Source organism: Magallana gigas, chromosome 4 (genome assembly GCF_963853765.1).
Source record: "Magallana gigas chromosome 4, xbMagGiga1.1, whole genome shotgun sequence".
Lineage (NCBI taxonomy): Eukaryota > Metazoa > Mollusca > Bivalvia > Ostreida > Ostreidae > Magallana > Magallana gigas.
In genome coordinates, this window is record NC_088856.1 from 28,043,830 (window position 1) to 28,303,008 (window position 259,179).

Genomic DNA, 259,179 nt, shown 5'->3' on the forward strand with positions numbered 1-259,179 from the left:
TGTTTAGCAAATCATAAGATGAAAATCGATTATATTCTAGAATCAAATGTAACAAACACTTCTGATTTTAATAGTCTGAAAGGACTTTCACAATTCTACAAAGAGGTATTTACTGCATTTAATGAATGCAAAACTCCAAAAAGCATTGATACTATGGACGAAATATTATGGCAGAATATTTGGTTTAACGTAAACTTTAAATACAAGGGAAAAGTTTTATATTTTCAGAACTGGTTCGAAAGCGGCTTTCATTATGTGAAAGACCTTGTGAATGATAATGGTTTTAAATCGCTCAATGAAATAGCTGCTATATTAAAATCGAAAAGAAATTATCTTTGTGAATATCTAACACTAAAAAACGTTTTTCACTCTAAAATACATAATGATACAAGCAGGAGGAGATATATAAATATCAAAAATGAATTTCATTTTAAATTACAAGGAGAAATAAAAGATATCGGTAGAACGAAATCTGGCTTCTTCTATAAAATACTACTTGATGACAAATCCAAAAAACCTATCATGGAGAGTAAATGGAAAAATGAATTTAGCGACATAAACTCATTGTGTTGGCGAAAAATATATGATGAAAAAATTGTAAAAATTAATGATAAAAGCATTGCTGAATTTAATTTTACATTATTGCACAATCTGTTGCCAAATAATCTATACCTTAGCAAATGGAATAAAAATATTGATAAATATTGTACGTATTGTCGAGAAATTGAAAATACAAAACATATGGTTTTCGACTGTATACTAGTACTTGTAAAAAACATCTGGAAAAAGGTTTCTGCTATACTTAAAATTAATATTGCTTGGAAACATCTTGTTTTGGGTTTTATTTATAATGGAAACCAAAGCAATGTAGTTTTAAACAATGTAATATCCTTCATTGCATGTAAAATCTTTAAATACAAAATGAAATGTAAATTGATAGAAGTCAATGTCACAAATGCAGGCCTAATTTTTTTTAAGGTCATCGCTTGCAAGCTTTTTCCTTGTAAATCAGCAAGCACAAACTGTCAATTTTGATTACTGTATACTTAAAACTCTTTCTGAAATGCTGTAAATTGTAAAATATGAAATAGTAATAACAATAATAATAATTAAACTAGACACGATCTCGTTGCGAGCAACGAATGGGTCTTCCGTCCGATTTTTGAATAGATTAGATTAAACTTATCACTTCAAAGATAAAATCGTAGATCTAAGCGAAAAATAGTAAAAAACAAAATTGCGGCATTCGGGGCTGGAACCCGGGTCACCTGGGCCATGTCCACGACTCTATCGACTGAGCTACTCAGACTCTCGCTTCAGAATTTTGACGCTTAATTTCTCGAGAATGCCTGAATTACCTGAAAGCACCTTGTTGCGAGCAACAAGTGGGTCTTTCGTTTGATTTTGAATTGATAGGGTTCAATTAAACTGTTGACATTTGGTACGATTTACTATCATATTAACTTCCTTTTAAACTCATTTTTCAACCTACACTGCGAAATGCAGATTTCCGGAAAACGTCATTTTTAAACTTCAATATCTCCGCAATGCGTTGTCCGATTTTAAAACGGTTTTTAGTTTTGCATTCAGTACAAAAATGTCAACAAAACGTATATGCTTTAAAATTCCAAAAATCGAAATATTAGAATCACTTCCGGTGACGACCGGAAGCGACGGACGACCTGCTCATATTAAAATTTGATAAGTTTAAAACCTATTCTGATGGAAAAAAATTGTAGATTATTTGATTTAAAAAAAATTTAAAACACAACTTTCCAAAAATGCTGTTTGAGCGGACCGGAAGTGACGGGCGATCGTAGTTTTACCTGAATAGAAATTCAAAAATCTATCATTCCTGAAACTTTTAATTTTCTATCTTTAATCGTTTTTGCGAAAAAGGGAGGACAAGACCACTTTTTACAAAAAGAAAAACGAATATAACGGCCGACCGGAAGTGACGTCATCAACAAAAATGTACATGATAAAAGACCTTGATATTTTGTATTATTCGTGAAATTTTCATAAAAATCCGTTGTAGCATATTTGAGATATTTGAGTTTTAAGAAAAATGTTAAGAAAAAAAAGAATAATAATAGTGAAAAATAGAGAAAAAGAAACCTAACAAAAACAATAGGGTCTTCCGTTGGAAACGGAAGACCCTAAATATATTAATATTGTATTATTAGTATTAGAATATAATGAACTAGAGGGCGACCTGGCTCTCGTACTTTTATGCGGTATAGGACAAAAAGAACTGTGACTGTAGAAGCAAGTCCTACCGCATAGTACCGCATTTTATATTTTCTATATTCACAATTGTCAATTCCTAAATTTCCTATTTGTATTTAAATTATGACTTAGAATTGTTTTCATATATATATTTTTTTCAATAAATCTTTACATAAGAAAAAAAAAGATATGAAAGAAAAGCTAGCTGATTTTTAATCGATTTATTTGTAATCATTTCGAATTGAATATAACACAATTGGTACATTTATTTGAACTCTGCCTAAGTATCTGTATCCCTGGGGGTTTTTTTTAGAGAAAATATCTACTTAGGCAAGATTGGCGCTTTTTCATGACAAAAAAGACTGCATTTCTTTTTAAATATTTCTTCGTTAATGATAACCACATATACTTACCGAGCTTTGAAATTGCAATTCCAAGTAAACGTAAATTATATCTAACGAATCTTAATTAAGCGTCTTACATGTATTAATATCAAAGTTTTTGGTCAGATTAATTATAAATACATTAGCATTTAACGATAAACAATTATACATTGTATTATCATCAAACGTTCATTCATTTACTTTTTAAAGACATTTGAGTTAAAAATGATACTGAGTGTATAACCTTTTTATCCATGAATTGATATCACATTTTCAACATTACTGAACGGTGTTTTATTCAGGCACGTAGCATCGTTTTTGAAAGTGGGGGGCAGACTCTTGACTCTTGACAAGCAAAAAAAAAAAAGAAGGAAAAAAAGGAAAATTAAAAGTTTCCCAAAAATCTTCAAAATCCTAATCTCGGGGGGGGGGGGGGGGGGTTGGCGTAGTATATAACTTCATTTTCACTCCTCATTTTCTTATTTTCATATCAATTTTTTACATACTCCCAAAAAAGTGGGGGGGGGGGGGGCAACTCCATGATAATTCAATTTTTTATGTAATTATATAATTGTAAATTTTTAAAAATTTGTAGCTGCGAGAAAAAGTGGGGGGCCAGCCCCCCCCCCCCCCCCCCCCCCCCGATGCTACGTGCCTGTTATTATTAGAGTTATAAGGTTCACAATATGAGGATCATTTAGTAACTGGAAATTAACAGTACATACATGTACTTACACTGAGATATTTATGTAATAATTTTCCATACGGTGAACAAATATCTGTTTTTTTATATGGACAAACGAAGACAGATATGACAGATTGGGCGACTACGAGATAAAGAGAGAGAAAAAGAGGACTCTCTCTCTCTCTCTCTCTCTCTCTCGTTCGATCGCAGTTTTTGAAACGAAGATTAATTGTAGAAAAAAGTACAAGATACAATCAAAATACACTTGCCATCAACCCCCCCCCCCCCCAAAAAAAATAAAATAAAATAAAGGAGGATGTTTAGCATTCGATACATTAATTTATTTATTTTTATCTTTTTTATGGTTGCTTTAACACAATACACCACTCTTGGTGCAATATGATCAAAGATCAAATGATACGTTAATCTAGTATTTTTCTGTCAAATAAAGATCTTTTAACGACGCTTGGCATACGTGCAAATGCAACTTTTTTAATTCCACATTAATGAGACTAAATGATATAAAATATGTCAGATAAATAAATCATTTATAATTGGGGCCAGAAAAAGAAGAAATACGTAATTTAAAAACTGACATGAAAAGTAATATCCTTGCGGGATTTTGACATAATGTGATTGCATTTGCTATTTTGGTCAATAACATCCATGAAAGGTGTTTTAACATATATATACCAAGTGTAACAAAGGTACAAATATTAATTATACCTTGATTTCATAATTTCATTTTCCACTTCTCGATATTAATATTACTTAAACATACATTGCCAAACTAAAAATAAATTCTGCATTTTAACAGTTTTTGATGATGAAAATGTTTTACACATACGACTTGCTTGTATAATACACCTGGCAAAAATAATAATTTTACTTAAACAATAAAATACTTTCTTTGGTGATTCATGTGGGATATGGCGGTGACGACATTGCAGAAAAAACATGTAATTTATTATCATGTAATTCTAATGTAATAATTCACACATGTATATATTTACTTCTACCGAGTATAGTTCCCTCTGTTTCTTATTGAAACTTAAAGTTAATTCATAGCTCTATAGAAACAGTCAGACAAAAAATATACACGCCGCGTTTATCGATCTGTCGAAATATACAGCGACCTTAAAAAAGCCAATCACGGACTGCACGATGATGTCAGAATAAAATTCCCACCGGCGACAATTTAGTTGTTTCTTTAAGCTAAACTACTGATGTACATTAACAGTAATTTATATAATTAGAGAATTAACTTCAAATTTACTTAAAATATAAATTTATTAATTTGTTCAAAAGAAGATGTTAATATAAACAATAACATGTTTTCTTTGATGATTCATGCGAATTATGAAGGTAGTGATCATTACCGAAAAAAATTACATCACCCGATAACACGAGATATGTATTTTTTTTCTTCAATTTCGCCACCTTCATATCCTGCATGAAACACCAAAGAAAGCGTTTTATTGTTTTAGTATTTTTTTTCCTGCGACGATTATATTTTTTATAATTACATTTTCAGAGAAAATTCAGAGAAAATAAAAAATGAATAAACATGAATTCGGATTGGAAAGCATCAATTTATAAATATCCATGAAAATATGGGAAACCTGAAAGGAATAACACATAAGAATATTTTAAATCTTTACATCGTAGCCTATAGAATATTCACCTCTGAATTTCATCCTATCATCATGTAATGATAAATAAACATAATGAAATTTAGAATGGAAAATAAAACAATTTTTAAAGAAAACAGTTCTGATTTACTCTTCAATTCCTAATTTGTTTTCATCAATGATTCAATTTGAAGCTATTTCACATATTTGATTTTCTTTACATTGCCTTTGTTGTACTCACACACATACAGATTGTCATTATTGTCAACACATAAACCATTAGGATTCTTCAGATCACAGTTATCAATGTTACGGAGAAACTGTCCATTCTGATCCAAAATGTGGATACAATGGTTGTTACCGTCTGCTGTCAGGATACGACTCTGACTGTCTCTTGTGATACCCCAGGGTTCAAATGGTTTGTTCTTGGTAACTGAAGGATGACCGGTGTATCTCCATCTGAGTTTCCCGTCCTGATTGACCACCACTACTGCACCAGCCGCCCAGTCAGCTACACAGATGTCATGGTTTCTGTTCTCTGTGATGCATTTAATATAACATTTCTCTGAGAACAGAGGTTTACCATTATCATCAAATTGAATTGTTTGTTGCTCTGTAAATCCCGAGTACCGGACAACTTTGGATTGAGTTTCATCATCATTGTACATGGTAACCAGGAGATCACCAGTACAGGTGACACACAGATTAAGAGGCATCCATCCCTGTAATCTGATCAACTCTTCTGTCCGTCCATTCTTAACTTTATTCACTCTTCCTACTGCCTCATCAGAGTACAGTAGATCCCTGCCTACATCTACAGCTAAATCAAAAGGCGCTTCTCTTGATTTTGTAACAATTGTCTGTTGGAGTGAACCATAAGCATTGAAGCATTTGATTCCATTGTTCCACCCACTAGTCCATATCTGGTCATCATTTATATAGGTAACACAGCGTAGTTTTGTATACCCAGTCTGTATTGTGGCAACAAGCTCTGGTTTATCCAGTAGTTCTCTGACTAAAGTGTTGAGTTGGTTCAGTGACAATACATTTTCTTCTGTAGCAGCAGATAATGGGGTAATATGTCCAAACAATCTGTACAGCTTCTCACGGTCTATTGGTTTTGGAATGAATGTTGGCAATGTAACCTTACCTTTGGATGGAAGTTTGCTGACTTCTCTGATCTTAGAGCTGTATTCAATGGTTGGAGACACCTCAGTGGAGTTCTTTATTTCTTTAATAGCAAGTAATGTTTGTTTTATCAGAGACTGTATCTGTTTGATTTCATCCAAGTGTTTCTGTAAGATGTCTCTGTGTTTCTCTTTTATCTCGCTGATTTCAGTTTTCATTTTATTGATGACAATGTCGATTTCTCTGTGCCATTGCTCTCCTTGTTTGGACATTGTTGTTGTAAGTTTCTCATATCCTACATCCAGGTTGGCAAGTTGATTTTCCAAGTCAAGGACAATTTTCTCATATTTAGGAGAAATTAAGTTTTCATACTCTTTTGTATCTTTTTCAATAATGTCTTTCTTTGTCTTGTAAACCTCTGTGACTTCGACAAAGCTATGTCCCTTGTGCTGATCAGATGCCATACAGGAAGAACAAACAAAGGTTCCGCATTCCCTGCATTGCAATTCGCAGTTTTTCTGTGGATGTTTTCCACAATTCGGATAAATGAGGGTCGACCTTCGTTCCTGGAAAGGGACAATTTTATGTTTGTCATATCCATCTGAGATGTGATCTACTACACAGGGCTTGCAGAGGTTGACATGACAAAAGTCACAGTAGCTGTGTACTATGGCGGTCTCACAATGGTCACATCTGTGTACATCCTGGGCACTAGTACGGGGATCCATGATTTTTCTACAAATAGATAACAAATATTTCTACTATATATGTAAAACACATGTATCAACAGCCATTTTCATGTATTTTTTCAAATCTTCATAAAGTCTAAAATCTTTAATTTGTATATGTATAAGTATGAACATGGACGCCATGTTATCAATCTACTATTCTTTTTATCTTTCTCGTGAAGACTGGTACAAATGTAATCATATAAAATGTTCCAGAAGTGAAAGTAGAAATATTATATTTTAATACCTAATCAGAGCTTTAATTATTTCTATTTTAGGCCTAATTAAAATATATATTTCATTAGCCCTACATCTAAAAATGTTTTATTTGATAGATTAATCTAACAGATGTTGAAAAGGGGTACATACCGTGATTATTCTTCTGCCTTGTATTCTAACATTGTTGAGCTTTTGTGGAATGCGGTCACCTGACAGCTTTAAATTATTTAGAGTTACTTCCCGTGCTCTGTACTTGGGGTAAACGTGGAATGGAATTGTACTTCTAAGCAAGACTACGAATGTCCGAAATGATTTGATATATACTCGTTTTTTTTTTCTCGGGGGGGGGGGGGGGGGGGGGGGTAAGCGCATTTCTTTAACCTAATTACAAATAGTACGCATAATAATGATACGTTATATCTATACAAAGCATACAAGCATGCAAGTATATTTCCCACAGGGGCTTGGTTGTTGGATAGTGAATTTCCTAATTATTTGTTCCCGAAGAAAATGTGATTAAAATTGGTAATCTTATGTGTATTTCTGTGTATTGCAATAAATAAATTCACTAAAACCCCCCGTTTCAGTCATGTTAAAAAAGTGTACTCAATGTACATTAAAAAAAGTACTTTTTATAATGTACATTGAATACACTTTTTTAACATGACTGAAACGGGGGGTTTCAGTGTATTTATTTAATGCAATACACATAAATATATCTAAGATTACCAATCTTAATCAATTTTTTCTTCGGGAACAAATAATTAAGAACTTCACTATCCAACAACCAAGCCCCTGTGATATGTCCAGGCACGTAGCATCGGGGGGGGGGGGGGGGGGGGGGGCTGGCCCGCCCACTTTTTCTCGCAGCAAGATTTTTTTTTTTAATTTACACATAAAAAATTGAATTAACATGGAGTCCCCCCCCCCCCATTTTTGGCAGTATGTAAACAATTGGCACGGAAATAAGGAGCCCCCCCCCCCTCTAAAAGATTAGAATTTTGAAGATTTTTGAAAAATCCAAATTACCTTTTTTTTTTTCTTTATTTTGTTTTTGGCTTGTCAAGATTTTTTGGATGAGTCTGGCCCCTCCACTTTCAAAAACAATGCAACGTGCCTGATTTCACTGGCGTCGGAAGCAAATTGAAAGGGGGGAGGGGGGGTTAGACTAGACTAATCCTCAGAAATATTGACAGGCAAAAAAAAAAACCTAATTCTCAAAATCATGAAAATCTTTATCGGGGGGGGGGGGGGGGGGGGGGCCTAGTTTGCCTATGGCTCCAACTTCTCAATATTTCATAAATTTATGAACAATTATGTTTCCGGCTGAACCCTCTATGATGCTATGTTCCTGATAGTTTGGTCTAACTTTGCAAAAAAAATGCAAAATAAAGTTGCCCCCTAGACCCCCACCCCCTGTTCCGACGCCTATGATATTTATAATAGCTATTACAGTTAATAAAGGTGAACTCTTATGCAGTTGCAGTTTTCTTCTCAGGGAAGGTGTGATTAATAGAAGATCATGAAGAGTTGAAGTCCAATACAGTGCAGTGAAGATTGTCTCAATCTCATGCGCAAAGATAGAGGAGGGGGACACCACCTCAATGCTACCCCACCCCGGTAAATTCTAACATATGGTAAAATTACCGAAAATAGGTTTGGACCCCACGTCCCCCATGGCCACCCCCCGGCAAACATTATCATCCCTTAACACCCCAACACCCCCCTCCCCCGGAAAAGTCTTAATCCGCCACGCATGGCAGTCTTCGTTCTAAAGTCATTTGTGGTTACAGTTTTAAATTATAACCAAGGGAATTAATGGTCATGGGGACTAGGGTTTGTGATTCAAGAAAGGTTAGTGAAATGCAACAATGGATTACATGTATTTACCAGTGTTTCGTTTTCTTCTCTCTCTGTTGCTGAACCGCACTAGTATTAGTTCTGTAAATTCCTAATTAAACGCGACGAATTAATATACGCGTAAAATCGCGAGAAGCATCCTTGGCGGATTTTAAAATCTCGCTATTATTTTCTGAGAGTTGAAAACTATGAGAAATAAGGAGAAAAGTTCAACGCTCGCGATTTTATATTCTTGCGATTTGATACAAACCAGCGGGATCGCGGAATTAAGTACTCGCGTAATATATGGAATTTATGCGAGTCATTCATTTAATGTGTGATAGGTATTACATTATATTTGGTTTCTTTTTGGCAAATGTTATAGCCTCATTCTTGTTTCCTATTACATGTACCTGAAGCAGAAGAATAAGTTTATTGTTTTACCTGTCTTCGTGTCGCCATTTTCTGTAGTTTTACTGTACTGAAAGAAAAATTGAGAAACTTGTCTACTTTAAATCCAAATTGGACAAAATTCGAAAAATAATAAAATCAGATTTTCCTAGTATCATTGTGTCCGAAATACACATTCTATCTTCAAAGTTTTATGAAAAAGGGCTGAAAATCCCAAAATATGAATGGTATCACAATTTCCTGGTAATAAGCAAATCTATACTAACTAGGTCCTAAACACAATAAAAAGAGTTTTACAAAATCCTGTGCTAACAAACTGTTCATTACTATATCCAATGTACATGTTGGAATAAAAGGAAACGCCATTAATCGAAAATAATTCGTACCAATGCTTTGGCAGAAGTGAATGTTTACCAGTCGTTAATGCCATACATTTAGCAACACAGGGGCCGGGGTCTGACCTTTCCCCTTTGAAAACCGCGACTAGACCAAAGTAGAACTAGGAAAGAATTCGGAACGGAATGGTTTATTTGGAAATTGCTAAAGTTCAAACTTAAGACACTGTTATACTGTACATTATATTTCGACTGCTCAGTTCTCTATGTAAAATAATCAGTGCTCTCTTCGATACTTTTTATCATATGGGTGTCATGTGCAAAGATCTATGTTTGGTGAAATTTAAGCATGTTAGAAAGCATAAGACAGTGACATTTATCTCTCATTTTAGTTTTTAATCCTCAAGAAGGCCCCACCGTGCCCACCCTAGCTACTTTCAAAACCGATATTACGTGTCTGTTTTCAAACTGTTGTTAGAGACGATGGGGAGGTGGTATTAATTTTAAAATAATCAGTTCAGTTTCAGTTAATTTTTCACTCAACACCATATAATAGTACAAGAGTTATATAAGGAGGACCAAACATATTTACCTATATACAATATAGTTGTAAAGGTCACGAAAATAAGTGGGGTGAACAAACAGTGTGATTAATTTATGAAATAAAGAATCACAATTTTCTTAATGTAATATAGTTAAATGAGAACATGATTTCATAGAACTTTTTAGTGTTAAGAGAAGAACAGTAATAGGTGTCTAAAAACCTGACTTCATAATTTACCTAATGTCTTGCATTCTAATATAACATGAAATTCATCACCAATTTTGTTACAACTACACAAATTACAATGACGTTTACATCTTTCAACAGGTACCCCACCTTCCTATTTCAACAGGAAGACGACGATTTGTAGTTCTAAACTTTACTAATGTTTTTTTCTTAGTTTACTGGGTAACAAGACTAAATAGCGTTCACATTCAAAATTTGTTTTAAAAATTCTATATATAACACCCTTAGTCGATTCTTGAATATAAGCATACACCAGACAACGTGGATTAATTCGGTGACGATAATATTTCCATTGAATATAATTTTGCCATTATAGCTACCTATTTGAAATTCCCGGAAGTAAACCATAATATACTAAAATGGTGCTGCCATTAGACCCCCTGTCAAAGTCGCCATACATGTACTTTCTAACTTTATCTGTAAATAGAAACTTTTATGAAGCCAATGTTTTGTATTTTTTTTTTTTTTTTTTTTTTACATAATTTCTATTCTGTTAACACCAAATAATTAACTATAAACCTGATACTGGCTTTATTGTAAAAAGTGATTCTTAATATCTATAAAGTACATGTATATACACTGTGCGGAAACATCCATGACTTTGAAATGGGAGATGCAAGTCACTTGATGCCGAATCATCTTTTTGTGTGAGCTATGAATACGTAGACTGAGTTCTGCTTTTTGTTGAAAAAATTGAAGCAAAGGAAGTTGAGATAAACTGTTGTTGCATTTCTTTTCAAATGCAACTTGTCCAGGCACTTAGCATCGGGCCGGGGTGGGGGTGGGGTTCAAGCCCTCAACCCCGCCCCCCCCCCTACTTTTTCTCGCAGCAACTTATTTCTTTTAAATTTACATATAAAAAATTTAATTATCATGGAGTTGCCCCCCCCCCACTTTTTTGAAGAAAAAAAATGGTATGAAAAAAAAGGAAATTAAGAGTGAAATTGGAGTTAAAGATATACCCTCCACCCCACGAATTAGGATTTTGAAGATTTTGAAGATTTGGGAAATTTTTTTTTTTTTTGCTTGTCAAGATTTTTTGGATAATTCTGCCCGATGCTACGTGCCCGCTGTCCCAGAATCAGAATACAAATAATTTCATAAAAAAATAATTAATTGATCTTTGTCAAATAATGAGGATAAATCTTATTTATTGATTTTTAGTATTTTATCAATGTCAACTTGTACACATAGAAGGTATAGATAATTTCTTCAAATGCCCTCTCGGTCTGGCGGGGGGAGATTTCTCACTTTTCGTCTGGTGGCTCTTGGTCTGAAACATAGAAATGATGGAAGATCAACACTATTGACATTTGTTATCTAATTTATCACAGATTGTGTATAGAAGAATTATTCTAAAACATCGAAAATATGTTAACTGCTAATCATTATATTTCTTTATATAAAAAAATATTGATCAATAATTTATCTATGTATCACTTATTTATCGAAGTCGGGGATGAATTAAAAATTCATAACAAATTGGACATATAACATACATGTATGTATCGCAACTTCCCAGGCCTTTCCGTTACATCTACATGTAGGTAAAACAACTTGTGGGAGACGCCCGAGGAGTTTCGATTGATAAAAGCATGACAGTCGTCAAATACCTACGTGCACCCCCCCCCCCCATTTTCCGCACCAAAACCAACAAGCGTTCATCGACAACTCGAATATCAGTGAATTTTATGCGACTTACCTGGGATAAAAAGGATGCTTTGTGTCATAGAAGATGGCGGACAGCTCTGAAATGGTGGGACCCGTGGGTCGGTTCCTTATTCTAAAGTCCCGGATGTACTGGAGCTTCAGCGGCGAATCGCCCTAAAATTTCAGTCATTAACTTCAATATCATGTAATCACATATACATGTAGCTCTCAAATTGTGACGATATTACTTTGCATTACATTGCTTCTTCATTTGCTACACTGTGCGCATTTTAAAGGTGTTTCGGGTCATTAAATAGATGAAATGCTTATATAAAAAACAGTATTCTTTAATAGCGAAGAAATTAAAACTAACCTGCACCGTGTCTTCGGTTTCTCTGGGCATCGGCTGTTTGAAAATAAATTACAATGTAATGATTTAATCAGCTGATACGTCTTTGAAATTTTTATCATTTTTTTTTCAAAGTGAAAATCATTATTACTACATGTACATATATTAGGGAAGATTTATTATTTTTTTTTTTTTATTTGCAATTTTTTGTAATTACATTTTTCACATTCATACATACACAAACACACCACAGATTATAAGTAATTATACTATAAAGTTGATACAATCAGGAAAAAAAAAACTATATGACTTCTGCTCTAGATCTTGTATATATTAAACATTACGGAAAAGATTTTTCCATTCAGACCATATTGTATTATGTTTGTAAAAAGAAGAATTTCTAATTGCTAGACAACTTTCAATTTCATATCTATAAAGTAAATGACACATTAGTTCAGCAATGTTTGGGTTTTTTTTATTACAAAGACATTGAAAAATATACTTTTTGGTAAATAAAATTAGAAAGTTAATGACTAAATTTGACTTTGAGAGAGGAGCCTCTCCGAATAATATATTGATTACATTAAAACCAACTCTCTTCGAGACAGTATTGTAAATATGCATACTCAAACTATTCCAGATAGCAAGTCCAGTAGGACAAGATGTGAAAATATGTTCAATGGTTTCAACTTCACTCTTGCAGAAAGTACAAGTGTCATTATCAACTAATTTATTTATTTTTTAGTTATCTAAATCAAAACAGGACTGTTTTATGAATAATAATTTCAAATGTATGTGCTAAAAAAAATATCAAAAACTTCATGTAAATATATAGGTTCGTCTCGGTTACCTTCGAACACTCGTACGGAAATTTGGGTTCCGGGTGCCAGCATATGACCATAGATTCATCCCGGCTGAGGGTCACTGAAGGTTTGTTCCTTCAACAAAAGAAAAATAGAATACGTTTCACAATGTATTTCCTACCCCCCCCCCCCCTTCCAAAAAAAACCTAGTTAATTGAAAAATTATTAGTATGAATTATATTAAATATTTCTCTGCAATACCAGTTATTTATTTATTCTCCATTTGTATCTCAAAAGTTTCCTTAAATTAAATGATGTATTCAATTTATCCGACAAATGGACTCTCTCTCTTTCTCTCTCTCTCTCTCTCTCTTACTTCTCCGTATAATTGTCCTCTGTATCGTTTGCACTGTCATGACTTTTATGCCGTCTTTGCACCATTCCTTTAAAAAAAGAAGAAGATATATTTACATTTTTTTTTATAATTATTTAATTGTTTGGTAATATTTTACGTACATGTTCTGTATGATATCCGTATATATATATTATCTATATAAATGTTAATGATACCATAGAGTAAAATAACTAATTTTCCATCATTATATATTCTTGAAAAACGGCCATATTTGTTATTTGTTCTGTATTCGCATAAACATGTATTTACGGATATATTTAATTAAGTAATCCAATCCGAAGGGCATTCTGATAGATTTGATCACCCCCCCCCCCCCCCACCGAAATCGTTACCTCATAATATTCAAAGTATCATTCCTTATTACTTTTATTAACATAATTTTGAATATAATTAAACAAACCCCCCAACAATACGTCATTTGAATTTATTGGACTGTATATAGTACAAAATCGATACGTAGTGTTATCACAGACAAAGACACTGGAAAATGTAAATATTATTCATGCTTATCTACATTTACTTTAAGCAATCATATTTTAATGAGACGAAATATTTCGACACTCCTTTCATGCATATAACTTAGCACTAAATTGAAATTAAAGTTTTTCTACAATGAAATGTCACATTACTTCTCAAAACCATCAAAACGTCTCTAGATCCATAATTGATAGTAATTTTATTTACCAATTAAATCATGTTATATATCTTTTATCATGCAATTCATTTATTGTGACACTAATCTTAAACATACAGGAAATAATAATTTGAATGTTGTCACTTGCGTATTACAATCGCAGCGTCAAAAGCCATCTTAATTTTAGCGCGGTTTCGAGTCAGAAGTAGAAAATCGTCTGCTCATCATTTTCGACAGTAATTCCCCTTCTACTTTCATCTTTATACAACAAAAACAACGCCCCGTTTCATGTTTGTTTAAGGGCACGCGCTGTCGGAACTTCTAAATCCAACACCCCAAGCCCGGCGGTGCTTTGATGAGCACCGCATCCCGCTGGGTGAGCCTATTATATTAAAGGGGATTACGATAAATAATCTCTGATCTTAAAATGAAATTTAAGTTAAAAAAGTAATAAAAAGTATTTTCACACAGTTCCTTGCATACATCTTATTTCATTATCAAAACATATTCTTTTAATGTGATGAGGGAAAACTCTATTTTACATAGTTTAATAATTAAAATTGAGTAATATCTCCCCTTAAAATGGTACAGTCCAAAAAATATATAAACGCAAAAATTTTTTTATGGTAAATATCTTTAACAATGGAATACCAGATAGACGTGGACTACCTCAACCTTGCCAGTCAGCTGATTAAAAGTAAGTGTATAGATATGTTAAGAACTTAAAGCAATATGAGCAGCAATTTTCATTTTCAGATATTTTTGAGGAAAATTGTAATTTAAAATTTACTTCTAAAATAACCATATTTATCAAATAAACATTTATGTGATCCTGTACAACAATTGGTTTGATATGTATTATTTCATTAACAAAGAAATCTAAATTCCTATAATAAAAGTAATAATTATATTAATCTTGCTAATTATCGTTACATGTACATGTACATGCAAAATTCTCATAACAGGAGCTCATATTGCTTTAATCATATTATTACATCCTTCTTGTTAATCTACATGGGAAATTGTCATGTTTAATCAAAAATAATGTGAAGTTATATATTAGATTAGAGTGATTATTTAACATCAAATTTAAACGTTAATCTTCAGTCTTGAAATAATTTCATACTTTTATATACAAGTTGTTCATTATAGTAGTTTCCTAAAACTATATAATATATAAAAAAAATCTTTTTTGAGATGTCAGTAATTTTTTAGTGATTTGAAAAATTGAACTCTAAATCGATACACAATCAATTGCTGATGAAATATTTGTACATCTTACTGAAATAACATCCCCTACACACACTGAAAAAACTAAAAAATTGAAATATCTTCATAAAAAACTTGAGATTAATTTTTAAAAATGTAAAATTGAGAGTTCCATCTACATGCATAGACCTAAAGGGGACAGGATTTTCTGCAAAAATCAAAATGTTCGTTATAAAATATGCCTCAGACCCCAGGGCAAAATCAACCCCCCCCCCCCCCCCCCCTGGAAAAAGGAAAACTTTCTGTATTCACAGATGATAACATGCAGACATTTATCTATGATAAATTTTGATACAGTTAAGCATATTTTCTGGGAGTACTCATTGAGTACAAAATACATTGTAAAAATGTTAAAATTTACTCAAATATCACAGTATTTTAATCAATAAAAAATAAGAAAAACAATAATTATATAATTAAAAAGATGTTTTATTTTTTTAAATTTCCATTCACTCCCTCTTAGAATTTTTGAATTATGTGATGCTAAACCTTGTAGTTTTATAATTTAAAAGATTATGCTAATGAATGATAAATAAAGATGAAAAAAATACATGTATCAACAAGAATTGATTCACCTTTCAATATGGGCATGCATGCACTAATAAATTCATAAATATATGAACCAAATATAAACCCACAAATTTAAAAAAACATATCTCAACTTTCATAGAATTTTTAAAGCATTATGAGCTGTATTTTATAGAATTTTATTTTGCTGCAAAGACCTGCTAGTATGATACATGTGAGTCTGCATTTAGCTTATAATATTAATGATAAATAAGATTGAAAAATATCATTAATTTTTGTCAGAAGATTTTTCTTATAAAGAGTATATAGCAGATCAATTTTTGTACAGGACGACAATAATTCAATTTTGCTTCGATTAATGCTCCTTAATGGGTTTCCCCATTATAGCTAATATAGCTAAAAGAAATTTAAAATCCATGACATTTTTTGTAATCTAAGTAGAAATTTTTTTTTCATAAAAAAAAAAACATAATTGCAGCTCATATTGCTTAAAGACCAGCTCCTCATGAAACGGAATAGGTACATATTATATAAATAGTGCCTGTTTGGGAGGGTAACAGTTGAAATTGACACCCCGAGAAAACCATTGTCAACCGACGCGAAGCGGAGGTTGACAATGGTTTTCGAGGGGTGTCAATTTCAACTGTTATCCTCCCAAACAGGCACTATTTATTTTGTTATACTGAATGTCTTTTTTTAAAATTTTTAAGAAAATTTTACTGCTTTTATATAGGAATAACGTGAGTTCTACAGCGAACCGTACGCGCATAATTTTCGCGCATGTAACATTTTTTAATGTTACCCGTTGCCAAGTGCGTTGCTAACGCTGAGGGTAATAGTAAATATTATTAACTGCGTCTTAACCAATCAGATTTCAGTATTTAACATGAAAGTATAACAATAAAAAATGTTGCCAAAGGGTTGGGGGTGGGAGGGGGAGTGAGGTATGAAGGCCTAATTTGTTATTTTAAAAATTTTACTAAGCTAGTCTGATGCAATCGGCTTAAAATCGTAAATCTGTTTTCATTGTTCTACATTTGTACATACATGTGTTATAATTATATACTTTATCGTCATAACTGGTTTATTTCTCTTGTATCAAGTAAAATTGATTATCTGATCACACTTACATGTATTACAGTGAGATTAGGAATCATGACTTGATGGTAATTAAGAAAATTAAATAATGAGGAATAGTTATGTATTAAAATGTTAATACATGTACAATGTGCTACAATAAATATACACGAGACAAAATTCCCAAATTCTTGCTGCATGAAAAAAAAATCACAATTTATTTTTCATTTAATTGGTTCTACTTGTAGCAGAATTGTTTTCATTAAAATATACAAATATACAAAACAATTCAGATTTCATGTTGGGTCAAAGATTCAACATTATAGCACAATATTATCTTAAATGTTAATTAAACATAACTTCATATAAGAATTTCATAAGTTTAAAAATTAAAGAAAACATTAGTGAACAGTGGGACTTTGTTTATTTCAACTTGATGGTTCTCTTTTGATTCGTCATGCCTTCCTTCAAATGAATTATTTTATTAAATACAATACAATCTTCTGCATTTTTTTTTCATTATAATACATGTAATAGGTAAACTAGTAGATCTGAAATAGATTAGGATAAAAGAAAACGGTTCATGAGAATAGCTTTATAAAACATGTATGGATATGAAAAAAATATTATTGGCCTAAATTGTCACCTGAATTATGGTGCTATTAAATCCTGTAGCTTAAGCTGGTATTGTATTATTTATTACCAAGAACCATACGATTCATATGATAGGTTTAACATTTATACATAAGTAAAGTGAACAAACATATGTAAGCATTTTTTAAAAAACAAAAAAAACAAAAAAGGAAAGACCATTATAATCTTGTATAAGACTGCATGTGCACATAGCAGTCTGCGAAAAGTACAATATACAAAAGTAAAAAGGATAATGAAGAGTATATTCTCAGAACAAAAACAATAGTTATAATTTTATCGTAATTTTGAGCATTATATAGGTATTTTCCCAAATTGCACAACTCTCTGATATTCTTTATTGAAAGTAATTGAATAAGTTTAAAGACAGAATGGTAGATACTAACAGTATTTGGCATACAGGACAAACTGACAAAACACTTCACAGAGAGGGGGACACAAGAAAAATTGATGTGGTCAATTAAAGGGAGGGGGGTTGCTATTATTTGACAATTAAAAAAGTATTACTAATATGTGAGGGATTTATAATGACATTATGGGGACATAGCAAGCACTATTTAGGCATGTACACAATGCAATTTACATTTGTCAACTGAGAATAAAGATTATGGTGCCAGATTTCAAGAGATTTCAAGTTGAGAACAAGACTATATTTTCAAGATTGATTTTCAATCAAAACTACCTTTAATACTATTGATTATGGAGGCATTAATTTAGCCGAGTTGTTTATTTAATTAAGTTAAGCATAATATGTGTATTGAGAATGTGTATTATTTAAATTCAGATGACGTTTGAGGTGGCTCACAACACCTTTGAAATAGTTTCTCACATCAACAAAAAATCACCTGATTATAATATATATAGAATGATGGATAAGAATGAAATATGTACCGTAATTCAAATAGGCCAAAAAAAAAGAAGCTATTTTGGAAAAAAAATTATATTTTCAAAATGTTCACATTGCAAAGCCAAAGGTGGATTCATGCAAACTCAAGATTTGCAGATTAATAAGCCAGATACTCCAACTACTGAGTTATGACAATATTCAACCAAATGGACTGTTGATACAAACAATTTATTCAGAAAACATATTCAGAATCGCCATCTTAGACGTAGTTTTAAAATTTATAAGTCTAGGTGTAGCGAGGTACCTTAACACCTCAGTGTCAGATTGACTAGAACTAAACAATTACAATAAACAGTCATGTACAGTTGAACTGCGATATCTTTAAAACTGATAAAAACAATTAATAATGAAATAATGAAACTATTTGCAAGTCCCAACCACTTATTATTTAAGTATTTCACCCTCAGTATCTCTAATACTAGCTTTAATATTTAATAATATGCACTAATTATATACCGGTAGTAAAAAAATACAAGTGAAGAAGTTTTCCAAAAGCATTTCACTTTTACCTTTAATTTTATGGGATTTATTCATTTTATTGCAATATTGTAAAGGGGAATAACTAAATATTTTTAATTTTAGTTAATCTGAAAAATTGAGTTATTCTCCTTAGCAAATTTGTCTGTCCTATTTCAAATCTTTTTTTGTTTTTGTTCTACCTAAACAATTTTTGTAGTGATGTGGTTTTTTCAACCGTAACACGTTCAATTTGACAATAACGTAAAAAAAGAAAAAATAGCTACCCGTTTACAAATCATGACATGTAATTAGTTGATAGGGAATCGATGAATGCAAATTATCTGGTAAACAATTATAGGAATGCACAGTTACATCTTGCATAAGAAGGTGACCAAATTTGATCGTGCAAAAAACGTATTGCAATGCATGTACATTGTATGTGTGTATACAGTATTAATTTTTAAACAAACTCAGATTTTTCCCCATCAAATTTAATTTCACTGATTTATACTGCCAACGAAAATAACGAAATGAAATCCTCAACGAATATTTTTGCTTCTACAGTATAAACTCTGATTTTTGAATAACATAGTATTCGTTTTCAACACTTCTTAATGTAATAGTATGTACTTTATTTACTTAAATACCTGTTAATTTGCACGTACTCCGAGATTGTAAGGTATAAAACCAAAGTTAACTGAATTTATAGCAATTTTTTCAAAGGAAAATTGCTAAAAAGGAAATTTTTGGATATAGATAAGCTTGGACACATATTGAATATTTTCAAAAATTCTAAAGGTATTACACTGGTTCTGATTTTAAGCAAAGAATATATATATATTTTTTAATATTTATTTGTTTTAGGTCCTCTTTGGTTTCAGAGCATACTTTATTGCATAAACATATACAAATGGTTGAAACACAAGTTCTTGCAACTTTAAAGGTTCTTGCCATATATAACAATTCACAACTGTATGTCTAATAAATTAATATTAAAATGACATATTAGAGTATATAAAATTGTAGATTCCTTTTTTAAGCGAATACTTAACAGCAAGAATATAAAATCACAAAAACTTTAATCCTAATCTCTGATAATTCTCAACTCCCAGAAAATAAAAGCTAGATTTTAAAATCTGGAGGGGTGCTCCTCACAATTTCATGCAGATATCAATTCCTTGTGTTTAAAAAGGAATCTACAGAATAAAAATAGTTGAACATTAGAACAAATTTACATGTATTTTCAAAGAGTTCTATTTGAATGCATTGAGATTCTGAGAATTCAACTACAACCTCTGATAAATCATTAAACAGCGAAAAAATATATGTTGGTTTCGTTACATTGACATCCTTTCTATTGGTTCATAAGCAAATTCTTGACATCTATTTCTTTCTTTTCAGATGCCAGTCAGTGTCAGGATCACCATCCCCATCGTGACCTGGGACATGACCTCATGATGATGGAACAACCCAATCGTCATGGTGACGACACAGACCAGGACTTCCTGTGCAACATGGATACCTTCTTCTTGGACACCTCCGATGATGAGCTCCCAAAGCTGCAAGACTCCCTGTTTACCAGACCCCGAGCAGCTACCCACAGGAAGCAGGACCCAGTATCCTTGAAGCAGCAGCCAGTTTGGGTCAACTTTGACAATGGTGATGTGTTCTACTCCAGTACCGGAGAGTTTCCTTGTGCCAGTGAGCTTCCAGGGGAAAAGGATCTGTGCAACAGTCTTCCGTCGTCTGCTTCATGCCGTCTTCCTTACCCCAAGAAGTGGCGCAACAGTCCGTCTTCTTACTTCGAAGAACAGAGCTCTTCCAGTTCTTCGCACCTGTCTTCCAGAAACTCTCCGCCACATCACGAGGAGGCATCCTCAGACGCACAACTCTACAAGCTCAGGTCAGCCCTGCAGGATCTTCAGTACCAGGGTGTGGTGGGAAACGGACTGGTCAACCCTCGTCGTCCTGTGTTCGCCCTCGACGAGAAGGCCTGCGCACTGTGCAAGAAGAACGGCGAGACTCGTGAGTTCTACACCACCCATGTGCTGAAGGACAACCGCGGCAAGATCATCTGTCCAATTCTCCGCAAGTACGTGTGTCCGACCTGTGGTGCCACCGGTGACAACGCCCACACGCTTCGCCACTGCCCTGTGAAGAAGGCATCAGAAACCGCAAAGCATAGCTACTGAGGGACTAAACAACTAGTGAAAAAACGGACTGCATGTATTTCTGTGGCAGTGAAAGTACAGTGAATATTTTGTATATTTATAATATTTATAATTGTGTGATGCACCAACTGAACGGATGAATAGAAACATTACCTTTCATAAAAAAATGTGAATAAGAAAACATTTTTTTTTATTTGATCATTTGTAAATATGAGGAAAATGTATGGATGGATGTACCCCCCACCCCCCAAAAAATCTACCATGTTGTTTTTTTATTCAAAATGTGAAAAGTATTTTTATTTGCATACAATGCCTGTTTATTACCTAGATTCAGAAACTCTCTTCTATTATTTAAGTTGACAAGACAAATGCAAAATTCTATTAATTTGAATTTTTTTCTTATATTAATAGAATATAATTTACACTTTACAGTATTTTAATTGGAGTCAGTTGAAATTAACAAAAATGACTTTTTATTTTGATAATAGATTAGAAATAATATTTGTCTGTATTTATAATGGAGTCAATGGGACAAACTATACATAGAAATTAAATTTCAGAAAGCCAATGAACACCAAAAAAATTCTAATATCCCATACTCTTCTACCATGGCATCATCAATTTATCATTAAAATCATACTAAAATCTGTATGAATTAACCTATCTTGCTATATTTACATATACATTTTAACTTCATGCAAATAAAAACAGAACTTTAACAATCTAAAACAATGTCCACATGTACCATTTTTTGTTTTGTTTTTTTACCAAAAGACACATTTTTTTCTTTTATATTGCCCCTTTATTAGATTTTTATAGGACCGGTATTTCTTATTTCGAAATTGATCATGTATCATTCAATTCATATTTTGAGGTTTTTTTTTACTCGAATGAGTTAATTGCAGTATTGTTTTATTTCTTTTTTGCTGTCTTAAAGAATTGTTTAATTTAATTGTTTTTGAGTTTTATTTCTTTATCAAAAAAATATTTTCCTTTGAAGATAATTTAAATTTCTTTTTTTTCATATAATTCCAAGTAGAGAAAATTATAGTCTTGCATGAAAATGAGTGAGCCATGATTTAGCACATATGATGTATGTCGATGATCTAATAACTCAACTTGTGTCCTATTGTCATTGTGGAATTATGATCTCTACAAGTTGTTGAACATGTTTGTTTATAAATAAATATTATTTATTGCATCTCTTGTCAATGTTTTAAATTAAAAGGAACTAGGGCAGTGTATATGTAAAATCATGTGGTATGCAACTAAAAAATAATGCAATATGCAAATGATCAACTATACAGCCAATGAAAGTTCAATTTCTATTACTTATAAATTATTTGTAAACATGCTGTTTTACTTTCATCTTGTTTTGCATAGTGAAATTTGCCCACTTGTTTAATTCAGAAAGTATAATACATGGAGGAACAAAGCTATTTAAGATATCCAGTCAAGAGGGGCATTTGCTATGATAGAAAAGCAACAACTTGGAACTGAACGAACCCACCGTTCGGTGGGTAAAACAGAGGTACCATAGAGGCGTTTCATTACACAAATAGGAATAAAAAAACGCCAAACCGTGGTTTGCGTTCCATTGTACACTGTTGTAAAGTTTACGAAATTAACTTGAGCAGTGCAGTTGTGACCTTTAACATTACAGTCAGATAAATCGATCAACATGCGGACCAAAACCTTGTTCTATAAATCGCAAATATATTTAATGCTAGAGAGCGTGTTCATCTTGAGAATACATACCATTTGAGCAAACATTGGAGCGAATATGACGGAAAACTGAAAAAGTCACTACTCTCTGCATGGAGGCTGCCATATTTGTTATTTTGCCAATTCGTTCATGATATAATTCGTTTTAATTTCACTTTCAATTTGACGGCCAGGTTACACCAGTATGTAAATGTATGTTATCGAGGACTCTGATACAAGATGAATGCAAAGGTATTATATATTCTTATTTACGCAATTTGTATGTAAGTTAAACCAGTGCACATGTATAACTGCAAGTGCTGCAGAACAATTTGATACCAAGTTTGACAAATTTTTCGTTGACCAGTAAATAATTATATCATAAATACATGTATATTAATCTTATTTCACCAAACTGTGAATTTGTCATGCAAAACAGCCCTTTTGGGGCAAATTGGAAAAATGATTATGAAAAAAGAAAATCTAAATCTACATTGTATAATTAGATAGGAAATAATTTCTTTTTATTGCTTTGATTTTGAATATTAAAACTGTACTGGCGTGCCATTTGAATAAGGACAATGATGGAAAGGCAACAAATTGAAGCTACGTGTACATTGAGTTAAGGCACATTAATTGTTGATCTCGTTGACAAATGTCTTGCAGTAGGAGTAAATGATTATTTATGCTTAAAGGAAATATTAATATGCAACATTAACTATGCAATGCCATGAATTAACATCTAGACCTGCATGCTCATAACACCCTTAAAATACAATACCACACAATTACAAATTGAGGAAAGTAACAGAGACCTCAACCAGGTTATATATTTTGTTGTTGTTGTTGTCAATTGTTATAAATACAGCAAAACTCGGTTATAACGAAGTCACTGGGACCTAAGAAATTACTTCGTTATATCCGTAATTCGTTATAACCGTATAAGAAATTCATTAAATTTACATAGCTGGGGATCCAAGATGACTTCGCTATATCCGTAAATTCACAATATCCGTGTTCGTACTAAACAAGTTTTACTGTAAAATGAGGTAGCATGAGTTTCATTTCTTGCAGATGACATAATCTGAATAAAAATTAGAACTTCCATCACTCCCATGTTTTCAATACTTCGCAACATTACCAAATATTAAAAGGGAACATTTGGACGTCAGTTTTAATTGGCAGCTGACATCTGCTATTAAATACCAGATATTGTAATCTACATGTACTAAGGATCTATTGGGATTAAAAATAGAATTGAGTAAATTGATCTATAGGGGAGATGTAGCTGCAAGTCTGTAGCTCCTGGTCTGAAAAAATTCGGATGGATGACCTGGGAGCTACAGAGCCACCCATTGAAAAAATTGTGTATTTATTGCGCACAAAAACTATTTGTTTTATTTTTGCTATTTTTTGACTGATTAACCTTATTCATAGTTACGCAAATTCTGTGAAAACAATTAGTACCATTAAATTTTTCATGAAATTTTTACTGATATTGTCTCTTGACTTAGCTCAGATTTTTGCGGGAACAAGCTACTGACCTCAGAAAATCAAGTATGTTAAATTTACATTGAGATCAAGAGTCGCCACTTTCACATGTAAATGAACTGCACCACTTCACTTTACGGGGCTGGTGATGGTGTTTAAAAGACGATCAGAGGCAAGTGTCCCTTAAAGTGTTGTAAATAAATGCATATAAAGAACATGCATCATAGAAAGTAAACTGAAAATAAAATTGAAAGATAAATATTAATAAGTAAAAGAAGCAACCATACTCAAACTGCTCGGTCAACGTCTGTGAAACTTTTTTTCAATCACCAAACATTATAAGAACTTGAACCTTTAGAGTTTACCATTTGTAAAATGTGTTGCCTAAAATCAAGAAGTGGAACAGGGATTGATATGTATTTTTGTAAAGACAAAAACCAATACCAGCCCTATAGCTCAAGTCTTTTGTTATAGTCAAGTGTTCCTTTGTTAATATAGTTTTAAAAAATGAATCCCATTGATATCTACAGAGGGTCAAAGTTATTTTTTTGTTGTTATAAGAAAAATGAGATTGAGTTTTATTTCTTGCAGCTGACATCTGCTGTTGAAGTCTACAAACGTCTGGTTTCCCATCCAGACCCGGTGGTCGCCTGGTTTTCTTACAATGGCATTCAAAACCAGATGTCCATCAACTCTGTCTGGAACCAGAGTGACCTTGACAGATTGGAAAAGGTCAAGTTCACTAAAACATACCTGGTCAGTGAGAGCAGCCCGGGCAAATTTGAAGTGAATCACAGGAAAATATCATCAACTGATAGTAACATGTAAGTATATGCTAGGTAGAAGATTATCAAACAAAACATGTAAACTACAGGTAACACGAAATGAGATGTCGGTCAACAGGGAAAATTCTGAACTCTCGAAAACTCAGTCTCTTAATCCCTTGAAGGTTTTTCTCGGACCAATGGACTTTGAGCCATCGAGAGTCACCTGTATAAAAATACATGTATATAAGTGCTAGGTAGAAGATTATCAAACGTAACCTGGCAGCTATGTATAGGTATCTGTATCAGATGTGAAAACATCCACAAACAAAAACAAACTTCAGCTCTGTGATCTTATTTCGACTGAGATTGATTGATGTTATGTTTTTGTTCTCTAAAGCATGTATAATGAAGAAGCACCATCGGGGAAATTCAATGCCATCATCAGGAAATTCACACCCAAAAAAGGAGGGGAAGAGAAGCAGTTTATTGAAGTAAGGAGTATTGTGTTTACTTAAATGATGTTCTTATAAAATGTTAATTAGTATGCCGTACATCATTGATATAATAGAGTTGGAATATAATTGCTTAAATTGAAATATTTGTAATGCTGTTCACTGTTCATTCAAACTCATTTTTTTGCATTCCCTTTTCTATTTTCTCATGAAAAGTTTAGGGGTGAGGGTAAGGGGAAATTATAAATAGAAATTATCCTATCAATCTATCTTCTCACCTGACTAATCAAGGTTATCTAGTACCTGAAATTCATTGCCATGACCCTGACCTAAAGTTATTTGACCAAGTCAAGGTCACATAATTATTTATTTGGCAACTCTCAAAAAATGATCTCATGTTATTATTTATTTCCAAAATTTATCAATGAATTATATTGAGTATTACAAAATATAACTTAAATTTTTAATTCGTCATGATTTTATAATTGAATGTTTGAGTTTTTTTCCCCATCAGATTTGGAATCATTGTAAGAAGATAAAACAGTATGATGTTCTTAGTAAAGAAAAGCATGGGAAGATATGCACCAAGGATGGTAATGGTTTATAATATATCACAATATCAACCTATTAGTAAACGCAATCCATTTTTTTGGTATAATAATTAATTATAAATGTACAGATGGACTACTGTATACAGGAAATTTTCACAGTTGTTTCAATTTGATCAAATTGATCCACCAGGGGTCTTAATGATTTTAAAGTATTTATAGTAGATTCCTAATTAAACGCAAGGAATTAATATCCACGTAAAATCGTGATAAGCACCCCTCGCGAACTTTAGAATATCACTATTAGTTTATAAGAGTTTAAAACTAAAAGAAATTGGGATAAAAATTCTGCATTTGCTATTTCATATTCTCGTGATTTGGTACTAAAATGACAGGATAGCGGAATAAAGTACTCGCATAAAATAAGGATTTACAGTATTTTCTGTTAAGATTTCTATATAAGCGCTGCTTCTCTCAGGTCAGTTTGGGTGTCTACACTGGTCCAAGGATGAGACCAAGCTGCTCTACGTGTCAGAGAGGAAGACCCCCAAGATGGCCTCATACTTCGACACCAAGAAAGCTGATAAGCCCGAGGACGAACAGCCAATCAGAGTAGGTCTTATTAATTAAAAGATACTCACAAAAATATATATCTTTCTTTCTTTCTTTTTCGGTAGATTGCCTTATTCCAGCTTGCTCCATTTTGATGAGAGTCTATCGTAAACCTGCAACCAGCTGTTTCAAATATATTTACTGACGGTTGGCCACCTTGTTGCATTTTCAGTTTGTTTTTAATTGGGTTTTTCAAAGGAAAAATCAAGTTACTGAAATGGTAAAAATGACGAGTAGGCTGGTGGGCTGGTGGGCGGGCGGCTGCCAGAAGGGTACCCTTATTGTAAGGATAAATCCTCCTATAGTTTTCAAGATAGGAAGTTGTTGTTTTGCAGATCAATGGTGCGTGTATCAAAGATATGGATATTTCTTGCATGGATTTTGATTTTTGATAATTCATGAAAAACATACTAGATGTTGAACTTGTTTATCAGATCAATTGTGCAGATACCAGAGATGTCCATATTACTTGGATTTTGAATTCTGATAATTTGTTGAAAAAATATCACTCGTTGAACTTGGTTATTTCTTGGCAAAATATTGCATATAGAGTGCCCCATTTTTCTAAATAGGTAGACTAGTGTTTATCAATCAATTCATGCAGGGTTTATAAACGGATTATGGATACTGTTTACACAAAAGAAAACCTGGTTTGCTGTCACATTGACAGCTTTTCACTTGTTTTTGAATCCTTCAATGAGAAAGGGAAACTTTTTTAGCAACAGTCATGATCTTAATTGCTAGCCACTTAAAGTTTCATGACCACAGCACTTTGCCACTCCCCAAAAGTTATATGGGAAATTGAGAGGGATAGAATATCTCTCATCTTGTAAGATACTGTAAAGCCAGTAGAAATGCCCTAGCTCTTAAATCTCAAATCCTACAACTGCAAATTGGAAACAACATCAGAGACGACCTAATCACAACCTTTGATTTGTACTATTCTTGGTGTACAATTGATCCATTTGTAACTGTTACACATACAAATACAGTAAAATATGGTATACATGATAATTGTTTACGTCAACTTTATTTTACTCATAGTTTAATACATACACGTCCACATTTTGCCGTTTGGTGATCGAACTCAATCCAGTATTTTGTTAAGAATTTTACTGAATTTTTTCAAATACAGGGCCATGAGCATGATTTTAAGCAAGACTGGGGAGAACAATTAGTAGGCAAGCACAAGCTGGCACTAAACATCCTGGACCTAAACAGCGGGGATATAAATACACTGGACACCATTCCCGAGGATCTCTCTGTTGGACAGGTATCACAGTAAATTGTTATTTTTAACTTGGATATATAAGATTGCAAAGCATATACTTATTTATAAATATATACTCTTAAAAGAGTGTTTTCTGTAACTGTGTTTAAATGAATATGAATTCCAGTAAAACTCGTTTAGTACGAACACGGATATAGCAAAATCTGGGATATAGTGAAGTTTTTTTGAGTCACCGATAAAATTCTTAACAAATCTTAGCAACATTTTACGATTATAACGAATTCGGAAAAAACGAATTTACAGTTATAGCGAACTGATTTTGAGTCCCATGGAAGGGAAAAAATAACGATATTGAACACTTTTATAATGAATTTCTTTACAGTTTAAAAAGTTTGCTTTACAATTTTAAATTATAGTTTGAATGATTTTAATTTGACAGAAATTCTTCACTTCACAATACGATTATTAAAGGTATCTAAGGAATGTAGTTTCATTCTATGCCTCAATTATATATACGTTATACGGAGATAACGAATTACGGATATAACGAAGCAAATCCATTGGTTTCTAGGACTTCGCTATTACCGAGTTTTACTGTAATTTTTCTCAGGCGATCTGGACTCCTGATGGGGGAATAGTATTCGTGGGATGGAATCATGAACCGTACAGACTGGGCCTAGTCTATTGTCCAATCAGACCGCAAGTTATTTTTAAAGAATTTTTACTCGTCTAGCCCAAAAGCTAGAATATCTTGTGAACTTTGTGAAATAGCAACATTGAAAGACCACCACTCAGTTTAGGTATAATTGTTCTATTTTAGTGTTACCACATAGTAATGCTCTTAGATAATTTATTTAACACATATCTCTGATTTTTTCTCAATATCAAATTTTAGATCAGCAGTTTATCTGTGGGACTCCAAAACATCAAACATAAGTAAGTTGATTTTTCTTGTTTACATCTATACAAGCTTAAGGAAAACTTGTAACAAATGATTTGGTGTTGATATGACTGTACTGGTATATGAAATGGTTGATTCATGTTAACTAAAGAACAACTGAGTGATGAAAACAGAGCCAGCTCGTCACCAAACTTAAGTCCTGATGGATCGAAGCTGATTTATCTGGACAACCAAGTGGGAGGCCCTCATCGTCAGTGTGCAAGACTGATGATGGTACGCTCTCTCTTCCTCCCTCTCTCTTCTTTCTCTTCTTTGCTCTCTTTCTCTCTTTCTCATTCTTACTCTCTTTCTCTTCCCTGCTCTCTCTTTTTCTCTTCTCTCTCTCTCTCTCTCTCTCTGTCTCTCTCTCTCTCTCTCTTGCTCTCTCTCTCTCTCTCTCTCTCTCTCTCTCTCTCTCTCTCTCTGTTGGTTGTAAAAGTATAAGTGCCATGATAATTAAGGATTATAGGAAAGTAAAAATGAGCTAAGCTTTCTCTAGGTATTTACTAAGGTATCTCTTTGCCTCAATTTTTTCCTCATCTGAATTGTTTATTTGTCTTTTATCTGCCTCCCCTTATCTGAAATTGTTGTTTGTAAATTTATAACTGCCATGATAATTAAGGATTATAGGAACTTTCACTAGGTATTTGTAACATTAAATGATCATTTTACAGTGTTAACCACTCTTATAACCTACCATTTTTTTACTGTGCAGTATGACATGAAATCAGGGACAAATACAGTTTTAGTGGATGTAGTAAAAAATCCCAAAGGTATAAAATTAGTTTATTTTTCTGTATATTCGAATTTTTTCTTCTTAGTTATCATGTACATGTTAAATATTACAATAATGATATATGAGGAAATTTTTTTTGCACCAATTTTATCATAGAAATTTGCACTAGGTACCAATGCATTAATCTTTTTAATACTTTAATGCTTAGCGGATGAATTTCCTGGAATATACAGACAATCCTTACCTCAGCGATGCTGGGCAGCAGATGGTAAACGTGTCGTATTTAACAGCGTATGGCGGCATCAAGCGGTAAACATTAGATTTATTATATCACAGTGAATCTCTCCCATTTGGGAACATATACAGCTGTATGTTAAATTATGTGCAATACATTTGGTACGTGTCAGAACATAAGTACACTGTAGCAAGTATGTTTTAAAAAAATTACGTAATTTTTTTTTCTCCATAGGGAATCCAGGTGGTAGATACAGAGACCAAGAAGATCACACCGATCCTGTGTAGTTAGTATCTGTGTGTTTTAGGCCAAAAAAAAAAATTTTCTCAGGCAATGAAACTCAAAATACAATTCAGCAAACAATTTAACATGTTTAATATCTTGGTTTTTTATTGATTTTCAAACAAGAATATTTTCAGTTTTCATATTTTTATTACCAATTATTAATTAGCTGAAATTTATGAATATTTTCAATTTTCATATTTTTATTACCAAATATTAATCAGCTGAAATTTATGAATTGAGTTATTCCCATTTTCAATATGGCAATAAAATATGATGAGGCAGAATTTGTTAAGATCGAGCTGATCCAGCTGTCCATGAGAAACAAAACATTAAGTTTTTTTGGCCTTATCAGTCATATCTAAATATTTTTTTATTCTTTTGAATATTTATTGTGCCATATTAATATTTGTGTATGAATTTTTTTCTTTTTTTATCACAGAGTCTGGGGGCTGTCTCAAAATCACAGATATTCACCAAGACAGGATGTTGGTTGTTCGATCCAACATCAACCAGCAGCCATACTTTGTAAGTACTTCATCTATATTTATCTAATTGTGCTCTATAACTGTATCCAAATCTAGGCTGTATTTTTTGTAATGTAAAATCTAAGCCCTACACAATACAAATGAGCATATAAACATGATAAGGTTACAACAAACACACTTCTAAAGAATTTACACCGCAGATAAAAGCAGATTCAATACATGTGTTACTGTTGTATTGTTAGCTCATTATAAATATTATGAAAAATACATGTAGTAATAAATCACATTTGTTTGTACACGACCATTTCATAACCAAGTTATTCTGTATTTATTTATAATTTCCTTATTTCCCCTTAATTTTTTTGTTTTGCTTTTAGAGTATAAGTCAACTTCCAGAAAGTGGAAATGAGTCATCAGCAGAGTTTCTTCCCCTTGATGACCCAGAGCCCCCTCTGGACATCAGCTTTAAGATTCTAAAATTCCAGCCGACCAGTCGACCACACCCAACGTTTGGTAGCTAGCTATGGCAAAAAATTAATCTTTGATTTTTCTGGCTTTTGCAGGTCAAAAAATTCTTAATTATTATTTTTTTGGCCAGACATGAAAAGGGGAATAACTCAATTTTCTGCTTTTAACTGATATTGAAAAAAAGAGTTATTCTCCTTTACACTAGGCCAATAGAAATGATCAATTCTGCAGCCTTTGACTTGTTGTGAACATTGATTTATAATGGTCTAAACAGATATTAACTTTATGGAATGATTATAAAGTTGCAATGTGTTCTCATTTGCAGGTGTCAATGAGTATGAAGCCATTCTTGCTATACCTAAAGATGTTGAGCAAAAGAAATGGCCCCTCATTGTTTTTCCACATGGTAGCTAGGCTCTCTCTCTCTCTCTCTCATTATAATTATGTTAAACATTTTTTTTTCTATATTTATAATTTCAATCTGACTTCTATCTTTTAAAACCACTAAATCATAAAATCATCTGGACATTGCAATTGACTATGATAACATGTGTTTTAAAATTGACTTGTCAACTGAAGAGCATTGTCAATTATATTTGTGTAAATATTTTAAGCTTACTTTAGTGTGATTATACACCTGGGGGAAATTTACACAAGTTATGTGGTAAACTTCAAACCATGTAAAATACACCCGCATGTTCAGTAAGAAAATTTAAACTTAAGAGTGGTACGTAATTAAATCGTTCATCCATTATTAATACCCACGTGTTATGTTTGACTTAGAAAGGGTGTATTTAACCACCAGCGAAAATAACCACTCTTACATAAGTAAATTTTACAAAAAAGGAAGGGGCCAAAGATTTAAGACAACAAGTTGGGTTTGATTTACATGATTTATATGTAGTACCCAGTACATGTATGTGTCATACTCCTGTTGGGGCTCATATAATATATGATCTAAACATTTTCTTGTGTCGCATACAGGTGGTCCACATTCAGTTCACACAACTGACTTTCTACTTCTCCCGGCTGTCTTCATGCTCAGTGGCTTTGCAATGGTTTATGGTAAGTACATTTAAAATTGTTTTCATTGATTAAAAAAAAAAAAGAAGTGCATGATGTCAAAAAATGATACATGTACATATGCATAGATCCAGGTTTCAAAGTCATAAAACTAAGATGAGCTCAATTTTGGTCTCAATCTCACCTTCTATATGAAGGTCAGATGGACCTGTCTGCCATTATTGTCGAGTTTTTTCTATCTTTACAATGTGAAGATTTCCGCTACATAATTCCCAAATTATATTTTCATGTTACATGATATTTTTCAATCTGGATACTATGATTTAAATTGAAAATATATACTATGACCTAATCAATAACTATTCAATTGCATTTTGTAAAAGAAAAATTCAAAGTATTCTCACTCCAAAAATAGCTTGGTTATACATCCTGAATTTTTGGGCATGAACATTTTTTTTAAATGCAAATGAAGAAGATATTATCATGGAAAATTGTTTAAACTGAGAAATGTTGAACGTTCCTTAAAAGAAATAAAAAAAATGGAAAAGAAGTGAAATTGAGATCAAAAGTGAGCTTGTCATTAGTTTAATGGCCTCATGCAAGGATAGAAGTTTTTCTCAAGTTTGAAACACCAAGGCACTCCTCATGCATGGAATGTTTGTCAGGGGATGGTGTGTTAAATGTCTCCCTGACTCCTATTCCATCCATCCTTTTGCTGAGTTTAAGAAGGCTTGATGGTCGTGGTCATTTTTACATTTAGACTGTATTAATCTCCTTTCAAAAAGAGCGCTATATCAAAATATTGGAAAATACCTAGATTTAAAAGGTAGAATATACTTCATTAAATTATAATTTATAGTCTTTAACGATTCATATTTTAAAATTTTAGGAACGTCTGATGGTTAATTTGTGGACCATCTCGCTTCCTGAACGACCTTATCTACTCTGCAATCAATCAATTCAAGTATTCTAAACGTTAGATAAGACAAAAACTATGTACTAATCAAATTAAAACTGAATTTGCACACAGAGTCTGTCCGAAAAAAAGAGAATTGCTATTTACCAGACCTCGTCTTTAAAGGTTTTCCTACAGATAGAATGGTGCATACACTCTGTTAACAATATATACTAGCTGTTATGCAAAAAAATATTTTGCTTGGACTTTGCAAAAATGACAGTTTCAAGAGCATGTGGCAACTTATGAGCAATGGTATTGTCAATAAAATCTTTTATAACATGCTGTTTAATGATAAACATTTTGATAATGTGGATAGTTAATGAAACAATCCATAAAAGTTTGTGTTAGAAGTATATATCCCCCGCCCCACCCCCCAGCCAAAAAAATTAAGATTAGTTTCTCAGCCACCATGGGGCATTGTGTCAATTGCTGTTAATAAAATAGTTATTTTGAAAGTAGGAATATTATAAATTTATCTATTTTATTAACATATATTTGGCTTTTTAAATATTGCACAAAAAAAATCCTTTAAGATCATATTTAGAAATTTTTAGGCCTGAAAAACTAATCATTTATTATACTTTTAATAATTTTGAGACTTTGATAAAACCTCAATATCACTTGTTGGTTTTTTTTTTCCTCAATAGTTAACTACAGAGGTTCCTGTGGGTACGGAGATGACAATATACGGTCCTTGCCAGGGAGAGTGGGGGACCAGGATGTCAAGGATTGCCAGGTACAGTACACAGTATCATTAACATCAATGGGAGAATTTGTTATTTTTTTTAATTTTAAAAGGGGAATAACTCATTTTTTTGATAAAAATAGAAGAAAAAAAATTGAGTTATTACCCTTCTCAATATATTATTATGCATGTAGCAGCATTTAACGTTGTGCAAAGTTACATGCACATACCGTATATTATAGCATTGAATCATGATTTTTTGAAGTATACACTCTCATAACTGCAGCGGTGTGTGCATACAAATTGAGTAACGCGCATTAGCGCGTTATGAAAATTTGTATGCACACACCGCTGCAGTTATGAGAGTGTATACTTCAAAAAATCATGATTTAATGCTTATATTTACATTTTTTTTAACTTCTTGCCTTGTCTGCAAATGTGATTCATACCTTAAAATTCCTATCTTATCCTAAGGGTAAGTTAATATTAATGGAAGAGCCACAGTAACAGCCACAAGCGTGAACTTTGATTTTCGCTTGTGACGTTGCAGTTTACAGCGTTCAACGTTTGTGACGTCATAATAAAACTCTGTGTGGGTGTCTGTTCAGAAAAAGATAACAGAAGACAGTTTCTAATACTTGTAATAAGTTGTATGATACATGTCAGAATATTTTGATATCTAAGAAGACTTGTTGATCTCAAAGCTAATTAATGATTTGAACAATTTTGAAATTTCATATTTAGACTTATATTTGCACATGATTTATGTATTTCATAATCTATTTTTCTTAATTTTTGAACCGTCCAAATATCATGTTATGATATGTTCTCTCTATTTTAAAAGGAAGTTGCTGAGAGTGTAATCAAATTGGATCAGATTGATGAGAATAAAGTCGCGGTCTTTGGAGGGTCCCATGGAGGATTTTTAACAGCACATTTGATTGGTCAATATCCAGTAAGTGTTGAATGCAGTATAAAGTTACTTGCAGATTTTTTGTTGTTGTTGTAGTTGCAGATTCTTTTCCACTTACTCAGATCGATAAGCTTTAATAAATGATTCTAATTAGAAAAAAGCTAATGGAGTGCCGGCCATTATGGCTCATCCTTTTTAGATCAGTAAAGTTTTGAATCTTAACGTGTAACAATTTTTATTTCAGGGGTTTTATAAGGCAGCATGCTGTAGAAATCCAGCGACAAATATTGCAGGTCAGTTTAATCCACTAACTTTCTGCCATATTTAACATTGAACTCCCTGTAACATGTAGATTATTGGACAAATAAAACTAAGGCAAAATAATACATTTTCTGTGTATTTCTTATTAACAGTTAAGATAGCCACCACAGATATTCCTGACTGGTAAGAATGATAGATTGTAGATTGTATTCTTTCATTGTCTTGGTTAATAGCTGTCTCTCTCTCTCTAGCTCTCTCTCTCTCTCTCTCTCTCAATTGCCCCTAAATTATTTGTCTCTTACATGTATATGTGTCACATGCATACAGCTATGATAGAACCATTTTAACAAGAGCTTGCCAATGGACTTTGGATAGTTGAGTCAAACGGCAATGTGACGTAGGCCTGTCTATTTCAATGTAGGACACACAGCCATGGCACTTTGAAATCAACAGGTTTTGTCTGGCTTTTGAGCAAAGACTAAGCAATTGGTGTAGATTTCACTAGAAACCAGTGTCATTGTTTTACTTGTTTTGATGCTAGAAATAGAATAGATCGTTATATCCTACTGAAAGTCCAAGGTCTTGTTAAAATGTTTCTACGTGTACCTGTAGTTTGTCTTCTTTTTTGAAATATGATTTACCTGTACATACACCCGGTACAGTAATAAATATTGAACTATCATAACATTTTCACTTACCCATGAAATGTGTTAGTAGAACTCAAATCTTCAATTTCTCTTAGGTTATAGGGATGAAGTGTTGAAGGAAGCTCATTTATTGATGAATAGAGACAATGTCTTTTTTTTTTATCAAAGAGAGGTCCAACCTTCTGGGTTTTTATTGCATTAATGTTTACCTATGTATAGGTGCTATGTGGAAGCAGGGTTTGAATTCACATACAGTACTCTACCCACTGGAGAGAAACTAACAGAAATGTGGAAAATGTCCCCTATGCAGTATGTAGACAAGGTAAAAACTGAAATTTTTATCATAACATTCTTTGCTTGCAGAGTTTGAATGAAAGTTCATACGTTTGTACATGTTTTATGATGCTATTTGTTGAAAACAAGAAATTTCTTTAACTGCTGGTGCAGAAAATAGTACAGTTGAACTTCGATATCTTGAACACTGATATATCGAATACAATGGATATGTTGAAATTGATTTGTAAGTCCAAACCACTTCTTTTTAAGTTTTAATGTTCAATATCTTGAATACTCAAATATCTCGAAGTTTTAAAATAGTTCTATATAGTTTGAGATAACAAAGTTTGACTGTATTTTACAATTTTAAACCTTTAAGAGCCAATAACAGAAGTATCTCATCAAATGTATACATAGAAAAAGCATCAATTCTTTTTTTCATGTGTATCATCAACATTCATTCAGAAATGTAATGAAGACAGAGTACTTTTTACTACATACTGTAGACATATGTTGTAGGTAGAAACGCCCATTCTGATTATGCTGGGGCTAGAAGATGCAAGAGTTCCCCCCAAACAAGGAGAGGAATACTACAAGCAACTCAGGGCCAGGAATAAAAAAGCCAGGTCAGGCACATAATTATATATGTTATAAATTACTACATGGCGCAGGAGCATGGAAAGTATATCAAGGTTAACAGAGATCAACTACTTGTATAGAATGTAATATATTAATAAATATTCTTGTTAAGCTTATGAGAACACAAACAAAAGTATGAGATGGTTGCATGGATAGTAAAGCTATTTTTTTCTTGATGAAGGCTTTTCAAAAATAAATGATCTAGAATTGGTTACAAAAATAAATGATCTAGAATTGTTTATAATAAAATAGTATTCATTATTCATAACGGACTTGACTGGTCAAATTTCAAATTGTTAAAATCAATTTTATGGGTTTTAATAATTTTCTGTCTGTGTATTTATGTAAATGCATGATAGTACATAAATTCAAATAATTTTATTCAAACAATCACTTTACTTTAGTTATTAGTTCTTTCACTGCAAGATAATAGTTTTTAGGAAAAGGTTTTTTCTTCCTTTTTATATTACATGTTAATGCATGTACTTTACTGTAGACTGAATTGATGCAATATTTCTAAAAAAAATTTAAAAATTCCTTTTCTTTTTGTCGTCTTTGTCATCAGGTTGATTGGGTATTCAGACAACAGTCATCCCATACAAACAGTGGAAGCTAGTGCGGATAGCTGCATCAACATCCTGGACTGGTTCTGGCAGCACCTAGACTGAGGACAGGGAAACCAGTTCACCCTGTCACAAAATGAACAGTTCGTCTAAAAGGTCGATTAAGTCAGTGCAGACAAAGATGATGTCATTGAGACTGCTTTTATAAACAGATTTTGAAATGTGCAATGAATTATGGTGCTGGTACATAATGCATGTGAATATGTATGTGTATACAATATGCATGCCATATATTTGTAATTCTATAAATCATTAAATGATTTTTTTTAATAGGAAAATAAATATATTTAATTTGAAGGAAGTGTTTTTGTTGTTCTTTTTTTTTTTTTACATTACTGTCAGAGTATTTCCCTCGTTATTTATTAAGAAAACTGATTGTTATTAATTATCTTTATTAAAGGAATAACACTGTTAATGTACAATCAAGTATCCAAGCGCAAAATTACACAAAGCAAATGACGGACTTAAGTGGCGTAGCTAGACCAGAACCGAAGTGCATGCTTACAATGGCAGTGGGTCTGGGGGCCGCTAGGAGGCCCCCAGTGGGTCCAGGACGAAGGCCCCGGAAGCTCATGGATTCTGACGATTTTTAACACTAAAAATCATCGCAGAAATCGAAAGGAATGCTCACTATTTAAACATTTTTTAGGCAGTTAAAATTGTTTTGGTTATAGTTTAGGCATAAAATAAAATTACAAAACTTATTAAAAGCTAAAAGAAGAAAAAACGTTTGACGTTTGTTTTAGACCCAATCAAAGCTTTTATTCTTAAGTTCATTTTCACCTACCGCGGTAGTTTATGGTAATGAAAATCTCGAAAAGCTGTGATATTCCATGGGGGAAATTTAAAATGATGTGTAAAACTAAGTTCAAATGCAAAATGAATCTTTGCTTTATTATGTACATGCATTGTGTTCTGTTTCTTTAATATGGTACTGTAAGACCACGTTGCGTGTCTATATTTAGTACTTTTATGTTTAGCATTGATAAATTTGTTGATGGAATAACTAAGTTTGGACCTTAATACTTGAATTCTTTGTTTAATTTTTTTTCTTTTTATCTTTTTTACTGAGTTGCTTCCTTTTTTCCCAAATAATGTGCATGCTCAGGCATATAAGCATACATGGTAGCTACGCCACTGGACTTATAAGGTCAAGATCTAGTCTAGGGCGTAGTATATGTATTACTTCAGTTTCACTCCTAATTTGATTCAGAAGTAATTTCCTTATTTTCATATCAATTCCTTATATACTCCCAAAAAAAGTGTGGGGGGGGGGGGGGGGGGCAGTCCCACGATATTTCAATTTTTTATGTTTAAATTTTAAAAAATTTGTTGCTGTGAGAAAAAGTGGGGGGGGGGGGGGGGGGCAGCACCCATCGGTGGGTAAAAAGAGGTACCATACAGGCGTTTCACTACGAAATGTAGGAGTAAGAACCTCCAAACTGTGGTATCCCATGAGTCCCAATGACAATGTTTATAAAATTGCCTTGTGACCTTTAACTTTCAAGTCAGATAAATCAATCAACATGCACATCATAACCTTGTTCTATAAATCACAAATATGTACGTAATCATGACACAAAAGTATTCCTCATCAATATTTTGGGTATATGCTGCTATGCTCATGTAAAGTGATGGAAGAAACAATGACAGAACAGAACGGAATTCAAACCTAGGCCCCTGAAAATCTGGTCAGGTATGTGCTCTACCAACTGAGTTATTGGGTGCTGGTATTCAAACTGAGCTGCCACGTACATTCCTTCCCTCTTAATTGATTTCCCTTAAAGACATTCCCCTGGCAGGTGTCAACCTGCGAGTTCCAGGGGTTTGCCTGCCAGGAACCAAATGTAGTTCCATTCAAATAGGAGAAATAATGACGAACCAGACTGGGATTTGAACCCAAGTCCTACATGTACATGTATTTAATTAAATGTTCTACCGAACTGGAGCCTGCATTTGAATCACTTTGACCATCAGTCCATCACACAGGCATTCATTCACACAACTCTACAATGATTAGAGTACAACTGACAAACTTCCTTTGCAATATACATTTTAAAAAACAAGTAACAGTATTTTTATCGATACCAAAATTGTACAGTTATGATTTAAAAATTGCTGATCTTCGTGATCTATGTATACATTTAATAAGTAAAGTTTAACAAATATTAAAATTTTTATTCAAATGGTAGTGTGACTGTCATAAGGATTGCAAATATCATTATTGTTAAAAAAGAAAATATATATATCAAAACATGATAAAAATTGAGACTGGTGACAACAGAACAAAATTGTTATTCTATTTTCAACTGCACAGTTAGTTTTTCCTTGTTGAGTTGACATGGTAACAGACAATGGAAACAAATCCACACATCAAATAATTACAAAATCACAATTTATAGGCAAAAAGTTGAAGAAATGGTTTCCCGATAGAATCTACGAAAGGTCAGTGATAGCTTGATCAATTAATTCATCCATCAGCCATTTCAACATCACGACGTTTGAAGTCTTGAACACTTGCCTGAAAAGTTGCCAGAACATGCTCACATACACTGTTAAGGTCTTTCAGCCCTTTTTTCAACACATCGGTCCCTAGTTCACCGTGAGTTTGTATTCTGAAGTTAATTTTACTTTCTGAGGGGTGGGGAACACTATATCCGCAGAACTGAACTTCGGGGTTCTTCATAACCATGTACCTCAGCGAATTCCCGAGAGTGTGGTCTTCATTGTGAAAAACAAATGTTTTGCAGGTCTCGTCCAACGATCCTGCAGAATCTACAACTTCTAAACGCTTTTTATTTGACTGTTCGTTGGTTTCCATCGTTTTTCACCATCCACGTGGGAAATATTATTGTTTTTATATTTTCTGAATCCCGAGCCCGATCTATTATTCTTAAAATTAGCTCACCTGGACAATTTTCAACAGAGTAGCGTAAAGAATATTAAATTGGTAATGTCTCATTTATAATATTTATTACGACCCAGGCAGTTAAGGTTCTTATTTCATTTACATTTCGCTGAATATTGTACAGTATACTCGGTTGAAATAGTGAATACTTTGCTATATATTTGTGATTTGTTATAACTGAGTAATAAATTCGATATAGTACAGAATAAGTATACAAATTCCTTATAAACATGTGCATTAAATGTGTATACTAGTATTTAGACATATAATTAAAAATTTATTTATTTTTTAGAAAACTTAAAACAATAGGACTGACTCAGAATTGAAAAATATATGTGACAATAAATTGAATTTCATTTCAACAATTTTGACAATCGCTAATGCTAACAATTTTAAACAATTTGCAATAAAAAGGACTTCCACCTCAATGGGGCTCAACATCAGTTTGCTATATCCACAATTTATCATAAAGTAAACCTGGTTTTGTATAAACTGTAAATTTACAAGAATTTTCACTATTTTTTACATGTAGCACATGCTATGATTACTACGCGACGCAGCCAATACGTACTGGGTTTTAGTTATGCTATAAGACACGCCCATTTAGTGTTGTTCAGCTTTTTATGAAATTATTGGGTTATAGGCTTCAAAATTGATTTGTAATGTTATCACAGACAAAGGCTGTAGAAAAAATATAAATATTGAATTATATGTTTTATCAAATATGAAGTATAAAACTAAAGTCAACATATTTTACTTATTTACAGTTATTATAATAATTTTCATCGTATGAAACCCACGGTCAGTGGGTCAGTACATCAATGTAAGAGGAGCTAGACCGACCGTGGGTTTCCGAAGATGAATAAGATTATCCATAACAGTTTCACTGTATAAGTATGCAACAATAATTTAAATAATAAATTATAACAATTCTTTACAAATAATGGAGAAAATACTCTGCAATGATATATGATTTTAACAAAAAACACTTCCTTCAAATTTTATGATTTATTTTTCTTCAAAATAATCATTTAATGATTTATAATCCACCTTTCGGACATTTAAAAATAATGAACTGTTGATTTTGTGACAGGGTATACTGGTTCCCTGTCCTCAGTCTAGATGCTGCCAGAACCAGTCCAGGATGTTAATGCAGCTATCTGCACTAGCTTCCACTGTTTGTATGGGATGACTGTTGTCTGAATACCCAATCAACCTGATGACAAAGACAACAACAAATAGAAAAGATTTAAGAAAAAAAAAGAAATGGCATCCATTTAGTCTGCTATAAAGTACTTGTGTAATTAGTATATATGAAAGGAAATATCCTAACTTCACCTAAAAACTAATATCTTTCATTGAAAGGATCAAGAAATAAAGTGATCGTGTGAATAAAACTATTTTGAATACATGTACTATCATGCATTTACATAAATACACTGAAAGAAAAAAAACCTGTTAATTAATTGATTTAAAAATTTGAAAATGAACAGCAGTCAAGTCAGTTTAAAATAAAAAACAGAACTTCTTTAAAATGAATATCATGTTACATGTATTATAAACATTTCCAGATTATTTATTTTTGAAAAAACCCTCATCAGGAATAAAAAAAAAAACACCTTTACTATCCCTCTCTCTTGAACTTTTTTGTTTGTGCTCTTATAAACTTCACAACAATATCTAAATATTTAAGAAATAAGCAGCAATTTAAAAAGTTCACGCGGATATGAAGTTGGTTGGTCACGTGAACAAATCCTGTGAAGCTCGAAGGGCTTCTCAGTAGATTTGATCCCGTACCAACCAACTTCATATCCCTGTGAACTTTTTAACATTGCTCTTTATTACTTAGTTATATTACGTTTGAAAAAGACAAATTGTTCAGAATTGTTAAAATTACCGAGATGTTATGTTTACAATAATCAAAGTGACTAGCGTTAAGCGCGTGCTTATAATCATTGTGACGTCACGAAAAACTTCATACAGAATTGAACGTTTTTCGCTATTCTATAGGTTCATATAAGGAAACATATTTGCAAATGTAAATATATCCATATATCTTGTATTTATGCTGAAAGTGTAACAGAAATTTACTTTACATATATTTGAGAGCTGTTAGTCTTGATATACTTCCATACTACTGTGCTAATAGGTACATTTATAATTTCTATATGTGCCTGACCTAGCTTTTTTATTCCTGGCCCTGAGTTTTTTGTAGTACTCCTCTCCCTGTTTGGGGGGAACTCTTGCATCCTCTAGCCCCAGCATAATCAGAATAGGCGTTTCTACCTACAACATATATACAGTACGTAGTAAAAATGGACTCGGTCTCTATGTATACTGCTGTTATTGGCTCTTTAAGGTTTAAAATTGTAAAATAGAAATTTTTATTTTTCTGTGCAGCAGTTAAAAAACCTATTTGTTTTTTAACAAATAGCATCATAAAAGCATGTACAAACTTATGAACTTTGATTTAAATTCTGCAAACAAACAGTGTTATAATATAAATTTCAGTTTACCTTGTCTACATACTGCATAGGGGATTTGTTCCACATGTCTGTTAGTGTTTCTCCAGTGGTTAGGCTACTGTGTGTGAAGTCAAACCCTGCTTCCACATAGCACCTAAATAGTTAAACATTAAAGCAAAAAAAACCTAAAAGGTTGGAGCACTCTCTGATAAAAAAAAGAAAAGAAAAAGACATTGCCTCTATTCATCAATAAATGAGCTTCCTTATCTCCCCTAAGGCCAAATAAAAGTTATTTTTTGATTCTCATCCCCGCCTGCCCCTCGGAATGTGTCCTGCCCCTATGTATTTTATCCTGGAATAAAAAAAAATTGTGTAGATAAAAATTTTGGGGAAAAAATTTCAGACTCGGTATACAAAAAAATAAAATTTTAATGGCTGCTTAACAAGTGGACTATTGTTTGATTATCATAATGATACAAATGTCCTCATGCATTAACAGTTAATTAGAAAACATGAAATTAAAATATGGTTTGTGTACTTATATTTGTAATAACAGTTTAGAACAATAGAGAAATCGTTATTTCTAGAATATGAGCGGTGAAACAGATGTTTCAAAAAAATAAAATCCAACCACCCGCCCCATATTTTTGGCAAGTCAGGATGAGAATCTAAATATTAGATTTATGTCGCCAAAAATAGTGAATTACCAGTAATACGAAGAGAAAACTAAAGATTTCAGTACTACACATATTATTGAGAGAGAGAGAGAGAGAGAGAGAGAGAGAGAGAGAGAGAGAGAGAGAGAGAGAGAGAGAGAGAGAGAGATGTTAACCAGGACAATGAAAGAATAAAGTCTACACTCTATCAGTCTTACCAGTCAGGAATATCTGTGGTGGCTACCATACCTGTTATAAGAAATACACAGAAAATGTATGAGTGTTGTTAGTACAATGTAACATGAGTGTCCAAGCATACCTGTTAACCATCCAGTATTGCGCAGGAGACTCCCGCAAAACGGCCTAAAAATCTAAGATCTCCCGCATCCAACCTATTCCTCGCGCGGGAGACAAATTTCTCCCGCAATTGTATTTGTCTTCCCCATACCCCCCCCCCCCCCAATTCTGAATCTTTACATGCAAATTTCAACAACCAAGTAATCTTCAGTTTTTCTGGTCAAAGTTTGATTGTAAGGGGGAATAGATCAATTTTCACATTTTGAACTAAACTTGGAAAATTTGAGATATTCCCATTATCAAAACAGCAATAAAATCAATACATATATATATTAAGCATTTGACTTGAAACAGCGAAACGAAACGTTCATACGAAACATATTTTGCCTTACCTTTAATAGTCCAATAATCTACATTTTAGGAAATTCATTGTTATCTAAAACAAATAAATATGACAGAAAGGTATTGGATTAAACTGACCTGCAATATTTGTTACTGGATTTCTACAGCATGCTGCCTTATAAAACCCCTGAAATAAAAATTGTTACATTTAAAGATTTAAAACTTTACTGATCTAAAAAGGATGAGCCACTCCATGGCACTCCATTGGCTATTTTCTAATTAAAATAAAAAATTAAAGCTTCTTGATCTGCATACATGTAAGAGGAAAAGAATCTGCTGCAGCAGCTACAAAAAAAAATCTGCAACAACTAATTTGATACTACATTCAACACTTACTGGATATTGACCAATCAAATGAGTTGTTAAGAATCCTCCATGGGACCCTCCAAAGACTGCGACTTTATTCTCATCAATCTGATCCAATTTGATTACACTCTCAGCGACTTCCTTTTAAAATAATGAGAACATATTTAGAACATATGTGAACATGTTTTTTGAGAAAGATTAGAAATAATTAGTAATTACATTAATTATAGATTATGGAAGACAAATACAAAATGAAATATCAAGATTGTTTAAATCATTAATTAATTAATTTTCCAATCAACATGTCTTTATAGATATCCAAATACTCATGTATCGTACAAGTATTAATCTTATTTTTTTATCTTGTCAAATGATTTATATTTGTATATATAACAATTCAATGAATTTTGGAAAACTAGATTTTTTTATTTTAATTTGAATATACATGCTATACAATAATGATCATCCCCCTTTAATATACACTGTATACAAAATATATACAAGTTAAATGCTGCTGCATACATAGTGATATATTGAGAAGGGGGATAACTCAATTTTTTTATTTCAATTTCCAAAAATCTGAGTTATTTCCCTTTTTAAAAAAATAAAGAATTCTACTATAGATGTTAATGATACTGTGTACTGTACCTGGCAATCCTTGACATCCTGGTCCCCCACTCTCCCTGGCAGGGAGTGTACACTGTCATCTCCATACCCAGTGGAACCTCTGTAGTTAACTATCAACAACAAATCAAAGGCCGGAACGGCCACAAAGGCGTCGAGCTGACATTTTCTTTTATATAGATTGATAAAATGATATCAATAATTTGAATTTTTGTACTAATAGTCGTATATCAAATAATACATATTAGAATTAAAAAAAGTAAATAATTTATGTTTTGCGGTCTTTAAAAACAAAAATCACTATATTTCCATATATAATAGGTTGTGATGCGTTTATAATACAATAACTCATCATAGTTACAAAAATCAAAGAAATTTCAAAGTTAAAATTTTTTTTTATTTTCTTTCTGCTTTAAACAGTCTTTGAACAATTTTCAAGGTGAATACATTGATTACAGTGTGTCTCTAATTATAATAATAAAACATACTTTTATTTATTTCAATTCCCGTTTGAAACAAGATTACCTATGGTATGGTTGTTTATTTTGCTCGACCAAACCGACTGCATTATCGTGTTTATTTATTGCAACAAAATCACTAGATACGTTTATCGCTTACATTTATTTTGGAGGCCGTGCCCGATAACAAATAAATTTACATATCAAATTTTATTTCTATCGGGCACGGTCTCCAGTTATAATGTAATCGATAAACTAAAATAATATTTAGTAATGTTTACACCTTTTGTACTCATCCGCCATTCTTGAATAGGCAAATTTATACTTATGCAAAGAGTTATCAATAACCAGGGAGGCAAGGTTGGAATTTTTGTACACAATGTAGTTGAATAAATGGAATAAAAATCTTGTAATACGTTTAATATTATAAGGAACTTATTTTTTTGTGCGCATTTAAAAGGCGGTGCAGTGCATGAAATTTTGGACGATTGCCAATCCAGACGATCGCTAGAAGGCTGCCGAGCATTAGCTCGACGCCTTAAAAAACCACTAAGTGATATACTGTGGTTTTTCAAAGCCTCAAAATTATTTCAAATTGTAATAAATGACTAGTTTTTCAGGCCTAAAAATTTCTAAATATGATGTTGAAGCAATTTTTTGGCAATATTTAAAAGACCAAATAAGTTAACTAAATTTGAGATATTTGAATTTTTTTTATATAGATATTCCCATTTTCAGGATAATAATTACATGTAGCAGCAATTAACACAATTAATGCCCCCTGGTAGATGAGTAACTACGGTAATCTTAAATATTTTAATTTTTTGGGGGGGGGAGGGGGGGCAAATTCATCTAACATAAACTTTCATGAATTGTACAAACCAATGGTTAACTGCACAGGGACCAAGCCTGTTTTAACATTAATTTCAATGTAACCATAAACAAATTAACCATCAGATCTTCCTAAAATTTTAGAATATGAATTGTTAAGCTATGAACTATAATTAATATCTTTTTTCCTATAGACCAATGCACACTTTAAAAAAGTCCCTTAGCCGCTACCTTTGTGGAAAAACCCATATTTTCTCAAAGTATACTATAGCCTTTGCAGTTTAGTTGATGTTTTTGACATCATGCACTTCTGGGTTTTTTTTAATGAAAACAATTTTAAATGTACTTACCATAAACCATTGCAAAGCCACTGAGCATGAAGACAGCCGGGAGAAGTAGAAAGTCAGTTGTGTGAACTGCATGTGGACCACCTGTATGTAACGTAAGAAAAAGTTCAGATCAGAAATTATGAACCCCAACAAGGAGTATGACACATACATGTACCGGGAACAACATATAAATAAACATGTACATCAAACCCAATTATTATTAAAAATGTGGATGCGAGATTTACCATTTTTAACTTAAGTTTTAAATTTTTTAACTGAACATGTGGGGGGTATTTTACATGGTTTGAAGCTTATCGCATATAAACTAGTGTACATTTATCACCTTTAAAGTAAACCTGAAGTATTTGCATGTATATAATTGACAATGCTCTTCAGTTGACAAGTCAATTTTAAAGACATGTTATTATAGTTACTTGTAATGTCCAGATGATTTCATGGTTTAGTGGTTTTAAAAAATATTTTTAGGTCAGATTAAAATCATAATTTTGTTTACATATATATTGAGAGAGAGAGAGAGGCCCTACCATGTGGAAAAACAATAAGGGGACATTTCTTTTGCTCAGCATCTTTAGGTATAGCAAGAATTGCTTCATACTCATTGACACCTGTAAATGAAAACACATGTACATAAACACTGCAACTTAATGAAAACCATTTAATGTAAGTACAGACCAAAATAAACAAGATATCTGTGAGCCAATGCTCACTAGTGATACCCCCGCTCTGATGTGAATATGCAAAATAAGCAAAGTGGACATTTAACAGAAAGCTGGCATCCGATTGGTACAGAAATATATCCCACAATATGGCATGCCTAAACAAATACTGTGTAAAAATTTCAAGCATCTGCCATAAATAGTTGCTGAGAAATCTTTGACTGAAGTTTGTTTAAAAAATTTTTGCTAAAAATAAACAAAGTCATCATTTAACAGGAAGTTGCACCCAATTGGTACAAAAATATATCCCACGATATGGCATGCCTATACAAATACTGTGTAAAAATTTCAAGCACCTGCGATAAACAGTTGCTGAGAATTCTTTGACAAAAATTTGTTTGAAAATTTTTTCTAAAAATAAACAAAGTCGTCATTTAAAAGGGAGTTGACATCCGATTGGTACAAAAATATAACCCACAATATGGCATGCCATAACAAATAGTGTGTTAAAATTTCAAGCATCTGCCATAAATAGTTGCTGAGAAATCTTTGACGAAAATTTGTTTGAAAATTTTGGTTAAAAAATAAGCAAAGTCGTCATTTAACACGAAGTTGACGTCCGATTGGTACAAAAATATATCCTACGATATGGCAAGCCTTAACAAACACTGTGTAAAAATTTCAAGCATCTGCGATAAATAGTTGCTGAGATAAATGCGACAGAAATTTTTGTTACGGACGGACAGACAGACAGACAGACAGACACACATGGTTAAAACAGTATACCCCCTCTCCTTCGGAGCGGGGGTATAATCAATGCTTAATTTCTAAGACAATACCACAACAAGTCAAGCACTGCAGCATTGATTATTTCTATTGGCATATTGTAAAGGGGAATAACTCTTTATTTTCAATTTCAGTTAAAAGCAGAAAATGGAGTTATTCCCCTTTACATGTCTACCAAAAAATAATTGAAATTTTTTGACCCGCAAAAGTCCAAGAAATCAAAGATTAATTTTTTGCATAGCGAGCTACCAAACGTTGGGTGTGGTCGACTGGTCGGCTGGAATTTGAGAATCTTAAAGCTGATGTCCAGAGGGGGCTCTGGGTCATCAAGGGGAAGAAACTCTGCTGATGACTCATTTCCACTTTCTGGAAGTTGACTTATACTCTACAAGCAAAAAAAAAATACAGGGAAATAAGAAAATTATTATACAGTATAACATGGTTAAAGGAAGAGGCGTGTGCAAGTGATTTTGATTTATTACTTATTTTCATAATATTTGATGAGTTAACAATACAACAATAACACATTGTATTGGAACTTATTATGCAGTGTTAATTCTTTAATAGTTGTGTATTTGTTGTAACCACATCATGTTATATGTTCACTTGTATTGTGTGGGGCTTAGATTTTACATTATAAAAAAGACAGCCTAGATTTGGATACAGTTACATGTATAAAGCACAATAAGATAAATTTAGATGAAGTACTTACAAAGTATGGCTGTTGGTTGATGCTGGATCGAATGACCAACATCCTGTCTTGGTGAATATCTGTGATTTTGAGACAGCCTCCAGACTCTGTGATAGAGAAAGAAAAAAAATCATTGTTACACAAATATTTATATGGCACAATAAATATTCAAAAAAAAAATATGACTGATAAGGCTAAAAACTTTTTTTGTTTTGTTTCTCAGACAAAGCTGGATCACCTCAAATGCTGCCTCATTATATTTTATTGCCGTATTGAAAGTGGGAATAACCCAATTCATAAATTTTAGCTGATTAATAAAAATGTGAAAGTTAAATCTTTCTAGTTTGAAAATCTTGCAAAAAAAAATATGATAATTGTCTGCTGCCTTGTATTTTAAGTTTCATTGCCTCAGAAACTAAAATTATTTTTTTTTTGGCCTAAAACACACAGATACTAACTGCACAGGATCGGTGTGATCTTCTTGGTCTCTGTATCTATCACCAGGATTCCCTATTGAAAAAAAAAATTGTGTAATTTTTTTAAATATATACATTACTTATGTTCCGTGACACCTGCAAATATATTGCACATAATTTTAAATACAGTACTACATCTTCCCAAATGGGAGAGATTCACTGTGATATAGTAAATCTTAATATGTTTACCACTTGATGCCGCCAAACGCTTTCAAATACGACACGTTTCCCATCTGCTGCCCAGCATCGCTGAGGTAACGAATAGCTGTATATTCCTGGGAACTCATCCCCTAAGCATTAAAGTATTCAATAGATTAAAGCATTGATACCTTGTGCAAATTTCTGTCATAAAATTGGTGAAAATAAAAAATTCCTGATAAGTAATTATCGTTGTTACTTTTAACATGTACATGATAGTTAAGAAAAAAATTGAATTTACAGAAAAATGGACTAATTTTATACCTTTTGGATTTTTCACTACATCCACTAAAACTGTATTTGTCCCTGATTTCATGTCATACTGCACAGTAAAAAAATGGTAGGTTATAAGGGTGTTTTACACTGTAAAATGATCATTTAATGTTACAAATACCTAGTTTCTATAATCCTTAATTATCATGGCAGGTATAAATTTACAAACAACAATTTCAGATAAGAAGAGGCAGATAAAAGACAAACAAACAATTCAGATGAGGAAAAGAATTGAGGCAAAGAGATACATGTACCTTAGTCATTCTCACAAATACAAATGGTGTGAGAGAGAGAGAGAGAGAGAGAGAGAGCGTACCATCATCAGTCTGGCACACTGGTAATGAGGGCCTCCCACTTGGTTGTCCAGATAAATCAGCTTTGTCCCGTCAGGACTTAGGTTTGGCAATGAGCTGGCTCTGCTTTCATCGCTCAGTTGTTCTGTAAGTTACATGAATTAAACATATCATATACCAGTACAGTCAAATTAATTATTCCGATTAATCACATTACAAGTTTTCCTTGTATAGATGTAAAAAAAAAAATCTACCTACTTATGTTTGATGTTTTGGAGTCCCACAGATAAATTGCTGATCTAAAATTTGATATTGAAAAATAATTGAAGATGTACGTGTTAGATTAATAGTCCCAGAACATAATTATGTTGCAAAACTAAATAGTACAAACCAGAACTGTCCTAATGGGACTAATACCGATGGAAGGCTAATTTCAAATGGGACAAATAATTGAATAATAAAGGTTTGGAACACATACAAATAAAAAAAATCCTAGAATTGTAAAAAAAAATTAGTTAACAAAAAAATATTAAAATCAAATTTGTCAGAATTTCACTGTAATTACACATTTATAACAGTAATACATTTACAAATTTATGTATCTGATGATATTTTTTTTTATTTAATTGTTTTAAAGAAAAAACAACAAAATGACAATAACCCCTCCCTTTGCAGTAAATGGAAATACCGATAGCCAAGCAATGCTCTTCTGTTGATAAAACTTTGAATATCTTTCTAATAAGAGTCTTGACAGATGCAATTAGTTGTTTCAAATTTTCCTCACTTTTTCCTATGGTACAATGGAACTCCATATCAGAAAATTGATCCCATAGGACTATGATTTTCTTTGATGAGCTTGTTAAATATTTAATAAACTCCCAAAACATTACCATAATTACCATACTATGTAGAAATATGTAAAAAAGAATATTTAATATTACAAACAATTCTAAAATTGCCAAAACACTACAATCATATTCAGTAATTTTGAATTCATTTAAATCAATGCCCTATAGGGTCACAAATTTAAACAACTTCTAAAAATAGTTAACTTCTATATTAATAATGATATTATTTATTTCCTTATAATGATAGAAACTTTTGGTTTACATGAAACAGTTTTAAAATAGCCCCAAAACCACCGCCCATTTTAGAGATTATCAATTTTCCCTAAACACATGCTCCATCTAAAGCATGGCTCAGATAATGGCCCCTTTGGGACAAATTAATTCAGCCACCTTTGTCTTTGATGTTCTTATTAGCTCCTAAGAATTTATCATTGACAAACAAAAATGTTGCATTGTCAGTTCATAGAATACCTATAAAAAATAAATTTAGTTATAAGACATAAAGACAAAAAACCTCCATCTGGATGTATTTATATAAATATATTTTAGAGTGTTTTTTAAAATACTATTATTAATTAATAAAATCTGTAAGGATTAATTACCTCCCTTACTTTTCAACATCAGAGTACAATAAATAGAATAAGGAAAATGAAAACTGTCGTAAAATCATTAAATCTTGTCTGATCTTTAAAAAAACTGCATGTGCACATCTTCAGATGGTGATCAACATATATACAAATTTTCAGACTGTTCCATGCAGTAGTAAAAAATTCTATAGGGGGGACAAAGTTGCGTCTCCAGACAGACGGACAGACGGACGGACAATATACCCCCCCAGACAAAAACAAATTGAACCTTGAGCAGTAAACTTTCACCTTTGCTATTTCACAAACTGGTATATAAGTACAACAAGATATAATTCAAGCTATTGGGCTAGGTGAGTAAAAATTCTTTAAAAATAACTTGCGGTCTGATTGGACAATAGACTAGGCCCAGTCTGTATGGTTCATGCTTCCATCCCACAAATATTATTCCCCCATCAGGAGTCCAGATCGCCTAAAAAAAAAATCATATACAGAACGTGAAACATGGTTACAGTAAATTTTACACTCTCAAAACAAATTTACAGTTACAGCAAAGTCAGTTGCAGTACCCTTCATTTTATTTCAAAACATATAAACTTAAGTTAATAAGGTATGTTTAAAATGTCCTCGTCACTTCGCAATAAATGTTATTTACTGTACACACCAATCAGTGATCAAACTTTACATAAAATAAAAACTCACAATCTGCAAATACACAGGCAACAGTTTCTGTAGAAATTTTGAATGCGAATGGGGAAATAAATAGTTGTTTTGTAAATTTTACTATGACAAAACATTTTGCGAACTCTTTATTTATGCAAAAATAAAAAATAAAATAATAAATTTAATCATCTGCTTTGCAATCTCAATTTTGAATTAACAATTTACTGTGATACCTGTCCAATAGAGAGATCCTCGGGAATGGTGTCCAGTGTATTTATATCCCCGCTGTTTAGGTCCAGGATGTTAAGAGCCAGCTTGTGCTTGCCTACTAACTGTTCTCCCCAGTCTTGCTTAAAATCATGCTCATGGCCCTGTATTTAAAACAATTTAGAAGAATTCTTCACTAAATACTTGATGGGTTCACCTAATGGCAAAATGTGGATGTGTATGTAAACTATGAGTAAAATAAAGTTGACATAAAAAAATATCGTGTATACCATATTTTACTGTATTTGTATGTATAACAGTTACAAATGACTCACTGCTAAATCAAGAATGGTCCTGTATTTAAAACAATTCAGTAGAATTCTTAACTAAATACTGGATTGGGTTCACCTATAATGGCAAAATGTGGATGTGTTTGACTAGGAAAAAATTATAGCTGATGTTAAAAATTATTTTGTATACTACATGTATATTGTACAGTATGTGTAACAGTTGCAGTTGTAAACCATGAATGGTACAAATCAAAGGTTTAAGTTGTTTCTGATGTTGTTTCCCATTCGAAGTAGGATTTGAAATTTAAGAGCTGGGACATTTCTACTGGCTTTAAAGTATCTTGCAAGATGAGAGATATTCTAGTCCTCTCAATTTTCCATGCAACTTTTGGGTAGTGCTGTGGTCATAAAAGTTAAAAAGGCTACCAAAGATTATGACTGATTAGTGCTGAAAAAGTTTCCCTTTCTCATTGGAGGAAAAAAAACAACGAAAAGTATGACAAGGTGGCCAGCCATCAGTAAATATATTTGAAACTGGCTGTAGGTTTACAATAGAGACTTATTCCAACGGAGCAAGTTCGAATTTAGCAATTTTCCAAAAATAAAAATGATATATTTTTTAAAATAAATATCTTTTATAAGACCCACTCTGATTGGCTGTTCCTCCTCTGGCTTATCAGCTTTTTTGGTGTCGAAGTACGAGGCCATCTTGGGGGTCTTCCTCTCTGACACATACAGCAGCTTGGTCTCATCCTTGGACCAGTGTAGACACCCAAACTGACCTGAGAGAAGCAGTGCTTAGAGACTTTAATAGCAAATATTTATACATTTTCCAGTGTCTTTGCCTGTGATAACACTACATATCGATTTTGTATTACCGGTATATAACCAATAACTTCCAAGTGACGCCGAATTGAGGCGCCAGCAAGGTTTGCTTATTTAGATTTAAATGTTTAATCGTACAATGTCTTAAAATTATATAAATATAAGTAATAAGGAATCATTCTTTGAATATTATGAGGTGATAATTCCGGTCGGAGCTTGATCAAATCTATCATAAAGCCCTTCGGGCTTTAGTGGATTTGATCATGCCCTGACCAAAATTATCACCTTATAATACTCAAAGAATGATTCCTTATTACTTAAATAAATACTATAAACCTGCGAGTAATTTTCGCAAAATTCCGAGAGCCTCATTGTTGTGAATATTTTGCTTAGCACAGACCAGTATTTGCCATATAGTTGTAATGAAAAAAAGGTGTGGATATGGTTTGGTCGTACAAATTAGTCGCCGTGAACCAGTTTATATAAGGTTTACTGCAAAATAAATTCGTTGCGAATAATAGATGGTTAAAAGTACTTTAAAATCATTAAGATTCCTGGTGGATCAGTTTTTAAGGACTTTATTGGTTTCTCTCACTAATTAAATTCAATGAATTTACATCCTCTGCAGATTTTGAAGCTGATCTACATTTATTATCTATAGAAATAAATACCCAACATTATGTTTCAAAGAACCTGAGAAAAAAACTGGCGATCCATGAAAATTGCATGCCCCCAAACAAATTAAGATAATTCCACAATGATAAGACCTGTTAGAAATTTTGGGTTACTCTTTCACATTTTCTCTAGACAAACTATTTTAATAACACTTCTTCACTCTGAAAGATTTTTCACTCTGGCTGTCTAACTTTTGTCGGACAATATATTTCAAATTGTTTTATTGTTGTTGTTTTTAATTTACCCACTGAAAATGAGGGAGAATTGATGTAATGTGCAAAAAAATTTAAACAGCTATGAAAATGTCCTGTATACAGTAGTAAATCTGTACATTTGTAATTATTATACCACAACAATGGATTGCTCATACTAATAGGTTGATATTGTGATATATTATAAACCATTACCATCCTTGGTGCATATCTTCCCATGCTTTTCTTTACTAAGAACATCATACTGTTTTATCTTCTTACAATGATTCCAAATCTGATGGGGGAAAAAAAACCTTAAACATTCAAATATAAAATCATGTTTTTAAAAAGAAAAAAGAAACACAGCAAAGCAAAAGGCAAAGTATATTCAAATGGAAGGGAATTTTTTTTAAAGAAACATGTACTTATATAGGGCACTTTCCATTAACGTTTCCTCTCCAGCGACGTAATCGGGAAACGGTGACGTTAATGGAACAGTTGGTAACGTCACAATGCTCTAACGAGGACGATTGCAGCTTAAAACTGATATTTATCTCAAAATTTGGTCCAGACATATTGGCTATTTGCAGTTTTAATGTTTTTCGATGTGACGTAGGACAAATTGTAGTTTTGGAAATACTGGTTTTGTAGAATACATTACATCCTTGATGCCATATTGTCTCCTTATCGGCAACGGTATATTGTGTTGCCACAATCGCTCGCCAGCGACACACGTTTCAGCAATCGGCGACGAAGGCAACACCGGCATATCCGGCGATGCCGGTTAAATGGAAACACCCATAGCTTACAAATGAGTTGTGAATTATTGAAAATATAACCATATACACCATACTCCTTACCTCAATAAACTGCTTTTCTTCCCCTCCTTTTTTGGGTGTGAATTTCCTAATGATAGCATTGAATTTCCCCGATGGTGCCTCCTCATTATACATGCTTTAGAAAACAAAAATATTTCACTGATCAATTTTAGTTGAAAGAAATTTTTTTTCTTTGATGCAGATCACAAACTTGAAGTGTGTTTTATATGTGGTTGTGTACACATGCATCTGAAAAAAGTAGAATGAACAACTTTTGTTCATTAAATTCCGTTACATATATAAACCTGCCAGCTATGTAACTTTTGAGTGAAAAGAAAATTGAAACACCAGACTGACATCCAATCAATGAGCAAATATTTCTGTTAATGCAGGAATAATATTTTGTTTATTCAACTTTGAAGCATGTACAGAATTGAATGCATTTTATTACAGGTGACTCTCGATGGCTCGAAGTCCATTGGTCCGAGAAAAACCTTCAAGGGATTAAGAGATTGAGTTTTCTAGAGTTCAGAATTTTCCCTGTTGACCGACATCTCATTTCGTGTTACCTGTAGTTTACATGATAATGTTTTGTTTGATAATCTTCTACCTAGCACTTACTTACATGTTACTATCAGTTGATGATATTTTCCTGTGATTCACTTCAAATTTGCCCGCACTGCTCTCACTGACCAGGTATATTTTAGTGAACTTGACCTTTTCCAATCTGTCAAGGTCACTCTGGTTCCAGACAGAGTTGATGGACATCTGGTTCTGAATGCCATTGTAAGAAAACCAGGCGACCAACGGGTCTGGATGGGAAACCAGACGTTTGTAGACTTCAACAGCAGATGTCAGCTGCAAGAAATGAAACTCTATTTTATTCTTCTTATAACAACCTAAAATAACCATGACATGCTGTAGATATCAATGGGATTAAATTTTATACATTTAACTACAACAATTTGTAGATTCCTAAATATAATAGCAGACGTCTGCTCCCAATCTAATCAAAATTAAAACTGACATCAATCGATCCACTCCCTTGTTTTCGATACGTCGCGAAGTATTGAAAACCGGGAAGCAGATGGAAGTTCTAATTTTAACTAGATTGTGTCAGCTGCAAGAAATGAAACTTATGCAACCTCATATTTTTTTTTTTCGAACAAACAAAGTAGTTATAACCTAGTGGTTGAAGTTTCTGTTACATATTCCCCCATTTGTAATTGTGTGTTACTGTTAGGGTGTTATGAGCATGCAGGCCTAGATGATAAATCATGACATTGCATAGTTACATATCATTATTTCCTTATAATGCATGAATGCTCATGTACTCTTACTGCAAGGCATTTGTCAACGAGATCAACAATTAATGTGCCCTACACTTAGCTCCAATTTGTTGCCTTTCCGTCATGTTCATGTTCAAATGAAACCTTAAGTTTTAAATCTTTGTCTCTATATGTATATTGAATTAATAGAAATTTGAAAAATAAAATCTATATTTTTCCTAAATTAGTTTTCCTTTCTTTATAATCATTTTTCTCATTTGCCCAAAAAAGGGTGGATTTGGTCTGCTTGTGATATGTACGTCCTAAATGAAAAATAAAATTATAGTTTAAAAATTGGACATTTTAAATTTTGCCTAAAAAATGTAAATATATATACATGTGTATATAAATTTCTAGAACCCTTAATTTGACTGTATTTGATCCCCTATGTACAGACCCTGCATTCACGACAACTTGGGTAATGCTGTTTTGCAGGACAGGTGAAAAAAGATAACAATTGCCTGTAGGCGTGCGGTATAAAACAAGAAACATGTGTATGTCGACATACTATTTTCAGATTTTTTTCAACAGAATCCCTGCAACAATGTTAAACAGAAATATCTGCACTGTTTTAACTTTAAAAAATCTAGAGAATTGCGTAAATAAGAATAAATATTACCTTTGCATTCATTTCTGAACACTTGTATCGGTGGTCCTTGAGAACTCACAAGACTATCATTTCATACAGTATCTGGCCGTCAAAATGAAAGTGAAAGTTAAACGAATTATATCTTGAACAAGTTGGCTAGATATCAAATATGGCAGCCAGAAAGTGACTTTTTCAGTTTTCCATCATATTTCATTATTTGCTCAAATAGTATCTATTCTTAAGATGAACACGCTTTCCAGCATTACCGTATGTGACTTACATGTAGTATCTTAGAAAGTAATATGTTTTACGGTGTAACCGTTTGGAGGGCGAAGCCAATATCAATGGGGCTAGATATGCCCTTTCATTATCTCTGGCCTGTCATCAGCTGTTCATTTCTTATACAACCCCTGCTATGCTATAGTCTGTCCCAAGCTACTGTTTCCATCACATGTTGACAATTTTTATGGAAACATACACAGCTAAAAGAAATACAATTGAAATCCTTCATTAATTAAAATTCGTCGCTTTTTTTCACAGGAACGAAAAACTGACTTCTTATGGAGATTTTATAATTATCTTTTTCATTTTGGAAGTTTCTTGGAACACCTCACACAATTTTCAAATGCTATCATCCAGATCTTATTTTATATTATTTGCTTTACAAATATATCCATAGATTTTTATTTTAACAGCCGCTTTTTTTAGGCGAACAAGTCAGCTCGAGAGAGAGAGAGAGAGAGAGAGAGAGAGAGAGAGAGAGAGAGAGAGAGAGAGAGAGAGAGAGAGAGAGTGAGTGGGAGGGAGGGGGGATTAAAATATAAAAACCGGTAAACAAATTTTCATTCTGGTATGTAAATAAATATTGTTTAAACCCTGAAATATTTCATCTTTGTAAGCCAAGGGTTTCTGATCCGCGCCGCTCCTGCAGATCACACACCCTTGGCTAGCGAAGGTATTTATGAATAACTAATAATGAAGCAAAAAATCTTGGGACAGATTTTAGCTGCATTTTTGTTGTTGTTGTTATTTAGATTCTATCAATATACATGTGTATTATTTTGATGTCTTATTGTCTAGTCTGAAGTAATTTATACATATATTGGATAATACCTGGCTGCAGCTACATGAAGTATCTACATTGCAGATCTCTGGATAATTTCTCAGCATGAAGTATTTTAACTTTTTACTCCCTTATTTCAAATGTATGCATAAACATGAATTAAAGAGTAATGACGTATATTTTTTTTAAAATAAGAAAATCAATTTATCTTGAGAATATTTCGCTTAAATTTGTCATCCAAACACTGAATTATTAAACATTTAATGATTGATTTGTGCATTAAAACTAGAAAATTGAGATAGTACCCTAGCTAATTCAAATCATAAGGTGCAAATGATGTCCTTCATGTATATTGTACATTCTGGGGTGTATAATTTAATCTGAGTTTGTCTGAAAAATGTCATACATTTGTGTTCAATGCATATTTGTGATTGTGAATGCAGATCAGTAATTCCTATTATAAATAATTTTTAAGTATTTATAATGCATATTACTCCAAATAATCTCCCTATTTGCTTTTATTTTTATGGCGGTTTGGGAGTACTTTGAATATTTATTGTATTTTAAATCATATACGTATGGTTTACACATTTGTGGGGGGGGGGGGGGTGAATTAGAATGGGGAAATATTTAACAATGTGTCTGTCAAAGATTAGGATGTCTACAAAATTAAGTTTTGATTATCTTTTGTTTTATACTGAATTATTTATTGGTCGTAACTTAATTCTTTTTATATTTTGATAATTAATTTGAATTCTGGGTACGAAATGACCTGGGTATGAGTATGTTAGGCTACGATTTGAGATGAAACCTAAAAACGAAATTTCAAATTGAAAGTTTGAGAAAAATCGTCTTTGGTGTTTTCAAATAGTAATCAGAAAGCAAATTTAATTCAAATACATGATGTTATATTTAATAACAATGAATTAAAACTGCTTCACTGTTGAGACACGTATTTTGTCCAATCAGATGTCCTGAAATTCATTTGATCGGATCTAATGCAACTGTTGTAAGTTGTAGGAAATGAAAATTTGTTTTCTTAATTAGGAATTAATTTTTCAAGAACACACTAGGTAAGTTTAAATGTATTTATCACTCATTAAACAAAGCTGGTAAATTATCACCAAACGTGAAGTTAGTACGAGATTCAAATTCAACATGGATGCCGGTGATGTCACTGCGCGTGAAGTTATTCTTTTTTCCTCCATCTTGGAAAAGTTTTTCAACTTCATAGGTATAGAGTGTAATTTCTATTTTTAGACATATGTACACGTGTTGTCTATAGGGAGAGCTTCGCTCTCACGGGCCCTTCGGGCCCGTGAGAGGGCTTCGCCCTCTATAAGACTAACGTTATATGAAGTGAGGTGTATATATATAACATGTTATACCCACGGGCCCTGGAAGTTATTGTAAATATATTGCATGTGCATGTATAAAAAAGTAAGGGTAGGACACTCTTTTTGAGGCGATATCGGGTTTGACGAAGTCTGGGCGTTCCTCAAACGAAATTTCGCGATAAATCGTTCAAGTATACTTTACTTACGACATATGTATACATTCGTTCCGCTCCAATGCTGTTACGTCGAAGAAAAAGGTGTTTTTATACATCCAAGTGCCTAAGAATTTCGCTATACTGGTTTACATCCGGTTTAATCGCAGTGAATCGAAAGATAAGTTCTGATTGGTTAATAATAAAATAAACCTGCTCGTCAATATAAGGTGGCGAAACTGATAACAATTTATAGTGAGTATGTATCAAATGTTTGAAAGGAGTTATGCATATAGATACTGGGTAGTTTGGCCTTTCAACAATGAAATGCGAGAATAATGAAGAAGATTGACAAATATCGATAAGAAATTAAAGAATTTATTTCATTATTGACCAATCAGAACTTACCTTTCAATTTACCTTTCGATTCACTGCGATTAAACCGGATGTAAACCAGTCTAGCGAAATTCTTAGGCACTTGGATGTATAAAAACACCTTTTTCTTCGACGTAACAGCATTGGAGCGGAACGAATGTATACATATGTCGTAAGTAAAGTATACTTGAACGATTTATCGCGAAATTTCGTTTGAGGAACGCCCAGACTTCGTCAAACCCGATTTCGCCCCCAAAAGAGTGTCCTACCCTTACTTTTTTATACATGCACATTCAATATATTTACAATAACTTCCAGGGCCCGTGGTTATACCCTAAAGGGACAAAGACAAGATTTGAATGGCACGCCAAATTCACAAAAATGAGCTGAACATGGTTTCACATTTCATAAATTAGGTTTATTGACTAGTAATTATATTTTACGAAACGCAAACTATAGTTAACGATTCGTTAACTATATAGTTTTCATCTGTTAAATATGGTGGCACGGATCTGCTACCACATGTCAGATAATAAATTAATGCCGACTTGTCAAATGATTGTGTCGACTTGTCAGATATTTATGTCAACTTGTCAGATCTTTATGTTGACTTGTCAGAAAATTATCAGATTGACTAGAAACTCGATATTTTGTTGTCAAAACGTGTTAGTGCCACTAATTGTCATTAACTTGTCATCATAATATCCGACAAATCGACATAATCATCTGACAATTTAAGTCGACATAATTATCTGACAAGTCGACAAAATGGTCTGACAAGTTAACATAATTATTTGACAGAAAAAATAAAATGAAGAAAATTATCATTCAAATCATAAGTCCACTTGTCAGATAATGATGTTGAATCGTCTTGTCAAATAATGATGTTGACTTGTCAGATAATTATGCCGACTTGTCAAATAATGACGTCGACTTGTCAGATTATTATGTCGACTTGTCAAATAATGACGTCGACTTGTCAGAAAAAAATTATATAATGTCAACTTGATGGCACAAATTGGGCATGGGAACGTTTTAGTGTTGAATTTTAACAGTTCTACTGGTAACACAAGACTGATATTAAGGTGGATCCCTACTCAGACGCGTCATCAATTTAGCAGATAGAATAAGCTTAAAAATCGAAAACGATCTGTGTTCTGATTTACCGTTTTTTGCCCAAATTTTTAATGTTTAATTGATAATTCTGAATTTGGTAGAAGCAGTCAAGTGTAAATAATGTATACAAGTATATAACGGTTTTGATCTTATTGAGTCCAATAGTTGGAAATCGTGAGTTTTTGTACTGAGATTTCAGTATGTTTGTGTTTTTATATACAAAGGAAAGGTACGGTTTATCCAAAAAATTAATTTGTACTCAATACATATAGTTTTGAAAGAAGACTTTTAGGGTTTATCAAAGCAAAGAAATATAATGCTGTTTTCTGATGTATTTTTAAATTGTGTTCGTGACACTTTTTCAGCTGCATTTGATAAGGGGGTATATGTGTTCTAAAGGTCGCAGAAAAAAAGAAGCATGTGGAGTGCTATATTTTTTTGCTTTTTATTTGCAGTAGACATAAATCTAATATTTTAAAGTTTAAAAAATGTTGTTTAACCATAAAAATATTAAGATAAGTTGAAAAATGTGAAATTATGTAAAAAATTTGAAATAGCATTTTTGTAACATTTCATTTTAAAATTTAATTTTAATTAATCAAATAATGATAATCACACTTGTTATTACTTTCTTACATATTTAATGATTAATTAAAACATTTGATTCTTTGTTTTTGTTTTGATATTTTTTTAATATGAGCCAAATAATGATTTTGGTTGAAATCATGTGATCGAAGAAGGGGGTATGCATCTTCTGGAGACTCTAGTGATAAAAGTAAATACTAGTTACTGTAGTTAAGGCATGTATTTTTGGGGCTATTTTATTACGTAAAGTATTATTCTACTTGATTAATGAAAAAAACCTTACTTTAACCACAAAAATCTTGAGAAGGGACCTACCTTAATATTTAAAAGATAAAAATAATAAAGTTCAACATTTGTCCAACATGTGTACCTGAAACTGAGAATCCTTAGACCTAAGGAGAAAATTAAATGTTCAGGATATAGAATGAAAGCAGTGACTTCTATTAGAGAACTTCTTCCCAGGTATTGCCATTTCTTAGCTTGCAACATATCCATTAAACCGTTTATAGCCTCGGACTGAAAAATTCTCATTAACGAACAGACCAACCCAGAAAGAATTCAACTACAAAGCTTATTTTATTTATTAGCACATATGTAGTGTGTATGTATATTTATCATTTTAAAAAGTGATTATAAAATGTTCATCCAACAAAATTATGAAAGCAGATTCATGGGTTCCATGCATTGAAAATCTAACACACAAACTAAATTTGATGGCACATATTTGAGTATATAAAACTACAAATATTCATAAAATTGGCCGTAGCATCAAGATTTTCTATTCATCATAAATGGGTCATTCTCAAAAAAGGTGGATTTTTTCAAGTACCACTTGTTTAAAAACAAAGTACTTACAACCAGATTGAATTTATCATAGTTTATATCGGGCATATCATGATGTTTGTTTGCTAAAATATGCCAACAGTATCACTATAAAACTATAAAAATATGATATGTACAACCACATGAAAAGAAAACAGTCTTTGGTGTAACACATAAGAAATATTCATAAATTTCATTAAATCTTATTGTTCATGCATTTGGTTTGGTGTTAAAGTTAAATTTTTTGAAGTTTTTCTTGAACTTAATCATAAAACAAGTATTTGATAATGTATTTTCCTTAATTTTTCATATTTGGTTTGTGAATGAGAAATATGCATCTACCTCATGACATTGTATTGCACACTGAAAACTTCTTCTCCATTTAATGTCTGATTTTTTTTTGGGAGACACTTGTAAGTGACATGAAAAATAATCTTAAGTGAAAAACCTCAATATTTCTTGAAAAATCTTTGAAAATAAAAACAAAATAAGGGATGTTACACTAAGGACAATTATTGTTAGTCCAAATGTTATACCAAGGACAACCTTTATTTAAACACAAAAATATCAGATTTCAAAATAGAGACAACTGAATGTTTTCATAGCTATAACTTATGAATGCATATATTTAACAGTAATCATTATCAATGTGCATAATAGTGCCCCTAAAGTCAAATTATTTACACAATTTAGTTCCAGTATGTTTCACCAAGGACACTTATGCTACACCATGGACATTGCCTGTTATAAGAATCAAAGTTTTAATATTTCAATTTGTTTTGAAAGCTTGAATGTATTTTAAATGAATACAAAATTACCAAATGCACTTTTCAGCGGATATATTATACATGTTACTGTTATTCTCTACAAGTTCAGGCGTAAAATTTAAGTTTGTTATACAAAAGACACAACATGTTACACCATGGACACCATTTTATCTAGTTGATGAATAATTTTAGTATTTTATTATACTACATTGCATAATCTGTCATAAAATGTATTTATACAATACTTGTTTTATTAATTTTTCTATCAGAAATACATGCATGGGAATTGAAATACTCTTTTGTGTAACATTAAAAGTCCTTGGTAACACATTTTGTTTAAAGTCAAATAATATTTTTTAGGGAAAATTTGGCTTAAGCTGTAAGTCCAATATCAAATTCAATATTAATTATACTTGAATTGATAAATTTGATTTGATTTGACAATGCTGAATTTTTTTAAAATGAATATTTTAGGTCTTATGTCCTTGGTGTTAATTGTATGTGTCTTTGGAGTAACAAAATATTGCATGATTGAGAAATAATCTAGATCTACAGCAAACAGATGCTTCAACATTATATATAAGCATAAACTAACAAATGTGATACATTGCGATATATTTATTGAATAATTTCATCATATCTTTCCCAAAAAAATAAAGTATGTAAATTATTGTCTCTGGAATAACAGTGATAGTCTATGGTGTAACTTTTTGTTCTTGTTACACCAAGGACTGTTACACAAAGGACATATTTATGAATTAACTTGTCTCTGCTAAATAATTACTGCTCCCTCAGAGTAAAAGAGCATATTATCTGCTACAACAACACATAGCAATAGTTTGTCTGTTTTTCAGAGTGTCTAAATATTTCTTTTTCCTAAGTATTTCCTGTTAGCCCAAAGACAATATAAAAAGTTACACATTTATTTCTACTTACTTATCATTAAAAAAATTGAGTAAATTTCATCTTCAGCTATTTTGTCTTCTATCATTGTTTATAGCTATACGATGGGAATAAGGAGGCATCAATTATCTTTCAAATTACTAAGAATAGCAACTCTTACACACCAATATTTTGTTTCGTTACACCATGGACATAAAAACATGTACAGACAAACTTGATCTCGCTGAAAATTATTGTTCATATATTTTCTTCGTCTTTTTGCTTGAGAGAGGTATTTTACTTACCTTTTATCTCTTGACCCTATTATTTTAATAGAAAATGGTCTTACTACCTTACAAAACCTATTTAAAGTCGCAAACTCTGAGTGGGAACAGTCAAATAATGTGAAAAAATCAACTTATAAACTTTCTAAATTTTTAAGATTTTGTTAGAATTAACTGTTTATGTGCCAATATGTATGCTAATATATATCCAAAGGTAGCACAAAAGTGAAACTTGGCAAAAATCAAGGATTATACTTTCTAGTGCCCTTGAACAACCCAATACCACCTTTTTTGAGAATGACCCAAATAACACTGAAAAACAAAAAATGTTCATTCTGAATCAACAATAAAAACAAGTGAAAAGCTGTCAATGTGACAGCAAAACGGGTTTTCTTTTATGTGAACTTTATCCATAATCAATGTCAACCCTGAATTGATAAACACTACCTATCGTATCCAGTGAAATGGAGTACCCTATATGCAATATTTTGCCAAAGAATGACTAAGTTCAAACGCTGGTATTTTTTTCATAAATTATCAGAAATCAAAACCCTAGCAATATGCACACCTCTGATATATGTACAATTGATCTGCAAAAGAACAACTTCCTATCTTGAAAACTGTAGGAGGAGTTATGCGTAAAATGAGGGTACCCTTTTGGCAGCCGCCCGCCCGCCCATTTTCACCATTTCAATAACCTGATTTTTCCGTTGGAAAACCTGGTTAAAAAATATGATTCGTCTATACCGAACGTTTTAGAAATGGCATCAGTCACTTTGACGGAATGCTTTCCACTTCTTGACGTGACGTCAAATATTTGATCACTTTAATCTTTCCTGTATGCAGTTCCCCTACCCAGAGATTATCATTCTCGTCCAGACTTAGATCAGCAGCAATATTCAGCATAGATCTACCGACACATCCAAGAAGGAACTGTCCATCTTGGTCCAAGATATGTACACAGTTATTCATTGCGTCGGTAATTAAAAGATGGCCTAGATAATCAGAGGTGACAGACGTCGGTCTGAAGAAATAAGGCAAATTGGCTTGGCTTCCGTCATAGGAAAATCGAAATTTTCCAAACTTGTCTAAAACTACCAGACCCTTTGCCCCCATATTGAGAACGCATATATTTTCGTTGATGTTTTCTACTATCGTTTGGGGTTTGAGGAACAGTTCTCTTCCTTGATCGTCGAACTGAATTTTCTGTTTAGGTTTGGATTTTACCAAGCGGACTACCTTAGCGTTTAGCTTGTCCTGAGTTATCAAACACACCAGGATATGACCCAGTTTGTTCACGCACAAAGCCGTTGGTTTCCACTTTTTCCAAGCATAAATTGTTTCACGCTTTCCTTTGCTCCACATGGAAACGTTTCTTTCTCCCATATCGCAGAATGTGATATTGCCATCCTTATCTACGTGGATGTCGTTTGGGGAATACCCTTTAATAACCTGAACCGTTTCTAACTTCGTACCACGAATGTTGAATCTTGTCACTGTTCCATAAACACTTCCAACCACCCAAACCTCGTTGTTTCCGACACAGAAAATGGAGTGAACCCTTTCATAATCAGTCTGAATTGTACTTAACAAAACCGGCTCATCCAACAACACTTTGGCACGGGTGAAGGAATGGTCTTCGGTAGAGATTTTATAGCCCTCAACTGCAGTAGATCGATTAGAGAAATCTAGTTCACCGAGAATGGAGTCTACAAGTCTGGAATCTGAACATGGCGAATATTTCGGGGCGCAAATCTCTACCAAGGCAGGCACATCTCGGAACTGATTTTCGGCAAATGGAGAAGACAGTACTGCTGCAACATCCATTCCGGACAACATTCCATTGTATTTATTTTTTATTTGTTTTGCCTCTTGGTTTTTTCTCGAAATGCTTTCCAACTGAGACCGAAGCTCTTTCAGATCACGTTCATGTGAACTCTGCAATGCCGCTTTCTTTTCTTTTAGATTTGATTTTAATTCCAGAACTTTCTTCTCGAATTCGCTTGATAACAAATCAACAAGATTGTCGTAATCTTTGGATAACTTGGACATTTTTAACCCGACAGTACTTTCCACTTTATCGAACTCTCGAATGATGAATTTCTCGAGTATACCGGATTCTCTAGAAATAAGTTCTCTTTTTGTTAGATATTCATCCATAATGTCGATCATTTCGTGTTGTTTGTGTTCAGGAGTAACCACACACTTGCTACAAATAGGACAATCACAGTTTTTGCAATAGATATCACACTTTTGATGTAGATGGTTAGCACATTGTGGAAGGTTGACGTCACTTTTCCGATATTTAAAGCCCACTACGTCATGTTGCTTTGAGAGTTGTGACGTCACGTGTTTTCCAACACAGTCATTACAAAGTTTGATTTTGCAGGAATTACAATGCATAAGAACAGACTCGTCCTGACATAACTCACACGTGATCACCGCTTGAGCCATACTGATGTTTTGATCATTCATTTAGCATTAATTATCCATATTCTTAAGATAGCTTCGATTCTGTAATACTTAGATGCACTTATCACAGGCTAGCTTGAACACTTCTAGGCAATGGAAAACACGTTGTTAGATTTGCCATTAGATATAAATCTTCAAATCTTTTCATTCACCACAGATCCTTACACAGTCACATGCAGAGATATTCCTACAATCTTCAAATAATTTAAAAATTGTTTTCTCAAAACGTTAGCTGTTACGCTGTTACGGTATTCTCACCTGTTCACGGGAGACTTATCATAGTCTATAATCATTCCGAATTAAGGTTTTTTATCCATTTAAATGGTGCATTAAAGTGTTTTTAATAATATTCATTCAATGTGAAAAACCCAACTCCTTTATGATAAACAATTGATATATCGCTATATTCGAGTTTCCTTTAAGTGATTTTTACTGTAACGTGCACGAAAAAAAGTGTCAATGATCATAACTATCAATGAATAATGGACAGTATGTTATAATTAGCATATTAAGTCGGTCGGCAGGAAGTTTTGAGTTCAGGGTCCACAAATCTCCTGTGCAAACTTCCTTGTACAATCAACACTGCTTCCGCTGTCTTGAGACGTTCAAAATGAAGTTGTAAATACGACTGAAAAAAAAGGGAAAAGCAATTAGATTGAATTACAGATTACAAATTCCGATGGATATTTGAGTTTGCCGGGGGCGGGTAATTGAGACGCATATTTTCGGTATTATGAATTTTCCAGTGGAGTGGGGGATCCGGACCCTCCTTCGACCTCTCCTCTATGTCTGCGCAAGTTTCTTTAACCCCTAAACATGTGCTTGTGCAAACGAAGAAGGGATCAACGGCTGAAGGCCAGACCCCCTCAACCTCCGCCCGTAAATTCAAACATGCTAAAGATATATGGAATAAGGAATCATTCTTTGAGTATTATGAGGTGATAATTTCGGTCGGGGCGTGATCAAATCCAAAAGGGCTTTATTGCATTTGATAACGCCCCGACCGAAATTATCACCTCAAAATATTCAAAGAATGATTCCTTATTACTTATATTTATATGATTTTAAGCCATCGTACAATTAAATATTTAAATATAAATAAACAAACCCCGCTGGCGCCTCAATTTGGCGTCATTTGTATTATGAGTTATATAAAACAAAATCGATACGTAGTGTTATCACAGGCAAAGACACTGGAAAATGTAAATATACCGAAATAATAATAAATACATACTGGCAAACAAAATCATCTTTCTCTCGACCCCATAAAGATTTCTGTATTTGCATATGACGCGCTCGGATCTATTTGAGGTTTTTTGTTTAACATCGTGGAATAAGGGGGAGAATGCACACATTACTATTTAGTACTACGTAGTACCCTTGACCATACCTATACAACGCTAAATGACCACATTACCTGAGAGAAGAGAAACAAATTAACGCACAATCCATACTGTAATTATATGTGCGGCATCCATGTTTTGTTACTCTGAAATCGATCGCTGAGAGTTGCCTTATCATACCCGCATGAATAAGTGGGAGAAAACACAGACACTTCGAATTTTACACACACGATTATATTACGCCCTGGGATAGGAAGTATAAATGTATAGCAGAAGCTTTAGGCGAAGAAGTTGTAATGCTTCGGTTGAATGGATCGACAAGCTCACAAACGACGCGAACTATAATTGTCATTCTACTACAGTTATTGCCGAGATGAAAGAGATGCCGCGGACATTATTCTCCAATATACCACGAACGTCATCAGTAAATAATCAAATCAGAAATACCTTTTTGTTTCGCACTGATCATGAAAGTACAACTTCAAACCCTAAAAAGCTTTAAAACCATGTCAATTTCACGTGTTAGTTCCCGTCAAAACGATGTGTACAGCCTCTATTTGTTTATAGTCTAGAACCCTTCCCGCAATTCCGTTCGCGCACTCTCTACATTGTAGAGTGCGCGAACGGAATTGTGGGAAGGGTACCAGCCTACTAATGTTTATTCTGAAGAGATCAATGTGCAATAGTAGTAATAATCGTATTAAATTGCCCTTTAAATATTAGGAATATGATTCAAAGATATTTTATAAATAAGTAAAGAGTAATAAAAATCCAAAGAAAAATTCTGTCGTCTGCATATGATTCCTTCGATCGATACACATGTAAACATTACTAACAAAACCGTTGGGGTTACACGGAACAGCCGCCAAAATGACCTAGATCGTCTCTCTATAGGAGAAACGATCTATAAAAATACTGGGCTGTTAGTAGGTTAGAAATAAAGTTCTTGTTATCGTGAATGTTGCAGGATAACCTCCGAGGTCGAGAAATGTTGTTTGAATTATAAAAGTCTTGGCTAACGCCTCGGCTTTTATATTTCAAAACAACATTTCTCGACCTCGGAGGTTATTTAAGCATTGAATCATTATTTTTTGAAAGACGTGGTCTCATAACTGGAACGGTGTGTGCATACAAATTGAATAACGCGCGCTAGCGCGTTATGAAAATTTGTTTGCACCTACCGTTGCAGTTATGAGACCACATCTTTCAAAAAATAATGATTCAATGCTTATATTTACGTTTTTTAACATTTGTTCTCTTTCCGCAAATATGATGTATTTTAAAAAATCTCGGCCTTATTCAACGAGTACAATCGCAACTTCTCGGGCCTTTCCGGCAAGCTCGGAAAAACACCTCGAATGTATTACCTAGGCGTCCATGACAACCCCCCTTTTTGTAAAACTTGATATAAATAGAACACATTTTAAGATCTGTTGAGATGTGAGTTATTACTTCATTAAAGTAAACGATATACACTAAAATATAACACAGAAGCGGCATACAAGACTGTCTAGCCGATACTTATTTTAATGGGAAGCGACTCCATTTTGTATAAAATTCTAACATCCGGTGATGTTAATACATTCGAGGTGTTTTTCCGAGCTTGCCGGAAAGGCCCGAGAAGTTGCGATTGCAACGAGTAATGCGCAATTAACGGAAGAGCAATTGGAACAGCCGAATCATGCTGACAAAAAATAGTGCACAGCGTTTTAAATTTTAATATCACAATTTTATTTTTCATTCTGTAATTTGATGAATTTATTTTTGGTACACTAAGAAAACAATCAATTAAATTCATATAAATCTTAAAAAATATTTACATCCATGAAATATTAATCAGCCCAAGTATAATATCAGGTCGTGATCCGGTTTGAAGTCGGGAGGAGAGTCAGTCATGTTCTGAAGGAAGACTGAATGTATTCATACGCACCAGATTTGGTGATTGGGTCTTCTGTGTTATGCGTAGATATCAATCAAATCTATCAATGCAATTAATAGGGGGAAAGAAAGTGAATGTAAATATTCTGCAACATTCACGAAAACTCGTACTTTATTTCCTAAATCCGGTGCATGGTTGAAGTACATTGTATTTGTACACATGTACGCATAAGCCTTTATGACAGTCTGCAATGTTAAATACTATAGCGAATTTATATAAAGATTGAGATCATTTTTTTAAAATACATATTTTCTCAATTGAGAATTTTAATGATATGTACGGGCTCATTGTGTTTTGCAATTATATTATGTATAGATCTATAACTTTTAAATACTGTATTGCTTCCTTCTGGGAATGTTTGAGATCTGTGAAACCACATGCAGTGGATCGATGTAAGTTTCATTGAACAATATGACACAAATGCATACTGTATGCTATCTTGTTCATAAGGCGCATGAATAAAAAAAATATTACAGTACTAGAATACTGTGCAAGATGTACAAGTGATGGCTGTACATGTGCTTAAATTGCACTTATACACCCATGCACTGTCGCAATTTCAAACATGCGCGGATCCAGAAAATCTTTTTAGTGGGATTGGGGTGGGGGGTGGTCCAAATTTAAATATGCCAAGAAAGGGGTAAATTTCATATGTAAATTCAAGAAAGAAGATGGGTGGATAAGGCGTGTAAAATGCCCATACGCGGTCGGACAGGCTACTAAAAAATTGAAGTATCAACAAATCTGATGGGTTTTTTAAAATCATTTTTAAAAAACAATATATATTTAACGAATCATTGATTTGTAAACTGTAGGTATGTTCAATACTTGGAATATGTTGACTCAAACAGGCGTATACGTATCAAAACCTGCAAATATTGTCATTTTTTAGAACTTCAAGGCATTTTCTTTTAAAGAGTGGGTCTGTGTTCCATATTTTTCTCATAGTCTAATTAAGGTCTAATGGAAAACAAACCGATTTCAATCAACAAAAACGTGGAGAGATGACCCACTATACATTAAAAATATCATTTTGTATCCCAACAACTGAACGTATTGAAAAAATAATACAAGTCCGGTAATTCGTGACCTTAGTCACACATAATATTTAAAAAGCCGCCTTTGTTGTGTCTGAAATGGCTCAGTAGTTAGAGTACCTTGCATAAACTAACCGTATATATCTAGGGTTTTTATGTTACGGGTTCGATACCACCAAAATTTCCGACAACATTTTTTTTCTTATTTTTTTAAAAACATATTAAAAACTGACTATAGTGAGAAATTTTGCTTTTGCAAAGTTGTATTATAATATATTTGAATAGATTTAATTGGGGAAAATAAATTTAAAATTGTATTTCACTACTAAACCGAATATGCATTTGCGCCATCTTATTCCCCCATCTTCTTTAAATTTATAAGGGGGGGGGGGGGGGTCCTGGACCCCCAACTCTAACCTCCTTTTGATCCGTGCATGAACATCGACCATATAAAATTTCCAACTTTCACATATCTGCATTAACATCATAACAAACTACATGTATAACGTTTTTCTGAGGGTCTCCTATCTAAACTTCATTTCAAACATGCTAGTGATATCTCTATGATATTTAAGACTTTTACTTATTGTACACTTGAATATATACACTTTCCATTAGAAAATCATCCTAAACTAAATTTTCATCATTTTCGCCACGTGGTTTTTTAACAAAAGTGTTCAATGTCTTATTGCTTTGGCCAATTTAGAAACAAACATGAATGTCATGATGCTGTCGTTCTGAAAAGCACTATAGTACTCAGTCTTAAACAGGCACGTAGCATCGTTTTTGAAAGGGGGGGGGGGGGCAGACTCTTCCAAAAAATCTTGACAAGCAAAAAAAATAAAAAAATAAAAGGGGCAGCCCCCCCCCTCTGATGCTACGTGCCTGTTAAATTATCTTGCATAATGTAATGTAGATTACAGAAGAACGTGTTATTAAGAGACCTAACATATACATGTAGGTTATTTTCAAATATACAACCCAAACCACACAGTCCAGTAGTTAATTGTGAAGCGGTTTTTTTTAATGGATCGATAGTTCCTTTGTTAAAAACGCCGTTGGACACAGACTTGTTTTGTGACCTTTAGATAAATACTTTGTACTTTACTTAACTCAGTAGGAAAAGCAAGTTGACAGTTTCCCTATAGGTTGCAGTCTATGATTCCTGTATAAAGAACATGTGACAATTGTCTACCATCATGGTAACTACTTTAAAACTGGTAAATAATATTACTTGTAAATCTCAATTAATGTTACACATACACGCCAGAACATTCAACCAAGTTTACATTCAACGCATGATAATTGCAGAGCAATCAACTGAATTTTTTAATTAAAGCTGCTTGGTCCGATTGTTTTGTTATTACAATATCAAATTTTTTTCTATACAAACCATTTATCTTAGAAAGTTATGGACTTTCTCCTATTTACACCGGCAGAATCAGTCTCCTTTCAAAGTTAGAAATATTCAAAGTAAACAAAAATAATTTCTTTTTGGGCAAAGCAAAAAACAAACCAAAATGCATCACGGGGATGTTTAGTAAAGGAAACCGTTTGGTTTCGTCCCCCGAATAATTGGGGCTATTCAACCCGCATGCTATGCATTGATGTAAACAAAGCAAACTTCAGAAATATTAGCGAACAAAACGTACACATGTTTATTTGTAATTTGTCTGAACATTACGACCTTTATTTATAGCGATGTCAAAGTCGTAATACAACCATACCCGTCTCGTCGTCAGGGGTGAACTTTAACATGAGGCGAAATAACGCGGTACCCTTTTATGACGTTTGTTGTGTTAGCAAATTTTGTACATATTTTTCTTCATTGGCTTAATTGACTGGGAAAACTACTGCAATGTCTATTATTATACATATACTTAGCATAACCATCGTTTAAAAGCGTGCATAAAATTTGATATAAAATCGGACCAAGCAGCTTTAAACTGCATATTTTTTATTTGTGAAAATTTTATACTAAACAGTAACTCTTTGGCCAATATATACATTCGTGTGTTTATTTCTTAGTCGATTATTCTGAATCAAAGTACAATGGATACAATTAAATACTGTTAAATCAGAACACAGACTGGTCGTCTTGGCTGTGGTCATTGCCCTCAGAAACCTGAAGATATTTGATAATTTTAACCTGTCCAGTGTGAAATTCGCCCACCCACAAATTCTCTTCATCGTCAATACTTATGGCTGACGGAATATTTAAAATCGACCCGGCCAGTGACCTGACAAACTGCCCATCCTTATCCACGATGTCCAGACATGTGTTCATCCGATCCCCAACGATAATCTGTCCCATGCTGTCCGTCGCCAGGCCGCTAGGGTAGAACGAGTACGTGCGGGTCCTTTCACTTCCGTTGTACCTGAATCTAAACAGTCCGGATCGGCCGAGTACAACAAGACATGGTGCGCTAGAATCAATCACACATACATTCTCATTGATGTTCTCAGCCACTGATGAGGGTTTCTTGAAAAGATCCTGATGTTTTTCGTCGAACTGCATCTTCTGTTTGGCTTTGGATCCGACGTACCTGACGACACGGCCCGATCGTTGATCTTTTGAGATCATTCCAACCAGGAGACTGCCCGCTTTGGAGGTAGTGCAAATAGAAGTTGGTAACCACTTGTTGAATCTGGATATGACTTTGGAGTTTCCATTCTTTACGGCGTTGATGCTCAAATTTCCAACATCACAGTAAATCAGCTGTTGATCCGCCATGATGGCCATGTCCTTTGGAGCGTAGCCATGCGTGACGGTAACCGTTTCGAGCACCTGTCCGCTCATATTCATCCTTGTAAGAGTACCATGCGCACTACCACTGAGCCATGCTTGCTCATTTCCTATGCAGCGAACTCGTCGCAATTCCTCATAGACGCCATGAAATGAACCTACTAGCTCTGCCTCCTGTAAAAGTTCCTTCTTCTCTCCAATACTTGGGGCGCTCACAAGACGTTGACCTCGAGACTTCAATGTTTGAACGGATGGAGTTAAATTCACAAATTGTTCAAAGAATTTCTCGTCGACGTCAGTTGGAGTAAACGTTGGAGAGGTGATTTCAGCAATCGGGGGAATCCGTCTATATTGGTCTTTTTCAAATGGACAAGTAAGAACTTCTTCAACATCGTTCGAGCCACATACAGTTTTGTACTTGGATACCAGTGTTTGAACATTTGACTTTGAGCAAGCAAGTCCATTTCTTTGCTCGTGCAGAACTTTTAGGTCCCTTTCTCTCATGATCAAAGTCTCCTCTTTCTTACGATGGAAAAGTTTCCGTATTGTTTCATGCAGGGCCTCTTCTTCTGAAACCATTTTGTTCAAAACAGATGAATAGTCTTGTGATAGTTTAGATATTTTCATGTCCAGCAAAGACTCCATTTTGTCATATTGTGGAATCACCGTGGTCTCAAAATAGCTTGCTTCCTGCAACAGCAACAAACGCCTGGAGATGTAGATCTTCGTGACGTCATCAAACTGGTGTTGCTTGTGATCTGAAGAAGCCATGCACTTGCTACAGACGGGTTCATCGCAGTCGTTGCAGAAAATGTCACATTTCTGACACGGGTGATTTTGGCAGGCCGGAAGTGTAACGTCACAGTTCCGGTATTTGAATCCGGCGACCTCGTGATGCTTGGACTTGTTGTGAGTGGTCACGTGTTTTCCGACACAATCACTACAGAGTTTGACGTGACAGGAGTTACAGTGCATCAGTGCAGCATCAGACTCACACAGCTCACACGTTAAGTAATTGTGGGTCAATCCAGAATGCGCCATGATCTCGTCGACATTCAGCACGTTTCTGCAAGCAGATAAAAATGTAACGTAAGACGCGGAAACTTTTCCTCTGCACTCTGTTTTTTTTTCTATAACTGTGTTGAATACAAAAAGGGACCTTGAACCTTGAAATGTCAGAAATAATTTACACTCATGACTGGTGAGCAAACAAAATTAACCAGGTAGTTATTGAAGTATCTACGTTTTAAATCAATATTTCGAAAGGAAGAAACGCATTTAAACCGACATTTTGTACCATCTAAAGAACGTGATCTGTATGCAAGTTTATTAAAAAAGCAATGCGCGCTGGTTTAATTTGTTATGACACTGCGAGTATAATAATTTTACATCAATCGGTACACACACATGTGCCTGCCTGCAGAAATGTGTTGTTCAGTTGTTGGCGCAGCAAACAGTGGTTTTTCTAGCACGAAATGAAATATCTTTTTTGATAATTGCTTTCGACTTAAGTAATATGGTTATCAACACTTATGTACTGTTTTCCTGCTCCAAAAATAGTACTGTTTATGAGAGAATAAGCAAATCAAAAAAATAAAATGAAGTGGGTGAAGTACTTACATTTTCAATCAATTACGGAACACTGAGGAGTGTGGATGGGCCTTTTTTATGAAATCGATATTGTTGCACATAATAGATCGCCAGATTTTTTTAATGGAATGTAAACACGACAGCAGAACTTTAAATTTGCTGCTATGCAGTACTGGCAGGGTCGAGGTTTCTTCTAAATATAGAATTGTGAAAAAAAAGTTTAGGCGTAAAAATACTTACTTTCTTCGTTAAACGTTTAACATGGCCCGTATAGTATTGTGCGTTATCCAATTCCAACAACTTGAACGGCATTCAATACTCGACAACATAGACGAGTTGGTCGTGTATTATTATAATAGTTATAATACCAACTTGGACAGTTTCCACAACCAAACATTAAGTGATGTAGATTAATTAGACAGAGTTGTAACTGGCACGATTAATTCACAATCTGAAATATATCGGCGTCAGCAGATGAATGTAAGCGATTACGAAGCACTTGCACGTTATATAAGTGAGCGCCTTGGTATAAACATCTGAACCAATCATTCTGTTTACCCTGTACAATAGGTGACAATACGACCCAGAGGAATCGTTTCCTGTAATCTGTCGGATCAAAATGGAAGCAAGAATTTAATTAGCCAGAAATAATCGATAGCGGGATCAAGAAAGTGAGTATTGTTTCAGCGGATGTCAAGCGGTGTCGAGTTCTAATGAGAAGAGTGGCTCGCGCAGTTTGTTGCCATGGAAACATACAGCTTTCAAGGACTTCTTGAAGTTGGCGATGTCAGTTGCCATGGATATAGTCCGTCCTCGGTCGTCTGCTCATGTTTCACTGTCAATTTCTAGTTTGATCATAGCTAATTCATTTGTCGCTGCTGGAGTGAAATTAATTTGACTGGGTTCGAAATAGGACATCGTATATTTCACTCATACTTGATGAGTCTAAATGATATTTTAAATAAATCAACTGTTTTGATGAATAATTATAAAACATGGTGTTTTGACAACATTTATGAAATACATTTTTTAACCGATAACATAGAAATCACTGTTTGAGAACTACTTATGTAAATTACTTGTAAATTCATACGCAGTGAATAGGTGTTGCATTTAGAGGCATTTATACATCACGGAATATAATGGAAAAACACAGTAGAATGTAAATATACTGTTTTACAGTGCATTAAATTCGCCTTGTTGTGAGGTACTGTCATAAAAAAGTAGAAGTCACGGGGTGTCGAGGATCCTTGAGATGATCATGAATGTTGTTCGCCGATCTTGACTTTGATTTCGATGACACTATCGTTTTTACAATGTAACTCTTAAATTAAAGATAGCAGAGAGCACTGAAAATTCACTGTGGAAGATAGGATATTATATTCAAAATATTAAAAATAATTGTAAAATCCCAAGCCAGTTTGAAAGTCATAAACACATCAAACGGTTTTAAATAACCAATTGTGCAATAAATAATCATTCATTAGAGATGAACATGATGAACAGATGAAAATATACAAAACAAATAATTTCTGACTATTCTATACCATTTTAAGCAATAAACGCAGAATTATATATTTTCTGTTTTCCGATTCGATCTGCTCTCCGTCCCGTAATCATGCGCTGTGCGTTTAAGCAACACCGAACTGATTCTGTTTGAAGGTTGTGTTCAGTAGTACAGGATACATGTACTGCGATGCATGTAATTATGATATGCCACATGGGCGAAAGGGTTAATTTTAGAAAATACCCAATTACAATGCATCTGAAATCGACCTCTCTCCCGATATAATACCCGGAATGACACCTAACGTTACTTATGCAGTTAACCTGTAGTAGTAAAGTACATTGTTTATCATCTTCGCTAGCCAATGGTTTTCGGTCCATTTAGCTCCCCATAAACTCGGTGATGTGGTGGCGCTATCTAGCGAGCAACTTGAGTTGCGCCCCTGGCATATTTACATTTTAATCGAATTAAACACTGGGTTATATATACACTATCATAATGGCATTAATACAACTTGAAAACATGTTGACTACCGAATATCGGAACATAATTAACCATGCTATTAAATACGAATTAAGTTATAACCCAGGGAAAGCACGGAATGTTTTATTCATAGTGTGTACTGACTACCATCAAGGAAGAGTCAACTTGTTGCTAATGCACATCTTTATTCAGTCATTGTATAACTATAATGATGATTTACGACATGATGAGTGACGTGACTTGATGTAATGACACGTGATGTGACTAGATGTGATTAACTGGAAAAACAAAGAAAACATACATAAGTTTTGATGCTATGAATAAACAAACAAAACACACTCAGCATATGACAAATATCACTCTAGTAAATATATATGCCCCTGTTCTTGTAAACAATACTTTCACTTATATACTAGACTTTGACCCGTGCGTGCACGGGTTGACATTGCATATTATGTCGAGCATTTTTAATTACGAAATAGATACATCAAATTTGCACACCATTTTGACATTCAGAACTCTGGAAATTTTTCATATTAAACGCACTGAGTTAAAGTTATCTCCCGTATTTCCTTTGATGAACAGAATATATAGCAATTTCTTAATGAAAATTTACACGTTTATATATTATCGTTTTTGAGTTTATCCATGCAAATATGATTTTGTGGAAACAAACTAAAGAGCATCCCGTGATTTAGCGTGAATGTAATGCGCATGCGCAAGATTGTAAAATCCGAAAAAATTCAAACGATTTCCGGATTTTTAAAGGAATTTTCGTTGATTATTAATTAGCGAAGCCTGATTGAGAAAAACAAAACCAAATTGGTAATCTCCAAGTACCAATGATGTTAAAAATATATAAAACAAAAGACAGTACTCTTCCGATTTCTCGGTATTAAAGCCCAAAAATTCGAGTCTATTATTTTAATATAGTAGTATAGATATGCTCTAGTAAATTAGCAAAAATAACAAAACTCGTACTACTAGCAAATTACACAAGTCAAAATGAATATATATGTACGCCTATGGTAGAGTGCACAAAACATCGCATCCAAACAATGAAACCTTAAATTCCAATATATCATAGAATAGAAACATGCTACGATGATACTTATAGCTTTAAATTTATATAACATTCTAGATATATCCCTTGTGCCAACATTCTAACATGTTACTAAAAATACATCTTCACAGTTGAACATTTTTGTTTACACATTTATATCTATCGTTTATACATAACTTTCTGCACAAAACAATACACAAGCAGATTTCATGTTAACTTACCAACTTAGAAGTTTTCTCTCGTAGAAACAAACATAGTAAACATGGTAAATGTAAATGGTGTTCAGCACAGGGACTAGGAAAAAATCTAAACTGCTCGTTCCCCGCGAAAAATCCTAATAACAAAACCAAATCCGGAAATCCGGAATATTCTAAAATTCAAACTCAATCCGGAAAAATGTATATAATGTTAAATTGGCTATAACCATAGACATATAACATAGTGTTTTGTAATGATCTGTAGCGGGAGTGAAAAAGTCGCCGATTTATATGAAAGCTTTCATGCCATAAAACCAGGTATCGTTGTCGTGAATAATGTGAACCAAAGAAATTGAATAATTTAAAAGAAATAACCATAAGCAGGAACGAATATACTAACGGGATAGGCAACTTCTACATCCGCCACGTTTACATCCCATGCTATCACGCGAGCCTTGACAAGTTTGCAGAACTATGTATAATCCCAGTAAAATATATAGGTTTTTAAAGCGATCTGGTTAGACCATCGTTGGGAAGGCAATGTACTTGAGAACTTGTGCTTCAACTTGTTAAAAGCACCGAAAGTTTTACCAAAGATCACACATGTGTTTTCTTTTAAAGTTTACATTTACAAGCACTGCGATTGGATCAGCTACTCGCAGCTGCAGCCAATCAAAAAACGGAGCTTGTCACCGAGTTTTCGTAATGAAATCCGCCAAGGGTTTATGGGGAGCAAAGTGGACCGAAAACCCTTGGCTGGCGAAGATGATTGTTTATGTATATTCACTTTTAATATTGCATTTAAATAAAATATAATAATTTTGCTCAGAATTTAACAAAAGATCATCTTCCTGCTTAAAAATGACTATAAATACTGATACAATATGACAATACTGTATCCACAGTTGACATTTTACATTTTAACAGTTTAAAGGGACCATTGGATATGGGTGTGTAGAATTGATTATTCCACCGTATAACAAAACAAGATTAGGGGTTTTGTAATTAGTCTTTTATAATAAATAAAACTCAATTTCTTGATAAGTTTTTTTTATAATAAATAAAACTCAATTTCTTATACAGAAAAAAGTCACTTGTTTGATTTACAAGCACATTTTTACGTCAAATGTAAAGTCTTCTTTTAATATTTGATTTTCTTTACATTGCCTTTGTACTCACACACAAACAGATTGTCATTATTGTCCACACATAAACCATACGGCTCCTTTAGATCACAGTTATCAATGTAACGGAGAAACTGTCCATTCTGATCCAGAATGTGGATACAATGGTTGTTACAGTCTGCTGTCAGGATATGACTCTGACTGTCTGTTGTAATACCCCGGGGTACAAATGGTTGGTTCTTGGTAGCTGAGGGATGACCGGTGTATCTCCATCTGAGTTTCCCGTCCTGATTAACCACCACTACTGCACTAACACCCAAGTCAGCTACACAAATGTCATGGTTTCTGTTCTCAGTAATATATCTAATCGTATTTTTCCCTGAGTACAAAGGTTTACCTTCATCATCAAATTGAATTGTTTGTTTTTCTGTAAACCCCGAGTAACGGACAACTTTGGATTGAGTGTAATCACCCCTGCACATGTTAACCAGGAGATCACCAGTAGAGGTGACACACAGCTTATCAGGCTTCCATCCCTGTAATCTGATCAACTCTTCTATTTGTCCATTCTTTACTTTATATACTGTATTTGTTAACCAATCAGAGTACAGTAGATCACCATCACTGTCTACAGCTATATGATTGCGCCAATTCCATGATTTTGTCTGGATTATCTGGAGGAGTGAACCTTTAATGTTGAAGCATTTGATTTCATTGGTCTCTCCACTCGTCCACATGCTACCATCATTTAGACAGGTAACATTGCAAAACATTTTATGCCCAGTCTGTAATGTGGCAACTAGCTCCGGTTCATCCAGTAGTTCTTTGAATGAAGTTTTGTGTTGGTTTAGTGACGAGACATTTTCTTCTGTAGCAGTAGATAATGGGGTGATTTGTCCAAACATCCTATACAGCTTCTCACTGTCTATTGGGTTTGGAGTGAATGTTGGCAGTAATACCTGAACTTTCGGTGGAAATTTGCTGAATTCTGTGATCTTAGAGCTGTATTCAATGGTAGAAGATACTTCAGTAGATTTCTCCATTTCTTTGAAGGCCAGCAATGTTTGTTCAATGAGAGTTTGTATCTGTTTGATTTCATCCAAGTGTTTCTTTAAAATGTCGCTGTGTTTTTCTTTTATCTCGCTAATTTCAGTTATCATTTTGTTGATGACAATGTCAATTTCTCTGTGCCATTGCTCTCCTTGTTTGGACAATAATGTGGTTAGTTTCTCATATCCTCCATCCAGTTTGGCAAGCTGAGTTTCTAAATCAAGTGTAATTTTTTCATATGTAGGGGAAATATTATTAACTAACTCTTCTGTATCCATTTTGATAACTTCTTTCTTAGTCTTGTATACTTCTGTTATTTCTTTAAATTTATGTCTTCCATGTTGTTCAGAGGCCATGCAGGAGGAACAAACAAAGATATTGTTGCAATCCATGCATTGGGATTCACAGATTTTATGTGGATGTGTCCTACATTTTGGATAAATAAGAGTAGATCTTCGTTCCTGGAATTGAACAATTTTATGTTTGTCATATCCATCTAAGATATGTTTGCCTATACAAGGTACGCAGAGATTGACATGGCATAAGTCACAATAGCTGTGTACTATGGCGGTCTCACAAAGGTCACATCGGTGCACATCCTGGGCACTAGAGCGAGGATCCATAGTTGTTCTATGAAAAGAAAATTAAAAGATATTTAGCCAATTATACCTGCATAATATAAAAATCGTTTGTATTTAAAACAAATAAACTCTACAATTACGTATATTCTTTATAATATTCCTACAATATTGGTCAGTCGGGTGTAAACGTTAAACAGCATTACAGGCCTCGTCGTCTCGACACAAAACGCGTGGCTTGAGATGATGTACAGGCCTAATGAAGATAGTGATGGAATTCAAATAGGCCTCTATCATTTCACTGCACTCAAAATTGAGACGCCCCTTGAAATGCTTTTATTTTTCAGATGTACATTGATAAAATAAAGTTTTAATATTAACTTATGCATGATCTATATAAATTATATCAAACATTAAATTCAAAGCAAAAGCAGTCTTTTGGTCACATACCACTATTTTACCCCGTGCTCATTGACCATGCAAGTAGTTCCATTCTAAAAATGTATGTATTATTTCAAAAATTCCTAGGGGTACTAAATGGTCGAATTTGGTTCCTTTTATGGCATGGATGGAAAGAAGAAGGTTTGAAAAAAAATACAGGCAGGAAAAAATTTAGAAAAATTATCTTTACAGGCGCAATAGAAAGGGTGTAACGAGGCCAATGTTTACACAAATTCCAAAGTGAAAGTGAATTGTTCATGGTAGGGGTTATTTTATGGGCCATATCTCAGTCCCCTCTAAGATTGATTTTCCTGTAGTTTGGATATGTTGTTAGACTAGTGTCATTCTATAGGTATGCTGTATTTGAACTCATTTGAGCCGGTGGAATTTTTTATATGATTTATTTTGGTATAAAGGAATAAGAGGGGAAAATAATTGTGGTCTGTGACTGTCCTTTTCAGTTGTGACTAAACTATATTCATGAATCATTTAAGTCGCATTAGTTAGCATTCAACGTGTTGGTTAAGTAAATATGAAATTTATGATGAGATACATACCTTTATCAAGTATTTACATAAATCTCTTACTGTCTGGTATGTGTGCAACAAACATGACTGATCCTGCTCTGCATGTGTCACCTGATCAGAATACTGAAAAACTGTCAGAGTTACTTCCCGTTTACTGCATTGATTGTGAAATCACGGCAAATACGGGTTTTTGGTAATCTTGTTTAATATTTGTTCTTGTGATAAAAAAGATTACAAAAATATTTATTCCACATGCTTTCATCATTTATTTGGTATTTAAGTAAAAAAAAAATAACGTTGTAGATAATTAATGATAAACATACACAAATTGATCTATTATAGTTGTATACCTTTTGTAAAACACAAACGTTAACCCCACTTTATTCGATCTCTCGAATCCATATCGGCATTTGCTTTATTTAAAAAAAACACGAAACTGTGTAATCGTGTTATATTTATGAGGCCATCTATATAATTGTATATTTATATTTACTGCATATCTTCATTTTTGAATGGATATCTAATAATGATTTTTGTATAATGAAATCCTTTTAATAAACTACTAGTATAAAAATTTTAAAACAATGTTTTACTATAATAGGTAATTGAATAAACTTTGTATCTTAATAAACTTAACACTGAATCATAACCATGTGTTTGAACTGTTGGAGGCAGTTGGAGTATATATATGCGCATAATTTATATTATATTACATGAACTATACATACCGGTAATTATCTATTTGTACCCAGGCATTGCATTTTTATCAAACCTGATTAACTTTTGTTTGTTGATGTATGAACCCAATTGGTTTAGAGAAAAGGGAAAAAAAAATACTCTGAATATATAAATATTTGTATAAATTACGGTGGGTTTTTTTTGTGGTCCATGCAAGTAAGAAGGTAGCGATCATTGTTGAAAAATACTTACCAAACGTCTGCAGTGATCTCTCCTTTCATAACCATATAAACTACCAACGGAACCCTGTTGTTTTTATACATGTCGCCATTTCTCACATTCATTCATCTCTCTTTGTCTCTTGATTTCTCCTCGAAAATCTGATCATACTGAAACTATGAATTTACACAGTAAGATCAGAAATACTTTGACACAGACAACACATATTACGAATGTATTTGTCTTTAAAAGAAAACCCCACTTATACGGTTGTCAAAAGTTGGCATGTATGTGCATGGGTAACAATTACCTACTAGCAAAACAAGTAAGGCAGGGTACAGTAAATCTATATTAAGGTTTACATTTTTTATTACTCAATTTGATCCCATATTTTTTCTTATGATGAAACTAATGAATAAGTTTCATTAATTTAAATATAGTAATTAAAATTTACAACAGAAAAAAAGAAGATTGTATACATTATATTGATATGACCAGTATACAAAGAGATACAGATATATAACATAAAGAGTTCCTGAGCCAGCAGGATACATAATAACACAGCATTCAGGCTTTGTAGAGCTCTTTTACTGGATGTGTGTGATCATGATCATCAAACAAAGTACTTAATATATTGAACAGAATCATAAACATCTTCATCTATTTTGAGATCGAAATTATATCATTTTACTTTGACATTTTTTTTCAGGTACATAAAGCACCTGATCCTCTATCCTTGTCATCAATACCCAAAATTAAAATAGAGAACATTACCATTACATTAAAATTTATTTAAGTTGATATTTTAGTGGGGGGTTTTGTGGTGCAGACGTGTAAGGAGCAAATGCTTTGTGAAGTGTGTTAGTATTGGGATTATTTATAAGACTAGTGTGTTTGGATATTCTAAAACTGAAGACATTTTAGACAACAAACACAAATGTTGGGAGAAAGAAAGCGGGCATAATATTTTTACATCTACCCGTTATGACTCACTCTACTTCTTACGGGAACTTTTTGTTTATTCATAGCTTTATAGAAACTTACAGGACTGAAATCTACACTCCCCGTTTATTGAATGGTCGAAACCTACAGCGACCTAAGAAAAAATCACGGACTGCACGAAATAATCATGATGATTCCAGACTCAAAGTCTCACAGGAGACGATTTGGCTGTCTTTTAACTAACGTACTGATGTACATTAACAGTAATTTAGTCAAATTAATTTTACTTACTTTTTACAATCAATTTATTAATTTGTTAAACGAAAGATGTAGATACATGTATAAACAATAAAATAGTTTGTTTGATGATTTATGCGGATTATAAAGGTAGCAATCAGACAAAAACAAAAATTTACAGGTGACACTTAATTAATGTTTCGAATCCATCCGATCTCTCGAAGTTCTTGATCTTTCGAAGTAAAACCTGGGTCCCGTTAAACATATTTCATTGTTTCTCACTTTTGATAACTCGAAGTGGTTGCTGTACACGTACACACGGCGAGCGATCAAGCGTATAATTATAGCTCTGTTTGGACCATACCTGGATGCATGGTTGAGTGAACTCCTGGGGGCTAGAGTGTTGGTGTTAATTGATTGGTTACGTAAGTGTCACTACCCGTTGCTTCCTTCAAAGGGTAGATAGGTAATTTGTAACTGATCTGTAATGGATAAATAACAAGATAGTGTTGAATAGTTTAGAGAAAACATTTTCTCCGAGTCCCGAAGAGGGGATGTTTTCTCTAAACTATTCAACACTATCGAGTTATATATTTATTTTACTTAAAAAATTCCCCTCACTGGACCTCAAAGAAGCAATGACCCATTCAAAGAAGCAAATGACTCAAAGAAGCAATGACCCATTCATATATCCAACTTGTGAAAATTACGGTATAGAAAACCGCTCTTCACTTAAAATATTCTGTGATTAATAAAACATAATATTCTTAGAAGTTTTTCTTAACGTGAAAAACCCACTTAATAACCACACAACTAAGTTCTGTATTGGTTAAATTGAAGTAATGAAGCAGAAAATAAGAATAAGAATCATGTAAGACCATCACTATCCTTCTTACTACTATAATTTTAAAACCAAAATGACCGGAAAAAAATTCCGGATTTTTTTTCAGTTAAACTTTCGATCTCTGATTTTTTTTCAGTTAAACTTTCGATCTCTCGAATTCTTGATCTCTCGAAGTTTAATCATGGTCCCCTGAAGTTCGAGTTATCGAGATTCACCTGTAGATAACCCACTCACTAACGCGGGTTATGTTTTTTCATCTGCATTGTCGCAGCCTTCACATCCCGCATGAATCACCAAAGAAAACATTTTACTATACTCTGTCCCAAGATATTTTGGATTCACATTTGGACGATTTTTAATAAAAATACACTTACCTGTGAAAGAAGTGCAATTGAAATAGTTGAAAGGGATATTTTCCAAGATAATTTCATTGACACATTATCATCTTTCACTCGGAAAAATTCACAGGAACGAAAACAGATTCCTTACGGGGATTTATAATGGGGAATGTTTACATCTTTTCTCCATTCGGAATACACTCGGAATACATCGCGCAATATTTCAACGTTATCATCCGGGCTTGCTGCAATGCAAAATCTCCGTAGACATCACATTTTTCAGCATTGTATTGAAACCTGATAAGCTAACAGGGGCGTTTTGACTGAGAAATCTTGGAAATTTTTCATACTTTTGAATGAACATCGTTTGGATCCTGAGGTATTTATAAATATCAAACAATTAAGCCAAACGTGAATCCAAAATATCTTGGGACAGAGTATAGTATTGTTTAAATATCAACAGCGTTATGATGCTGTTTTGGATCATTAAGAATTTTAAAATTTTGGATTAGGTTTGCAAACAGATGATGAAACAAAATGTTGTAAACTACTTTAGGGTCCTCCGAACAACTGAGAAAAGTTCTGCATACAAACTCATTCTTCTAAATTACTGAAAATAATGGAATTTTAGCATGCTTTCGACTTGAAAATGAGCCCCAAAAATCGTTTTGTGGTAAAAATTTACTTTCTCAATTTTATCGCTCTTCATGAAAATAAAAGTCCCTGCAGAATTCCGACTTGGGACCTGAGGGTTAGTGGACCGAAGCTACACCCATTGCGCCACAAGGGTATACACCAAATTTTTGGAGATATAAACTTTCACAGTGCATTAAAATCGTCTTGTTGTGAGGTACTGTCATAAAAAAGTAGATGTCACGGGGTGTCGAGGATCCTTGAGATGATCATGAATGTTGTTCGTCAATCTTGACTTTGATTTCGATGACACTGTATCGTTTTTACAATGTTACTCTTAAATTAAAGATAGTAGAGAGCACTGAAAATTCAATGTGGAAGATAGAATATTATATTCGAAATATTAAATATAATTGTAAAATCCCAAGCCAGTTTGAAAGTCATAAACACATCCAACGCTTTTAAATAACCAATTGTACTACAAATTGAATGCAAAAAAAAATCATTCATTAGAGATGAACAGATGAAAATATACAAAACAGATAATTTCTGACTATTTCATACCATTTTCAGCAATAAACGCAGTATCATATTTTCTGTTTTCCGTTTCGATCCGCTCTCCGTCCCGTAATCATGCGCTGTGCATTTAAGCAACACCGAGGTGATTCTGTTTGAGGGTTGTGTTTAGTACAACAGGACAAAAGTATGTTCATAAATAAAATATGTGGAATGTAAATATATACATGTACTGCGATGCATGTAATTATGATATGCAACATGGGCGAAAGAGTTAATTTTTGAAAAGACCCAATCACCCAATCTCTCTCTCTCTCTCTCTCTCTCTCTCTCTCTCTCTCTCTCTCTCTCTCTCTCTCTCTCTCTCTCTCTCTCTCTCTCTATGACACCTAACGTTACTTATGCAGGTAACCTGTAGTAGTAAAGTACATTTCTTATGTATGTTCATTTTTAATATTGCATTTAAATAAAATACATTTGCTCAGAATTTAACAAAAGATCATCTTCCTGCTAAAAAATGACTATAAATACTGATACAATATGACAATACTGTATCTACAAGAGTCATTTTACATTTTAAAGGGACCCTTAGAATTTGATAGAAAAACATATTGATATGTGTGTGTAGAACAAGATTAGGGGTTTTGTAATTAATCTGTTATAATTAATAAAAACTCAATTTCTTACACAGAAAAAAGTAACTTGTTTGATTTACAAGCACATTTTCAAAAATGTAAACTTAAGTCTTCTTTAAATACTTGATTTTCTTCACATTCCTTTTGTTAGACTCGCACACATACAGATTGTCATTATTGTCCACACATAAACCCATTGGATCCTTCAGATCACAGTTATCAATGTAACGGAGAAACTTTCCATTCTGATCCAGAATGTGGATACAATGGTTGGCACTGTCTGCTGTCAGGATATGACTCTGACTGTCTGTTGTGATACCCCAGGGTTTAAATGGTTTGTTCTTGGTAACTGAGGGGTGGCCGATGTATCTCCATCTGAGTTTCCCGTCCTGATTAACCACCACTACTGCACCAGCCGCCCAGTCAGCTACACAGATGTCATGGTTTCTGTTCTCAGTAATATATTCAATTGTACTATTACGTGAGTACAAAGGTTTACCTTCATCATCAAATTCAACTGTTTGTTTTTCTGTAGACCCCGAGTAACGGACAACTTTGGATTGAGCGTAATCACTCCTGCACACGGTACATGTAACCAGGAGATCACCAGTAGAGGTGACACATAGATTACAAGGCTCCCATCCCCGTAATCTGATCAACTTTTCTATCTGTCCATTCTTTACTTTGTTCACTGTCATTGTACACCAATCACAGTACAGTAGATCACCATCACTGTCTACAGTTATATCATTAGGCCAATTCCATGATTTTGTCTTGATTGTCTGGAGGAGTGAACCTTTAATATTGAAGCATTTGATGTCATTGGTCTCCCCACTCGTCCAGATCCTGTCTTCATTCAGACAGGTAACACTGCGAAGACTTTTATGCCCAGTCTGTATTATGGCAACAAGCTCCGGTTCATTCAGTAGTTCTCTGAATGAAGTGTTGGGTCGGTTTAGTGACACGATATTTTCTCCTGTATCAGATGATGGGGTGATTTGTCCAAACATCCTATACAGCTTCTCACTGTCTATTGGGTTTGGAGTGAATGTTGGCAGTAATACCTCAACTTTCGGTGGAAATTTGCTGAATTCTGTAATCTTAGAGCTGTATTCAATGGTGGAAGATACCTCAGTAGATTTCTCAATTTCTTTTAAGGCCTGTAATGTTTGTTTTATGAGAGACTGTATCTGCTTGATTTCATCCAAATGTTTCTGTAGAATATCTCTGTGTTTTACTTTTATCTCGCTGATTTCAGTTTTCATTTTGTTGATGGTGATGGCGACTTCTCTGTGCCATTGATCTCCTTGTTTTGAAATTGTTGTTGTAAGTTTCTCATATCCTCGATCCAGGTTGGCAAGCTGAGTTTCTAAATCAAGTGTAATTTTTTCATATGTTGGGGAAATATTATTAACTAACTCTTCTGTATCCATTTTGATAACTTCTTTCTTAGTTTTGTATACTTCTGTTATTTCTTTAAATTTATGTCTTCCATGTTGTTCAGAAGCCATGCAGGAGGAACAAACAAAGATATTGTTGCAATCCATGCATTGGGATTCACAGATTTTATGTGAATGTGTCCTACATTTTGGATAAATAAGGGTGGATCTTCTTTCCTGGAATGGGACAATTTTATGTTTGTCATATCCATCTGAGATGTGTTTGCCTATACAAGGTACGCATAGGTTGACATGGCAAATGTCACAGTAGCTGTGTACTATGGCGGTCTCACAAAGGTCACATCGGTGCACGTCCTGGGCACTAGAGCGAGGATCCATAGTTGTTCTATAAAAAGAAAATTAAAAGATATTTAGCCAATTATACCTGCATAATATAAAAATCTTTTGTATTTAAAACAAATAAACTCTACAATTACGTATGTTCTTTATAATATTCCTACAATATTGGTCAGTCGGGTGTAAACGTTAAACAGCATTACAGGCCACAAAACGCGTGGCTTGAGATGATGTACAGGCCTAATGAAGATAATGATGGAATTCAAATAGGCCTTTATCATTTTACTACACTCAAAATTGAGACGCCCCTTAAAATGCTTTTATTTTTCAGATGTAATATAAATTATGTCAAACATTAAATTCAAAGCGAAAGCAGTTTTTTTCAGTTGTGACTATAAACTATATTCATGAATTATTTAAAACGCCTTAGTTAGCATTCAACGTGTTGGTTAGGTAAATATGAAATTTATGATGAGATACATACCTTTATATCAAGTATTCACATAAATCTCTTACTGTCTGGTATGTGTGCAACAAACATGACTGATCCTGCTCTGCATGTGTCACCTGATCAGAATACTGAAAAACTGTCAGAGTTACTTCCCGTTTATTGCATTGATTGTGAATTCACGGCAAATACGTGTTTTTGGTAATCTTGCTTACAAAAATATTTATTCCACATGCTTTCAACATTTATTTTGTATTTAAGTAAAAAAAAAATAACGTTGTAGATAATTAATGATAAACATACACAAATTATTACATTACACTATTATAATAATTGTATATCGCATAGCCCCCTAACTCCGTCACTACCCTAACTCCGTCCAACAGACCCTGGTTTAAATTTATTGTTAAAATATTGAATGATTGTGGTCTATCTATTATTTTGTATCAACAAAATGTAAATATCCAGTGGCTTAAGAAAACAGTTTTTCATATACTTCTAGACCAATTCAAGCAGTCATGGAATAGTGAAATGTATAATTCATCAAAGGGTATTAACTATAGAATTTTTAAAACTACATTATCTTTGGAAAAATACTTATTAGATCTGCCATACAAATATCAGAAATCTTTTTGTATGTTTAGAACAAGTAATGCTAAATTGCCTATAGAACGAGGTAGATGGTATGATATACCTCGTGAAAACCGTATATGTACCATATGTAACTGTATTGAGATAGGAGATGAATTTCATTATTTATTTCATTGTACAGATGTAACAATTAAAGATAAGATAGTTTTATACATACCTTCATATATTTCTACACACAACCAAATGTTTACAAATTTCAACAACTCTTTAATACTAGTAATAAAAAATTGTTGATTAATCTGTGTAAATTCATTAAAGTTATAATTGAGAGAGTTAGCTCTCTAGGTTAATTGTTTATCATACTTTTTTCCCTTTTTCGTTTTTTTTTTTCACTTTTGTATTGTCACTCCAATGCATGCAATGTATATATTATATGTATTATTGTTCAAATTTTTTTGTGATTTTTCTCAACACTGTAATTTATGCAGTTCAGAGAATAAAGAAATTGTCATTGTCATTGTCATTGTCACTTTCGGGAAACTCCTCGCCGTTTGAAATCAAATACGATTATGACGTCATTTTTTACATGTCAAAAATCTTCAATCAAATGTCAACAATTTGCAACGGTTAAATTTAAGAATGTGTCAAAAAATAACAGAATTACACCATGTTCATTTTAGGCACCATTAATTGTGTGAAATCAGCTAAAACGTTTTCACGGGTGCACTAAAATATCGATATTTCTGACATGCGGGCCCATTCGATCATTTACGGTGGTCAGCCATTTTTAGAGAGGTCAAGATGAAACATTTCACATGTAATTCATTTTTGATTAAGGTAATTAATACATTTTTTTTTCAGTTCGCAATAGCCTTTATGCACGACTCTTGATGAAAACGTCAAACCGCTCATGCCGATACTTTTGCCTTATACAGGGTATAGATATATCCGGTATATCGCTATTTAGAATATGCTACATTTCTAAAAATGTAATAAATAAATAATATAATAAGAAATATATTAATTAATGATATAAAATATTTGAAATATGTAAGGACATAAATCAAACGGCATCCATACATTCTGAAAAGGCCATTGTGATTGTTGTTACATGGACCCATTTTTTATTCTGGCGATCATTTCATTTCGATGAAATTAAATACAATTTAAATTGTATGCACCATTTTTACTTATTATAACTTGGAAAAGATACAAATGGAGTTTTAACTAAATTGTTAATGTGTCTCCATTCCCTGCCATATCATAGAGCATGTGGGTGACGGAGTTAGGTTCATAAGATATAATAACCACGCGTGATAAACGTCGTATTCAGAGGGCTTATTTGAATAAAAATAAAAATATTTTTGTTAATAATTTTATAAATTATATTGTTTCAGATTATATTTAGTGATTGCAAATGATAAAAATCACAAATTTTTTTTACAGAGAAACGCAGGAGGTTTTCTGCTTGTGGTGACGGAGTTTGGGTACTCGGGGATACCTTTTGTAAATCACAAACGTTAACCCCACTTTATTCGATCTCTCGAATCCATATCGGCATTTGCTTTATTTCAAACAAACAAACAAAAACTCCAGAAACTGTGTAATCGTGTTATATTTATGAGGCCATTTGCTCCACTTGTATATTTATATTTACTGCATATCTTCATTTTTGTATGGATATCTGATAATGATTTTTATATAATGAAACTCTTTTAATAAACTACTAGTATACAATTTTTAAAACAATTTTTTACTACAATAGGTAATTGAATAAACTTTGTCTCTTAATAAACTAAGCACTGGATCATAACCATGTGTTTGAACTGTTGGAGGCAGTTGGAGTATATATGCGCATAATTTATATTATATTACATGAACTATACATACCGGTAATTATCTATTTGTACCCAGGCATTGCATTTTTATCAAACCTGATTAACTTTTGTTTGTTGATGTATGAACCCAATTGGTTGAGAGAAAAAGGAAAAAAATACTCTGAAGATATAAATATTTGTATAAATTATGGTGGGTTTTTTTGTGGTCCGTGGAAGGTAGCGATCATTGTTGAAAAATACTTACCATACGTCTGCAGTCTGCAGTCTCCTTTTATAACCATATAAACTACCAACGGAACCCTGTTGTTTTTATACATGTCTTCATTTCTCACATTCATTCATCACTCTTTGTCTCTTGATTTCTCCTCAAAAATCTGATCATACTGAAACTATGAATTTACACAGTAAGATCAGAAATGCCCTGACATAGACAACACATATTACTAATTTATTTGCCTTTAAAAGAAAAACCCACCAATTCGATTGTCAAAAGTTTGCATGCATGTGGATATCCATTACATACTAATAACACAAGTTAGGCAAGTTACAGTAATTCCATATTATAGTTCACATTATTTATTACTTAAATTGACCCCATATTTTTTTCTTATGATGAAAATAATGAATAAGTTTCATTAATTCAAAGTATAGAAATTGACAACAAAAAATAATTAAGGACTTCAAGACTTTACACATTTTATTGGTATGACCAGTATACAAAGAGATACAGATATAATATAAAGAGTTCCTGAACCAGCAGGATACACAATAACACAGCATTCAGACTTTGTAGAGCTCTTTTACTGGATGTACGTGATCATAATCATCAATCATACTTAATATATTTAACAAAATCATAAATATCTATTTTAGTGCAAATTTCTGATTTTCAAATATCATTTTACTTTGTGCCTCATCCTCTATCCTTGTCATCGATACACAAAATTCTAAGTGTCATTCCTCATCTACTCAACCTTTTTGCTTTACCTTAAGAGGTATTTTAAAACCTCAATAAACTTAATAAAAAATTATGAAATTTTATGGTTTAGGTTTTTTAACACTAAGAATTTTGTGTTTTAGTATAATGTTTTTTTTATAAATATAACAATTTTGTCCAATCAATAAAAACAAATTTATAGCATTCAGAAAAAGAAAGTGAGGATAATAAATGGCTGTAAATTGGATATATACATGTAAATAAATGTACCCGTTAATTAACTTGTAAGGTTGCACACTTTCTGCAGTATTGTTTGACCTTTATATTAGAAAAATAGAGAACTTTATGCTTTAAATGATATGCAATTTACAGTATATGTAGGTGAATTAAAGCTTAAATACACACTCATGTATATTTCAAAACAGCACCAAATTACACATGCAGAGATAAAATACTATAAGTATTTTCATCCCAAAGGAGTGTGTCAAGAATATGAAGAAAAACAACATTTGTGAAACACAATGATACAAGCTGTGTAGAACTGAATTCAGATGTGATGAAATACATTCTGATGAATCGAAACAATACTGGAATATCAATATTTTTTCATTGGCATTTATTTTGTAAATGGTGTGTGTAGCTACCAGGATAATTTGTTAATTCCATTTTGCCATGTTCACATTTTAAAACTCATTAAATACTTTCTCTCGGACCTTGAAAATGTTACCTATAGAGTTTATAAACCTGTTGTCATAATTTCTTCCTAACAACATTTGCTAGCTCAGCCAATTGATTCACACAAAAATATTAGACAAATGAGTATAACTTCAAATGATATGGCAGCTAAATTGGCAAGAAAATGTAGTTTAATATCATAAGTGGGCAATCATAAAATAGTAAATATGCATAATTGAGGAATGTTTATGAACTATCCTGAGACAAAACGTGACAAAAAAGCAAAACATATTTTTTTTAAAACATAACTGATATGACATTCATAATAAAACATTTACTCACACAGACACACACAAATGTCAATAATAAATAATCTCATATGGTACAAGTGCATGTACACAGTTATAAAAACATGACTTGAGTCCTAGGCAACAGTTATTGTTGACTTCTGACTTCTGTTGGAAAAGTTGTTGTTTCTGGTAGACATGTAATGATAAGTTCCCCTTTGGAACCTCAGGACGGCCCCTTGGAAGGATGCAGGGGCGTTGTTGAGTAAATTGTTCATTTTGGTCTTGGTCTCCACAATGTAGTTGTTGTGTTCAGCTTCTGGGCAGTCTGACTTTTTTACACATCTACACAGAAAGAGGAAACAGGGAAATGTAAATACATTTAAAACTCATTTATTGGGAGGGGGTCTGATAAAGGTGATAACAAATTGACACTGAAACAATTGTAATAGATTTAACTGAGCGATTAAAACTTGAGCTGTAAAACTGAAAACAATATGTCAACTAAACTTCTAAAACTCTGATAACCAATGGAAAAAGATGGTACATGTATCTGTATAAAACAGATCCCACATTCTTTAATTGTTTTCTTTGGTAAGTGTTAAAGCTATAGAACTTAAACAATGGGGATGAAGTTTTTCTCCACGCATGAAACAATTATAATCATACATGTATTTTTATAATTTTAAAATTTTGACCAGCCAATTCATAAACAATTAGTGATAATGACTGAGCCATGTGCTATATAATAACAAACTCCCGAATGATATTTCGCTTTTGTTACCTATAATAACCAGCAGACGCCATGGTTACTGCTAGATTTTCCGCGGAGACATCAGTTTTTCCATGATAAATCCAGCGAATGTTGGCATTATTCCACATGTTAGACCTTTCAAAGGGCATTGGGAAATTATCATTCAGATCAGCTATCTGTACAATGTTGGATCTGTCTGTGCCTGCATAGAAAATAAAAATTCTTCATAACCAGGATTGTACTCTTTATTATCAAAGATTACTGGTTTACATCCCACCTTTAAAAACAATTAATAACAACACTTAAAAGCAAAATCAAATAGCATTCTGAATCACAGACTTGGTGAAAATGAGGAATTTGTGTTGGTATTTTCTACTATATTCTGGTCTTCATATAGTTTCAATAATGTAACCTTTTCCAAATGTTTAATCTGACATTAAAAAAAATTGTAGAAGGGTTACACAATTGCAACTTTAGTCTAAATGACCTTGAACCCACCTCCTTGACCTTGACCTTTATCTCCAGCTTGCCCATCTCCACCGCCCCACCATTGTTGTGAGAGTTGGACCCAGTCCATTGTATATGCACAGAGTCTGTTGCAGACATCTGCAGGTTGTTGGGAATGAAATCATACTCCACAGCCGGATACACTTGGTCGATATTTCCACGTTTTCCTCGTACATTTACATTGAAGATTTTATCGGACTTGATTTCGGCAGGGCGAGACAAAAGTTTGAAGACGTGACTGCGATCCTGAAATATACGCCCTGTCTGGTCCGTGTTGATGTTGAGCCGTAAAGCGGATCGACCTCCGACATCCACATAGGGATTATCCTCAATAGGGGAAGCAATACCCTCAATACCATCATTTCTATAAGTAACAGTTAAATAAAGATATTCAAATATTAGACACATCTGTAAGAAATTTCAATGATAATCTAACTTTGGCCCGTCTTCAGTCTTAAGATTTTTCAGACTTGCTTATCAAAATTATACTCAATTATTTACGTGTTCACATCATCCAACAATTTTTTACTGAAACTTACAAGTTTTTGGTGCTGTCTGTAGAATAGGGGGCATAATCATTTGTAGAAATGTTGTACCTGAAAGTAAAGCATGAAATTCAGTGTAAACCAACTTTGTTCGTGTGAGAGAAATTTTTATAAGGTTCTCGAGAGCCCCCTAGTCACAAATATTTTTTTGCCACAAACCAGTATTTGCAATATAGTTGCATTAAAAAAACAGGTATTGCTAAGGCTCAGTCAAAAAAATTGGTCAAAGTGAACCAGTTATCTCAATGCGAAAAAGTCATAGCGAATAATAGTTGGTTAACAGTATATTCTCCATCAACATAAGTTGTGAATGATAAATATGTTGAAGAAATTACAAGCTTATTGTTTTCTATCAATCATTTAACCGTGAAATCTTAGAATATACCAGTACATGTTTAACAATATTATTTTAAAATATTCCAGAAAATGTAAAACTGCAAGATTTTAACATTGATTATTTAAATAAGCATGAAATATTGACTGAGAAGTTAAGATTACCTCATTCTGAATACACAGCGACCAAAGAAATAATCACGGACTGCACGAAATAATCGTGATGATGCCAGACTCATATTCTCAAAGGAGACGATTTGGCTGCTTCTTTTAACTAACGTACTGATGTACATTAACAGTAATTTAGTTAATTAATTTAACTTACTTTTTACAAATAATTTTTTAATTTGTTAAAAAAAAAGATGTATATATAAACAATAAGATAGTTTGTTTGATGATTTATGCGGAATATGTAGGTAGCAATCAGTTCAGAAAAAATTAAGATAACCCACTAACGCGGGTATGTGTTTTTTCTGCAATGTCGCAACCTTCATATCCTGCACGAATCACCGGACTTACGTTTGCAAACAGATGATGCAGCAAACGTTGTAAATTTAAACTACTTAAGGATCTTCCGAACACCTGAGAATAGTTCTGCATACAATTCAATTTAAACCCATTCTTCTAAATTACTGAAAATTATGGATTTTTAGCATGCGTTCGACTTGAAAATGATATAATACCCAAAATACTCGTTTTGGAGAAAAATTTACTTGCAATTTTATCGCTCTGCATGAAAATAAAAGTCCCTGCAGAATTCGGTGGACCGAAGCTACAGCCATTGCGCCACAAGGGTGTACACCAAATTTTTGGTTATATAAACTGTTTCACAGTGCATTAAAATCGCCTTGTTGTGAGGTACTGTCATAAAAAAGTGGAAGTCACGGGGTGTCGAGGATCCTTGAGATGATCATGAATGTTGTTCGTCAATCTTGACTTTGATTTCGATGGCACTGTATCGTTTTTACAATGTTACTCTTAAATTAAAGATAGTAGAGAGCACTGAAAATTCAATGTGGAAGATAAAATATTATATTCGAAATATTAAAAATAATTGTAAAATCCCAAGCCAGTTTGAAAGTCATAAACACATCAAACGGTTTTAAATAACCAATTGTACTACAATTTGAATGCAATAAATAAATATTCATTAGAGATGAACATGATGAACAGATGAAAATATACAAAACAGATAATTTCTGACTTTTCTATACCATTTTAAGCAATAAACGCAGTATTATATTTTATGTTCTCCGATTCGATCTGCTCTCCGTCCCGTAATCATGCACTGTACGTTTAAGCAACAGCGAGCTGATTCTGATAGAGGGTTGTGTTCAGTACTACAGGACAAAAGTATGTTCATAAATAAAATATGTGGAATGTAAATATATACATGTACTGCGATGCATGTAATAATGATATGCAACATGGGCGAAAGAGTTAATTTTTGAAAAGACCCAATCACCCAATCTCTCTCTCTCTCTCTCTCTCTCTCTCTCTCTCTCTCTCTCTCTCTCTCTCTCTCTCTCTCTCGATATATGACACCTAACGTTACTTATGCAGGTAACCTGTAGTAGTAAAGTACATTGCTTATGTATATTCACTTTTAATATTGCATTTAAATAAAATACATTTGCTCAGAATTTAACAAAAGATCATCTTCCTGCTAAAAATGACTATAAATACTGATACAATATGACAATACTGTATCTACAATAGTCATTTTACATTTTAAAGGGACCCTTAGAATTTGATAGAAAAACATATTGGTATGTATGTGTAGAACAAGATTAGGGGTTTTGTAATTAATCTTTTAAAATTAATAAAAACTCAATTTCTTACCCAGAAAAAAGTAACAAGTAACTTGTTTGATTTACAAGCACATTTTCAAAAATGTAAACTTAAGTCTTCTTTAAATACTTGATTTTCTTCACATTCCCTTTGTTAAACTCGCACACAAACAGATTGTCATTATTGTCCACACATAAATCCAAAGGATCCTTCAGATCACAGTTATCAATGTAACGGAGAAACTGTCCATTCTGATCTAGAATGTGGATACAATGGTTGTTACCGTCTGCTGTCAGGATACGACTCTGACTGTCTGTTGCAATACCCCGGGGTACAAATGGTTTATTCTTGGTAACTGAGGGATGACCGGTGTATCTCCATCTGAGTTTCCCGTCCTGATTAACCACCACTACTGCACCAGCCCCATAGTCAGCTACACAGACGTCATGGTTTCTGTTTTCAGTGATGTATTTAATTGAACTATTACGTGAGTACAAAGGTTTACCTTCTTCATCAAATTCAACTGTTTGTTTTTCTGTAGACCGCGAGTAACGGACAACTTTGGATTGAATCCAATCACTCCTGCACATGGTAACCAGGAAATCACCAGTAGAGGTGACACACAGCTTACCTGGATTCCATCCCTGTAATCTGATCAACTCATCTGTCTGTCCGTTCTTTACTTTATTAACTGTCATTGCAAACCAATCAGAGTACAGTAGATCACCATCACTGTCTACAGCTATATCAATGAACCAATTCCATGATTTTGTCTGGATTGTCTGGAGGAGTGAACCTTTAATGTTAAAGCATTTGACATCTTTGGTCTCCCCACTCGTCCAGATCCTGTCTTCATTCAGACAGGCAACATTGCGAAGATTTTTATGCCCAGTCTGTATTGTGGCAACAAGCTCCGGTTCATTCAGTAGTTCTCTGAATGAAGTGTTGGGTCGGTTTAGCGACACAATATTCTCTCCTGTATCAGTAGATGATGGGGTAATTTGTCCAAACATCCTATGCAGCTTCTCACTGTCTATTGGGTTTGGAGTGAATGTTGGCAGTAATACCTGAACTTTCGGTGGAAATTTGCTGAATTCTGTGATCTTAGAGCTGTATTCAATGGTAGAAGATACTTCAGTAGATTTCTCAATTTCTTTTAAGGCCTGTAATGTTTGTTTTATGAGGGACTGTATCTGTTTAATTTCATCCAAATGCTTCTGTAGAATATCTCTGTGTTTATCTTTTATCTCGCTGATTTCAGTTTTCATTTTGTTGATGGTGATGTCGATTTCTCTATGCCATTGCTCTCCTTGTTTTGAAATTGTTGTTGTAAGTTTCTCATATCCTTCATCCAGGTTGGCAAGCTGATTTTCTAAGTCAAGTGTTATTTTTTCATATGTAGGGGAAATATTATTAACTAACTCTTCTGTATCCATTTTGATAACTTCTTTCTTAGTTTTGTATACTTCTGTTATTTCTTTAAATTTATGTCTTCCATGTTGTTCAGAAGCCATGCAAGAGGAACAAACAAAGATATTGTTGCAATCCATGCATTGGGATTCACAGATTTTATGTGGATGTGTCCTACATTTTGGATAAATAAGAGTAGATTTTCGTTCCTGGAATTGAACAATTTTATGTTTGTCATATCCATCTAAGATGTGTTTGCCTATACAAGGTACGCATAGGTTGACATGGCAAATGTCACAGTAGCTGTGTACTATGGCGGTCTCACAAAGGTCACATCGGTGCACATCCTGGGCACTAGAACGAGGATCCATAGTTGTTCTATAAAGAGAAGATTAAAAGATATTTAGCCAATTATACCTGCAAATATAAAAATCGTTTGTATTTAAAACAAATAAACTCTACATATGTTCTATATAATATTCCTACAATATTGGTCAGTCGGGTGTAAATGTTAAACAGCATTACAGGCCACAAAACGCGTGGCTTGAGATGATGTACAGGCCTATAAAAAAAATTCACAGGAACGAAAACAGATTCCTTACGGAGATTTATAATGGGGAATGTTTACATCTTTTCTCCATTCGGAATACACTCAGAATACATCGCGCAATATTTCAACGTTATCATCCGGGCTTTCTGCAATACAAAATCTCCGTAGACATCACATTTTTTAGCATTGTATTGAAACCTGATAAGCTAACAGGGGCGTTTTGACTGAGAAATCTTGGAAATTTTTCATACTTTTGAATGAACATCGTTTGAATCCTGAGGTATTTATAAATATCAAGCAATTAAGCCAAATGTGAATCCAAAATATCTTGGGACAGAGTATATTGAAGATAATGATGGAATTCAAATAGGCCTTTATCATTTCACTACACTCAAAATTGAGACGCCCCTTGAAATGCTTTTATTTTTCAGATGTACATTGATAAAATAAAGTTCTAATATTAACTTATGCATGATTAATATAAATTATGTCAAACATTAAATTCAAAGCGAAAGCAGTTTTTTTCAGTTGTGACTAAACTATGTTCATGAATAATTTAAAACGCCTTAGTTAGCATTCAGCGTGTTGGTTAAGTAAATATGAAATTTATGATGAGATACATACCTTTATATCAAGTATTTACATAAATCCCTTACTGTCTGGTATGTGTGCAACAAACATGACTGATCCTGCTCTGCATGTGTCACCTGATCAGAATACTGAAAAACTGTCAGAGTTACTTCCCGTTTATTGCATTGGCAAATACGGGTTTTTTGGTAATCTTGCTTAATATTTGTTCTTGTGATAAAAAAGTTTACAAAAATATTTATTCCACATGATTTCAACATTTATTTTGTATTTAAGTAAAAAAAATTACGTTGTAGATAATTAATGATAAATATACATAAATTTTAAGGACAAATTGATCTATTACAGTTGTTTACCTTTTGTAAAACACAATCGTTAACCCAACTTTATTCGATCTCTCGAATCCATATCGGCATTTGCTTTATTTCAAACAAACAAACAAACAAAAAATCTAGAAACTATGTAATCGTGTTATATTTATGAGGCCATTTGCTCCACTTGTATATATATTTATATTTACTGCATGTCTACATTTTTGTATGGATATCTAATAATGATTTTTGTATAATGAAATCCTTTTAATGAACTACTAGTATACAATTTTTAAAACAATGTTTTACTATAATAGGTAATTGAATAAACTTTGTCTCTTAATAAACTGAGCACTGGATCATAACCATGTGTTTGAACTGTTGGAGGCAGTTGGAGTATATATGCGCATTTATATTATATTACATGAACTATATATTACATACAGGTAAATATCTATTTGTACCCATACATTGCATTTTTATATAACCTGATTCACTTTTGTTTGTTGATGTATGAACCCAATTGGTTGAGAGAAAAAGGAAAAAAATACTCTGAAGATATAAATATTTGTATAAATTATGTTGGGTTTTTTTGTGGTCGGTGGAAGGTAGCAATCATTGTTGAAAAATACTTAACAAACGTCTGCAGTGATCTCTCCTTTCATAACCATATAAACTACCAACGGAACCCTGTTGTTTTTATACATGTCTTCATTTCTCACATTCATTCATCACTCTTTGTCTCTTGATTTCTCCTCAAAAATACACTGTAAGATCAGAAATGCCTTGACACTGACAACACATATTACGAATTTATTTGCCTTTAAAAGAAAACCCCACCAATACGATTCCAAAAGTTGGCATGTATGTGGATAATCATTACCTACTAACAACACAAGTTAGGCAAGTTACAGTAATTCCATATTATAGTTCACATTATTTATTAATTTGACCCCATATTTTTTCTTATGATGAAAATAATGAATAAGTTTCATTAATTCAAAGTATAGAAATTGACAACAAAAAATAATTAAGGACTTCAAGACTTTACACATTTTATTGGTATGACCAGTATAGAAAGAGATACAGATATAATATAAAGAGTTCCTGAACCAGCAGGATACACAATAACACAGCATTCAGACTTTGTAGAGCTCTTTTACTGGATGTACGTGATCATAATCATCAATCATATTTAATATATTTAACAAAATCATAAATATCTTCATCTATTTTAGTGCAAATTTCTGATTTTCAAATATCATTTTACTTTGTGCCTCATCCTCTATCCTTGTCATCGATACCCAAAATTCTAAGTGTCATTCCTCATCTACTCAACCTTTTTGCTTTACCTTAAGAGGTATTTTAAAACCTAAATAAACTTAATAAAAAAAATTATGAAATTTTATGGTTTAGGTTTTTTAACACTAAGAATTTTGTGTTTTAGTATAATGTTTTTTTATAAATATAACAATTTTGTCCAATCAATAAAAACAAATTTATAGCATTCAGAAAAAGAAAAGTGAGGATAATAAATGGCTGTAAATTGGATATATACATGTAAATAAATGTACCCAGTAATTAACTTGTAAGGTTGCACACTTTCTGCAGTATTGTTTGACCTTTATATTAGAAAAATAGAGAACTTTATGCTTTAAATGATATGCAATTTACAGTATATGTAGGTGAATTAAAGCTTAAATACACACTCATGTATATTTCAAAACAGCACCAAATTAAACATGCAGAGATAAAATTCTATAAGTATTTTCATCCCAAAGGAGTGTGTCAAGAATATGAAGAAAAACAACATTTGTGAAACACAATGATACAAGCTGTGTAGAACTGAATTCTGATGTGATGAAAAACATTCTGATGAATCGAAACAATACTGGAATATCAATATTTTTTCATTGGCATTTATTTTGTAAATGGTGTGTGCAGCTACCAGGATAATTTGTTAATTCCATTTTGCCATGTTCACATTTTAAAACTCATTAAATACTAAGTCTTTCTCTCGGACCTTGAAAATGTTACCTATAGAGTTTATAAACCTGTTGTCATAATTTCTTCCTAACAACATTTGCTAGCTCAGCCAATTGATTCACACAAAAATATTAGACAAATGAGTATAACTTCAAATGATATGGCAGCTAAATTGGCAAGAAAATGTAGTTTAATATCATCATAAGTGGGCAATCATAAAATAGTAAATATGCATAATTTAGGAATGTTTATGAACTATCCTGAGACAAACCGTGACAAAAAAGCAAAACATCATTTTTTTAAAAACATACTTGATATGACATTCGTAATAAAACATTCACTCACACAGACACGCACACAAATATCAATAATAAATAATCTCATATGGTACAAGTATGTGCATGTACATGTACATGTACACAGTTATAAAAACATGACTTGAGCCCTAGACAACAGTTATTGTTGACTTCTGACTTCTGTTGGAAAAGTTGTTGTTTCTGGTAGACATGTAATGATAAGTTCCCCTTTGGAACCTCAGGACGGCCCCTTGGAAGGATGCGGGGGCGTTGTTGAGTAAATTGTTCATTTTGGTCTTGGTCTCCACTATGTAGTTGTTGTGTTCAGCTTCTGGGCAGTCTGACTTCTTTACACATCTACACAGAGAGAGGAGATAGGAAAATGTAAATACATTTAAAACTCATCTATTGGGAGGGGGTCTGATAAAGGTGAAAACAAATTGACACTGAAACAATTGTAATAGATTTAACTGAGTAATTAAAACTTGAGCAGTAAAACTGAAAATAATATGTCAACTAAACTTCCAAAACTCTGATAACTAATGGCAAAAGATGGTATCTGTCTAAAACAAATCCCACATTCTTTAATTGATTTCTTTGACTTCTGCGGGTAAGTGTTAAAGCTATAGAACTTAAACAATGGGGATGAAGTTTTTCTCCATTGAGCATGAAACAATTATAATCATACATGTATTTAATTTTAAAATTTTGACAAGCCAACTCATAAACAATTACCGGTAGAAATAATGACTGAGCCAAGTGCTATATAATAACAAACTGTCGAAAGGTTATTTCGCTTTTGTTACCTATAATAACCAGCAGACGCCATGGTTACTGCTAGATTTTCCACAGAGACATCAGTTTTTCCGTGATAAATCCAGCGAATGTTGGCATTATTCCACATGTTGGACCTTTCAAAGGGCATCGGGAAGTTATCATTCAGATCAGCTATCTGTACAATGTTGGATCTGTCAGTGCCTGCATAGAAAATAAAAATTCTTCATAACCAGGAGTGTACTCATTATTATCAAAGATTACTGGTTTACAACCCACCTTTAAAAACAATTAATAACAACACTTAAAAGCAAGATCAAATAGCATTCTGAATCACAGACTTGGTGAAAATGAGGAATTTGTGGTGTTGGTATTCTACTTCATATAGTTTCAATAATATAACCTTTTCCAAATGTTTAATCTGACATTTACAAAAAAAATTTGTAGAAAGACTACACAACTTCAACTTTAGTCTAAATGACCTTGAACCCACCTCCTTGACCTTGACCTTCATCTCCAGCTTGTCCATCTCCGCCGCCCCCACCGTTGTTGTGAGAGTTGGACCCAGTCCATTGTATATGCACAGAGTCTGTTGCAGACATTTGCAGGTTGTTGGGAATGAAATCATACTCCACAGCCGGATACACTTGGACGATGTTTCCACGTTTTCCTCGTACATTTACATTGAAGATTTTATCAGACTTGATTTCGGCAGGGCGAGACAAAAGTTTGAAGACATGACTGCGATCCTGAAATATACGCCCTGTCTGGTCCGTGTTGATGTTTAGTCGTAGAGCGGATGGACCTCCGACATCCACATAGGGATTATCCTCAATAGGAGAAGCAATGCCCTCAATACCATCATTTCTATGAGTAACAGTTAAATAAAGATATTAGATACATCTATAAGAAATTTCAATGATAATCTAACTTTGGCTTGATTAACCTATTACCATGAAATGACACATATTGTGAAAAATTGAGAAGGGCTTAAAATTATAGTGGAAAAAAGTCTTGAACTCAGTCTTCAGATTTTTCAGACTTGCTTATTCAAAATTAAATGCACTGAGTCTTATACTCAATTATTTACGTGTACATATCATCCAACTATTATTTACTGAAACTTACAAGTTTTTGGTGCTGTCCGTAGAATAGGGGGCATAATCATCTGTGGAAATGTTGTATCTGAAAGTAAAGCATGAAATTAAATCTAATAAGTGTAAACCAACTCTATTCATGTGCGAGAAATTTTTGCGATGTTCTCTAGAGCCCCATTGTCACAAATATTTCTTGCCACAAACCAGTATTTGCCATAGAGTTGTAAAACAAAAACAGGTATGGCTAGGGCTCAGTCATAAAAATTAGTCACAGTGAACCAGTTCATCTCAAAGACAGGTAAATTGCAAAAAAAAAGTATTTGCGCTAATATTTGGTTAACAGTATATTTTCCATCATACATTAGTTGAAAACGATAAATCTGTTGAAGAAATTTCAAGCTTCATGTTTTTTTATCAATTATTTAATTATTTAACCCTGAAATCTTAGAATAAACTGGTACATGTATCTCAAATCTTCTATTTCTGTAGTCTATTTTTAATAACCTACAATACATGTATTTTCTACTAGTCCTCTTAAAAATTTAAAGGGATAATGAAACATTATCATTTTAAAATATTCCAGAAAATGTAAAACTGCAAGATTTTAACATGGATCATTTAAATAAGCATGAAATATTCACTGAGAATTTGTAAAGATTACCTCATTCTCAATACACATCGTTTATCACTGTTCGAGGGAAAAAAAGGCAGGGTCCATTGATAGCGGTTAGCTTCACCATTCACTCCATTTCCTAGATGATTTGATCTGTGAAAACAATACATGTATTATATTAATAATTATCTAACTTGGTATAAATCTATAGACCAAAGTGACATAAAAAGATACATGTACTTTAAAGGCCAAAATTATTCTTATATAGAGTGGCAATTTGTTACTAATCAAGTCATTCATTATTATTTTGGAATGCTGCAATTCTTTTGAGGGACCCGGTTCACAGTCTTTGCCACAAGGTGAAATTTCACTATCCCATCATGTAAACAATAAATGATTATTTTTCTCTCATTATTTTACGATAGAAAACGATGTTATACCTTGACCAGTCGGCCTGTTTACAGTCGACAGGTGGGGCCTGGACCAGACACTCCGCCTTAGTGACGTCCGTGGCGTCGTAAGGTACCGCCCACACATAACGATTTCCTCGCTCCGCCTGAGAATTGCACTGACCAGCTGTTGTGTACTCTGCAAAAAAAGAAAACCATTACAGAAACCTCAACAGCAGGCAACAAAATTCATTTCGTTTTCAGAGTAGATAAAATGGAAATTTAGTTCTATATAATATATAAATATGTCTAGAGATGAAAAAGAATAAAGTATGCTGGGGGGGGGGGGTGTATCAGTAAAGACTACAACATCCTGTAGTATGCAGGGAAGACAATTTTTGTGGTAATCTAGTTATCTTCTGTTCAATTCCTCTGTAATATCAAGAATTTATTGTGGAATCATTAGATTTCATGGTGGCTGAATTTGTCCACAAAATAACATCCTCCACAAATTAATAAATCAGGGTTATACAGTTGTATATCCTTTTGTAGGTATAAGAAAATACTCAAAATTACACCCCCACGAACATGTAAAGTTTAAAGCATTATATTATACGAAAAATTGTCCCCGACAAATTTAAATGATTCCACACAGTATAACTCAAAATTAAAAGCTAGAGCTTACGAGGTGCTTTTTCAATGTAACTGCTGAACACAACCCACTGGCCCCCATTGGCTGTACACTCCTGTGCGTTGTTCCATTTGGACCAATGTTTACGGCTCCCGTCCCCGTACTCTTCTACACATTCTCCGTACGCCTTCCTGTTGAAACTGCCCTCCTGAAAGTAACTGAAACAAGAAGGACATTTATAGTGGTGAAGATAAAATTGTAAGTTTATTTTAAGTACTTTTAAGTATATAGAGAGTTTATATCTTTATAACTCATAATAGATATCATCAATCATGTACATCTTATAATTTATAAATACAACATACATATGTAGGTATATCTTTTAAATATAAATTTTCCAATAAAATAATTTAAAATGCTGTTTTGTTAAAAAAAAAAAAAAAAAAAAAAAAACAGAAACAGAACTGCATTCTAAATTTTTCTTTGGAAAATTTACCTTCCACCTGAAGTGACCAAAAACAGGTGAATCAAAATATCAATAAATGTTTAATGACCAAAAAAAAAAAAAAATTAAAAACTTTGAATTTAATCATAAATAGTTGAAGTTCAAAATATGCTGAAATCTTTTTTCTGGCATTATCATGTAGATCTTGCATCAGTTCTCTTCCATGTAATGCACTTCATAATGCACAATAAAGAATTCAACCTCAATATGTACAATTTGACATACACACACACCTGCAGAGGGTGGTGTTATCAGTTAGGACAGCGATGTCCGTCCACGGGGTGGGGTGCCAGTAGGGGAAATAGTCCCGCTCCTCTGGGCACTCGTAACCATAGCGATTGCCATTGGGGTTTTGACGGGTGTAGATGGCAGCACTAACACCGAGCCCGTTGTTCTTCTTCAGTTTCTGGTCTGCCGTGAACAAGCCTTAAAACGAAGAAGAATTAACAAATTTGATATTGGTCTAAAAAAAACTCTAATCTTAGAGGTCTTGACTTTTCACAACCTTATTAACAATCAACTAGCAACTCATTCATTGCCCTTATTGACTGAGCATCAATTTTAACTGATGAATTATTTTTTAATTAATACCGGTAACCAAAATTTTTTAAAAAACTAGAGTTTTTCATTATCATAGCCAGGGAAGAGATCATCAGTGAAAGAAAAAATAAATCATATATCATGTACAAATCTACCATATTTTGGAATAATTTTCATCAATACCACTTAATTATGTTCCTTAATTTTAATGCTGACATGAAACCCAATGCCTGCATACATGTAACAGGAAATAACAGAAATTTATTCCCTATAAAAAAAAAATATTACCTTTGTTCCTCTCCCTCATGTAGCATTTGTCATACCAATCCCAAGATTCCTGCAGCACGCGCTGGGTGTTGACGTTGTTATTCTTTCTGTTCTGGGCAGTGGCCTTGTTCTCCTGCAGACTCTGAGCTCTGTTGTGATTGGGCGTCTGTGTGGTTACACCATTTCTGAGCGTGTCAGCAGTACCTTAATTAATTAATTGGATAAAATACATTTTCAGAGTACTGGTTGAACTTCAAAAACATTGAATTATAGTCCAGAAATGTGTGTCAACAAGTAAAAATATTAAAATCAATGAAATAAATGTGTGGTAAACCCAAAGCCACAAACTGGTAGATAATAAGCTACCACAAACAACTTAATTAATGATAAAATTTATTTTAAAAATGCTCAAAGAAGTCAGAAACATATACCGGTAATAAAAATCTTCCAACTTAGGCAATATAACATAAATTAAGGTATTAATCTTAAAACAAAATTTGTCATTGAAAATTCTTGGAAAATTGATTTACACAATTATCAATGAAATCACAATATTAAATGGCCAGTGTAGTCAAACATCTTAAAATCGCCATGGTAACCTACCGACGGGTGAGGACACATCGTCCTGACACATGTATTGGAGGACCATGTGACAGTTCTGTTTCTGGGGGTCAGTGTCCTCGCTCCCCCCACAGCCGTGCTGATTGGTCCATTCCAGTGTGATGTAACTCTTGTCAGTGGCCCCCGGGGTAGCTGATCCACTCTGGAAGTATTGCTGAAGACAAAAATATAAGAGAGATAGAAATTAATTTTAATTCAAAGATATAGAATGACATTTATGTGACACCAAATGTCCGTAAAGTACCGTTAGTGTATATACATGTACTAACAAGGAATAAAGTTTTCTGCTATATTTCGTCATTAATGAACATGAAGTAATTATTAGTTGTGGTACTGGTACTGAACCATTTAAATAAATTATCTTTTTCCCACCCCCCCCCTCCCCCGCCCCCCGTCTCCCCCTCCCTTTCTTACGGCCTATCATTTTTAAAATTTATTTAAAAGTATTGTACATTTAGGTTTTGCTGTAATTGAGCAAGAGTCGGTCAGTGCTTGCACACCGAGCAAGGCAAACAATTTTCCTACCGGTACTTATATCACTTTATGTCTCCTTATAAGAACATAGGAAACCTTGTTGAGTAAGTGGAGTATTTACACACTAGTTTTTAACCTAGATTTTGTCCAGTCAGCAGGAAGGTGCGTTCATTTCTGTTAGAGGAACCAGGAAGTAGTGAATCCTGGATGAGTAAGTGACCATCAGTTGAGTTTGAAATTCTGCATAAGACTACTTGGGGAAAATTACCTCATTTTGTTTTACTTTCTTCCTAATTTTTACGTACCATGAAAATAATGATGCATTAGATTTGAGTGTCATTGGAATCTTTAATTTTACTTTTCCCTTGGCATCAAGCCAAAAAAAAAAATAGGAAGGAGATTTGAAGGAGCTTATTTAGTATTTAGAACAAAGCCTGTGTGATGCTCACATTTTTCTTCTGAGTGTTCTGTTGCCGTTTTGGCACTGGACTTATAACTCAATTATAGTCTGATTAAATAATTTTTGTGAAAAATATAATTATATAGATTTAAATTTTATTGTCAATGATTAATACCATTATATTCGAACAGTCATTGTACGATTAAGTTTAAAACTGCATGGTCCGATTTTTTCACTATTACTTACAGTACATGTATCAAATAATTTTCGAAAAAACCAATTATCTTAAAAAGTTACGCCCTCTGATGATAAATAGGTTTATTCACTCCCAGCATTTTATGCATCGATTGTAAATACAACAAACTTCAAAAGTTTTATTGAACAAAATGTACACAAATTTATTTTTGATTTGCCAAAACATTATGACCTTTATTTATAGCAATGTCAAAGTCGTAATACAATCATAGCCACCTTGAAGTCAAGGGTAATCATTGAAATATGGCTTAATTGACCGGGAAAACTACTGCGATGTATTTTATTATACTTAGCATAAACATCATTTAAAAATGTTCATGAAATTAGATATAAAATCGGACCAAGCAGCGCTTCAAAGATTTTTCCTTGCAAAAGTATAGTGTACCAAGTATATGCATGATCTGGACAAATAGTACAACATACTTATATCTATGAGGGGACAAGTCTTCTTGCTCATTTCCCCTTAACATAGCTTTTCTTCAATTTACTATTCTTTTAAACTTTATATGTGTACCTGTATATACCATGCAGTACTATTGTGCTAATATGGTGTGAATTAAGACAGAGAAAGTCAACTTAAACTTGCTTATCCTTTCTTGAAAATGTGTATATGTACAGTAAAACATGCTTATAATGAAGTACCAGGGATGGGCGTTTTTGCATTGTTATAAACATAACTCCATATATATATGTAAGCTTCATAATATGTTTATAACACACGGGGAAAATGAAAATTACGTCACTATAAGCATCAATTTGTAATAAGCTTTTTTGTTGTAATTGTGTCCAAGTAGCGTAGTGGACAATGCACTCGCTTTTCACCGCTGCCACCTGAGTTCGATCCCCGTGATCGACAGTGGTTGTATGTGATAGGGTATGGCGGTCGCCCGCTTGGACAAGTGGGTTCTCTCCGGGTACTCCGGCTTCTTCCCACACCAATGACCCCCTCGCGTTTACATCAGTGCCAACGAGAGATATTAATATAAGTTGTAGAACTTGTTTATCAATCGTTGTAAAATAAATAAAGTTCAATTTATTTATTTTTTGTAATTGTGTTTTACCCTACCAGGTTACTGAGGTAGTGTTGGTACTTTTTTTATGTGGTACAGAGACAGAGACGGTCAACTATCTACTACATAACTTATATATATACCATTACTTACCATTCTGTACTGCTTGCCTTCGTCATTCCCTGATTTATCTTTGTCCACATCTCCAACATTATACCCACCACGGTTGTTGTTCTGTCAAATAAAGTACAAGTACATGAAGTTTATTTCTTTATGTTTCAATTTGTTTTTTCATTATAAACATTGATGTACATGTATCTCCCCCTCCCCAAACACCAAAAAAAGAGTACTTTGGATCATTTTTATTCATGAGGGTCAATGTTCGTGGGTAGGAAAAATTTTCTTGGTTTGTTGTGATGTAATTTTGTTGGTAGCAAGTTCTATTTCATATATAAATATTAAAAATATGCTTTCATATACATTCGTGGGGAAGTTAATTGATGTGCAAGGCTTACCAACCAAAGCCACGAACATTGGTCCCCAATGAACAATGATGATTCCACAGTATTTTTTAAAAAATCGCCAATACCATGCACCGCTACATGTATATCCCTATGAAAAAATCGGATGGAAACAACTTTCACCTTTTAACAGTATTACCGGTATTCATTTTCCCTCTTTATTAACATTAACTTCCAACATTGACAAATATGATATATCATATAACTTGACCTTGTACAAGTTTAAAGTTGCAGGCAGATTGACAAAGAGACAGATGGACAGACAAATCAAAATAATGTGCATCACTTTCTTAACTTTGATTTCTGAAGGCATAAAAAACTGAACTCACTGAATAGCAAATACAGGAGCAGGTATCAACAACTTTTAACTTTGATGTTCACATAATAGAATCTGAATTTTAAAAAAAACGGGCATATGAAATCCCCTTGTACCCTTGGAGACAAAAGAAAAAGGGGTGCATGGACTCAAGTTAATTTGTAGGAGGGAAATTCATAAATTTTTAACAGATGGGGTCCGTCATCACCTTAACTAAATCTGTCAGCAAAAAATTAACCCAGGATCATGTAAACAAGCAATCAAAACTTGCAGATACAAGTGTAACATATAAGATTCATAGTAGAATTATACAAGTGAGAGTTTCTCTTTACTCTTTGCCTACCTGTGAATCAAAAACTCTGTTGGCGTTGGCTCTGGTCGCTGTAGCTTCGTTCAATCTGTTGTTGCTACCCCTGAGCGAATGTAGGTACAAGTCGGCTGCTGTTTCATGGAGCACTAGTAAACACAGGGTGAACCCTGCTATCCATCTCATGCTGAATCTAAATATATACAACAACAGCTCAATACTGCTCTCTCACATACCAAAGAGTTATTCCCCTTTATTGGGAGTTTTTACCTTATTGTTTCAAAGATGCTCTGTTGAATACAAACAAGCAGAGACAGGGTTGTCTCTAAGACCCGGGAAGCGGGGAATTTCCCCACCTATATTGCCTTAATTACCCGGCTATTTTTCCATTTCAAACACAATGTAGCTATAAGCAAGACCCCCAGACCCCCTTCTACTTTTTCATTTCCTCCTTCTACTTCAATTTTTAGAGACAACCCTGAGAGAAAATACTTCCAAATGCTTTATGAAATTTTATAGAAGAGTTATATAGTCATTACACAGGTTGTGAGCTTTTGAGTGTATGTTTTCTTAAATTTTTACCCTCATGCACATGTTTCAGAGTCAAGTTTATTTTCGAGTCAGATCGTCGAAGGTCTAGAGGCGTGTTCTCCCCAATATATGTATACACAACAATGAAGAAATGTCAGGCATCTTAAATAATTCATCAAAGTTCTTACCTGTAAATTGTTCCTGCTCGTCACGTTAATGTTTATCAAGTGAATACACACCTGCAAAATAAAAATATTCATTCGCGATAAAATGAAAGTAAAAAACGAAGTGCCAAAATTTTGTTTAGTCAACTAACATTAAATGCATGCCTAAACATACCAGTATCAATATGCAAATTAAATCCAAGGTATCGATTTAGTTATATTTATAAATTAGTCGTGTGCAGTAGTGATTAACTCAACTGGGTTACGCACTATATCAGTTCGCGGAATATTTACGCAGTCAGACCAGGATAATGAGTCAGCCAGGCTAACGTCGGTCGTGTACGAAATGTAGTGTGAAACCTGCGATTGCGATACTTATCTACGTCACGGGGTGTCCAGTTTCCCTAATTTGGGAGCATATGATATAGATGATTGATTTAAATACTGACACACCCAGCATCCAGTAGACGAAAACTAAACTTGAAGTAGAATAGAGCCGTTGATGTCAACATGGACAACTTTCACTTTGTCCGTTTGATGCTTTTATTCATCATTTTAATATGCGAATCTGTGATAGCTGATATTTATTTACACAGTCCAAGGTAAATTTTTTTGTTACTTAATTATTTATATTTTGATTGTTTATAAAATACTTAATAGATTTTTTATATAACTACATGTATAATTTTAAAAAATTGTATGAATTTAGTAAAATGAATATATTATAAGACATACATGTATGTGTCATGATGTGTTTATTCATTTATAGTGAATATACTGTACACTGGCCTATTCAGCAAATGTATTTGATATTGACCACAATGACTTAAAATCATTATCTTTAGATACATGTTGTTATATATACATGCATGTTCACCTATCGTAATACACCTTTCAATACTATTGCCAAGGTTTGGCTATAATGCTGAGAAAATGGAGATTAAAACACAGAGATTAGATCAGATGTCAATACGTTTTCGCTCATTGTTCTCCAATCCTATATTGCTCCAGAAATGTCACACATGTATACTGTACATAAGGGAATTTATTTGCAAGTATCAATATACCCCTTTCAATTTTCATGCCTGTCCAAAAGTTAAATGATAACTAACAATAAACAGTGGTACATTCAGTGCTCAAACTTGATTGCAACATCAGAAATATTTGCATTTCTTATCACATATTTATGGATATAATGATAAATAGTGAGATGGATGTCTGTTTACATGGAGTACCGGTAAATATTTTGATTATAATAGTACATGCATGCACGGTACACTGTGAACTTTATCTACGTTTTACGTAAAGACCTTTATTGCTATGATCACGGTTTATTGGGCTGTCATAAAAATCTGTGCCTGTTTACTCCTTGTATAAAATAACGTTCAAGCTAGGTAGAGAAATTTTAAATATACGTACAGTAGATTCCTAATTAAGCATGATGAATGAATTATCTGCATAAAATCACGAAAAGCACATCTTTTGGACTATAATATCTCACTTTTAGTTTTCTGACAGATGTAAACTAAATGAAACTATGATAAAAATCTGGTGTTTGTGATTTTATTTTCTTGCATTTTGATGCAAAATGGTTGAATCACGGAATTAAGTAATCATGTTAAATAAGGAATCTACAGTATATTTTGATAGATGTATGTATCTTATTGACAACTACTGTACAGTTGAACTTTGATATCTCGAACACTGATATCTCGAATACAGTGGATATGTCAAAGTGATCGATTTTAAGTCCCAACCACTTATTTTTTAAAAGTATTTTACCCTCAATATCTCGATTACTCTGATATCTCGAAGTTTTTAAACAGTCCCATCGAGTTCGAGATAACAAAGTTTGACTGTATATACTTCTACAATATGTGGTCTATATAGTTTCATTTAAGCTATGCAAGTGTTCGGTTGGTCACGTGTTCAAATCTCTTTGTGTCACATGTACACAGAGTACAGAGCATGCGCGTAGTTTTATTATTAGATCTAGTTCAGTCATTGAACCATTACAGTGTTTAAATCTTTATACTGTCGGTATTGATTACCGCAGAATCTTGAGGAAACCTCAAAACTGAGTCCATTTAAAGTTGCAACTCAGACTCATTATTTAAGGAATAATAAATCATTCTTTGAGTACCATTATGAGGTGATATTTTTTGGTCACGGCATGGTCAAGTGAAGAGCTTTATGATAGATTTGGTCACGCCCCGACCAAAATGTCATTAATGTATCATCTCAAAATATTCGTGCAATGAGTGGTTCTTTATAACTTATATAATTTTCACCACTTTTACGATTTAATATTAGAATAAGACATATTTATGTGATTTTCATTTCTTTTTATCATGAAAACCTTGGTTGCTTGCACCCCAACAAAATCTCTTTTGAATTTAAATGACTCTACAATGCAAAATCAATTCATAGTGATATCACTGACAAAGACTCTGAAAAATGTTTATATTATAAAGTTTACGTTACTGTAGTAAGCATTTATTGATTTAAATTTTTTTTTGCAGGGGAGGAAACAACAGATTAGACGAAGAAAATAGAAATGTTCAAAATCAGAACAGGTAAAAAGAAGAAAATGACAATATTTAACATTAATTACGGTATCTGTCATCATAACTTCCTATATCCCAATTTATGAATACATAATTTACTTATATATTAATCAGTCCCTTTTAACTACTTCTTATACGTGTATAACTAGAGTGTTTTCGTCTATTTTGCTCCCCATGAGTTAAGTAACTTTTATGTTTAGTAAAAATATTCTCCTCTGAGGCGATAAAGGTTGATGCTATCTCCATTTTGTGTGGTGCTAAGTGAATAAGAGTCATTGAATCCCCCTGGCTGGGACATCAGTTCTTAGCTGGCACAAATTGCAGCTGGGTAGACTTAGACAATTTAATGCAGATAAATAAAGTACCTTGTCTAAGGGCCCAGCACACAACATCAAGTGAACAAGATGGGATTCGAACCAGCAACCATTGGGTCACTGACCTAACACCTATGACCACTGAGTCATACATATGTGCTCCCCACTCCTCATATAACCCAGGTGGGTTAAAAAACTTCAGAGTTGCAAAGATGGAAAATTATTACCGTACATTGCAATACATAAAAATTATAAGATTGAGAGTTGTCTAGTTTGTTGCTCTCATCAATTAATGTAAGAAAAACCACAAGATTGGGAAAAACAATTTTTGAATTATATATAAAACATTTCAGTTCTTGGTTCCCTGGCAAATAAGAATTCTGAAATCTTATTTCCTGTAGGGATACTTCAGTCCTTAAAATGATATATAAGTTAATAATGAGACATGGTGATTTCATAGCTTCTACTACATCTAAACAAGTCATATATTAATCTAAACAAGTCTTATATTAATGATGATCCAGTTATATAACATTGCTAACACACAAAAAATAAGATTGAGGAAAGAACAGTTCAGTAAGAACATATGAAGAAGGAAAACCGGTTTGTAGAAAGACAGGATTCCATTGTGGTTTTACCTGTGTCTAATTGTTTTGTACTTGATTAATTAGTGCTGTCGATTGTTTTGTTGTTTTATATCACTTTTTCCCTCTTGCATTGTTATAACCACAATTTTTTAGGGAAAAGGAACACATAAAGTAATGAACCTGAAAAAAAAAAGACAAACAATCCAAATGATAACTAATATAAGATAAAAAAAAAAAAACCAGTTCTCAAAATTTTGTTGTTGTTGAAAAGCTGGAAAACACTTCAAAGTTTTGCCTCCTACATAGAGAAGATTATATTTTTTTATTATTGAAAATAATCAACTAGAGTTAATCTGCATGACTAACTTCCTGAAAAATATAAAATTCAGGCTAACCATTATATAGAGTTATTGTTTCTGTACACATGTATTTGACAAAAAACTGTTTTTCTCTCTCTCTCTCTCTCTCTCTCTCTCTCTCTCTCTCTCTCTCTCTCTCTCTCTCTCTCTAAGGGTCACACCTTAAGAGAATATTCCATGTAAATCCATGTAATACTGCGCAGATTCAGAAGAATTGTTTTGAAAAGGAGGTGTGGTATATTCGAGCCTATAGCTGACTCATTAAGAGGGCTCAATGGCAGGGACCATTTTAGACTATAATTGATCTCTTTTAGAAGAAGAGCTCTACAAAAAGATGTAGAAAAATCAAATTAAAAAGAAGAAATTTATAGATTTTTTTTTTACGAAATAATAATTTATAGTTTAATAAATCCCATCTTAAAAATCTCAATGTGAAGATCTTAACGTGATTAATTTGTTGACCACTGGCCCTGCCTCGATCCTTAAGGAGGATTAAATCGTTTGTACGGGCAGGAAATTTCCAGGAGTCTGTGGTTACATATAGTTGATTGTCTCGCTGTTGTCTGATGACTAACTCACGTAGATGTCGATGTAATATAATTACGTGTGTCCATGTCAGCAAAATAATCACTACCTTGTTGCCGTAACGTTTAAGCTCGTTAAATCCTGTCTCATAGTTATATGGGTTTTTTTAATGGTCATTAAAGAATGAAAAGCTTTTTAAAAATAAATATGTGTACATGTTTCATATCTGAATACTAGTACTTTTTGATATACTTATATACAAGTGTATACAAATGAACATGTATTTATACATTTACATGTTCTTTTGAAATTTATACATATTCGAAAAAAATCATTCAAACTTGATTTATCTATAAATATTTGCATGCATTTTATATTCACAATTCATAAATTATACCCATATCAATTAATTCTTGTTCAATTCACAATTTCAGACTGTTTGACTCCCAAAATAACAACAGAGGGGGCTACAATGTGGGGTCCTTGTATTACTACGCAGGGTCGACTCTTCCGATTGAGTGGTAAGTAGAAGTACTGAAGTTAATTCTCAAAGAATATACTCCATTTATTTGAATCCACTGATTTATTACAGAATTACTCAATTTATTCCAAAAATTTATTCAAAAAATAAATTAGTGGATTCGAATGAATAAAGTATATTTTGTCACAGTGAGACCTTTCCTGTTACATTAAGGTGGAATGTCCCTCTGATAAGAAAGATAACTTCTGTAGAAAATATTCTCATTTTGTTTCTGATAACTTACAATAACAAGGCATGTAGCAACGCAACATTTATATAAATTCAAATATAAAAAGAGGAAATTTGAACGGAACAAAATGGACCCTAACTTTTAGCAAGGGGCAAAATAGTTAAAAAACTTTTTACAAAAAATTACAAGAAACTAATCATATTGATCAAATTTTTGTGTTCTGATCATTGACAATTGATTTTCTAGCAACGTGATATTAAAATCATCACGATTGGTACTGAATTAGAAATCAAGAAATTTTAACACCGTGGAATTAAAACGACTTACAGTATAACTATATTTTATGTACATGTCCTAGTACAGTACATGAACAATACATGTTTGATTTAGGCCAGAGAAATATCTAGATGGAAAACTTTTATTTTTCTCATAATAGCTCGTTCACAACGGCAAATGAATTATAATTGGGAAAACCATGACTAAGGCAATTGCAAACTCTAGACTTATATAGACATCATTATTTGAAACTTAAAACATTTCAAATGACTAAAGTTAAATACGGGTTTTCTATTCTGAAATAGCAAATGTGGAAACACAAAGTGTGAGGGGCGAGGCATTCACTCGCGCTGTGGGTCCTTAACACAGTTTTTTCAGAATGACATTTATGGACCTATTGAAAAATAAAATAATACCACATTTTATTCAAGATAATTAACGACAAGTCTTAGTGCTCATAGATAGATTGATAGCATTATGATATTAACTAGTTGCATAAAAACAGTAATTCTTTTTTTTTCTCTAGGACCAACCAGCACTCCTGCAGTAACCCCAATAGTCACTGTGAGATCATTCTACAGTACATGTGTAATGACCAGGTCAGGGATGGAGCCTCTACACAGTAATTATAGCTTAATTAGTTTGTTAAACCTTTACATAGAAATCCCAAAATGTCCCCAATATAGCAAGTGTTTGATAACTTTTGTCTTTTCATGTCTATCCATGCGATTATGGATAGAGGCACTCTTTCTTTATTCATCTGCAATGTCTTACTGTGGAATCATTTAAATTCGTGGCGGCCAATTTTCAAGGATTGTGACTTTTTTGCTCATTCGTGGGGATTTAATTTCGTGGATGTGTGGGTTACTGTTTCAGTAACAAAGACAACTCTTTCTAAAATTGTTTTAATTGTGATTTAAATTCGTGGGGGAGGGATACCCACGAATACCACGAAAATTGAGCCACCACGAATTCTAATGATTCCACAGTAATTTCTGTCAAAAATAAATGTTTGTGTTTGACAAATAAATTATTTTTTTTTGGATGATCTATCTGAAGGTCAAGGTTAAATATTTACACAATTCAAGGTCATTTATCAATGTCATCTCCAGGGTCCAAATGTTTCATAATCTAATTTTGAATATTTATATACGGTAAATGGCAGATGCATGTATTTAACAATAGACAGAGGTTTTGTATTAGTGTTTATTGCATGTACAACAGTACAGACTACCAGAGGCATGTTAAACAGAGCGGGTGCTTGCGAGCACTTGCCAAAATTCCCTATACCTGCAACACAAACTTTGGGGAGCGCTCATGAGCACTCGCTCTGCTGAACACATCTCTGGTACATGAATGTTTACTCCTTTTTCATTAGATATAAAAGTAAGAAACTTAGTTGTGACTGTTAATTTGCAAAAACCAGTCGAATGTGTCTTTTATATAACCAAACTTTGCAAGCCAAAAATTTTCAGTCCACACAAATGGAGTGGACTGAAAACTTTTGGCTAGATATGAATGTAACCCAACACCTTTGTAATAATGACCATATAATCTTGTGCTGGTATACTGATCAAACTGCAATTTTCTTTGTATTTCCATTGTAAATGTATCAAATTACAAAATACAGGCAAAATACAGTCCAATAGCATGATGGATTTGACATTGAGTGGTCGCATTACTAGAGCATTTTATCAACCTGATTTCTTTTGTTGCATTCGTGTAGAACTATACCATTGAACCAAGATGATTGCAGGCTCGGTAATTGTAATACTGACAAGGAATATGGCATGAATGAGAATTTCGACTATTACCTGAACTGTCGGTCACGAGAAAGAAACAAGGGACTATTTACAGCTGACCAGGTGAGTGGGATTATCTTACCTGTTGTTACCTGTGACTTGAGTAGGCTTCACAAGGGGGATTGATATGGGTGTTTTCACTCTTTGGTTGCAAAATTAGAAAAGAATGTGAACGCAGTCAAGTGTTTTATTGAACAGAGAAGTTTATATATTTTGATATACCGGTACTCTCTCTCTCTCTCTCTCTCTCTCTCTCTCTCTCTCTCTCTCTCTCTCTCTCTCTCTCTCTCTCTCTCTCTCTCTCATTCATGAATTAAATTGCTTTAAAATTGTGATAATATATTAAATAAACTACATTTATAGAAAAGTTCATTTGTATCTTTTAAAATTCTGGCCTGAAATACAATTTACATGTATTTACTATGAGTGGATTCAGCAAGTTGTTTGTTTGTTTTTTGGAGGAGGGGGGTTCAAGGGATTTTTAAATTTTCCAGGAAGTGTCCATAGTGTAAACTTGTTAATTTGTTGATTTTAATCAGAATTTACAATGTAAGTTTAAGTTTGAATTTTCCAGTAGAGGTCTTGACCTCCCCCTAAATCCCCTTTCTAGACCATGCGTGATTACTAAATCGATACATGTTCATCAAAATATTGTGATAGACGAACTTCTGTTTTGCATTGCTTGTTTTAATTTGCAATATATTTTTTTTTTCATCTTTGAATTAGAATATTAAATGAATTTCGTTAAAATTGTAGAATTTAAACAACAGAAACAGAGCTGTCAACACTCGCCAGAATCCCAACGGACAGCGCTATGGTTACGAGTGTCCAGAGGAGCGTGACTATTACCCCTATTGGGGCCCCACTCCTTGGATGGTCAGTTCCAAGATTAACAAATGATTATATTAATGTTTTAGTTGTTGGTTTACATGCTTTGACATCACATGATAATATACTAACTGACATGCATATATCTCAAAATATTTTAAGACATTAACTAAAAATAACAATATTTCTTAGCATTCAAGACACTAAGCATACATATAATTTTGACTGATTTCAATATAAGTGGAAAATTCAAAATCAGTCATTGAACGAATTAATTATGTATTGAAAAAATTTGAAAAACAGAAAAGAATCAAATGATTTTTTCTTTCAATTGTCACAATATATTTAATTAACAATATCATATTTGAACAATTTTGCAGGACATAGCGGTGTTAACAAATGATGCCACCAGGTGTCCTTATTACAAGGCAGAGAGTGCCAATGTAAAGCCTCGCTTTGGCTGTGTGATGTCATCAGACTTCCTAGTAGAGAACTTCCCCAGAATCACCCTCCCCAACACCAAGGAGGCTTGTGAGGTAGGTCAAGTAGCGCAATGGGGAGAGAATTTTATTGTGTATAATAAAAATGACAAGAAAGGGAAAGAAATTATTATTCTAATTCTTTGCAAGTAAAATGGGGGGGGGGGGGGGGGGGAGGATGGTTCAATAATGTAATCACTTGCATATATATACATTATTATGTCCATTAAAATGGAAACATAATTTCACAATTTCTTGGGGATGTTAATTTGTGGGTGAGTGGTACCCTTGACAGCCATGAAATCTGAGCCACTATGAATTCAAATGATTTCACGATATTTCTAGTTAATATATTTTGATTTTTTACGAATATTTATTGTGTATATGTATAATTTTCACAGGTATACAGGTACCCAACCAATGACCCAGACGGTATGAAGGCGGAATGGAAGGAGGTCCCCGCCTTTGGTATTGGGGAACCAGACTGTAGGGAGACCCAGTTTTCTCGGGACAATCACCTGGGTAACGGGATCGGAGGTCAGCCTCTGGTCTACAACTGGACAGTGCCCAACACTGTGCATGAGAACTGTGTCATGAGAATCAGGTGGGTGGCTTACCTGTGTTATGTTTTTTCATTGTATGCAGATCTCCTTTGCATTGATATATTTGCATTTATTTGATATCGATGCTTGAGAATCTATATTTACGTACCCGGTATTTGGAAATCCATGGGAATGGGTGTTAGCTTTTGATTCTATCAGGGCAAATATTTGTTTATTTACATATCGAAATACATGTTATGACTTAGTTGTATAAGTAGGTAAGACATTTTTTAAAACTCTTTGTTTGATTTCTTCTGTTTAAACTTGGGTTTGTAATGTATGGAAGTTTAATTTTACAAAGTTGCACATAGTATGAAAAATTAAAAGGAAAACAAACTGCAAACAAATGATTTTCCATTAAAAATTAAATATGCTCAGATTGTAAATAAAACTCTGTTGAAAGTCAATGCAAAAAAATCTGTTACTTTATGTCTAGGTACAATATTTCCACTGGCGATTATGACGGCTGGAACACTACCTATAACACTAACGTAAATGCTAAGTTGGCGGCTAAGGTGGGGCTGTCTCAGAATGAGGCGGACGATCGAGGATTCATTCTGGAAAACAACCCTGATGTCAAGGTCTTTTCTGATGCAAACTTTGACCTCGAGCTAGCTGTCAATACTGCCCAGTATGGTCGGACTTTTGAAGACAGGTAAGAAGTTAGAACTTTTGGTTCTTACATTTTTATTCCCAAAATTTATCATTTTTCAATTAATTTTCAAAACGCTCAAAAAACTTTATATTCTTATAATCATGAAAATTAGATTTATGTGATAATGTGAAGAAGTTTTTTACATTACCCTGTAAATGTTACAGGTCCTTTGCTTTCGCTATTCGTCCTCGACCCGCTGGAACTCAGGGTAGGACAATCTCTAATCTGAATGTCCGAGGAAAGAGAGGCAACATAGTGCAGGTGTTCCCGTCTGTGGAGTACGACTTTGTTCCCAACAACCTGGAGATGGGCACCTCAAACTATGTGCACATACAGTAAGTAGCACACCTCAGTTTATATCAGTTTATACTCAGTTTATACTGTACAGTCAAACCTCATTATCTCGAGCTAGATGGAACTTTTTAAAATTTTGAGGTATCTAAATTTTCGAGATATCAAGGGTAAATTACTTTGAGTTTAATTGGTTGGGACTTATTAATCACTTCAAGTTATACATGTTATTCGAGATATCGGTGTTCAAGATACTGAAATTCAACTGTATATACCAGCTAGTACATAAACAGTGAATAACACATAGAGTTAGGTTCATATACATAAATGAATTTGTACAGTATCATTATTTTAAAGTATAGATGGTTGCATTTTAATTAAAAATTTGTATATATCATCCATATTTAAAGTGGGAGTATAGGATTATAATTGCACATTCTAGAATTCAAGCTTTTGTTCGAGAAGCCAAGCTTTACCTCATCAAGACTGAGCCATATTTTACAGTTTTGTGGCCAACATGTGCTATTTTCTTAATTTTTTCCCTTCCTCCACAGGTGGACTGGTTCCAACACAAACAACCCAAACAATGACGGCAATGGACAAGCCCGCTCAGATAGAAACAACATTGTACAGCTGGGTGAACCAACCTACGACGAGGGCAGCCTGAAGAGCTTCGGCCCGGGGGCAGTGTACGGGAAATACGGGGTCAATTATCCGGCCCATGTGGTCAACTCCTCCTTCCTTGGCCTCAGTCAGCAAGATCTGCTGCACCTGGCCTTTAACTCTCCAGGTAAGTTAGTTGTTCAAGTGGTGAAGTGGTTCATGCAACATATTCAAGAAACTCTAAATTACTTCACAATGAATCTTTGCTTAATTTTTTTAAAACATTAAGTAGGAGATAGTATTTTTTGTTTAGTGTAAAATCATTCTTTTTTAAGATATAATTTTACAATATGTTAATATGAATTATTATCCATTGAAAAATTTATTTACGAATGTAATTTGGCTTTATATGATCCCAGTTTGTTTAAAATTTGTTCTAACTAACATAAGAAAGGAAAAAGTTAAACAGAAACTTATATATCTGAATTTCTACAACAGCAACATTTTTTGCCTAAACTTAAAGTAAATATTTTTCCCTCTCTCGTCTGAAGGACAATTTGGAGGGGAGCTCTCTCAGCTTGATGACGCTGGTACATACTTTGATCTGGGCCTTCGCATGGTGTCCCAGCAAGGGACATACCAGTACATGTGTACCCGCAACAACGACTTCTCTAATCGCGACCAGAAGGGGCGTGTCACAGTCCTCCCATACCTGACACAGAACCAGGCCATTGGCTGGGGAGGCGGAACTTTGGCCCTGGCTGACAAGTAATTTTCTTACTACATGTAGTTTATAAATTAAGGAGGCTGATTGGTCAATTTCATGGATTGCTTAAATTAAAAAAATTTACAGCTTTTTGAAGACGTAATTCTGTGTTTTACCTTATAACTAAAATCGAAATATGACTTTATAACCCTAATTTATTAATTCCGGGAGGATGTTAATTCATGGATGAGAGGTACCCAAGAATTCCACAAAAATTGAGCTACCACAAAATCTTATGATTCCACAGTATGGGTTTTATAGCTATAAATTATATTTAATCAAAATTTCAAATATTTAAGTTTTAAAATTTGATTATTTTTCAGTATCTTCATACAGAGCTCTTTTGCTTAAGGAGGTTAATAAAGTTTAAAAATTGCTACAATCATCCAGCCCTCTTAAGATTTTTTATCAAGAATATAAGAAATCAATATTGCCCTTTTATAAAAATACAGTTTTATTATTATAATATGATAATTCACAATATATGTCTAATACTCATGAAAATAAATCAAGGTAGAACATCTCCAGATACAGTAGACTATTTTTTTATTTTCACAATTTATCAACACAATAATAATGCACCTTCAAGTACTTTCAAGACTTTGATTAAGAGTTGCCATTTTTTATATATCTTCAGTAAAGCCAAGATCATGGTAGAACAGGGCACGTTTTTGGCGCTACAGTCGATGAGGATGGAGGAATGGACGCCAGAACAAGCTATAGCAAGCAACAGACTGAGGAGTGAACCGGTAAGTGTTGTTATCTCTTTCCCTGACAAGTCAAGCATTGATATTTACATTCTACTGTGTTTTTCCATTAAATTTTGTGATCTTTAAATGCCTCTAAATGCAGCAACTAATCACTGCATATTAATTTCCATGTAAATTACAAGTAGTTCCAAAACAGTGATTTCTATGTTTATTGGTTAAAAATTATATTTCATACATGTTGTCAAAACACTGTGTTTTACAATTGTTCAACAAAAAGGTTGATTTTATTGTTAAAAGCAATTTTTCAAGAGTTATTTTTCATGGATTATATTTTCATGCTCATCGATCTCGACTCAACAGTCTATATGATAATTAGTTTGAACCAGTTTTTATTAAACAACTGTTCTTGCTGTTACTAATTAACCGGTACTCCCTCCGTGATCTGCAATTTGTATCAATTTATTTAAGTAAATAATTGATTTCATCAGTAAGGGAATGTAAATACATGTATAAGCATTAAATGATTTATTTTTCAATTAGTCAATAACTGCCATCAGGTGCATGAACAGACAAATTATCAAAACACGCTATTACGCTCGTTATTCAATTTGTCTGCTCACCTGACGGCAGTTATTGACACGACGACTTCATAAATAAATCATTAAGGAGCAAAAACAATACTCTTGGACTTGTAGTATGTCATGAAATAATAAATGTACTATGGACTAAATTGCATATCCTAAAATTATTATTTAACTATCTAAACTGTAAGTTATTAAGGTATGGTTGTGCACTGTACATGATCTACCATACAAACTTATATATGAATATATACATATTTCAGTGTCTTTGCCCTTGATAACACATCAATATCGATTTTGTACTATACAGCCCAGTCATTTCAAATAACGTATAACGGGGTTGCAGGTGGGGTTTGCTTAATTATATTCAAATATTTAATCATACGATTGCTTAGAATTATACATGTATAAATATAAGTAATAAGGAATCATTCTTTGAATATTATGATGTAATAATTTTGGTTTGGGCATAATCAAATCTGTCATAAAACCCTTCGATCACCAAAATTATTACCTCATAATACTCAAAGTATGATCTTTTTATTTCTTAATTAAAACCACAAATCAAGATACTGATTCAGAAGTTTGATAATGCTCAGTAAAAATTGAAATCTCAGTAAAAAATGAAATAGTTTCACTCCAAACAATTTCATCTTTTTCTCTGTTATACTTACAGACTGGAGATAAATACGCCAGTAATTTCATAGTGGTCCAACCTGAAACAATTATGACCCAAAGTGGAGCCACCTTCACGATTCAAATGCAGGTGGATCCAGACGCTAGTGAGGTGGAGATTTACCGCTCCAAGTCATCGGACATGGCCACCTGGACCAAAGTACCTTCTTCAGTCAGCGGTAGCACCGCCAGCTTCCAGGTGGATCAAGGTGGTGTCTATGTGGCTCGGTCCCACCAGAACTTGGGCCCAATCATAGGGATTGTTGCGGCGTGTGTGGTGGTGCTTTTGGTGGTGATTGCCTCCGTGATGTACTTTAAGAGAAATCCGAGCAGCTTCGAGAAACTCAAGAGTGGTGCGAGGAAAGCAGAGAGATCTGTTCAGAATAAGGTGTAGATTGATGGAGAGAAGTTGACAATTTTATGAATGTTTTTTTTTTATAATTTATTTTTTTTTTTTTTTGAGATTTGGATGTAAACATGAAATTGACAAGGGCATTTTTGTTTTATTCTTGCCATTGTTGATTGGAGGAAAGTTGATAAATGTGGTGTTCAGTCTGGATCATGCAAAACTTGTATTTTTACAATTATGATATGTGAACTCGGCATTTTATTGATTTTCTTTTTGTTTGGTTATAATTTTTTTTGGCTAATTGCAATGATGTACATTTTGCTGATTGGAACAATGAATTATTGGAAAAAGAAAAAAACCCCACACATTTTGTTAATTGGAACAACATACATTTTTGAATTGCAAAAATTAATTAATGTATAAATGATAAGCATTTCATTTCCATTTCATAGTTTTAAACTTTGCAGGCCAGAGTTCATACTTCTATGCAACCTTAAAAACATAAAGCTCACTGGATCAATGCACCGTTCTCCCCCGGTTTACTTGACCACGCCTCCACTCCCTCATTTTCCCCCTCCCCACCCATGTGGACCAAAAAGCATTGGCTCTTAAAATCAGTTTATCATGTCAACCACTTTGCCACTTTTGTGAAACTTAAGACGAATTGATAGATTATTTTTGTTCTTGTATATCTTTGGTTACATATGTATTATATATTTGATATGTGTACAATATGTCTCATGTTTAACATGGGCATATACTCTGCTTTACCAAATATGAGATTAATGTATTTGAATTCATTGTCATATAGAAGTTTTGCTTGCCTGGTGTAATGTTTCTCCACCAGATTGCATTAAATGATATCAGGGCAGTTGTAAACAAAATGCACTACAATACATATCATTAAAAAAATTGCCACTTTGACGATGTTCCGCAATTAAATGTTCATGTACATTTCGCATTCATAACAGTGTCTGTTTCATATCTTTTTTTTGGTCCAGTAAATTAACCAAAGAACCAATTGAAGATGGCATTACATTAACCGGGTACATGCATCTAGTGTTATATCTACTGAGTACTGTGAAGTCAGTTTTTATATTCATGGGGGTCAAAGTTCGTGGATAGTGAATTTTTTTCTGGTTTATGGGGACGTAATTTCGTTGGTAGCAAGTTCTGTTTTGTAAATATATATTAAACATATGCTTGCATATACATTTGTTAGGATGTAAATTGATTGGCAATTCATGAACATTGGTCCCTCACTTACAATAATGATTCCAAAGTAAACAAAAATGGTACAATATTTATTATGATAAATCTATAGGATTTCTGAAATTATACATGAATTAAGTTAAAAAGGATCTGTTTAGAAAAGCCAAAGATCAATAAATTAGTATTGAATGTTGAATTGAAGTAGTTTTGGTGCCTTTTATAGTTGTATGTACATATCTTTAAGGCGTATGAACACTTATTGCTTCATAAACATTCCATGCAATTCTTGTCTTATATAATCTCTTGTCTCTTATACATCATTCAGTTTGCAATACCTCAAATGACTCAATATGCTGTCTACACCACGTGATATTGTGATGGACAAGCCAGCAATTTTATTCATATATGTCTAATACTTATCTATTGTCTTATCTGAATTTGTACTTTATCTTTTTTTTCTGGCTGCTGGTCAGCTATTCAAAAATTATGTATGCATGATGCATATCATGAAGTAACTAAGTCATTTTATTGTTCTCTGTTTCATTTTCAAAAAATAATAAATCTTTTCATTCAGTTGTACTTCTGTTTTCAGTGTTGCTCTTAACAAGCAGATATCTATTCATTTTTACAAAATTTTACTTGTACATGTAATATAAATTTTCTTTATATAATCTTAGTAGATAAATGCTCGGCTTAAGATATGGACTGATGACGCCTTCACCAAAACTAAATCTCTGCCAAGATTATTATTTCTTTGTAAAGACACCTCTTCCATGATACATGTAGCTGCCTGGGTGTAATAGATTTACAATGTAGCTATAGAGCAGCTAGCGAGACAACACCTCCATAATTTTCACTGACCCTAAAGTTAAAATCTTGACACACAAATGGTTTACTACCGATATACAAAGTGAAGCCCCACCTCGGGAGAACACGTAAAACTTGATTATACCCATGCTAGCAGCTGTATTTGATACACCTACATGTGTCAGTACCCTGATTGTATCGGTATTTTCAAAAGGTATGTTGTAAAAATGAGCTGTAATTATTTATTGTCAATTTAGGTACATCTTTTAAATAATTTGGATAGCTACTATCCTTTCAATGAACGTTCCATTTGGTTTACATTGCGGATTTATTACTTTTTAGAACCATTTTAATAAGACTTTGGACTTTGAGTAGAATGGAACTATCTTTTTCTGGCAGAAAACAAGTTAAAAATGACGCTGATTTTGAGTGAAATATGCACAGATTGCATATAGGCTTAGCTTAAAAGCTTGACGATTTTAAAGAGCCATGGCTGAGTGGCCAGCAATGAAACAGACAGGCCTACGTAACATTGCTGTTTGACACAACTACCCAAAGTCCAAACTCTTGTTAAAAATGGATCCATATTGACCATTGAGTGCATGGGTTCACGCCACTTCACTTCCATATGCATGAACAACAGATTAAAAACGCAACCGGAAAACACACAGTGTGTTTATTTTTATCCGACATTGGACTAGGTGGAGTTTCAATAACGCACCTTTTGCATCTGCCTGCTCTTGATAAAAACGTTTAAGTGTTATTGTAACTTCAAAACAATTGTTGACTTTGAACATTGATAACGTTTCCAACTAGTTTAGGCTTCACTTCAAAACCAAAAAAATTATCATTCTGCGATTAGCCCCACACGGAAACTAGTGTTGAAAAATTCTCTTTATTTTAATAGAAAACAAGGTGAGGCAAACTTTGAAGCCTCAAGCACATAAAATTGTTTGAATTCCACTTTTTCCGCATCGTATATTTGAGTTCGATTATAATTTTTAACACGTACAGTCATTTTTAATTACAATGATAACATTCATTGACATTTGAACGGGCGTGTAATTAAATTAACAATTTTATAGAACTTTCTATCGGAACAGGGTTTCCATTCTCTAGGGTATGGGGTCGGTTTTGATTGTTGTGAAACCCCCCCCCCCCCCCCCCAAAAAAAAAAGGCAAAACAAAACAAACAAAATAGACCCAAAAACCGAGCAACTCATCTAAAGGAATTACACAACAATAGTCTGCATGTTGTGATATTAATAAATTTAATGGAAAAATAATTATTACAAAGCTTTCAGTTTATAGTACATGTAATCCAAACTTTATTCAGTACAAGTTAAAAGGGCAAATTCATTCATTTTTCACAATAAACAGTTGTTGAATATAATAGTCATGTAGTATTTATACAAGAACACTTTTATTTTATCAACGGTGACAAAATTGAGACACAAATGAATAATGTTTGACATATATCAAATGTACAACAATGAGCAAACCATTTCTACATGTTGATGGAGTAGATGAAGAGAACGAATATATACATCTCTTTTGCCAATAAGTGAGTAATAAAATATATCTACATTACCAATTTAGTGTTCTAAAATAGAAGTAATGACAAAATAAAAAAAAAAGAAACACAAAGTCCATTGTATTATTCTTGTATTACAGATATCACGGACTCATACTTTCATCATGTTCAAACATTCTACCTTTTACTATTACTAACGACAATCTGTATACTACATTGTGATTGTTTTTGTTCTAGGCATTTGAAAGGGTCATGGATAAGAATTTGAGAGAATATCCATATCCTAGCCAGTCCTTCCAATATATGCCATCGTAGTATCCGCCTGTGGGGGTGTAGGGTCCCCCGTGATAGTACTGCCCGGTGGGCAGGGCGAAGGTGCAGTAGTTGTACCACCAACCGCCTTTCTGGTGGGCTGCGCACTGGTTAGGGTCAGGCCTGTCGTAGGTAGCGAAATACGCCCCGTTGTTATGAGACAAATCATCCGGAACATCCCCCTGGAACCCGTATATGTTCAACTGGAAGTAAGGCGCGGGAGAGACAGAGAAATGGCTGTAGCGCACGTTCCGGTTGTTCCCATGCCAATCCTGCATGTTGATTGTTAGGATAGTGTTACCTTGGAAATAAAAAGGGGAGACATAAATTTCATTAACACAGTGTGAAAGGTTTTCAGCAGTGCCCTTCCCCTTTATAATTTTATTTTGCTTGAGGATGCGTACTAACTCACAGTATTTTTTAAGATTAAAGAACAAGGAAATATGGTTAATTGAGATGCACGTGATAAAAGCCCAGAAAAACCGCTCTCGTTTGTCATGTACCACTCTCATGTTCATATATTTTATTAAATTATTTTATTTTTCCATTTTTTCTCCTCTCACCTCCATTATTTCCATCACTCTTATTAAAGGTATATGTGGCGCATTTGGAGTAAAATTTTTGACATGAGTTTGAGTAAAAATATACATCATACTTCCTATAATTAGACGTTTCTAAAACTCTAGACTCATAAAAACATGTTCTGTCTTTAGTTATCTGTCTCTAAACTTTCCTACACGTCTGATGAATATTAATGTGATCCACCATTTATGACGTCACAGCGCACTTAAAACACAATGGAAGAACAGTTTAATTACAAATTACATGTAGAATAACGTCTTTCATGACTTAAATTAGAAAGTTATTATATCAGATATAATACTTGAAGCATATTTATTCCGATATTCATTAATGTAGAACGATATATGTAAATTGTTATAACGGTAATAAAGATGAAGCACGGTTTTAGCATCATATCGACACGGTAAACGGAGTAAATACCCCTCTCCGTCAGGGATGAATGTAATGAGAGTGTTTATTTATTCTTTATTGAAAATTCCACTAATGGCTTATAAGTTATAAAGTAAAGACACGGAAGGAGATGGATGTCACGTGACCCATTTAAGGCGGGGTTATTCAAATCTTTCGTATTTTTTTCCATGCCGGTAAAAAAATTAACAATTTTTTTTTTATTTCTTGTACCTTTGTTATGCAATTGACGTATAAAGCGTAATTTTTTAGAAAGTCGTATTTTTAAGTTAAGAAAGGAAGCAATTAATCAGATCTTATTATTGTTATTCACTAAAATTACGCCACATGTACATGTTTACCTTTAAACTTGCACAACTAACATTAAGCTAACTACGCTTTACATGTATTAGACTTGCATCGCTCTTATTGCACTTACGTACATGTGCCTTGTTCTTATAAATGTAAAACAACTTTCACCGCTCTCATTAGACTTACCAATGTAGGTCAGGTGATAAATTGCATTCAGTCCCGCCCAGTATTCATACTGTGGATGACCGAATCCTCCGAGATATTCTAGAAATGGTCGATAGAAGCTGAGAGATCCGTTTTGTCGGCGGAGAATCGTTGTGTAGGAGGTACTGGTCCCATGTTCACAATGGACCTACAAAGAAAGAGTCCTTGAAAAAGCTTCAGTCTTTTATTTAGTCTTTTTTTCCACAGCAAAAACACTAGTAATTTTATAGAGAAAACGTTCCTTGGGTCTGCTCATTGAAACTTCAACATACAACATACATGCACGTTTGCATATCGATCATCATCATCGTCGTCGTCGAAAACTCGTTCGATTGTTACTAGTATTTGCATGAGGGACTCACAATTTTCCAAAGATTGCATGAAAAACTAACTACATATGGCGCATTAATTATTATAATTTCTAAACAGATATATTCATATACATGCATGGTCTCACCTTGAAAGGGGTAGTGTCGTTCAACCATAACGTGTATGTTCCATTTTACATGAATCCTTTCGATCGCACATGTCCACAGTCTTTATATGAATTAGCAAAGAAAATAAGTAATGAAAGAAATACTTGCATGCATATATATTACTTGAGATATAACTATAGGTAAATGGGTTCTGTATATTATATGCTTTCATGCAGACATTCGTGAATATCATTTACATGTAGTTGTCCGTTTGTTAATTAATTAATAAAAATATCAGGGGCATCATTTATTTTGCTAAGGAGAGCCGTTACTGAGTCGCTCTGAAGAAAAGTAACCGAATTTCATTTTTTTTTTATCAATTAATAAAATATTTGTTCTATCGGACTTTGGGTCACAAAATATTCGTGATTAATACCCATTCATTGCCCACCTCGCTCAAATCCGCCACTAAAATTGCAGTAAAATTTACAGTATATATACACGTGTATATATGCTAGTATTACAATATAAAAGCACACACCTTTAAACTTAAACGATGACTCCTTTACCAGACTTGTAGAAAAAACTCTCCAACAAGATTGAAGGAGAATTATCGCACTCAGCAAAACAAATCGATGCATCTGCATGGTCAAACTCTGCGGCCTTTCAATCCTGTGATTCTGATGAAGAAAATCTCGAAGCAGCTAAGTTAATGTAAAGAATGATTCTGTTAATCACTGTATTGATATAGCCCTATGCGATTTCACCATACCTCTGAGCTTTTATCATAGAATGAGGATTATATTTATATTTTCTATTTCTCCCACTTTGAAAAACATGTGACCTTTTGTAGTAACTGGATTCAGGCAACATCAGACACGTGATTTTTGTGTTTTTCAGTCTTGTGCATGATCATATTTTTGACAGTTAAGGTTTTGCCCCCAGATTAAATGCGAAAAAGTGATCTAGGCCTATCACAATAAAGTACATGTACATGTATGAAAGAGGTCATTTTTTGCAAAGATTTGTAAAATATATCTTTGATTCATTTATATAGATAAGAAAGTTTATTTCAAAGTTATCCTTTAAATAGGAAAAAATATCAAGGTAAGCGGTTTATGTAATATCAATTGTTTACAGAGAATTTAATAAAGAGAGAGGGAGGGGGGCGTTACAACCTGATAAAACGTGAACACTGCACTGACGAGCGAAAACTTGGATGAAGGTACTTCATGGCGGTCAGACATTATATAGTCAAATGTATTTTCAAAACGTGGTATGAAACACATGGCGGTTAGTTTTTGAAGAAAAAAAAACCAGTTACTATAAGGAAACGATTGTGTTTACTGTATTGTACATGTATAAACATACATTTTTTAAAGTCATTTACTAAACTTGATTATTTCAATTCATAAATTTTCAATGAGGAAGAAACCTTTTAGTAGACCCACTATCTCTATTTTAATAGTTTACACAGGATAGTTCCTCTCCATACTTTGTAATATTTCCTTAAAATGAGAAAATGCACGACAAGCAACTTACCCAGTGTGAAACACTGACACTAACTGACATAACAGTAACTTTATTTTTTCCCCCAAGAAATGTTAATATAACCGAGCCGCATTATGAATTTAAGATCTACCCTAAAATTTCAACACAATAAAAGCAAAACGATATTGTATTTTTGTTAGATTTGGACCCTGTTTATATATACCGTAGTATTTACAATATTTAAGGAAAGAAGAAAAGAATATCTTCCCAAGTTATACTCGTGTAACCAGGGTTGGGGCAGTTACGCTTAATAAACCGTGAAGCGGATTATAAAAAATCGTACATTGCTCCAACCAAGGTTATACGAGAATAACTTGGGTAGATATTGAGTTCATTTCTTCATTAATTTAAGTTTATGTAATTTTCTGTACAAATTAAAAGCGTAACAGCCGCGTTAATGTATTGCGCTAGGAAGGTTATAGAGGCGTCATTGATTATGGTAGGAACACTAACAGACGCGTCAGTGTATTGTACTAGGAACAGTAAAAGTGGTATCAGTGTATTGCGCTATGAACAGTAACAGACGCGTTAATGTATTGCACTAGGAATGGTTACAAATGCGTCAGTGTATTGCACTAGGACAATTACAGAGCGCCAATGTATTGCACTAGGAACAGAAACAGAGGCGTCGATGTATTGCAGAAGGAAAGTAACAGACGTGTCAGTGTATTTCACTAGGAATGTTTACAGAGTCGACAATGTATTGCACTAGGAACACTAACAGACGCGTTCTGCACTAGGAACAGTAACAGACGCATCAGTGTATTGCACTAAGAACGGTTAAAGAAGCGTTGATGTATTGCGCTAGGAACAGTAACAGACGCGTCAGTGAATTGCACTAGGAACGTTTACAGAGTCGTCAATGTATTCCACTAGGAACAGTTAGAGAGGTGCCGGTATACTAGTATTGCACAAGGACTAGTGACAGACACGTCAGTGTATAACGCTAGGAACAGTAACAGACGCGTCAGTGTATTGCGCTAGGAACAAACGTGTCAGTGTTTTACGCAAGAAACAGTTAAAGACGCATTAATGTATTGCACTGGAAGTAGTAAGAGACGCATCAGTGTATTGCACTAGGAACGGTTACAGATGCAGCAATGTTTTGCACTAGGAACAGTAACATAGGCGTCAATGTATTGCGCTAGGAACAGGCACAGACGCATTAATGTATTGCACTAGGAACAGTTACAGACGCGTCAGTATATTGCAATAAGGAAAGAGTACAGAGGCACCAGTGTATTGCAGTAGGAACGGTAACAGACGCGTTCACGTATTGCACTGTGACGAGTTACAGAGGCGTCAATGTATTGCACTATGACTAGTGACAGACGCGTCAGTGTATTGCACTAGGAAAGTAACAGACGCGTCAGTGTATTGCACTAAGAACGTTTACAGAGTCGTCAATGTATTGCACTAGGAACAGTTAGAGAGGCGCCGGTATTATTACTGCCGGAACAGTAATAGACGTGTCAGTGCATTGTGCAGGAAACATTAACAGATGTGTCACTGTATTACGCTAGGAAAAGTAACAGACGCGTCATTGTATTACACGAGGAACAGTAACAGACGCGATAATGTATTGCACGTGGAACAGAAAAAGAAGCGTCAATGAATTACACTAGGAACAGTAATAGATGCGTTAGTGCATTGTGCTAGGAACAGTAACAGACGCGTCACTGTATTGCGCTAGGAAAAATTACACACACGCGTCAATTTATTACGCTAGGAACAGTTAAACACGCGTCATTGTTATACCCCTGTAAAACAGTTACTATATAACTCTATGCAAAAAAAGTCCAGCATTTTGACTGTTGGACTGGAACTGTTGGATTGGAACTGTTAAAATTGACTGTTAAAAAAGACTGTTGACCGGTGACGTCACATTCCGCAAAAACGTGTTATTGATTGGAAGGGGTATAACAAAACAGTTGTTGACTGTGTCTCGGGCAACAGTTGATCTGTCGGACCGGCTGTTGTCCTCGACCCCAGTCAACAAGTGTATAATGTATTGCACTTGGAACAGTTAATTTCATTCAAGGAAGAATATCCTACCCCCCCCCCCCTTGGAAAAACACATATTACTTAAATACCCTTGCTAGCAAATGTATTTGATACATGTACATTGTACATGTGTCAGTATCCTAATCGTATCATTATTTTCAAAAAGCCTGTTGTAAAATTGAGCTGTAAAATTTTCATTGTCATTTTAAGTAAATATTCTGAATAATTTGGATAGTTACCTACTACATGTATTTTTTCAATGGAATGACAAGTAAGCGTCCAACGTCCCACCTGGTCTACATTGCGGATTAATTGATTTTTAGAACCATTTTAACAAGACCTTGGACTTTCAGTAGGATGTAGCTATCTTTTATAGGACAGTGAAATATGCACAAAATGCGTGGTCTTAGCGTAATAGGCAGACAAATCTTGATTTCAAAGAGCCATGACTGAGTGACCAGCAATGAAATAGACAAACCTGCGTCATATTTTTGTTGGACACAACTACATAAAGTATAAACACTTGTTAAAATGGTTCTATATTGACCATTGAGTGCATGGGTTCACGCCACTTTACTTACATGTGCATGAACATTCGCAGCAACAGATTAAAAAGGCAACCGGAAAACACAAAGTGTGTAATTTCATCAGACATTGGACTTGAGTTTCAACAACGCACCTTTTGTATCTGTCCTCTCTTGATAAAAACGTTTTGGTGTTATTGTAACTTCAAAACAATTGTTGACTTTGGATATTGGAAACGTTTTAAACAACTACAGGGTTCGCTTCAAATCCTAAAATTGTATCATTCTCCGATTAGCCCCACACGGAAACAAGTGTTGCAAAGTTTGCTTTATTTGAAGAGAAAAGGGTTGGAAGAGTACATAAAATTGCTTAGATTCCACTTTTTCCGCATCGTACATCTATTAGAGTTTGATTATCATTTTTAACACGTACAGTCATTTTATTTACAATTCATTGAAATTTGAACGGGCGTGTAGTTAAATTCACAATTTTATAGAACTTTGTATTGGAACAGGGTTTCCATTCTCTAGGGTATGGGGTCGAATTTGATTGTTAAGAAACATAACACCCCCCCCCCAAAAAAAAAAAAAAAAAAAAAAAGCAAAACAAAAAAGCCTAAAAAACCGAGCAATCATCTAACTGAATTACATAACAAAATTCTGCATGTTGTGATATGAATAACTTAAAAAATAAATTATTACAAAGTTTTCAGTTTATAGTACATGTAATCCCAACTTTATTCAGTAAAAGTTGAATAGGCAATTTATTCATTTTCACAATAAACAATTGTTGAATATAGTCATGTAGTATTTATACAAGAAAACTTTTATTTTATCAACGGTGACAAAATTGAGACATAAAATGGATAATATTTAACATATTTCAAATGTACAACAAATGAACAATGAGCAAACCAAGTTAAGTACTATTTCTACATGTTGATGGAGTAAATGAAGAGAACAAATATATACATCTCTTTTGCCAATAGGAGTTATAAAATACATGTATATCTACATTACCAATTTATTGTTCTAAAGCAGAAGTAATGACAAAACTTTAAATAAAGAAACATAAAGTCCACTGTATTATTTTAGTATTACAGATTTCATGGACTCGCGGCATTCATACATTTATCATGTTCAAACATTCTATCCTTTAGTATTTAACAAAAATCTGTATACTACATAGTGAGTGTTTTTGTTCTAGGCATTTGAAAGGGTCATGGATAAGAATTTGAGAGAATATCCATATCCTAGCCAGTCCTTCCAATATATGCCATCGTAGTACCCGCCAGTGGGGGTGTAGGGTCCCCCGTGATAGTACTGCCCGGTGGGCAGGGCGAAGGTGCAGTAGTTGTACCACCAACCGCCTTTCTGGTGGGCTGCGCACTGGTTAGGGTCAGGCCTGTCGTAGGTAGCGAAATTCGCCCTGTTGTTATGAGACAAATCATCCGGAACATCCCCCTGGAACCCGAAAATGTTCAACTGGAAGTAAGGCGCGGGAGAGACAGAGAAATGGCTGTAGCGCACGTTCCGGTTGTTCCCATGCCAATCCTGCATGTTGATTGTCAGGACAGTGTTGCCTTGGAGAGAAAAAAAGGGGGGCCATAAATTTCATTTATATTTAACACATTGTGAAAGGTTTTCAGCAATGTCCTTCCCCTTTATAATGTCATTTCGTTAAAGGTGGTATGGGGCACTTCTATGTTGTGACGTTTTGTTTATCGAAATAAACAATAAGATAAAGTGTAATTATATAAGTAGCTTCTTTCCCAATATTATCTCCTAACAGCGTAGAGTAGTGCGTTAGAGGGTTTATTCTGAATCTGTAGGTCATGAGTTCGAATCCCGCTGTGGGTTTTACTATTTTTATCTTTCCAATAGTTTGGAAAGCTATTTACATGATAAATTTTGTCAAATTGGAAAATTCAAAACCGGTGAAAGTATTTGAATTACAATGTACTTTAATATCGTGACAGATGTCCCGTACCATGCGCACTAATTCTCAGTATTTTTTAATGTTAAAGAACAAGGAATGATTATTCGAATTGTAGTGATGAAGTCTTAGAAAAACCGCTCCCATTAGTCATGTGCCACTCTCATGTACACGGAACTTTGATTTTATTGAATTATTTAATTTCCATTTCTCTCCTTTCACCTACATCACTTGCATGGCTCTAATCAAACTTGCACAACTCGCAAAAACTAACTACGCTTTTAAATATATTAGACTTGCATCGCTCTAATAACACTAGTCTTACGTACATGTACATCGTTCTTATAAATGTAAAACAACTTTCACCGCTCTCATTAGACTTACCAGTGTAGGTCAAGTAATAAATTGCATTCAGTCCCGCCCAGTATTCATACTGTGGATGACCGAACCCGATCTGATAGTATTGAAAGGGTTGGTAAAAGCTGAGAGATCCGTCTTGTCGGCGAAGAATCATTGTATAGGAGGTACTGGCTCCATGTTCACAATGGACCTACAAAAAAGTTCGTGAAAAAGCTTTTAATTGGTCTTTTATTTGGTCTTTAATTTTCGGATTTTTTTTCACAACAAAAACTTTACACACTAGTAATTTGATTTTTATTTGTATGTGGGACTCGATTCCAGCTTTCCAATGATTGCATAAAAATTAACTATACATTACGTATGGTGCATTATTGTGAATTTTAAATAGATTTTCATTTATGGTCTCACCTTGAAAGGTGTGGTGTCGTTCATCCATAACGTGTATGTTCCATTTTTCATGAATCCTTTTGATCGCACATGTCCACAGTCTTAATATGAATTAGAAACAAAATCAAAAATGAAAGAAATATAAACTTGCATGCATGTACCTTGAGGTATAACTATAGGTAAATGGGTATGCTTGCATGAGGACATTCGTAGATATCATTTTAATTGTTAATAAAATAAAATCATGTGTGTATCAATTTATTTTGCTTCGGAGAGCCGTTATAACTATACCGAGTCTCTTAAAGCAAAATAAATGTATTTTTTAAAAAATTAATCAATAAATAAAATGTTTGTTCTATATGCATGGTTGTGGCCAACAAATATTGGTGATTAATACCCCTTCATTGGCCACCCCGCTTAAATCCGCCACTAAATTATACCTCACATGTACACCGTTAACACGCTGCACAATGTAAGGTGACCTTGTTTGCAAGTCGGCAAGCTTTAAAAGGAAGTAAATTATTTCTACATGACAAAGACTGATAATCGTTATAAAATATTATCTCTTTATTCTGAACATTTTCAAGCATTCTAGGGGTTTTAACAATTCTATAAATACGTAAACATGTCTTACGATACAAGTTTACAGCATATGTATGATTATAATATTTATATACATGTATTACAATATTAAAGCACAAACCTTTAAACTTAAACGATGACTCCTTTACAAGGCTTATAGAAAAAACTCCCCAACAACACTGAAGGAGAATTATCGCACTCAGCAAAACAAATCGATGCATCTGCATGGTCAAACTCTGTGGCCTTTCAATCCTGTGATTCTTATAAAGACAATTTCGACGCAGCTGAAATAATGTAAAGAACGATTCTGTAAATCACTGTGTTGAAATAGCCCTATGCGATTTCACCACACTTCTGATGAACCACTTAGCTCTTATCGAAGAATGAGGATGGTATTTATTTTTGTAGTGTCATCTATTTCTACCACTTTGAAAAACATGTGACATTTTGTAATAACTGGATTAAGGCAATATCAGACACGTGATTTTTGTGTTTTTCAGTCTTGCGCATGGTCGTATTTTTGACAAGGTATTTTCACCCTTAAAATAGGAAAAAGTGATAGAGGCCCAATACAATAATGTATGGAAGAGGTTATTTTTGGCAAAGATTTGTAAAGTATATCTTTGATTCGTTTTTATAGATAAGAAAGTTTTTTTTTCAAAGTTTTCTTTTAAATAGAGAAAAAAATATCAAGGTAAGCGGTTTAAATAATCTCAACTGTTTACAGAATAAGGGGAGAGGGAGGGGGCGTTACAACCTGATAAAACATGAACAGGGCACTGACGAGCGAAAACTTGGCTGAGGTACTTCATGGCGGTCAGACATTAGTCGAATGTATTATCAAAACCTGGTATGAACCACATGGCGGTTAGTTTATGAAGAAAAAAATAAACAATTACTATAAGGAAAAGATTGTGTTTACTGTAATGTACATGTATAAACATACATTTTTTCAAGTCACTTTCTAAACGTGATTAATTCATAAATTTGCATTGAGGAAGAAACCTTTTCGTAGGCCCATTATCTCTATTTTAATAGTTTACACAGGATAGTTCTTCTCTATACTTTGTAATATTTCCTTAAAATGAATTAATGCATGACAAGCAACTTACCTAGAGTAAAGCACTGCTACTAACTCATAAAACAATAACTAAAAATCTTTTTTTCTCTCCAACAAAGGTTAATAAATACAGGCCGTTTAAAAATTAATCTTGTTACATTTTGACCAAAAAATCGAAGTACTGAAATTCTTTTATAGAAATCAAACTTTATTCTTTTTTAAAATAACATAATTTGCCGTTAATTTGAACATACATCCCGATTAGGTTTTTAAAGTCAGACACGGATGGGATTTCCTTGTATGTTGAAAGCAGGAAAAGTGCAATCTTGGGGAAAAGGGGGAAGGGGAGATATACCCAAGGATGTTATTAAAATTTTTAACCTTTCCTATCGCATTTGAACCTATCGCATTTGAACATTTGCGGAAGACTGTTGTACCTGTCTTAGTGTCGAACGAAACTTTGAGTATCTTAATTATCTACAAGCTTATCTTTTAAAAAGATTAGTGAGCTAGCGCTGTAGCCATCATAAAACACAAAAGCTAAAACATGGGTTTAAATTTCTGAATCGATTAACAATAGGAAGGCACAGTGGTGTACTGGAACTGTGCTGGAGTGGGGTCTCAATTTAGAATAGTGAATCTAGAGTGGGCTTCACATCGGCAATGACATAGCTCATTGACTGTGCCTTAATCATTATGTATCTACTGTAATTTCAATTTCTATGTGAAAATTTTTAAGAACCATTGGTACTGTTTTGTAGCAATCGTATCTTCTCGGGCCTTTCCGGCGAGCTCGGAAAACATATCCGAAGTTGTTTTCCGAGCTTGAAGGACTTTAAGATAAAGCTAGCTATAATTTATTATAATATTGAAAATAAATTTGCATTATAACACCTAAGCTACTGTTACTTTTTGACATTTTACAATAAAACACAAAACTTCATGTGAAGCTGATTAAACGAAATTCAAAGGGTACAGTTTATCTACAGTAGTACAGTATTCCCAGAATCCCTTACTATGGAGTCGAGTATGCGTATTCCAGCGAAAAAGACTAACGTAGTTGCTAGCAATCATATGGCGAGCCTAGCGCTTTCATGTCCTTAGAAACTACATACATATATATACAGTGTACATTGCATTATGAATAAAAGATCTACCCTAAAAATTCAACGCAATAAAAGCAAAATGATATTCAGTTATTGTTAGATTTGGACCCTCTTTGTATACATGTACTGAAGTATGTACAATATGAACGCTTACGCATTGTATAATTAAAGCTAAATAAGGTTTTCCTCATCTTCGCTAGCCAAGGGTTTTCGATCCATGGACTTCGCTCCCCATTTATTGGCAACGGAGCGGGCCGAAAACCCTTGGCTAGCGAAGAGGGGTTTTCCTAAGACATGAAAAAAAAATAATGAGTGTCATGTTGTAAATTTTGTATCTACTGCCACTACGTAAATTCAAAATTTACAACATGGCATGACCTTGATGTTTGTTAAAATTGACTCGATTTTTGCAAAGTTGAATTATAAACCAATGATTTCCAGGTGTATATTCAATATGTTTTTTATAGTTGTGCCTTTCACCATTGTGCACCTCCATCCTACACATTTGTACACATATCCTTCTTTGCTCTATTTTCTTTCGTAGACTAGGTCAGACACATGCAATTATTAAAACACACCGATGATTAAAGCCCCTCAAAGCAGTCTAAATATAGATAGCTTGACAGTCTCTTTGTCTTACGTGATATCTTATTAATATCTTATCTCATAAAATCAATATACATGTACTTGTATACAGACTTTATAAACCTTGCATCTATGCCAATTACACCTTGACAGGTTTAAAGTGATTTAAAAACCCCACTGCTCTATAAAACAAAGAGCCATAAAAAGCAATGCATTTTAATTCAATGAAATATTTAACAAAATGCTACAGTCATGTGAAACATAAAGTAGAAAATAAAGCATTACAATGCAGCAAATTTGAATTAATTAATATTGTTGTGATGAGCGGCGAAAATTCATTCTTGTCATTTGCTTACGCGCCTTTGAATTAGAAGTTTTCGAAAACTCAACTTTCCCATTCTCTTCGTGCGCATGCAATCCTTTGCTTATTGTTATACGATTCAATTCTTTTTTTGTAGCCAGATTTTTAGAGTTTGAAGGAACCCTAGATTTTGCATTGTCAAATACTTCGTGTGTATGCGCAACATTTTGAATGCGATTCGGTTCCACATTTTTCGCAACAAAATTGTTAGAAGTATAAATAACACGAGACGAAGTCGGGGCATTGTCTTTTGCGGTCGGCTGAAGAAGCAGACGTTCATACAGATCGAAATGCGACTGCATGATGACGCTTGTCTTTGTCGTATTGGCGCGGATCCCGTTCTTTCGAGGTGTTCGTGGCGAAAGATTCGGATGAACAGATAGAAAATAATCGTTGTTTTCGTCCTCTTGTTTGACCTCGAGCTGATTTTTCCCTGGCTTAGTACTGTCTTTTCGTTTCAGTCGTGCGTGTTCGTGAGAACCATGTTGTCTGTGCAGATCTGACGTCATAAACGGGGAACTCGTCCGAAAGTTTCCTGAAATTCTCGGTCGTTGGATTGCACTGGAGAATGACGACTCGCTTGTGCTCGATCCCTCGTTATTTAGATACTCGTTGAATAGTTTATCTACAGACATGCTGTTCACTTTGTTTTCGAGTCCTTTACATTTCTCCACCAGTTTTTCTATCTCTTGTCCAATCGTCGGTAATTCTTTACCTTCGAGGCCCAGCTTATCACAAAACTTCCCTATGTAATGAATTTGCTCGTGGAACAGTTCCAAGAGTTTATCAATCTCCCGGTCCACATCTTCTATACGTATCGAATTCTCGTCTGGTCGAGGTTCGTCGAAGTAAATTCGTCGAGGTTTTCTTTTAAGCCCCTTCTGGAGTTTGTCGTAGATTCGACAGAGTTTCTGGCGCTCCCTTATCGGGAGTTTTGTTTGAATATGAATTTCTGTTTGACATCCCACTGTAAGAAACACACAATATTAATTAATGACTTTTAAACAAGCCATCTTTCTTTCGAGATCTATTAAACGATAACGGTAGCAACTAATGATAAAAAGATTTTATGAACCTATAATTTCTTAAATAGTAAAATGTCAAGGATTATGAATCAAATTTTGCTTTCCTTAATCAAATATTAAATCCAAAACGTACAAGTATCTTAAAATGAAGTAGAACTAATGACGTATAACGCCAGGACCCCCCCCCCCCCCCCCCACCTCCACCCCAGAAAATGCAATAAATTTTATAGAAAGGCGTAAATTTGATTTTTTAAATGTAAGAAGATCTGCAGGTATTTATTTTCACAACTTATTATTGTAAAGGAATTGTGTGTGTATGTGTGTGTGTGTGGGGGGGGGGGGGTGTAAGCTCTCTTTAGTTGATCTTGTAACTTATCTTTTTCCGGAAACGTCATGAGCACTTGATCATGTGACTTATTTTCGTCTGCTGGAAAATTTGTTTACAATACAGTTTTCGGTGATAAATCGAAAGAAAAAGACCGAATAGTTATGAAGAAGGTAGCTAGACAGCTTTATATAAACTGGAGTAAATAATCTTTTCGTGAAAGGTAAGTTTTTTGTATTTGATTTAGGAAAGGAGTGCAGGTTTTCTTGTTTCAGTCGCGCGACGCCATGCGTCCGTGTTTTCACCTACATACATATAATGTACACAACATGCATACGCGGATCCAAAAAAAACTTCAAGGGGGTCCGAAGAAAATTTTTGTTTGCCAGGGTGTACGAAGCCTATTTTGGTTTTCAATGTAAATTTAGAAAGTTGGGGGGGGGGGGTCCTGACCCCTTAGATCCGCGCATAACATGCATGCCATCGTTGAAACGCAATAATAAACAGTACACTAATGTGCAAAAAGTATTTTAGATGTTTTCATCCTTTTTTTTTTTTTGGTTTTTATTGTTTGCTTGTCAGGATTTTTCATACCAAAGAAAAAAAATTTGAATACAATGTCAAATGCCTATGTAACCCATGGTTTTATGTACATATTCCTGTTACATACCATGTTTCAGTTTAGGCTCGTACACGTTGGCTCTCTCGGAGTAACTTCTCCATATTGCCTTCGCGACGTGTCTCAGCCCTGTGTTCTCGATGACGCTGAGGAACCTGTTAAACTTGTCCTCTGTCACACTCTTCTTAATGTTGAACAAAACGCCTTGAACTTTGGCCTCGTTGTCCAGAGATGGCTTTGGAAATGAAACATGAAACGGAAACTGTAAAAACGTTCTGCCGACTTTGCGTATAATAGGTTGATTGAAATTATATATTTTACGGTGGAAGTTCGAAGTTATATGCTAAATAATTTGACTTAAAGAACAGGCACGTATATTTATATGTGTCCCTCTGTTTAGCCAAGCTAAGATTCTTAATTAATATAACTATATGCGTGTGCGAACTTTTATAAACTGCACTCGTTGGTCACTGTATTTTTCATTGGTAAAAACACATGAGCAGACTCGCACACGATTACCAACCCATTATATCAGTACATGTTGTTATTTTTTGCAATTATGAATACGTATCATTGCCTATCCTAAAAACACCTTTACAGGTTTTGGAGACATAAAAACAAAGATCAAATATGTTATGGAGGTATTCAGTCTTTTTTTAAAGTTTCCCTTTTATAGTAAACAGTTGCACGGTTGATGAGATTTCCTTAAGAAAAGGGTTACTAAAAAAAATTATAAAAATTCATGAAAACGAGAAAAATTTAGCAAGATGGTTCATGGACATATTATGCGTATGCGAGACTGAAACTGGCCGTGGGTTTCCGACTTTGTTGTTTTTAAGATGAGATAAAGATAATCTAAGAACCCAAAATGAAACAAAATAATAACAAACAAAACACCCCTCCACCCTCAACAAAATTGGTTTCGTAGATTCGAATTGCTATGCATTTACCCTTTGCGCAAGAATTACCCGCCATTACAGTAATATTGATATGATATTTACATCTGAATATGTTAAAAATAAAATTAAAATCGAATGTTACCGTACACGAAACTGATTTGAGTCACCCCTATCACTGATTTGAGTCACTGATTGTAGTTAAGTAGCGCAGTTTAATACATTTACATACAATTTATCTATAGACTTAGATTTTTGTTAAATCATGAACTCGACTCGGTGCTGAATCAAATTCTTACCCCACTTAGCATATCCTTGACATGGTTAGAAATCAACTGATTCTCAACCAACGCATCTAGAACATCCTTGGACAACTCTAACGATTGCTCCAAAACGTCATTAAAATCGTGAAGCGCCCTCGTGCGGCAAGAGTTAAAGAAAGCATCCGACTCGTCCATGTCAAAATTGTCCATTTTTGAGCCTTAGTAAAATCTAGTCAATTTGTCCAGATTGCCATGTGCATAACTATCATAACTATAAAACAAGCCAAGACACTCGGTTGGTCTATACTAAATACCAGACTGTCAGAATTAAAGTGCAGAATATCGGTTTATCTCTCCCAGTAGTTCCACCATTCAGTTTGGTCATATCAGCGATCGTGTTATGAAGTCTTTTAACATGTACATTGATATTTCAAATCAATTACAGAAACCATAGCTGATTTTTTGTCAAATATATAGAACAAAGCTTGTAAATGTTTGTGTTTTGGCCTCTATTTCAACATTTGTTGGTAAGATCACTTGCCTTTTAATCAGACTGCATGTTGGATGATGTTATATTTTCTCCCAAGTGCAGCCGGGTAAAATATACACTTCTCACATAAAAATACAGAACAAAATTTACTCTTCCATTATTGAAGTCTATGAATTATCAAGTTTGACTTCACAATATGTCCATTTATCTAAGATTTTTTTCTGTGTAAAGATGGGAAAAGATGAAAATCACTGGCGTTTCAGACGACTTTCACCATTGTTGAAAATTAAACCTCTATGTCGGTGTTTCCATTTTTTCATGGTATCCGGCTTTTCGGCCTCTTTTTATTTTTTAGGAAGGGGGAGGGGGGGGGGGGCAATTTATCATGTTGTCATGGGAAATATTACAATTACGGTGAAAATAAACATTAATTTTTTATTAGATAGACATTGCACCAAAAAGTTGGTGGTAATCTTAGTGCAGGGGATACACTATGGTTTACTCCGAATAACCCAAGTATGACCAGAGACATACATAACATGTTATTTATGTCTCTGGTATGACCAACAACTGTGAAAGGGGGATAGCTTTTCCTGATGTGAAAGTCGTTAACTGCAGGTTTCAGTATAAGACACATAACTGACAACAACCATAAAACTACAGAGAAATGAAAAGAAAATACTTCTTTTATTTCAGATAAGTGACTTCTAGTTCGTATAATATATTATAAGCAATGCAAGAATAGACATGGACATCAGTTAATAAATGGAATGACTGGTTTTACAACTGGACATGCATGAGTAACCATCAAAAATGATCATCATGAATTAAGTATATCTACATCATGTTCATTATCAAACCATTCGAACACCCACTAAAACGAGTTGTACATCATTGATCATTGTACTGACCCCTTAAAAGATAACTGCACCTTGAGCAAAATATGGACAAATGTTGTTCAGCTAAATAAGTTTCTAAAATTTCCCGAAACTTGTGTTGTCTGTTGACAGTGTTCATAATTCCTTTTTTCTAAAAGTTGTACTTCTTGAAATGTATAAAGTTCATTTTGATTTGTACTGATGGTGTCATGTTCTAGCGAATGACTTTCTCTATACTGTGGTATCATCACTTTTCGTTGGCATCAATTTTAGCGAACATTAAAGAGCACGCAGTTTCGAGGGCTTATATATTCGTTAACAAACTGTTCTAGCTATTCATAATGCTTGAACAATCGAATCTGTTGGCCCACTAAACAACGTAATATACAAAATTGGTTTTTAATCAATATTAATCATTATGATGAAACCACAGAAATGCGTATATATATAAATACAGTAATAAAAGCTCCAATATCAATTTCACATCACATTACATTGCATGTAGACGGAGAGAAAAAAAATTATAGTTTTTGCCAGGTCTTATTCATATTTTAAAATAATTTATATGTAAAACAGGTATGCAATTAACAACTGTAAAACAATTAATCTAGTCATCAAATCAACAAAGTTTCTGATGAGTTTCTTGTTCACAGACTACATGTAAAGAAAAGAAGGATTTCATCTCTATTAAAGTGGCGTTTGTGAAATTCAATACAAAGGTCAACATCCACCTAAATAACTACAGAAATCATCTGATTTATTCATGTAATTAAAAGTCAGGTGAGATAACAAAATTTTTTATATTGCATTATTGAAAACATGCATGAAGATCTATATGATATTTCAGGTTAAAAAAAACATTAAAAAAAACTTGATTGAGATTGAAAATTACATAGCAACAAAATCTCTCTAGAAAAAATAAGATGCCAACGCAGTTGGATACATAAAGCATGTTTAAAATTTTTCTTTCATTTTTCCTTGTTTGATTTTGCTATACTTTCTTTCCAAGCTATGTAAAATCATATTATATGACAAAAAATAAACTAAATGAAGAATATACAAGAAAATAAATCTTTTCATGTATCTAAACAAATCTTATTACATATATATTGTAAATGGTAAGATTTGTTCTTCTAGGCTTGCCAAGCAAGATTTTTTATATATTGATGATATAAATTGGGGGGGGGGTTTCAAAATGGCCAAAGAACAGTAAACTTTGTATTTTACACAGAATTCCTTATCTCACGATTCGAAGCATGCTTATTTGAAGTCCAAAAAACTCTGCAGATGCCAGCGAATTCGAATAAAAAATGAAACTGTAATAAGCCGTAAATATCATATAGAGAGAGCTCATTAATATATATGAACCCATTATTTGTGAACCCTTCTGGTATCTTTCCTTAAAATGAATTCAAAGCTTGTCACATCATAAAAAGGCACTATGTTATATAGGCATAATTCATTTATACAAAGTGCATTTCACACACAGAAGGCAGTAATCTATTGGAAAACTGGAGTGAACCTTTGGCAATGAACAACCACTGGTTTAAATAAACATGCATATATACTAATAGATTTCAAAAACATAAATGGTTACGTGTATCTTAAAGCTGCTTGGTCCGATTTTTTTGTAATTACAGTATCAAATTTTTTTTCATACAAATCATTTATCTTAGAAAGTTATGGACTTTCTCCTATTTACACCAGCAGAATCAGTCTCCTTTCAAAGTTAGAAATATTCAAAGTAAATAAAAATAATTTCTCTTTGGGCAAACGAAAAAACAAACCAAAATGCATCACGGGAATGTTTAGAAAAGGAAACCGGTTGGTTTCGTCCCCCGAATAATTGGGGTTATTCAATCCGCATGCTATGCATCGATTGTAAAGAAAGCAGACTTTAGAAATATTAGCGAACAAAACGTACATATGTTTATTTGTAATTTGTCTGATCATTTCGACCTTTATTTAAAGCGATGTCAAATTCGTAATACAACTATGTACCCGTCTCGTCGTCAGGGGTGAAATTTAACATGAGGCGAAATAACGAGGTACCTTTTAATGTCGTTTGTTTTGTTAGCAAATTTTGTACGTATTTTTCTTCATTGAAATTTGGCATAATTGACGGGTAAAACTACTTAGCCATCGTTTAAAAGCGTGCATAAAATTTGATATAAAATCGGACCAAGCAGCTTTAATAAAGTATAGATATTCCTTTTTTTTTTAAATTCTTCATGGCAATTAATATCAAACAATTCTAGACTAGTAAATAAAATGCTTTTAAGAAAAGATCAACAGACAAAAATATTTAGTTATTGGATAAGCATGTCAAATCAAAAAATAAATGTACAACAGACAGCATTGCATTTTGACAACCTCACATTTTCACCAATCTTTGATTTTTGAAGCCATATGGATAACTTTGCATAAATGAATACTAGTAATATATAATAATTTTTTTTACACGATGTCAATACAAGTATTTTTTTTTTATATCCGCCAACAAAAAGAATCACTTTACACACTAAGATATAATGATAATCAATATCTGCCAATAAAACGTCTACTGCCTACAGGATTATTTTCGCTTCTTGTTCCTTGTCCTTTCTAATTTCCTAATGGTTTCACCTCGTCTTGAAATCGCCCTAATACAGTTTGAAATGAATACTATATTGAATCAACACAGTTATTTCCTGGTAAAAAATGTTTTGAATTCGACAAGTCTTAAATTGGACGAAGACAAAAGGGGGTGAAAATAAAATGGGGGCGAATATTTCCCTGCATATAGCAGAGAGACCCCCTCCAAAAGTTAATATAATGTCCTTCAACTTTAAAATATACATGTATGTCATGTTACTTTTACTTCTGAAGAAATTTGTACAAAAAAGGACTAAAACAATTTAACATGATCTTTTGATCAGCTTAAAAAAGCCATAATAAAAAGTTCTTAACTTTTAAAAGTGACTCATTTCTATACAGTAAGCTCTTCATTAGAATTGGTCATATGGACAAGACAAACAAGCTTCTAAAGTGAAAGTAAATAAATTTTAAAGTGTAAATACACCATAAGCACAAGCATATTACACACATCTATACACATGAAAATCATCTGTACAAAAAACACTTGTCAACTTCTTGATTGTTTCTGGTTTGTGATTTGCCTTTGGTTTAGACTAAGTTCATGCATCAACATGCTCATATATACACACACAAGTTTATATAGATACCCTAAACATTTAAATAATAAAACATAACAAGGCTATGTGTTCATCAGCTGTGTACATCGCTAAAAAGGTAAATGAGCTACAAAAGAGTCCAAAGCATGATGTAAAATCTATGACTTTTTTTATCTATCATATAGTCAGGAATCAGTCTCCATTAAACGGACTATATCATCCAGTTTTGAACCAAACAGAAGATCACTGGTTTCATCTCCTGCATCCAAATCTTCGATGATCTGAAAGAACAATATAGCAGTTGTAATTTAATGTTTCAGCTCACCAATTCCACCTATTTTTAAAAGTCTGTTCATATCGAAAAAGATTTATTGAATTGTAGGCAACTTCTTAATTCGAAAGTTTCTGATCCACTTATCTCTTAACTTTTGAAAGATTTAGCTAAAAAAGTTTTAGCTAATGCTAGTACATTAATAGTGCCTGTTTGGGAGGGTAACAGTTTAAATTGACATCCCGAGAAAACCACTGTCAACCGATGCGAATCGGATGTTGACAATGGAATTTAAGGGGTGTCAATTTCAACTGTTTCTCTCAAAAACAGGCACTATTTTAAACTAAATGTCTTTATTTTAAAGAAAACTTAACTGCTTTTATTTTTATTATTTGTTTGCATTATTTCCGATGCATAATTAACTGAATTCTTTAGGAGTGACATGAATTCTAAGCCGAGCTGTATGATTTATACATACACGCTTTCTACACTTGTATGTGTTTGGCCCCATCTTGAATTCGCCCAGACATAATTGAAAATAGATACTCTTTCTAATCAAAAGTTATTTAAAAATAGTTTTGAACTAATCAAGTCTTTAATCCACCCACTGACATCACGGGCGGAAATAAAATGGGGGCAAATATTTCCCTGTTTACAATAAAATACATGTATGCTTTTTGTTGTAAAAGAAATCGTCAATGTACGATCTATAATTGTGCAACCATTTGGAAATGTTCCCTTTCTACCCATTGGCAAGTTTTCTGACTAAACTCGACTTGAAAAGATGATATATACGTAGTGGATTCACTGGATTGTTTAGTATTTGAATTTAAAACATCTTACCTCTTCCACATACTGATTGACAAATCTATACAGTTTTACGAGAGCAGCAGACTTCGAGAACTTCAAATGCTCCTGTTGTAACTATAACAAACAACAGTAATTGATTTTTTAAAACTAAAAATAATTAATCACATGAATATCAAATTGCATATTCCATACTTTAATTATAATCTTCATACAGTTCATAATAGTCAGAGGAATCTAAAATTCCACTATAGGTGCATCTCGCAATTTTAAACGAAGATTAATTCTTCATAACCAATCTAGTAGCTTTAGAAAAGGAGGTACAATATACAAAATTTGTGGTTTATATTATCATCTGAAACAAAAGTTGGGAGGGGTAGTTTAAAGCATAGAAAATCCCAGCAAACAAGTTGTCAAGAGGTGTTATATACGAACTGACTATTGTGTTAAAAGATGCCATAACGTTTGTTTCCGAAAAGATTTTGTCCTTTAACATATAGTTAAACTCACCAAACTGAGGCGAGACATCTCACTCCAGAAATCAGCATCTGTTATAGCAGCTTTGTTGCCCAGGGCCTTGTAGAACTGTTCTGTCTTTTTCTGGTAGTGTGGAACTTCTTGGGCAAACAGAAGTTTTTGCAAGGATGAATCCTGGAAAGAAAAACAAATGAATAGTTACACAATTCAAAACATAGTCGCTGCTTCGATTTCCAACTTTTATGATTTACAAAATTTCATTGTTCACATTATCTTTGAACATCAAAGTTTAATTCAGTATATATATATATATATATCAATAATATTAGAAAATAGAAATTGCCATGTATAAAGCAATGCAACAATCTAAAGCATATGGACATAGATAGAATTGATTGAATTAAAACTGAATGAACATAGTTTTTCCCCTATGAATAGAAACATTTGCCTGACCTTGCTGATCTTGGTGGAATGGAAGCAATCAATGAAGACCTGCTTAATCACATTAAGACATGGCTCCACGTGCCGGGCTTTCTGGATGTCAAACAGGAACTCAGGACGGACCAGAAGGGTGGCCCAAACCCTCATGGCGTAGCTAAGCAGGAAAACAAGTGAGTGTTACAAACTAATGCCCAGCTAGCAGTTGTCCATTTCTTTGCAACTTTTTCATGCATATGAACTTTAAAAATATTAGGTTCATTGGGGATATTAATATTAAGCATCTGCTGAATCAGAGTACAGACTTTTGAATAAATTCATATATTAAGTTATATTTGCACCTTGGAAAGGAAAACTCAGCAATTTCTGATCCATAATATAACTTCATTTTTTAAGAGTAATACAAAGTATTTGATTTACCATCTGGATAATACATCATACAATAATAGAATGGTTTTTGTAAAAGCAATTTCTTTAAAATTAGTTCAAAACCTAGAGTGACAAAGCAAGATTGACCAACAAGATAGGTCGTTAATTTGATTTGGAGCAAGTGATGGCCTAACAGTTTTGTTTTCTCCAAAACAAAAGAAGAGGAAACTGCTTCTTGCCAAGAGTTCAACATCTCTAAACATATCATGGTACTAAATGATAATGTCTGCAGAGATTAAACTCTAAATTTTGAAACAATTCCTATTCCTAGGCATTATTTTGACGTCAATTGATTTCACCTTTCATTTAATTCCTTCATTAATTAGAAGACATTACTAGTTCTATTGATCTGCATATAAGTTTATAACAATTCAACACATTAGACAAAAAATATATCACAAACACATTAATGTAAAGCTGATATAAACTAGAAAGGAAATGATAAAATAAATGAAGCATACATGTACAAGTGTATGATGCTTTAAAAAAATGCACAAAAATCTATTTGTAGATTTTCAATATCTGACTGCAGACATTAAGTTAATAGCAGCAGTTTTCAGTGAAGGCAATAAACTGCAATATTATTACTTTGCTTGCATTTTGTACATGATCTTTTCCAGGTATCAAAAATTTGTAATTATTTTTTTAATTGTGCACTTAAAAAAGTTTGTAATAGAACATTAATATAAAAACTCAATAAATGCCAAAGGAGCAAAAACTGCTGTTCATAAGAATAGAATGTTTGCAAAACTAGAGGACATTTTGGAGTTTTTTTTTACTTTGGTAGCTCTACCGGTATTACCGTATATTCCCGCTTATAAGTCGGTATTTTGGGAGTAGAAATTTGAACAAAAAGTAGGGGTCCGACTTATAGGCATGACATACAATCAGAAAATTTTTCCACTGGGTAAAACTTCGTTTTTGGGTGCCAATTTGCTTCCAACTTTTGACTTGTGATCCCTGTACTTGACATGTTTATATTTTAATTACTAAAAAGATAAACACATTAATAAATGCATTGAAAGTTTCAACTGTATTTCTTAAAAATATAAACAGGGTTTATTTGATAGGATCTTTTATTTAAGCAGGCAATTATTTACGCCTGAGGTGATAATAGCTGTAGGTATAACTGTACTTAGGACAATACAAGCCAACACTGAGTGTAAGGGGCTAATTACCAACCCTAATCGGTCAGTATCGGATAAAATACCTGTCATTTTATTTCCAGTAGCATTTAAACTAGTTTTTGAGCTATAATCAAGTTGTAATGAGTGTTAAAAAAAATAATGGCGTCCAAAATCGAAAGTTACAAATTTCAAGAAAGATAACTCTGTTTACAGAACACTATTAAAAAACATGGCGTCTACAAGCGATCTAGACAGTGGGATTACAGAACAGTAATTTCTGTTGAATACTTAAAAATTAAACACTGAAATAAATGCTGGTCTGTTTAAAAAAAATAAAGATCGTTTTATAATTATTCATAATTAATTTCACCTGAGGTGATAATAGCTATATTGGTGGCTGTAGGTGGCATGTCACCTAAAACAACACAAGCTAACACACCAGTTTTAAAAGGGGCTATACTATCTTAATCAGTCAACAGGGGATCAAAATCACTATAATTTTATTTTCAACAGTATTTCAAATAGTTTTAGAGCTAATACCAAGTGTAGTAATAAAAAAAAAATGGCGTCCAAAATCGAAAGTTATTATTCCAGGATAGATGTCTTAACTGAACACAACACTTTTAAAATGCATCTAAAAATGATAACAGAGGGGTCAAACACCAATACATTTTATCTAGAATATAGTCTTGCTTGATAAAATGTGCTAATTTGATTGAGAATTTATAGACTGATTATCCTGAAAAAGATACCCGACTTATAAGAGGGTCAATGGCAAAATCTTGTAAATAAACTTGAAAAAAGACAACCGACTTATAGGCGAACAATACTTATAGGCGAGTATATACGGTAGGTTATAATCCTTTTAATCCAGAACATAAGGGTGTGGTCCTTGAATTAGCTTCATGCAAGTGGACAGGTGTAACTTAAATATATATCATTCTGTGGCCAAGACACCAATGTAATTATAATTATAAACTAGACACGATCTCGTTGCAAGCAACAAGTGGGTCTTCCGTTTGATTATGAATAAATGATATGGTTAAATCAAAATGTTGACATTTGGTACGAGTTACTAAATTAACTTCCTTTTAAACTAATTTTTGGACCTACACTGCAATATTGAGATTTACGGGATAGGTCAATTTAAAACTGTAATATCTCTGCAATGCGTTGTCCAAGTTCTATCTTTAATCGTATTTGAAAAAAATGAGCACAAGATCACTTTTAAAAAAAAGAAAAACGAACATGACGGCCGACCGGAAGTGACGTCATCAACAAAAATGTATGTGATAAAAGACCTTGATATTTTGTATTATTCATAAAAATTTCATTAAAATCCGTTGTAGCATATTCGAGATATTTGAGTTTTAAGAAAAATGTTAAGAAAAAAAAGCATAATAATAATAGTGAAAAATAGAGAAAGAGAAACCTAACAAAAACAATAGGGTCTTCGGTTGGAAACGGAAGACCCTAATAAATATCCAAATACTGACAGACGGATTCTTTTTTATTAGTAATATATTCAATAACTGGTATAGTTAAATAATGAGAGGTGTACAAGCTGTAATAGCTTATACAATTCGGCAGTAAAAATTCTCTCTATCAAATAATATTGGTGTTCAAACATAAATTTAATCTAGAGCTATACTTATAGGAAGAGTAAGAATGTGAAGAGAAAAAATTTAAAAGGTTATAAACAATAAACTAAAGGTGTAAATACAAGTTTATATATATGTATAGTTGGAAGCAATAAGCAAAGTTTAAACAATGCAGCAACATAAAGGGATAGTTAACATAGTCAGAATTATCTGTATAATAATTATATTTTTCTAAATAATGGATTAAGCAATGATGGGTACCACCGTATAAGAATAAGTTCCCAAATAAGTCAAATAGTGTGCTTTGAAACAAAAACAAGAAAAAAAACATACACACAATAACTTAACTATACACAACTGAACAAAAATTTATATGGTTTGATTAAACAAGTAAACACTTTTCACAGGAAGAAATGAGAGAGAGAGAGAGAGAGAGAGAGAGAGAGAGAGAGAGAGAGAGAGAGAGAGAGAGAGAGATATTGCAGGTCAGTGATAATGATGACGTTCATACTTCCCTTTAGATGCACAAATATTGCAATACAATCCAGTGTGTAATCAAAACATCCAGACAGGGGGAGGTAACAGAGACAGTGTTACCATGGCAACATCTACCACAGCAACTAATCACAGTGGTGGCATTCCATATTTGAATATATCAGAGAAATCTGACTACTAAGCCTAGCAGTGAAGCATGCTTTACAAACACAATGGTAGAGTGATACTGGTCACATTCACACTAGATAGTTCTTCATTCCAAGCCCCGTACCACATTCCAACATAACTTAATTCCCAAATAAACCACATTCTAACAATTTACTATCAATAAAAGGAATGAAAAATATTTAGAAAAAAATTAATATACCGTACTAAAACGTTACACTTTTTTTGATTTGATTTGTTTTTACACACGGCAATTGCCATATCAATGTTTTTTTTCTACAATGATAAGATTAGATGATAATTTCTATTAGAGATATTGTCTTAATTGTTAATCGTCTTTAAATTTGTTTTTCTTAAAAAATATGAAGAATGCATGCTTTATAAAAAAAAAAAAAAGACCACATGCTTTAAGTATTGATTCATAAAAAACATTAAATGCATAAACATGTTACAAAAAATTAGTAGTGAAATGAATAGTCAGATGTTAGTCAGGAACTAAATTTCCATGTTAGTGCACTTAAACAATATTTTATGGAAAAAAATAATACTCATGCAAATGAAAACCAATCTTTGTGTAGAGTCTTGGCGGATACGTTCTTACCCTTAGTATGACATTTTACTCTATATAAATCTCATTTTGCGCGAGTAATTAATTCCGCGATTCTGCTGTTTTATATCAAATCGTGAGATTAAAAAATCGAAAGCACAGATTTTTTGCCATCATTTCCAGTATTCCAAAACTGTCCAAAAAATAAATGCGAGATTTTAAATTCCATGAGTGTTGCCTCTCACGATTTCACGCTGATATTAATTCCTCCCGTTTAATTAGGAATCTTCAGTATCAAAACTAAATTTAACTTATTTTGACTGGCATGTTTTACTCACATATAAAATTGTAAATGTTACGAAATCTCCAAAATGTATCAAATTCTTCATAGTTGCTGCCTGACATAATATATCCTAAAAATCCTATATCCTAAATAATCTTTTTACAAACTCTCTGGAATACTAGCGACAAAAAACCCAAATAATCTAGCTGGTACTACATGAACAGAGCTTACAAAAATTGCAACAGGTACTAAGAAAGTTATGAAATGAAAGATATACTTCTGTGTTGTGAATAATCAAAATCTATAGAAGCTGAGGGGTAATTAACCGCATGGCATTTACAGGATATAATGGGGGGAAAAGACAAAGATCTTTGTTTTTTCTCTGACCTACAAGTAATTTAATATTAAGGTTTTAGAGAAAGAAAAAAGTTGTTGCATTTAAAGTCCAGTTAAAAATACACCCTACAAAAAATCCTGCCTATATCCTATTCATGATTTGTTTATTTTCCCTGCAAATATCTTTAACATCTTGTTAGCCAAAACAATTTTATATCATTTATTTTAAAAAAAGAAAAGAAAAGAAGAATGAATGAAAATTCATCGCTGTATTAGACCCACACAAAAATTTGTTAAGATCAACCATAACCATGCCCTGTTCTGAGAATTTTCTAGTGTTATTCTACCTTTCACTCTTCCAACAAAGTAAAGTGTCTGGTTCAACACTGTTCTTATTAGCCAGATTTTCCAATACGCCAAATAGGTAATGCACCACTAGAGGGACCGTCTCATGATTCAGCACGCTGTCAAAAACTTCCTTAATATTGTCCTGTAAAACTAGCTGAAAATCCCAAGCAGAATTAAAGCAATGAGTTAGATCAAAACATTTCTTGCGAAACCGTTTGAAGAAAATTAATCAAAGCAACAGATTGAGAGTCAATTTTCATAGAGAAACTTGTTTTGGTAATTTTGGTGAAGCAGAAAACAGAAACAGACTTCTTCGTAATAATTTATTCAATTTGGACAGATTACTTGTCAAGTCTTTCAGAAGAATCTAATTTTTTATCATTATCATATTCCTGAAACATTTTTTTGGGGGAAACTGAGTTTGACTTTGATGGGCGGACTTTGATTAAGCCTCTGCAATATTTTAACATGGAATTTTTAAGATACACTGTACATGTATTAAAGAATTAAGAATACTTGATATTTAATTTCAACTTAAATGAATGTTTTGACTAAAATTGACATGACCTCTTACTCTGACATTGAAGAAATGGCAAATTAAAAAGTTCATTGGAATATGAACTTGGTTGGTCACGTGATCAAATCCTGTGAAACATGCAGGGCTTCTCAGAAGATTTGATCCATATGATACCAACTAAGTTCATAAAATGGTGAACATTTAAACATGCTATCTATAACTTATGTTTACATTTGAAAAAGGCAAATCATTCAGTAACTAGAAAACTGACCAGTCAGGAAGGGCCCCGCTATGACAATTAATATACAGAAGTGAAAAAAACTTTGAATTCCATTCTCTTTATATTAACAATGATGAAAAATAAATGCCCGGCATAAGATGTAAAGAACTGCAATATATAGGATCTCATGATTTGTAGTTGGATATGATTTTCATCCAACAATTAAAGTGTTAAACTGAGGGGTAAAAATATAAGGGTGCAGCTCATGGAATGAAAGTTTAATTTGATTACATTTAAAAAAAAAATGAAAATTATAAGTAACAACTGTATTTTTAAAATTTCAAGACAATTCCTGAATGTCCAAAAACTCTAAATAGTAACCTTGTATCTGCATAAAACAGAGATAACCTCATGTCTTATAAAAAAAACAACTTAATGAAATGTGTATTTAAAAAAGATTTAAACAGGTGTTTTATGAAATGCAAGCCTTCAGTGAATGCAAATACATTGTATCACCCAGGGTTGACCTCAACTTCAAAACAAACATCAGTTGCAGACAAAGTTCATATGACAGATAGAGATAATCCTCTAAATTTTCTGCAGCAGGCAAGATAATTAATCCTAGGGGGTTAATTGTTTTGCTCTCTCATCCTTTTCTTCTAAATTTACAATAAGATTTGTTTTTTCAGAAATGACAGAATGGGGTTATTATCTGATTACCTGTTAAAATTAACAGCATTAAGGCAGAAAAAAATAAAATAAATTATAATTGAAAAATAAAATAGTGAAAAAGGATATCTTAATATATATCTTGATTTTAGAATTCAATAAAATTATCATAAATCATTGTGTACAGTATTTTAACCAAAATAAAGTATGAATATTATATTTTAAATCCATATTTCAAAGAATGTACACAATACTACACATCATTCAAAATTGACCTTAACTTCAAAACAAAGTATTTTTGCAGACACAGGCAGTGCAGTAATTAATCTCAATGTGACAGATAAAGATAAAGCTTAGGATTTTCTTCCTGTGGAAGGTTAATTAATCCCAAAGGACAAATATTGCACAGCCTTCCTAGTATACAATGGTAAAATTCGCAGCAGTTCTCTATTTGCCCATTCATTCTTATGCATAGTTAAGGAATCTACCCCACCACCCCAGCTCCAAACCAGAAGACATAGAGAACCAAACTTAGCATCAAAATATGTATTTCTGCCTACTGAACTACCATACCAAATTTGAACTTCATTGAACAACCATAAAAAAAGTTATTAGAAAAAAACATAAAATTTGTGGACGGAAGAGTGACAGACGGACGGACAGAAGGACGGACGGACAGAGTGATTACTATAGGGCACCCGCAAATCCTTGCGGGGCCCTAATTATTAAATAAAAAACGTGGTCTATGTTTACAATGATGCAACTGTCAAGCTATAAGCGCGAGAGTAATCATTGTGACTTCATTGAAAAATTCACACAAAATTAAACATTTTTGCTATTCAACAGGTTCATAAAAGGAAGCATATTTGCAAATGTAAATATTTTAATTTGACTACATTTGACAAAGAAGACACTATTATAAAAAGTGTTATGTCCCTTGGATTATATTAAGTAAGAAAGAGTTTTGTAACCCTTTTTGTTTCAATGATTTTTGAAGTCCACAGTTAATGAACAAAAACATTATTATAATATTAAAAACATTTTCAGAAATGAATACAGATTTTTTCAGTTTGAGATTTTTTTTCTGAATGAATTGAGGAAGTTTTAGAGCCCAGATTTCCACCTTCCAAAGGAAGGTATCTACCTTGGTGTGCATAAGATTGGTGATGTGACTTGTCTTCCCGATGTCCTTGAGTTTGGAGGGCTTTTCATGAGAATCCTCTTCTTCAATATTTTTTACCTACACATCAAAATGTAGAATAAAAAATGCCTTCTTTAAGTGTCGATCTTAGTAAATACATATATCAACAATCAACACTTCTGATTGGTTAAAAAGGCATGCCAATTAATAAATAATATGGATAGTGTAAAGTTAAGGTTTTTTTCAGATGTTAAAAAAATGGACCAATACCATACATCCGGGGTTTTTTTCGTGTGTCACAAAACTTGAAAATCTGATACATTTTTAATTTGCGTCAGTTATTTTTTGTGATTTAAAGAGTTTCTTATAGAAAATGATATGAGATATAATTTCTGCATATTCAATTATTTGTGTTAAAAGAGATCTTAAAAGAGAAAATTAAAGCATCGCGAAAATTACTGGATATACCGTATATCAACTGAGCTTTTTTTATTTTGAAAGTTAAATAATTTTGATATTAATTCTACCAAATGCCATTGTCTGAGGTTTTCCAGACTTCCTGTCGAAGACACAGACTGAATCAGCTGGACATTGGGAGGAATGGTTATGTCAACATCAGAAGGGGATCGCTGGTTAACTGTCAAAGACAAAGAAAAAAATATCTACGTTACCAAAGTTAAACTTCTAATGACAATCAAAGTACCGGTACTCAAAGAACAGGCCTCAGGATCATGAAGGAATTTCTGACTTAAGACAAAATTTCAGTCAGCGATAAAATTTTTGTTTATAATAAAATGACGATCAAAATTTGTAATTAACAAATTTATATCAATCCAATTTTAGTAACATTTCCATTTTGTCAGTGTTTTCAATCTAGAGACATTAAGAGAGTATACAATTTTTGACTTAAGTCTAAGATTGCTTCATGATCCTGAGGTCTTATATCCAGGCTCAATTAATGTGCATTGAAAACATTGTCATGAAATGTCACATTGAGCCATTACTGGTGAATAAACTGAGTTTGTGTAAATACCTATAAATATTGATATCATAAATATGATAAATCATTAAAAGGTCAGATATTTAACAGCCCAACTAAGATTGACTGTTGTTTATGTTCTGAAAACAAATTGCCGCAACAATTAGTACTCTCAGCTTGATAACAGGATTTCTAATCTTAGAAGTCAATGACCTAGGCTTTTAATGTAAATGTATTCTGTCTCTCAGCAACTTTACATTACAAACTCAAAGTAATTAGAATGTTACAAACAACAAGATTACCATGTGATGTTTTCATGCTTTACAATTTTGCTAAAATATTCACTGTTATGTTTTCAGTTGCAAATATTAAAATCTGAATTATGTATACAGAAGTAAGAAAGAAACTGGTGCCCTGACCAGGATACTAAATAAGTTTTTTATATACTCATATACATGTATTACCATAGGTATCATCTTCATCATCATGTTCAACATCAGGTGAGAACTTGTACAGCAGCGCCATGCGACTGTTATCTAGCACGTGATAGTGTTTGAGGGTATTGCGACGCACCATACCATCACCCCTCTCACTCGTTTGGTCAATATTGCTCAAGGTCAGACGACCACTTTTTCCAGCCATCCATTCTTGAAATGCAGAAATTTTGATTTTTCATAAAGAATTGCTTGATATATTTACATGTATAAAGTGAAACCATGTTATTTCATAATACATTGCAAAGAGTGATACAAATTTCTTTTTTCCACATGATCTTTCATTTTATCTGCATGTGGACAAATAATGTGAAATGATACATATTTATCTAAAATTAAAAAAAAAACACAACAATTTTTTTCAACTGTTACAAGTACAGTAGTTTTTGACAAAGTGGCTCATATGTCAGTAATTCACAAAGCAAAATAACAAGAAATTCTGAATATTATGGATCATTTCTAAAAACAACCATTCTGCCCAGATTATTTTGAACAGCTCTTTACCTACCTAAGTCAACTTCGTCTGTGGAGGGCATTTCTGAAGCTGGTTTGTTCTTGTAGATTTGGTACAGACACTTGCTCTTGACTTGATTTATTGTGTCACAGTCCAGAACCTCACAGGTGTATAAGTTTCCATTGCCATTCAAGTCAATTTCAAGTTTCTGTTTCAAACACAAAAAAATGATATTCTACAAATAATTAACTCTCAAGCCTTATGTTCTAGCTTGCAGTAAAACACTGCAATAAATTTAAATATAAATAAACAATCATCTTTTTTACACATTTGGTTATAAGGATAATTCACTATGTTCTATGAACTGAAAAAGAAAGTTACACCCTAAAATTGAACATAAATCTAACAAATAATTTTATTGCGGGTTGTAAAAGCTCTACCAAAAATAAGAAAATGAGAGGCAAAGATAGAAAAACAGACTGAATGAAACTGTAAATTCCTATATTACTGGAGTACTTAATTCCACAATCCTGCTGTTTTGAGTCAAATCGCGAGAATATAAAATTTTGAACACAGAACTTTTATCCACATATCTTATAATTTTAAACTCTCAGAAAATAATGGGTAGATTTCAAAATCTGCGAAAGAAGCTTCTCACGATTTTACCCTGATATTAATTCCACATGTTTAATTAGGAATCTACAGTAAGCAAAACACAGTAAATGATGAACAAATTTTTTTTTATTATCATCATAACACAAAAATTTAAAATGATAAATAAGAAAATAAGAGATAGACAGAAAAAGACTTAGAGACAGAAACTAAAAGTAAGAGAGAAATCAAAGGCCTGAAGGGCCACAATGGCGTCGAGTTAAAGTTAATTTGAAGAATAAAAACCTAAATATTTTTTTTTAAAAGTCAAAATAATCTCCACTATTACAAAAATGCATATTTTTTTTTTATTTGTGTTATTTATGGTTCTTCTTCATTGATCAATGTACACTTAGGTACGGTAGATTTAAAAAAAAATCCTTAAAACAAAGTATGATTCTGTAACTCTTAGTAATGTGTGTACTTAACATGAGACCAACTTTTTTTTTTTTTTTTTGCTGGAGATTAATTTTATAAAAATTAAGTTGGACGGTCAATTTAACAAAATGAAATTTGATATAGATTTTATGCAGTCAACTAAAATAATAGAAATATTAAAATTAAGTGTGATTTTTTTTTTATATTTTCAAAAATCATTCTGATTTGGTTATTGACCATTCATTTAGAAATTGGTATCAAATATACTTACTTTTTAAAAACAAATATAAAGACAAATACATTAGTCAACTTTCCAAAAAAATAATTATGTTTTTCATCACATAACTAATTAATTCACAATTCATAACAAATTGACTCACATAATTCTTAAAAAGTTTTGAATGTTAATTGAAAATTTAAGTTTAGAAATATCTTAGGCTTAATTTTTTTTTTTAGATTTTTTTCTCTCTATTCATATAGAATTAAATATTAAAATTATGATTGTGTTTAATTCTATATATTGTATATACTGCTGATAAACACTCTGTCTCTTATTATCAATTTGATTTAAAATTCATATGGGTCCAAATGACACGGTCCGAAAAGATCAGAGGTAGATAAAAGAAAGCACCCATTCACGTTGTTTACAAAGTGAAAGTAGTTCACAGGTTGGTTTAAAATAACTTTTGGTTGTAGATATACTTATTGCTCAATGTAGGAAGTTTTGTTTCTAAAAGATCAAACATTTGTGCATTGTCAATATTCGATATGCACCCCTGCGAATGTGTTCTGAATGTTTTCTTTATCGTTGCTAAGTATGTAATAAATCCAGAGGTGCTCGAATGAAAGTTCAGGAGACTTCACCGAGATTTGTTCAGTTCCTGTGAAATTTCGAGCGGAAGTATAAGTGTTCGGATAATATTCTCAAAATATGTAAGTACTGGTCGATTTTCATACCGTATTCTACTTTGATTTATGTTAAAACATCAACATCTTTTAAGATGTATGTCTTATTTCACCATCTAGCGGATTTTTGAATTAAACGATGATATTCAGAACAGAATTATCGTTCGTGTTCAACCATGTGTAGAGTGGTTAATAATATAAACATAAGGTTGCTTATTAAAATTAGGCCTATGGCCATGTTTGAAGCTTGTGGTGTGCAATACCAAAAACAAAATTAATGGGTGAATGTTTTGCATAAAAACTTAGTGTGTCAAGCCATTTTAAAGGAACATTCTGCATAAAATAGTACAGTCTGTTTCACAATTGATATTATTACTATATAGGTCAGGCGCGGATCGAAAGTTAATTCTTAGAGGGGATCTCTACTACGCATGTTAATTGTCGCAACAGCAGAAAAAAACTATTTTTTGTATTGTCTTGTTTATTTCTAGAACACATTTTATCCACCAATTAATGAAGATAAAGTTTAAAATCAATAAACCTCTAGAATTTATATTTGACTACAAATACCTAGATTCTCCACAATAGACTATAAACATGAGGCACGATTTTTACTGCAAAACAGAAAGGGTCAAATAAAACCACGTGGTCTAAAATTTAAATGACAATAACATTCGCAGGGGTGATATGGATACAAAATAATCTGTTTTGCAGGCTGGTATATTTCATAACCAAATTGAGTATGTAGGCCTAACAATCGCATGTGTCTCGGTGCAAGTGTATGCATCCGCTGAAACCCAGTCATATTGTTTACAATAAAATATGAACATTTTCAGAGACATCAACCATTTCGTATCTGCCAACTTGTTTTGTTGACGTACAGTTCTGCTCGATGAAGTATGTCATCTATTTTTCTTCAAACACTTAAGAAAACTTTGCACTCATTTGAGTTGTTTGGCTCCTTAAAATTTGCAACTTCCGGACGTACGATCCCTAGATGGCTTTCGAGCTTTGCTCGACGCCATAAAAATAGAGACATACCGGTACATACAAAAACCCATATTTGATTCAATCAGACCCACCATAGTCAGACAGTCAATCTTCTCCCTCAGGAAGTTGTCCTCAGACAGGGTATTCTTGGCCTCCCCGGTCACCTCGTCCACGGGGCGTTTCTCCACCACCGTCTGGGTTGACTTGTACAACATAAACAGAGAGGAGCCACCTCCCTCCTGTTCAAAAAATTAATTTCAAATGATATAAATTTCTAACTTTTAAATTTTTCAAATAGTGTGGAATCATCATTGTTCATGGGGAAGCAATGTTCATGGCTTTCGTGGGTAACATTTGCCCATGAATTTACATCCCTACGAGTGTATTTACAAGCATTTGTTTAATATCTTATTTACGAAAAACAACTGCCAACGAGAAATTACATTCCACGAAACTCGAATAAAAAAGGTTTTACAGTAACTGGAAAAGAACATTTTAGATGTCAATCCTCATCTCCCTATCCGGCCTGTTTGAACAATAATTATCAATGTTCCCAGGAGCAACCCCCTTGGATGTTGATATCTTGCATTTAATAAATCTTTCTGACAATTGTGAACTTAACAAAAATTACAACAAACGTTTGGCACCTGTAATATTTAAATCTTGAATCATCGTTTTTTTTTTAAATCATTTACTTTTTATTCTTATAAATCAGCAATATTTTCAGGTAATATTTATAAAAGAAATGCAAATATTGATGATGCTAAGGAATGACAAGTTTTTAGAGTGTTACCTTCAGATATGGATAGAGGGAAACAGAGAGCCAGTGGGATAGTAATCTCAGAGAAATGGACTCAAATCTGCAATAGAAATAAACATTAACACTAGTTTGAGGAAGCTGGGTGATCGACAAATTGGCCATTAGATCTTCATTAAATTGATAAATAGAATTTGTTAACTATACACTATCATTTACTAAAAAAAAAATTTGCACATGTAAGACCCAAATTTGAATATTTTGTTATATCAATATAATATAATATAATATTCTGTTTGAGGGGAACAATATAATCTTGTAATGGTCACAACAATCTAGCCTTTTTTACTCATGTAATTCTCTATAACGTGTAATTTTATAATGTTGGCAATGTTGAACTAATTTCCCATCACATTGCAACTAACACACGGAATAAATATATTTCAATGTACTTTTTAAAACTGCACTTGCCAAATAACCTAAATGTCAAAAGCACCAGATATTTTAATCAAGGGAATATGAATTTTGTACAAAGACAATGTAAGCATTTGACTACAGAACATTAGTTAATGATGAAGAAAGACAGTACCTGTTAAAGAGAGTTTTGTGTTGCTTTTTGTTGGCAGAATCCACCAGAGTTGATAACAAGCAGTTTACAATCCTGAAAGATAAATATATTTACATGAATACATGTACCTGTTCCTGTAGAGAACAAGTATCACCAATTAAGCAGAATGAAATTTTGTTTGAACAAATTGATAAAATAGATAACATACTCGAAGAAATCTCTCATCTTCCCCATCATAATTACACTGAAGTTGGCAGCAAACTGAGCCCTGGAGTGTGAAGAAAAATCAATTAGTTTCTATTGAAGCAATTTATAATCTAACATGAAAATATAACTAAAATTACTTACATACATAACAAGTGTCTAATATTAAAGACAAAATTACTTATGTTAGAAGTCTGTTAAAGGTCATTTTAGAAATCCATGTCGAGGTCAGATCTATTAACTTGTTGTTAGAAGCTTAAATAAAGGTTAGATAGACTCACTTGTCACTTAATGTGATCTTCCTCTGTTTTTCAAGGGTCCCAATAAGAGATTTAACAAAGTACTTGTTGGACATCAGTTTGTCAAACTGGTCCATAGCCTTTTCAGCATTCTTACTGGAAAACTGTTAAATAAAAATAAAATTTACTAATTAACATGCTCCAGATCTGATTCTAAATCAGGGACAAAGAAGTTTCACCCTAAGAAAGATTTAAGATCAATTTTCTCAATTTTAAATTTTATAACTAGGTGATACAAAGACAGATGCTTTTAGCATCTTTCATTGTTTGGTGTGGGGGATTTTAAATTAAATATGAATAATAGGAATTGTGCATGGGAAGCATGAAAGCAGAGGATCATATGAATACAGACCCCTGAGTGCTCCAACAGAGACGCAATGGTGGCAGCTTCCACCTCCTTTGGGAACAGGATGTATTGGGTGTAACTTTGGTACGAGTGATAGGGGATTCCTGTGGACACTAGGTCACGCTTTATATCTGTAATATTCAGCTGCATCTCTGCAAACTCTGCAGGGGAAAAAAACAACACAATTAGTAACATGGAAACTTCGTTTTACTTAGGTAGACGTGTGGTAGATAAAATGACAACATGTCTCTAGATAGCAACCCAGCAATTTTTCAACACGCTTATACTGAAGTGCCAATGATGGGCAATTTTGCTTTGTTATAAGCGTATTTCGTTATATTTGTCAAGTTAATGTTTACAACATGTCACTGGTAATGAAAGTCACTTCATTATAAGCATCAATTCATTATAAGGGTATTTGCTTTTTCCATGTTTTACTTTACAGTGAAGATCACTAACCCTCTTGGTTGATCCTCATAGTATTCTGCTCCAATTCGTGCATCTCCGTCATGAACTTTTCAATTTTCTGCGCATTCCTTACACGATTTCTCCGCAGCATCAGAACGGCAAAGACCACAATGACGATTAACAAGACAACAAGCACCACAATGATGATGATGGTGATTTGAGTTTCGGTCGCGTACTCCATTACTCCAACAATTTGGTTTGCGTTACCAACTTTTACCTAAACGCCAAATAAATCAAAAAATAACTATTAATAATATTCCATTACTCAAACAATTTTGTTTACGTTACCATCTTTTACCTAAACGCCAAATAAATTGAAAAATAACTATTAATAATATTCCATTACTCCAACAATTTTGTTTGCGTTACCAACTTTTACCTAAACGCCAAATAAATTGAAAAATAACTATTAATGATACTCCATTACTCCAACAATTTTGTTTGCGTTACCAACTTTAACCTAAAGGCCAAATAAATTGAAAAATAACTACCGGTATTAATAATACTCCATTACTCCAAAAATGTTGTTTACATTACCAACTTTTACCTTAACACCAAATAAATTAAAAAAATAACTATTAATAATAGCCAAAACTCAATGTTCTTTAGTTTCTCAGGCATGTAAAAATTTCTAACATAATGCATCAGGAAGGATTTTATTTTTTCATTATCAAGATTGGGAAAGAAAAATTACAGTGAAATTAAAATTTGTTTAATTCTGAGCTTACCCTGATGAATAACTTTTCTTCATTGAACCTCGGTGATGGTTCTTTATTGGGGGGTCGACAAATTAGTTCTGTTTCATTTAAGCTAGTAATGGCGCATTCTCCAGAGCCGACAAGCACCTGATAATCCTGCTTCTTTGTTACAGTGGCTAAACCCTTACCCTACAAGAGGCAGCACAATCTGTTGACTCAAATACTGACTGGATCAAATATTCATGGAGACATTTGATAAAAATTAATGAAACTTGTTTCCAATTGCATATCATAAACAGAAGTAAAACAAACATTATTTTAAAGTACATTTTTTCTTTTCAGAATGAACAGGTCTATAAATCTCAGACAAAATATATCAGCATCCTTGTTTCAACTGAAAATTTAGGTAAAAATGATATTCTATGACTTGATACTTCAAATGATTATTTATCGCAAATCTTACACGGGTGTATTCGCTGCGAGTGATAACTCAAAACAATGCTACATCAGTCATAGCGAATACTTTCATGTAAGATTTGCGATAACATTCTCAAAAGGATTTAATAGAAAACAAGAGGCCCATGGGCCACATCGCTCACCTGAACAGCAGTTCCTTGTAACATTACATTTCGTAGCATATGCTTTTTCTATTTTAAACATTGAACCCCTTTCTGGGGACCCAGTAATGGTCCGAGGTTTAAGGTTGGCTTGAACAACATAAATAGTAACATAGGAATGAAAATGTGTAGCACTGCGGTGGGACCGCACGTACACAACCTGAAAAACTGAACGTAGAAGAGTTCCACTTCAAGAGGAATAACTCTCAGACTGTACAGAACATTAAGAAAGATAACTCTTGGTTCCACTACATTAGAGTTTACACAATTTGAGGATTCTTGCATAGTAATCTCACAAACTGTAGCATTATAGTTCTCGAGAAGAACTTTTTAAAAACATTTTCAATATATCTTTCTATGTTAAACTTTGAACCCCTTTTGGGGCCACAGTATTAGTCCAGTGCTAAAGTTTTAATTATTTGGAATCTACATTATTTAAGGATGCTTGCATAGTTATCTCACAAGCTGAAGCATTATAGTTCCCTAGAAAAAGATTTTTCAACATTTTTCCTCTATATTTCTATGCTAAACTTTGAACACCTCTTGGGGCCCCAGTATTAGATTGAGGTCACGGCTTTTATAATTTCGAATCTACACTATTTGAGGGTGCTTACTTAGTTATCTGACAAATTGATGCATTGTAGTTCTCGAAAAGAAGATTTTTAAACATTTTCCATATATACCGGTACTTCTACATTTAACTTTAAACCCATCTTGGGTCCCTAGTATTAGTCCAGGGGTCACTATTTTAAAACTGTCGAACCTTCATTATCCAAGGTTGTATGCATGATAGCAATCTCACAAATTGAAGCATTGTAGTTCTCGAGAAGAAGATTTTTTAACCTGTTACCTTTATATTTCTATAATAAACTTTGACCCCATCTTGGGGCCCCATTATTGGTCCGGGGGTCACGATTTTACGAATTAGGAATCTACATAAGCGAAGGATGCATGCATAGATATTCCACTAACTAAAACATTGTAGTTCTTGAAAAGAAAATTTTTAAACTTTTCCTTTGTTTTTTAAAATGTTTAAATTTTGAACCCCTCTTGGTGCCCATCAATTGTCCGGGAGTTACAATTTTTTGAATCTACATTATTTAAGGATGTACATGTATGCATAGTAATATCCCAAACAGTTGCACGATGGTTCTTGAGAAGATTTTAAAACATTTTCCTATATATGTTAAAATCTAAACCCCTCCTGGGGCCCCACTTTTGTTCGGGGGTCACGATTTTTACAATCTTCACTATATATACAACCTTTTGTGTATGTATTGGCATTTTTGGTGAAGTGGTTCTTGAGAAGAAAATTTTTAAACATTTTTCATATGTAGTTCTATGTTAAATTTTGATCCCCGCCTGGGGCCCCAGTTTTGGTCCGAGGGTCACGATTTTTACAATTTAGAATCTTCATTATACATACAAGCTTTTGTGTAAATATTGGCATTTCTGGTGCAGTGGTTCTTGAGAAGAAGATTTTTTAAACATTTTCCTATGTATTTCTATGTTAAACTTTGAACCCCGCCTGGGGCCCCAGTTTGGGTCCGAGGGTCACGATTTTTACAATTTAGAATCTTCACTATATATACAAGCTTTTGTGTAAATATTGGCATTTCTGGTGCAGTGGTTCTTGAGAAGAAGATTTTTTAAACATTTTCCTATGTATTTCTATGTTAAACTTTGATCCCCGCCTGGGCCCCAAGTTTTGGTCCGAGGGTCACGATTTTTACAATTTAGAATCTTCACTATATATACAAGCTTTTGTGTAAATATTGGCATTTCTGGTGCAGTGGTTCTTGAGAAGAAGATTTTTTAAACATTTTCCTATGTATTTCTATGTTAAACTTTGAACCCCACCTGGGGCCCCATTTTGGTCCGAGGGTCACGATTTTTACAATTTAGAATCTTCACTATATATACAAGCTTTTGTGTAAATATTGGCATTTCTGGTGCAGTGGTTCTTGAGAAGAAGATTTTTTAAACATTTTCCTATGTATTTCTTTGTTAAACTTTGAACCCCGCCTGGGGCCCCAGTTTTGGTCCGAGGGTCACGATTTTTACAATTTAGAATCTTCACTATGTATAGAAGCTTTTGTGTAAATATTGGCATTTCTGGTGCAGTGGTTCTTGAGAAGAAGTTTTTAAACATTTTCCTATGTATTTCTATATATGTTAAACTTTGAACCCCGCCTGGGGCCCCAGTTTTGGTCCGAGGGTCACGATTTTTACAATTTAGAATCTTCACTATATAAACAAGCTTTTGTGTAAATATTGGCATTTCTGGTGCAGTGGTTCTTGAGAAGAAGATTTTTTAAACATTTTCCTATGTATTTCTATGTTAAACTTTGAACCCCGCCTGGGGCCCAAGTTTTAGTCCGAGGGTCACGATTTTTACAATTTAGAATCTTCATTATACATACAAGCTTTTGTGTAAATATTGGCATTTCTGGTGCAGTGGTTCTTGAGAAGAAGATTTTTTAAACATTTTCCTATGTATTTCTATGTTAAACTTTGAACCCCGCCTGGGGCCCCAGTTTTAGTCCGAGGGTCCCGATTTTTACAATTTACAATCTTCACTTTGTATACAAGCTTTTGTGTAAATATTGGCATTCCTGGTGCAGTGGTTCTTGAGAAGAAGATTTTTTAAACATTTTCCTATGTATTTCTATGTTAAACTTTGAACCCCGCCTGGGGCCCCAGTTTTGGTCCGAGGGTCACGATTTTTACAATTTAGAATCTTCACTATATAAACAAGCTTTTGTGTAAATATTGGCATTTCTGGTGCAGTGGTTCTTGAGAAGAAGATTTTTTAAACATTTTCCTATGTATTTCTATGTTAAACTTTGAACCCCGCCTGGGGCCCCAGTTTTGGTCCGAGGGTCACGATTTTTACAATTTAGAATCTTCACTATATATACAAGCTTTTGTGTAAATATTGGCATTTCTGGTGCAGTGGTTCTTGAGAAGAAGATTTTTAAAGACATGCACCCTATACTCACTGTTTCGCAATTATCTCCCTTTTGAAAAGGGCTGTGCCCTTTATTTTAACAATTTATAATCCCCTTTCCATAAGGATGCTTTGTACTAAATTTGGTTAAATTTGGCCCAGTGGTTTTTGAGAAGAAGTTGAAAATGTGAAAAGTTTACAGACGGACGGACAGACAGACGGACGGACGGACGGACGGACGGACAACGGGTGATCAGAAAAGCTCACTTGAACCTTCGGTTCAGGTGAGCTAAAAATGAAATTTGTGGAAAATTCATTATGAATATTAATATGACAACTGTACACAGGGAAATATTCGCCCCATTTTATTTTCACCCCTTCCACACTCATTGTCAGTGGCTTAATTTAAGAATGGGTGAATTCCAATGTCGCAAATCATCTCTATTCAAACACAACTGTGTCTGGGCGAAATAAAGATGGGGCAAAAGTGTTTACAAGTGTACAAAGGGGAAAATTACACGGGGTGAAAATTATCCTGTATACAGTTTTAACATTTCCTCAGCATTGAAAAAATAGCTGACACATTGAAACCTTACCACTAATGTGATTGATTCTTCAGCACTTGGATCAAAGTTGTATGTTGTATTACCATTGAAAGCTGCAAACAGAGGGTCATCCACATACAATACACTAGAAGTGAATGTATAGGAAAATCCATCAAGGTAGATGACGATATTGGACTTAGTAGCTCTCTTTTTCCGTCGCCTTTCACTTTCTCGGTTCCTAGGATATTTGCATTCAAGTTTAGATGGGGTGAGAATTCTGCATGTTGAGTCTCTTTCCTGTAAGATACCAAAAAAAAGTTAATAATTAAATTAGTCAAATCAATTTTCATCAATGAAGTTGCCTTACAGCAAAAGTTATATATAAGTCACATCAATCTTACCTCACTGTCCTCAACTCCCACTGTTAGACTATCAATGGCAGTAAATCCTTCACCAATCACATTGAAATTTGTTCCTCCACTAAGAAAAAAAAATTAATTTACATTTTACTCATAAATTCAAATTTTGTTTCTCTACATGACTGAGAAAAAATTTGATTATGGGTACACTTTTCAGAAAGACTATATATAATAAGGTCTTACATCTTTCCTGATCATATGCAGAAATTTTAAATAAATCTAATAAAAATGTCAGAGCAATCTTGAAGTTTGATAACTTCATCCACTTCTCATGCTTATTATAATGATGCCACTGAAATGGGCCATTTCCTGCTTTTCTCAACAACCAAAAAAACTGGATAATTAGTTTTAAATGAAAATATTCCACACAACTTGACAACAAACTTACTTATCGCTGTTCAGTTCTTTCAAATTTTAAATATGTACCTGCTTATTGATTTCAGCTCTGCAGGCTCAGTTGATTTAATGACTGGGTCTGGTAGATATTCAAACTGTTTGCTACTATCCACTTCTGTATTGGTGTCAAAGGTCACCTTCACTTTATACTTCCCTGTATCATTTGCCTTTTTAGGTTTACAAGCTATCTCCCCTCTAACTGACAATCCTTTGATTCTGCAGATGACATATGTTCAGTGCATATATTTTTTCAATCATTTAAATTTATACAATGTGAAAATATAAACTATCAAAGAACATTTTTGAAATTACAAGATATATCCCCAACCCTTCTCTTCATACTGTAAAACGAGAAAATTTGGCGCATACATATTTTAGCGCAAGTGCAAGTACATTAGCGCAATTATATTTTAGCGCATGCATCTTTTCTTTAAAAAAGAATATAAAAAATGATATTGTTCGATTAACGATCACGCCAAAAATTTAGTTCTGTGTTCACTCAACAAACACAACGACTTTGATTTCTATCTCGCATGTACGATAAACTGTCATTGAGAACAATACACTTACTTTTGTGTAAATCGTCAGTAGATAGATATTAAAACTTCATTTATTGGCGATGATGTGTAATTTTTGTTAGTAAACAAATTTGAGTTATTGGAATTTGAATTTAACATGTCGACTTGGATAACACTAGAAGAGTCCCGAAACTAAAAGTGAAATCGAATGCTACATTTACCATGAGTTTCGATCACCACGAGAGAATCTTTTTCACAGTAATTTTACATTAAGATAACACAAAAATAGGTATCGTCTTGTTATCTTTATATCCACTAATCAGAGATCAAAGAAATTATGATCAATCATGTATTGTCAGCGTTAACGATCGCCACGCTTAATCACATTTTCACCTCGAGGCGCTAAATGGAAGTGGTATGGGGAGAAGCCCAATTTTCAATGTGCTAATGAGAGATATTAAAAAGCATTTAAAAGTGAATTAATTAATCCATGTTTAGGCATTTATACCCGATAACCCATACCGTTTACCTGTGTAATTGTTTAAACAAACAGAACCGACAGCATCTGATATTTAAATGAACACTTCTATATAGCCTTAAAAATGGACTGACGTTTTTGTTTTGCAACTTGAAGAAATTTAATACTTAGGGAAAATCGTTGGCGCACTATTAATTTTAGCGCTCAGAGGCAGTTGCGCCAAAGGCGCTAAAATTTGTAGTGCGCCACATTTTCTCGTTTTACAGTACTAGGTCCAATTACTGGATTTGAGAACACAGAAAGTGAAGTAAATTGATCAAATTATTTCAGTGCACACTTACATGGTGCATCCTATAGGTAATTGTGTTTTTTTTGGGTCTACATTGGTCAACTCCACTGCATACTTCATATTGCCAATGTTTAGATTGGTTCCAATTAAATGAATGGTCCTTCCTCCAGACAAGATACCTTCTTTTGGGTTGATATCTATTATCTCTGGCATCTATAATGACCAATCAGAACACAGACTGACATACAGTCAAACTTTGATATCTCAAACTAGATTGGACTGTTTAAAAACTTCAAGATATCTGAGTATTCAAGATATCAAGGGTAAAATGCTTAAAAAATAATTGGTTTGGACTTCAAAATCACTTCGACATATCCATTCTATTCGAGATATCAATGTTCGAGATATCAAAGTTCAATTGTATTACAGCTGCTTTTTTGAAAGTGTGGGTGCACATGAACAAAAACAAAACAATGAATTATAAAAAATTATTGAGGTCATGTCTTTTTTTTAATATAAAGATAATTTTCTTGAAATTTTTTTGAAAAAAGTGATTCAGTGATGCGAAACCCAATGATTTAACAAAAAAATTTGAAAAACTACAATTTTATGTCAAAAGAAACAACAAATGTTTTTAAAAAGATGTTCTTTATAGATGTTCTATATTCATTTTTTACAGTTTCTCATCATAATTATCCAGATGCTTTGAATTCCTTTTTTTTCCACTGTGAAATATCCTGTTCTTCCTTTAATTAGGAACCATTTGCATTTCCTAGTAAATCCCCAGTAAAACCAAGTTAAGTAGAAAATCACCCACATTACAAAAACGTGTACCTCTGAATTTCTTTAGACTGTTTGTAAATTTGATATAAAGATGATTTAGAAAAAGCCAATTTTACCGAAAATTCTAATTTATTAATCATTTGAATTAATTCCTTACAATTTTATATCATAAAGTACAGAAAATTTGATCAAATTGATATCCTTAATATCAATAAATTCCATAAAATTTATTTGTTGGCACCCCAATAATAACAATCAGCAAACAATAAATGTTTGTAAAACATGTACACTCTCAGAGAAAATGATTGGAAACTGAAAAACTCCAAAATCAAACTTGACCTAGACATTATCAAGATAAACCTGTATCCCAAATTACATTTCAATATGTGCATACTCTGCAAAGAAAATGTATGGGAACTGCAAATAAGGCCACATAAAATCATTATTTAGATTCCCAACCTGATTTGCCAAAAATATATGGGGCGATGGGCGGATTTTATTTACCGTAAAGTCGCATGTATAACACACTTTTTTCCAGCCAAAATTTTATTAAAAGTAGGGGGTGCGTATTGTACATAGAAATTTATTTTTACCCCATTTTTTCAAGCTGTGATTCTTAATACCACGGGAGTAGCGACTGCTGATATTGTGTGTTATGCGAGTTGTATGAGTGTATACTAAATTTACTGCATCAGAACAGAGACATAATTTGTGTCTCGATCTGGTCAGAATTACCTTATTCATAGTTTTATTTCCATTATCAAACAAGTCTAAATATCGCCAGTGTATTTGCCATTACGTAAGCAGCCACCTGTTGACTTGGCGCCTGGTCAATGTTTGTTTAACAATTTTCGGTGTCGGAATCAGGCACCTGTCTTGTGTCAAACTTCACAGGGTGTTTTAAGTGTATGAAGATTAGCAGTTGTTATGATTTTATTTAACTTGATTACTTTGTGTCCAGTTATTCAGTAAAACATTATTGCTTTACACAGATCCACTGCTAAAAATACATCGATCATTTGCATGACTTGATAATGACGATATACAACATACATACCTTTCTTCACAATGTTTATTTAACAACAATCAAAGAGTTTGACTATAATTAATCAATTATATCATTCCTCTTGATTTTGTCCTGGTTTATATCTGTAAACAGTATTACTTTTAAGCACTAAGCTAGGTTGCTGTTCTTGATTACATTGAGTATCTTCAATTTCTTCGCTGTTGCACAAGAAACTCCTTCCTTATGAAGTGACAAATGATATTTGATACCGCCCTTATAAATCATACCATCCTATTTAAGTGAAATTGTAAAAACTTTGACTCTGATATCGCTTGGGCCATGATCCGATCACAAAATTACAGTAATTGCGCTTGGGTTATAAATTCATCATTACACATCGATAGTTTTTTTGGCTAAATGGCGGCTGTCAATTTTCATCTTCTGAGCTATATTCCGATCACAAAATTAAAGAAAATGCACATGGATTATAAAATTATCATGAAACACCGATAGTTCGGGGGAAATGGCAGCGGTTGATTTCGCAATTTTTTTGGGAGCATATTATACAAAGGACCTGCTGTTTTTTCGATATTTTTTGGACAACTTTGGGCGTGCGTATTATACATAAGTGCATATCATACAAGATACGGTATTATTTTAATTTTTTTTAAACACCTTTTTTACTGTTCATAATAAACAAATAACAACTGCTCTGCTATTCTTTTAAATTGATAATTCTATTATAAGTACATAAACCCACTTGTAATCTTTTATTCCATTTTATTTCGACTTTTAAAACTGTCAATGCATGAAGACATGCATTTGTATTGTATCCTTATGATAATAAACATGAATAGAATCAAACAATAATCAACATGTTTAGGCAGCCATTTAAATGTTTTGAATTTTTTGTATACTGAGCCCAATTTCTTCCAGAATTTTTTTTTTCCACACAATTTTTTTTCCAAAATAAATAAAATTTTTTAGTAGGGTGGGTTGGGATGAGAATCTAAAAAATTTTATGTGGCTTAATTGGAATTTTTCTATGTCCAAGGGCATAACTCGAAAATGTCGAAAATGGCTTGATCGTACCAAACATCGAACTTGCATACCAAATTTCATTCCAATATGTTAATCCTCTCATGAGAAGAGAATGAACAGAAACTGGACTGACCAACATACTGAATGACAGACAGAAAGACAGCAGTCTTCGAAGGGGGGCATTAAAAGTTCATACATGTAGCCTTTTTTACTTTATTTTTTTTAATTAGTCAGTCACTGAAATTTCCTGTTTAAACAGAAATTGAATATTTATTACCTTGTAAATAAACTGAATGTCTTCTGACGAGTTCATGCCATCCACTGTCACAACCACCTGTCCACTTTCCTCAGACTTCCCCGATTCAAACGATTTTTTTGATGTGATGCATCTAATCCTGTTACAGAAATATGCGATCTATTGATTACATGGTATTCAACACTGTTTACTACCCAGGAACTGTATATCTACAGGTAACTCTCGATAGCTCAAAGTCCATGGGACCTATAAGGAAAAACTTCGAAGTTTCAAGAGTTCGAGTTTTCAAGAGTTTGTAATTTTCCGGGTTGACCGACGGGTTTTGAAATTTGTCTTCCCAGATGTTATGATTAAGCCATTTATTTAGTGCTAACCTTATGCACGTGCTTAAACAACGTTTTCTTTTCAGTAAAATATACAGAACTGGATGTTTTCAAAACTAAATACATGTACAAACAAGTTACTATTGAATAAATTCATAATAATTATTTATATTATGCAGCATATTAAGACCAGATAGCTCGGTACTACTGGACTGCGAGACGATCGACATGTCATAAATGTGATAACTGAGTATCACCCATTGTTCCCACTGTACAGCTGTAAGAACTTGTTCAGCAATAATCATTACAAATATGACAATGATGCTGATAAGCATATTTTTTTTAACAGTTTTATAACTCTAAAATTTGACCATGGCTCAATAATATCCTTTCGTCTTAGTTTATTTGAAAATTCTCATTTTCATTGCATCTCCAAATTATCGTAAAACAGTTGTGATAATTATGGATTAGGTATCGGTATGGTCAATCATCAAACAATTATCACCTTGAAGGACAAGTGTCGCCTGAATAAACAACCCGTGACACGGGTCCAGCATCTAATGCCTAGAGCCATTTAAATGACCAAGTAGGTGTTAATTAGGTAAAGCGCTTGGAGATACACAGCGACTTCAAGGTATCGAGAGTAAAAAACTAAAGATTATGAACAACGTACGGGACTGCAGTTTGACTTCAAGGGATTAAGGGTTTCGAGATATCAAGAGTTCGAGATATCAAGAGTAAATTAGCTTTAGAGTTATATAACTTCGAGCGATTGAAGTTCGAGCCATCAAGAGTTATCTGTACTCTGTTTTGCTTCTTATATATATTTTATATAGTGTTGTTTAAAACCATATCAATAGAGTATCTTACTATTTTTGACAAACACATATGTGTTTTTGATATGATGGATCCATATCTATGATGGATTGATCCAAATATCTACTGTGTGGATACTTCTGTTTATCAATTCATTACATATCAATTACAAAAATTTTTGAAATGCTTTTTACTTCTGTTGCATGCAATTGTATGAATGACCAAGGGAAGTTGCATGAACAAAGATTAAGTAAACAACCCAACAAAATCAAATTAGTTTTTCAATCAAAAAATTCAGTTTATCTTTAACAATATCAGACTTTAATGATTTCTACATGGTATTAAACACACCTCCGATCCATGAATTTAACATTGTTACATTGCATCCCAGCAACTGTAACCGCCACATCTGATCGAATCCCAAAGTTGAATCCCTCTATAGTGACCTCTGTCCCTCCTTGTGGAGGACCATCTGTTGGAAAAATCTGAAATATGATAAAAATATTTCACTTCATTAAATCAACTAGACAACATTCAGATGAAGACTAGCTATCTCAAAAGGCCCCACTTAAATAATGGACAATAGGATGATAAAGAATTTCAGAGAATTTTGCTATGACCTTGACCTATAATTTAGAAATTTTCCCGCTGGCATAAAATTTCTACCCCTTACACACAGGCATTTTTTGTTCAATCTGAGCAAGATTAAGCAAATAAGAAATAATCTGCCAACTAAAACTGATTACAAGAGATCCGCTATGACCTTTACATTGACTTGGTTCAAGTCACTGCACACCATCATCCTAAAAGCTCTGTCTAAGTTAAGTATTATTAGTGGGGCTAAGTGAAGAGTTCATATATGCTCTTAAAAAATTAAATCAAAGGCCTGAAGGGCCACAATGACGTGGAGTTGAAGTTAATTTGAAGAGTACAAACCCGAACAATTTGTTTAAAAAGTCAAAATAATCTCCATTTAATAGAAATGCATACCATATTAATTTTTTTATTGGTGTTATTTATGGTATTCCTTCATTGATCACACGTACATTTAGGTACTATTGATTAAAAAATCCTTATAACAAATTATGATTCTGTAACTCTTTAGAAATGTATGTTCATTATAACTATTGCTTGGGTCTTCGGTGCAAGTGTATTCATCCGCTGAAACCCAGACATATTGTATTTCATAAAATATGAACATTTTCAAAGACATCAACTTTTTTTTATCTGTAAACTTGTTATATTTACATCTACCATAATTTCCTCTATTTCTTACGGAAACTTATAGCTAATTCATGGCTCTATAGAAACAGCCAGACTGAAATCTACACGCCCTATTTATCGATTGGTCGAAATCTACAGCGGCTGAAAGTGACAGGACTGAAATTGACACGCCCTGTTTATCAATTGGTCTAAACCTACAGCGACCTTAGTAAAATCCCCGACTTCACGAAATAATCATGACGATGCCAGACTCAAAGTCTCACAGGAGACGATTTGGCTGTTTCTTTTAGCTAACGTACTTTTGTACATTAACAGTAATTTAGTGAATTTTACTAACTTTTCATAATCAGTTTATTAATTAGTTAAAGAGAGATGTTAATATAAACAATAAAAATGCTTTCTTTGATGATTCATGCGGGTTATGAAGGTAGCGATCATTGCAGGAAAAATTTACATAACCCACATTAGCAGGTTATGTATTTTTCCTGCAATGTCGCTACCTTCATATTCCGAATGAATCACCATAGAAAGCATTTTATTGTTTAAATATTGACGTACAGTTCTGCTCTAAATGGAAGTATGTCATCTTTTATTCTTCACATACATAAGAAAACTTTGCACTAATTTCTGCGGATTTACTAATAGCATGCGTTGTTCGGCTCATGAAAACTTCCGGTCATGTACAACCCCTAGTTTGCTTTTGAGCTCTGCTCGACGCCATAAAAATCAGATATGACCTTGACATTTGACCTATAAACATCATTTAAGGTCACTGCATATCCTTTGATCAAAAGCACTATGTGGGTGAAGAATGAACCAGATTGAAGAAAAGGGAGAGAAGATATGCTCCAGACAAGGATTTTTTAAATAAATCTGCTTTAACGTTAACATTTGACCTTGAAAATTGGTTCAAGCTCACTACACAAACTTTACTCAAAAGCCAAACAGGGCTAAGTGGAAAGTATATATGCTCTGAGAAAAATTTTTCGAGTGGTCTGATATGACCTTGACCTACAAACTCTATTCAAGGTCACTGCAAATAACCCTTTGACCATCTATAAGTGAAGTATGAGCCAGATTGAAACACGAGAAGATATGCCCAGGACAAGGATTCTATATATAATTCTGCTTTGACCTTAACATTAAACCTAAAAACATGGTTCAAGGTCACTGCACTCTCTTTACCCAAAGGCACTCTGTGGGTTAAGTATGAGCCAGATTGAGCCAAAGGCAGAGAATATATGCTCTGGACAAGCGATATAAGGTGGAAAGATGGACCGATTGGACCAGGGTTTGACATTAAGTTTTTTAATTATTAGACCAGTCGGGCTACCTCAGCAATTTTTCACTAGCCCTGACTCTTTTACTACTAGTCCTGACCAATTTTGACAAAAATAAACTAAAAATAATGACAAACATAAAATATTAAATACCTGTTTCTGTTTAATTGTATTGGTTTATCTTTACCAATAATGAATCATTCAAACACTATTTAAGATTTCATTTTATTCAAACTGTACTAATAATGATACAGGTATTCGATGGTTGACCAGGGACCAACAAAACTTTACGGAGACTTTACTTCCCCTTAACAGAGAAACATGTCATTATAATTAAAAAAGAAAACAAATTCTAAAAATTGAAAAAAAAATTATCAAGTTTATTTAATTTAAATTAATTGATGTAATTATACATTTTATAGATCAAATGTTTTGTAATTGTGTTAACTAAAATGAAAAATAAAATCAGTCTCTGTTTTTTAGTGTATTTTGGTGGCATTAGTCCACCCCAACCATTATGTTGAGGATTTAGATTTTTTAAAAAGATATTATAACAAAGGATTTATGATTATTTTAACATAAATATGGCAGTGTTATTAGCTAATATAATTACAAGTTACGAACAAATTCACTGTTATTTCAACACTGGCCCTAAAGTTATAAACACGATCGTTTTGTACAGCATGTAGTTGCATCACCCGTATTTATAACCCCTAAAGATAAGACAGACTAGATTAATTAACCACAAGAGGCATAAACTGAGTTTGTGAAGACGTCTTTTAAATTAAAAAATTATCATTTTATTGCCCATGGGGTTAATGTACACGATTATATGATGAACTTCCGTGTACAGGGAGACTTGGGCTTTTCGTTCGGAGGAAATTCCGGCGAAGTTACCGATCAAAAAGAGAGTATTTCCCCCACTTAATCCTCTAAGTTAGTTCTTGGGTTAAATTGTACTTAAATTACGGTTTGTAGAAATTTAGCCTGTTAGGAAAAAGTGCTTTTACTTCTATTGATATGAATATTTGAGAAAAAGTATTCGCACACTTTTTTTTCACACGACCAGTCGGGCTAGTACACTGACATTTAACCCGACCCTATAGTTTACTAGACAATGTCGGTCGGATGTGCCTTAATTAGTGTCAAACCCTGTGGACAGACTGATCACTATAGGGGGGCCCTTATAGAGCAAATTGAAAATGCAGGGTCTATGGTTTGTGCTCTTAGTATAATATATATAACCTTAAAATTCAGTATCAATCACAGCAATTGATACAAATAGCTATACCAGTAGCTATAAATGAATAAAATATTAGAAATGTTCAATTTTATAACTTTTTTTCTCTTTAGAGTTATGGGAATTAAAATGAGAGTTTGAACCAAACTTTAGAAATATGCCAAGAATCTTCCATCTTTGTTATTAAGATTCTGAAAAATTTCCAATTGTTTAACAACGGGGAAAGGTATTTTCAAAGATGAATCCAATCCAAAGCTAAAGCTGCAGAGAGAGAGAGAGAGAGAAAGAGAGAGATGGATGTAGGTGGATAAACAGTCTGATCGACACATTAAGACCAATATGATTCTCGTATTCAGTAAAAGGTTAGGAAAAATCCTCACTTTGGTAATCAGTGGTCCTCCACAGGTTTCCGCCTGGCTGCACTGGTTATTATCTACGTCCACACAGCCTGTATTTTGGCACCACTGACACTCGTATCCCCTGGACTGATTCAGGTAGTGACAGGTGCTACAGTCCTCTTCGTTCGAAGAAAGTGACTCACATTTGTATGCTAAAAGACAAATGGTAGAAATTTTACGGTTCTTTGCTACAAGATATAAAATGTAAAAAAATATCAACAAAAACATGTATATTTTTTTTTTATTTAAATTTCCATGGTTGAAGTATGTGGGCTATCTGACTGCCTTAAAAAGTTAATTCATATCTTATAAAAACTGTTCCTATGACACGACAAAAAGAGCTTCAAAGTCATATCAAATAAATCTGCTATGCATTACATTTTTGTGCAATTCAATTTCATTTATAATTGCCTTGCTTTCTATTCTAAATAGCAGAAAATTAAATCATAAGGAATGAAATCAATAGATACCAAAGTTTTAAACAAATATTAAAATGGATTCAGTGGATTGGAACAGTTTAAGCTTTTTTATAAACCGCTTAGCTTTTTATAATGAACCTAATAATAGTAAAATATTGGGTGGCCAACCAATTAAATAAGGCTCTGATTGATCAAAATTGCATGGTTCTAAAACTTCCTTCTCTGATTCAATTTATAAAATTTTGTATTTAGATTTTTAACCCTTGATGTTGACAGTATACCCAGATATGTAACGTTCAAAGGTAACCAATTGTTTTATACAATTATAAATAAAAGAAAAAAAGATGCAGAAAAACTTTATTGGTGGGTCGATCTTTTAATTGAATGTTTTGTTTCTTTTGAATTATGATTTCAAAGTTTTATTACACAATTGAAATCTTGCTTCCTTCTTTGAAAGAATAATATTTGGAGAGGATGATATATATAATTGTTATATTCAGTACCATATTCTCACTATATAACTCTATATAGATGAATAGTGAATAATTGTAATATTAGCTCGTCCGAAAAATATTAACCGGTCAATATTTTCTTGATATTGACCGGCTAGGAATAATATCTAGAGAACATTCCCTGTATTTCAAATAATCGCCTCTGATTTGTTGCTTTGTAAACGATGACGTAAATAACTCTTTGCAACTCCAAAACAAGGTGACGTCATAATAGACAGTCAGTCAAGGCAAGTAAACAACGGACGCGCAATGCGACGGTTTGCTATCATAAAGGATATAAGGATTTGCGAAGTACTGTGAAGTAAAATCTAGTAGAACATCTGTGTGTTAATTCTTTCAGTCGGCGGAATATCACCAGTGACCGTTTGATGCTGAGGATATTTTGAAAAAAGAACTTTGCACAAAATTGAACTCGTGAATTCTTTGTTGAGCTGAGAAAATTAAGGCAATCTGTTTTCAATTGCTTTCTTAAATTTTGGTTTGTTTCTTCATATAACAAAACAAATGTTGACTGTGTTTTCGGGCAACATTGATTATATTAGCCCCACTTGGGACAAAAATATTGCCCTCCGCTTCGCGTCGGGCAATATTTCGTCCCTCGGGGGCTAATATAATCAATGTTGCCCTCAACCCCAGTCAATATATATATTTATTACCTAATCAAAGATATTTTGTTGTTTTATTACAAATTAAATATTTGCGTCTATTTTGAACTGCCGGTCAATAGACTGCGATCTATTGGACCGCCGGTCAATAGACTGTGATCTATTAGACCGCCGGTCAATAGACTGCGATCTATTGGACTGGCAACGTATTTCACAACGCGGGTATGTAAATGTTACATCCTTTCGATAGTTCTCAGGGAATGTATATTCCTTTACATAGACGCTGTTTTTAGTACTTGGTGAAACCAAATTCAATGTTATCAAAATCAACCAATCAACAGTTTTAAAGCCTCATATAAGGTAAAAAACCATTAAAAATCTAATGGGTTGAAGACTCGCCCTTCTTTGTGTAAACTTATTCTAAATGGAGATATTAAATAGCAGAAAATTAAATCATAAGGAATGAAATCAATAGATACCAAAGTTTTAAACAAATATTAAAATGGATTCAGTGGATTGGAACAGTTTAAGCTTTTTTATAAACCGCTTAGCTTTTTATAATGAACCTAATAATAGTAAAATATTGGGTGGCCAACCAATTAAATAAGGCTCTGATTGATCAAAATTGCATGGTTCTAAAACTTCCTTCTCTGATTCAATTTATAAAATTTTGTATTTAGATTTTTAACCCTTGATGTTGACAGTATACCCAGATATGTAACGTTCAAAGGTAACCAATTGTTTTATACAATTATAAATAAAAGAAAAAAAGATGCAGAAAAACTTTATTGGTGGGTCGATCTTTTAATTGAATGTTTTGTTTCTTTTGAATTATGATTTCAAAGTTTTATTACACAATTGAAATCTTGCTTCCTTCTTTGAAAGAATAATATTTGGAGAGGATGATATATATAATTGTTATATTCAGTACCATATTCTCACTATATAACTCTATATAGATGAATAGTGAATAATTGTAATATTAGCTCGTCCGAAAAATATTAACCGGTCAATATTTTCTTGATATTGACCGGCTAGGAATAATATCTAGAGAACATTCCCTGTATTTCAAATAATCGCCTCTGATTTGTTGCTTTGTAAACGATGACGTAAATAACTCTTTGCAACTCCAAAACAAGGTGACGTCATAATAGACAGTCAGTCAAGGCAAGTAAACAACGGACGCGCAATGCGACGGTTTGCTATCATAAAGGATATAAGGATTTGCGAAGTACTGTGAAGTAAAATCTAGTAGAACATCTGTGTGTTAATTCTTTCAGTCGGCGGAATATCACCAGTGACCGTTTGATGCTGAGGATATTTTGAAAAAAGAACTTTGCACAAAATTGAACTCGTGAATTCTTTGTTGAGCTGAGAAAATTAAGGCAATCTGTTTTCAATTGCTTTCTTAAATTTTGGTTTGTTTCTTCATATAACAAAACAAATGTTGACTGTGTTTTCGGGCAACATTGATTATATTAGCCCCACTTGGGACAAAAATATTGCCCTCCGCTTCGCGTCGGGCAATATTTCGTCCCTCGGGGGCTAATATAATCAATGTTGCCCTCAACCCCAGTCAATATATATATTTATTACCTAATCAAAGATATTTTGTTGTTTTATTACAAATTAAATATTTGCGTCTATTTTGAACTGCCGGTCAATAGACTGCGATCTATTGGACCGCCGGTCAATAGACTGTGATCTATTAGACCGCCGGTCAATAGACTGCGATCTATTGGACTGGCAACGTATTTCACAACGCGGGTATGTAAATGTTACATCCTTTCGATAGTTCTCAGGGAATGTATATTCCTTTACATAGACGCTGTTTTTAGTACTTGGTGAAACCAAATTCAATGTTATCAAAATCAACCAATCAACAGTTTTAAAGCCTCATATAAGGTAAAAAACCATTAAAAATCTAATGGGTTGAAGACTCGCCCTTCTTTGTGTAAACTTATTCTAAATGGAGATATTGTAATGCATGCAACAGGTTTTGTGCATGTAAAAGATGAAAAAAAGTCTTAATACATTGCATAATGGCGCGAAAACCATCTGCGATATGCAAATTGTAAACCCCGAAAACTAAAGAAGGAATTAGGTAATAAAACAATTATTTAATGCTTGAACAGTCAATAGACCAGAATTTTTCCCTTGGTGCAGGGAACTTCTCAGTATGATCTATTGCCCTCGGCCGTTGGCCTCGGGCAATAGATCATACCGAGCTGTTCTCTGCATCTCGGGAAAAATATTCTGGTCTATTGACTGCTCAAGCATTAAATAATTGTATAATATATATAATAATTATTATATATAATAAAAAATAACAAAAAGCCAATCGATTCAAAACTCTACCGGTTTCATTGTAATCTTCAGGAGTTTAAATTTGTACAATCACCATAGATACATAAGTACATACATTAATTTCCAAATGATCATTGTGACGTCATATAACAACAAGTTTATGTTGTGCTTTTCAGAGTTGATTGACGTCATAGCATAATTATGTGTTTTGTAATAGTACGGGAATAACGTAAAATATATTCAAATATTCTATGATAATATATATATATATATATATATATATATATATATATATATATATATATATATATATATATATATATATATATATACATATATATATATATATATATATATATATATATATATATATATATATATATAATTTAAAAATAATAAATATCCAGAATAAAACCACAAATTGATCCTATTTATTGCAAACTTTTTCACCATTCTTGGCTCTTCAGGCAGTTATGTATAAATGACTAATATTGATGTTACTACGTTACATATTAGTCATTTGTACATAACTGCCTGAAGAGCCAGGAATGGCGAAAACATTTGCAGTAAATAGGATCAATTTGTGATTTTATTCTGGATATTTAATATTTTTAAATTATTTAAAACTGTGCCGATTTATCTTTTGTTGTATTGGTAAATTATATATATACACACACACACACACACCTCATCTCTTTACTATTTATTTTATAAAGCCATTTATTACAAAAATTTTTACCGCTGGTGTTTTTTTTATAATGATACTACAGTAAAACTTGTTGAGTCCGAATGTTGTGCATTCCAGCATGTTGTCCAATCCCACAAAATTCCCTTGACATTTTTTTTTATCATTTTTGTTTAAATCAAAGGCCTAAAGGGCCTATGAGTCGACTCGCTCTGAACGTGTTGTCAATATTTTGATGTATTTGTTTTTATTACATTGTTAAAGCAATATGAGCTGCAATTTTCATGATGAAATTTTTTAACGAAAATGTCATTTTCTACTAAAATGACAAAAATATCATGGTTTTTAAATTTCTTTTTGCCGTATTTTTGTGAAAAGGGTCGTTAAAGAGCCTTAATTGGAGCAAAATTGAATTATTGTCGTCCTGTACAAAAATTGATTTTCTATATGTTACTTAGAAGAGATATCTTTACTCTGACAAAAATTAATGATTTTTTCCAACCTTATTTATCATAAAAGTTTAAGTTACATGCAGACTTAGCATACTAGCAGGTTTTTACAGCAAAATAAAATTCTAACAAATACAGCTCATATTGCTTTAATAATTCATAAAAAAAAATTTCTGTCTTTTGTAAATAAATTAAACATAGGTGAACAAAGATTACTGGGCTCATTGTGGCAGACATCACCTTTATGAGACCAGCTTTATCATATTAAATCATATGATAATAATATTTAGATATCCTATTTATTAAAAAAATTATCTTTCATGATTCATGATTTGTTGTAGCCAGTGATAATAAGATACTTCTATACTTAATTCATTATTTATTTCAAATTCTGCGTGTTGAAAGCAGAAAAGGGTCAATGAATGTCTGATTCCTGATTCATCAACTCGTGTCAGTACTTTCAGTACTTTGATTCAACATTTCAATGATAGACTGGCAATGCCTGCCAGACTGGCAATGCATAATATCGTAGGATAGAGAAAAAGGACCAGTATATTTCAATGAGAAAGAAAAGGAACTATTTGCATTATATGGCACATTATCAATTCACGTTTGTGCTCAAAATCCACTCCAAGAGATCCGATGACAGCAAGGGTATTCTTGCTTCGCGAGCTGGGTTTTTCTAAATATAGATTTTACACTTTTAAAATGGAACAAGGTTTTCCACGTGTAAGTTGTCGAATTCATGGGCGGCAATTGAAGAGAAACTACTTTGATTTGTTTTATTTTTTAAATATCAAGAAAAACTTTAAAATATTTGTGTAAATCACGAAAACAAAAGAGATTAATGCATGCACTATTTACATTAGCGCATGAATAATGTTGTGCAAAATTTTCCCAGAAATGGCTATGATAACAAGGACTTAGTGAGCCGACTCAAAAATGTTGTGCAATCAAGATTCTGTAAACCATCCACGCTGTATAAACCAGACTCCTTATAATTAGTGAGGGTAATCTCCTGTAATCTGGCCACATATCGATCGGCCTTATGCGTGATAACTTTACTGCTTTTTTTTTTCCTAACAACCATTTCCAAAGCCAAAATTAGATCAATTAGATTATACTTCACCCCATTTTTTTCAGGTTGTGATTCTGGATACCGCGAGAGTACGACCGACGATATCATTTGTAATGCCTGTTGTACTTGCAGAGTAACATTTTATTCTGTCAAAATGCTCCATTCTTGTAATTTTAAAATATTTACTCATTGTTTCCTGCATGAAAATAGTTCTTGCCATTATATAATCAACCACATTGTCATGTGGTCAATGTCTGTTTAGCAATTTCCGGTGAAGCATGCACTTGTCTCATGTCTTCTCAGTTTAATCGGGTGTTGAAAAATTATCCATAATTTAATTGAAAAGGTATTTCCATTGTACGTATTCCGTTATGCAATTATTGAAATGAAAATTAGCACTGTAATCACAATGAGAATGAGGATGACTAATATATTTCAAAAGAAATGAAAATGTTGAAGAATAGACGATCAAAACCTACTGCATTAAATACCGGTACTAAAATTAATTTGCAACAACGTCCTCCGAATGGATGTTGCCTAATCCACCCAAATTTCTCAGAACCACCCTCCCCCGGACTTTATTACATAAATTTAAATGCTCATTCAAAATTTTTTGAACATGTTTTGGCTTAAACATCACCTTGTAAACATGTACATATAAATTTTTACAGTGCCTCTCTTTAATAACTCACCATGCAGATAAACAGCTCCATCAAAAACTTCCAAAGGAACAGTCCCGTTGGGCCCATATTTGATATCCACTTTTTTTAAGCCTTCCCCCTCTGTCTATGAAGGAAAAAATCTTCAAGATCATACTCAGACATAATGCAGTTTTTTTTTTTCAGCCAATTAGAGACTGGGGGCTGGGGCCTTTTCAATTGGGAAAAATAGCCACAAAATAGGAAAAGTTTTTTTTATTCATTATAATAAAATTAAATGATTTTTTTTATCATTTATTCAAATACTAATCAAAGCACAATGCTTCTTTTTATAGAGTTCTTCAAATTATTTATAATTCTGTTCAGTATTTCTTGATAAATTTGACAACATGTAGTACAAAGATTTTTTTCTAAAAATTGCAATTGGAATTTTGGGTCTGAAATTGGGAAAATATTAGGAAATTTTCAATTGGGATTGAGGCCGAACTTTAGCCCCAAATCAGGTCCAAAAAAATTTAAACTGTAATGTAAACATAACTGAGCAAAATTAAGTAGTTGATTTAAACAAGGATGGTGTATAAAAATGGCCATTCTTAATAAATATAAATTTTATACCCTAATGATTTAATAGCAGAACATCAATTATAAATGTAAAACCGTAATCATTTTGTTGATAATGAACAAATACATTTACACAAGATTGATAACCTTCATAAATAAAACGAGCAATTTGTCATTTTACAGTTAATTTTTAATTTTCTGCAAATCAATGGAGTGCTTATATTCTACCTTTATATTCAAACATTCTATGTTGTCTTCTCCAGGTATCTTCCTCCCATTGAAAAAGGGGCCTGAATCATTAACAACACGACAGCGGTATATAAACTGCAAAATAAAAAATAAACAAGTGAAAAGCTGTCATTGTGACAGCACACCAAGTTTTCTTTTATGTAAACTGTATCCATAATCCAGTGAAATGGAGTACCCTATATACAATATTTTACCAAAAAATGACTAGATTCAAAAGCTGGTGTTTTTTTTTAATAAATAATCAGAAATCAAAATCCGACCAATATGCACACCTCTGATATATATCTACAATTGATCAGCAAAAGAACATCTTCCTATCTAAACAAGAATAAAATTCCTGGGTCCCCCGCCGGTCAAGCAGTATACTAGTATCAAGTCTATCGACCAAGGCTGATTTAGGAACTTGACCAAGGTATTAGTGGTATAAACATTTAGTATAAATTTATTGAAAATCCGTCAAAATTTGTAGGCATGAGCGCGCTTACAAGGCCAATTCTTGGATAAAACGGAGTCATTATTGTGGTCAAAGTCCCATAACTCCAACAAAAAGGATCGACCAATGCTGATTTTCGAACTTGACCAAGGTAATAGTGGTATAAACATTTGGTATAAATTTAATGAAAATCCGTCAAAATTTGTAGGCATGAGCGCGCTTACAAGGTCAATTTTTGGATAAAACAGAGTCATTATTGCGGTCAAAGTCTCATAACTCCAACAAAAAGTATCGACCAATGCTGATTTTCGAACTTGACCAAGGTAATAGTAGTATATACATTTGGTATAAATTTAATGAAAATCCATCAAAATTTGTAGACATGAGAGCGCTTACAAAAAAGTGTGACGGACGGACACACGGAAGCACGGACACACGGACGCACGGACGGACGCCCGGCATTTGTATGTCCCCGCACCGCGTTGCGGCGGGGGACAAAAATGACTAAGTTCAAAAGCTGGTATTTTTTTCATGAATTATCAGAAATCAAAATCCTACCAATATGCACACCTCTGATATATGTACAATTGCTCTGCAAAAGAACATCTTCCTATCTTGAAAACTGTAGAAGGAGTTATCCGTACAATGAGGGTACCCTATATGCAATATTTTGCCAAAAAATGACTAAGTTCAAAAGATGGTATTTTTTTCATAAATTATCGGAAATCAAAATCCTAGCATTATGCACACCTCTGAAATATGTACATTTGATCTGCAAAAGAACAACTTCCTATCTTGAAAACTGTAGGAGGAGTTATCCGTACAATGAGGGTACCCTTTTGGCAGCCGCCTGCCATTTTCACCATTTCAATAACCGGATTTTTCCTTCGGAAAACCCGGTTAATAAAAAATTGGTAATGCGGTGATCTATCCGAACAAAAAGTATCTGCTTCCATTTTGAAAAAACTGCTGATCAGTTTTCACTTTCACTTTTGCTTTAAAATTTACTTTCTTTAGTCATGCGCAGTTAAAGTAATCTGATGACATGATTTGCATAAAACTAAATCATGTCTGTAGTTTTTGCTATGGATATGCGGCGGAGCAAAATTTATTGTACCGTGGACGATAATAGAAGGGTACTCAAAGAGTTGCACTTTACTAACTTTTGACCTTTACGAAAGTGTGAAATCATGGCTCAACCCTAAAGCCTGCACCTCTGACCCAGGGGGCATGAATTTCACACGTTTGGTAGAAATCTTCATTGACATTATAACCATTCATTAGTTTTTTCAACAATGTCAAATGGAAGAAGATTTTTAAAGATTTAATACATTTTCAATATATGGCTACTAGACTATGACCCGTGCATGCATGGGTTGACTTGACATTGCATATTATATCGGACATTTACGAAATAGATACATCGACCTACCCTATTGTTGATATTTAATTAACCAAGCTTGAAGCCTACAATAATGCTATTAATCTCCCAATATCCTGCTTAGTTAGAATAATCTAACTGTGTCTCGTGACAGGCCTTCACAACAGCTAAAATGCCTCTCATATAACTGTAAAGTAGCAGAACAATGCAGTGAAACAATTTTGGAGAAAATTATAGAAGTAGCACTGAAAATGACAGTCAAAATATTTATAACAAACCATTTTGAGGCTGTAAATACCTTTCATCTAAAATTAAATTCATATTTTTGAAAAATTCATCACCTTATCACCAATTTAATTCATAGTATTGAAAAATTCAACACTTTATCACTTCAAATTTACATACCATATTGACATTCGGACATCTCGGGAATTTTTATAGTAAATGAACGTAGTACAATTATCTCCCGTATTTTCTTTGATGAACAGAATATACATCAAAGGACTTTGTGCAGTATGGTCTAATATCTGCCCCAATTTTTAACCAATTTCTAAATAGTGTCGTATGAAAATCAAATCTTCAAAAATCATTGTACAGAGGATGCCTATCACTTTAATCTTGATTTTAGTCATCATTGCCCAGTTGCGGTTTATCTATGACATCACCTAAATGACTACATTCCCACACTTTTGCAAACAAATGAAAATATTGTCATTTTTCTTTATATTTTGCCTTCGGAAGTAAAGAGCGCAGGTCTGTTAAATACAATTTTAAGATATGGTTTTCTTTATATAAATATACAAAACATACTAAAAAGTGGTACTTGAGCAAGGCTGCTCTTGATGTTTCAAAGTCAAAAAACCCTCGGAAAACACCTATATTTCGCTACAAAACATCAATTTATCAAAATAGACAATCTTCATGACGTCATTTCTACATTAATTGACATCATTGTGGGGACAACCTTTTACACACTTATTTCTGATATGATTTCAACTATGTTCTACCTCATTTTTAAAGCTTTTTAAAACAAGAGGCCAATTGGCCTTAACGGTCACCTGAGTAGCATATATCCCATACACAAACTTGTCATGGAGTCTCAAATATGCATCAAATTAATTAGGTTTCATACTGGTGTAGAAAAATTATAAATTTGTAATGACGACCACATTTCAAAAAGAACTGTGAAACCTATAATTTTGGTGAAAACTAAAAGATCTGGTCTACAAAATCATGAATTCAGTTTTCCTTTCAGGTGTGTGGGAGTAAAGAAGATAATTTTTTAACGTTATATGCATTAATATCTATACATCCATTTTGGCCCTGCCCTAAAGTCAAAACCCATCCTTGAGGGGATATGAAAATTAAAATTTCAGTAGAGGACTTCCTCATAAACATAATTATTAGTCAGTTTTTTTTATACAGATGTGTGAGAATAGAGACGAAAATATTTAGACATTATGTGCATTAACACTATATGCCATATTGCGCTCCCCCTTCATGTCCTGAACCCCAGACCCAGGGGGCAATAAATTTCACAATTCAGGTAAAGGAGATTGTGGATATCATAACCATGTATTCAGTTTTTTTGCCAACATGTGTGGGAGTAGAGAAAAAGATTTTTTAAAGATTTAATACATTTTTACTATAGGGCCATATTGGCCCCACCCTAGAGCCTGATCACCAAACAAAGGGGTCATGAATTTCACAATTTTAGTAGAGGTCCTCATGGACATCACAACCATGTATTCAGTTTTTTGCTCACATGTTTGGGAGTAGAGAAGAAGATTTTTTAAGATTTAAAACATTTTTAATATAAGGCCATATTGGCCCCGCCCTAGAGCCTGAACACCTAACAAAGAGGTCATGAATTTCACAATTTTGGTAGAGGGCCTCATGGACATCATAACCATGCATTTAGTGTTTAACAAATATATATGGGAGTAGAGAAAAAGATTTTCTAAGATTTAATACATTTTTACTATTTGGCCATATTGGCCCCACCCTAGAGCCTGAACACCTTACCCAGGGGTCATGAATTTCACAATTTTGAAAGAGGGCCTCATGGACATCACAATCATGCATTTAGTTTTTAACAAATATATGTGGGAGTAGAGAAAAAGATTTTCTAAGATTTAATACATTTTTACTATATAGCCCTATTGGCCTCACCCTAGAGCCTGAACCCATGACCCAGGGGTCATGAATTTCACAATTTTGACAGAGGGCCTCATGGACATCATAATCATGCATTTAGTTTTTAACAAATATATATGGGAGTAGAGAAGAAGATTTTCTAAGATTTAATACATTTTTACTATATGGCCATATTGGCCCCAACCTAGAGCCTGAACCCCTGACCAAGGGGTCATGAATTTCACAATTTAGGTTGAGGGCCTCATGGACATCATTATCATGCATTTAGTTTTTAACAAATATATATGATAGCAGAGAAGAAGAATTTCTAAGATTAACTAGAACTTTTTTTGTCTTCAACAAAAAGTAAGGGCTTTTCGACATCCCTTTTTCCTTTTTTGATTGTAAATGTCAGGTAAAATCGTATCTATTGTTTATTTAAAAATTCTTTACCGCCTTGGTATAATCAGTTGCCTATTAGAAATATAACCTTATAAATAATGTGATGTCAAAAAAAGATAACTTCAGCACTTTAAAAGTAAATATACTTTTAATTTCTAAAATAATATTTCAAAAAAAATCATAAAAAAGTAAGCATTCCTTTCTCAAATAGAAAACGTGGTATGCCTAAAGTATTAATGTTCTACGTTCATTGAGCAAAGCGAGATAACTCTTTGTAAATCACTTTTTCAACTTTTAAAAAGTTGCAATATTCACACCCTTAATACTCCTATCACAAGTCAAACAAGAGGCCCAGGGGCCACATTGCTCACCTGAGCAACAATTGCCTTAATTCTGATCAAACTAGCATTACAGTATCAAAATATTTTGACAACTAAGTACAGTAGATCTTGCTAAAAAAAGATTGAAAACCTGCCAATTTTTATCCACCTCTTTTTTTTTTGGTAAACACCAAGCCCCTTTTGTTGTTGTACCTGTAAGAAGATTTTTCTCTATTCCTATATATCCCCCCCCCCCCATTTCGTGGCCCCACTTTCCTCTAGGGAATCATGGTTTCATCAACCTTAAATCTGCATAACCTGTGCTTTCACACTAAGTACTGAGTTTAGGACCGAAAACTTTCCAAGAATATTTTTAAAGAATTTCTCTATATATTCCTATGTAAAAATTCAAACCACCATCAAGGCCCCGCCCTACCACCAGGGACTGTGATTTTGCAAACTTGAATTTACACATCCCAAGGATGCCTCTACACAAGTTTATGTTTTCCTGGCCAAATAGTCTTTAAAAAGAAGATTTTTAAAGATTTGTTCTATATATTCCTATGTAAAAATTCATCCCCCATTGTGGCCTCACCCTACCCCATGACTATTATTTAAACAAACTTGAATCTATACGATCTGGGGGGTGCTTCCATTCAAAGAGCTAGAGCCACGAAGCATCAAAAATTGCCCTATCATTAAAAATTACCATATTTTGGTAAAATATAGGGTAGAATCTTAGCTTTTCATAACTTTTTTTCTTTTTTCGATATCTATCATACTTTTTAATAAACGGAGTTTACAATATGGCATTGTTTTGATGAAAAATGTAGAACAGGCGTAATTTTTGTTAAGTAACGTCATGAAATGATAAAACTACGCAAGACTTGAATCTAATAAAATAATCAAAGAACAAATAAAATTATCATGTAGACATTATAATTAATTTATGAAAATAAATTTATTGATGAAAATAGCATGAAAAGCTTATTTACAATAAAGTTTAAAACATATGACAGGGACCAGTGCTGAAGGTCAATATAACGGCGGTACATTTAAATATGTCGGCGTCTTAAAAGTTCTTTTTTCTGCAATTTGAAACTGCATGAAGTAATGCTGATGATGAGCAATGTATAACTGAGGATTAATCATTGAATTCTACCAATGCAATCACACATTATTAAAAATAAATATATAAATATGACAGAGATACGGTAATTGAATTTAATAGAGATATAATATATGTAATCTCTGTTTTATTTTCCCAGTTTCCCGTGGGCTCACCATGCGTTCATATGCGCTTACCGTGCGTTCACTTGCGCTCTCCGCTCGCTCCGTTCCCGCTCATCGTTCACAAATCGCCCACCGTGCGTTCACAAAGATTTCGCCTTGCGCTCACTGCGTTCGTTTAGTGTTCACTTATTGTTTAGTCAGATAATATTATATTTAGGCTTATAACAATACAAACATTTAGTTTATTGTTATTATTTCCTGATTACCAACGAAACACAACGTAACAATACCGCCCGTGGCACTCCGAATAAATCGTTCATCTTGCGTTCACATAGAGTACATATATCGTTCAATGTTCACTTTGCGCTTGCGTTTGCGCTCTGCGTTCGCTCACAGATCACCGTTCATAAGCGCTATCCAAATTCGGCTCAGCGTGCACCCGCCATTCGTTTAGAGTGCACTCTCTGTGCGCTCACCGTTCACAAACTGTTTAAGTGTAAAATAAAACCTTTCAACGACTGTGTATATGTAATAGATATACTACTGTCTAGTAAGCCAAAAGCAGTTCTGTATGAAATAATATAAAACAGTTTCGAGGCCCGTTATAGGGCCAAGAACAGTGATATTTTTTCATACAGAAGTGTTTGAGGCATATATAGTACTTAAATCACTCCATTGAATATCATTGTTGATTCCTGAGACAGCCCGCTTTTAAAGAATAACAGTGATATAACCACTGATAATGGTCTGATATTTAGAAGCTCTCTAATATATCGGACTGTCACAAGTACAATTTTTGACTGCTGGAACAAGGGAATGACATTACAGCAGTGTTTTAATGTTCATTGATTAAATGAAAAAAGAATATTGATTTCTTTAAAAATATTCTTATGAGTTTATTCTTCCTTATAAATGCCATAACGTCTATTCATTTACATTAATTTCATTTTTTCTAGTGATATTCATGTACTTTGAAAATTGTTACAAGTGATAAGCTATCCGTAAATGTCTCGAGAATTAAGATCATATTTCAGAGAGAGAGAGAGAGAGAGAGAGAGAGAGAGAGAGAGAGAGAGAGAGAGAGAGAATGTGGGTTTACTATTTTGAAGCGAATATAGGTTAAAATGAACATTTTTATTTAAAACATCAAGCAGTAGCACATAAATAATATGTAAAATTGTCTTGAAAAGTCGAATTCATAGCAAGCATGTAGAATTTGTGTTATCATATATATAGATTTGTAGTGAACTCGGCCGTAAATCGATTTTTTCAGAGGGTAGGGAAGGGGGGGGGTTGAATGGAAACAAATACTGTTTTAAATCTCTCTGTACTCATCGTTGTTTTTTTTTTAAAGAAAGGGCCCGGCAATCTGATTTTTTTTCTATATGCCATACAAGAAAAACTTTAATTAGATTTAATACGCATAAGATAATCAAAGATGATTTCAATCGAGAATTTTTTAGGCAAAAGTAAGTCACCGATGTACACACATTTAGGGTGATTTTTTATTTTATTGGGCAAATTATCAACAAAGACATCGCAATTAGGATTATACTTCTATATAGTGCACATGCTGATAATGTTTTCTAATCTGTGTATACCAAATGCCGTCTTGATCGAAACGGACACAATCCATCTTTTAAGAAATGAGTGTAACTGCATGTAACGGTTCACCGGAAATACATTGACCACGCGACGAATCAACACTGATCAACAGGTGGCTGATAAAGAAAAGACGTATGCATTGGCAAAATGTTTTTATGCAAGGGACGATGGCTTAATATTCAATTACAGCTGTACTTAGGAATTAAATAATCAAGTTTCTTGACGGAATAAGTTTATCATATATGTACCGGTACATGTTTTCACGTGATGTCGACTGTTTTCTCCCGCAGTATTCAGGAACACGTACTTGTGTGAAAAAAATCGCTTGCATCTTTCCTTTCGTTTATTGCATTTCACCGTTTGACAAAAAACCCACAAATAGCTACGTATACATGCTATCGCTTATTCTACATAAAGGTATAGGAATATATATTTACTTACTTACGTACAATGTTAACTTTGCCAATTAAATTTTTTTCTGTTTGTTAGCAATGTTCATGTATCTCATATTCTACTGCAATTGAATAATACCGTGGTACATAGAAATAATGCTTTTTAAAAATGCCTACTTTACTGGTAAATTCTATTGGCAAAATACTGAAAGAACTCAAGATTCCATGTACAGATTCAACTGACGTCGCAAACGTCAAACTATGACATCATTGATGATGCACGATGTAAGCATGAATACACAGTATAAATTTACTAGCTAAACATGTTAAAAGTTCAGTTTATATGCATTTCTTCCTCAGTCAAATATTTAATAAAATGATGATTTTGTAAATAATCACATATAATTCTTTATCATTATTAATTTAATTCTGCTATTTCAACAAAAAGGAAGCAAATAATTACATTAAAATAGAGTAGTCAGTTTTATTTTCTGTTACTAAAATTTTCTAAATTTGTAAAATACATATTGGCCACACTTGAGTACCTCTACGAAATTTTGCAGGCAGAAGAAATTTTTTGAAAATTTGACTTTTTGGGCATATTTTGCCCCACCTATGGCCCCCCCGAGGGAGGTAGAGCCATGAATTTCACAATTTAGATTCCTCTTACCATAGAGATGCTCCACACCAAAAACAGTTACAATTAGTTTTGTCGTTTTCAAGAAGAAATTAAAAATGTAAAATTGTGAACGCACAGACGCACAACAACGGATGAAGACCAATTGCAATAGGTCACCTGAGTGAAAATGACATTTTTTTTGGTGCGTATTATACAAAAAAGCTGCTGTTTTTTCACCATTTTTGGGGCAACTTTGGGGATTCCGCATTATACACAAGTGTGTATCATACACAAAACTATACAGTTATGAATTTCAATAGAGAAACTCCAAGTACCAACTACCACATGGTTGTTTTCAGACACAAAGCAATGTCACAGAGAATGCTCTAAAAATCTTACGTTTTCAGGTACTGAAAGCCTTTTTCCTGTGACTTTTAATGTCCTTGACCGTCCAGATGGAATTAACACAGTCTGGTTTAAAATTTGAGGGCAATCAGAAACCTAAAAATGGAGCAGACAGCCTATCTAAAAATCTATGCCATGATTTGTTTCACAAAATTCTATGGAAGCACATGTTCGTATTTTTAATCATATAAAGTTTATACATACCGAATGTTCTGCTTTATAAATGACTGCATTAAACTGCAAAAGATTATAAAAATATATATATATATATATATATATATATATATATATATATATATATATATATATATATACACATACATACATACATACACACACACACACACACACACACACACACACACACACACACACACACACACACACACACAGAGGGTTCCGCTAAATCTGACAAATTATCAGTTAACCGATTATTAAGCGTATTTGTGGTCTTTGATTTTGGTATAAAATAAAATATAACTTGTTTCAAGACATAATTTATTGATGAAAAGATATAATCTGTATGCAGATACAGATATGTCTCTGCTGTGTGTCAATGGTTTGAAATGAAATAATGTACCTTGCATTAGCAATGAAATAGCATTTTACTCCTTATTTTGTTTGTAAATGCTCAAAAGAAAATGTTTCTCTTTATTACGATGGTTTCAAAGTGGCCACCATTTTGACAGGAAGTACATGTAATAGGAGGAAATGGCTAATCTTTTGAAATTAAGAAATTACATGTTGAAATAATTCTTAATGATGCAAGCCCAGCATGAAATTAACACATGCAATAACTTGGTAAATAAACAAACAATAAAATGTGTACACAGGTAAGGTCAGTTCTGTGTGCGGTCATCAGGAACAACTATCCATGTCAGTAGCTTTCATCTTACAAAGAAGGAGCCACCCGTGTGCGTTGAAGTGTAACTAATGTCCTGTGAAGAGTTTCTGTGTACACAAGAGGGGTGTCAACCAATTTAACAAAGGAATTACGAAAAGTTAGTAAAAGTCACTAAACAACTGTTAATGTACAAAAGTACGTAAGCTAAAAGAAACAGCCAAATCGTCTCCTGTGAGACTTTGAGTCTGGCATCATCATGATTATTTCGTGCAGTCCGGGATTTTACTTAGGTCGCAGTAGGTTTCGACCAATCGATAAACAGGGTGTGTCAATTTCATTTCTGTCACTTTCAGCCACTGTAGATTTCGACCAATGGATAAATAGGGCGTGTAGATTTCAGTCTGGCTGTTTCTATAGAGCTATGAATTAACTATAAGTTTCCATAAGAAAAAGAGGAAATTATGCTTGGTAGATGTAAATATATCAGGTTAACTGAATTATTCAATTAACCGCTATCAGATTAAGTGGAACCCTCTGTGTGTGTATATATATATATAGCCCCTGAGTGACGAAATATTGCCGGACGCAAAGCAATGGGCAAATATTCGTCCCATGGGGGCTAATATAATCGATGTTGCTCTTAATCCCAGACAATATTTGTATAATATATATACCTGGCAATCTTTCCCCCAATTAAAGGCAATTTAACAATAAGTGCCTAGGAAACATTCTAAAACATAGGTAATCACAGTTTACAAAGCTCACTTAGATGAGGCATCACTTTTTTGAGGCATCAACTTTATGAGTCTACTTTTATCATATTATATGAAAATCATAGTTAATGATCTTGGATACTCATGGATACTGTTTTGACACAATATTGTATATCATATATGTTACAAAATTGTATGAAAATCATGTGTTCATTTCATATGAGATACTGTACAACATTTATCTGAATTCAATAATATATGTTTATCAATACAATAATGTAAAATAAGATATTGCATCCTGTAATAACTAGAACTGTCCTAATGGGACTAATACCCCCGCTAGGCTATTTTCAAATAGGACAAATAATTGAATTGAATAATAAAGGTTTGGAACACATACAAAAAAAAAATTCTAGAATTGTAAAAAAAAAAAAAAAATTAGTTAACAAAGAAAAATTAAAATCAAAATTGTCAGAATTTCACTGTAAATACATATCTATAACAGTAATACATTTACAAATGTATGTATTTGATGATATATTTTTTTAATTTAATTGATTTAAAGAAAAACCAACAAAATGACAATAACCCCTCCCTTTGCAGTGAATAGAAATACCGGTAGCCAAGCAATGCTCTTCTGTTGATAAAACTTTCAATATCTTTCTAATAAGAGTCTTGACAGATGCAATTAGTTGTTTCAAATTTTCCTCACTTTCTTCTATGGCACAATGGAACTCCATATCAGAAAATTGATCCCATAGGACTATGATTTTTCTTTGATGAACTTGTTAAATTTAGTAAACTCCCAAAACATTACCATAATTACCATACTATGTAAAAATATGTAAAAAAAAGAAAATTTAATATAACAAACAATTTTAAAATTGCCAAAACACTACAATCATATCCGTAATTTTGAATTTCATTTAAATTAATGTCCAATAGGGTCACTTCATCAATTTACTTGACAAATAAATTTAAACAACCTCTAAAAATAGTTTAACTTCTTTATTAATAATTATATTATTTATTTCCTTATAATGATAGACCTTTTGGTTTACATGAAACAGTTTTAAAATAGCCCCAAAACCATCACCCACTTTACAGATTATCAATTTCCCCTAAACACATGCTCCATCTGAACCATGGCTCAGATAATGGCTCCCTTGGGACAAATGAATTCAGCCACACTTGTCTTTGATGTTCTTATTAGCTCCTAAGAATTTATCATTGACAAACAAAAACTTTGCATTGTCAGTTGATAGAATACTTATAAAAAATAATTTTTTTTTATTAATTAAGACATAAAGACAAAAAACTCCATCTGGATGTATTTATATAAATATATTTTAGAGTGTTTTCTATTAATTAATTAATAAAATCTGTAAGGATTACCTCCCTTACTTTTCAACATTAGTGTACAATATATAGAATAAGGAAAATGAAAACTGTCAAAAAATCATTAAATCTTGTCTGATCTTAAAAAAAATTGCAGGTGCACATCTTCAGATGGTGTTCAACATATGTACAAATTTTCAAACTGTTCCATGCAGTAATAAAAAATTCTATAGGGGGGACAAAGTTGCGTCTACAGACAGACGGACAGACGGACAGACAGACAGACGGACAGACGGACAGACGGACAGGGTGAAACCAATATACCCCCCTAAACTTCGTTTGCGGGGGTATAATTACAAATGAATACATATTAATAATAATACATGTACAATAAATTTCTTAAATAAATAATGACGCAATATGATATTGTTATATATGATATGACATTGTATCGAGTTATACATTATTGTGTTTGATTATAATACAATATCATAATAAAATATGTGATACAAAATAGTATTATATGATACATTATCATTTAGCATAATACATAAAAAATTGTAAAATATGATATATGATAAGACGCACCATCCATGCAAGTTTGGTGAAGTAAGGACCAGCAGTAACTTAGATATTGCTATCAAAGGGCACCTGCAACAAAAACTTTAACCTTCTCCAAAAAGCTTAGTTTCCTCCAGCATTCATGGCTCAGATTCAGCTTCCAAGTCTTTCAAGCCCATAAGTATGTCCAGATGCATCATCCATGCAATTTTAATTAAGATACATGAAGGACAAGTAATAACTTAGATACAGGACCTGCAACAAAAACTTTAACCATGTCCCGATGCCAACGGTATGGCATAAGCTCCCCCTGACTTCAACTCGGTGAGCTAAAAATTGTTTTACTTACATTACTGCAGCTACCCCTGGCTGGTTTACATACAGCCTCTTCTGTACACCAGTAACAATTCGTCCTTCCTGGCTCAACGCATTTTCCACAACTAAAATGTGAAGACAAACAATGATTTATGTAGTGCTGGAATTTCCAATCACTTTAATACCCATCATTGCAGAAAAAATTAACATAACCCGCTTTATTTTTTCTGCAATGTCGCCACCTTTATATCCCGCACGAATCAGCAAAGAGAGCATTTTATTGTTTAAATGTCAATGAAGATATCTTTGACAGCAGCTCTTGTCTAACCTTAGAAATTCAGAACATCTGTAGAACAGTATTTGTTGTTCAGCTATTACATATCCATTCAGCAAGATCTGAAGTGGAGTTTCTCCTTTTTTGTCTAGAATAAGAAGGTGAAAAAGTTATATTATAAAACTTATAAAATTATGGTATACTTGCCATAAAAATTGCAAATTATATATAAAGTAAAATTAAAAGCTTTTCCAAATTATTTTGGCTGATCAAGTTTAAATTCACATGGTAACAAGCTTTGTAATAACTAAAACAATCATTTCAAAATGAGGTATAGCTTCATTGTTTTTTGAGCTTTTATGAATTTTGAAATATAAATTAAAAATTGTAAATTCTCCGATTTCTAACATTTTATTCACTCTACATGCAAAGGTATATGGCTAAAGAATTTCAAGATAGAGTAAAACTTGGTTAAAGCAAGTCCTAGGGACCAATAAATTTACTTCGATATATCCTCAATTCGTTATACTGTGGTTTCATCAATAATCAGGAGTATTAATTTTTGTGGATAAAGTAAAAATTACAGTTTCAAATATACGTAAATTTGTGGCAATTACCCTATCAATACAAATTGTTAGTAGCAATTGCACTTCAATGAACATTAAATTTCATTTATCAAATTAACAAAATCCACAAAAATTGGTATTCAACGAATATTGGTGAAACCACAGTATCAGTATAACGAATTTGTAATGATAACTATAGGGAATTAACTATATACATGTATTACGTTTTCTTTCAACACACACTATTATTTTTGCTAATTGAGGCTTCAAATAAAAATACATTACTTTGATACCTTTAATAATGGGATTGTGAATATAAAATTTATATGAAAATAAACTCATTCAAATCACTATGTTAAATGGTTGTGCAAACTTTTTAATTTGTAAAGAAATTCTTTATAAAAGTGTTAAATTTTGTTATTTAATTCACCTCCCCAGGACTTAAAGTCAGTTCGCTATATATGTTAATTCAATTAATCCGAATTCATTATAACCTTAAGATCTGATAAGAATTTTATCGTGGATTTAAAAAAAATTCGCTATATCCAAGAACACGAAATATCCGTGTTCGTACTAAATGAGTTTTAGTGTACATGACATTTTACATAATAAAAAAATCTGCATAAACTTTACAATTAACAAATTGAACAAAACATCTGTCAGCCACTGCTCACTCGTAATATCTGAAGTGAATATGCAGTGAATTGAAAAAATTTTAAGTCCAAGGCCCATAACTCTGACAAAAAATGCTTGATTGTACCCAAAATTAAACATGACCAAGATATTATTATGATAAGCTTGTATACCAAATTTCATTTTAATATGCGCATCCTCTGCAAAGAAAATTACGGTAACTGAAACTGCAAACAATTGGAATTTTTCTACGTCCAAGGGGCATAGCTCCGTCGAAAATTGCTCGATCGCACCCAAAATCAAACTTGATTATTTTGATAAACCTGTACACCCAATTTCATTTCAATATGTGTATCCTCTTTGAAGAAAATGAACAGAAACTGTTGATGGACCGACCGACCAACAGCAGCAAAGCAATATGCCCTCCCTTCTTCGAAGGAGGGCATAATAATAGTAAGATATTACCGTAAATCAAGAAGGTATGCTCACAATTTTATGCAGATAATTACTTAAGATGATTAGGAATGTACAGTAACTGTATTGAATTGCTGATACATTACATGAATTTGATCTTCTGTCATTGCTGCTTTGGGGTTCTAATGTACACTGAATCTTATCGGATAAAGGAACTGTTGTTATATTTCTTCCATCAAGTCTGCATTTCATGTTTTCATTAGTTTCTAGTGGTGGCTTAAAAGTCACATTCAATGTTACTGGTCCCTGCATGAAAAGATATCATTTATCAGAATGACTAAAATATCAGTTTAATATAATTTAATATAATAATTAAAAGGGACTTAAACACGATTTAAGCTCAAAATTTCAAAAAAAAAATTCTGTTTTGTTGTTAATGTTTATAATAATTTATATGGTCATTTAAATGCCTTGTCAAAATTGAAAGTCAAACATTGAGTTACAAGCAAGATACTGAGTTTGAAACTCTTTGTTTTGTCAACAAAGCTCGAGTCTTGTTATTTTTACATAAGTGTTTTATTGGCCTACGTTTCTATCAAATCTTTTTTTTTTTTGGTTGATGTAACTTAAGGTTGTATGGGTCAATATTAATGTAAATAAAAGTACATAAAAATCAAAATACTTTTACCAGTTTAGAATTTTGATATTTCACAATATTTTACCAAAAAAAATATTTTAAAAATTTTAAAAAAGGTTAAAAAATTTACATCCCCCCAGGGTTCCAACCTGTGACCTACAGGTTTGTAGTGAATGCTCTTACCCACTGTGCTAGGCTATTAAGTGACAATGTTTGGTAAGAAAATGTCTAAAACATTATACTTGTTTTTACTGTTTATTTCGTTAAACAATACTTCACAATATTGAAGTGTCCCATACCACCTTAAGAACATATGGAATCAGTTTATCTTGATTGCTACGAATCAGTTTTTCAAAGAAATGGTTTTTCTTTACTTTACATTATTTGCAAACAAATATGAGACTCGAGCTTTGTTTACATAACAATAAATTATTACATCTGCATCTCTCTTAAAACTTAAATTCTAACATTCAAATTTTGGTGAATCATTCAAATAGCATAAGTAAATTATATTATACATAAAAAATAAAAATATAAATTTTGATATTAAATCGTTTCTACGTCCCTTTCATACAACAGCTCATATATAATTAGCTAAGCAAATTCATCTTTAACGTAAAACATAACTGTACATCACAATATGACATACGTTAACATCATTTTTAAAAATATAATGCACCTAATTTCTGATTTTAGTAATAGAAAATTAAATTATAAAGGGATGAACTTAATTTCTACCTATGTTATCCAAGTATAAAATAACTTTACACTTTTAGATAAACCGCTTAGCTTCAAAGAATTAGCTTCAAAGAATTTGATCATGTAGCCATCCAAGTTAATGTCTATGTTGTTTATTTCTTAATGTTTATACCGAAGTGGTTTGATCCAGTTTGTAGGCATATCCTGAGGGATATTCCTTAATCTCCAGACTCAGACATTGGTTTTTCACGGATGGAAGCCAGTAATCAGGTGACACACTTGCACATTCCATTATTAAGGTACATCTACATAAAACAAAACCACCAAGTTGTGAAACTGAAGGACTATTTTACATATTATTACAATACTCATAATTAGCAAGATCAATCTACTGTATGCAGGACTATTTTTCATTCGTTTCCCCGAAAATCTTGATAGTACATGTATATACCTATTGCTGGTCACACACCACCCACAGTTGGCATCTCTAACATCCATACATTGCTGACAGTTATCAGAGTACTGTCCACACTGAGTCTCCTGAAGCAACTTCACGATCTGAAAGCAAAACAATAAAAGATGGATGTACAGGTTTTTAATTTGAATGTATATATACTGGCTACATAAAACATTGTACAGTAAAACTTGTTAAGTAAGAAATCTGGGATATAGCAAAGTATTTATGAGTCCCCAGTAAAATTGTTAACAAATCTTTGCAAAAATTTTATGGTTATAAAGAATTTGGATGTAACAAATTTACGGATACAGCGAACTGATTGTTGAGTCCCGTAGAGGTGCATAATGATGAAAGAAATTGACCGCACAAAATTGTAAGTTTGCAGGAATCATTGACACATATCAATTGTGATTTTTAAAATGTCTATAACCTCAAAAGGCAATGTACAGGTTTGAACAAAAATTAATTGCTCAAACTATATTATGCTGATCGAGACTTGAAGTACATGTCTATTCCAGCTATCAAAACTAGGTACTGTGAGCAAGCTCACAATTAATAAGAAAAAATCATAACTCATGTATTTTTTTTATTAAAGAAAATATTGGATGAATCTGGAGAGAAGACCCAGAATTGCATCGTGTTGCTATATTAAGACCCATATTATGATAAAATCTTTTGCATTACAAACAATTTTTAACCCATTCCACGCCCAACAGAAACCAAATAACGGTTTTAAGTCAAAAAATGTGCAAAATTAATTGAAGAGATTTCCACCCTCTTTTGCGCCCAGATTCCCGCAAAATCTACATCTTAAGCGCCCACTTTCTTTAACATTTTTATAACAAATTTCCAAAGTTACTAAAAATAGCACAATTTTGAAAATAAACAAAAAACCAAACAGCGTCATAGTAAAATCTTCCGCTATACCAAATAGTTAAACAAAGAGCCACGTTTTGTCAAAAGTGTTGGCATTTTGTTTCTTCTTTAATTTTTAATTTCGAGAGAATTGCCTATCTTTTTTAGTTTTTTGAGTAATAACAAGTTTTAAAAACAAGACTGCATTTTGGACACATACAATGCGCATGAATTTCCATGAACTACTTTGCTGCACGTTGAAGAAATGGGGGTTAAATATATAACGCTTGTTGCAAAATTCAAGGCAGCAACTGTTGAACTTCTTTCTACTAGACAGACATATTTTTGTTTATAGCCTTTACAAAATTTGGTCACTCTCTGACGCTTTGCCTACATTAAAAGCATGAGAGAGAGAGAGAGAGAGAGATTTTCAGTCTTTACTACAGAATATGCATAAAGACACGCCAAAAGAGCCCGGCTTTCAGTACTTCAGTACTATGATTTTTATGTATTCGTTATATGAATATAAGGAACTATAGATACAACGAAGTAAATTCCATTGGTCCTTTGGAGTTCCCTATAACCGAGTTTTACAGTACACATTATATTATACATGTTTTACCCTTTTGTTTCCCATACTAGACTTGAACCTTTTTTTAATGAACTGTTGGCTTGTTTCTGTAGATCCTTATTAAAATGCAAGGAATTACTACGGTATATGCTTAAAAAAAATTTTGGGAAGTTCTCAGCACATTTTAATTTTTTTTTAATAATTTCCCTATTATAAGCAAGTACGTATAAAATTCTGCGTTTCAACCATTTTGCAACAAATCACAAGAATATAAAATCCCGAAGGCCAAATTTTTTTTCAAAATTTCCTTTAGCTTCATTCAGTTTACATCTGACCAAAAAATAAGAGCAAGATTTTAAAATCCACAAGATGTGCTTCTCGTGATTTTGCGAGATATTAATTCCTCAAATTTAATTATAGAATCAACAGTAGACATGCAAAAGCATACAAATTAGACAATTCACACATTATCCTCACAAACCGCAGCCAATATGTACAATTCCTATTCTATATGGCTAATTCTGTCACAGTGTTCATAAACTCAGTCTACTTCTAATAAATTACCTGATATGAGAACAAAGCAATACATATGGTGTCTAATATGATCAGTTATATTAATTTTACTAGTCACACACCATACAAAATCAATTATTCAAACCTTGTTCTGAGACATGAAGTATATCTCTCCATTCATATTTCTAACAGCTCTGATCTCAGACTTGTCCAATTTGATATGTCGAAGCTCAATCGACTTTTTTTTGACTGCGTCATAGAAAACCTGCAATGCAATACAAGAGACCCTTAAGTAATAAACTGTATGTACGCACTGCAGCAGAATAACACTTGATTTTTTTTGCATGATCGAGAAGATACTAAAAATGTAATAGGAAAGTCCATCAAATGTCCTCTTAATTAGAAATACAATTGATGCAATTTTTCAGGGAAAAAAACTTTTTCACTTTTTTATCCAAGTATTAAAAGCCATTACTTACTTCTTCTCAATGGTATAAATACAATAAAGGGCACGTATTCATTTTTTTTTTTTTTTTACAAAAGGACAGGGGTGTACAACGTGTTACAGATCCCCCACTTGAAGCATTAAAAAAGAACTTGTTCAAATGTTAATAAAATATGCATTCTTGGCTTGTATACATTGTTTATACAATAAATTCCACGACGCATGTCAAAAGGGTGCATTTATTCTATAAACACAAAAGGTATATATTTCAAAATTGACCCACACAACATTTTGTGCCTAAATATTGACCATTTATTGTTATAAATATATTGCAATACTTTGGTGTGAATGGGTCTAGACTCCATCCTGTAAGTACTTTTATTAAAAGGATAAGTTTTCATTCTTTTTTATTATTGATTTATCTAAGTGGAATCTAGACCCATTACGGGTCAAAATTCGTGGTTTTCATAAAAACTTCAGAAATTTATTTATAATTGTCAAACTATTAAAGTTATTCACAGTGATTGGTATGTGTCAGTGTAGCTTATGTGATTGACGGAGGACTGTAGACAGTACCACTCAGCTGATGGAGTGTTTGAATCATAGTGGACTTATCTTTTTTAAATCTTTGCTTTTGCTACCTTTTGGGTAAAACATTACTTTTCAAAATTTTAATGTAATAGATCTAGTATTAATTTTTGAAAGCATTAAAAACTCTTCAGATAAGACAAAAAATACATAATGATCTTGCCCGTTCCCAATAACATTTAATCAATTAATAAACAATAGCGCTAGCACAGTCAAATATTGTTTGAGATCACGTTGTAATGTTATGAAAATACAATGGAGCCTCAGTTAGCCAGTTCCAAAGTCCAAACATCCAGGTAGGTGAAGCGTCCGGATATCCGAAATATGTCTATTGTTGTTATTTATGATATGTATTTGATTATTATCATGGCCCCGAGTTAATACTTTTAAGTAAACATTTCTTTTGCCTTTCACAATTAACAGAAACAAATTACAGTTATCCGTTGACATTTTTAAATATAAAGAACCCCACTTTTTATTGTTATTTATCAGGAAATATTGTTATCACACTTTGACACAATGAATTTAGATTCAGTTATTAAGGTCTTCCATTTCCAACGGAAGACCTTGTACTGATTCTAATGGTAATTCTTCATTATTGTTATTCTTCTTCTAGACGTTTTGTAAACCTTAATATCTTTTATGTTTGTCATCCAATTTCATTCAAATTTTCAGGGTGTATTGTAAATTAGATGTAGCTTTTAAGTCACAAAAAGATGAGAAATTGTAACTTCTGGTTTCGAGTAATTCCCCCTTTTTAAACATTTTAGGGGCATTTGTTTCCGGACAAAGGCTCAGAAATGGTCCTTAGTTAGAAATATTTAATATTGACATTTTAAATGTTTTAAATGTTGTCCTCTGATTTTTGTATTTTTTTTTTCAATTGTACCACCTGACCTATATAATCGAAATCTATGTTTTAATAATTGCTAATTTTAACTCATGTTTTTGCTTTGTAACTTTTTAGTTTGAAATATTTCCTAAATGCATATAGAACAAAAGTTGTTTATAAATTAAAGAGGTTTTATTTGAGACCAGAAAAAAGGGGCTGGCCCCTTAAATAAGGAATCTAGGTGCCCGGAAAGTCTTGACTCTATAACTAAAAAACGATACATGCTACGATAATGATGTCGCTGGAAAAGTTGTTCTTCATTATCTTATCAATCTATTGTTTGGATATTGCGTAATATGAGAGTTAAAAGCTTCACATGAAGACATGCACTTCCGTTTTTATTTCACTTATAAGGAATAGCTCCCTGTGCGTAATAGTGTTTTAAAGTCGCAGTCAATACTTTTCTTTTCTAAATATATCCCCAACTTATCACAGACATGCCTTTATCTTTTTTACGAGATCTAACTCTTCAATACTCTGCAGTCTGGGGGTTACATTAGTACATAGAAAATATGCATGAACTAATTTTCAAGAGTTCAAACTGATTTTCTAAAGCCAATTTGATTGGTCAGAAGTTAAGGTAGTGTGAAAAGACCTCCTATCAATATCTGTAAGACCCTGACAAGTGTAAGGAGAAGGGGGATGCATGGTTTTATTAAGACTGATTGACAATCCTTTCTTGATTTGAAGCTGTAACGGAAGACCTCCTCGTTGCTTGCAATGAGCTTTGCTTTATTTATTATAGTCAGGTTAATATTTCCTGAAGTCTATAATTTTTTAAACTAGTAAGCTACAGATCTGCAGCTAAGATGTTACAAAAGTATTTTCCTAAAGGTTCATATTATATAAATAGTGCCTGTTTGGGAGGGTAAGAGTTGAAATTGACACCCCAAGAATACCTTTGTCAACCGACGTGAAGCGGAGGTTGACAGTCGGTGTTTGAGGGGTGTCAATTTCAACTGTTACCCTCCCAAATAGGCACTGTTTATTTTATTATACTGAATGTCTTAATCTAAAACACAACTTTACAGCTTTCACATGTATTTTTATTTCCTTTTCGCATTTTTTCAAACACGTACATAACTGAAATGAAGTGAATTCGGCAAACTGTTTGCCCATCATTTATGTGCATGTATCAATTCATTGTGTTACCCATTGCCAAGTGTGTTGGTTACCCTGAGGGTAATGGAACGGATTATAAACTGCATCTAAACCAATCAGATTTCAGTTTTTAACATCACAGTATAATAACATAAAGTAAAACCGTTTCCCCATTCCCCTTTGAATAGAAGGCGTTTCCTCTTGCAAAAGAGGCTGACAATTTTTTATGTGATGAAAAACAATATGTTTTTCTTTTTTGTAATAATATGAGATCATTTGAATTTTTGACTCAAATCAAGTTTTCCAGAGAGGGATGAAAAGGCTTAGGCTTGATTTTTAAGCAAACAATGTCATGTCAATTAATGTAAACAAAATCTCTTGCCTTGCTATGTGGCCCTGTGTACATTGCGTCTAAAATGTATGGGATGTATTAATGATTAAAATATGTCAATTAAAGGGGCACTGTCACCATTTTGGTCAAATATAACTTTTGTTATGCTTATGTTTACAATGCTTTATACGGTATTTCTAATAGTCAATTAAAATTTGATTGTTAGTCTTTGAGTTATAAGCAAGATACAGAGCTTACAATTCAGTGCTATTTAACAAAGTTTACATCATCTTAATATGTTTACATCTTTTATGTAGAAGTGAAAATTCCAGTTTAAGATCTAAAATGAATGTGATAAACATTAGGACTGTTCTATGCTTGAAACTATCACTAGAAAATAGAAACATACGTAATCACAGATTACAAAGCTCACCGAGACGAGACATCACCCTTATGAGACTTCACCTTTACGAGACCACCTTTATCATATTAAATGAAAATCATACTCTATGATCTTGGATATTCATGGATTCTGTTTTTGACACAATATCGTATATCATCTGTTAAAAAATATTCAGATGTTAATCAATACAATAATATAAAATTAAATATTGCATCCTATCATATTTACAACATTTATCATATAATACAATAAAATACCATAATAAACAATGATGAGATATGATATTGTAACGTATGATATGACATTGTATTTTATCATACTTACATGTTAAATACTAAAATCTGAAATTGGTTTAGACGCAGTTGGTAATCCGTTCTATTACCCTCAGCGATAGCAACACACTTGGCAACAGGTAACACAACGAATTGTTAGATGCGCATAAATTATGCGCCTACGGTTTGCCGTAGAATTCACATCATTTCTATATAAAAGCAGTAAAAGTTTCTTTAAAATTAAGACATTCAGTATAATAAAATAAATAGTGCCTCTTTGGGATGGTAACTGTTGAAATTGACACCCCTCGAAAACCATATTCAACCTCCGCTTCGCGTCGGTTGACAATGGTTGTCTCGGGGTGTCAATTTCAACAGTTACCCTCCAAAACAGGCACTATTTATATAGTGTTATACGTTATTGTATTTGATCACATAATACAATATCATAATATATAAACAATATAGTAATTTATATTACAATATCATATTACATAATACATCATAACATTGAAACAAATGATATTTTATTGTATAATTCAGTATGATATTGTATGATACTGTATCATTTTTGATACACAATATGATATTGTATCATATGATACAATATAATTTGTTACAACATTGTATCATATCAAATAATATAATATGATGTGATAAAGTAAAATATTATATAATACAAAATAATATTATACCTATTGTATCATATGATATGATACAATATTGTATCAAATTATATTGTATCATATGATACAATATCATATTATGTATCAAAAATGATACAGTATCAATGTGATAATATATCATATTATAAAACAATATCATATTATACAATATCATATGATACGATACTATATAATATTACAGTATCATATTATACAATTTCATGTGATATTATTCTATATTACAGAAACTAATATCATATTTATACAATATCGTATGATACAATATTATAGAATATACAATATTGTATCATAGGATACAATATTATATTTTGCAATATCTTATGTAATAGTATAATGTGATAAAATAATAAATTAATAATACAATATAATATTATACAATATTGTATCACAATATACAATACTATACATAACGATATCATGATACAATATCATAACATAAAATATCAAAAAAATTGATACAATATCATATTGAATCATATAACTTTTTATAATATTACATATGATATTATATTGTATCATTTTAAACAATATTGTTTCAAACCATACAATACTATATCATAGGAATCATGTTATATCATTTATCTACAAACACATCTATCTATTGAGCGGGTTTGAGTGAGGTAGGAGATTTCTTTAGCATCCTTGATAATGGAGATCAGGCTCTGCATCTGAAGCAACCTCTGCGTTTAATTTATAATATAGTTAAATCAACTATGCAAGGTATCATCTCTAAAACATGTGACCTGTTCCAAAAAAACTAAACCTCATCCAGCATCCGAAACCTATGGCTCAGATTCAGCATTCAAGCCTGTCAGGTGCATCAGTTTACATAAGACGCATCTCCATGCAAGTTTGGTGAAGTTTGGACCAGTAATAACTAAGATATCATCATCAGAGGGCACTAGCAATTAAAACCTTAACCTCTTCCAGCATCCACAACCTATGGCTCAGATTCAGCATTTATGCCTGTCAGGTGCATCTGTATCATAAGACACACCATCCATTCAAGTTTGGTGAAGTTAGGACCTGTAATAACTAAGATTTATTGTTTAGCATCCTTGATAATGGAGATCAGGCTCTGCATCTGAAGCAACCTCTGCGTTTAATTTATAATATAGTTAAATCAACTATGCAAGGTATCATCTCTAAAACATGTGACCTGTTCCAAAAAAACTAAACCTCATCCAGCATCCGAAACCTATGGCTCAGATTCAGCATTCAAGCCTGTCAGGTGCATCAGTTTACATAAGACGCATCTCCATGCAAGTTTGGTGAAGTTTGGACCAGTAATAACTAAGATATCATCATCAGAGGGCACTAGCAATTAAAACCTTAACCTCTTCCAGCATCCACAACCTATGGCTCAGATTCAGCATTTATGCCTGTCAGGTGCATCTGTATCATAAGACACACCATCCATTCAAGTTTGGTGAAGTTAGGACCTGTAATAACTAAGATTTATTTTTTAGCATCCTTGATAATGGAGATCAGGCTCTGCATCTGAAGCAACCTCTGCGTTTAATTTATAATATAGTTAAATCAACTATGCAAGGTATCATCTCTAAAACATGTGACCTGTTCCAAAAAAACTAAACCTCATCCAGCATCCGAAACCTATGGCTCAGATTCAGCATTCAAGCCTGTCAGGTGCATCAGTTTACATAAGACGCATCTCCATGCAAGTTTGGTGAAGTTTGGACCAGTAATAACTAAGATATCATCATCAGAGGGCACTAGCAATTAAAACCTTAACCTCTTCCAGCATCCACAACCTATGGCTCAGATTCAGCATTTATGCCTGTCAGGTGCATCTGTATTATAAGACACACCATCCATTCAAGTTTGGTGAAGTTAGGACCTGTAATAACTAAGATTTATTGTTTAGCATCCTTGATAATGGAGATCAGGCTCTGCATCTGAAGCAACCTCTGCGTTTAATTTATAATATAGTTAAATCAACTATGCAAGGTATCATCTCTAAAACATGTGACCTGTTCCAAAAAAACTAAACCTCATCCAGCATCCGAAACCTATGGCTCAGATTCAGCATTCAAGCCTGTCAGGTGCATCAGTTTACATAAGACGCATCTCCATGCAAGTTTGGTGAAGTTTGGACCAGTAATAACTAAGATATCATCATCAGAGGGCACTAGCAATTAAAACCTTAACCTCTTCCAGCATCCACAACCTATGGCTCAGATTCAGCATTTATGCCTGTCAGGTGCATCTGTATCATAAGACACACCATCCATTCAAGTTTGGTGAAGTTAGGACCTGTAATAACTAAGATTTATTTTTTAGCATCCTTGATAATGGAGATCAGGCTCTGCATCTGAAGCAACCTCTGCGTTTAATTTATATTATAGTTAAATCAACTATGCAAGGTATCATCTCTAAAACATGTGACCTGTTCCAAAAAAACTAAACCTCATCCAGCATCCGAAACCTATGGCTCAGATTCAGCATTCAAGCCTGTCAGGTGCATCAGTTTACATAAGACGCATCTCCATGCAAGTTTGGTGAAGTTTGGACCAGTAATAACTAAGATATCATCATCAGAGGGCACTAGCAATTAAAACCTTAACCTCTTCCAGCATCCACAACCTATGGCTCAGATTCAGCATTTATGCCTGTCAGGTGCATCTGTATTATAAGACACACCATCCATTCAAGTTTGGTGAAGTTAGGACCTGTAATAACTAAGATTTATTTTTTAGCATCCTTGATAATGGAGATCAAGCTCTGCATCTGAAGCTACCTCTGCGATTCATTCATATTACAGTTACATCAACTATGCAAGTTTGAAATAGTACTATCATCTATTAAACATGTCACCTGTTCCAAAAAACTTAACTTTATCCAGCATCCGAAACCTATGGCTCAGACTCAGCATTCAAGCCTGTCAGGTGCATCAGTATCATAAGACGCACCATCCATGGAAGTCTGGTGAAGTAAGGACAAGTAATAACTAAGATATAATCATCAGAGGGCACCTGCAACAAAAACTTTAACCAGCTCTAAAAACCTTAACCTCTTCCAGCATCCGAAACCTATGGCTCAGATTCAGCATTCAAGCTTGTCAGGTGCATCAGTATCATAAGATGCATCATCCATACAAGTTTGGTGAAGTTAGGACCAGTAGTAACTTAGATATTGCTATCAATAGGCAACTGCAACAAAAACTTTAACCTGCTCCAAAAACCTTAAACTCCTCCAGCATCCGAAACCTATAGCTCAGATTCATCACTCAAGCCTGTTTTGTGCATCAGTATCATAAGACACACCATCCATGCAAGTTTGGTGAAGTAAGGACCAGCAGTAACTAAGATATTGCTATCAAAGGGCACCTGCAACAAAAACTTTAACCTGGTCCAACAACCTTAACCTCCTCCAGCATCTGAAATTTAGGACCCAGATTCAGCATCCAAGTCTTTCAAGTCCATAAGTAGGTCCAGATGCATCATCCATGCAAGTTTGGTGAGGATAGGACAAGTAATAGCTTAGATACAGGACCTGCAACAAAAACTTTAACCGGGTCCGGACGCCGACGCCACCGAGGGTATAGCATAAGCTCCCCTTGACTTCGTCTCGGTGAGCTAAAAAGGGCACAAGCCTAATTTACATGACAAAGAATTTCGAGCTCTGTATCTTACTTATAAAGACTGACACTTCCTTTTTTTAGTTGATCATTAGAAATGCATTTTTAAAACATTGTAATTAAACCATAAAAATATTTTTTAAAAATTCGACCAAAATGCCCCTTTATACGGAAGCGTATTAGTGCCACTCTATATATATTTTAATTTTTTAAAATTCCAACTTTAAAGCTGGAATTTCCAACTTTAATCTTGGAATTTCCAACTTTAAAGTTGGAATTTCCAACTTTAAAGTTGATTTTTCCAACTTTAAAGTTGATTTTTCTAACTTTAATCTTGGAATTTCCAACTTTAATCTTGGAATTTCCAACTTTATAGTTGATTTTTCCAACTTTAATCTTGGAATTTCCAACTTTAATCTTGGAATTTCCAACTTTAAAGTTGGAATTTCCAACTTTAATCTTGGAATTTCCAACTTTAATCTTGGAATTTCCAACTTTAATCTTGGAATTTCCAACTTTAAAGTTGGAATTTCCAACTTTAATCTTGGAATTTCTAACTTTAATCCTGGAATTTCCAACTTTAAAGTTGGAATTTCCAACTTTAATCTTGGAATTTCTAACTTTAATCCTGGAATTTCCAACTTTAAAGTTGGAATTTCCAACTTAAATCTTGGAATTTCCAACTTTAATCTTGGGATTCAATTCAACATATTTATTAGTTGTTCAAGATTATCATGCACATGCTCCCGTATATGTATGTGTTAACTGAAAATTCTTTGTTGAAAATTGCAGAATAGATTATTGTTTACATATAATAACTTTCCTTAATGTTTTTCTGTACTATGCTTCATTATGCTAAATCCTTTTAATTCTTTTATTTATTGAGGATTTTTTTAATTTATTTTATATGCATATGATACAATCAAGCAACCTTTTATACACATATATATATATATTGCTTATGACATACCGGTAGTTATTGTTTTCATGGAATTCAAAAAATAAAATTGAAATTATAATTATGACATGTTCTATTAATTCCAGCGAGTTCGAGTTGTTGTATTATTATATTGAGTTCTTCTTGAAAGCAAATGAACTCCCCCATTCTTTTTATGAGTAAAGCCTAATTCACACTGAACAAAAAATCATAGTATATATCTATCTATCTATATATACAAATATAATAAAAATCAACTTTAAAGTTGATTTTTCCAACTTTAAAGTTGGAAATTCCAAGATTAAAGTTGGAAATTCCAACTTTAAAGTTGGAAAAATCAACTTTAAAGTTGGAAATTCCAAGATTAAAGTTGGAAATTCCAAGATTAATGTTGGAAATTCCAACTTAAAAGTTGATTATTCAAACTTTAAAGTTGGAATTTCCAACTTTAATCTTGGAATTTCCAACTTACAAGTTGATTTTTCCAACTTTAAAGTTGGAAATTCCAAGATTAAAGTTGGAAATTCCAACTTTAAAGTTGGAAATTCCAAGATTAAAGTTGGAAATTCCAACTATAAAGTTGGAAAAATCAACTTTAAAGTTGGAAATTCCAACTTTAAAGTTGGAAATTCCATCTTTAAAGTTGGAAATTCCAAGATTAAAGTTGGAAATTCCAACTTTAAAGTTGCAATTTTAAAGAAAAAAAATACAAAGTGGCACTAATACGCTTCCGTACCTTTAAGAGGAACTTTCTCAAATTTTTTTAAAATCAGAACCTCTATCTCAAGTTGCGCAAATTTGGTAAGAATATATAGATCACCTGTATAACATATCCATCATTCGTTCCAATATAGAGATTGGTCAAATTGTTGATAGTTGAACTTCCAACGACTGTGACTTGATGAGACTTGGTGTACACTGCATTACCTTTTAGTGGTAAGAGTCCCACAATAATACCAAACTGGGATGCTTCTCTTGTAATATTGTTACAATAATCCCCCTTTATAAAAGCATATATCAATCCTTCAAGTATCTGTAAATAAATGAGAAATGCTTGTAAAACAAACACCCAGCACATGCCCTTTCTGCTTTTCGGTTAAATAAAACATGACTGTACCCCAAATCAAACTTGATCTACATAATCTTATGATAAATCTGTATACCAACCTGAGGAAACAAAGAAAGACAGCTCTTTTTTTTAATGTAGCAAATTAAAATGTAAAATCATCAAAGTTTCCACTTGTCAATTTTTTCAGATTCGCCAATATATCCACTTTTACAGTATTTGATTCCTCAAACATTTTGTAACAATTTTAAAGGGACTTGCACACAATTTGAGCTCAAAAAGGTATAGCACACTCAATATATGATTTCGCCTACAATAAAATGCTTTTGCAAACACCAGACATTTTCAATATTATACATATATTGATTATATTCATTTTATCATCTGAACACAATGGAGATATTTTCAAAATGACAACTACTAAACTTTGTACACTTTGAATGTGTGTGTGAGCGAATGAGTGTGTATATGTTTGTCTTTGTCTCTTCATGTTTTGTTCAATAATTAATAAAAAGTGGGAAAAATAAATATTATACATGTACAATATTTAGCTAGAGAAATGCAAATTACACAATAACTATGTTAGAAAAGTCTTAATTATATCACATAACATCATGAAAATCTTCAGATTTTGTTAGGGTCATACAGGTTAATAGTTAGAATGCAGTAAAAAATTGGATATTTGAGTATTTGAGCCACTTTCATCCATAGAATTCCAACTAATTTTGGGTTTAACATGGACTTAAGACTGAAAATTAGACATGTATTTCAATTAGTTACTTTTCTAATACATTCATATGAATACTAGCCACATATATTGAAAAGACATTCGATAAATATGTTGTATGGGTGGCCTAGTGGTAGCGCATTGTCTTTTGATTTTGCGGTCGCTGGATCCATTCCAACAATTAGTAAAAATTTTTTACTTCTCACTTAAAGACCCATTTACATGAACGTATGGTTACTTGGAAAACCTTAGGCATGCACATTCCCACGGATCTGGCAACCAAGAAATAAAATTAATGTGGCCTTATCTGAATATTTTTCTTGATTTGACATACATGCATAATTCATTTGGCGATAAATTAAACTTTAAATTAAGTCTTTCAAACTGTCATCACTATGCAGAACTATAGATTAAATTTTACATTAATACATATAAGATAACTTTCTTTTTAAATTCTGAAAATCTTTTTGGAAATTTTACATCTTCATTAACAAAGTTGTATCACACACTGTGAATAAACTTTTTTTCCATCTCATTATTATACACACATGTTTTAAAAAAAATTAACTTTTAAAACATCCTATCAATATACCCTATTTTTTGTTCAGGGGACTGTACATTATGCAAGGAAAAAAATAACAAATTTCTATCAAAACGTCGCATTTTCCCAATCCATTTCCCAATCCAGTAAAGGAATTTAAAAGGTTGTCCAAATTCAAATGTAAATTGTGTAATTTCAATTACAGAGGGTTCCTCTTCTTCTGCAGGCCTCTCAATCTTAACAGGTCAAACAGGCAATTGAAACTTTATGCACAAGTTTGGAAAGAACTCCATTGCCATAGCACCGTAAAGTGAGTACCTGCCTTTTCATTCCACATTCTTATTGATTGCATGGTTTTCTTAAAATATCATAATTTGTTATAATCAACTACATTAAACAATGTCAAGTGCTAAACTCAACCAACTAGAACACTGACCAGTCAGGAAGGGCCCCGCTATGACAATTAATATAGAGAAGTGAAAAAAACTTTGAATTCCATCCTCTTTACATTAACAATAATGAAAAATAAATGCCCGGCATAAGATGTAAAGAACTGCAATATATATAAGGTGGTAAAAAAAAAATATGAAAATTATAAGTAACAACTGTAATTTCAAAATTTTAAGATAATTCCTAAATGTCCAAAAACTCTAAATAGTAACCTTGTATCTGCATAAAACAGAGATAACCTCATGTCTTCTAAAAAAAACTAAATTAAATGTGTTTTTAAAAAAGATTTAAACAGGTGTTTTATAAAATGCAATCCTTCAGTGAATGCAAATACATTGTATCACCCAGGGTAAAAAATGACCTCAACTTCAAAACAAACATCAGTTGCAGACAAAGGGTTTATTTCCAGAAATGACAGAATGGGATTACCTGTTAAAATTAACAGCATAAAGGCAGAAAAAAATAAAATAAATAATTAAAAATAAAATAGTGAAAAAGGATATCTTAATATATATCTTGATTTTAAAATTATCATAAATCATTGTGTACGGTATTTTAACCAAAATAAAGTATGAATATTATATTTTAAATCCATATTTCAAAGAATGTACACAACGGAATACTACACATCATTCAAAATTGACCTTATAACTTCAAAACAAAGTTCACTTGCAGACACAGGCAGTGCAGTAATTAATCTCAATGTGACAGATAAAGATAAAGCTTAGGATTTTCTTCCTGTGGAAGGTTAGGACAAATATTGCACAGCCTTCCAAGTATACTTTGGTAACATTCTCAGCAGTTATCTCTCTTTGTCCATTCATTCTTATGCATAGTTAAGGAATCTACCCCACCACCCCAGCTCCAAACCAGAAGACATAGAGAACCAAACATAGCATCAAAATATGTATTTCTGCCTACTGAACTACCATACCAAATTTGAACTTGATTGGGCAACCGTAAAAAAAGTTATTAGAAAAAAACAGAAAATTTGTGGACGGAAGAGTGACAGACGGAAGGACGGACGGACAGAGTGATTACTATAGGGCACCCGCAAATCCTTGTGGGGCCCTAATTATTTACATGTGCTTTACACACGTGTTCACAACACAGAAGAACATACAATCCAACTGTTAGTTTGGATTCATTTCCGTATAAAATTGCTTCATATGGATATGATGGACATTTAGAACAATGAAATATTTCAACTAAGATCAATTCTGACTAATTATTTATTTCCCGTGTATCAATCTGCTTCCTGTGTATAGAGATAAGCAGAATGCATGGAAACTACAAATAATTAAAACATCTGCAATGAAAATGAATAGAAACTGCAAATAACTGGAATTTTTCGACGTACAAGGGGCACAACTCTGTATAAAAAGCTTCATTGTACCCAAAATTAAACTTGACCCAGATATTTTCACGATTAATCTGTGCATCAAATTTCATTTCAATATGTTCATCTTCTGTGAAATCATTTTTCAAACATAGGTACCGTAATCCAGTGAATATAATACGCACTTTTTCCCAGCATTTTTTAACATGAGAAAGGAGTGTGTATTATACATCCCTATAGGATTTTGACATATATTTTCCCTAGGTGAAGCCCCGGTATCATACTGGCGTTTAACCTAGTATACTGTACACAGACAGAACCGCTATAATACATCGTAACATTACTTCATTATCACATACATGTATATATTAATATTTAACACTTAGGAAATGATTGTTTTAGCGTGTAATTAAAGAAAATGAATACTTAAAGTCTGTTAATCAATAATCTGTTTCAAGATGGCCTTTAAAAATTAATTTGAACTGCCTATTCTTTATCTCCGTGAACGCCGCCATTAAAACTGTTATTAATAGAATGCAGGCTTGGATTTGTAACCCATCTTTGAAAACAGCTCACCCACCATTTGGCTCATTTTTTACCTTTTTCATGTAATGATCGATAATTGATTTATTGCAAATAGTCATGAATATAAATAGTTCTATAACCTATTACGTTAATTGAAGCCTTTGTTGTGCTCCCCCACCGCTAACGTTTGACACCTTGGGTATCTAAGACACTCCCCTTAGGCTATAAGTGTACTATACACAACACAACCATTTGTGCACCTATTTTATTATGTTCCAGGCCTCTAATTGATCACTTCGATCAGCATCATGTAAGAATTTAATTAGGTCCGTTATCTCCATACCTGTACACTATCCATTTTTCACTACACGGGTTGTAATTACTGAACAAATATATAACACTTGTTAACAGTAGTTGATTTTATATACGGTAAAATATTTAATACTAGGTCTATTTAAAACATTATAATGAAATAAAGATATTACCGCGATGTATAAGTTACAATAAATCCGGTCCGAATCTGAAAAATATTGTGTTTTTCTTTTTGCCCATAGTGTATTTCCGCGATGAAATTGAGCGTGTATACAAAGTATAACTGCTTTGTTGATACTCAGCATTATATTTTGGTCAATTTTTTTGATGCGTATTATACATCCGAGGCTTTTTTCCACCACTTCCAGGCCCAAAGTGGGGGGTGCATATTGTACACTATTGCGTATTATATTCACCAGATTATGGTAATCACAGATTACAGAGTTCACCGAGATTAGGCATCACCTTTATGAGACCACCTTAATCAAATCATATGAAAATCATAGTTAATGATCTGTATCAAATAATTGGTTAGCATAGTTTGAACATGTAGTATGGCAGCTACACAAGGACCTATAATAACTTGATATAGAGCATGCCAAAATTATACTTCTTAAAACAAATATTATTAATATACCTTATTAGTTTTATTGACATCTCTGTATGGGACACAGTCAATTTTTGACTTTCCTTCATCTTCATCAAATATTATGTCTTCTGCAGGTAGATCATTATTTGAAGGACATCCATATCTGTGTATTCTCGACTCTAAGAATGCTTCATAAATCTCATTTTCTTCAAAAACACACACTGCAGACAAAGTGGGATTTGAACTTGAAAAAAGACCAACTAAGTATCTTTTTTCGGACACAGTAATGAAGGTTCCATGCTTAACATGAGTCAGGTTTGTCCCCTCTGAATAACAAGATATTGGAATGTCTTCATACACTTTCTTCGGATCTCCACTATCGATGGACTTACAGATCTTAACAAGCTTTGATTGTGAATTCTGATTCACCAGAAGAAAAACAAACTTGTCATTTTCAATCACCACTCTATAGTCCATTTCAACATTCTTAGGTGTTCTTAAAATCATATCAAATATTTCTCCAAATTCTGAAGAACCTATATTTACAGCTGATAGGTCTGGTAAAGCTGAGAATATGGCAGCTTCCTCCAAATTGTTAGTACTAAGTGGTAAAGTTGTGTACTGTTTCGCAAACAAGACAATATTTTGAGGGGAATTTTTGTCTGTAATATTTAAGAAGATTCCCGAGGCGGAGGCCTGCTCATCTGAAACTAAACGGACATTTGGGGAAGTTGAGTTAATGTTTAAAGACTCTTTATCACGCCTCATACATAGTCCACCTTTTAGTGTACCGCAGGTTATCAGACTATCAGGTGTCACAACCATCGCTGTATTGTAGTCATCTCCACAGTATTCTTTTATTTCTTTAGGTGACAACTGTGGCAAGCAGTCGGCAACTGGTCCAGTTTTTCTGGTCATCTTCTGAATTAGTTCTGTTCCATTCATACTAAACCTGTACAGAACATTCATACCGCTCACAAAGACGTTACCAGTTTGGTGATCAAACTCGATGTTCAGTAAAGGAAAGTTTCCTAGAGGATTTTCAAATTGAGTCTCTACCTTCCCACTGATTTGGCCTTCAGTTAAAATGGTTAAACAGAACCATACCGTACAGAGGATTTGGATTATCACAGAAGCTTCCATGTCTGGTTGTTTATCGATGGTTTGGATCCAGCCCCCTTAAATAGATGGATTCTTCCTCATTTGTACCTAGAGTCCTTAAGACATTCTCTCCTTACATATGGCATCCAATTTGTTTTTCTCAGTTTGCACAGTCATTTGCACATTCTACAAGAAAAAAATGAAATAATTTTAATTTATTCATGGACATGTTTAAATACATGCTTGTTGCAGATGAGAATCAAGTTCACCTTTTAATTTTTTACTTGTTATCTGATTGGTCCAAAAAGTCATATGTGACAATAAGTATATCTTTTGGGGACTAAGTAACAAACTCCACCCCTTGAATACACTTCACATACATGCATAAACTTGATGTCAATAAAACTTACCTATTTATGTCATATGATACAAATAAAATGCCTTTAAAACTCAAAAACAATAATTTCTCGCAAATACCTTCAGGAAATATTAGTGTTGTTACAGAGTTGCTATTTTCTTAGTTATAATATACTGGTATATATAAGTACCGTTAGTCTATGCTACTAACAACCAAGCTCCACTCGAATACACAATGACATTTTAACTTCCTGTTGATGTCTATATATAGAGCTACTGTAAGTCAAATGCCCACTTTCTTGGGGGTTCTCTTCCCCTTTTCTTTCAGAAATTACATGAAGTATGACAATTTAATTATTAAGAAACAGGATACTTCTTAACACTTACATTTATGCTAAACATACGCAAAACATCGCCAAACATTCATCTTTACTGGCTAACACGGAAGGAAAGCCACACAGTTTTCTTACTAATTTAATCTCCTTACAGATGCTTTAAGATGACACTGTCCGCAATTAAGCCATAAAAAAAATGTGGCTTAAAGTGAAGTGTCCGTTCTAGACTTCCTTCTTTCTTGATCCAATGACCTTTCATTGACACACACAATAGCTGAAACTGTTGGAACTACACATGATTCCCAACCAGATCATTAAGGCTCGACCTACACCCAAACCCACCATAACGGATTTTTAGTTAACACATTCATGGACAAACAACTTCAATGAAAATCATTATTTTAACATTTTCATTGAAACAGTATGTATTTATCATTACCTCAATTTTTTTTCTAATTCTATAAGTATAATTACTACTTTTCAACGATCTCCGATCCTCAGTCATGTTCAATAACTCTAAATTAAGCAGATTTTTTTTTAAATTGCACTATACATCTGCCTTTTATATAAACAAATGTAATATGTCTTCTAGTGTTACCGTAATATTACGATTAGTTATTAAACGAAATGCTTGGCTTAGTGGTTTCCTGGAGAACTACTACATATCGGTCAAAGAGTTTAAGTCACCGATGCACCAGTAAATTCTTTTTTATATTAATTAAGATTTGATCTCAACTTGCATATTCATTCCATAATTGTTTATATTATGGACAAGTATGTTTGCAAGAACTTTGTAAAATGCATGGATACTATCAATAAATTTCTTTTTATTTTATTTCATTTAATATAAAGTTTAAAGGACAAATAACATTAACTCATGATACAAAAAAATACTTTGAGGCTGAGGGTCAAAGAAACTTGAAAGACGGTCGGTACATAACAAAATTTTCCATAAACCAAATGTTTTCTGAGCAATTTTAAAGAAAAAAATAATGAAGCATAATACATGTATTTCCAAACTTCCTCCTTTTTCATGACCCATTACAGATGTTAAACTGACAGTGTGACTTCCGTTACCAGCTTTAACGCATGCATATAAAGGTGATACTCTCACTGAAATATACATGAGTCTATTTTCTGTAAACAACGAGACTCAGTAAGAGATATAATGACACTCGTACAATCTTAAGTGTTGCAGCTGTGTTATGTAACTGCATGCAGTTTCATGAGTATCAAGTGCCTATGTAGTTTGCATTAATGCATTCACACATTATATATATTTAGTTTATAAAATATTAAAATCATTATAACCACAATGAGTTAACAATAAAAATAGCACCCCCCCCCCTTCTCATTTAAACCCACCCTCTTCTTCCCTGAACACCTTCAGCCTACCTTAAAAAACACACACACACAAAAAACAACCCAGAAACTTATCAAAGACACTTCAAACATGTGGAAGTCAGAAAATTAACTTCTGAAATCCCCTCAAATCTACCAAGCATTATCTTAATGTATCAGGACCCAGGTGTAGAGTTCTGATGATAAAATAGTAAATCAATTTAAACCATATAAATGCCATTAAGACAGAGATAGACATTTGACACAATGGAATACATACACCAGTATTTTCTCTTGCGGATTTTTTCCCCCAAGGTCAATCCTTTCATTTAAAACTGTTTTTTATGAACTTGAATTTTTTCATACATGTTTCAGCTGTTACAAAACGGAAAACTGAAGTTTAGGCAAGATCCACTAAGAGGCACCTAGTTTTTAAATATCAAAACCAAATTCTTCTTCTTTAATTAATTTCCATCTCCATTCTTCAAGGCAGCACTCAAAATATTAGATGGTCCCACCAATGGTCTGGGTCCCAACAAATTCTTAGATCTAAGCTAGTGCTTTGTATATAATGTTTTGCTTTGGTGAAGTAATTTTTAAGTCAGTCACAAATATCCAGTGTGACTGAAATCTTCTAAACTGACTAATAGTGACTATATATATAAATTCATGCACTGGCTGAAAGCTCCAAATGATCAGTAAGAATCTAGCGACTAACCCCCCCCCCCCCCCTCCCCTCCTTCTACCCCCACCACCTGTAATCACCACCATCTGTAACCACCACCACCTGTAACCACCTCTACTTTTCCCCCTAAACTTTCAACCCCCTTTCCCAATGTACTTTAATTCAGAGAAAACAGAACAATATCATTTTTAAAAGAATATTTCTGGCTCATATCCTCTTAGTCGAAATAACTGATAAATGAATTAATAAAGTTGTACAGTGTTTGAGACTTGGGGAGGGGTTGATCAACTTGGAAGGGAAAATGCAGCATTCCACATGTTCTGGTGTATGGAAGGAGCAAGGATGGAATATAATATGTCTTCCTTGTTTACTTGGGGAGGGGTCAACCAAAATAATTCAGTAAAATTAGGAGGTGAACTGCAGTGTTCCGCTTATGAAAGTAGGATGAAAAATATTACATTCTTGTAGATTTTAAATATGACAGACAAAATATGCATTTTATGTAATGCTTAAAACATTCAGGGGGAGGCTAGACACTATAAGGGTATACAACTGCTGACTGGGGAAGGGGTATATGAGAACCAGAATTTGTTGACTTACAGTTGGCAGTGTTTGAGAGAGAGAGAGAGAGAGAGAGAGAGGCGGTTTTTGAATGGCCGTGGTTCAGAGAACAGTTGGTAAATATGGTAAACTAGACTACTCTTGTTGACATTATTTACTGGTGCAATTTAAATATTTCGGATAGTTTTGAGTATTACACTTGTACAGGGCTGGTCCTTGCATAAACACACAAGGTTTTTTTTCCCCTCAGTCAGTGACAATTTCCGTTCCTTTAACAAAAACAAGTTAGCAAAACATTTGCATGGTCATGGTTTGTTAGTTAAGATAATATATGAGAGAGAGATAGACATTTGACACAATGGAATACATACACCAGTATTTTCTCTTGCGGATTTTTTCCCCCAAGGTCAATCCTTTCATTTAAAACTGTTTTTTATGAACTTGAATTTTTTCATACATGTTTCAGCTGTTACAAAACGGAAAACTGAAGTTTAGGCAAGATCCACTAAGAGGCACCTAGTTTTTAAATATCAAAACCAAATTCTTCTTCTTTAATTAATTTCCATCTCCATTCTTCAAGGCAGCACTCAAAATATTAGATGGTCCCACCAATGGTCTGGGTCCCAACAAATTCTTAGATCTAAGCTAGTGCTTTGTATATAATGTTTTGCTTTGGTGAAGTAATTTTTAAGTCAGTCACAAATATCCAGTGTGACTGAAATCTTCTAAACTGACTAATAGTGACTATATATATAAATTCATGCACTGGCTGAAAGCTCCAAATGATCAGTAAGAATCTAGCGACTAACCCCCCCCCCCCCCCCTCCCCTCCTTCTACCCCCACCACCTGTAATCACCACCATCTGTAACCACCACCACCTGTAACCACCTCTACTTTTCCCCCTAAACTTTCAACCCCCTTTCCCAATGTACTTTAATTCAGAGAAAACAGAACAATATCATTTTTAAAAGAATATTTCTGGCTCATATCCTCTTAGTCGAAATAACTGATAAATGAATTAATAAAGTTGTACAGTGTTTGAGACTTGGGGAGGGGTTGATCAACTTGGAAGGGAAAATGCAGCATTCCACATGTTCTGGTGTATGGAAGGAGCAAGGATGGAATATAATATGTCTTCCTTGTTTACTTGGGGAGGGGTCAACCAAAATAATTCAGTAAAATTAGGAGGTGAACTGCAGTGTTCCGCTTATGAAAGTAGGATGAAAAATATTACATTCTTGTAGATTTTAAATATGACAGACAAAATATGCATTTTATGTAATGCTTAAAACATTCAGGGGGAGGCTAGACACTATAAGGGTATACAACTGCTGACTGGGGAAGGGGTATATGAGAACCAGAATTTGTTGACTTACAGTTGGCAGTGTTTGAGAGAGAGAGAGAGAGAGAGAGAGAGGCGGTTTTTGAATGGCCGTGGTTCAGAGAACAGTTGGTAAATATGGTAAACTAGACTACTCTTGTTGACATTATTTACTGGTGCAATTTAAATATTTCGGATAGTTTTGAGTATTACACTTGTACAGGGCTGGTCCTTGCATAAACACACAAGGTTTTTTTTCCCCTCAGTCAGTGACAATTTCCGTTCCTTTAACAAAAACAAGTTAGCAAAACATTTGCATGGTCATGGTTTGTTAGTTAAGATAATATATGAGAGAGAGGTAGAGAGAATGAATTTATAGCACAGTGTAATCATAATACTTACACTCGTACATTTGTCTCCCGTTTGACACACGCGTGTGTAAGGTCCTATCCACTTTAACACATGACACGTTAAGTCTGCATGCTGCACACCTTCTCTTTTTTTTTTTTTTAAATTCCTTTTATAAACAACACAAGGAGGCTTTTTCCAGTGAGTCAACAGTTGTGACACTTATTTATAGGGTCACATATAGCTAACGTATAGACACTTCCTATACAATGGCTTAAAGTGATTATCGCTGGAATATCAAATGCCTGCGAAAATTCAATGGACCATACCCAAGCTACTACCTTCTCCAGAACAGCAAAACAGTATCTCTTTTAAATCAAAGTTATTTAATTCTCAATAATGAAATATCTTATTAGGCAGTGAGTCACATTATATATATCCACATTACATATATGCATGTACTCTACTCAGTTTTATTAACATTTGCAACATTACATATATATAAGTAATGTACACAATTATTTTTTATAAAGCTGCTTTTTAATTTGTAAATTAATATCATATATCCCAAAGGTGTGTTGATTTCAAGTCCAGTGTGCCTTTAATTCGAAGAACAATTTTTAACTTTATCATTAAAATATTATTGCATGTCTATAAGTTTTAAGTTCATTAAGTGCAACAGACTCATATTAAAGCACATGCAAATTATAGTAGTTACCAGGGTGATCAATCTATTTAATATTCTAACCCCCCTTCCCCCACCCTTCTCTAACATTCTAAAGGAAAAACTTTTTCAAACATTACCAAGGGATTTGCCACGCTGGCTCAGTTTAGATAATATCATTTACAAATTCTTGTAAATTTTTGTTTAAAGATAAATCTTTTTCATCAAAAATTGCATCAAAACATTTTGACTTTGAAGAGAAATTTTCATCAAACAATTAGGAACACTCAACATGCTCATCCTTACATTTCTCTAAGACTTGCAATGCTTAATACAAAATTTTTTTTTTTAATTTTTTTAAAAATTACTTTTAATACGGAAGAAAATTTTCAAATATTCAAGAGAAATGGAGTTTCCTCCAGTTATTTTTTTTTTTTCAAAATAAAGCACTTCCTGTATCATCTTGTTGCCCTTGAAATACATGTAATAATGTTACAGGTACTTCAACTATCACTTCTATAATCTATATCATTTCTAATAAACAAAATAAAATCAAGTTTTTGTATATCAAAATAATTCACAGAGCATTATAAGTACTTGTATGTAAAAGTCATGATCACATACATCATAGCCATACATCATACAGTCTAGCCTGAGATCTGCACCTAATGTAGCACATTAGTGAAACACATTTCTCATGATCAAAAATATTTTTACGCAAACACAATTATGTCAATTTTCCTATTAACTATGCATGGAGCTTCACATGAGGTGGTATGCAACCTAGTTACACACACATTAACTTTGCATTCCACAACAGAATGGATTGTACATGCTGATAATGTACAATATATACTTCTATGTATTAATAGTAACAAAGATACAGGTAACTTGTGGAGGTTTTAACCTTTAGAGAATAGGCAATTACTGTAAGTGAATTTGCCATTTAATAAATAAGACATAAAAAACCCTAACCCCCCAGTCAAACTACATCTAACTGCTTCAATTTGTCTTCTGATTTTTATCTGCAAACAAGAAAATGAAATACATTTGATTCTCCGGTAATCTCGAATGTTTATTTGAAGACAAACTTAATTTCATTATAATATTTCGACCAGCCCCTCCCTAATACATCTTTTTTATTATTGAACACAAATTTGAAATTATATATACATAATTTTGACAAATAATTTCTATATAAATATATATATATGGGGGGGGGGGGGGGAATTCCCCCGCCTATAATGCCTTTAATTACTCGGCTATTATTGCATTTCAAACACAATGTAGCTATAAGCAAGACCCCAGACCCCCTTCTACTTTTTCACTTCTTCCTTCTTTCTACTTCAATTTTTAGAGACAATTTAATCCTGTCCACCCTAAAAAAAATTTTAGATGAAATATTTTCGATTTCTATTGAAAGTTTGCATATAAATGTTTTTTCCACAATACCGAGTAAATCAAAGAGATCTTCTTTTTTTCAAATATTGTAACAGTTGCCCCCATCTTTCAACATGTTCAAATACAATCTTTTTCATCTAAATTGGATATTGCACAGGTGTTTTGTTTTTCTTTCCATTTTGTGTTATGGGTCCCTTTTTTCCAGGGGGGGGGGGGGGGTATTCCTTTTCTTGGCGGGGAGAGGGATGAGGGATGTTAAGGGTAGGTGATATTTAAGCAGTAAGTTGATGATGTTCTGACATTTATCTACCTAATTGTAAAATTTCATCGTATCAGAACTACATTGTTCCAATATAAAGAAGCAGTAACTTTTTTTTCTCACATTAAAAAGACATCTCAGGCTCATCACATATAGTAAGAGCTTTTCAACAGTTTTTAAAAAGATTTGAAGTATCTGTGAAAAGCAACAGGAGTTAACCAATTTCCTTGATGACATCATGTCATGATGAGGTCTGCAGCTGGTGATAAAACTACATGCATAATCTCGAGTCATATTTATTCTTCTGTCTTCCTGATTGACAAATAAAGGTCAAGACAGGGTTGTCTCTAAAAATTGAAGTAGAAGGAGGAAATGAAAAAGTAGCAGGGGGTTTGGGGGTCTTCCTGATAGCTACATTGTGTTTGAAATGCAATAATAGCCGGGTAATTAAGGCATTATAGGCGGGGGAATTCCCCGCCTCCTGGGTCTTAGAGACAACCCTGGGTCAAGCAAGTTCAGGCCCAAAAAAAAAAGGAAGTTTCACATCAAGACGTATTACAGTACTTTAATAAACAGTTAAATTTACAAGACGAATATAAACTGTGTACAAAGCAATATTCACCCTGTCTTATTTTCACCTCTTTCGTCCTCCTGGTCGGGAGGCAAATTTTAGACTGGGAGAATTAATTCAAGTGCTGTATGAATATTAGAGAGTGTTTCTCTCATATGTCCCATTGTCTGGGCGAATTCAAGACGGGGCAAAAATATATGTTCACAGGTGTGGTAAGGCCGAAAAAAAAAAAAAAACATGGGGCAAAAACAACCCTGCATACAGTATGTTTATATATTAAAGTAAATCGATGTAAGAAAAGTGACTTTGAATAATCCAGCTAGGCTACCTAAATACACTCAAACCAGAGGGGTCATTTTTTCTCAAGGTGACAGAGGTCACTCAAAACAGAGATACTGGTTCCTGCATGACAACATTAGAATGATGGATAACCTAAACCTGACTAAAATAAGGGGGAAAAGGGGGGTCTTTTTAGAGGATTAGTTTACCTTTCATAATAACCAGTATTGATTTTTTTTTTTCGCTGCACTGATCTAGATCCAATCAAAAAACCACTGTGTCACTGTCAACTTAGTTTGAGAAGGAATTACATTTCAAACAAAGTTCTGTTTTTTAAGAAGGGGAAGGGGAATTTTTTTCCTTTTTTTTTTCTTTTGCTTGGGATAGAATAGAATATGAAATTGATACATTACTTTTTAAATTTATACACCCCTATAATCATGTCTCTTAATATTTTTCAGGCAAAAATCAAATTTTGTTTCGTGGTTATCATCAACAACAAAAATACAATTTAAAATTTCAGTACAATTTAAAGAATGTGTGTGGTTTCACATACAGTTCCCTTTAAAAAATAAATTTAACATTTATTTGCATCTTTATTTTTTTTTTTAATTTACATCAAAAAATATCCTTGTATATTTACATTTTCCAGTGTCTTTGCCTGTGATAACACTACGTATCGATTTTACTATAAAACCCATAATACAAATTACGCCAAATTGAGGCGCCAGCGGGGTTTGCTAATATATATGTATATACTTAATCTTATGATGGCTTAAAATTATATAAATATAAGTAATAAGGAATCATTCTTTGAATATTATATGGTGATAATTTCAGTCGGGGCGTGATCAAATCTATCATAAAGCCCTTTGGGCTTTATTAGATTTGATCACGCCCCGACCGAAATTATCACCTCATAACACTCAAAGAATGATTCCTTATTCCTTATATATTTGAAATCATAGCATATCCCTTCCAGGAAAAATTTGTTAAATTCCTTTTTTTAATAACATTCCTGTATAAGTAACTTCCTTCATGGTAATTTTCCTTTATCGAAATATTTTGTTAATTATATACAGTGTATGTATTTTTTTTTTACCCAGAAATACATGTACAGTCAAACCTGTTTTTAAGTGGCCACCTCATGGCAGTGTTAAAAGCGGACACTTATTAATGACAGGTGGCCTAGCTTTATTCCAGTTTTCCTTTGAGAAAAGCAATTAATTGATCAATATCATGCCGTATTATAGTGTATAAATCATTTCCAAAATATTAATATCCTTAGTATCTAATGCACAATACGGAATAATGAGGTGACCTTCTCGAACAACTTTTTCCATGAGAACAGTGTTTATAACGTACATAAAAGTACATTGTAATTTTCATATTTTTATCATTTACTTATTTAAAAACTATTGAAAACAAGTTCAAATTTAATTGGAAATGCAATTCCATTTTGGCTCAGATAATTACTGCTATCAACAATTATATTGTCTGCAATGTAAACAAGGATCATTTTGTCACACACACTCTTTTTAACGTCCCCTAGAATATACCACAGGCACCTGAATTTTTATCAATCAGTCGCTTAATAAGTCAAATATTGAAAAATTCTACCCCTACTATATATAAATACACTATCAGATATTTATTTATAGTAGATGTAGAATTTTTTAATATTTGACTTCCATGTAATAGGTGAATGATTGATAAAAAATCAGGTGCCTGTGAATATACTATGTACATGTATATCTTCCATTACATGCAAAACTGCTAAACATAAGCCTTTTTTCCACAATTAAGAAAGCAGTTGACAAAGATGAAAACTATAGGGGAAGAAAAAAATAAACCTGATGATGATCTCCAAGAATTATTTAACCTATAGCAAGTTTGTACATATTATGCATATATTAAATATACATATAGTACAAAAGTTTGCATTTTTAACACATATGGCTGGTGATTATTTAAACAATTAAATGCTTTCTTTGGTGATTCATTCAGGATATGAAGGTAGTGACATTGCAGAAAAAATACATGACCCGCGTTAGCGGGTTATGTACATTTTTTCTGCAATGATCACTACCTTCATAACCCGAATGAATCATCAAAGAAAGCATTTCATTGTTTATGTTAACATCTTTCTTTAAGCTAATCGATAAATTGATTAGGAAAAGTACGTAAAATTCACTAAATTACTGTTGATGTATGTGAGTAAGTTAGCTAAAAGAAACAGCCAAATCGTCTCCTGTGAGACTTTGAGTCTGACATTGTCATGATTATTTCGTGCAGTCCGTGATTTTTCCTCGGTCGCTATAGGTTTGGACCAATCGATAAACAGGGCGTGTCGATATCTGTCCTGTCATTTTCTTGTCAGTTTCAGCCACTGTAGATTTTGACCAATCGATAAATGGGGTGTGTAGATTTCAGTCTTGCTGTTTCTATAGAGCTATGAATTAACTATATGTTTCCGTAAGAAATAGAGGGAATAATACTTGCTAGATGTAAATATTATAATTGGTTATCAATCTTCCTTAATTCACAGGAAAAAGCATCTTGAAGATAATTATTATCATGTTCTATATATATATCTCATTCTAAGCAGTACATTTCGATCGATGATTCCAGAGCTTTATACACATGTCTGAGACTGTATAAATTTGTAAATAATGGGGTTGTCTGTAATTATGAAAATTATTTTCAAATTCAAATAATGCATAGTACATGCATTTTAATTCTTAAAAAAATTCTTTTCTGCAAAATCTGAAGACAAATAGCAAAAAGTATTGTTATACCCCTGATAAACAGTTACTATATAACTCTATACAAAAAAAAAGTCCAGCATTTTGACTGTTGGACTGGAACTGTTAGATTGGAACTGTTAAAATCGACTGTTAAAAAAGATTGTTATACTTTCATGTTAAATACTGAAATCTGATTGGTTAAGACGCAGTTCATGACAATGGTTTTATCGGGGTGTCAATTTCAACTGTTTCCCTCCCAAACCGGCACTATTTATATACTGTTGACCGGTGACATCACATTCCGTGAAAACGTGTTATTGATTAGAAGGGGTATAACAAAACAGTTGTTGACTGTGTCTCGGGCAACAGTTGATCTGTCGGATCCGCTCGCAAACTGCCCAAGGCCGAAGGCTGCTGGCAACTGTTTGCAAGCCGGTCCGACAGATCAACTGTTGCCCTCGACCCCAGTCAACAACTGTAAACTGTTGACACAAGTTAAATAAGAAACTGCATAAACTTCATACTGTAAGAATTTACTAACGGCAAAGTCTTTGAGGCACAAATGACAATCGATTATTAGTATTATCATAAAGTTACATTTCAACTTTGAGTTATTAAAGGGGAAGGAAACTATAGATATATAAATGTAGTATAATACGTCAAATACTGTGATTGTACTACAAGATTTAATTTTTTTTCATAAAAACCCTTTAAAGCAATATGAACTGCAATTTTCTTGTTGATTTTTTTTTTTAACAAAAATGTTATTTTCTACTAAAATGACAAAAAATATCATGGCTTTTAAATTTCTGTTTGTCATATTTTTGTGGGAAAAGTCGTTGAGAAGCCTTAACTGGAGCAAAATTGAATTATTGTCGTCCTGACACAGGCTGTACAAAATTGATCTGCTATATATTCCTTAGAAGAGAAATATTTCTTCTGACAAAAATAATAATGTTTTTTCAAGTCTTATTTATCATAAAAGTTTAAGCTATACGCAAACTTATCATACCAGCAGGTTTTTGCAGCAATATAAAATTCTAAATAATACAGCTCATATTGCTTTAAACAATCAATAAATCCAGAAATATTGATATTATATTTAGACTAATAAAGCATAATTTGGGCAAAAAAATAGCAATTAGTTCTGCTAAAGATGATTGTCATTCTAACTTCATCGTCACAACACCAGGGGTCCTTATCCCTCTTGTTTTTCAGCCACAAGTGGCCTCAATTAAGACCCACGATTTTGGGATGATGGCATAACTTGTAAATTTATTGACTGTATGTGGCTATAGCATATTCAGTGTCCCGTTTTTACAGGGTCCTAAACTTCAATCTTACTATCAGGGCCTCATGTAACGTTGTCAATAAATATTAGCAGATGCCAGTGCGTTTGGAAAATGTTTCAATGTTGATTTTTAGCACACTCTGAATAAGTGCAAGCTCAGTATAAGTTGAACAAGAAATATACTATCAACAACAAACAATTAAAATAAAAATAGAATGGTTTATGTAATTCAGAGTAAATGAAAAAACAATACTCCACTTTTTGCATGCTCTTATATTTACAACAACCCCCAGTGTTCTATATAATGCCCCTAACTGTTTCTACTAAGAGTCAAAAGATGAAGTCACATTTTTTTTAAAAGCTTTCTTACGCATAACAGATTACCTTTTGACTAGTGATCCACTTTAAAATGTAAAGTTTAAATCTCTATTTATAAAAAAGAACTAGATCTATAGAAAAAAATGCTCAGAATGATTTCATATGCACACACTAGCTATCATCACCCATACACAAAAATATCAAACAAAACATTGCAACAAAACCAACACAGGTAGAAAATTTGTCAACATCGTAAATCAAAATGACGTTAATTTATTCCCACGGATAACGAAGTAGATTTTCGTCACGCCTATGAAGACAGTAACACTGGAAGAAGAGTTAACCTCAGTCAACTTTCACTTTTTAAATTACTTATTAGTACCATTAAACACAATATCACTATGTCTAAAATAGTATGTAATAACTCAATAGTAAAATATACACAACTACTTTCGTTAGACACTTCAGTCATTAAATGAAATGTGGGACAAGAAAAACTGCAAAAATATTAAATAAACCATTGTGAAAGTGAAAGTAGGTTACAATATGTAGTTTTCGAAGTTATGTCGATTCAATATTAAGTGGGATTTGATTTGAATAAATAAGCATACCTCGTACAAACTGACGAACGGATTAATGACATCGGATTTCAACGCATTGTGGCAAATGAATTCCGGTTTATTCTTCCTTGTTGTGATCTGGAAAAACACATTACCGACAAAATGCCTTTCCTTCACCGTTTGATAGCGCCCCCTATGAAGCTTTATCTCCTAACCGAAAATATTTTATGTGGCGTTATTGTTTCGAGGAAAAGAAAACTTCATCATTTCATCTCAGATTGCTCTTTTTAATTTTTTTTCAAAAACGATGGGCGGCTTATATTGAACAGACACAATTTTTGCACTGATAAAAGTCGTAAAAGATCACTCGTTCCCGCCAAAATGGCGGATCCAAATTCTGGCAAAAATATTGCAGTGAAAGTTAAAAATCGATGCATGGAATGTTCGCTCATTCAAAAGCTTTATGAATCGTAAAAATATCTAACTCTAAATCAACAGAAACACCCTTATCTTACATGCACTTCGTGAGATTTCAAAAACACCCAATGTTTTTTTCTTCTTCTCCACTTATAATAAAAAAAAGAGCTTGCGTTTTAAAAGCACGTGTAGAAAATTATCTTTCCGAGCGATTCCCTCTGAAATGGAGGGTATAACAGGAAGGAACAAGTGCACAATTATCCAGAGCGTTTTGATATCTAACTGATAACAAAGTTTGGAGCTCTATATCAAACAGACAGGCAGACTGTATAGCTGTTCCGATTCAGGCTTAGATCTATCTATATACTCGGGACAACGTAACATTATGCAATTATATGTATGTTAAACTTATTCATCTGCAATAACGAATTTTGTCGTTATGAGAGGTAGCGCGATTGTAGGTCGTTGAGATTATTTGTTGTATCGTGGGCCAATGGGAGATCCGCCGGAGTCATGTGGAACTGTGGAAAGGTTGTCGACCAAAGTTTGTGAATGAACTGACGCGACTTTATAATCTGCAGCTTTGTGTAGACTTTAGAATTATACATGTGCAATTATACAGAGAGAGAGAGAGAGAGAGAGAGAGAGAGAGAGAGATTAGCAGGTGGTGGAACCCGAATTTCAAAGTCGAATTATACTTTAAAAGTTGAGTTCTACTATATATAGTTATACATGCATGTTATTGTATACTATACAAGTACAATGCAGTGGCATCAGAAGCAAATTGAAGATGGGGGGGGGGGGGGTTGAAGGGCTAGACTTATCAAATATCTTGACATGCTAAAAGTGAGAAAAAAAAAAGACTTTGGTAATGGTTATGTATAACTTGGCCCAAAAAAAAGCCCCCCCCCCCCCCCCGGTTCCGACGCCTATGCAATGCGAATGACCTTATGAACATAAAAACGGTCGATCTTTAACTTCTTTGCAAACATATGCGTGCAAATGCATGCTAGATATATATCCAGATTGCACATAATGCCTCATGAATTGATTGCATGGAAAGTTTTAGATTTAAAAAAAAAAAGTAATATAATTAAATTGGTCATTGATTATTAATTAAGGCGAAGGGAAAAATAATAATTCGAACCTCGGTCCGTGAATCTCTATAGTCAGGTGCTAAATACTCACTGGTCTGACCAGTCGACCGTCACATGTAAATTATAAGTACATTTCAAACTTGCAAACATTATACATGTTATTCTTCTCTTTTTATAAAGGAGTCTGTATAATTATAGTTCAACATGAAAGACGTGAAATTATGACTAGTAAATTTTTTAACGCCCTATTATCTTCATTACACATATTTTCAAGTGTTAAATGTACCTGATATACAATAACATGTATACGCATACATGTTGACTGATCAAATTCCCTGTTGACGTTATAGAAGGAATTTGCAATGCATCAGTAGATTTCATCTTAAACCCCTTACAACTCATCATGCGCGCATGAGATTAATCATAACATTGCACTGGAAGAAAATAGTAAATGATATGCAAGCATGTATATTCAATTGTCACCGAACCTATTTTTAGAAATTTGAACATGAATATGGAAGCCGTTTATATGAATGCTTTCTAGAATTATAATCTCTTGAGTTTTTCAGTAAACATTCGGATATGTATACTAAAACTTCTCAATATGCGTTCTTTATGTGACTCAGTATTATGTGGATGTACATGTACGATGTAAAATTATAGGGATTAAAATTGATCATCCCAATTTAATGAAGCCACATATATGCAATTAAAGCTTGCTGAAAATGTTCCGTTGATAACCCACACCTTTAGGACCTATAGATGCATATACTAACGATTTTCATGTTTTCAATTTGTTAACAACTGAAACTTGTGACTTTTGTAAGTATTTTTGACAAAATTATAAACATAACGAGTAAATATCAGAGCATTGTGAGCTCTATATTAGCTTCTTGCTATTAATTTGTAAGAACAATTAAATTGCGACCATTCAAGTTAGCATTTTAAGCCCCCCCCCCCCCCCCCCCACCCCCACCTCCAGAAAAAAAACCAGCCACCCATACCAAAAACAAAAACTAGCTAAAAACAAAACAAATAAATAAAAATAATAGACTATGCAAACAAACAAGCCCCAAAAATGAAACAACCCATAAAACTACCACCCACCCACCCCCCAAAAAAAAAAAAACAAAAAAACAACAACAACAAAAAACGCCCGCACTAACCCTCCACCCACAAAAAAAAAATGAGCAAAATAATACATTATATCCATTAGTCCACAAAAAATGAAAACAGTGATACATCAACAACATCCATTCATTCACTCAAACACCGTGGCTACATAATTACATGTACTCTTATATCTGTTTTTACTGCTATGCTTAGGGGCTTGATTAAAGTCCGTATTTTTAAGGGTCCTTCACACATTTGGGTTACAAGTTACGCATATACCAGCCCATATCAAAGTTCATAATGTAAAGGATAATGATTGTTCTGGCATAAGCCGTTATTTTAGCGTTAGAATGTCAGAAAATGTAAAAAAAAAAAAAAAAAAAAAAATGGGGGGGGGGGCCCAACTTTTAAAATTAATCATTTTTTCCTGCTGTATTCGAACTCAGACCTGCGGGTCAGTTGAATGAAGCTGTATACACTGCGCTACAAAGAACTGCCGGATGAAATTGTGACGTGCTGAGTGAAGCATGATACAATTTTTAGGGTAATCACATTAACTGTTTCAAAAATTATCCAGAATTAAAACATATTTACGGGCACATGACGTTATATTTTTTTTTTCATTATACTCTCAATATACGATTATGTTTCTCATTATACCGTCTACCTAATAAACGTACAGGGTATATATTTTATTATGTGTTTTTTCAGAAAATATCTAACATCGGGTGCCATGCAATGATTATTATATGCTCTATTATACACACAGTACAACCTAACATAAATAAAATCTTTCGTACGAGTTAATGCAAACTGAGTGCAATTTCTAGATCAATAAAGCGTTTAATAATATGAGAATTCCAACGTGAATAATGCGTACATCCGCGATTTTGATGAAATATTTGTTAACGACCGTCGACGCGAATCTTGTTTGAGCTAAGAAAATGTCAGAAGACAAACGCCGTGGAGAAGATGTGGAGGATGGGGGTCCTGGTCTTGTTTACATGCCATTTGTTATCATGGAGGAGATCTTGGACAAACTTAGGCTACTCGATTACGAACGACAATTCCAAATGAAGATGAAAATGAAACCCATTTCGAGACACTATTTTGCCATCCCAACAAACCCCGGCGAACAGTTCTTTATGTTCACATCTATATGTGCATGGCTTCTTCAAAAAGCAGGGCGGAATTTTGAACAACCTCAGGAATACGATGACCCCAATGCTACCATATCCAGTATCTTGGAGGAGCTTCGTCACTTTGGCCATTCGGTGGACTTTCCGCCATCAAAACTAAAGCAAGGCTGCGGTGAACACTGTATTTATGTGCTTGATAAACTTGCAGATGAGGCTTTAAAGTCTTCTGGGTTTCACTGGGACAAACCTGATTATCCACAGGAAGAACTCGAAGAGGAAAATGTTGTCGAAGATGATGCAGAGCTGACCCTGAATGAAGTGGAAAAGTCCATTTTTCAGAACGAAATGGAGGAGGAAGAGTTTGAAGAAGAAGAACAAATATTGGATTTGGAAGGACTGAAAAGACTCAGCCAGAAGAATCAACAAGTGGAACATTCCAAACCAGAAGAAATAATGGAGTCAACAACCGATGCGGCAGCTTGGAAGCTAGAAGTAGAACGAGTCTTACCCCAGCTTAAAGTGACAATCAGGAAAGATAACAAAGACTGGCGAGATCATGTTGAACAGATGCATCAGCACAAGGATGGCATCGAATCCTCGCTGACGGAAACTAAATCCTACCTTGACAAACTCCATGACGAAATTAGCCGCACTCTAGAAAAAATTGGAAGTCGAGAGAAATACATCAATAACCAACTGGAACATTTGCTATCAGAATACCGTGCTGCTCAGGATCAGCTCTCAGAAACAAAAGAAAGGTGAGGATTTTTCAGTGTTAATCTTAAATAGATAAGTATATATATTCATTGTTTATCATGGCTATTTTATCCAGTTCACCTGCTTTTGAAATTGGCATTTATTCTTGTAATAGATGAATGAAACATTAGTAGATGCCTTTCAAGCTTGGTTTTATTTAATCATAAGACAAATTTATAGTTAAGTTAGATATTATATATATAATATTTTTGACATTCCTTCTATTAATTTGTAATTGATTCATGGCAGTGATTATTTTTTTTTTATCCTTTTGAATACATAGACATTGAGAAGTATAATGTTCCATGTCACAGTCAACATCTATGCAACTACATGTACATGTAATGTCACATATTTTCTGAGAGAAATAGATAACCATAACTATGTTTTTGTAGTACAAGGTTGAAAAAGTTTGGTATGTCATGATTACCTTTGTATCTAAACAGGATACAAACATATTTTAGTTTTTAAAAAGAAAAGAAATTTGAAAAACCTGTGATAATTGGAACGTACATTTATGTGAGTGAATAATTGGAATGAGTAATAAATGAGTCCCCAAAAAAACACAAATATTTTAATTTAAAAAAATGTAACACTGTGTTACAGATACCGCCAGGCAAGTGGAGGCGTGACGGAACGATCTCGCATGCTGGCCGACGTGACGGAGGAACTGGAGCGCGTCAAGATGGAAATGGAGGACCGTGGGAGCAGCATGACAGACGGAGCTCCGCTGGTGAAGATCAAACAAGCCATCCAGAACCTCCGGAAGGAAAACGTCCAGATGGAAATCCGAATCGGAGTGGTGGAACACGTTCTTCTCCAGGCGAAACTGAAAGACAAAACTTCGCAGAATAAGGAAGTGCACAGTAACAAAACACAGGACACATTTGACTACAATGCCTATTAAAGGATTTTTTTCTGCGAATGAAATTCGTGGTTGTTCAGTTATTTATATGTGATAAATTATTCCATCCATTTACTAGTATTTTTTTTATATTGTGCAAGATTTTTCATTTATAGTTTTTTTATGTAGAAAAGAACACTTGATATTCTCTGAGATCTGAATAAAGCACAAACTAAGGTATTCTACTGCTTATTTGTTACTATACATGTAAATAGTATTATTATAATTTAAAAAAAAATTAAAGTATGATTTTTCCTTCGAAATTCTCTTTACTGTTAATTAAAGTTATCCTGATCTTGAATCTGTATGTAAAAAGCCTAAACAGGAGTAAGGAATGGCTTAGGACATACACATCTGGATATGTACATTTAAGTACAGTAAAATATAGTTACAGTCAACACGATTATAACAATTGTACATGTAAAATGAATTCAGTGTCATTTTCCTAATTTTAAAATTGTAAACTTATCCGATAAAGGAATTACAATTTAAAACAAATCAAATTGCTCGTCCATGGCTTTTAACTATAACCGTATATTCTACATGCATTGCTTTACAATCATATGTCAAACTCCTGAACTACATGTACATTGTAAATTAAGACAAGGAAGATATTCCAGGCCTGGGGGCCATACAACTTAAACAAGCTCATTTTCTTTCTCATTCTCACTTTTCCATTTGTATTATTCCTTTTTATTTATTCCTTTTATTCCTTTTGTAAAAGTGAAACTAAGATCAAAAGTGAGCTCGTCTAACTTTTAGGCCCCGGGGCCTGATGATATTGAAGTTATAATACATAAAGATCAATTCGTTGGGTGTATGCACAGTATTCAACAGTCTTATGATCGGCTGTATTTTTACCCTGTCCATATACACAAATAGTAATTGTGATTTTACATTTATGCCTACATGTTGTACCTTTAAAAATTTGTTATCATTTCCTTAATGAAAAAACGAATTCACGGGGTTTAACACTCCCATTTGTTAATTGATTACATAAAATTAAAAATTAATATACATGTAACATGTTTTATCCTAGTTTATCAGATATGTGCAATAAGAATAATTGCCATTATATTTAGTATATACATGTAAATGGTTAGAAATAAAGGAGGGTTGGCTGATTTTTAAAGAGAATCTGAATACACAAGCCGTTAGTTTTGCGAGTAATCTATCAGAGCTGCTCAATGTGAAAACAAAAAAAACAAAAAATACATACTTATATTTTACTGGCAATCAACCCCTCACCCCCCCCCCCCCTAAAAAAAAACAAGAAAAAAAACCCAAAAGAATATTCATTAAAGAACAAATTAAACGACTACACTGTATTCATATAACTTGAATCAGATGGAAACGTATGGAAGGCTTTACTTGTATGGAGAAATGATCTCTACAGTCAGCACACACAGCATGATAGTACACAGGCACTGAGCAAACCTTCGCAAATAAAACCTATCTTTAGTTATGCCTTTCAAAACAAAAATTCGTTTTACTGGTTATTTTTTTTTTATTCCAAATACATCATTTATTTACATGCTCCAGTGCATTTGTCTGTGATAACACTACTAATCAATTTTATTTAGTCCAATACAGTTCATCAATAACAATTTAATACTTAATCGTACAGTTGCTAAAAATTAAGTTAATATAAGTGATAACTTCATAAGGAATCATTCTTTGAGTATTATGAGGTGATCAAATACAGTCGGGCGTGATCGATTTATCATAAAGCCCTTCGTGCCTTATGGGATTTGAGCACGCCCGACCGTATTTGATCACCTCATAATACTCAAAATAATATTCTTTATTCCTTAATGTTTTTCTGCAACGTGATGCTGGTTTTTTAGGTAAGTTTATAAAAAGATGGAAAATAAATAATATATTGTAAAGAATGAATTCCTGTTTGTCGATTTCAGAACATCCCACAACTACCCCCCCCCCCCCCCCAATAGATCACCGCCATGTGAGCGATAATGATTATATTTCGTATTCTTTAAATTGCTATAAAAATATACATGTATGTACATGTATGTATTCATTCTGGCAATCTCCCGTAGATATATATTTACACGACCTTTTGTTATTTTAACATTGTCAAACTTTGGGTATATTAGTAATTTATTCAACCCTCATAATACTTACATAGTATACAGGTAATCTTGAATATGTATTATTTTCATCAGTAATATATAGAGCATTACTGTATTGCGATGCGGCAATTCACCCATGACCATTCTAATGTATGGACAACTTTCAGACAACAGACAGTGCATGGCTATATTGATCAAACGAGCTGCGGTACTTAAAAGATGATTAGTGCATGTTAATCAATCGAGAGGCAAGTCACTTTTGTCATAATTATATATATTGGCAAATATTTTTTTTTTTACATTGTTACAATTATTTGAAAATAACTATAAAAACAGGTACTTCCGGGTATGCATGTGTATGTATACAGAGCATTCTACTGAACTGTCAAAATCTCTCTCTCTCTCTCTCTCTCTCTCTCTCTCTCTCTCTCTCTCTCTCTCTCTCTCTCTCTCTCTCTCTCTCTCTCTCTCTCTCTTTCTCTCAATTCTATGATGTATGCAATTCGCATAAAATAAAAACAAATTTGATTAAAATTAACTTCACCGAGGAAAAAAGTCGGCTTAACAATTATGTCAGCAGACTTCAATATCAAAATTAAGAATTACCCGCGCGCGTCTAATTTCTTTTCCGCAGCGCAACGGATTACTGTTTTTACATGTATTTGTTCTGCATGCAATGCCATGCATTGATCTCGTAATATCCGGGGCCGGGGAGTTCTCAGACTTCTGGCGCAAAATGGCGATATAACTCGACATCTCGATAAACGAGTGATGCGATATGGAGATAAGTCGCGACACCTCATTTCCGATAATGCTAAATATATATACAATGCCGTGGAGTTTGAAATAAGCGACACACCCATCTAGTTATAAATGACCGCGCCCCGTTTGTTTTTGCTTTTGACACAAGTGCAATAATAGTTCTTTAACCTTTAGATGTCTGCGTCATTGGTTTACTACGTGAGCATTCACTCTCATAGACATTCAATGTATTAACATATTTTTTTTCTTCATTTTTTTTCTTTATTTGACAGCTAGATGTAGCAATGAAGATATCAAATACAGTGCTAGTAATTGGTATCTGGTATTCATGTGCCAGCAGAACTGATAGTATTAACTCGTCTGTAACATGTAAGTATGCAAATGGAATGTATGACAGGGTGCTCATATATACCATCCCTACCCTAACGGACCACACCCCTAACGCATCATATCACATGTACAGAGATATGCACATACGCGTACATATAATGGTCATATATGCAATATGTATGTAGCAATTCCCACCCATTTACCCCAAAAAGCAATATATGTAACCAAAAAAAAAAAAAAAAAAAAAACCACCAGAAAACCTCCCACCCTCTCCCTCACCTACCCTATGAATATCAACAAAAAGTGAAGACTAAACATTCCTTCATGTTTTACCGGGGCCCCTTAAAAACAATCATAAAAAATAGCGAAACAAAACTAAAGCCTCCCAATCATATGACATATGCATACTTAAATATATGTGAATATTCTGTAGTGTTTTAAAGCGACAATTGTTATAAAACTATATATATTTATTTCTACTTGTACAAGAGTATAACAGTTCTAATGTCGTCTGTACAATTTTATTTTTATATAATCACTGCCTTCAATCCTGATAGATGATGATGAACATTACAAACATTTTTTTTCACTTTGACGCACAGCAACACAAAAAAATAAAGACCATCATTCAAGTCTAAAATAGATGCATATGTATACATGTAAGTAAGTTTTGAAATTGAGGACAGCTAGCTCAGTCAGTGCATGATGTAAATCTCCCGGTGTTAGTCAGATTTAATTTGGAAGACAGTCATCTACATGTAAAGGAAACAAGAGAGGCGTGCATGTATCTTACTCAGATTTCATTAAAAACAAAAACAATATGAGCTGCAAAATTTTCATGTAAGAAATTTTATAGCAAAGTTGTTATTAACTGCTAATATGTGAAATCCTATCTTTGCTTTTAAACTTCAATTTAGTCATGTTTTTGTGGGAAGGGGTATTCAGAGACCTAGCTAGCTGCTTGTAGCAAAATTATAGATGACACTGTTGTTGTCGTGTAAAAGAAAAATGTGTTGACTTGTTTGCTACATATTCCTTAAATTATAGTACAGAATCTGTTTTTCTAAAATAAAATTTAATGACATATATTTTTATTTATTTGTCATGAAGATTTAAGTTTCATGCTTCATTATCAAAATAGCAGGTTTTTGAGGCAACATTAAATTGATAAAAAAAAATACAGCTTGTATTGCAGGCACCTCACGTTATATTTCTGGTCTCCGTAAAAAAAGTTATTGAACAAAAAACTATATATATATTGCTATTACTAAGACATATTCGAAGCAGGCCTTGTCTTAATTTATTTTAAATTTTCAACAATTTCCACTAGAGAGAATATACCAGTTCTGAGTTTTGTTTTTGTGTCGTTTTTTTGCTTTTTTTTGTTTTTGTTTTGTTTTGTTTTTTTGTTTTTTTTACAAAGTTTTGACTTAGCTTTTCTATATCGTCATCCAGCGACATAAAATTACTTTAACCTAACAGTATTAATTTTCTCCAATACAGCTCAAGTGAGAGGAGTTATCACTCTTTGATTAATTTCATAAAGTTAACATTTTCTATATTTCCAATGTAAACAAGTATAATGATCAGATATGATACGCTTTCACAACGTTAGATTTATTTCGGATTGATTATTTCACACTTGATACAGTACATGTACTTGTTGTAAGATATAAAATATTTAAATGATAGGAGACTGAAGGACAATGTTGCATTTTTCAAAATAAATAAATGAATAAAACAAAATAAATTAAGTAAAATTTGCATAAATATAAAATTAAAAACTAAAAATTTAATAAATCTATAATTCAATAGTTTTGATTTTTTTTCAGATACAAGCGTCGATGAAAATTTTTTTTACATGTATTATTCAAAATTCCTTTTCACAGATTTCTATGGCTTCAAATGCTACTTCGGTCACCAGCAGTTGACCGATAAATCCCTTGTTTTCGTCCAGTACAATGGGGCCCCCATTCTCTGTGACGAAATCAGCTTCCTGGCGGCCCAAGGCGACAGATACCAGCTGTGTTTTACACCTGTATACTTTCACGACCCCTACTGCCAAATTTTCATAGAGTATCTGTCATATGAGACGGGTGATATTCTTCAGGTGCTTGGAATTATTAATGCGTATCATTATAGTCCCCCTCTGTTACAACATTTATGAAATTGACATTGAATTTAGCTATATACGAGGTTATCCATATTCTTTAATATTAATAATTCTGTGATTTTTTTCTCTCTCTATATTCCAGATTCTTGAATGCCAGGACAACCACACCATTACCTGGTGTTCTGGGGAAACTTCCACCGTAAACGTCAGAATCAAGATGACGTCATCCGTCCGACAATGGACGGTGGCGAGGGTAAAGATTAAGCTCGAAGCCAAGCCTAGGACGACGGCGAAAGGTACATGTTTCAGTTCAGGTCATTTGTTGGTTTTCAAATCGTGTGCTCTAAATCCCCCCCCCAAAAAAAAAAAAAAAACAAAAAAAAAAAAACAACAAAAAAATAAAAAAAATAAGAAAATGAATAAATAAAATAAATAAATGAAAATTGAAATTGATTTTGTTCTCTCATTTATCCTAGTGACTGTTCACGGATAATATTTGTTTAATTCATTTCAATCTTTGTTGAATTAGATCTGTCTATCATAACGGTCGTTTGATCGATCATCTTTCTTTAATTTTTATTGAGATCTTCGGATTCTTCTGACATTCTTTGACTATTTATCCGTCATTCTACAAGTCTTCCTTCTATTTTCTTTGGTCCTGTGTAATCTGTAATGAATACATGCATTATTTTATGTTTAATGATTGTGATATAATCAAATGATTTTAGTTTTTATAATTGATCTTTTTTCAACTTCTTATCAACTCATACATGTAAACTGTACGTAGAATGGGCTAACTTTTCTTTTACTGATTAATTTTCTTTGTTTCAGAATCAGAGCTGTACAAAGAATATGGAATTCCTTCATGGTGCTTTGTCATTTTTGGGGTCGGAGGGTTAGTTTTCCTTTTGACTGTCATCATGATCGTAGTCGTCAAACATACAGGTGCCCGGCGATGGGTAAATACACATGTACATGTACATGTACTTAACTTAGCTTTTGTATTAACCAAAAATCCAAAAGGTCTATTATGCATATGCATGTTGTTGAGATATTAAACAACTGCGTTCGTTATTTGTGCTATATCTTTTTTTTTCTTGAAATGCAATACAGCAGGGTGTTCTAACTTGAGTTGTCTTGCTTAATTATCGTCTATTTGGACCGTCCGAGATTATATTGGGACATCACTGATGTAGATAAAATATTCTGCCCGAATTGAAAATTTTGTACATAAATATTGTTACACAAATTTCAATGTAAATTTAACGGCCTCAAACTTATATTATTTCATGTAAACTGGATGTTATGTGGATTTTTTCCTATCATTTTGAAGGTAAACAAAATGTTAAATGCTGGTGAAGCCGCGACGAGCAACTCTGACCTCCCTCCCACCTACCAGGAGGCCACCAACTCTAGACCAACATGTAGCCTATATATACGAGAACCATTGCCTCCCAAATACTCCGACATATTCAGTGACACGCAAAGGAGTTAGTGCATTCGAAATACTGCACTTCTAAAGACGTGCAAACCATAGAGGCCCGGACGTAAACAGTGAATTGCATTTCCCGATTTCTTTGAAACGACCATACCCAATTACTATGACCTTACCATTTTTAGAAGTTAACCTCATTTGGTTGGTGGCAAATGATAAAAAATATTAAATCATATCGGTTTTTCTTTTTTTTTTTTTTACCAGTCACTGAAAAGTGTTTCATTTTTTGATTTTAACATCTTGATTTGAAATAATAAAATGATCGGAAGTAAGTAAACGTGTTGTTAAAAAGAAAACAAAGATCACCCAAGTACCATAACCCAAACATAGGCCGTGAGGAAAATCTCGTATATATACATGCAAGTACTACACGTAGTATGCATTTGATTCAACTTCGTGAAATCGAAAATATGGCAATTACCACCCCGTTTTCTTACTGAGATTTTTCGACAAGGACTATGAAATCTATAATTTTTCAATAAATGAAAAAACTAAACTTTAAGATAATAAAAGTACATGGCCGGATATTGAAATGGTGCAAGACTCTATAATGGTGAGAATAATTTCCCGATAATTTGTTCGAGATAGCTAGCTTTGAATTCATTAATGAACTTTTATTAAACAGAAATTCTTCACTTCGACATTTATAATTGAAAAATAAGTAGACTGCCTTATTTTCTCACCTAATTTCATTTTAATTTACGCGGAAGTAGAGAAAGGTTTTGAAATACGGTCAATACTGAATTAATGTCAATATACTTTTGTTTGTATACTAGTATATTCTATTAACTGTTAAAATAATAATGTACAAAAATAAATCTAATAGAATTATAGCATAAATCATGCAAATATTATGGGTAATTCAGTCAATTTTGCAATTTTACCTTTTAATTTTATAACCTTTGAAACCCTTTTTCTAAAAAAAAAAAACACTGAATACATACTATAGTACTCAATATCTAAAAGAAAACAACAAAATAACTGAGTAATTTTTACAAAATTTTATACAGAAAAGTTTCATTTCAAAACAACTTTTTATTGTATAAAAAGAGTCTTTTTAAGTGCAAAATGGTCAAGAAAAAAAATTCAGTTTAATGCTGATATTTTTTTTCCTATCCTTCTATTCTATTTGATCATTGTGCATAATCTAAAACAATATTTGATAAATAGGCCTAATTAAATTGCGTAATAAAAAATACTGGCAACACACAATGTATGCCAACCCGGCTGGAACCATCAGTTGTATTTTAGGCGTAAAATAGTCAAAGGAAATGCGCCATACCTCAGAGGGATGACAAAGACCCCCCCCCCCCCCCTTTATATTAAAGTACGTTTTTTCCATTGATTTCAGTGATATACATGTAATTTTTAAATAAGAAATTCTTGATACAAAAACTTGGCGTACATGGTGAGTGAGATGCCTTAAGGGTGTTATTTACTCAGGGTTTGAGTTCTCAAATTCCGATTGTTAAAAAGTTCAATGTAATGAGTAAAATTTGTTCTAAACGCAAAAAGTATTTATGAAATGAATTATTATTGACAAAACATTCAATAGTTTTACTTTATTATGGAATTATGCTCAAACAAAAATTGACTTTTAGCCAAACAGAGGAAATTCGGACTAAATTTTGCAGATTTTGTTTTCTGCTAAACGTTTTTTGGCAGTAGTCTAATATTAAAAGTTAGGATTTTATATTTAAGTCTACGTAATTTTGCATATTTTCCGTTGGTTTTACCTCACTTATTCATCAAAATAATCTTATGGCACGAATAATAATAATATTGCAAAATGCTTAAAAACGATAAATTAAAGACATCATATCTCAAAATTTTGATCATTGACCTCATATAAATTTTATGCCCACAGAATAAGGTCAATATAAGTAGTTCAATATCATAAATGTTTTTGTATTATCATCATTCAATTTTTTGTAAAATTGAATCAAAAATGGGTAGGGATTTGAAAACTGATAGAGGAAATTCGGATTGAATTATTTTTAAAAATTGATGCTGAAATCTTAATGTTGTGTACTTATTTAGTGCCACTACCATTCGTAAACTGTATCTTATTTTTTAAAGTGTTTAATTATCTGTAATATTTTTATAATTAAGAAAATCTCAATGGTAGTGTAAAATTTTATGGGATTTTTCTTAAATTTTCAATAAATATTCAATGGCCATTAACTCAAAAAGTAGGTCATTGACCTACTTTTCTGAAAGTGAAAAATAACAATACAAGCAAAGGTCTATAACACACAATAGATGGTTTTTCATTATCATCAGTGGATTTTTTTTTCATTCTGAGTAAACGTCATCCTTAACAGAACACAAGGAATAAAGGAACAAACAAAACTAAATATGTAATAATTTACCATAACTATAAAACCTAGTATACAAATTACATCAAAAGTTGATTTTGTTGATATAATTTTATAGAGTGGAAGTTGATAGAATTAGATATCGTCAAAATGACTAGGCCTTATATTGCAAGATGTAAACTGCTCGGGATCGGGATCCTTTTAATTAAATATCAGGTGGGTTTGTTTAGTTTTGTCTTTTTCAGTTTTTGAGTCTTGAATATTAAATTATCTTAAAACCTTTATTTTAAAGAATTGTTTGAAATAATAAAGAAATTTCCATCATATACAATGCAAAAATACGCTGTAAAATTATTTGTAAATAATATGTTTTACGGTGCTACCGTTCTGGCGAGCGCAGCAAGAATTATACACATACCTTGCATCATTGTCAACTTATAGTTTTATTTAGGTATCAACGAACGTCAAAGAATTTTTGAGAGAGTATATTGCTCTATAATAAGTATGCCAAAGGTACTAATTTTAATGGTTATGATACATACAGCGCAACCCACTTCCCAGAGAGAGAGAGAGAGAGAGAGAGAGAGAGAGAGAGAGAGAGAGAGAGAGAGAGAGAGAGCCCGGTACCTGTTTGTAGGTGTGTAATTTCCCACTTTTAAATTTAATGGTCTGACTATATCCCATATCTACATAATTTTTTTAACTGTTTATTTTTTTATTTTATTCCTTTTTAATTTATTTCAAAATGTCCTATTGTTTATTTCCTCCCTACTCATTCATGCACAATTAGCTTAAAAATGGATCGATATGACAGTAAAGTATGGCTCTTGCTAATATATATACATAAAATCTCTATATTAAAAAAATTAAAAACAAATCATACGTACGTCAATGAGGCAGGTATCGCAGTCTGTACTGAAATAGCTAGTACACGCATTACAGATGTTTGATCCACCTCTAAATTTATCGCGGGAAATATAGCGCGAGTGCACTGTGACGTCATCCATGACTTTGTTCGTCTTTGTTTACGTTTCTCGACTCATTACGGAGGTATGGAAGCATGTAACAAATCTTTTGAGTCTCGCCAAAGCATATGCGGTACTCAAAACGTGTCTTCAAACTTTAAGTCACTGTAAATTACGAGTTAAAAGTCGGCCATTTTTGGCATAGCACCACGGGTGAAAACATTAGAGAGCATTATGGGACGTAGACAAAAAATTTTGTTTGATGAACTGTAGGTTTAGCTCGTTCTTTTTCCCGCGCACACTGGTTCTTAGAGCTCGCTTCGCTCGCCGGCGCTGCGCGCCGGCGAGCTGCGCTCGCTATTAATAAAAAATCGCCAGAGTACTCCATGTACTCTTTGGGGCTTTGGAGTTAGTTCTCTGGTCTGGTGGTTAGTGCCTGTCATCTGATTCTCGCCTCGATACTATTTCTTACAGAAGCCGGTATGTAACGTGTAGAAAAAAGCATACCCACTATTTTCTTGATAATTTCACCTTTGTGCATTCACAGGGACCTAAAAATTATGTAGAAAAAAAGCAAAGTTAAGAAAGTTGGTACCCTTTTTCTACAGAAGCCCATGTGCACTGACTTACAAGTCTGCATGGGACAATCATTAGATTTAACTATGTAGCTTAACGTAGCTTTAGTTGCAAATAATTTTCATATGATTTGATGTTGTTAACATTATATATTAAGTTTACAAATGATGAAGTACATGTAGCATATTTTTACTTTATGAATTTATGATATTGATTCTTTCAAAGCAACTTGATTTGCATGGGTACAGTTGTTTTTTCTTCATTACAGAACTTTCTCCATTGGAAAAATAAATGCTGAGAAGACATGAAATTTTATCAGTTCACTGCACAACTCTTTAGATTGAAAACAAATTAAGTAAATTTTATATCTAAACTTAAAAATTAAAGAAAAAAACCTGTCAGGCGATTGTATTTTACATTCAAATGTTTATAATCATGATAAATTTACTCTTGAATAATTTAGAAAAAAGATATGTAATAATGTTTGGATTTCCTTAAGTAATCTTTTCAAAAACAAATTGGCATGTTCATTAAATAATCTTTTTCAACAAATTATGTAATCAAGTTGGAGGGGTAACATTATATATATAAATATTGTTCATATTCACTCCTGGTCATCACTGGAAGTATTACAAAAAATCCACTTTCTAAACTTTTGTTGATTTGATAAAATGTAACAATTGTAACAGAGACAGAAAATATGTTCAAATTAATTAATGTGTATGTTTATTTTTATTTAGGGTATCCTTTAGACTGCCTGTATAATACCTAGCCATTATTGAGGATCTTAAAATGGACACAGGATCGGGCTATACCACTGATACAAGCAGTATAAGTACTGAACCTTCTGAAAAAAGGAAAGTTAAACAAAGACCACGAAAGAAAAGACAACGTTCTTCTGCTGGACCTAGTTGGGGTCCTTTAGAATCAGATACGAAAGAAGACTGGAAGTTAAGAAGTGTGTCGACCATCTGGACAATGAGCAGAATAAAAGACTATGGACTTCATTATGAAAACAAAACATCACCATTTTCTGATTTCTATGATTTATTTAAAGCTTGTGATGGAAACAATGATTCTGGATTTATTTTTCCTCTGGAAGGAGAAGAAAAGACTTTGTTAGAAACATTAGTAGACCAAACCAACTTGATGATAGATCAATATGGTGTCGAACGAGAAGATCCTATGATGTGGAGCTCAAAAACATTATTCAACTGGGTTAGATTGAAGAAAAATTGTAAGGAGGCAGTGAAAAACTTAACACAGAATATTCCCACCAGGTATAATCAAAATTTCTAGTTTTTGTTGGTGTTCATGGTGTTCATCTTTTAAACATAAAATGTCTTTGCAAATTTATTAAACATTCTGGAATGTGGGGTACCTTTGGCCCAAGGGCTTTCTTTATACCAAAATAAAGAACATATATTGGCTCTTGAATAGAAAATATGATAATGAAAGGTGTTTTAGACCTATATCAAAGTTATTAATTTATTCACTTCACCAAACTTTAGACCTATATCAAAGTTATTAATTTATTCACTTCACCAAACTTTATACGGATGGTGCATTTTGAGATAGATATGGACTAAATAGACTTGAATGCTGAGCCTGAGCCCTGGGTTTCAGATGCTGAAGGAGGTTATTAATAACAAATTTGGATTTGGAGCATACATGTATCATATTATTATATCTAATTAGCTTCTGGTAATTATCTACCCAGACTTCTTTTAGTGATGCTTCTATGTATATGGACTTAAGAGAAAGCTTTAGATATAGAAGCTGATCTTGATTATGAAAATGCTAGGACAGGTTGAAGTTTTTTGGTGCCAATCTTAGCATGTTGAGTAAGGAGCTAATTAGTTAAAAGGGAAAACAAGGGTCCTATCAATCTCAATAATAAGGTTTTGATACATAACAGCAATATCACGAAATTAAGTACTTGTGTAAAAAAAGGATTTTACAGTATAGTAAATGCCTTGTTTATGTGAGATTTGTATTCTTTGATTATACAGTCATGTTTTTGTATGCAAGAAACTTTACCTCTTCGCATGTGTTAACAGGATTTTTGGGAAGAGTTACATAACTGCTGCCAAGAACAGATACTGTAAGAGGCATAGAAAATATGGTAAATGTTAAAACACATTAAATGAAATGAAATGTAGATTGTCTGCTTGATTTTAAGATTTGAACTAGACTGAATCCCCAGGGATAAGAGAGAAGACACTACAGGAGCTCAGCGTCATCATAAATGAACATTGTTACTCATGTGAGCAGTGTGGCCCATGGGCCTCTTGCTTTTTCATGTTGCATGTATTTATAAAATGTATAAGATTTATTTTTTATTTCAGAAATCCATTGTTGCAGGAAAGTCACTTTGCCCTAAAAAAGTTTTACCATGCACTGAATGATCACTTTCAAGAGAGGATAGAGAATTACAACTCATCAACTGAAGTTACAAAAGAATGTTACACTGATTTATTGTCAAATTTTCTGGAAGTTTTCTTGTTCACACCAAGGTATTTGAATTCACAGTCTACAAATTAGATTTGCATTAACATGATTAATATATTATGTTTGTGTACATGCATGCATGTTAGTTTGTTTAGAAAGCTCGCTTGAGCCAAAACTTAATATGTAAACTTTTCTGATTAATAATTGTTTGTTGTATGTTTATGCTATGTCCTTTGTTCATGTGCAGTGTGTTAACATTGTGGTAGTGCCCATGAAGAGTCATTCTCTCATTCTCTGAGGTTCTCTTTGTTTCCAATGAGATGAATATGTTTTTTTAGGCAAACATTTTGAAAAGCTATTATTTGTATATTTAATTTATAGTTTGACTTTGTTTTTATTATTGTAGGCGAGGTATGCGGAAGTCAGTTCTGGAAATAACAGGGAAAACAGAATCAAGTGTGCCAGACCTTCGTCTGACAAATGATACTGCAATGAATCTCTTTGTTATAGAAGTTATGGAGGTAAGTTGTGCTGCTACAAATATTTTTTAATGGAGAAAAACAAGAATAGTAATCAATATGTTTTTCCAACATCCATCCAGGTGACCTACACACATTCCTTTAAAAGAGATATGTCAGGATAGTCAATTCAATTTCATTATTCCCATTATGCGATTTTGTTATTTGAACACTTAGTCAAACATATGAAACATTTTCAGTAATAAGTATTTCATTTAAATAATTTATGTCTTTTGTGGTTTTTGTTGTTGTTGTTGTCATTTATGTCAGCATTGTAAATATTTCACATTTTCATCTTCTTAAGAACCACTTGGCTAAATCAACTAAGCTTAGAAAACAGCATCCTTAGGCCAAGGGGTTTTAAGTTTGATCAAACAAAAAGTCATGCTTTATTTCAAGGGGAGATAATTAAGAACATGCTATTGAAAATTTGTTGATGTTTTAAAAAAAATGTAGTTCTCAAAAGAATTCTCGGTTAGCGTATACTAGTATTCAAGTTTGTAGAAATCATGATTACTGATAGTAGAAAGGGGCCACAATGGGGGTCAACTTCTTACACAGGAATATCTGGGGGGGGGGGGAATTTTTATATGGTAGCATTTTCAGGTAGTGTTAAATGAAGTCTGTCCAAACTTTGATCCCCTGAGATGTAGAGTCAGGTGACAACAGGGGGTCAATTTCTTTTTGTATGAGGAAAAAATAAGGATAACCTTTATTAATTTTGCCTCGAACACCACATGGCTAAAAAATTGTCCTTCAATAGTTAAGATAAAATAAATTTTTGAAATAAGATTTAAGCTTTGAATCTTGAAATAAATTCATTTTTTAAGAAGTATGAAATCAAATTTTGAAAGTTTGAAGTATGACTTTTAAGTCAAATTTCTCAAAATGTCCTTTATTCAAATGCAAATCAGAAGATATCTGAGAGAACTTATTTATCTTTTGTCATCTTTATTGTCTACAGATACCCTGTGTGGTACTTGTTAAGTTTTGGTTTGACATGAAATTTAGTGCACACATTTATTTAGGTAAAACAAGTTCAGTGCAACCTTGATGAGTCTGTACCATTTGATATCAACAAAGAACTTAATGATAGACTTCTCGGCCAGCATGCTAGAGAGTTGCTGATAAATTATCAAAAGACGTCTTTTGGAGATTTAGAAGCTGCATTAGGAATTATCTGCATGCAAACTTCGGTATGTACATTTCGCTTTTGCTTTAAACTTGGTTATTTATCATGCATGTTGGATTAAAAGAGATGTTTAACGTACTCAATTGATATGTGTGTTGAATTTTCATGATAAATAAAAAAATTTTTTGGGGGATTTGTTGTACATGCATATGTAAAATTACCATTTCAAGACCCAATTGTGCTTGAATATATTTTTTTATTAATTATAAAGCAGCCAAAATTCTTTAACACTTATATCAATAGCTATAGCTGATCTGCTAAGGAGATCTAAAAACTTTGAAAATGCTGGATGGCATGTCCATAACTACAGATCAAAGTACTGAGAGTACACTTGGGAGTTGGACTTATATCTTATATTTTTTTCTGTTTTAATAATAAAAATATAGCATTTGCTGTATGTTGTTCTAAACTTCCACCCCAATCAGCAATGAACTTGCCCATGTAGTGTCCAGTTTTACTGCTATTTTTAGTTAAGGGAACCCTATCACTGAACATTGATCTCGATGCTCAATATATAAAGTCAAAATATCCAGCACCATAAAAGTCAAGTTTTTTTAAAAAGATAATTACCAAATTCTTTTTACAGATTATTTTTACTTGCTTGAAGATGTCCTTGGTGCATTATGCTAATATACAGCAATATGGTACAGACCTGGTGTCTAGAGAAATCAAAGGGGATGATAGCTTCCGTATGCTAAAAGATGAATCAGATGAGAGGGAAGAAGAAGGTTTCAATTATAAAAAGTCAAAACGGAGGAAAGTTGTGTTAGAACAAGCCACGGAAGATGAAAATGATAAAGAAGCAAGAAATAGTGGAACAATATTTTACACGAAACCGTACAATTACCTTGTGTCAAAAGACAGAAGACAAATAATGAATTTTTTATTTTGGATCAGAATTAATTCTCGTAGAAACTTTTGATGGTACTAAGATTCAGATTTGATTGTAAAAAAGAATACCTTAGTTGATCTTTCAACTCGTTTTATTTTGTTTGTTTGCAAAGCAATAGGACAGCATTTCGTAAACTACCTTTTATTCACATTAAATGTGATCCGGTGCTTCCTACATGTACAGGATCATTGATGATACAAAGAGAAGCGTTTGGGAAAACTTCCATTTTCCAATTTGTATGAGGATTCTGTAGCTTTAGAAAACAACCTATATACATGTACTTTATATCTTTCAACCGACTTACAATTTGATCGCATGAAGGAGTCCACTGATATTGGTTTCAACAATCTTGGAACTAAATGCCCCATTTTAAAGGAGAATTGCTATTTCAGTTGGAATTTTGCACAACCCAATTTAATTGACTAAAGTGTTTTTTAAATAAAACTTGCTCTTCAAGGGATAGAATATCCTGTTTAAATGTTATTGACCGGGTTCTTCATTTTTTTAGAATTTTCAAAAATTGTCTGCTGTATTTGAATAACCTTTATAACTTTAACCAAAATCAACATTTCATGCATT

At 33.1% G+C, this 259,179-nt stretch overlaps 16 protein-coding genes and 1 long non-coding RNA gene across 26 annotated transcripts; 6 read left to right on the plus strand and 11 right to left on the minus strand.

The window, feature by feature from the left end:
• Positions 1-3,641: 3,641 nt before the first annotated feature.
• On the minus strand, positions 3,642-7,261 carry LOC136269552 (B-box type zinc finger protein ncl-1-like). The gene is made up of 2 exons (XM_034449278.2): positions 7,154-7,261; positions 3,642-6,791 (listed from the first exon to the last, which is right to left on the minus strand). The coding sequence occupies exon 2, from the start codon at positions 6,782-6,784 to the stop codon at positions 5,123-5,125; it is 1,662 nt and encodes a 553-aa protein (XP_034305169.1). The 5' UTR covers positions 6,785-6,791; positions 7,154-7,261; the 3' UTR covers positions 3,642-5,122.
• A 4,248-nt stretch (positions 7,262-11,509) lies between these two features.
• LOC105317253 (large ribosomal subunit protein mL42) lies at positions 11,510-23,177 on the minus strand. The gene is made up of 6 exons (XM_034449291.2): positions 23,050-23,177; positions 13,557-13,623; positions 13,228-13,315; positions 12,402-12,434; positions 12,081-12,202; positions 11,510-11,651 (listed from the first exon to the last, which is right to left on the minus strand). Exons 1-6 carry the CDS (start codon positions 23,120-23,122, stop codon positions 11,591-11,593), a joined length of 444 nt encoding a protein of 147 aa, XP_034305182.2. The 5' UTR covers positions 23,123-23,177; the 3' UTR covers positions 11,510-11,590.
• On the plus strand, positions 14,810-22,005 carry LOC105317254 (uncharacterized). Its single transcript, XM_011413836.4, has 2 exons — positions 14,810-14,926; positions 20,522-22,005. Exons 1-2 carry the CDS (start codon positions 14,872-14,874, stop codon positions 21,310-21,312), a joined length of 846 nt encoding a protein of 281 aa, XP_011412138.3. The 5' UTR covers positions 14,810-14,871; the 3' UTR covers positions 21,313-22,005.
• LOC105317255 (acylamino-acid-releasing enzyme) lies at positions 23,150-37,567 on the plus strand. Of its 3 annotated transcripts, none has more exons than XM_011413839.4 (23): positions 23,150-23,247; positions 25,078-25,310; positions 25,651-25,744; positions 26,220-26,298; positions 26,732-26,865; positions 28,001-28,138; positions 28,707-28,795; positions 28,992-29,032; positions 29,149-29,270; positions 29,752-29,809; positions 29,981-30,081; positions 30,242-30,293; positions 30,732-30,817; positions 31,155-31,290; positions 31,571-31,651; positions 32,230-32,310; positions 33,874-33,962; positions 34,756-34,866; positions 35,069-35,117; positions 35,238-35,268; positions 35,952-36,054; positions 36,528-36,634; positions 37,213-37,567. In XM_011413839.4, the coding sequence occupies exons 1-23, from the start codon at positions 23,236-23,238 to the stop codon at positions 37,313-37,315; spliced, it is 2,130 nt and encodes a 709-aa protein (XP_011412141.3). In that variant the 5' UTR covers positions 23,150-23,235; the 3' UTR covers positions 37,316-37,567. The 3 variants fall into 3 exon arrangements, with proteins under 3 accessions (XP_011412141.3, XP_011412139.3, XP_065937957.1); XM_011413837.3 differs by lacking the exon at positions 23,150-23,247 and adding an exon at positions 23,735-23,819; XM_066081885.1 differs by lacking the exons at positions 23,150-23,247; positions 35,238-35,268; positions 37,213-37,567 and adding an exon at positions 23,735-23,819.
• A 3,604-nt stretch (positions 37,568-41,171) lies between these two features.
• LOC105329391 (acylamino-acid-releasing enzyme) lies at positions 41,172-57,147 on the minus strand. Its single transcript, XM_066081860.1, has 23 exons — positions 56,989-57,147; positions 55,667-55,899; positions 55,084-55,177; positions 54,440-54,518; positions 53,181-53,314; positions 52,269-52,406; positions 51,756-51,844; positions 50,199-50,239; positions 49,964-50,085; positions 49,639-49,696; positions 49,366-49,466; positions 49,159-49,210; positions 48,722-48,807; positions 48,259-48,394; positions 47,092-47,172; positions 46,568-46,648; positions 44,953-45,041; positions 44,335-44,445; positions 44,077-44,125; positions 43,518-43,548; positions 42,695-42,797; positions 42,358-42,464; positions 41,172-41,394 (listed from the first exon to the last, which is right to left on the minus strand). Exons 1-23 carry the CDS (start codon positions 56,998-57,000, stop codon positions 41,292-41,294), a joined length of 2,130 nt encoding a protein of 709 aa, XP_065937932.1. The 5' UTR covers positions 57,001-57,147; the 3' UTR covers positions 41,172-41,291.
• A 7,521-nt stretch (positions 57,148-64,668) lies between these two features.
• On the minus strand, positions 64,669-68,748 carry LOC105317256 (protein wech). Of its 3 annotated transcripts, none has more exons than XM_034449266.2 (2): positions 68,604-68,748; positions 64,669-67,441 (listed from the first exon to the last, which is right to left on the minus strand). In XM_034449266.2, the coding sequence occupies exon 2, from the start codon at positions 66,814-66,816 to the stop codon at positions 65,113-65,115; it is 1,704 nt and encodes a 567-aa protein (XP_034305157.2). In that variant the 5' UTR covers positions 66,817-67,441; positions 68,604-68,748; the 3' UTR covers positions 64,669-65,112. The 3 variants fall into 3 exon arrangements, with proteins under 3 accessions (XP_034305157.2, XP_065937933.1, XP_011412142.3); XM_066081861.1 differs by lacking the exon at positions 68,604-68,748 and adding an exon at positions 68,268-68,590; XM_011413840.4 differs by lacking the exon at positions 68,604-68,748 and adding an exon at positions 68,231-68,590.
• Positions 68,749-73,080: 4,332 nt separating this feature from the next.
• Positions 73,081-75,629, minus strand: LOC105317258 (protein wech). The gene is made up of 2 exons (XM_034449265.2): positions 75,499-75,629; positions 73,081-74,944 (listed from the first exon to the last, which is right to left on the minus strand). The coding sequence occupies exon 2, from the start codon at positions 74,917-74,919 to the stop codon at positions 73,210-73,212; it is 1,710 nt and encodes a 569-aa protein (XP_034305156.2). The 5' UTR covers positions 74,920-74,944; positions 75,499-75,629; the 3' UTR covers positions 73,081-73,209.
• A 17,143-nt stretch (positions 75,630-92,772) lies between these two features.
• LOC105317257 (protein DD3-3) lies at positions 92,773-112,763 on the minus strand. Of its 2 annotated transcripts, none has more exons than XM_066081862.1 (14): positions 112,654-112,763; positions 112,503-112,553; positions 111,820-111,976; positions 110,793-110,873; positions 108,483-108,654; positions 107,901-108,083; positions 107,306-107,498; positions 106,622-106,785; positions 105,988-106,135; positions 105,596-105,700; positions 104,966-105,022; positions 104,331-104,704; positions 94,777-94,948; positions 92,773-94,337 (listed from the first exon to the last, which is right to left on the minus strand). In XM_066081862.1, the coding sequence occupies exons 3-14, from the start codon at positions 111,967-111,969 to the stop codon at positions 94,130-94,132; spliced, it is 2,007 nt and encodes a 668-aa protein (XP_065937934.1). In that variant the 5' UTR covers positions 111,970-111,976; positions 112,503-112,553; positions 112,654-112,763; the 3' UTR covers positions 92,773-94,129. The 2 variants fall into 2 exon arrangements, with proteins under 2 accessions (XP_065937934.1, XP_034305150.2); XM_034449259.2 differs by lacking the exons at positions 92,773-94,337; positions 94,777-94,948 and adding exons at positions 101,824-103,420; positions 103,870-104,041 and having other exon boundaries at positions 112,654-112,760.
• Positions 96,882-100,602, minus strand: LOC105347238 (uncharacterized). Its single transcript, XM_034449261.2, has 2 exons — positions 100,507-100,602; positions 96,882-99,710 (listed from the first exon to the last, which is right to left on the minus strand). The coding sequence occupies exon 2, from the start codon at positions 99,701-99,703 to the stop codon at positions 98,033-98,035; it is 1,671 nt and encodes a 556-aa protein (XP_034305152.2). The 5' UTR covers positions 99,704-99,710; positions 100,507-100,602; the 3' UTR covers positions 96,882-98,032.
• Positions 112,764-112,789: 26 nt separating the features above from the next.
• On the plus strand, positions 112,790-127,948 carry LOC105317260 (protein DD3-3). The gene is made up of 14 exons (XM_011413849.4): positions 112,790-113,080; positions 115,001-115,054; positions 117,265-117,351; positions 118,343-118,438; positions 119,543-119,681; positions 120,375-120,494; positions 120,827-120,982; positions 121,327-121,529; positions 121,964-122,182; positions 122,347-122,517; positions 123,028-123,263; positions 123,628-123,844; positions 124,480-124,591; positions 125,810-127,948. Exons 1-14 carry the CDS (start codon positions 112,989-112,991, stop codon positions 126,200-126,202), a joined length of 2,295 nt encoding a protein of 764 aa, XP_011412151.3. The 5' UTR covers positions 112,790-112,988; the 3' UTR covers positions 126,203-127,948.
• A 1,474-nt stretch (positions 127,949-129,422) lies between these two features.
• On the minus strand, positions 129,423-139,708 carry LOC105317261 (angiopoietin-related protein 6). 2 transcript variants are annotated; one of them, XM_066081863.1, is made up of 4 exons: positions 139,389-139,708; positions 138,707-138,786; positions 138,323-138,488; positions 129,423-130,323 (listed from the first exon to the last, which is right to left on the minus strand). In XM_066081863.1, the coding sequence occupies exons 1-4, from the start codon at positions 139,492-139,494 to the stop codon at positions 129,944-129,946; spliced, it is 732 nt and encodes a 243-aa protein (XP_065937935.1). In that variant the 5' UTR covers positions 139,495-139,708; the 3' UTR covers positions 129,423-129,943. The 2 variants fall into 2 exon arrangements, with proteins under 2 accessions (XP_065937935.1, XP_011412152.3); XM_011413850.4 differs by lacking the exon at positions 129,423-130,323 and adding an exon at positions 136,748-137,585 and having other exon boundaries at positions 139,389-139,699.
• Positions 131,484-132,709, minus strand: LOC136274607 (uncharacterized). Its single transcript, XR_010713055.1, has 3 exons — positions 132,465-132,709; positions 131,965-132,044; positions 131,484-131,655 (listed from the first exon to the last, which is right to left on the minus strand). It is a non-coding gene; the product is annotated as an uncharacterized lncRNA (long non-coding RNA).
• Positions 139,709-142,243: 2,535 nt separating the features above from the next.
• On the minus strand, positions 142,244-146,028 carry LOC105317269 (uncharacterized). The gene is made up of 3 exons (XM_011413859.4): positions 145,544-146,028; positions 144,400-144,583; positions 142,244-143,346 (listed from the first exon to the last, which is right to left on the minus strand). Exons 1-3 carry the CDS (start codon positions 145,715-145,717, stop codon positions 142,325-142,327), a joined length of 1,380 nt encoding a protein of 459 aa, XP_011412161.3. The 5' UTR covers positions 145,718-146,028; the 3' UTR covers positions 142,244-142,324.
• Positions 146,029-146,665: 637 nt separating this feature from the next.
• Positions 146,666-237,695, minus strand: LOC105317263 (plexin-A2). Of its 3 annotated transcripts, none has more exons than XM_066081864.1 (37): positions 237,524-237,695; positions 223,381-224,619; positions 218,604-218,816; positions 208,676-208,795; positions 206,586-206,692; positions 206,307-206,439; positions 204,945-205,104; positions 203,240-203,333; positions 202,946-203,036; positions 199,345-199,377; positions 199,135-199,236; positions 190,194-190,289; positions 189,438-189,531; positions 182,673-182,842; positions 178,900-179,033; positions 177,431-177,548; positions 174,376-174,536; positions 173,069-173,254; positions 172,625-172,703; positions 172,275-172,520; positions 168,142-168,300; positions 167,405-167,630; positions 166,952-167,106; positions 166,582-166,703; positions 166,305-166,364; positions 166,118-166,189; positions 165,565-165,631; positions 164,864-165,010; positions 161,901-162,054; positions 161,363-161,545; positions 160,447-160,556; positions 159,923-160,018; positions 157,372-157,526; positions 152,057-152,198; positions 151,637-151,777; positions 151,163-151,243; positions 146,666-150,329 (listed from the first exon to the last, which is right to left on the minus strand). In XM_066081864.1, the coding sequence occupies exons 2-37, from the start codon at positions 224,473-224,475 to the stop codon at positions 150,234-150,236; spliced, it is 5,598 nt and encodes a 1,865-aa protein (XP_065937936.1). In that variant the 5' UTR covers positions 224,476-224,619; positions 237,524-237,695; the 3' UTR covers positions 146,666-150,233. The 3 variants fall into 3 exon arrangements, with proteins under 3 accessions (XP_065937936.1, XP_065937937.1, XP_065937938.1); XM_066081865.1 differs by lacking the exon at positions 237,524-237,695 and adding an exon at positions 229,433-229,509; XM_066081866.1 differs by lacking the exon at positions 237,524-237,695 and adding an exon at positions 229,437-229,502.
• Positions 237,696-240,979: 3,284 nt separating this feature from the next.
• LOC105322936 (intraflagellar transport protein 57 homolog) lies at positions 240,980-243,083 on the plus strand. Its single transcript, XM_011421842.4, has 2 exons — positions 240,980-241,996; positions 242,601-243,083. Exons 1-2 carry the CDS (start codon positions 241,044-241,046, stop codon positions 242,899-242,901), a joined length of 1,254 nt encoding a protein of 417 aa, XP_011420144.2. The 5' UTR covers positions 240,980-241,043; the 3' UTR covers positions 242,902-243,083.
• A 2,035-nt stretch (positions 243,084-245,118) lies between these two features.
• LOC105322934 (uncharacterized) lies at positions 245,119-249,863 on the plus strand. The gene is made up of 6 exons (XM_011421841.4): positions 245,119-245,236; positions 246,027-246,119; positions 247,970-248,190; positions 248,336-248,489; positions 249,025-249,152; positions 249,527-249,863. Exons 2-6 carry the CDS (start codon positions 246,035-246,037, stop codon positions 249,686-249,688), a joined length of 750 nt encoding a protein of 249 aa, XP_011420143.3. The 5' UTR covers positions 245,119-245,236; positions 246,027-246,034; the 3' UTR covers positions 249,689-249,863.
• Positions 249,864-252,252: 2,389 nt separating this feature from the next.
• On the plus strand, positions 252,253-258,685 carry LOC105319230 (uncharacterized). Of its 2 annotated transcripts, XM_034449251.2 has the most exons (7): positions 252,253-253,451; positions 253,816-253,902; positions 254,288-254,827; positions 255,896-256,063; positions 256,405-256,519; positions 257,545-257,712; positions 258,295-258,685. In XM_034449251.2, the coding sequence occupies exons 3-7, from the start codon at positions 254,340-254,342 to the stop codon at positions 258,628-258,630; spliced, it is 1,275 nt and encodes a 424-aa protein (XP_034305142.2). In that variant the 5' UTR covers positions 252,253-253,451; positions 253,816-253,902; positions 254,288-254,339; the 3' UTR covers positions 258,631-258,685. The 2 variants fall into 2 exon arrangements, with proteins under 2 accessions (XP_034305142.2, XP_065937941.1); XM_066081869.1 differs by lacking the exon at positions 253,816-253,902.
• The last annotated feature ends 494 nt before the right edge of the window (positions 258,686-259,179 follow it).

What these genes read in the sequence shown, in the direction of transcription:
- LOC136269552 (XM_034449278.2), bottom strand. Translation starts at nt 6,784, where the DNA reads ATGGATCCCCGTACTAGTGCCCAGGATGTACACAGATGTGACCATTGT.
- LOC105317254 (XM_011413836.4), top strand. Translation starts at nt 14,872, where the DNA reads ATGGAATACCAGATAGACGTGGACTACCTCAACCTTGCCAGTCAGCTG. An exon ending in TGCCAGTCAGCTGATTAAAA is followed by an intron (nt 14,927 to 20,521) that starts GTAAGTGTATAG and finishes CTTTCTTTTCAG; the next exon opens with ATGCCAGTCAGTGTCAGGAT.
- LOC105317253 (XM_034449291.2), bottom strand. Translation starts at nt 23,122, where the DNA reads ATGGCAGCCTCCATGCAGAGAGTAGTGACTTTTTCAGTTTTCCGTCAT. An exon ending in GAGGACAATTATACGGAGAA is followed by an intron (nt 13,316 to 13,556) that starts GTAAGAGAGAGA and finishes CTTTTGTTGAAG; the next exon opens with GAACAAACCTTCAGTGACCC. An exon ending in TTCCGTACGAGTGTTCGAAG is followed by an intron (nt 12,435 to 13,227) that starts GTAACCGAGACG and finishes ATTTTCAAACAG; the next exon opens with CCGATGCCCAGAGAAACCGA.
- LOC105317255 (XM_011413837.3), top strand. Translation starts at nt 23,748, where the DNA reads ATGCTCATAACACCCTTAAAATACAATACCACACAATTACAAATTGAG. An exon ending in GCGTATGGCGGCATCAAGCG is followed by an intron (nt 30,082 to 30,241) that starts GTAAACATTAGA and finishes TTTTCTCCATAG; the next exon opens with GGAATCCAGGTGGTAGATAC. An exon ending in TGGCTTTGCAATGGTTTATG is followed by an intron (nt 32,311 to 33,873) that starts GTAAGTACATTT and finishes TTTCCTCAATAG; the next exon opens with TTAACTACAGAGGTTCCTGT.
- LOC105329391 (XM_066081860.1), bottom strand. An exon ending in AGGATCTCTCTATTGGACAG is followed by an intron (nt 51,845 to 52,268) that starts GTATCACAGTAA and finishes TTTTTTTTTTAG; the next exon opens with GCGATCTGGACTCCTGATGG. An exon ending in CCTTATTGTTTTTCCACATG is followed by an intron (nt 46,649 to 47,091) that starts GTAGGGCCTCTC and finishes CGTTACATACAG; the next exon opens with GTGGTCCACATGCAGTTCAC.
- LOC105317256 (XM_034449266.2), bottom strand. Translation starts at nt 66,816, where the DNA reads ATGAATGATCAAAACATCAGTATGGCTCAAGCGGTGATCACGTGTGAG.
- LOC105317258 (XM_034449265.2), bottom strand. Translation starts at nt 74,919, where the DNA reads ATGGCGCATTCTGGATTGACCCACAATTACTTAACGTGTGAGCTGTGT.
- LOC105347238 (XM_034449261.2), bottom strand. Translation starts at nt 99,703, where the DNA reads ATGGATCCTCGTTCTAGTGCCCAGGATGTGCACCGATGTGACCTTTGT.
- LOC105317257 (XM_066081862.1), bottom strand. Translation starts at nt 111,969, where the DNA reads ATGAGATGGATAGCAGGGTTCACCCTGTGTTTACTAGTGCTCCATGAA. An exon ending in TTACATTGAAAAAGCACCTC is followed by an intron (nt 106,136 to 106,621) that starts GTAAGCTCTAGC and finishes CTTTTTTTGCAG; the next exon opens with AGTACACAACAGCTGGTCAG. An exon ending in CGATGTGTATTGAGAATGAG is followed by an intron (nt 105,023 to 105,595) that starts GTAATCTTTACA and finishes CTTTACTTTCAG; the next exon opens with ATACAACATTTCCACAGATG.
- LOC105317260 (XM_011413849.4), top strand. Translation starts at nt 112,989, where the DNA reads ATGGACAACTTTCACTTTGTCCGTTTGATGCTTTTATTCATCATTTTA. An exon ending in AATGTTCAAAATCAGAACAG is followed by an intron (nt 115,055 to 117,264) that starts GTAAAAAGAAGA and finishes TCACAATTTCAG; the next exon opens with ACTGTTTGACTCCCAAAATA. An exon ending in CCTGGCCTTTAACTCTCCAG is followed by an intron (nt 123,264 to 123,627) that starts GTAAGTTAGTTG and finishes TCTCGTCTGAAG; the next exon opens with GACAATTTGGAGGGGAGCTC.
- LOC105317261 (XM_066081863.1), bottom strand. Translation starts at nt 139,494, where the DNA reads ATGCAGATGCATCGATTTGTTTTGCTGAGTGCGATAATTCTCCTTCAG. An exon ending in GTCATCGTTTAAGTTTAAAG is followed by an intron (nt 138,787 to 139,388) that starts GTTTGTGCTTTA and finishes ATTCATATTAAG; the next exon opens with ACTGTGGACATGTGCGATCA. An exon ending in TTATTACTTGACCTACACTG is followed by an intron (nt 130,324 to 138,322) that starts GTAAGTCTAATG and finishes TTTATTTCCAAG; the next exon opens with GTAACACTATCCTAACAATC.
- LOC105317269 (XM_011413859.4), bottom strand. Translation starts at nt 145,717, where the DNA reads ATGGACAATTTTGACATGGACGAGTCGGATGCTTTCTTTAACTCTTGC. An exon ending in TCAAGGATATGCTAAGTGGG is followed by an intron (nt 144,584 to 145,543) that starts GTAAGAATTTGA and finishes TCATTTCCAAAG; the next exon opens with CCATCTCTGGACAACGAGGC. An exon ending in CGAGCCTAAACTGAAACATG is followed by an intron (nt 143,347 to 144,399) that starts GTATGTAACAGG and finishes TGTTTCTTACAG; the next exon opens with TGGGATGTCAAACAGAAATT.
- LOC105317263 (XM_066081864.1), bottom strand. Translation starts at nt 224,475, where the DNA reads ATGGAAGCTTCTGTGATAATCCAAATCCTCTGTACGGTATGGTTCTGT. An exon ending in AGATTGACTGTCTGACTATG is followed by an intron (nt 162,055 to 164,863) that starts GTGGGTCTGATT and finishes TGTTTGAAACAG; the next exon opens with AAACTTGAAATTGACTTGAA. An exon ending in CCAATCTTATGCACACCAAG is followed by an intron (nt 157,527 to 159,922) that starts GTAGATACCTTC and finishes TGGGATTTTCAG; the next exon opens with CTAGTTTTACAGGACAATAT.
- LOC105322936 (XM_011421842.4), top strand. Translation starts at nt 241,044, where the DNA reads ATGTCAGAAGACAAACGCCGTGGAGAAGATGTGGAGGATGGGGGTCCT. An exon ending in CTCTCAGAAACAAAAGAAAG is followed by an intron (nt 241,997 to 242,600) that starts GTGAGGATTTTT and finishes ACTGTGTTACAG; the next exon opens with ATACCGCCAGGCAAGTGGAG.
- LOC105322934 (XM_011421841.4), top strand. Translation starts at nt 246,035, where the DNA reads ATGAAGATATCAAATACAGTGCTAGTAATTGGTATCTGGTATTCATGT. An exon ending in TATTAACTCGTCTGTAACAT is followed by an intron (nt 246,120 to 247,969) that starts GTAAGTATGCAA and finishes TCCTTTTCACAG; the next exon opens with ATTTCTATGGCTTCAAATGC. An exon ending in AGACGGGTGATATTCTTCAG is followed by an intron (nt 248,191 to 248,335) that starts GTGCTTGGAATT and finishes TCTATATTCCAG; the next exon opens with ATTCTTGAATGCCAGGACAA.
- LOC105319230 (XM_034449251.2), top strand. Translation starts at nt 254,340, where the DNA reads ATGGACACAGGATCGGGCTATACCACTGATACAAGCAGTATAAGTACT. An exon ending in GTTTTCTTGTTCACACCAAG is followed by an intron (nt 256,064 to 256,404) that starts GTATTTGAATTC and finishes TTATTATTGTAG; the next exon opens with GCGAGGTATGCGGAAGTCAG. An exon ending in TTATCTGCATGCAAACTTCG is followed by an intron (nt 257,713 to 258,294) that starts GTATGTACATTT and finishes TTCTTTTTACAG; the next exon opens with ATTATTTTTACTTGCTTGAA.